Source organism: Hirundo rustica, chromosome 17 (genome assembly GCF_015227805.2).
Source record: "Hirundo rustica isolate bHirRus1 chromosome 17, bHirRus1.pri.v3, whole genome shotgun sequence".
In the NCBI taxonomy this organism is placed as follows: domain Eukaryota; kingdom Metazoa; phylum Chordata; class Aves; order Passeriformes; family Hirundinidae; genus Hirundo; species Hirundo rustica.
Window position 1 is genome coordinate 11,375,393 of NC_053466.1, and position 281,565 is coordinate 11,656,957.

At 45.9% G+C, this 281,565-nt stretch overlaps 11 protein-coding genes across 25 annotated transcripts; 6 read left to right on the forward strand and 5 right to left on the reverse strand.

Moving 5' to 3' along the window:
- The first annotated feature begins 29,384 nt into the window (after positions 1 to 29,384).
- UPB1 (beta-ureidopropionase 1) lies at positions 29,385 to 42,589 on the forward strand. The gene is made up of 10 exons (XM_040080789.2): positions 29,385 to 29,532; positions 30,144 to 30,315; positions 31,757 to 31,844; positions 32,532 to 32,626; positions 32,880 to 33,041; positions 35,961 to 36,130; positions 36,796 to 36,877; positions 37,698 to 37,740; positions 38,458 to 38,612; positions 41,391 to 42,589. Exons 1-10 carry the CDS (start codon positions 29,432 to 29,434, stop codon positions 41,472 to 41,474), a joined length of 1,152 nt encoding a protein of 383 aa, XP_039936723.1. The 5' UTR covers positions 29,385 to 29,431; the 3' UTR covers positions 41,475 to 42,589.
- Positions 42,528 to 51,812, reverse strand: GUCD1 (guanylyl cyclase domain containing 1). Of its 2 annotated transcripts, none has more exons than XM_040080791.1 (6): positions 51,719 to 51,812; positions 49,982 to 50,066; positions 48,363 to 48,528; positions 47,554 to 47,645; positions 45,733 to 45,974; positions 42,528 to 45,256 (listed from the first exon to the last, which is right to left on the reverse strand). In XM_040080791.1, the coding sequence occupies exons 1-6, from the start codon at positions 51,753 to 51,755 to the stop codon at positions 45,165 to 45,167; spliced, it is 714 nt and encodes a 237-aa protein (XP_039936725.1). In that variant the 5' UTR covers positions 51,756 to 51,812; the 3' UTR covers positions 42,528 to 45,164. The 2 variants fall into 2 exon arrangements, with proteins under 2 accessions (XP_039936725.1, XP_058278804.1); XM_058422821.1 differs by lacking the exon at positions 51,719 to 51,812 and adding an exon at positions 51,389 to 51,407.
- Positions 51,813 to 52,004: 192 nt separating this feature from the next.
- SNRPD3 (small nuclear ribonucleoprotein D3 polypeptide) lies at positions 52,005 to 55,560 on the forward strand. Of its 2 annotated transcripts, none has more exons than XM_040081207.1 (4): positions 52,005 to 52,112; positions 52,614 to 52,763; positions 53,399 to 53,591; positions 54,433 to 55,560. In XM_040081207.1, the coding sequence occupies exons 2-4, from the start codon at positions 52,638 to 52,640 to the stop codon at positions 54,492 to 54,494; spliced, it is 381 nt and encodes a 126-aa protein (XP_039937141.1). In that variant the 5' UTR covers positions 52,005 to 52,112; positions 52,614 to 52,637; the 3' UTR covers positions 54,495 to 55,560. The 2 variants fall into 2 exon arrangements, with proteins under 2 accessions (XP_039937141.1, XP_039937142.1); XM_040081208.1 differs by lacking the exon at positions 52,005 to 52,112 and adding an exon at positions 52,226 to 52,353.
- An 8,602-nt stretch (positions 55,561 to 64,162) lies between these two features.
- LRRC75B (leucine rich repeat containing 75B) lies at positions 64,163 to 84,310 on the reverse strand. The gene is made up of 4 exons (XM_040081108.1): positions 84,016 to 84,310; positions 79,353 to 79,481; positions 76,342 to 76,454; positions 64,163 to 65,834 (listed from the first exon to the last, which is right to left on the reverse strand). Exons 1-4 carry the CDS (start codon positions 84,271 to 84,273, stop codon positions 65,312 to 65,314), a joined length of 1,023 nt encoding a protein of 340 aa, XP_039937042.1. The 5' UTR covers positions 84,274 to 84,310; the 3' UTR covers positions 64,163 to 65,311.
- On the forward strand, positions 69,211 to 123,697 carry GGT1 (gamma-glutamyltransferase 1). 7 transcript variants are annotated; one of them, XM_040081104.2, is made up of 14 exons: positions 69,211 to 69,281; positions 81,973 to 82,037; positions 112,743 to 112,904; positions 113,552 to 113,679; positions 113,909 to 113,998; positions 114,986 to 115,178; positions 116,322 to 116,479; positions 117,345 to 117,494; positions 117,982 to 118,118; positions 118,944 to 119,131; positions 119,926 to 120,053; positions 120,330 to 120,442; positions 121,322 to 121,435; positions 122,866 to 123,697. In XM_040081104.2, exons 3-14 carry the CDS (start codon positions 112,747 to 112,749, stop codon positions 123,007 to 123,009), a joined length of 1,701 nt encoding a protein of 566 aa, XP_039937038.1. In that variant the 5' UTR covers positions 69,211 to 69,281; positions 81,973 to 82,037; positions 112,743 to 112,746; the 3' UTR covers positions 123,010 to 123,697. The 7 variants fall into 7 exon arrangements, with proteins under 7 accessions (XP_039937038.1, XP_039937036.1, XP_039937040.1 ...); XM_040081102.2 differs by lacking the exons at positions 69,211 to 69,281; positions 81,973 to 82,037 and adding an exon at positions 93,193 to 93,340; XM_040081106.2 differs by lacking the exons at positions 69,211 to 69,281; positions 81,973 to 82,037 and adding an exon at positions 93,391 to 93,450.
- A 2,297-nt stretch (positions 123,698 to 125,994) lies between these two features.
- GGT5 (gamma-glutamyltransferase 5) lies at positions 125,995 to 158,043 on the reverse strand. Of its 2 annotated transcripts, none has more exons than XM_040081202.1 (12): positions 157,973 to 158,043; positions 136,117 to 136,247; positions 134,499 to 134,588; positions 133,306 to 133,495; positions 132,849 to 133,006; positions 132,268 to 132,417; positions 131,719 to 131,852; positions 131,148 to 131,350; positions 130,636 to 130,727; positions 129,751 to 129,860; positions 129,327 to 129,434; positions 125,995 to 129,124 (listed from the first exon to the last, which is right to left on the reverse strand). In XM_040081202.1, exons 2-12 carry the CDS (start codon positions 136,178 to 136,180, stop codon positions 128,978 to 128,980), a joined length of 1,446 nt encoding a protein of 481 aa, XP_039937136.1. In that variant the 5' UTR covers positions 136,181 to 136,247; positions 157,973 to 158,043; the 3' UTR covers positions 125,995 to 128,977. The 2 variants fall into 2 exon arrangements, with proteins under 2 accessions (XP_039937136.1, XP_039937135.1); XM_040081201.1 differs by lacking the exon at positions 157,973 to 158,043 and adding an exon at positions 142,559 to 142,751.
- Positions 158,044 to 165,716: 7,673 nt separating this feature from the next.
- On the forward strand, positions 165,717 to 181,708 carry SMPD4 (sphingomyelin phosphodiesterase 4). 2 transcript variants are annotated; one of them, XM_040081190.2, is made up of 19 exons: positions 165,717 to 165,814; positions 166,086 to 166,172; positions 166,876 to 167,018; positions 167,170 to 167,245; positions 168,099 to 168,207; positions 168,808 to 168,860; positions 169,400 to 169,551; positions 169,899 to 170,031; positions 170,656 to 170,727; positions 174,153 to 174,242; positions 176,534 to 176,679; positions 177,100 to 177,190; positions 177,433 to 177,533; positions 177,843 to 178,006; positions 178,658 to 178,863; positions 179,436 to 179,669; positions 180,333 to 180,464; positions 180,624 to 180,752; positions 181,174 to 181,708. In XM_040081190.2, exons 1-19 carry the CDS (start codon positions 165,776 to 165,778, stop codon positions 181,498 to 181,500), a joined length of 2,484 nt encoding a protein of 827 aa, XP_039937124.1. In that variant the 5' UTR covers positions 165,717 to 165,775; the 3' UTR covers positions 181,501 to 181,708. The 2 variants fall into 2 exon arrangements, with proteins under 2 accessions (XP_039937124.1, XP_039937125.1); XM_040081191.2 differs by lacking the exon at positions 174,153 to 174,242.
- Positions 181,709 to 181,962: 254 nt separating this feature from the next.
- On the reverse strand, positions 181,963 to 208,298 carry MED15 (mediator complex subunit 15). 3 transcript variants are annotated; one of them, XM_058422857.1, is made up of 18 exons: positions 208,177 to 208,298; positions 203,288 to 203,375; positions 202,108 to 202,159; positions 201,618 to 201,647; positions 200,260 to 200,475; positions 199,498 to 199,760; positions 197,857 to 198,240; positions 196,738 to 196,830; positions 191,769 to 191,888; positions 186,953 to 187,095; positions 186,537 to 186,664; positions 185,534 to 185,668; positions 185,062 to 185,125; positions 184,833 to 184,899; positions 184,228 to 184,388; positions 183,888 to 184,054; positions 183,655 to 183,753; positions 181,963 to 183,509 (listed from the first exon to the last, which is right to left on the reverse strand). In XM_058422857.1, the coding sequence occupies exons 1-18, from the start codon at positions 208,242 to 208,244 to the stop codon at positions 183,376 to 183,378; spliced, it is 2,412 nt and encodes an 803-aa protein (XP_058278840.1). In that variant the 5' UTR covers positions 208,245 to 208,298; the 3' UTR covers positions 181,963 to 183,375. The 3 variants fall into 3 exon arrangements, with proteins under 3 accessions (XP_058278840.1, XP_058278839.1, XP_058278841.1); XM_058422856.1 differs by having other exon boundaries at positions 181,963 to 183,512; XM_058422858.1 differs by lacking the exon at positions 191,769 to 191,888 and having other exon boundaries at positions 181,963 to 183,512.
- A 316-nt stretch (positions 208,299 to 208,614) lies between these two features.
- KLHL22 (kelch like family member 22) lies at positions 208,615 to 224,406 on the forward strand. Of its 2 annotated transcripts, none has more exons than XM_040080980.1 (7): positions 208,615 to 208,678; positions 216,857 to 217,126; positions 217,991 to 218,156; positions 219,306 to 220,024; positions 221,138 to 221,330; positions 221,984 to 222,217; positions 223,253 to 224,406. In XM_040080980.1, exons 2-7 carry the CDS (start codon positions 216,900 to 216,902, stop codon positions 223,628 to 223,630), a joined length of 1,917 nt encoding a protein of 638 aa, XP_039936914.1. In that variant the 5' UTR covers positions 208,615 to 208,678; positions 216,857 to 216,899; the 3' UTR covers positions 223,631 to 224,406. The 2 variants fall into 2 exon arrangements, with proteins under 2 accessions (XP_039936914.1, XP_039936915.1); XM_040080981.1 differs by having other exon boundaries at positions 208,619 to 208,678; positions 216,874 to 217,126.
- Positions 224,407 to 229,794: 5,388 nt separating this feature from the next.
- CRKL (CRK like proto-oncogene, adaptor protein) lies at positions 229,795 to 247,543 on the forward strand. 2 transcript variants are annotated; one of them, XM_040080966.2, is made up of 3 exons: positions 229,795 to 230,583; positions 233,714 to 234,176; positions 242,765 to 247,543. In XM_040080966.2, the coding sequence occupies exons 1-3, from the start codon at positions 230,270 to 230,272 to the stop codon at positions 242,897 to 242,899; spliced, it is 912 nt and encodes a 303-aa protein (XP_039936900.1). In that variant the 5' UTR covers positions 229,795 to 230,269; the 3' UTR covers positions 242,900 to 247,543. The 2 variants fall into 2 exon arrangements, with proteins under 2 accessions (XP_039936900.1, XP_039936901.1); XM_040080967.2 differs by lacking the exon at positions 242,765 to 247,543 and adding an exon at positions 234,997 to 235,138.
- Positions 247,544 to 257,776: 10,233 nt separating this feature from the next.
- Positions 257,777 to 270,968, reverse strand: LOC120760501 (T-box-containing protein TBX6L). The gene is made up of 10 exons (XM_040080892.2): positions 270,942 to 270,968; positions 270,106 to 270,432; positions 265,785 to 265,929; positions 264,702 to 264,804; positions 264,094 to 264,258; positions 263,630 to 263,776; positions 263,060 to 263,130; positions 262,196 to 262,287; positions 261,695 to 261,887; positions 257,777 to 261,081 (listed from the first exon to the last, which is right to left on the reverse strand). Exons 2-10 carry the CDS (start codon positions 270,119 to 270,121, stop codon positions 260,655 to 260,657), a joined length of 1,359 nt encoding a protein of 452 aa, XP_039936826.1. The 5' UTR covers positions 270,122 to 270,432; positions 270,942 to 270,968; the 3' UTR covers positions 257,777 to 260,654.
- Between the last annotated feature and the right edge of the window lie 10,597 nt (positions 270,969 to 281,565).

The window sequence follows — 281,565 nt, forward strand, 5'->3', positions numbered from 1 at the left end:
GTCATTCCCTCTTTTGGGTCACTTTGCAGCTGCGCCCAAGGCCTCCTCACGGGAGACCCCAGCTTGTGGAGGGGTGCTGGCACCCTGGCGCTCTGCAGCCACCTGCCCGGGCTGTTCAACCAAGTGTGTAACTGAGAGGCTTTTTGATTTTCCCTCCTTTCACAAACACTGTGCGTTTTGTTCTGCAGCATCAAAGGCCGGGAGCTTTGGAACAATGGGCGTCTGCAGGAGCCCAGCGGGAACAATGCTCGTACCTAAGAAAGAGAACTTGGAAGAACAGAGAGAGCTCCCAGCTTAACAACACAATTGGCCTGATCAGAAATCTCTGCTCAGAGATCCACACCTTGGCTCAGTGGCCTGGAGCAATTAGACTCTGCAGGCAAGAGCTGGCTGCTGCACTGGGGAACTGCTGACATTTCTGAGTGATGGAGTAGGATGGGGCTGTGGAGGATTAGTAGGTTTCCCCTACGAATGGGAGAGAATGATTTTGGCTAAAGAGCTTTTCACAGTATTTAAAGCAGCAGAATCTTCCTCGTCACTCTTGCCCACAAACAGGAAGACTTTGTTGCTTAAGTGTAATACCCACAACTGTCTGCATGTGTTTCAAGAGGTTTCAGGTTGTTACAAAGCTCTGAGCACCCCTGTGAAGCCCTGTGGACCTCACAATTTACTTTCACAGGAAAGATTCCTCCAGTCTTGCATTTGACTGTGACCTTGTGAGAAATGAGATTCTCTGTGTTCATTCATGGGAAGGAGACAGACTTTTGCCCGCTCGGATTGATTCTGGGAGGAATCCACTTCTCTGTTCCCACAAATAAGCACCTCAGGTTAGATGATGCAGATTGGAGTCTCGATGAATAGTAAGTGGACCTGTGTTCCTCCCTGACTTCTCAATCTCCTCCTCGGTGTTGTCTGGATAACAAACAGGGGCATCTCTGTATATTGGAGATGTTTCCTCAGAAATGACCTGGTGGGTGGAGTTGTTGGAGGAAGTTTGGCTGTAAGATGCAGTATTTTCTCTGTTTTGGGACTGTAGCAGTCACTAAGATTCTGCAGTGTCAGGAAAGTGCTGTCTAGATCCCAGAAAACCAGAATTTAATTTCAAGAATTAATCCTTGCAACACATCAAAGAAAGAAATCTAAACCAAGTCTGGGTCTGAAGAGCAGCATGGTGATTTTTCAGCAAGTGAAAGGCAAGGAGTGGGAAAAGAACTTTCCATCTGCAAGTTCAGAGTAAGCTGTACAAAGATGAGGTTATGTGGAGTGCAGATCCATACTGTGTGGTCCAAGACTGTTGCTCTGAACTCTAAAGCGGGGACTGTGGTTTCTGGGAGTGTTCTGCTGCAATCCAGAGAGGTGACTGCAACTACTACAGATCCCAGGGAAGACTTTAAACTTGCTAGCTTGGAAACTGACGCTATTGGAGCTGCAATTGCTCAGGTTTAGCCAAGGATTTACCCAGACCTGAAGAAATCTATGTGCATGGGGTATCTTGTTGCCTCAGCTGCTGATGGGATCATGGGGATGTTTTTTGGGCTGGTATTGGTCCGGGATATTTCTTCTAATTGGGAGTTAAGCATATCTCAGGTGTTTCACATTGGTGGAGAACTTGCAGCTGCATCATTTGGGTATTTGGCATCACCTGGGCTGTGAAAGCTTTTGCCTGTTCTTTGGGATCTCCATGCATGTGGGGCTCTTGTGCAGTGTGGTGATGCATCCAGGAAAAAAACCCACCTCCTAATAAAGAGAATTGAGCAGCCTGGATCAGTTCTATGAAGAATGCAAAACAAGCCTGGGACATCTCAGGGTAAGCTGCACTCATGGTGCCTCCTGAACCCATGTCCTGTTATTGTTGGTGTGGAACGTGAGGGTCTGGGCCAATTAAAATAAGGAAGGTGACTTGACAGACACAGATTTTATCTTTTGAGATTCGTCATGACCTTTCTTGTGTATAATAAATAAAGTTGACTCAGGAATTGGCAAGTGCCCTATAACACGCAGTCCTGGTGTCGGGACTCGGCAGAATGTTCTGCTTAGCAATGCACTCTGTTGGCTTTGTTTGCCAAGTTCCTAATTTGGAGGTGCTGGAGGGCTGAGCAGCGGCAGATGCTGAAGCTTCCTGTGGACAGGTGAGCTGGGCCCAGCACCTCTGCCCATGCTGACCCGGGCTGGGTGAAGCCCTTTAGACTCCATGCTCATACAAGCTTTTACCACTGAGCTGGAGAAGAGTCCTGCCAAGGAGAAATGCTGTTTGCAGGGCTGTGAGTCCCGGTCCCGAGTGGGCTCCCATCCCTCCACATCGCTGTGTAACCTGCCAGGCAGTTAAGTCGACACTGAACAAAATTGCTTCCTGTGTTAATGTCTTGAGCAGCCCTGCCACACACACTGGATCCTGTGGTATTAAACCATTCCATCATCCCCAGAATTTGACTGGTTTCACAGGTGACGGGAATGGGAGCTCTGTGACTTGCTGAGTGAGTCCCTGACATCCTGTCTTCTCTGTTAATGTGATTGTGAGCAATCACAGGTTTCCTGATCCAGCCCTGTGATACACACGGCTCCCTGCAGGCAGCTGAAGATCTGCTGCTGACTTGAAGCTGTTCTGAGCTGGTAACACACCTGATTGTGAAGTTATTCTGCAGATCCAAAAGACACTGAGGAGAAGAGGGCTAATGTCTGATTCCCATCCCAGAGGGGCTACCAGGGGACAGCTGCAGTTAATTCACAAGATTGTGACTGATTGAAAGGCAGAGTCTCAAGAGGAGAGCACCCAGCACCTACAGTATAGGAGTGCTGGGCTACGTGGCATCCAGCACCTTAAAGGATAGCTGACTGCCTCATTTCTGAGGTGCCTGCCATTTGGGAGCAGTCCAGTATTCCAAGTGTTTCCTGCCTTTCTTTATATCCATGCCAAAAGCACTAACAGAATAGGGTGGAGACAAAAAAAAAAAAAAAAAAAAAAATCTCAAACCCTCCTCAAGATCCTTCTCTAATTCCAGAAGGATCAAAATGCTAAAGGTTGCATTGGAAAAACAGAAATAGTATTTTCTCCCACCATCAGTAACTCAATGCCACAAGTAAAGCTGAGACTCAGCTGCTTGTTCTACAGCTGTGTCCTTTCTGAAGTCATGAGAAACAGCATTTTGGTTTCCTTCCAGAGGAAATACACAACAATATCCCTAACTTGCACTGAGGCCTTCCAGTCTGCTGAACGAATCCAGCTAGCATCCTTCTGCAACAAAATCAAATCAAAGATCCCCTATTCCTTATGGATTGAGCCAACGCATAGGGATCAAGTCTTTTAATCAGAAGCACTTCTAGATTGCTTTCTCTGAGCACCTGCTTCCCAAGCAATTTCTCTCCCACCCTAAATTCTGTGTTTGCAGGTGATCCCTCCTTTCCTGCCATACTCCAGACCTAATGTACGAGCTGATCCCAGATGCAGGGGCCGCCTGTGCCTTTCCACGGTTCAGAACTACCTGCGCTTCCAAGGACCGCAGCAGCCGTGTTCCTGTAGATTTTCCCTGCGTGGCTGGAGAAGAGGTCGTGCTCTCTACGCTAACAGAAGTCTCTGATTCCCTTGCAGGAGAATCTTTCCATTTGTGATTTGGAAACACTGTGTGGGACACACAATCCTCCCCGGGAGAGTTTAATGCCTTCTTCCCGTCAGAAGCAGGAGGCTGCATCCCGGGGTTGGGATGTCACTGACATGAGGCTGACACCGAACACTGAAGCCTGTGTGTCAGTCAGGTCTTGGAAGAGCTGTGCTCTGTCTGCTGCACAGACACGTTCACGGTCTCCAAAGGGAGCTCCTTGAGGACAGAGCCATGAATTCAGTGTTTTCCAGGTGGCTGTGTCCTCTCCATGCCAGATGAATCCCAGAGCTGTGAATTGTGTCCCTGTTCTTCTTCCTAAAGAGATGCATCTGCTGATGTCAACTTCCAGGTAAGGACACAGAGGAACCTGCTCTCCCTCAGCATCTGTGGCCTTTGGCCTCTGCTGGTAGTCAGGCATCCCAAGAAAACTAGAAGTGACCTAAAACTCTTTCTTTTGCTAACCCTTGGGCAGTGTTGCAGATAGAGAAGTAAGAGCGGTTTTCCAGCAGGTGAGCCCCTCCAGGCCAGCCAAGCAGACAAGAAAAATAAACACAGGAAATATCATCCATGCAATAAGATAACAGAGAAAGGAGAGGCTGGGAGAGATTTCTTCTGCTTGTGTGTCGGGGGGAAACCCAGAGCTTGGAGCTCTCTCCAACAGGAGCAAGCAGATGTTGAACCTCAGCACAAAGGAAAGGGTTACTGCCTGGACGAGAAGGAGAGAAAATGAGGTTTCTGCTTTGTCCAGACAGAACAGGAGTTGCTCTATAGGGACTGTGGAATGAAAATCTTGGGTCTGGATGTGAGGTGAGTTAGTGCTTTGCTCAGGGCAGAGACTCCGATCACCTCTGCTCTGTTTTTCTGTCTCAAAAGCAGTTCTCAGTCTCAGTGTTGATTGAAATTCTTCTCTGTCTTACCTGTGAAACCCACTCCCTGAACTCTTCCCTTTGTGTCCCATCCTTCCAGATCCAGTGGGCTTATCAGAGCCTTACACTGCTCAGTTTACCCCTGGTGGAATGGCAGAGCAGTGTTGGGGTGAGGCATCTGCTGGCTCCATCCCTGTGCTCAGTGAGATGGAGAAACCACCTGTGGTGCCCAAAATAGCCCGTGCCTGGGCAGTCCAATCCAAGTGGTGTTGATAGTGCTGGGGGATTCCCATGCCTCATAAAGAGGCTTTTGTTGGGAGGATCTAAACTGTTATAAATAAGATCGACCAAATTCAAAGTATCAAAATTTAGAATTTTATTTTGAGACAAAATATCAGTCTCGGAAAGCCACAATTTAAAAGGACAGCGCCGAGCCCGGGATCGGTGCCGGGTGAACGCGGATAACAAGCTCTGTCAGCCTGGTATCCCCCCCAAGTTCACAATTTCTGGTCTCCGGCTGTCCCTTTTTATACACAAGATCGCGGAGTGAAGTCCGAAATTCTGACGTTATCCTCTCCGAGGCGTCTTCATTAATTATTCAAGTCCTGGTATCGGAGGTCTGAATAGACCGGTAGGGTGGAACAATGCTGTTGATGATCGGGTCCGGGTGTGTCGTGTATATGTTAATTTCAGCGGAGACGAGTAGAGATATCCATCTGAAGTGATTATCTTGGTCTCCGGACTTGTATCTTCTTCTTCCGTGGTTCTTTGTTTCCTTTCAGGGATTCCCGGCAGCAATAGTTTCAAGGCCCCCTCTCTGGTAATTCCAATCATACTTTCCTCGTGTCCCTCCTGTGCTTCCCAAGCCAGGAAATTTCTAATTTTTAGTTTCTACATTTTACCTTTACTTTATGTACATTTGAACACATTTCTAACATTCATATTTTATACAGTTCAACATTTACCTTGTATAATTTGATAACACGAATTAACTTTAGCACATTTATCACAATCCCCCCTCTTCCAAATTCACCAATTTAATTCGTGTTCTGGTTATAGTCTTTTTTCTCTGTCAAGATAAAAAAGCCTCTTAACCATTATTCTGTTAACCTTTCCCCTGTCGTTTTGTTCCAATATGTTCTCTCTATGTTTCCTCCCTGTATCTGGGCTTCAAATTTTTCTAACACTTGAGCCGCAGTACTTCTTTCCTCGGTTAAATTCATAATTTTTGAGGTGGCTTTTTCTTTGGCTAATCCTCCTGAAGCTAATTCCGGATCCATAGGAAGGGCTGCTATTTGCATTCCCTGGACCACAGTGTGAATTAGTCTTATTAGGCAAGGTATTAAACAAGGCAAGAACACTAACCCAGCCACTGAGCACAGGATAAAGAACCCCACCTTCTTCCACCAATCTCCCGTTCCAAATATTTGATCCCACCATGATGCTTTTAGGATCGAATTCCATTTCTGCACTGGGACGTGCGCCACTTTTTTAATTTCTGCAGCCAAATCTCTAATAGTTTCTCCATAGTCATTGATTTCGATACAGCATTCTGAGTCATTAAATTTCCCGCACACACCCCCTTCCTCTGCTAGTAAATAGTCCAGAGCTATTCGATTTTGGTATACGAAAGCTCTCATTTGTGAGTGTTGTTTGGCTAACAATTCCAGGGCGTCTGAAGTGTGGTTAGACACTATTTCTACTACAGCCTGTAGCCTGATTAGCCGGTTCAATAAGTATACTGGGGTCCTGTAACCCCAACTTCCATCCTGTGCCCAGGTGGCTGGACCATAGTATTCTATGATGCGCTCTGCAGGCCATTCTTCCTCTCCCCATTTCTGATTCCCTCCCACTTGTGGGAGTCCTTTCTTTACCTCTCGCTTTCTCCTGCTGAGGGTTTCATACAAAGGGGCCCCTAGCAAATTGCTACCAGTCCTGGGGAGTGTAAAGAAAGAGGGTCTAATCATACCTAGGGTACAGGACCCTTTCCATTTCCGGGGCAATTCACTGTAAGCTCTTTTCCCACAGATCCAATAAATCCCGCTGGGAGCTTTCCATTTAATGTCTATATTTTCCGGTTTGTCCCAAAATTCCACCAGTTCAGTTAAGGAGTAATATGGGTTAGCGTTAGTGAGTTCATGCCAACAGAGTTCAATTTCCTCTACCCAATTACACTTTCCTTGCTTCTCTTTTCCCCAGTACCCGTTTGGGGGTTCTGGTTGCCACATTTTGGATCTGTTGTTGGAATTTACAGCCAGAGTGGATAGACAAGGGGTGTATCCCACTACATCACTGTACACATTCCCTTCCCTACTAATACAGATTGTCCCTATTACTCGTTCATCCAGTGTCCACCCTCCTGGCCGGGTTAAAGTGTTTAAGATTTTATTATCCCATTTTAGTAACTGCTCAGGAGTTAAACTCTCACCTTTCCATGGCCATCTTTCGGCGGATTTTAGTCCTCCGCAGATCCAACAATTAGTTAGCCCTAACTCGGTAGCAATCTCCTGTACCAAATCCAGGAAAAGATTTTTGCTGGAAGTAGCCAGACTCCAATCATTAGACTGTTTTTCCAATTGATCATATTGTTCACTTAATGTCCTCATTCTTTCCTGCTCCATTCTCTTTTTCTTAGCTGCCAATTCTTGTCGTTTAAATTCCAGGGCTACCTTTTGTATCTTGTTCTCAGGGTCTAACCCTTCCTCGTCCTTGGAAAAGCAGAAAACTTTATCCATTCTTAAACAAACCCTTTCATCATTCTCCCCCAACATATCGAGTAATATAGGTCCATTCGCTAAAGTAGCTGTTTGCAATTTCTCATTTTGTCCCACCCAATATGTTTTCCCGTTCAAGGCACACATCTTCAGTTTCCTCTTATCATAACATAAAGGGTTAACTTGGAGATATCCCACAAAGGTACTCTCCTTTTTCCCTCCAATCCACACAGTTTTGTTACATTCTTTGCATGTTGTGATCAAAGGAAGACTGCTTACCTCCCTCCTTTTCCTAGCCGTTGCCATCGGGTGATTGGATTTGTTCAATTTAACCCCTCCATTCCACTGACGATTCTCCCCCCTTTTTGGTGTAAACCAGTCTACTCGTACCCTGGATTCCAAAACTCTGTTCCGGGTAAGGTTTGGAGGGACCGTGGGGAGATTAGTTTCCATCCCCATCCCCTCTTGGGGTTCGTGGAGGCCATTCGTGGGGCACATGGCTTGACTCAGGATCACCAGGGTTACCCATAGGCCTATCCCTCTGCTCCACCCTTCGCCCGTTGGGTTGCCACCAGCGGCGGGGTAATCCATCTTCTTGGCAGCAGGGATATTCTTCCGGGTCCCTGCCGGTGCTTCTCTGAGCATATCGCCTCTTGTACTGCTCCCACCTCGTTCTCCTTATTTGATCTCCTCTACAGGGTACTTTCAACGTTCTCCTGCACTCAATTACGAGTGGATCCGCCCTTTTATTCAATCCTCCCCTTAACCCTTTAGTGTAATAGTGGAACCACTCAGGAGAATCCAATTCGAACAATCCCGATTCTGTGGCAACGTATAGGAATAGATTGGTAAGCCTGACCTCCTCCTCGTAACAAGGTACACACAAATTCCAAGGTCTAGCCCCCCGGACACAATGAGTTACCCAAACTTGTTCACAATACCCGCATTTAAAATGAACAAAAGGATAGCAGGGACATCCTGCTTGAGTGCAACTTATCCGATAAGCGCTGGTCATTGGGTGTCCCGGTGAATTCTCAGCTTTAAATCCCCAGGTGCAGAGGTGATTTTCCACTGCGGAGAGCTGCTGTGTTGTTCCACCTTTTTCACTCGGGAGCAATGGGTCCAGCCTTTCTCCGCTGTTCTCACGGCAGTATCTGTTGTGAGGAGGACGAGGAAAGGTCCCTCCCAATGCGATGACAGCGGTGCTTCTTTCCACGCTCTGATCAATACTTGATCACCCGGCTGGATCTTGTGGATAGCAAACCCCAGCGGGGTGCTTTGTGCTATTAACCCACGCTTCCGGAGTTCCTGCAAATTTTTGTTAATCACAATGATATAAGACTGGATCTGACAATCCTCCACCCGGGGATGTCCAACTGGCATTCCATGCTCATAAGGCATTCCGTACAACATCTCGAATGGAGATAATCCCGAACCGGAATGAGGTTGTGTTCTGATGTTTAGGAGGGCTAGAGGGAGGCATTTTATCCAAGTCATTCTAGTTTCTAGCATAAGTTTTGACAATTGTGCCTTCAGAGTTTGATTCATTCTCTCTACTTGACCTGAGCTCTGAGGATGCCATGGGGTATGATATTCCCATCTGATTCCCAGAGCCTCTGCTAAGCTTTTTATGACCTTGGATGTAAAATGAGTTCCCTGATCTGAATCAATGGAATCAGGGATTCCATATCTGGGAATTACTTCCTCTAATAATCTCCGTGCTACTGTTTGAGCTGTAGCCCTAGGGCTAGGGAATGCCTCCACCCAATGTGTTAATTGGTCTACTATCACTAGCAGATATCTATATCTACCTATTTTTGGTAACTCTGTAAAATCCACTTGTATTCTCCCAAAGGGGCGATATGCTAAAGGACGTCCCCCTAATGCATTGTGTTTAACCTTTGATTTATTAATTTTCTGGCAGACCAAGCAACTCTGAACCTCCTGCTTGGCTAACTCGAAGATACCCTTACATCCAAAAAATTTCAAAAATTGTTCTGCTAAAGCTTGAGTTCCCCAATGAGTTTGTGCATGTAATCTTTTTAATATGATCCTTGCATAAGCCTTTGGGATCAATTCTCGACCGTCAGTCAATTTCCATTTCCCATCTATTAAATTTCCCCCCATTTTCTTGAAATCCTCAATCTCCTTTTCTGTGGGATGAGGAGAACCTTCTCCAAAATTTTCTGTCCTGCTTTCCAGGGTATCCAGGGTTAGGAGAGCTGCTTTCCTGGCTTCCTGATCAGCCAAATTATTCCCACGTATTCTGAACTGTAGTCCAGCCTGGTGACTCTTTACATATACCACTGCAATAGCTTTTGGTTCCCTTACTGCCTTGAGAATTTGCCTTATTAGATCCTCATGTATTAACCCTTTTCCTCTAGTGTTCACCAGTCCTCTTTCCTCCCAGATTTTCCCAAAGGTATGCACTACCCCAAACGCATACTTTGAGTCAGTGAAAATAGTTCCTATTTTTCCTTTAAGTCCTTTGAGTGCTTGCAACACAGCATACAATTCACATGCCTGAGCTGACCATGAAGTGCCCAAGGGGCCTGACTTTATCACTCCCCCAGTTTTCCCATCTATAATTGCATATCCTGATTTTCTTTTCCCTTCTATAACCCTGGCTGACCCATCTACAAACCATTTTTCCCCTTCTTCGAGCTCCTCGTCCTCCAGATCTTCCCTAATTTTTGTTTGTAATTCTACTAGGTCTATACAGTTGTGTATAGGCTCTGATGAAGCTTCCCCAAACAGGAACCCAGCAGGATTACTTGCTTGTGTTGTCCTTAATTCTAATTCTGGAGCATGAAGGAGAATGGCCTCATACTTCAACAATCTGGCATCTGTGAGCCATTTTTCAGCTTTTTGTTGTAAAATAGTTCTTACATTATGTGGAGTGTAAACTGTGATGGGAGCCCCAAAAGTAATCTTTTTGGCTTCTTCTATCAATAAGGCAACTGCTACTATCGCCTGTAAACATGTAGGCCATCCCCTGCTTACAGGGTCCAACAATTTTGAAAGGTAACCTACAGGCTTCCTATCCCCAGCCCATTCTTGTGTCAATACCCCATGTGCTGTGTGGTTTTCTACATTCACAAATAATTGGAATTTCTTATTGATATCTGGGAGGTTCAATACTGGGGCAGTCACCAAAGCACCCTTTAATCGCTCTAATTCCTTATCATCCTGTTCTGTCCATTTTATCCTCTCTGCAGTTAATTTTTCATACAAAAATTTTGCTTTTTCACTATATCCTTCTATCCACTGCCTACAATAACCTAACAGCCCCAATAGCTGACGTACTTGTCTTTTGGTTTTAGGGGGGGGCAGTTCTATGATTCCAGCTACCCTTGCAGGGTCCAATTTCTTTTTCCCTTTTACTAACCAATGCCCTAAGTATTTCACTCCAGATTCTGTGAACTGTAACTTTTGTTTTGCTACCTTTAATCCCTTTTCCCCTAAAAAGTTTAACAAATCAATAGTGCATTCTCTTACACCTTCCTCTGTTTCACCAGCCACCAGTAGATCATCTACATATTGTAAAATCTTGGTCCCTTTCCTAGGGGAGAACTGACTTAGCAACTTTTCCAATGCTTGTCCAAATAAATTTGGGGAGTCCACGAATCCTTGGGGAAGTGAGGCCCACCTTAACTGTTGTTTCCGGTTAGTGTCTGGATCCTCCCATTGGAATGCAAAAAAATCCCTGCTGCCTTCAGCTAAAGGGCAGGTCCAAAATGCATCCTTTAGGTCTATAACACTGTACCAAGTATCTCTCGGGGAGATCCTATTCAGAAGGGTGTAGGGGTTAGCCACTACAGGGAACCGAGTTCTTGTTCTTTCATTTATGGCTCTTAAATCTTGCACTAACCTATAATTCCCATCTCCCTTTTTAACGGCCAGTATTGGGGTATTGTGTCTGGACATACACGGCTCCAATATGCCTTTTTTGATCAAATCCTCTATTATAGGTTTCAGCCCCCGCCTCCCTTCTAGAGGGATTGGGTACTGCCTGATCCTTATGGGATCCTCAGGTTTTTCAATCTCAATTGATATAGGTTCCATAGCCAATTTCCCCGCTTCCTTCCCTGTGTGCCATACCTTGGGATTAATTTTGTCCTCATCTTCACAGGTTAGTTTATATATACTAACCGTAATCTGTGAATTCCTTATGATGAGGTTGATCCCCAGTGCAACCATCAAATCCCTACCCAGCAGGTTGTAATCAGCCTCTTCTACTAGCAACATATCTCCCAAACAAATTTTATTCTCTGATTCTATTTCCACATTCTTAACTATAGGTACCTTGAATGGCTCCCCTTTAGCTCCTATAACTACCATAGAATCTTTACTTACTCGGCATCCTGGGGGCAGCTGCTTGAATGTACTTCTCTCAGCCCCTGAATCTACCAAAAAATCCATTTTTGTTCCCTGGGGTCCTATTTTCAATGTTATCAAGGGCTCTCCTGATGTTATGGACCCCAAAAGATAGAGCCCCTGACTTCCCTAGTCCTCCCGGAACATCTTCTCATCTCTCATCTTCTTTGGACAATCTTTTTTCATATGTCCCTTCTTTTTACAATAGAAACATTCCATTCCCTCTATCCATTTTCCTGAAGTCCCCTTTTGCGGGCGTGTGGCTCCCCTCGGAGGTGCTTTCCTTAAGGGTTTCTCCGAAGCTTGTGGGCGTTCCTGTTTCTGGGCTTCCCTTACTGCAGCTACTAACACCCTAGCCTGTATTTTCTGTTTTTCCTCGTCCCTTCTCATGTAGACTTTCTGGGCTTCCCGCAGTAATTCCTGCAATCCCTTCTCCTGCCACCCCTCAATCTTTTCCAGCTTTTTCCTGATGTCCTCCCATGATTTTGCTACAAATTGGGTTTTTAAAAGTACCTCCCCCACGGGAGAATCAGGGTCTGTCCCAGAGTATATCTGGAGGCTTTTTCTCAACCTTTCCAACCATTCTGTGGGGGTCTCATCTTTCCCTTGACATTCCCCAAAGACCTTGCTCAGATTTTGTCCCCGGGGCACGGCCTCCCTTATTCCCTGTATGATGATGTTCCTCATATCAATCATGCTTCTCCTACCCTCCTCAGTTTGAGCATTCCATCGGGGATCTTGGCTTGGCCATTTCTGATCTCCAGGAGTGCTCTGAGGGTTCCTCCGTTCCCATTCCCGTATCCCCGCTTGTCTGATCATTTCCCTTTCCTCCGTATTGAACAAAGATCTGAGAATAGCTGTAAGATCTTCATACGAATAGATGCTAGTTCCTAAGAATTCATCTAGTCTTTCGGAGACCCCTAAAGGGTCATCCATAAGTTTTCCCATCTCCTTCTTAAAGGCTCTCACGTCACTGGTATTAATCGGGACGTTTACGTACCCGATAATTCCGGGAGCAGTGGGAATTTCCCTTAAGGGGAAAAGATTTGCTCTTTCACCTTCCCCTTCACTCTCCGTCTCATTCATCCTCTTTAGTTGTCTCCTAGTCCTCCTAGCGGGAGGTGAGTGTTTTGCTTCTGCCCAACCCTGCTGTGTGTTTTCAGGAGAATTAAAGAAAGCCGCCAGATCTAGATCAGGCAACAGGTCATCTCGGGCTGGCGCAGGGGTGTCTGTACTTTGTGTACCTTTTCCCAGTGACTGAGTGGCTTGTACAGGTTCTAGCGGGGGAGGGAGCCCGACCGGTGGGACCGGGGCCACTGTTCGTGACTCCAACGGAGGGGCAGAGGGGAGAGACGGGGATATAGGAATCCTCCGTCCCAGAGGGGGTCCCAATCTCCCCGGGTTCTGTGGATTGTTCTGCTCAGGGAGGGGAGGGGGTGAGGGTACTATGTAAGGTGGAGGCAAGTTGTCTAAAGGTTCCCACTTATCCCCGGAAACATCGGCAGGGTCCTTTATCCTTATGGGTAGTAATTTTGCATCAATTCTACCCCAGACCCCCGCATATTCCCGTTCTTCCACAGTTCCCTTTTCTCCGACATAACGTACCAGTGCCTTACATATCCATTCTTCAAATGTTCCAAACACGGGCCAAATTACGTGATCCCGTATTTCTACCCCACCCCATACTTCTATGCAAAAATGCACCATCCGTTTCTTGGATTTTCCCTCCCTTATGGGGCATTCTTCCCAATGTTCTAACATCCATCCCAGAGGGCTCTCAACTGGGATTTCAGGGATTCCTTTACCGGTTCCCCGCTTTGGTTTCCTAAGATTCCTTTTGCTAGCTTTGCTTTTTGTCTGTCCCATGGTGTGAGTTTACCAGATACTAGCCCTTTGTGGGTGATCGCTCCCCCCCCCGGGTTTCCTCTGGTGTATGCGAGCTCTCTTCTCCTTACTTCCTTCCCGGACCGTCCCTGGTCCAAGGCTGGAAGGTTTACCAGTCCCCGGAACTCTTGTAAGGACGTAACCTTCCCTCCCAGCCTTCCTGTGACCGACCCCCCTTTCCGAAAACTCCCCGAGTTTTCAGGGCTTAACGTGTGAGGTGCGTTTTACCCCCGAAACTTTCGCTTCCCCCGCAACCGACCACGCCCCTCGCGGGACTATGGAACTGCGATTTTGGGGTCCCACTCGCTTCGTGATAAAATCACGTCTCACTCACACGCTCGGTCACTCCCCACTCAACCACGCAATACTTACGATCCTTTTCCTGCGTGGATTCTTCGTGCACGTAGATTTTTATGAGTAGATTTCTTCACCGCGGCTCCGGAGGTTCTGCTTCCAAAGAAAAAACCTCCCCGAGTTCCCCGAGAGCTCTGACCTCGCCTATCTCCCTTTTAAATGTGGCTTTCGCTGTTTCGTTCGTCGTGTGGTTGATCGGTTCCTCCCGGATACCCCAGTTCCGCCAGGCCGCTGAATTCAGCGGTGCGCCTCCTGGTCAGAGACGGGGGTCCCTCGGGGGTCCCGGTATCACTCCAATCACGTCGGGGTCACCAGAATTGTTATAAATAAGATCGACCAAATTCAAAGTATCAAAATTTAGAATTTTATTTTGAGACAAAATATCAGTCTCGGAAAGCCACAATTTAAAAGGACAGCGCCGAGCCCGGGATCGGTGCCGGGTGAACGCGGATAACAAGCTCTGTCAGCCTGGTATCCCCCCCAAGTTCACAATTTCTGGTCTCCGGCTGTCCCTTTTTATACACAAGATCGCGGAGTGAAGTCCGAAATTCTGACGTTATCCTCTCCGAGGCGTCTTCATTAATTATTCAAGTCCTGGTATCGGAGGTCTGAATAGACCGGTAGGGTGGAACAATGCTGTTGATGATCGGGTCCGGGTGTGTCGTGTATATGTTAATTTCAGCGGAGACGAGTAGAGATATCCATCTGAAGTGATTATCTTGGTCTCCGGACTTGTATCTTCTTCTTCCGTGGTTCTTTGTTTCCTTTCAGGGATTCCCGGCAGCAATAGTTTCAAGGCCCCCTCTCTGGTAATTCCAATCATACTTTCCTCGTGTCCCTCCTGTGCTTCCCAAGCCAGGAAATTTCTAATTTTTAGTTTCTACATTTTACCTTTACTTTATGTACATTTGAACACATTTCTAACATTCATATTTTATACAGTTCAACATTTACCTTGTATAATTTGATAACACGAATTAACTTTAGCACATTTATCACATAAACTGAGCTCGAGGCCTTGCCAGCTGTGGAGAGAAGCAGATGGATCTGCAGTATAAAAATAGATGGAAGCAGACTTGTTCTGCCTCTTTTCTTCACCAGCTCAAAGTACAGTCCCAGAGGTGCCTGGTCAGCAGAACCAGAGCAGGGAACTGGGTGCTTTGCAGCTGCCAGTCTGCCTGGAGCCCATTAGCTATTGTCAGAGACAGAAATTTATCTCTCCTCAGTCCCATTGCCTTACAGCTGCCGTGTGGACAATCTTGTTTGCTTGCAGCTGTTGGCAGCATGTTACATCCCATTTCCCGGGGGCAACTAAAGCAGGAGAATGGGACATTTCTGTGAGACACCATGTCCCTGAAAGAGGTATTAGTTTGTGGCTATGTCCTCTGAGATCTCTGTTCAGCACTTTAGGAAATGTGCTGAAGATTTGCACCAGTGTGGCAGGGGCTGTTGCAATAGCTGACTGGTAGATTTTGCAGCATCTAAGAGCTTTGTCTTCCTATTGCACATGGAAATCTCACCTTTTCCCAACCCCAGCTACAGGGGGAACATTTTCGACTGGCATTGCCTTTGTTGTTGCTCCAAGTGATTTGGCTGCTTGTTTCAATGCCAAAAAACTCTGAGGTTAATACACCTTCCAAAGGCATCTAAGGCTCAACAACCTTGTTTTTTTATGTAGATTAAAAGAGGATGCCCCCTGTGGGTACCTCCACGTCCAGTTGTTCATCCCAGTACTTTCCATCTAAGATTAGAATTTTTTCAACTCTAAAATATGATGGTTCTTGTGCACAAAAGCAATTGAGAGGCTGCACCAATATCCAGTACAGGCAGAACATGTCCTTGACCATCAGTCCATCAGTCCCTTGTTTGCATAAAATCCCCTTCTCAGCTGGCATCCCCACTCCAGCCCTCCCTGCTAACTGAATAAGGAGCACATAGACATTTCCTGAAGGGGTTTTCTAAAGGCACTAATTTGATACACACAGGGCATCTTCCTGTAATGAATGTTCCTGGGGTAAGGTAATCAAAGCTGACTCTGCCTGGGTGGGTGTGGGCAACAGGGCAGCACTGCTGGCAGACATCACGGGATGAATAGAAGAAAATGTATTGTTCCAATAAATTCAAAGGTGTTATCTCTCTTTATGCTCCCCAACTTCTACCTGTCCTGTGTTTTGAACATGGTTGCACTCTTCTCCTCCTCACTTTTTTTTTTTTTTTTTTTTTTCATTTCATCTTGGAATCTGTTCCGCACTTTTTTCATTTTTAGCTTTTTGTTTCTTTGCTGATTTCTTCTCCTCTGCCTCGTGTTCTCCTGCTTCCTGAAAAGCTGTGTGCTGTGGTGTGTCAGGCAGAGACCCAGAGGCTGGCCATACCTCTCTACACTGGCATCCAAACATCAAGCTGATTCCCTGATATTTCTTTGTGCCAAATAGCAGCAAGAAGGGAGAGGGAGCAAAGAATAGCATCATTGGGAGAAACCAGGTCAGAGGCTGAGGTGAGTGTGCAAGTGGGAACCTTTTGATAATAAACTTCCAAAAGGCTGCAGATATCTTCTCGTCAGGAATATTCTCCTTGATCACAGACCCCAGTGCTCTCACTTGGTGCTGGGAGTCAGGAAATAGTGGCAGCATTGAGCCTTTCCACTTATTTACAGCATTTCCTTTTGCTTGCTGGGGAGCAGAAAGGGTTGTCTAAAGGGCTTGTGTTTTATCTGAATAAGTTTGATTTGCCAAGTAGAGGCAGTTGCTGTTCCTATACCTTGGGAAGTGTATGGTGGGGGAAAGGTGACTTCTGGAGCCCAGGGACTGGTGTTTTTCCTCACACATCTAGAAAGCCTGGATTGACAGAACTGCTGATGAGAACCCATGGGTAACATGCCAGTAAAGAGACTAGGAACCATCTGCCCTGCATTTCCAGAGTGTAAACTTGACATTTAACCCCTGATTGCTTCTTTTTTTTTAGCTGCTTAATGTTTGGAATGTTTCAGCCACTAAATTGATGGGATTCAACTCACAAAATGCTCCAGCTCTAGTGACTGTCATGAGAAGTCTCCACACTTCATGGGGGAGCTCAGTGTTGCCTCCCGTTTCAACAGTGAGAGATGCTAGGATGTGCTAGGATGGAGCCCTCACAGAAAATCCCAGCAGCACTGCAGGAAAGGTGGGATCAAATCTCGGGGCTCCAGCAGTCCAGTCCAGCCCTCACTTCCATCTCCACATCTCCAGTGAAACCCTAGATACAAACCAGACTCAGGGCTAAACGTGTGCTGTGATCGCACAAAACATGCTCCAAAACACAGCCTCTCTTAAGCGCCTGATTTGGGCATTAACTTGGTGGAATAATTCAGCAGCACTTGAACCACAAGTGCAGCGTGTGTATAGTGGTACCTCCACTTTTCCAGGTGGCCACCGGGGGTCATTTTTACTTTTGTTTTGCGTTGTTGAACTCGGACAGGATGCTCGAGCTGAGGACAGGAGCAGTGAGTGCTCCCTCTGCTGTCTGTGGTCTCTCAAGTTCCCGGCCGATCTGGTCCCTGCCCAGATTCAATGATTTGCCGGGCTGGAGATGACACTGGAAGCTGTTTGGTGTGCAGTTGGCTGTGTAAAGGACCCATCAAATACATTTATTGCTGTTTGTGTGCAAAGCCCAGTGTGACTCACAGCCGATGTGTGTGACTGTGAATTCAGCTTGGGATGGAGTGTAATACCACAAGGAAAAGGGTGGACGTGTCAGTTTTGTACTCAACTGAGGATGCACTGGACTGGGGGACACTCATGGGAGTGGTCCTTCCTGAGGAGGTGACACCTGTGATGTGTCATCCTGCGTGAAACAAGAGGAAATTAAATCCTGCTCAATTTTGGGTGGAAATCTCAGGTCTGTAAAGCAGCTTCTTCTGTGGACTCTGCTGGTTTACTTCAGGCAGGTTTCTTCACTCTTAAGGGAGAGAATGATGGAGACTCAGACCAGAACACGACTTGACTCAGCATCGAGATTAAGGCCCTTAGGGAGGTGCCAAGAAGTCAAGGGGGAATGGGGCAACCACAAAGGATTTTTAAAAGCAATTAAGCAATTTAAGAGCAAAAGTGCATCTAAATTACTCTGAATGTTGGCATTATTAAGCTTATTAACCCTGATCCTTATTTGCTGGAGAGAAGATTGAAAACACTCTGGCTATTCAAACTGGGCAGTGCCTTGCCAGAGAGCAGCAGCAAGTTGGGGGGCAGCAATTCCTTTGCCTTGGACTTGGGTGGTTTCTCACTTCGTGTTTATGCTTTTTGCTTTTGGAGGTTCTTCCCCTTTGTTTGCTTGCTTTTTTTGTCCCCTCAGCACTCTCTGTTTGCAAACCACATTCTGGAATTGTGCTCAGGAAGACATTCCTGTGTTTCTCGGCTGTAACATAATCGATCCTTTGTTATGGTATTCCACTTAGTTCAGGTGCCCCTGAAGGATGAGCAACTGTGGTCGGAATCAACAAGGTTTTCTGGCTGTGATTGTTCACTGGCCTGGCAACTAATAAAAGTGCTATTTTTCTTCACCTTGGTTAAATTGCAAACATGCCCCTGCATGCACAAGATGTGGAGGTTCAATAAACCCAAAGGGCTCATTGTTAAGCAAGGTAAGTTGTCCTGAGAGGCTGGGCATTAGATGGCTTTCAACATTTAAGAAAGGAAATTACTGCAAATATCTTTTTTGTTGTTGTTAAGTTTGGCCCTTGCTTTGTCACCACCTGTACACATTAAACAAGCTAAAATAAAGTATAGCATTAAAAAAAAAAAAAAAAAAAAAAAAAAAAAAAAAAAAGAAAAAAAAAAAAGAAAAAAAGAGGAGATATAGAAATAAGACAAAGGAATAACAGAAACTAGCAGCAATCTGATCGTGTATCTGAGCTCATCCAGACCATATGGAAGCTATGAACTGTAAACAGGCAACAGAAAAACAAAATGGTAGTAATCTTAGAAGCTTTGTTCGACTTTATGAAAGTGAAAACATACTTATAGGCCAAGTCCACATGGATGAGGGAAGCTGAATCACTGGCAAATCAGGAGCAGGAAGAAAGAGGTGGATGCAGCGGTCAGGACTGGGAAGGGTTATTGCCTGGGATATGAATATTTTGTCTAATGCATAAAGAGATGGAAAGGTGAAGAAAGGCCAAAGGCATATTAGTTATTTGCAAATTGCACTGTCTTCCCTCCCTCTGCCCAATTTCAGCCATTGTGTGGAGCAGGCATGCATGCTGCATCCATCCATCTTCATAAGAGCTGGGTTAAATTGCACAATCTTTAGGAATATCATTTGCAAGCAGCTCTTATTGCTACTCCCGGCCTCTGTCCAGTTATCTGTGGCTCCAGGGGCTGGGCACATTTTGAAACTGTGGTGAGACAGAAAGTATTTGTATGCTGCTGCTTCTCTCACCTTCATATTCTATTATTCTGCTAAATCACTGCTTTGTAAGGAATCATTCCTCTAGGACTGGTATCTCAAGATCTTGTGATTCAATATGACTAGAGCATGATTCTTTGCACCTGTAGGAAGTGAGGAATCTTTCCACTCAGATTTTGCTTACATCCTTGGGGAGAGCTTTCAGTCTGAAAACTACAGTTTTGTATATACAGAGCTTCCCAGTGGTTTGGTTTCTGGAGAGATCTTGCTTGCAGTGGAAAGTTACATTATGCTAGAAGGAAGCTTTGAAGACCTGCAAGAGTTAACATGAAATTAGGCACATAAGGTGACCAGAGAAGCACAGAGCAGCAGATGTGATAGTGTATCATTTTTTACACTGAATGCAAGGTCCAAGTGAATCTCTGAAGTGTTGCAATTCCTCAGGATCACAGCCCAACTGGATGTTGTTTTGCAATGCTGAGCAGCCTTTCAGAGTAATTGCTTTTTCCCTCCCAAAGCCTGAACATCTGGATTTATGGTGACAAAAGCAATCCAGAAAGAAAGGGCATGAGAAATGGTACCCTTGTGGATTAGAGGAGATACTAGATATGGTCTGAGTTACAGCACATGTAAGACACTCTGGCATCCCCCAGCTGTCCCATCCCTAAGTAACAGTTCCACTGCTGCTCTCCTCTCTTGGGAACTGCTGCTCACAGGCATGGCTCCTCAGCCAAAACATCTCTCAGAGCTCCTCTGCCATCATCTAAATGGTGAGCCATCAGCCACTTTCAGGAGGAACTGCCAATAACAACCTCTACAATTTGCCCTAATATCAATTTATTAATTACCTTTCTGTGTTTTAGGTGCATGTTGGTTAATTTTTCACTTGCCACTGCCTACCTCTCTGGGGAGACCATACGACCTGTGTGTTACAAGATCATATAAACTCTACAGCTGAAGGGGATGCAACAGTAATTGAGGTGACCCCTGTCTCTTCCTGGAACAATTATGAATTTTGGTGCATCTTGAAGGAGCTATATGGACCCTACTCACACATGTTCACCTCTGCCTTTAGTGTCTGTTAAAGCTCTGTAGAGTCAGGGTGAGGAGTGAGGATGTGCAGGTTGGCAGATATGTGTTCTTCACTGCTCCTTCTGATTAACACAGGAGGAGGCTCTGCTAGAGGGGCTTCCCAGGGCACAGCCTGGCTTGATGGAGGTTTTTAAAAAACATCTAATTTTATTCAGTTCCTGGAACTGAGCTGATGCTGGTGACTGTCATTATGACAGGCCTAGGAGGAATTGAACTGCGTCAACATATTTGTGAATGACACGTTTATGACTGCTTCCCATTGCGGAGCAGAGGGTGTAAAGGGTGAGTGAGCAGATAGCAAAAGTCTCCAGGCATGCAAATGAAGAGGGAGTATGCATTTTTTCCAAAAACTTTTTTTTTTTTTTTTTGTAAAAAGAAGGATCCTCTGTTCAGGGTATTTCTCACCCAGAGTTGCATCTTGGAGAAAAGCAATCTAGTGCTCATGTTGTTGCTAGTGATTAAGAATTCCCACAGGAGACTCTGTGTATCTCTGACTTAGGCTCATTCCTTTGTGTGCTGGCTGCCTCCATCCCCATCAGTGAGGCTTTCTCTGCCTCTCTCTCTCTCTCTTCTCCCATTGCCTTCTGCCCCTACCAACTTGAAACAGCATCTTTTGAAAAATCTTTGTTGACACAAGCTGTCTTAGTTGTAGATGCTGCAGGGGTTGGGAAGGCTCCTCAAGCAAAGAAAGTCATTGGGGTCATGGAAACCAGCCAGGAATTTCTGCTCTCCCATTCCCAGGGGCATGAGGAGCCCGCAGAGGAAAACCAAAGGTGACCATTTCCTCAGTTTAAATGTCATTGACCTGAATTGCAGATGTTTTCCAAGACTTTTTAAGATCAAGAGAGCAGTTTTGGAAATATAACTGGTATCTTGATGGAGGACCATTTCAAATTATAGAGTCCTATAAAACAATATGGGAAAATTTTATTTGAAAAGAAGAAAGCATCATCACTATCTTTTTCAAGTCTTCAGAGCTTTTTTTTTTTTTAATCACACTTGATACATGTGTGTAGCTTGTTCATTGAGGGAGCTGGATATTAAATAGCCAGATATTATTTCTTGAAAGTATGAACACAGAATATCAAGACAGTCTAAAATGTTAGCTATGTGCTATAGGATCACTGAGGCTAGTGTGCTCCTCAGAAGGAGAAAGGAGGTGACAGTGGGACTAAAGCTGCCTCTTTTCTGTAAGGGTGATATTTTAACAGCTCTCATGGGAGGAAGGACATGTTCAACCTAATAGGATAATGGAATAATATGTTGAACATATCAGCTTTGACACAGACCATCTGGTGGCTGTAGACACAAATAACCTAAGGAAAACAAATTTGAAATCTTTCAGGAAATGGCTATATGCATGCAGCACAGTGGGGGGGGCAGGAGGGTGCTTGTGCATAGAAGGAAAGAGATAAAAGCTCCTCTCTTTGGCTGTGGGAAGAGTGTCTCACTCGTTCCTGGAAAGGACTACATTCCATCCTTAATGATATTTGGGCTATAAACTTCGTGCTGTCATCTTCTCTGGACCCACAGAACTCTGCACTGTGAGGTTGGACCAAAGGTCTCATATGGAGTCTAGCTGGTAAACAGAAAAATCCCCAAAGCCAAAGAAAGAATCTTCCTAGAGTTACTGTTGGAAATTTGCTCAGAAATTGTTGGTATGGTAACTATTGCTCGGCAGGAAAATTATCTCCACCAGTAGGTCATCCACAATCTCTTCCCTTCATTCTTTCTACTGCCTTTTGTTTCTAACACATCCTGTCTTCTCATCTCTGTCCAACCGGTTTAAATTCCAGTGACTTCCATGTCGCTCAAGTCAAGTTACGCGTTGTGTCTCAAGCACCACGTGAGCCTGTTGTGTGTGTACAGCCTGGCTGGCCACATTCCAGCGAGTTGTGTGACCACCCAGGGGCATCACTCCCAACACGCTGGGTTCCCTCTGCTGTGGCTGGGAACACGTCACCAATGGCAATATCAGTGACATAAACTGCTAAAGAGCCTTTAAAAGATGCTGAAAATGCCCAAGATCTTGCAGAGGCAAATCAATCCTTGCAGATCCCCTCCTGCCTTGGTGCACAGGTGCTGTCTCTCATTTGGAACTTTTCAGCTGGTGCCACTCGACGTCCGCAGACATTTGTATGGGCTCAGGAAGGACAGTAGAATGTGTTACACTCTCCGTAAATGCACCTCCCTTCTTCCCCATGTGCCAGCAGCGCGTCAGCAGCAAGTATCATTTTCCTGTGCAGGAATGGCTTTGATAAAAGGTACACTAATAAGATATACTCCATTGATGAGTTATTTCTGGCACAGACAGAGCTGGAAGGAAGTCAGCATTACACACAGACACTCTTTGGCCTGGGAAGGTCTGAGAGCCCTTTAAACACTTGGCTCAGAAATGGCTCTTTTCCTTTTATCTATGAGATTTTTCCTTTCCTGTTAAGTTAATTAAACTTCTGTTTTGTCTTCCTCATGCCCTTTTGCCAGGATCTAGGCTGTTCATGAAGACACCAGTTCAATAACCACCATTTAGAGTGTCAAGCTTATGTTACTACTGTTTGTTTGCCAAGCGCAGCTGCAGCCGTCTGCCCAGTTTCACATGTTGCTGTGAGCCAGAGATATTGGCCTTTACTACACAAATGTGCCATTGAGGCCTCACAGCATCCCATGCACGAATTGTCCTTAAAAGAAGGTAAGTTTTGCTGTCTTCCCACTTCACTGAAAAAAGGGCTTGTTTACACCAAACAACTAATTTGGGTTGCAGTGGAGTCTGCATTTCAGGTGAGATATATGTGAGATATTAGTTTTGGTTAGCACTCTGTATTCTCAGTAATATCACATATATTCTCACTGTGGAATAAGAGTATGCTACTCAGAAATAAATTCTACAGCAGATCAGGTTACTCTCAAGCAGAAGTTTCCAGCCTGGGTGTCAGTGAGAGTCCCTGTGTATAAAACCTCAGAAATCCCGAGAGATTTCTGGGTGTCAGGGGTATGGATCCACTCATTGGGCAAATTCAGTTGAAGGGTTGAAGCCCCTTTGCCACTTCCTAGCATAAAATTGTGCTCCCACATCAAGGTGCAGCAGATGGATGCCGCAGATGCTCCCTTTTTTCTTCCCTTTCCTGCCACTGAAATCACTCTGCAGCTCTAGTTCCTTCAGTGGGTCAGTGGGAGCTCTGAGTGGAATGGCTTTGGTGAGAGACTAATGAGGAAGTATTTTAATCTGGAGAATGTCCTGTCTTTGGGCCAATCTGTGCAATCTGCACTGGAAGTCCTCTTATACAGGGCCTGCATGAGAGATCTAACATGTTTTCTCTAATAATTCTAGTGATGGGAAGGGTCTCATCCTCTGTGAGAAAGAGCCTTACTGTAATTTCCTCAATCTCAGCATAAATGCCTTCCCAGAAAAGCAAGGTGTTGACTGTTAGTGGATGTTGCTGTTCCTTTTGTGCTGTCAAGCGTGAAACTAAAGATTAATGTAGCACTGTATTGACTGCTGTGTGCAGGTTTTGACCTGCCTGAAAAATATTCAGTGCCTATCCTAAAAGTTACCCATTTGGTGTCCAGTTCAGTGGGAAAGCTCTGAAAACAAACCCCTTCAAGGTTCTTTTTGAGTTGCTTTGAATATCATCAAACCCCAAACCATACAACTGAGAGCCAGGGCAATGTATTGAATCATTTAATACCACTTTGCCACCGGCCAAACTATTAACCAAAGGTTCCACCTAGAAAATAATGGGTCTTCAGGCCATCTAATAAGATCACCTGGAACAATCTGCAGTTTTTTGCATGAAATAATTTTTCAGTTACTTTTTCCCCCCCTTAAGGGCAATGCAAGGCTCCTGTATGCTGCATTTGGTTTTAACTTGGATGGCTCTGAAGTATCTGTTTGGGATAACATTACAATCAGATCCTTCATACAGGGTTAAATGACTGAAAATTGTCCTTTTCAGAATTTCAAACAAGCTCCCATTCCTTTTAATATGATATCCCTACCAAATGCTTTCCCAAAGTTCATACAATTCCCATACAGCTTCCACTCAGAGGGGAACTCCTTGAGGATTTTGAAGCTGGCCCCATGATAAATTCAAACCCATCTTTCTCAAAATCACATTACTCAATTCCAAATTAGATGTTTGCTAATTCCATTCTCTAACAATATTCCTGACAGGAATCTGGCAATATAGAAACGTCATGTTCCAGACTCTTCCTCATCTCTCTGGCTCTTACACTTTGAAATGCCTAATTTCTGCAAGGATTGAAACAAAAGATTTTTCCCTTCTGTGAGGGGAGGGACATCTTCCTCTTCCCAGATTATTCCTAAAATTCACTCATTTTGGTATAGACTACTACCCGCTTTGATGAAGGATTAGAACACTATTTATAGTAGGTGCTTAAAACCGGGCTTCCTGAACCCGTGGAAAACAAATGTGCCAGATTTTATTCTTTTGTTCTTTTAATAAACTGTCCGTGAGATTCATCCCCTCCCCTCCTTTCCTGCTGGTTTACTTGCATTCTTGTATGTTCAGTGTTTTTCTCTTCTGTCTTTGTTCCAGTTTATCAGCAATTTACACACAGTTGTTTCCCAGACTCCATGATTTCAACAGCAAAAATAACACTGACCTTTTGAGCCCATGAGCAATCTTGTTGGTGGTAATTTAGCAGAAAGTTACAGTAATGAACAAGAACTCTGCTCTTAAATGTTAGATCACTAAATGTGTTTTATGAGTTTTTATTACTTCTTTAATGCACTTCCTGTGCACCAGGGAGACAGCCATATTCCAGGGGAGGATGAAGTTTTTAATTGGCAAAGTAGCCAATTTGTGAATGTCTTCTGCTTTAAAGATACATTTTCAGGTGTGATTCAGTCAAAGCAACGAAGAAAAATGTTTCTACCTAGAAAGACAACAGTACTAAAAACAGAAGGAATCTTCCAAAGATATATTAACTCTGAAAACTGTGAGCTGGGCTTTCCTGTGGGAGGGAGGGGAGAGTGGCTAAAAACTGAGATTTCACTGCCCAGACTTGGGGCTGCCTGGGGACTGCTTTGGTCCCAGGGATGCCTGAGAGCAGACAAAATGTATTGTCAACAATAAACTTCCTCAGTTTTCAGCCACTTCCCCCCAGCCTTCAGAACAGCAGGAAGCCAAAAGCAGAGGACACAAAGTCAACTTGATGAGGTTTATAATTTGGCTTTGTGGCCAAATATATAGGCATAGGTGATTGTACCTATGGCTGTTGCAGAGTTCTCACTTAAGACAGGTTTAATCTAAATGCAAGCTGGAATTTTCCATCCACATCAAAATCCTCAACTTCACTTTGACTTAAGTTTACATACAGACCCATTTCTAAAACCAGTAACAGCACTTGTGAGGATTTAAGTAGAATTGGAAAGAGAGCTTTGTCTGTAAAGGCAAAAACGCAAACCTCAAAAGCCCCACCAGAGTTAAGTGTCATTAGCAAGAGGTCATGGTACAAAGGATTGACTTTAAAACAGAGAATTTTGGTTTTCCTGCATCGGAGCACCCCTAAACCAAAGCAGGAGAGACAGGAGGGTTACCAGCTCCCTTCTTTTAGCTGTGTATTAAGGAGCCTGAAGCTAGTGTTTTATCTTCCCTCTATATTTTAGACTTTCTCCTCTCCTACACTTCTATTATGCTAATTCCCTTTCACTGCCTGTCTCTTACACTTGAAATGTTTTGAATCAGGTGTGTTTCAAGATAATTGTGTTATATTTCCACATGAAGCAAGGGAATTCATATTTGAAGTGAAGCAATGTAAAGACCTGATTGCAGTAGATTTCAGTACTTTATTTTGTGGCCACTGGAAAAGGACATAGTAGAAGATAATTTTAAAGGGTATTACAGCATTAAAAAAAGCAAGCTTAGACAGAGCACCAACATCATGTACCCTTGCAGGACACATCTGTGTCCACACAAATCCCTTATAGGTGTTAATGACCAGCAGCATGACACTGGGGATATCTGAGGCACCTACTGGATTGGGGACATGAGATATTAATTTATTTAGCTGCTCTGGGGAACTCTGTGTGACCAATTTCAAGGACTGACAGGAGAAGAAAGTGTCAGAAACACGATTCACATGATGATAGTATCAGGGTTTGTAAGAAGCTGGGTGTTTCAGAGGGGGTACATATGCCTGCTACAGCCTTAGGAAGGACAGACAGAAATGCTGCCTCTAATCCTGCCGATGAGCACTGATTTGTGATGCTCTTCAGCCTTTCTTCCTATCTTGGGCTACAGTGGAAAGACTTTGTTTGTTTGTTTAAATCTTTTCTTGGGTCTGTCCCAATTTTAGCCTGAACTCCAGATATTTGGCTCTTGAATTCATTCTCCAGGGTGCTTCTGACTAATGCCAGGGTGCTGTTGTGGGGTTTTACAGGAACTCTCAGGAACAGTCTTGCAGCACAGAGTTGTGACCAGCACTACTAAAGCCCAGTTTTAGCTCTGTGATGGTGTCTGTGCAACGCAGGGTTTCAGCACAGAAACACATGAGAACTGGTTCTGTACAGATTGCACTGTGTGGTCCTGACTTCTACACCCGACTTTATGGACCACCCTGACTGAGGCCAATGGAGATGAAAAGCATGTGCACTTCAGAACTGTTTTGAAGGAATTTTCCCTCGTCTTGAAGTGCTTTTGTTCCATAAAGTACTTATTTTCCTCTAAATCAGTTATTACAGTTTGGGTTCATACCAAGAGGTTCAGCTGTTTCCCAAAACATTTACTTGGTCCAGGTAACGCAGAACTGGGAAGAAGTTTAAGTACAGAGGTTTGAGGAAGTCAGAATCAGAACTGGGATCCGGATTCAAGCATCCTACTTAACAGATAATTGCACTGACTGAGGTGGAACATTCAGACTTAAATCCAAGCCATCTAATATGCTTTGTCTGGGATATGGAAGGCATCTTCCTTTATTAGGTTACTTTCCTGCTCAGCATTAACATTTCGTGCTTTGAAGGTTTATTGCGTTGGCTGGAGTTATACCTTTATATACACACAGTCCCTATGGAATAGCCCGATCTCCTTTCATCATTATTAGTAATTCTAGGCTTGTCATTTCCTATTCATGCAGTCTGGACCTCACCGCGTTGTTGCAGGATGGTTGATACGGCGCACAGGAAATGTTCTGTTTTTTCAGGTCTCCACTGTTCCTAAGTATTCTTTTCAGGGGCTTCGGTTTTATTGCCATGAAGTCCATTTCCTACATGCAGTACAATTTACTAAATTACAAATAAACAAGGCACCAATAGAGAAGTCAGTGAAAGTTCACACTAAGAATAGAACTTGAAGAGAGAAGTTCAGTTATGTGACCTTCCTCAGGAGCTGGATACAAAATAGACCTGCTGTTTTTCCCTTTAATTTGCAGTCCAGGCAGAAAAGAACTTGAACAGTTCCCAGAGAAACCCAGCCCCTTCTGTTTGTTTCTCTGAATCCTCCAGAAATGCTTTATCTGTTGACATCCTGGCTATGCTGATATGGAAATGAACTTACTTGGCCTCCTCATTTCCCCCCTATATTGTCAGCTAATTTTCTCATTGATCTCCCTCCCTGCAATGTTTAAAGGTCTGCCAGCCATGAACAAAACAAAATGTCTTTAAAATTGGCCATAAAAGAAAATTAGGATCATCAGATGAAAATTCTAATGTATGTATAAGTCACTGCTCATTATTGCCCTTCATAAATATGTTTGGGCAAGAAAAGTAATTTCACTGAAACTTTTTTTCAGTTAAAAAGGGTGAATTAGAGAGAAAGAATCACATGCCTGCAATTGCCTTGATCAAACCAGACTACCCCTGGACACTTTCTGCCTAAAGTTAAATATTAGACACTCTCTCCCTGACATTCTTTTTTTATTTAGTCTAAAAGGCTTAATATTTAACCCAAAATACCTAACAACTGCAAGCGCTAAGTGCTGAAAGTTGTTACATCCTCCAGCAGACACATAAAGCAGCGCTTAAACTCAGTGGGATATATTTAGAGATGTGTCGCCACCCCTGGACTTCGTGTTCCACTCGAATGAGAAACCCAGTTGCTATGTAGTGAACTTTTGTGTGTTTTGAAGCAGAAGGCACAGCCAGTGGTTCAGTGGGAATAACTGCTTTAAACAGGGTGTCTGCCTTGTACACGCAGAAGGAAATGTCCTTTATTTGGCGCACTTTTATTTTGTCCCAGATCAAGGTCTTAATTGGTTCAATCCTTTATCTGAAATTAAGTCAGGTTTTGGGATGGATTTCCAATAATAATGGGCCTCAAAATCCAGGTTAAACTCAAAGTTATTTATTACTAGCTGCTGTTCAGAGTTTTACTGCAACTTCAGTGGATACGCACACATCCATGAGAACCACTGCCACCTTATGACCTATTTCCAAACCTTTTTGTTGGAAAGGTATCATTAGAAAAAGCTCCTAAAGATGTTCTGCTTTTAGATGAGTTATGTCTGAAGCACAAGAGCTGGTCCAGAAGTGTCAAGTAGCCAGGAACAGGCACAGCCCCTGGACATGTCATTGACTGGACTGATGGAACCAGGGCCGGTGATTCCCCTTTCGTTTCCTTTCCTTTCATTTCCTTTCCTTTCCTTTCATTTCCTTTCCGTTCCTTTCCTTTCCTTTCCTTTCCTTTTTCCTTTCCTTTTTCCTTTCCTTTCCTTTCCTTTCCTTTCCTTTCCCCTTCACCTTTTCTTCTTTCTTTTTCCTTCTCTTTTCTCTTTTCCTTTTATGTTCTCTTTTCTGTTTTTTTTTTTTTTTTTTTCCTTTTCTTTCCCTCCTTTTTCCTCTCTTTCCCCCTTTCTCTGTCTTTCCCCGTTTTTCTCTCTTTCTACTCTGTGCTCATATACACTAGGTCAGGGACCAACATAACGGATTTCCACGCCAAGTGACTTTCTGTGGACTCTCCGACTTTTGTGGTTCCTTTCGACCGCGAGCATTTACGAGTCGTGGGGGCTCCTTCCCCTCTGTGGCCGCACTCGCTCCGGGAGCGGCGAGAGCCCGGCAATGGCGCCGGAGCCGTCCCTGAGGGCACCGCGGGCACCTCACGCGCCCGTCCCGCCAAAACCCGTGAGGGGAGCGGGGCGTGGGCGACGGGGCCGCCCGGGCCGAAGTCCAGGGGGCACCCAGCGCCTGAGGGGCTGCGCGCGCTCGCCCTCCGCCATGGCGGGAGCCCTGGAGTCGCTGGAGTCGTGCCTGGAGCAGCACATCCCGCCCGAGGAACTCGCCGAGGTGAAGCGGATCCTCTATGGGGGCGAGGCCAGGTGCGCCATCAGGACGGGCTCGCCCCCCGCTCTGCGGGTTTCAGTCCCTCCTCTCCCCGGGCTCTGCGGAGATGCCCGGCCCGGGGGTGAGGGGAAGGGGTCAGTGTGAGGGCCGGTGAGGAGAAAAAGGAAAAGTAGGGCTTGTGGTGCTGCAGCGAGGTGACTGGGGTATTTTGGAGGTGATACACTTGTGGGGAGCATGGCAGTGTGAGAAGGTGACGGACAGGGATGGAAGACGTGACGGGAATAGTAATATCGGGCTGATGGAGGTGGAAAAGTAGGATTAAAATTGAGGTAAAATACATTGGAGGGAAAGTGTTTACAATCTAGGTACAGCACGTGGAAGTTCGTGCGTATATCCTCCTTGATTTCTGCAGCAAGGTGTTAGTGTCTGGAAATGACAGGAGGACCGTGGGAGGCTTGTGACGCAGAGGGGAACGGTGAGATCAGCACGAGCTGGTCACTGCCCGTCCCTTGGCTGGTGGATGAATGTTGGGGCGTGGGAGCTTCGGGTGTCTCTGCAGGGTTAGGCACAGTCGTGATCCATTGCATTCAGAGCAGAAAAGGAGAACATCGCATCTTGAAATGTCTTTGTTTCCTGTTCAATCCAGAAAACTTGATTTGCCAACTGCTGCGCTGGCAGCAGCTCAGGAGAAAGATTTTGAACTACAGGGCTATGGATTTGAAGCTGCTCCGGAGCAACTGAGAAGACCACGTATTGTTCGAGTGGGACTGATACAGAATAAAATTCCTCTTCCCACAGACACAGCAGTGGCAGTCCAGGTACACAAACTGGAACTGGGCCTGTTTCTAGCTCCTTTTCTGCTGGATTGAGACATGACACAGTTCAGTTGTTGATTTTAGGAGCTGTATCATGAAATGTCTAATGATTGTCTAGCAGTACAGGACCCATCACTACTGCAGTAGAGCATCCTGTAAGATATTTGAATGGCACATTTGGTTTTATTGTTTCTCAGAAATATCTCTTGTGTTTAGCTAGCATGCCCAATCTGCTTGCAGTTTTTCCAAAGCTAGATGTTTACTAGCCCGTTTTGTACATGAAAATCCTTTGCCTCTAAGATGAAACACAAAATCATTTACACAAAATCAAAAGGGATGGCAACCAGTGGAAACCACAGGTGCAGTTCTTATTTTAATTGAGAAATGTTCCATTACAGGGAAATCCATTAGAGGAAACCGATTAATAAAGCTGCGTTCATTATTCTTTGTACAGCACTGAGTGAAATCTTATTACAAGATAACATGGTTTAGTGGTGACTTGGCAGTGCTGGGTTAATGGTTGGACTTGGTTGATGATCTTAGAGGTCTGTTGCAACATTAACGATTCTGAAACCATCATCTCTTAACATCTTGGACACAACAGCGCAGAAGTGACAAATATGTATAGAAATAGTCTCCTGAGAGGAGGTTTAAAAAAGAGAAAGAAAATACTGCGTTTATAAAATCTCTTAGGAGCAGTAGTTTCGTAAAGTGACAGGACAGAACATTTCTGAAGTCGTTTGTTTTGGAAAGATTGCCTGTCACAGGTGCAAGTCATTAATTCAGTAAATGGATCAAGTTTGTGGATTCTTTGTAACAGCTGTTGAATGAAGTACCAGCTATATTAATGATTTTGCTTTATGGATAACTAGTTAACTATTTCTGTAAATCAATATACATTTTTTTAGTTCATAGGTCACTGCAGTCTTGACTTTATTTTTTTTTTTTGACACCTGAAAGTAGCAATGCAAAGTACTACACCTATGCTTGTCTTTAAGTAAAATACTCTAGAAAACTAATTAATAAATACTTTGCTGATTTTTCTTGGTAATAATTACTTAGCTCTTAGGACAGAAGGTTTAACATCATCCTGTATGTTGTTTACAGTGACCAGCAAAATCATAGTTTTTGTTGATCCTGTTTAGATTGATTGCAAGTCAGGCAGCAGTGAGTTTCCAGCTATATCAATATTGCAGCCGTGGAATTAGAATCCTACTGGAATGCTTTCTCTATTTTCAGCATCTAAATGCTTTTAAAAATCTATATCTGACTCTATTATCAGTGTTCAGGAATGATACCTTGAGTTACTCCCCCTGAAAGCAATGGCACTAAGTATAGAACAAGATAAACTCCATGTGAACAAAGGCTCTAAAACGAGGCAGTTAACACAGAGGTGAGTTGGGACATGTGGCTTTTTTAATGGTGTGACATTTCTCACAATCAGGTGGCTGCTCTGCACAGACGCATCGAGGAGATTGTGGGAGTGGCTGCAGTGTGTGGAGTCAACATTGTGTGTTTCCAGGAGGCTTGGAGTGAGTATTTTCTGTTGTTCCCTGAAGGCTGTCACATGTCAAGTGCCTTCTATTTTAACAGGTGTCCTGTACTATGTCTTGTAAGTAAACAGTAGAAATCTTCCAAGATACAACAGCTGACTGCAGCAGTTTGCTTCCTAAAGGAAAAAACAAAGAGTCTGAGGTAGCAGAAATGTATGGAAGAGATATGAGGGTCTGTTGTATTGAAGATTGCCATATGATATTTGGAGCTCCTTCACTGCATCCTTTATAATCCTGTCCTCATTTTTTTCCCCCAAAACTTTAGGTTTTTTTTTTTCTAGACAGATAATAAAATTTAAAAATTTGTCTTTAATTAACATGGGGTGTTTGAGGCTTAATTGAAGCAAAACCTTTAAGTGAAGGTCCATGAAATGGTTGTGAAAACAGGTTATTCACAGTGTACACTAGTGACTGGGGTGTATTGTCTTTTTACCCCTGCTGAGACTTCACTAAGTGCATCCATTTTCTTCTGGTTTGCCCTCTGTCAGCTGAAAACTCCTTGCCCTGGCTAAAAATATTTTTAAATAGCTTTTGCCTTTAAACAAGGAATACAGTTAAATCATTCTTAATTGTTTAATTTTTTAATCTGTATTCATGCAAATAGCATGTATTTCTTGAGTGGCATGAACAATTTTGTACATTTTGCATTGTTTTGGTGTTTTCCAGCCATGCCCTTTGCTTTTTGTACAAGAGAGAAACTTCCTTGGACTGAATTTGCTGAGTCAGCGGAGGATGGGCCAACAACAAAATTCTGTCAAGAGGTAAAAAACCAACCAATCAAGCAAGGAAAAATAAAGACCAACCAACATCACTTGAAGGAAAAGCCAGTATGCCAGTGAACTGGCAGGCAGAATTTGCTGTTTTTCTCACTTGTACTTGTGTTATTTAACGTTTCTAGTTGACATGTAATGCTGTTTTACCTTTTAATTAACTGTTTTCAGCTGACTGTAGTGTCTGTCATTCTGGGGTACTGCAGGCTGGTGTACAATAGAGGAATTGTGTTCATTTGTGCAGCTTGCAAAGAAGTACAATATGGTTGTGGTGTCTCCAATCCTGGAGCGAGATGAACTGCATGGTGGAATTCTGTGGAACACTGCGGTGGTCATTTCTAATTCTGGAGCACTCCTTGGCAAAAGTAGGAAAAATCACATTCCAAGGGTTGGAGATTTCAATGAGGTAAGAATCAGTATTGTGACAATTGAGTTAATCTTACTTTGCAGCTCTTGCTTGTGCCAGCACGTGCTGTGTCCGAGTCACAGTCACAGAGCCAGGAAATGGAACGTGTTTCTAGAAAATGTGGTTCACTTACTGTCCAATCAGTTTCTCTGAGATGAAGCGATAGTAAGTTAATTTATCAAGAAGGAATAATTTTTGTGAGAGTGATGAGTCTTAAAGGAAAAATAACATTGAATCTTGTTAGGTACTCTTCCTTGGCCGAGTGAAACTTCAGAGGTATCAAGTATCCTTTAAACAAATTGTTTAAGTTGTGGCTGTGTTATGTTTGTTGTGCATGATTGGCTTGGGTAGTTTTTTCATGTGTGCTAATTGAACTTACCTTAATTTGCAGGGCAATTGTTTTGTGGTTCAAGCATGAACATTACTTACAGCCTTTCTCTGTTTCTCTGTGAGGTTGTCTTGGAAATGACAGTTCTTTTGCTCGTGTTTATTCGAGCAGAATCCCTTGATTCATTGTGCCTCTGACTGAATAGTTGGTTTATGGCATCTTCTGTTTACTAATCACATTATTGCAACTGAAGCCCCCAGCAGGTTTTGGGCCATCCTCCAGAATCAGAAACTGAACTGGCAGTAAAGGCAATGACTGGTAGATCTGAAATGTGTTTATCCATCCATAGAATTATCACAAGCAGCAAGATCAGGATTAAAAATTAACTGAAGTCTAAAAATACATTGTCTTACCTAACTAAATCTCTCCTTGTCAGCTAAAGTGAGTAATTAACAGAGGCATTTCTTCTGAGCACAGGAGGCTGCTGTATGCCTTTTGTTCCCTTCTGACTGCTCCAGTCATCAAACTGAGGCTTCAGAACCTAAAGTGCTTTCTTATTAATGTAAAAAGTTCCTTTGGGTCTCAAAACTTTGTGTTCAGAGACCTCTGGAAGTTTTGACCTTGCTCCCAGACCTGATCAGGCTGGTTTGAGTTTCTGCAGAGGAAGCTGTAATAGAGTTCTACACAATGAATTCTGGCACAGTCTGTCAGTCACCAGACTTACCTTCTATTTTTAACAATTATTTTGATATTTAAAATTATTTTATCAGGTCTGTCCTTTAGCTAGCAAAAGCAGTAGCTAACAAAGCCATTGGTTACTTTCAACATTTTTTAATTTGTTCCTTATGTAACCCTACAAAAAATAAATTCCTGTTGCTTGTGCTAAAATACAGTCTTTCAGTTTTCCTTACAGTGTTTAATGGAAAATCAACAGATTCCAAGAAACTCACTGTTTCCAGCTATGAAACTGTAATGAGAGACACCTAAAAAAAGAAAGTATTTTTACTTTCTCATGTGAAGTGTAAATAGTTTAATGAAGAGTTTTGCATAGTTGCTAAAAGAAGTTAGTTTTTAGAATCCTAAATGCCAGCATTACGACAAAACAATCAGTTCATAGCTTCCAGATATGCTACTATAATCTGGTATTTCTTCTTGTATCTGCCTTGTTAAAGAATCAAGCATGGTTTACCCAAGACACCACTGTCTTCAGCTGGCCTTGTTAGCAAAGCATTAAGTCCGCTCTTCTGAGCTGAACAATTCTGATAAAGCAACTTCAGAAACCACCCAGGCTACAGGAAGGGATTATATTAATCTGTGTTACTTTAATGTTGTTTTCTTTATCAACAAAGTTAAACCTCAGGGAAATACCGAATTTGAAATAGTTTCTTGTGTGTTGTCTCTGTAGGGCAGATGAGAGAGGAGCCTTGTTAAAATTGTGCCCGTTGAATCAGTAAGAACGAGATGGAAAGGGCAGAGATTGGTCTGTGGCCTATTCAGCCATGTGTGGGAGGCCGTATAAACAAAAATCAATCCTTCTTGAGACATCACAGTTTGTTGCTGTGGAGAGGATTGTGACCTCTGGTGTGAAATAAAGAAATAGGAAATGATGAATTCCCTGAAGCAACAGCATTCTTGTTTTTCTTCTCCTATTGTAAGAAAAGAAACTGAGAATAGGAGAAAAAATGGAAATATATTCATTCAGCAGAATTGTTCTGAAAAAGGCTTGTGTGAGCACCCACCATGTGGTCTGCTGTCTACAGACGTGAAAGGAGGTCAAATCACTGCCCAAGGACTGTGCAATTTCATGAGACCTGATAATAAATAAGAAACATGAGATTATTTTACTGGACATACTGAACCTGTAGCCCTTGGTTTCAGAAGGTGACTGTCTTGTATCTGTCATGCCATTGGCCCACACTTACACAAGGCCCAGGTTTGTTCCCCAGCTGTACCTGCTTGCTTTAGGCCTCAGGTGGTTCTGCTTCCTTCAGGGCCAGTGGCAATGGTGGTTACAAGGAACAGATAATTTCAATAAAGAGGGGTCTGCTTTACAGCACACCTTCCTGCCCTGATGAGAGGCGTGTCCTGTTGGGTCACTGTGGTGGATTGTGTCCCTTGCTCTTCTGTGTCAGACTGGCTCCAAAGGATACTGTCAGGAATCAGCCTGGCCACTGCAACTTCTGTACTCCCTTGGGATCCTCAGTGTTGTAGAAGGAGTGTTGGTGGCACGTTTTGTCTCCTTATCTGTGAGTCTGTGTCCCCATCTGAACCTGGTGATGGTACTTTCAGAAAGCAGCACGTTTTTGAAGTGCGCTGCCTGCTGCATTAAAAAAGTTCCTTTGCTTGAAAGCGGGTATAAGAGTGTAATTTCAGTGAATACACACAATGCTGCTGCCTTGGCATTTCTGTATTCATCTTGTCTACTGCCTAAGTGGTTTTATAAATCTCATCATATTATCCTCAGCCTTCCATCTACAGATTGAAAAGCTTTTTTAGTTGGAGATACTTCTTTGCACTTTTTAAAGTCTGCCATTGCGGGTTTGGTTGGTTGGGTTTTTTGTCTGTTTGCTTTTTCTTTTGTTTGTTTGTAGTCTACCTACTATATGGAAGGAAATACAGGACACTCAGTGTTTCAGACACAGTTTGGGGCGATTGCTGTGAACATCTGCTATGGGCGCCACCACCCTCTGAACTGGCTCATGTATAGCATGAATGGAGCAGAGATCATCTTTAACCCTTCAGCCACTATTGGGACACTCAGGTAAAATAAAAACTAACTTATGCCACTGCTCCCTTTGTGGGTTAATTGAACCTCTGAGCCCCACACTAGGGCACTTTGCTGAGGTCTTGGAAGTGTAGTCTCCTTGTTTTGCCTTCACAAAGGAGCCTGCATTCTCTTCCACCAGGAGTTTTGGGCTCCCAGTCTCCTCCCAGTAACTGATTCTCATTCAGAGCTTTATTGTACATCAGCAGGTCTCCTGTCTTTGAGACAGCATTAACCAGCATCCAGCTGGTGTTCTGAAGACTGAGAATTTATTTAGATTTTTTTAAAGTGATATTTTTGCTATGTGGTAGGTAGTGGTCATGTTCAGGCTTATTTTACCAGCTTGCATTGCCCACTTAGGAGCGTGGTATGAAATTGCAGTTTTCGGAACCAAGGTGAGATCCCCTTTTCTCAGAAATATTTTTTTTTAAACTGTTGACAATTTTATGATTATCAGGCCTCTTGAACCAGACTGGACCAGTGTAAACTGTCCCTTGAGATTAATCTTCTGCAGATTAACATTAATTGCACCCTACTGACTTGATTTCCTGAAAGCTAACGTTTGCTTCTTTGACAGAAAATGTGCAGTGTGAGGCTGAGAATCTAGATTTAGCACTGAAGTGTACAATAATGAATATCTGCTGCCTCTTTGTGTGTTGCAGCGAGGCACTGTGGCCGATTGAAGCCCGAAATGCTGCCATAGCCAATCACTGCTTCACGTGTCCCATCAACAGAGTAGGAACGGTTCGTATCGTCATTGTTCTGTGTCATTCCGTCATTCAGGGCTTGGAGCAGGACTTCACTCAAGGCAGGGACTGATAGCACTAGAATGTAGGGGTTCCTCTGCTGTGTGCTAGGGTTTATGATGTGATTTGAAGGTGGACAGTGATGAAGAGATTGAGAGCTGCCTCTGTTGCTGGCAGCCTACTTTTGGATTGCAGCTGCTTCCTGTTCTTGAATTGAATCTTTGTAATAAGCACCCACCCTTTTCCTAACTCCCAGTTTCTCTGGTGAAATCAGTATTCCTTTAGCCAAAATGCCTGAAAATTTGATATATCCACGAATCAACAATACACAGCTTGTGGCTGTTGTAGAGTTACTACCTCTTTCTGGACTGTAAAATTCTATATTGAAATTTAATAGCGCATGCAATAGGTAATTTCTACCTTTCGATTAGTCCAGTTATGCTACGTGTATATTTTTAAAATTAGATTCTCTGCTTGCCCTTGGTTGCTCTGTGAATATGTTTGCCTTTTTTTGTGATCCAAAAAGATATGTTTGGTTAAAGATATTCTCTTTTGCCTCTTTAAACCTGTGAAACAGACACAAGGCACGTTCCCCAAAGCGTATGACCAACAGGCAGTCATACAAAAAGACCTTGTGTTCTATGCTATCCATCACAGAAACTAGGCCTCTCTGATGACTCCCTTTAGACAGTGCTGATAGTGTGCCAGAAAAAAATATTTGTAGATTTAGATAAACTTCCAAAATATGATGGACTAGCAAGGATTTCTTGAATGAAACAGAATTATACTGCCACCTATGGATTCTTCTTATTTCACAGGAATACTACAAAAACGCCTTTACTTCTGGAGATGGTGGAAAAGGTATGTTCAGAGATCACATTCAGTGCCAGTTCCCAGATTTGCTGGAAGCTAAAGAGAAAGATCAATTAGGTGTTGGAGATTTTCTTGTATGTACTTATATGTTGGAGTGCAGTAATTTGTACTGAGAAAACCATGGCTGCTTGTGGCTCCATCCAGAGAGGGCCTGAGCCTTTTTTATCCGGTTTTGGAGCTAAGTGTTTCTAGCAGCTGCATGAAGAAGGTCAGTGGTATCCATTGCTTAGTAGTACAACAGATGTGATTGGTTTTTGGCACAACTCAGAGTTGTGCAATATGAAGTGACATCTTTTCTGTGCCTCATATCCCAGTGTTTTCAACTCTGGCCTTTTACTGAAAATAGAATGGGTGCATCTCTGTCAGCTGTTTTGGAAATGTATGATTAGACAATTAGAATTCATTTAAATGCTAAGTAAAAAGCAATGAAAGCAAAGCCTTTAGTCCAGAGACTTAATAATGGGGAAGCATGATGGTACATTATTTGAAAGGCAATGCAGTGAGATTTCCCCAATAATTTGATGGTGTACTGTGCATGAAAATTATAACTGGCCAAAACTGCAGTTATTTTAGGATCATGCTGGGACTCTTCAAGATGATTATCTTCTATAAAGGACCATGAGACCCCATGAAATGGAGTCAGGTTTTGTGGGACACTGCCTGTTTGCTGATGGCAATAATGTGCTTTTTAAAACTCTCTCTAAGCTCACCATGAGTTGGGCCATTTCTATGGCTCCAGTTACGTGGCTGCGCCGGACGGCAGCAGGACCCCGGGACTCTCTCGCACTCAGGATGGGCTGCTGGTGGCAGAGATGGACCTGAACCTCTGCAGGCAAGTCAGTGACAAATGGAATTTTAAGGTAAGCCTGATTATAAAGAAAATATGAGATTAGAACAAACAAGCTTTGATAATGATTTTATGATGTTACAATACTTAAAAGGTAGCCTTTTTTTTATATTTTTCAGCCGTTCAGAGCTTAAATTGTTGACGTAATTTAACAGGTTGTTATGGAGGCCAAAAGCATAAATAGATTTGGAAAAGGAATAGCTAAATTCAGGGAAACTAGGCCAGTAGCTTTCAAATGAAAAACCGTAGCCTTGGGACCTTGACGTGGATTGCCAGCAGCTCTGAGGATTGCTGGGGAGGAGTTTGTGATTTCCTTATGCAGTGAACGTAGGCATTTGTTGCTGAGCTGAGCCAGACATTGGATCTATCTAATGTGGTACTATTATATATTCTTAAAGGCATTAATTGTCAGTTTTGGTGAAATTTAGTGAAATCCCGAACCCACAAGCTTCTGAGGACATTCTGAAGGCAAGATTTTTGCAATGTTAACTTCCTGAATTTGTGGATATGTTGAAACTACAGCGAAAGAACTGTGTACTGTATATATTCATCTCTGAAGCATCTTAACACACTTTTGAATTTATCTAAATCAGATTAAGATAGCTGCAAGCCACTCCATATGGCTTTAACAAACCTTATTTATTACTATTTCTTTGTATTCTGAGATAAAGCTAATTTGGCTCATCTTTCCAGAGGGCATAATTGGATTTAATTTGCCCAGCAGCAGTGCTGGTTGGAGAAATGGCTGCCTCAGCACAGCAGCTTGCTAACCCTTCAGTTGTGCCAGTACCAGCTATGTGGGGTGCTGTATTATATACTGATTTAGTGGAGTAGCCAGATCCTTTCTTTTTTTTTTTTTTTTTTTTTTTAAACAAACAACACTCTTGTTCTTTTTTTATTCTCATCAAGTTTACAACAGGCCACACAAAGATCCTGTTGGAACAAAAAAGAAAAGAAGTGGCAACTTTGGAAATAGGCTTTGCTGATGAAGAAAACATCTTGCTGTCTTATGTGGAGACAGATCTTTTGTTCTAGTTTTCAGTACTGCTAAAGACTAGAACTTTTTCCTAGTCACTCTTAAGATGAGCATGATTTGAATCCTAACAGAGTAGACCAGAACACCTGGCTGAGCAGCTGTACAATATATATAAGTTAGGTGATCACCTAGTATTTAAAATAAGTAATCATTTGCAAGGAGTGTCAGTTTTTGAACATCATGCTACTGCAAGCAGACACTTACTTTATAGAGCTGGTTTATTTGCCTGTTGTGCATTACAGTGTGGTGAAATATTCAACATGTTTTGATGTCAGTTTAACATACAACTGAAAAGTCTCTGTGGATTTGAAATGCTGAATAAGCTTTCTAATTAAAAAAATACTAATTTCTTATCTAGAGCTTAATTTCTTTGCTAATATTGCTAATACATATGTAGGGACTAAAACTAAGAAGTAATTTCAGGTCATCTTCTGGAACAGAATTGCATTTGTTATTTTACAGATGCCTGTGGTAGGCATGTGGTTGTTGCCGTAATGGAATTAGGTTGTGCTGAGATTCTTAGTTTTTTAAGTCAGGCAGACATTTAGTTTTGCTTTGCCACCAGAGTTTGAGGCCCTTGCTGCAGAGTGGAGGCTTGGTGTGTCAGGAAGCACATGGAGCATTGCTTCTACCACCTTAGGATGGGTGTCTGAACAAAAGCAATTCTGTTGATTAGGAAAACAAACAATAAAAGCAAAACACTGCCCTTTGGCTGATTTGTGTAGAATCGTGTAGTTTTTTGTTGTCTTGAAGTCTTGTGCTTTCAGCACCTTGATTTCATGTCGGTGGTGTGGAGTGCTATTGTTGGGTTTGGCACATAAAGCGCAGCTGTGGTTTTGTTTGTGTGACAGGGGAAAGCTGTTTCCTTTTCCTCTCAGTGGTAGCCAAGACACAGGTAGTTCTTGCTGAGGGGAATGAGGAAGAGTGATCACAGGTTACCCACTGCAGAAAACTCTTTAACAGCAAGTGGGAACCTATTTAACCTGCTCTGGTATCTCTAGTTTGCAGTGATGCCTGAGAGGGACATTCAGTAGAAAATCTTTGCTGAACTTAGAGCAGCAAAGGGGTTGAACAAATTAAATAAAGATGTAATTTGCCCCTCCCAGAACCAGTGCTGTGGGCTGTGCAGTTCAGAAGAGGGCAACAGCACTACATCAGGTGCTGTGTTGCAGCACTTCCAGCACTTGCTCTGTTGCCCAAACCATGATATTTTGTAATATTAATGGGTGAAGTAAGAGTAACCCCAACACTGCAAACTTAGTGCTGGCAGCAGGGTTCCTTGGCTGGCAAGGACATGACATGAAGCCCTAATTACAGAGACACTCCTTTGCATTCATTGACATCACTTAAAAAATTGTTGATGCCTGAGAAAGCAGGTCCACCTTTCACATTCAACTTTCAGCTATCCAGAATAACTTTAATAAGTAGTAAGCCAGGAGACATGACTGTCACTGAAGGAGAGCTGCAAAACAGGAAGGTGTTAATTTAAAATTTTGACTTTTCAGGGTGGAACTACGCTTCTTTTTTTGGATAGAAATACAGTCCTAGACAACATAATACAAGTTCTTTTATTAAAAAAATAGTTTGTGGTAAGGCACTGGAGATCTTGAATTCTGAGGAAATTACGGTTTTGATGTTTGGGACAATTACATCATGTATTGTAGAAAAAAAAAAAACCAGCGAATAGGAATATTTTCTACTGAAGTTCTTCTGTAGCTCACTGAAAGAACTGAAGCTTTGATTTTTCTTTTCCAGATGACTGGTAGATATGAAATGTATGCAGAAAAGCTTGCTGAAGCAATCCAGCCTTTCTTTATACCCAATATCATCAAAGAGTAAGAGAGAGCATCTCATTACACTCAAATGTTACAAGACACATTTGGAGTTACTGTTGGACGATAGCTTTACTGTGACTCACAAGTTGCTGTTTTAATGTTGTCAGTTTGATTTCATGTTACTAATTTTAAATAATAAGATTCAAAACTGTATTACGTAAAATAATTGCAAATGGCTTCTTAAGTGTTTGCTATTTACACTAATGAGTTCAGAGTTTTGTTCCTTGCTAGAAATACATCCAGTGTTTTTCTAGAGTAGAAGCACATACAGTGTACTGTGATATACTTGATAGGATGAGTTTAGAGGACATGAAAATTTTTACCTAAACTTTGCATTGTACATCTATTTCTGCTTTCCAGTTTTTACCGTCTGCCCAAATGCATAATTTAGGGAGAAAGGAGGCAGGAATTGTTTTCATCTGGGTTATGTTTGCCTTTTCTGCTTATGAACTACGTGATACAGTTTGGTTACAGCTGAGTAATGTCCCAGACATCCCAGTTATTTGAAGATCTGTGGGTGCTGTAAAGCAAGACCACTTTGGTTCTGTTGCCTTTTACACAGCCACAGCTGGAGCAGTGTCTTTGCTGGGCCCCTTTAAGGTGCCGAAGTTTTGCTCAGAGAGATGCTTTGGTATCTTCTGAAGCTCAGTGCCCTGAAGGGAAGCAGAAATAGAGACCCTGGCCAATGCAAGGCAAGGCTTTTGACTGTGAACAGGAAGCTCAGGATGGGTAAGGAAAACTCCTTCCCTGGGGCTGCACTCCAGTAGGATATGCGGTGGCTGCAGAGTAAACAAACCAGCTGTGGAATGAAGGTACTAATGATCCATTTGCTATTCTTAGGTAGTACTGTACTCTGAAATTTTGCCTCATGTGGTCTGGGTGATGGCAATAGGTGTTCGGGCAACGCAGACTGAATACAATTTACAGCCCAGCAACTATGGATTTGTAGCTGTAATACTTGAACTCTTGTTTTTGTTTTTCGAAATTACAATTTCAAATTTTCAAAAACATTTTCTTAATAAACTTGTTAATAAATGCACTTGCTGCATTACGTTACACCGTTATTTGTGAGTTTAACCTTTATTGAGAATGGCTTAATTACAAATAAAAATATATTTATGTATAAAATCCCTGCATGTAAAATCCCCTTCCTTTACTATTGACACCCTGACAGAAACAAAGCAACAGAACATTTTCAGTGTGAGAGTTTTGATAGACAGTCTTGTAATAAGAAACTAAGTTTCAGAAAATGCAGATGTTCTGGATGCTTGTGCAGTGAGCTGCTTTTTCAGCTGAATTTGTGTCATATATTCAAGTCTTTTCACTTGGCTTTTGCTTCTTCCTTGTGTTTTCATCTCTCACAGCCATCTTCCATTTGGCAGATGTAGGAGATCCTGTTGTAATAGCAAACCTCTCCTTTTGTCTGCACTGGCTTAGCTTTGTTTATCTTTCACTTTTGTTGAAGCACTTAAACCCTGGGTACCAAACGCTTAGCAGTCAATATTGTTACACCTGTGTATGCACTTCAGAACACTAAGCTTGCCCTTAAGTTCACGTTTCTATAAGCCCAGGATTCACTTTTGGTAACGGAAACAGTAATGTCAATTACAAGCCTTTGTAAGAATTGTTTATATTCAACTAATGAAGCCTGCTCTAAGATAAATCCTGTGGCAGTTCAATGGTAGTGAATGAACTACCTACCTGAAAATGCATGGGGGGTTAAGGAAGTACTCTAACAGCCTGTAGCTTCCACACCTGTTAATTATTAACAGAGCTAATACACTCTCTCTAAATCAAACATCACGATTTTGGCCCTGGACAGAATTCCCAGATCAGGAGTCTTGTGGTTACTTACCCTGGAGGATTTGAAAGGCATTATCTACAACAGGTTTTGTACCTTTCTGCTGGAGGGATTCTGGTGGTGGCACTGGTGGACCAATTCTACACAAATCACATCCTACCTATTACTCATCAGTGCGAGAATGTATTTAAACTTCACCAATGATAAGCAAAATTTGACACAAAATTTCCTGTCACGCACTTCTGTTTGGAACTTTTTAAGGGTCACTGCATTTTAGATGTCTGTTACTATTTTTTGCCTTTGTCCAAAGGAGCACTCTTGATTCTACTAAACACTTAGTCAACACTGTATACTTTTCAGTTAGTCAACAACTGATAAAAGAAAATGTTTATCTTGGTAAAAAAAGATATGCTTCTATCTTTCTATGCTGAAAGTAGATTCCTATTTATTATAGCCACCAGTAAATAGTAATATCCTTTTATTGGATTACTGTGATTCCAGAACTTGAACAATTCTTTTCCTAAAACCATGCCAGAGATGCGGGATCTCTGTCTTAAGTGCAAATTTTCCTAGTTTTACATCAGTGCTGATTTTCCTACTAACTTTCATATAAGCAGGACTGAAGATTGAGACTCACAGGAAGTTAGGAAAGATGAAGCTGAAGTAAGTGGCTTTTTCTTACGCTTCGGAGTGCTCCTCAGGTAACAGAGGAGAGGGCTATGAGTGGGCTGCTACCAATTTCACTTAATGTCTCAATACAGCAACAACTTAATCCAAATACAGCTGCAGTATAAATGCTAGAAAAATGTAAGTTCCTGCCTTGTACCAGGTATGTATGTATGTATTTCCTCTTCTCTTAATTGATTTTAGCTCTTAGAAGATCACTGAACTAATACCAACAGCAAATCTGGCTCAAATTATGTTTCAGCATTTTAGGTACAATGCAGTAGATGCTATCAGATATTTACACTTCACGCACAAAATATATGCCATTAGTATGGATGATAATTTTCTGCATTTGCTTAACAAGTTTAAATAGTTAGAACATTCATATTTAGAATGGATTCTGCAGAATGTGGCACATGTGGGTGGCATAACATTCAGAGCTTTTTGCAAAGAGCAGGAAAGACTTCCAAGTGCAAATAAAATCTTTCCATTTAAAGTTTTGGAGCAATCTGGAGCTCTGAGCAGTCATCCCAGAGGATTTAGCCAAAAGAGACTGAATTTGTAGTGCAAGGCAGCAGTTCTAGTATTGCAGTTGCATAAATGCTAAATCTCTGTGAATTTGGTACATGGGAAGTTTCCTACATTGCAGACAATACTGATAAGCCAGCAAGGCTTTTTTTTTGTTGTTGTTATTTAGAAGTAGTTTAAGTTAACATTTTTTCCTTTTATAAACTCTGCTGAACTTCAAATCCATAGATTTTGGATGAAGAACAGCTCTTGATGCTTTGACAGAGAGAGAAACAGGTATTTTCTATTTTTCTTTCTTTGTTTACCTAAATCTATGCAAATATTAACATGTGTTGAAATTCATAAATTGGGTGCTTTTTTCTTATGTGTTAAATTTGAAAATAAGCTGAAAGTGAACAGGCTCTGGGCCTGGATTTTAGAACTGCTGTCAAATGTGCAATGTTAAAAATAAGGGAAAAAAAAAACCCCAAAACCAAACAAAAGACCAGAGACAGACATTGCAAAATCAGATACATCATCAGGGAAAAAAAAAAAGGTAAAGACAGCATTGCAATATAGTCCTGTCACTGTCTATAAAGCCTCCCTTGTTGAAGATCCCACTGCAGTTCAGGAGCGAGGTGTGTGCAGGGGAGTCCTGAGACGAGCAGCCAGCTGCCGTGCAGGCTGTGCAGGAAGGAGCAGGAGTGTCCTCTGTGGATGTCAGCTGTCTGTGTAGATGAACAGAATATCTTCATCAGTGCCATAACTTGTCCTGGCTTCCTCAAAGTTACTGATGCTGGTGCAGCATGTTCCTGGGAAGGAGGAACAAAATGTTACCAAAAAAATGGGAAGGATTTGCCAGTTAAAGGTTCTTACACTGGATTTAACAGCATCCACAAACTAAACTAATATAGAGACTACACCCAGCACCTTAGGTTACAGCTTTACTCGGGTAGATTTTTTCACCTTAAAGAGCTCACTGAAGTAATGCTGCCAATAGGTACCAAACTGGCCCTTCTGTTACATTCTGCAGAGACATTTCAGCATCTCTCCCTAACCCATCTGAAAGCCAAACAAGCCATTTGCTAGAACGCTTATCTGAACGCTTCAACTAAATCACACCACAAAATGCAGCACTGCTGTAATTAATGGCAAAACCCTCTCTGACAAATTGGGTAGCGATGCTTGGCATGCCTGCGCACTGAGGGGAGGCGCAGCTGTGGCTCTGTGTCAGACTCATTAGCAGTGCTCTAGCTGAGAATCCATCCAAAAGGGACAGGCTACTCACGGTCAGCGTAGGCAGGGTTGTTGTAGTAAATACTCCCTGAGGCTTTGTTGTAGCCACATAACACAATGAAATGGCCCTGGTAGTCAGGGCTCCTGCAGAAGCACTTCTGTCCGATGGGAAGGAAGCAGCAGTATTTGACAGGACTCGAGCAAAGATCACACAGTAGCAGAACTGCGTTGACAAGGACAATGGCTATGTGACCCTGGGACAGGTGGTTTTGGATGTCTTGAACGGTTACTGTGCTGCAAGGAAGAAAATAGACATGCTTATTGAAAGAGGCTGGTGTAAAGGAAGTGCCTGATGGTGGACAGTGCAGCTGGCACTTCTATGGATATATTATAGATTCACTATAGATATACTTCTATGTCACAGGTATTTAACAGCTCTTTGCTGTTAAACCCTGCAGGCTTTGCTATGGACAAAGCCTGACAGAACCTGTAGCATTTAAGGCCTTTTCATTTCATTGCTGCTACTGAAGTGCAGAGCAACAGCTCTGGATTCTGCAGTAACACATTCTGAGATGACATAGCAGGTGCCCCAGAGAAGAGAATTAAAGGAGCTGACAACTCACTCTGTAACTCAGTAGGAAAATATAAAGTGTTCTCTATTGCTGTTAGAATAGCTTATCTCTGAAACACCAAATCTTTATCGACTGAGTGGTTAAATATTGTGTAACTGCTCACCAAATTAAGATGTGCCCAAATTTGCCTGTGTCACACAGGACTGTGTTTCTCCCAGCCAAAATTTTGAATCGCCTGATACTCCTGAGGCTTTATTTCTACAGAGAGTAAGTATCCACCAAACATCACCTATATCCTCGTCTGTTAAAAGCTGTCCTTCACTGAGGCAGATGGTGAGTTCCGTATGTGTGAGAAACTCATCACTTGGATCTGTTCCTTATGTCTGTGCTGTGTGCACCACCTGACTGAACTCACGTCTATTTATTTGATCCTTCCCAGTGTCACTTCCCCACTCTGATGCTGCACCCTCAGTAGTGGAAATGTAGATCTGTCCTCTGTTCCTGCCTTGATCAAGGCCACAGTCTTTTAAGACTGCAAAAGCAAGAGGAACTGAGTGTCCCTTCTTGTCCTGTCACAGCTGTAGTTAGAGTGATGGTGACTCCATGCATGTTAGAAAGGACACTTGACTCTGCTAAATATAAGTTACCCTCCAGCATTCAAATGCTATTGTGGCTGCCCCATATCCACTCTTCTTTGCTTACCCCACATTGACAACAGGGATCCAAATACAGCTTCCCTATAAAAAGGGATGCAGCTCAAGTTGGATGCTTAGTCATTCCCCAATAGAATTTCACTGCTCATTATGAAAATTCTGCAGTTTTGCTGTTTCTTCTGGAATTACAGTTCTTTCATGGAGTTCCTTATTTCATGGTCCCCTTGGCAAAAGCTCCTATCCTATCTTATACTTTGCATGTTTGTCTGGGAACAGAGATCCATGTTTGCATAGCTTTGGGAACAATGAGTTCTGTACCCACAGCACTCTCTTTAATTTCAGCAATGGCCAATGGCTGTAGGCACTCCCTATTGCCTTAAGTGTAATGGATAACCAAATTCAAAACAGAGTCAGCTCCTATCAGCATTTTCGTACCACTTCTTGTGCATCATGACTGATTTTTCTTCAAACTTCATTATTAGCTCTTGATGCGCATGGGTTTTTTGAGACAGATGTAGTACAAAGACACTAATTGGCAAAAAAAGGCTTAGGTCTTGGTTTCATTCTGTTTCAGCAGTTTAGCTTGGTGCCTCCAAGAAAAGCAGGGTCTCACAGAATCTCCAAAGAGAAAGAAAACTGTAAGCTTACCATTTCTCCACCAGCACCTTGCAGTCTTTGGCTTGTGCAAAGAGCTGATTCACTCGATTCTCTTCTGTGTCAAAGTGCTTCCTGTAGAATGACTGGGGAAATAACAGAAGTTCTGAACTGGAATGGTGTTTACCTTGGGTAATCCACCACTTAGTCTGCTAGCACAGGCCTGCATAAATTGGAGATCTGGCTGTGGGATAAAAGATCTCTCCCTTAGTTCACTGGAAAGAGAACAAGGATTTCTTCTCTCAATTACAAATTAAATCGCTCCTGGTCAGTTACTGTTGCAGTTTCTATCCGGTGGCTGTTCAGCTGCCTACAAGAGAGAGCCTGTCTGGTTTCCCAGGGGAAACTGAGCAGGAGCTTGCAATAGTCACAGCTGCTACAGGCCCTCCTTGGCCCCTTGTGGGCAGTCCTGGAGAGGCCAAGCTCTCAGTGGATGGGAGGCTGAGTTCCCCTCTCACCTCTAGAGGTGGATCTTCCAGGTCAAGGCTGAGGCACGGTGGTGGGGAAACTGTGGAAGCTAAACACTGCTGCTGCCCAGGCTGTACCTGTTCTGTAGATAAATACAGGGCTTCAGTCTCCAAGGCTGTCAAAATAGGTTGGAACCTTTCATGAACACTACATGCAAACTTCTTAAAAATTGAAAAGATGGAATCAATATGCGGGATCATACTGCCTTTGGAACAGATTTGTGCCAGTTTTGGCATTAGGTCAAATTAACTGTGGCTGACTGTCAGTAACACAGTGGCATGATACTTGAGGCTTTTAAAGCTGCCTGCTCTCCCCCTCCAGATGAGAATACTGACCTGATTTTTGTAGCCCTTGTCCACTCCGAGTGTCTGGGTGCAAAATTTATGCCTAACTCCGAAGTGCCGCATTAGGTAGGCCAGGTCAATAGTCCAGATACTCTTTGTTAACTGGAGTTCCTGGATGGCTTTCTGAAATTCATCATTATCCAAATGATTCAGGTACCTATGGTGTCAAGAAAGGCAGGGGAAGGGAAGCACAGATCTTAGGAGAAGAAAAATGTGTAGGCTGTAGCCCAAGCCTCTACGTCACAGCACATAAAAACTGAAACAATGGGCTTGGCTACGAAATAACAAAAAAATAAAAACCAAACCAACCCACAAAGGAGACAGAAATTTAAGGGAAGGGAGTAGGGTAATATTTAACTGGATTTATTGCTGACTTTTTAAAATTGGAAATGTGTAGTGCCTTGGCTGTTTTAGAGTGCTAGAAGTGTACAGGTGCTGTACCAGAGGCAAGCTGGTATAGAACTCTGTCCTGAAGGGTTTACAGTGTAATGTACAAGTGTATTAGAGCCAACACAGAAAAAAGAGTTAAAGACTAAAACTTCCTTCACGCAATAGATGGGTTTCAGAAGGAGGCGCCATAAAGGAATTCAGTAAATACTCAAAGGAAGCTTGTCTTGGGCACTGATGACACAAAAGGAAGAAAAGGGCAGATGAAGTCAGGAGGAAGACTGGGACAGGTTGCAATGGGGCAGGGCAAGGCAGTTACAGTTCTGAAAGTAAGAAAAGGAATGGAAGTAAATGATGAAAAATAAAAAAGGACTGGAATTGAGGATGCAGGGCAAACAGGGTCAGATCAGCAGGGTGAGACGATTAATCTTGGAAGCTGAGTTTTGGGCAGACTGGAGTGGCAAAGAGGTAAAGGGAATAGAGGTTACAGTAGTCAAGATGGGAAATTACCAGCACACGGACTAACGTCTTGGCAGAAGGGATGGAGAGAAATGAAAATCTTCTGCTTCATATCTACTAAGTGGACATCTAAATAGGTATTTCTCCTGCACCTAAGCTCATGTTCCTCTGTGGAAGGAAAGAGGAGTTCAGCAGGACAGCTACTAGTTCAAAAAAAGGTAAAACCAAAAATAAACCAAGAAAAAAAAAAACCCCAAAGGGCAACACAATTTTGAAGCTGAAACTACTCCTGGAACACAAACACTCATCCCACAGGTTGGGGCTCAGCAGGACAGAGGCAGTACGGGTACAGCACACACTCATTAACTGGGATACACCTACCCATCACTTGGAAACAGAAAGGAATCAGGTGAGTCACAGCTAACTACCAGCTCTGAATTGTAACAACAGGATAGAGGCAACACTTTCTATGAGCTTATGCATACCAGCCTGCAAAGTTCATAGAGCTGATTTGGTATTCTGCATCTAATTAGTCAATTGTTCAAAAGGGTCCAAAGTTCACTTCGGTTTATATTTTCCCTGGCTCCTGCTGGAGAGCTGGGCCAGGCTCAAGCAGCAGTCACTGTCCAAAGGTACCTCAAAGAAACTGCTGCTCTCCTAACACTGAACTCATGGCTGCTTCAGCACACCTCTTCTCCCTGGGCTTTGCTTCCTGCTACCTCTCCCCGTGGAATGGGATTTCCCACTCTAAGAGAGCCACTTACTGAAGCACCATCCTGGAGCAGGCCAGCCCGCAGTCCCAGTGGTACAGCTGCTGAATCACTGGCACTTTCAGCTGGATGCAGTCAACTGTGAGCAGAACACAATGTCAATGCATACAGGAATGTTTTTCCATGCCACTAAAAGTCAGCCTGTCCTCAGCACTACACCCACAGAAACTTAGGAACGTGGTTTTGTCTGATTGGTAGGTGGATTTTTTATTTTCTTAGGGGAACGTGCATTTAGTACTTCAGTACAGGTAAGCATTTGGTTTAATCTCATACTCCTTTATTGTTCCATACCTACATCACTGGCTTTCTACCCTCTTTTCCCTTAAAAGTTTCTTTTTTTTTTTTTTTTTTCTTTTTTTTGGTGGAGTGACATACCCACCACCCCTCAATTGAAGCTGTCTCCTCCTGGGTAACAGCAATAACAGCAAGTAAGACACAGGTATTCATCCTTTCTCTTGTGTCTGATTGTACTTCTGTGCCACAAGAGGACTTAAACCAAACTGGGAGAAAACATACCGAGATCTCTGGGCAGGAATCTCTTAGAAGCCCCACAGACTTAAGTCTTTTCTATAGATTTTTTTTTTTTTTCTTTTTCCTCAGGGATGGTAATTTACAGAATTGAAACAAAACTCATAAATTAAAACAAGTGGCACCAGTTGTCCTTTTGTACTAATTCCATCAAAACTTCAATAGAGAGGGAAAATTAATCATCTCTGCCAAAAAGTCCCAAAATACAACCTCCATGCTCTGCCTCGGTTTTTTATTTTTATGGAGTTGGCAATGTGGTAGTTTCAGAAACACCCTCAGCACTAGCAGGACTTGAAGAGTTCTGCCTGTCATTGCCACTTCAGCACTGACCAAAGTGAGTGAATCACAAAGGGCTTTTCTCAGTAACCTTTGATCTAGAAAAGGCCTTTGAGAAATTTTGTTAACAAGATCCTCGACATTTTATAATGGGAATAAAAATGCATTTAGCATCACATGGACTCATCTAGTTTTGGTGTAATATTATTTATTGGACTTTTTAGATAATGTTTTATTTTTCCTAGTTGTGCCCTTGTTTCATTATGACCTTAAAGAGTGGCATACTTGTTGATATATTCAGTCTTTTTAATTCATCTAGCTTAAGGTGCTCTTAAGTATCATTAAAAAAAACAAAAAACAAACAAAAAAAAAAACACCCCAAAAAAATTTCCCATTTGTCCTCAAACCGGGACTTCTCAAGTATTTTATCATCATTTTTTCTTGGCATGTTATGAATCTGTGCCTTTTTTGTAAACAGCCAGGGCCTCTACCAAGTCCCACGTCAACCAAAGTACATGTTTTCTAGGTGAAAGCTACAGAGAACAATAACAAGTTTTCCTGGCCGTCCAGCTTCCAGTCACCTGTTTCCCAACACACCTAGAGCTCTTCAGCGATGGCTGTCGGCTGTCCCGAGATACCAGCCCGTCTATGCCGTGCCTGTAAATCACCTCGCGAACCTCTCTGCGCTTTGCCAGCTCCCCGCCTTACCGACGGAGCCGGTAATCCCACGCCGCCGCAGCGGGCAGAACCCGCAACATCGCGGCTCGGCAGGACCGGGAGGCCGCCGGGAGCTCCGGCGGGGCCCGCGGGAGCCGCCCGCTCCCCGCCGCCCCCGGCCCGCTCCGCGGGGCGGGCTCCGCCTCCCCGCCGCCCCCCTGCCCGCAGAGGCCCCGCCGGCCCGAGCAGGGCTGGGCGGGCCGCACTGACCTGGCGGCGGCTCGCCGGCCTCCCGGGGGCTCTTCATGGCGGTGGCGGCACCCGCCGCCCGTTCACTGCCGGCCCCGCCGAGCCGGCGGCGCGGCCCCGGGGCCCGGCGCTGGCTCCTCCCGTAGGCGGGGGCTGAGGGGGGCCGGGCCCCGGGGCGCTCGCCCCGCGCCGTGGCGGCGGCGGGAGCAACGGGGCGTGCGGGCGGGCAGGGGCATGACACGGCGGGCGGGGGCCTCGCAGGCCTGCCCCGGGCTCGGGGCACCGCGGGGCTGCCAGGCCGGCCCCGGGCGGGAGCGGACGGGACGAGGCCGCGCCGCCCCCAGCGCCGCGTTCCGGTTCCGGCGCGCGGAGCAGGGCGGGAGGCGGCAGAGGCCATTACCGGAGAGTGCGGGCGGTGAGTGCTGCGTCTGGGCCGTGTCCCCCTGCGGGTCGTGCTCGCGTCCTGAGGGGCTGGAGGGGGCCGTGGGGGGCCCGGTCAGAGCGGCGAGGTGTCGGGGGCTGGGGTGGCCCCGGCTCCCTCACGAAAGGGCCCGGCGCTTGGCGCTGCGGCCCCCGAGCGCGGCCGTGCTGCCCGCGGGGCTCGCAGGGGCCGTGCCGCTGCGGGATGGGATGTACCTGAGGCTCTTCCCTTGGAGGTACCGGTGGTTTGCTATGTGGTCCCTAAAACTGAATTTCCTAGAAGAGACCTGGAAAAGACTGGATGTTGATATTTTAATATTTTAATTATTCTCTCCATGGGCACGTCTCCAGAGGAGTGTTACTGATGCATAGTCAAAGCCCATGTTGTGTTTAAATGTGAGAAAATTGGTGCTTTACGCTAATGGAAAGGGGGATGGATTGTGTAGTTGGAGCATCTTCCTTTGTAATAAAAGCTTTTGTTTCCCTTGTGCCTCAGGTGTAGAGCCACAGCACTGCAGCCATGTCCATTGGAGTGCCAATCAAGGTTCTGCACGAGGCCGAGGGCCACATCGTGACTTGTGAGACCAACACAGGAGAAGTTTATCGAGGCAAACTTATCGAAGCTGAAGACAACATGAATTGTCAGGTATTTTTTCTTCACAAGGATGGAGGGAAGGTTGGCTAATCTGAGCCTGAAAAATTGATTAAAAGACTGTTGCATTTAGTTCTGAGATAAAGAAAACTCTGCTGCTGCCTTTTACCTTGGGGAAATTCAGCATTACACAGTGCTCCAAAGAGGCCCAAGCTTATTTCCAGTTTCAAAGTAGGTTTGGGCACCCAAACCTACTGGTTCACTGGAAACAGGACAAGGATTTCTTGTCAGTAAGATGAGAGATTTTAAGATTCTGTCCTGTGAACAGTGCTTTTCCAGAGTTCTTTATTTAAAGCCACTGAGTGCAAAAAATAAATAAAAAAAACCACTTGAATTAAGAAACTGAAGCTTATTTAACACACATCTCTTCAGTCATTCTAAGAGTGCCTAATTTTGACTTCAGGCAATTGATCATTGAAATCAGAATGCTTGCCTAATAGTTAAAACTGGAACAGCTTTATTAAAACTTTGCCTGTAAGAAAACAAAAATAATGGTGCTGATAAAGTTAATTTGTAAATGGGAGGAAGCAAAAGTCCTGGGCAGCAGGCATGGGGTGTGTTTAAATGGTCATGATGCCTCGTGTCCCAGCTGAGGCCGGTCTGAGCACTGACTGATCTTTGCCTTCCAGATGTCCAACATAACAGTGACGTACAGAGATGGACGGGTGGCACAGCTCGAGCAGGTGTACATCAGGGGCAGCAAGATACGGTTTCTCATCTTACCAGATATGTTGAAGAATGCTCCTATGCTAAAGAGCATGAAGAATAAAAACCAGGGTTCTGGAGCTGGGCGAGGGAAAGCAGCCATTCTCAAAGCTCAAGGTATGTACAGTTTGTTCATGGTCCCTCCCCCTACTTCTCTGTAGAACTGGAAAACTTATCTCTGTCACTGAGGAGATTAGGCACGAAGAAGTGAAAAGATTACTGGTTCATACAGTGTCTTTCTGTATGTTTCATCTTACAGTGAGAGTCAAGACTCAAATTGTCCCAGTTACCTGAATGTGTAATATTGATGCTACAGTAATTTAGATGTAGTGAGTGGTTTTGTTAAACAGAGCCTTTCTGTTAAACGTAAGAGTTCTGTTTTCCTGCAATTGTGGCCACCAGCTGTTAGGAATACTTAGGGAAGGATTCAGGTGTTCTTTTTAAGCTTATATAGGAAAACAGCTTTAGTTAGAAAGATGGTACTTGAGCTACTGGGAAGCTGTAATTATTAGTTTTTCTGTAGTTCGCTCTCATTTGTGCCTTTCTCATGGGATCAGTCTAGTTATTAGGTAGTTGAGCAACAATCATGTGCCACAAAGTCCCTGGTTAACTTCAGTGTGCAGTAACATTTATGTGGGGGAGTAACAACTTACTGGGTAGTGTTGCAAAACCTTGTGAGAGTGTGGGGTTTCAGATCTCTTGGGTGACACAGATCTGTGTGGCAGAAGGAACATGGGGTGGATGAATATTTACTGCAGTTGTTCTGAGGAGCCAGACTGTGTGACCATTAGGTTCTGGTTCTTCTCACAGAAAGCTTCTTGTTTTCACCTCACTCTCTGAGCATTTCCTTGCTTCTGAGCAAGAGAACCTTGAGTTGTTGATGTTTTGCTTGTCAGTTGTTGAGATAAATATGCAGGTGTGTCAAATTCATGTCATCCCTGATGTTTTCTTTCTTCAGTGGCTGCAAGAGGAAGAGGCCGTGGTATGGGCCGTGGCAACATCTTCCAGAAGCGAAGATAATTTTGGTCTTGGATGAATTGCTTTTTTTTTTTTTAAGGGTGTTAACTTGATGTGTGCATTGATATCAGTTTTGTTTAATAAATGTTTCTGACAAAAACTCGTCTGCTCTTACCTGACAGAACAAATCTTGGGCAAATACGCAGCTTTGAAAAATAGTGGACTTTATTATATCTAGTTTTGACCACTTTGTGTGATGCATTAGTTTTTAAAGATCCTTTTTCTTGTTTAGTCCTGCTGTCGTTTATTCTCTAAAGAGTTAGAAGGCATTCTTAATGAAGAATTTGAAGTCATACATTATAAAGTTTTATTAGCAGCAGTGTTTATGGAAGGTACAGCAAAACAGAGGCAGCTTCCTGAGAAACAGAGCACTGTGTTCTTTTGCTTTATATGACCCTACAATAGATAAAAGTCCATCTTCAGATCTGTATATTGAACTTGTATTCTTGCATTTCTTATTTTTTCTCTTTGGATATGGGAAGAATTTTTCATTAGGAACACACAACTTTGATAGCCTGAATCTATATTTGCAGTGAAAAAATCTGTTCTGACTTTCTTAGCAGTTTTCCCCTGTGTTGGGAAAAGACGACAGAACATAGAATAGGCATTTTCCAGGATAAATCTGAAGTGCTTTGTAGATTTGAAAGGTAGTACAGGTGTATGAGGAAAGTCTTCTAAATAGTTCTCCACTAAACACAGTACAAATGCTGATGCTTTGAACAAAACTCATGATCAACTTCAGCTTTTGATCTTATTATCTACACACAGTTTTGTATAGATCAGCTGATCTGCAGGACGCCAAATGTAGTTGTAACTTCAGTTTATTTTGCTTAAAATGTAGTGTGGGTGTTTTTACTGACTTAAATGAAATGTTTCAATGTAACCCTTCTGTACTTAATCACTTACTTGCATTCAGTCAATTACCAGTCTGTACACACAGAAAAGAGCTGCTCTTGCTTTTCTGCTCGGATGCTGTGAAGACTCTCCCTTGTGTGCAGACAGGAAAGTTGAACTAATGTATTAACTTGTTGAATTGTGTGTAAATAAAGCTGTATTTGGTCTCCCATCACTAGGGAAAACCCTGCTGCATGTTCTTCTGGGTAGTAGTGATCCTAAATATTTGCAATGGAAACCTCCTTCAAATGTGTTAAAGGGATCCTTGAGCTTAACTATAAAAGCATTGTCGTGTCATCCTATGCCTCTGCTGAGGGATGTGTCCAGAGGATGGCAGTCCTCAACAGGGGCCACTTCCACTGATGGTGACTGGCTCACCTCTTTTAAAGTGTCCCTGTTTCTCCTCCTTGAGCAATGCCAAGCTGATCTTCTCTCAGGAGCAGTGGATGTGGCATTCAGCAGCACTGAGGGCAGGGAACAACCACGAATTTCAGAGAGAAACAGTCACCCTCCTCAGGAGGTTTGATGGAACAAGCTCTGTATCTTTAAGAAGTTTGAAGGAGCATCTCTAATGCATATCAGCTTTGAAGAAGGTACTGGGTTTTGCCTAAACAAAAAACTTTGCACTATGGCTTCAGGTTGAGGCTGAGTCTAGGATGAACTGTTCAGAAAGACACCGTGAATTTAGTGTTAAAAATGTTGAGGTTTCACGCTGATAGGAAAGTCCCAGCCACGACAAACATCACTTAGCAATTTCTGACTGGAGTAACTGGAATGCTGGTTTGTTACAGGCTGCTTTCCAGAGCTTTCCTGTGGTGCATTTATACTTACAGTGTGATAAATCAAAATTTCCTTCTCACAGGCGAGGCCTCGCCCACTAGGTGGCTCTATTGGGAAGAGAATGAAGCTCGAACCAGAAATGTGACTTCTGCTATAAAGTCCCTAAACTCAAGGGCTGTTATAAACTAGCATGAAAATACCTTATTTTCTTCCTTCTTCCGTGCTCCCAGAGTGCTGGCTTCCTACACGTCTGGGTTATTCCAGCTGCTGTGTTTCCCTGGTACTTGGCTAATTGGGCAAATGTACTTAGATCATGTAGATTCCTCAGTTCACTGTCTTAAGCAATCTATTTCCCTGGGATCCCGGATACTAAGGAGAGTTGCAGCTGTTTTTAACATCTGCAACTATTTGTCACTTTTTTAAATCACAGCACTTCTTTCCATTCTTTGCCATCACACTGTGTGTGGGCTTGTAAATCTCATGCTTTTTAGTGGGTTCAGGGCTCTCCATAGTTTCCTGCTTTTGGCAGGGAGAGACAAGCACTGGCCAAAAGCCTTGTTCTAAACCTGCCCCTTTGATAACAGCAGTGTAGGTGCCTTTGAAGTACTCGTGAGATGGAGAATCTGTGCTGTGGCTGTGCAAAAGGGTGTGTGGAGAGGTGCAGGTAGAAATTCACCCTGTCTTCCAGGGTCAAAACCACACTTGTGCTCTGGTATGAAAACTTGGCATAACATCAGAGAAGAGTTAGAGAAAGTATCACTTGAAAAAAATTTCTTTGCACAGAACTGTAGGATCTTTCCTCACTGACCAGGTGCTTTCATCCCATACATGTGCAGTTCTTCTTTCCATGTATGTCTAACTTACATTTGATCCCAAAGTTACAACTTTTTTTTAGTTCATTTTTCAATGCTCTTCAGAAAACCTCTTCTAGAAGGGCAGAATGGAGTGGGAAATGTGAATTTCTGGTGCTAGTAGTCAGAATAACTGTTCAGTCTATCTCTTTGCTACTCGAGCTTTACTGTGAACTTTCCTGTAAAATAGATGTGTCCTACTCCTTTTGCCACTAAAATGTGAGCAGGGGTGGAAGACTGATGTCCCACTGGAGCAATGGTTTGGTAAAGTAGCAGTGGGTGGAATTCTGAGGTCTACAAGAAAGTGTCAGAGATTCAGTTGTTTATTTCTTAGGCAAGGGTCAAAAGCAGGGAAAGTGTTCTCCCAGGGGCCCTTGATGTTTCCATCCTGACAGAAAGAAAAATTTAGATCCGGACTTGCCCCTTACTGCAGCCAACCTGATTTCAGACAGACCTGGTCTTCCTCCTCTAACATTAGAAAAAACTTCATGGGGCCCTCCTGCCTCCAGTGATTGTTTGGAAGGAAACACAGTTATACCACTTCAAAAAGCATGGTCATGGAACAGCCTTGAAGAAATGCTGAGGGGTCAGGGCGTGCAGATCACTTTGCAAGTGAGAGGAGACTTCCCCTGCTCACACCTGCAGACAGGAGAGCCACCGGATGACTGCAGTGTGTCAGTGCCTGGAGTAGCCAAAGCACTGCCTGTCTGCAAGTATTTTCCAGGTCAAGCTGTGTTTTGACTGTCCCAGGTGTCCTGTTGTTGCCTAGACGTGTAATAAGAGCTTTTGATAGAGTCAAGAGTATTTTGGAGGTGATGAATAAGGAAGTGCCACCCCTCCCTGCTCATGGTAACTGTTCTCACAGAGCAGGGTGTGGGTTTATTTAACTCGTTGTGGAGGCTGACATTAGTGTGCAGTATGGAGCAGTAGGTTTGGGGTGGATTTATGCCGCTTAATTCAGACATTTAATGAGAAAAGTATTCGGGGTTTGTGTGTGAGTTGCTTGTTCCTAGTAGATGGGCTATTATTCCTGGCACAGGACCAGTCATTGCATAAGCAAGCATTGTGCAGCCTTCTGCTGCTCAGCAGAGACTATCAGAGTCTATGAAAAGTGGAGATTTTCCAGCATCGTTAATTCAGGGGAGAGTGCTGAGGCCCTGGCAAAGAAACAGATTGTATCCAGAAGATGTGTAGTTATGCTGGGAGAAATGAAAAGAATTGCAGAAAAACACTATTATTGTTCTTTTGTTTGGTGAACTGCTTGCAGTGAGCATTTAATTTGTTCTTCGTTTTCCCTTGCCTAGGGACTTAAAATCTGTTGTGTGGCTGGGGGTTTGCCCTAATTCCAGCTCAGTGGAGAGATGCTGGTACGTCTACTCCAGGGCAAACCACTGCTTGTGAGGGAAAACTTCTTACATTTTGTCCCTTGGTGCCTTAAATGTTAATAGGGAGTGAGTGGAGCCCACAGCCTCAGAGAGGTTTTGGAGCACTGCAGCTGATGGTCCTCAGCAGACATAGGGTGAAGCTGATATTTTGATAGTGCATAGACTGATGTGGTGGCATTTAGAATGCTTATTGATGTCTTCACACTCCCCTAAAATCTTGAGTAAGCTGTAGAGTGAATAGGGTTTTTTTTTTTCCAGACACCATACCAAGCTGAGACACAGAACTGGCATGTGGATATTTTTATTTTTCTCTAGCAAAGAGGTGTTGCTTCATGATCAAATGAGCTTCTTTCTGTCTCATGTCTCTGAAACAGCTCCACAACAAGCCTTTTTTTGCAAAGCTCAGCCAAAAGTTAATGCCATTCCCCTTGAAGAATACCATATCAAAGGGCACATCAGATGCATCCTCAGAACCAGACAGGAGTGTGTCATTTGCCTGCAGTCTCGCTCACCTCTTGCTTTTGAGGGCAGTTTGAATACAGCAGCAGAAGTGTTGTGGTTTGGGGAAAGGAGTGGCTGCACTTAGAGGATATGTTGCTTCTTCCTTTTCTCTTGGTACTTGTTAGCTTGGCTGTCTTTGTTTTGTCTTTTCACTGCAACCTTTTTTTTATTTTCCAGTTAATGATCCAAATTTGACATGGAGAAGGTGGATGAAGCTCTAGGGAACTCATTAGAGTCTTTTCATGTCAGAATTTGACTCCAAATGCATGAAGTCTAATCCGAAACCTAGGCAGAGATTTATACCATGGGACGTGCTCAGGCTTCTGGCTGGAGGCTGTTGAGGGGGTCCATGTAGGAGATCTCACTTTATTTCCATGGCCTCATTTGAGCCTGGCTTTTACTGGCCCTGCAGCCTCTGGCTGAGCTGGATACCTTGGAAAGGAGCTCTGGAGGTGCATCCTGCTGTCCTGCTTGTGAGAGCCAAGCATTCCCCCAGCTCCAGAGCACCTGGCCCTGTGCTAGCAGGAGCTTTGGGGGCTGCCAGTGACTCTGCAAAACACTGGGATTCATGCTGGAGCTGAGGGATGGGCCAGTCCAGGGCTGAGACCCAGGCAAGGGGACCTGGAGAGCCTCTGGGCTGTTGTCTCTGAGTATCTGGTTACACATCAAACCTGTTCCTTTGGCCTCCACTCTCTTTCCATTGCAGTTTCTGAAAAACTAAAATCTGAAAGAACTGCTGGTAAAATGGGTGGATGGGCTGTGACTTACTCAGTTTTTCAGTTGCAGCAGAGTTCAGACAAAGGTGCACACATCAAACTGTTGGCTCTGCAAACCAAAAGATTTCAGGGGATCAAGAACAAAGCTCTGCTCAGAAGTCTGACATGGACACCCAAAGGCAGCTGCCCCTGCTAGTCTGGGAAAGGGCCTTTTCCCCATTTTTTGTGCCATGTTTTTGTTGTTGAGACACCATGTGTTTCAGGGGAATTACACAAGTTGTGAATAAGGCCTATGTCGTTTTTGATAGCTTTTCAAATACTTCTGATCATTGTGTCCAATGTGGGGCAGGCTGACACAAAAATGGACTGGGAGGAATAACCCTCCCAGAAGCTGAGGAACTGGCTGATCAGAAAGCAGGAAAGTATCTCTCTCCCACCTTTGTGACACACCCTGCATGCAAGCAGAATGAACCTGATGCTGCTGTGGAAGGAAATGTCAGTGCCATTGAGGTTCACTTGCTCTTGAGGGCGTTTGGATGCAGCAGCGGGAGTGCTGGGCTTTGGGAAAAGGAGTAAACGGAAGAAAAGCTGACTTTCCTCTGACCTCTTCTGCTGAAGAAGAGTTCCTGTGTGGTTATTGTATTTTGTGGCTGTTCTGGTTTGGACTCAGCACCACTGAACTGGGATGCTGTCAGATCTGAGAGGAACTGCAGCAGTTCACAGTCAAGTACTCGGTGCCTCAAATGGATCAAGATGCAGTCGTGGCCTTCCAGAGCACTGGTCTCAGCTGGCAGTGTTCCAGCCTGGTTTGTTCCGTGAACTATCTCTTGGCAGCCTCAAACCAGCTACTGCATCTATTTTAAGAGCACCTGTTTAAGGTCAATAAACTGCAAAACAGGTTCTCTTATCTATGGATAATGTCCCCAGCTGGGGTGGCTGGGCTTCCTGCCAGCTGCCCTTGGAGGCTTCTCACCTGCACTGCCAGGAACTGCATGATAAGAGTTTGTATTGAGGCACTTTGCCTCTTCCAAGCTTTGAGTCACCTCCTCTGGTAGGGAGCAGAGCAATCTCGAAAGGCAATGTTTAATCTTCTCTTGTTTGTTTTCTTAAGATGAAACAATTTATATTTTTGACATCTTTGTCAGCAGCTGTCCACTAAGGAGCTTGTCAACCTGCCCCAAACAGCGCAAACTCCTTTATCTTCCTAGTGCTTGTGATGAGAAATGAATTATAAGCCGAAAAAAGAGCCTTGGCAGTGCAAAAGCAAAGGGCCTTGACAGGTTTTGAAGAGTGTGAAATAAAAAATAGATTAGACAAGTCTGTGCTTCCAACTGCTTTTTGCATCCTTACCTCAACAAAATAATTACCACTTATTCAGACAGAGTCACTGAAGTGAGGGAAGCTTTTGCTGAACTCGGTGCTCAGCATATTGCTACCTGGAGCATGCCAAGATGCTTTCCTGAGTTTTGTGCTCAGAAGCTGAGGTAAAATACAGGATGGAGGTGCAAGGAAGGTGTTGTCCCTGAGTGGGGGAGAGAACAAGTGCTTTTCTGTCGGAATAACTGTTCCTCCTTCCCTCTCAGGCACCGATGGCCTCATTAGCTGCGGTGCTGCTCGTTATCTCCACATGTGTGGCTGGGCTCTGCAGGCTGGTGCTGCTGGAGCTCTCTGCTGCTGCCTGGGCCCTGTGGAGCCCCAGCTGACAGTGCTCACCAGCATCTTCAAGGGAGTTGCTTTACACCTGGTGACCTCTCCTTCCAGCAGACTGCTGCTTAAATGTCTCACGGGGAGCTGTGGTGAGGCTGATCACCTGCTGGGAGGTCGGGGTGGGGAAGGGGCTGTGGTACCATCTGTGCAGCTTTGGCTTCCTTCCTGCCACAGATCCCATCCCAGGCTGACCATGTGCAGCCTGCATGGAGAGGGAGGCTGGCAAACTGAAAAATGGTGGAGAGAGGCTGGAGTCTGAATCTTGACACTGAATGCTGCTCTGAGGGCCTGAGATTACAGCCCTGCACCAGCAAGTACCTCCTGAAGAGAGTATTCAGTCCTGCTGAATGTGTTACCTGACAGGAGACGGGCTCACTGCAGGGCAGGTGTCCCCTGATTTAGCATCATAACCAAGCTGGTCCCCCTGGCTGTCTGTGAGGAGACCTGAATTAGCAGCTCATCCCTTTAATACCCTTTGAGAGCCCTGAGCCTTCTCATTCAGTGCAAGGCAAGGCTCATTTCAGTTGTGTCCTCCTCTCTGGTGGGTGAACTCAGCTTTTATTAAAATTGCAGATTTGGGGCCTCTGGGTCTGCTCCTCATCTGTAGGGGGCCTGGGAGCACTTCCCAGCTTAGGAGCTGGATGCACTGTGCTGCCCAGAGCCCCTCACTGATCCATGTGATCAGGGGCTGGCAGGGAGCAGCTGCGTGTGCTGGGATCGTTTCTGCTAAGTTTCAGCCCATCAAAGTTCATCCAAGAAACAGTGGCAGGACTTCATCATTTGCATTTTCACATATTTATTCACGACCGGTTCTCCACGGGGAACTTTCTGTGGCAAAGCAACCAAGTGCATATAGAGGAATAAACATGCATGCCGCAGCTGCTCAGCTGAACCTCTGTGTTTCCTGCTTTATCTCCAGATCCTGGAGCTGCCAGCTGGCAGGTGGCACTGCCAGTGATTGGCACAGAGTTCCTCCGCAAGGGGCTGAATGTCTCATCCGTGTCCTGCTGGGTAGCAGAGCTCAGACTGAAAGCACAGCTTCGAGCAGGGCTGGGAACAGGCTGGGGCTGAGCCAGGGGCTCTGCAGGGAAGAGCTGTGTCAGGGGTGCACGACACACTGAGGGTCTCACCTTGTTTCAGGGGGGTTGCTGCTGTTATGGAAAAGCTGTGAAGATGCCTCGATGCAGAGCCCTGGGGGGACAGTGCTCAGAGCCAAAGACCAAATGCTCAGCAGCACTGCTCCCTCTTTGTAGGTATGCACTGGCTCACCAGGCAGCTCCAAGCCTTCATTTAAATGCTTTGTGCCCGAGTTTTCTTCTTGGCACAGAGCAGAGTGCTGCTCTACTTAGACTGTAAGAGTTTAAACAGATCTTGCTGACATACTTTGAAATACTTTTCATTTTTGATCAAAGGTATTTTGGAAGGAAAAGAGAAAATTAATACCATCTCTTCCACAGCAGGGAAGGAAATGAAGGGCTGAGCCTGGAGAGTGGTGGTAAATAGAATTGCAGCCAGCTGGGGCTGGTCACTAGTGGGGTTCCCCAGGGCTCGGTACTGGGGCCGGTTCTGTTTAATGTCTTTATCCATTATCTGGATGACGGGATCAAGGGCATCCTCAGTTGAATTCACAGATGACACTGAGCTGGGTGGGAATGTTGAACTGCTGGATGGTGGGAAGTCTCTGCAGAAGGGTTGGGACAGGCTGGATTTGATGGTCCAAGGACAACTGTGTGAGGTCCAACAAAGCCAGGTTCTGCACCTGGGTCACAACCCCAAACAGGACTCCAGGCTTGGGGAAGAGCAGCTGGAAAGCTGCTGAGTGGAAAAGGCCAGTGGCATCCTGGCTTGTACGTCATAGTGTGGCCAGCAGGACTGGCTTGTCAAGCATTGAACAGGATGCCCAGGGCAGTGGTTGAGTCACCATCCCTGGGATTATGTAAAAGAGGTGCAGCTGTGGCACTCAGGTTTAATGGTGGGCTTGGCAGCACTGGGTTAATGTTTGGATTCCACGACCTCAAAGATCTTTTCCAACTGAAACAATTTTATGATTCTTAAAGATACTACACTGAGAAGGGAAAAAAATGAGCTGTGAGAAGAGAGCAGGTGGTGACCTTTGTGCAGGATAAATGAAGGTTATGAGGTCCTGCACCTGTGACTGGACTGCAGCTAGGACTGGGTCCTGCATTTGCAGTGTCAGATTGTAATGCTCAGCACAGTGTCTAATCCCACCTTTCTTCCTCAGGGAACTGGTTTTATTTGGGGCTTTTGGTGGTTGATCAGAGACACCAATACCTTCCAGTGTCCTCATACTCTTGGTCCAAAGGGAATAGATCACTTGAAAAATATCACAAATTTTCTTCCTGCAATGTCTTGTAAAATTAGTAAAGAGTATGAAAGGTGTATCTATTCCATGTGAATTTGGGTGGTTTCCATATATGAGTGTTGCTTATATGGGTTGCTCTGAGACTCACAATCAGCAGAGGAAGGCAAAGTTACCATTGTTAATTTAGAAGGGTAAGGATTTTTATGGGTTTTTAGATTTGTCTCATTTCTTTAACTTTTAACTCAAAAACTCATCCACTCTGAATTCCTGTGGGGACAGATAATTGAGAGGATTTGACTTATCAGCTAAATCTCATCAGGTTATTCCTACCAGCCCCCTGCAACATGAAGGCTGGCAGCCTGCCACAAATGAACACCCATGTTTCTCTTTCCTTAAAGGAATGAACCACACTGCCCAATGTGAATGGTACCTGATCCTGTCCCTCAGGCTCTGCACGAGGGCCCTGGTCCATATTCCAAGATCTGCAAACAACCCAGATACTCAGACTCTAAAGTGCTTCACGCTCATGTCCAAGAGAACTCTTTATTATGTTTACATAGAGCATGAGCAATGTGGAAAACACTGGAAATTCTGCATCAGTGGCTTGGTTTTTTGGACAGCATTGGAAATGGCGATGCAGCTGCCCACGTTGTGTCTATATTACGAGGTGTGCAATGTGCCACAAGGAGCCAAAGCCTTGCGCTTCCGACTGGGAAGTGCCCACCTCTGGTACAATTCATTGCTTGCTCCTCTAGTGCCACAGTTAGGAGCCGAGCTGTCAGCTTTTCCTCAATTTCACGTGGAACTTGCAATTGTAGTACCTTGGAACTTGTAATTTTAGTACAAAACACACTTTTTGAAACCAGTCCTACTAATCCACAAGACCGTTCCCCTTCCCTCTCCTCCCCTCTCCTCCCCATCCCATCCCAACTCATCCCATCCCCCATGCTCCCACCAACACATACCTCCTTCCCCTCCCTCTCACCCCGGTCACACAGCAAATATCCTGATGCTGCAGTTCCAAGCCATGTGTCCGCCCCAGCCTATGTGATCCAATGGTCTCTGACCAGGTCCCTTTGTTCAGACGTTCATACAAAACACACAATAGGAAAAAAACAAAACAAAAGGAGCCAGACACAAGAGGGAGACACACTGCCGGGCTCCAGCTCTGGCCTCTGAGCCCTTCCACTAAGCTCCACAGCACTAGGCTCTTGGGCTACCTCCTTTCACACTCAAGGCTGCAGGTCCCAAGGTTTCCAAGGTGCATAGGAAAAGGAAGAAAGGAAGTAGACTACAAGCCTGTTTCTGTTTTAGGTTCCCCCCAGTCCCTTTCCCTCAACCCAATGGCTGCTGGAGGATATTCTTGACTCCGACAGGTCTTTTCCCGTCTTCCAGTGAGACCCTGCCTGGGGACCAGGTTCACTGTAAGTCACCGGTTCCTCTCTGGAACGTGGGCAATGGGTTTGGCAGCGAGGGGAGGGAGCGGAGCACGTTGTGGGGGGACGACAGGCTTTTGTCTCACAGCAGGTGGGGGGGAAGATGTCAGGGAAGGCGAGAGAAAAGAGCCAAGGGAAGCCGGTCAAGCTGGCCCTCTGCTTGATGTTTGTACTCAAAACTTCTCCTTGGGGTCGCTTCAGTGTGCCAGCGCCGGCCCGTTGTTCAGTCACCTCTCGCAGCCCTGCTGAGAAAAAGCACGTGGCGGGGCGCTTCCGCCTGCTTCATCCTCTGGCTGGCTGCCCTCGTGCCCGCCGGCGATCTCAGAGTCGCAGTCAAGCGCCTCATAGATGGTCGGCAGCGTGGTCTGCTGGCTGAGGCGCTTGCGCAGGCCCACCAGCAGCGGCTGCGGCATGGAGGAGACGTCCACGTTGTTGCCGAGGTCAACCCAGGCCAGGCAAGGGAACTTGTTCATGTCCTTCATGGTGTCAGTCAGCTCCTTCATGGTCGCCCGCGTCAGCCGGTTGCCGTTGAGGGACAGGTGAGTGAGTTTGGGGAGCGCCCAGAGGAAGGGCAGCAGCAGGCGCACCATGTCGTCGTTCAGCTCCGTGAAGCTCAGGTCCACCGAGGTGAGGTGGTCCCCGTTGTTCTGCAGGTAGTAGGCCATGCGGTGCACATCCCGCATGGTCAGGGGGATCCCTGACAAATCCATGGAGTCCTGGCTCACCTTCTTCTGCAGGCTGGTCTTCAGGCTGATGGTGGAGAAGGGAGACAGAGAGATCGTTAAGGGGAGCGGTCCCCGTCCATCTCAGCCAAGTGACAGGGCGCTTGGGACAGGGAGAACTCATTAACATCATGGGCTAGAATGTTAAGGAAAGGGTTAACAGAGCTCACTGGGGAAGCAAGCATTTGCACCATACCTCAGGGCAGACTGTCCTGGGGCTTTGCTGTGAATTCTCAGCACTTACACGTGAACTTTGCCAGAACTGGCTCAGCACGGCTTGTTAGCGTGTCTCCCACTAGCAAATGTCAAAGGGTTTGTCTGTATGTGCCCATACAGGCGCTCATGCATAGAAAGCAAAAATAACCAAGACGAGCAAGCTTTCCAAGAGCACTGGTTTATACTGTGTGGGGGCAGTTTGTGAGCGCCTCCCCAGGTGAATGCCAAGGTCTGTGCTACAGGGGAGAGCAGTGTTAAACGTCTGAGAAATGATTTCGTCAGGAAAACAATAGAGAGGCAAACTGCACTCCAGGAATGGATTTACTGCGTGTCCCTTTAAAAGCCTTCACAAGCAGCACTTAGTCAGTAAGCAGCACCAGTGGCTGCCTAGTTGGGTCTCTGTGGTCAGCAGATCATCTGGGATCTGCTGCAGCTATGAGGAGGCGGGGAGGGCATAAGGGTGCCAAGAGATGGCTTCAGCCATTTCTTTTCTTGTCCGCCTGGCCAAGCGAGTGAGGAGGTAGGAAAGCCGTGTGTGAGACTGCTGGGCCTGCCAAGGGAGTGTGGTGTGGAACTTAATGATGGGCTGTGGGTTTGTAAGAGTGCTGTGAGGAGTGGGAGCTGTGGGGCTACAGGAGCTGCTGGGGGGTACGTCGCAAAATTGAGTAGAAACGTGTTGGTGTAACATAAGAGAACCCAATCCCTCCATGTAAATTGTGTTAATATTGCTGTTCATTCAGATACACCTTGCCTTCAGGACATGGGAGCCCTGGTAGGAGCCCCCAGTCATGCTATGGGGGTCTTGTAATTGCCTTATTGAGTTTGGGAGGATCAGGGTGGGTTAAGCATTAACCACCACTTCGAAGGTCCCCACTCTTCCTATCTGGCTCTCTGTAGCGTCCTGCACACCTGTGGCACAGCCAGTCCCTGAAAGCAATGGGTACATGGGGACATGCAATTTCCTCGGAGGAGGCTACAGCACCGCAGGAGCTCCCGTGGCAGGTGAGAATGTCCCTACAAGCCTCGGTATTGCCAGGCTCTGCTGGAGCTGTGCAGAGGATGTGGCACTGCCTCTGCAGCTTTGCTTTACGTATGCACTTCATGGCAACCTAGAAATTTCAGCCCTTAATAATCCCCTATAAGATTGTGTTGACACAAGGGAGGAAATGTGCACTGGAGCAGGCAACAGCCCTTTGTGGACGTATTCAGGCACAAACCTGCAGCTGCATTTTCTTGTAGGAGCATGAGGCAGAAAGACCTCGTGGCCTGCCCTGTCAATTCTTAAGCCCAGAAATTCCTGCTCTGGGTTTAGCGGTACTTTGCTCAGGCTACTTCTGTGTGTCCCTGTATTTCCCATGGGAATTCACTGTGCAAGGCTGAAACTGTATCTGCAAGCATGCATTTGGACTAATGAGCTCTCGTGGCAGAGAGCTAATAACAGCATGAATTAACTTCTATTCAGACCTAAAGTAGTGTAAGGAAAATGTATACATTATTAAATATTTATGCACCGGATGACCCACACTACACCTTAGAGGATCACAGGAGGGGCAAGGGGAGCAGTGCCTGTCTGTGCTGTCAAACAGCAGGCACTGATGTAATGGGGAATTATAATTGGTCTGAGCACATGAGGGAGGTCACCAAAGAGCCTTGAAGATGGTGTTTGATATCCCTGCACTATCTGGGCCTCAGAGATGGGACTGTGAAGAATTAATCCACCACACTGCTTGTAGCAGCAGTGCAGTTCTTTTACCTGCTGCAGCAGTAATTGTGAATTGTGCATGCTGTGGTCTGGGTAGCACTGAGCATGTTTCCCTTTTTCCTGCTAATCCAAGGGATGCTTGAGATCAGCCCAGGCTGTCTGGGAGCTATATTTCTTCAACTTTTGAAAAACACTATGTGTGTTTTGGTATAGTTTGTCACTAATCACTGGCAGTGGTGTAGCACAGTCTACCACAAAAGAGGGTTCATCTTGTGTGAAATTTATCATACCAAGGACCAGCCTCGAAGCTGGAAACCTCTCAGGTTTCCCCTAGCACAACAAGAGTTATCCTTGTAGCCATGCTAGGTGTCTTATCTGGGTGTTTGATCTGGAGTACTTGTTCTAGCAGAACAGAGCATCCAATGCACAGTGCAGGTGTGCATTCATCTGGGTCAGGTGAAACGGGCAGAAATGAAATGGAGTGTGAACCTGAGTGCACCGGGTAACCGTCCCCTGTATCCACGAGGGGCTGGTACAAGGGGTACAGCAGCCTTCTCTGGCCTGCAGGGGTTTAGAATACGGCTTTCTTGGGAGTGTGGGCAATACAGAATAAACAAGCATAGAAACAAGCCTGTAACTACTTCAGTGCCTGTTCTGCGTGAACGCAGCCCCTGGCTCCTGGAAATTCTCTAATTCTCTTCCCCAGTGCTGTCGAGCCACGGCAGATCTTGGATGCATTGGGGGACACAAAAAGGAGACATGAGCGTAGGGGCACCTTCCCCAGCCCTAGGTCTTGTCTCGGTCTGTCCTCAGACGTTCCTTTTTCTACAGCTGCAGCCTAGCTGGGAGTGGGGCCGGGAGCCAGGCTGGAGTGGGGACCACTGGAGGGCACGTCTGAGCCGGCTCCGCTCCCACTGCCGGCCTCTGCATTCAGGTGCCGTTCTTCCTGTCGCGTCTGCAGCAGCTTTCTTAACGGGGGCGAGTTGGAAAGGCTCTTGGGGTCCCCTCTGGAGCGACTTGGCTCTGAGTGCAGACAGCGATGACTGAAGGGCAATGTCGCAAAGGCAGGGCCGATGTGCTCGTCCGTCCGTGCCCGCTGAGCCTCCCCTCCCGTGACTGCCGTGCGGAGACCGCGGGGATGTCACAGATCGTGCTGTTCTCACCAGAACAGGTACCTTCTGCTGCTCTGCCCAGCAGCGAGCCAAGACCCCAAGGAGGCTTTAATCAAGCAGACAAATTATCTTCCCATAATTGATTCTCCAGACTGGACTGCTCCTGGCTGAATGTACTTAAACCCTCCTGTCCTGTGCCAGAGCCCGCCCTCCCTTCTTTGCTGGCTTGTTTTTCTTTCCTTTCCTGTGTTTTTTGCTGCTTCCTTTTGCCCTCATTGCTGTACCTGCCAGGGTGACTCTGGGCCTCCTGTCTCAGGGCTGGGGGCTCCCTCCTGTGTTTAAGCTGTTCTCTTGCCTATAAAAATGCCTCTTGTAGGGATGTGTCTGTAGGAGCCTCATCCTGGTGGACACAGCCCTATGCTGCAGCCAGGCCCTCAGCTCTCTGGTAAGTGCTGAAGCATGAGATACAACACCCCACGCATGCTGTGAACCCTGGCAGCCTCCTCCTCGCCTCCCCGGTGTTTCTGTGCAGCTCCAAGAGGCACAGCTAAATCCCATCTCTAGGGCAAGGCATGGAATGGCTGCCCACTCTCTCTACTGCTTTAGAGGTAAATGTGTCTGCAGTCAGAAATGGGTCAAGGAGGTGTGGGTAGATGCTTTACTCTGAATTATCTGACACGGTATTTTTTTGGAGCTCTGTTAAGCTCTGTTTCTTGGAGGGAAGAGGGGCATGATACACAGGGCACCAAGCTCTCAGTCACTTGTGCAGCAGCTGAGAAAATACTAGGCTTATTTCCAGGGAAATGGGTCATCTATTATCTCCTAATTTCTGCACTTGAAACAGGCTTTAAGATTGCTTCAGCTGCAGAAGGCTTTTTTTCCTTTGTGTGAGATACAACAGCTACTTAGCAACGTGGCTCTTGATGCCCGTGGGACTTGTGGACAGAGGCTGCAGAGCACGGGGGGCTGGATTAACCTCCTGCTTCTGCAACTGCTGCTCGGGGCACATTTGTAGTCGGGAGGATTTGCATCTAACAAGCATCTGGACCCTGGATGCAGGGCAGCAGACTGTGTTTGTATTATCTGCAGCAAGCTTGGAGAAGAAACAGCCCCCCGCTCCCTCAGATGCTGGAGAAGTGGCTGCAAGTGAGGAATTCTTGGAAAGCTTGAGCAAGAAACAAAGGCAATCAAGCAGCCCATCCCCTGCTGCCTGCCTGGGGATGCAGCATCCAGTGAGGAATGGTGCTGGCCCAGAGCCCTGTTTATAAGGGATCAGCACCCTGCTTGCAACCCTTGTGCAGCCCTGCTGAGGGATGGGAGCTCTCTGAGGTACATCTCCTTGTTTCTCCTGTGAAAGGTTTTACTTTGCATTGTTCCCAACTCGCTTCTTGGGGTCTGGCCTTTCTCCCATGGACAAGGAGGCACCCTCACTGCCAGTTATCCCTTCCCTGGGTGCCAACTCTGCTCTTCAGCAGGCATCATCAGCAGTCTCTCGGCTGCACTTTGAGCCTGGCTATGGGAGATCCACCCTGGATCAGTCCAGACAGAGCAGGTGCCTGAGGGACCTGGGGGTGTCAGAAAAAAAAACCTCTCAGTGAGAAATGTGAGCTGGGAAAGAGGTGAAACCATCTTGTGCCTCCCCAGGCTTTATTTTGGGATAAAAATCTTCCTCTTTCCACTAACACTCAGCCACTGTTCTAGCCTCCTGGGAACTCAGCTAGTGTAAGCAAATACAGAGCTGTCCTGAAATGGGACAATTAGGAGACCTGAAACTAATTGCTAATTGTTTGTCTCCAGGACCTGTCCCAAGGGAACTAACCCTTAGGCCATCTTCCAGGACCCTCTTCGAGTCCACGAAGCTGCAGGCTCAGCACATTTGGGTTTTTTTATTTGCACTGAATCCCATCAATTTCTTGCTCATCAGCTGAATTCTTTGGTGGCTGCAGGGAAGGGCTGTAATGGCTCCTGAGTCCCTCTTGGGACTTGTAGCAGTCATGATGGTGTTTGTTAGCTTTGTGGGGCTTGGGGAAGCTCGTTCAGCCCAAGAATGTTGAAGTTCCTGGAGTCTCAGCTCATTTCCTTGTCTCCATGCTATGGAGAAGGGCTGGGAGGACACAGTAGTAAGAGTCAGATAGAATTCTGCTAACGAGGGGCGCTCACTACTTCATGCCTATTTCTCTGGGGAATTACCAGCTTTCTATCGCCCTGTCTTTTATTTTTACATTAAATTTGTCTCCAAATATAAAACTTTGCTGATGCCAGAATTCCCCATTACTGCGTATCCCCTCTGTCGTTAACAGGCACTGCCAGTAGTGGCTAATTAGCCATGAGTCAGGTAGCTCTCAGCTGCTCTTTCTTGCACAGAACCTCAGGCATGTCTGGATGGCTTCCCTGATTTGTGCAGTGATTTAGGGGATGGATTCTGGGCTTTTTAATTGCCTGCTTAGCATAATCTGCTTGCTTTGCTTCCCCAGTGGCACAGGGCGCTGCTGTGCAGGGTTGGCTCTAGCTGCCTCTAATGCAATGTGAAAAAGGGAAGAGAAGCCTCAGAAGTACTGACCTAGGCTAACCCAGCCCCAGCTGATCGAGGCTGGGCCTGGCCCTGCTGTGAAGGTGGGGCCAGTGCACAAATAGGTCACTTCCATGAGAAGTCCCTCAGTCACATCTCCACCCTTGTGCCTTGTGTCCGGCTCTTTTGAGCAGCTGTTGAGAGGAGGTGAAAGCCTCCCTTCTCCTGGCTCGCTCCCTCTGCAGCTGGGGTGGGACATGGACATCTGTAGTTGTTGGTGCAGCTGAGTGCCTCTCTCTTCCTGCCTCTGCTGTCACCTTGTCCTTGAAGGTGTGTTCAAGAAAGCTGTGAAACCTTGGCCTTCCTCCTGCCACTGCTTAACCTGTCCAAGGCCTCAGGTTGTTTCCCGTCACTGTTTAGGCCTCTCCTAGCAAAGCAGGGCATGGGGCTGCTGTAAATATCCTGTATTGGCCCATGGGGGTCAATGGGCCAACTGTCAGACCTGTGACAGGGTAAGAGTCACAAAGGCACAAGGTCTCTGCTGATTGCTCTTAACTACCACCTGCCACCCAGCCTCTGTTATTTCACTCGCTGGCTCTCCATCAGTGTCCTGCTTCTCTTACCTGCCAGTCTGGGCTGTTTTATTCCTGACTCTGACAGGGCAGTGTCAAGCTGCTGGGTGACCCTTCCTGCCACCTCCAACAGCCTTTCCAAATGTGTGGGCCTCCTGATGCTGCTGGGAGCCCTCCTCAGGGGCAGTGTTTGGGATGCTCTGCACTCTAAGAGAAAGGCACAATTCCTGCCTCTGTCCACAAGTCATCCACCAGCTCATGTCTGTCCATCTGACATCTCTGTGAGCATTGGAAACAGTGTGTGGGGCAGTTCCTGTACTCCCATATGATGTTTACCATGTGGCTTTAGTTAACTGACTTGGCTTCCTCTCACTCGAGCAGGAATGATGGTGCCTGTTTACCCTGTTGCATAAGGGTGACACGAAGCTGCAGTTAATATTCTCCTCATGCCATGTGAGGGCTGGGATCTCATCTGCCAGAACTGTCAGCCTCAGCGCTGAGCGATGTTTTCAAGGAAAAAAAAAAAAAAGAGATCTGAAGCCCTTTAGAGCTGTTTCCTTGAGGTCCTCTAGACACAAGTGCTTCCACTGCATTTTAAAAGTGCATCTAATGCCGCAGTGTCTGGCCAATGCACATCAATAACAGAAAGGGAGCAATAAGCCCAGAAGGGATACTCTGCTCTCCACCCACGATGGATTAGCCATGATGAAATTCACTCAGATGAGCAAAGTAAAGCTGTGGTGAGATTTGTGAAAAGGAAAGGCCATGTGCATGTGGTTTGGGAGTTAACTCCACTCACACAATTGCCTTCGCTCCTCCAGAACCAGCCACTGTGTGAAAAATCTGGGGGGCGTTTTGTCACAGTTACAAAGCTGTGTCTGCTGCCTGCCTGCTTTGTGGATTCAGGTTTGATCCCTTGCACGCAGGAAAGGAAGTAGTTACACTGAAGTAGCCAGCTCTGGGGATGATGCAAGTGGAAGATGCATTAAGGTTTCCCTGACATGGCCTTGCCAAGACAGTTCAGTTGTAATCCAGAGCTTCCTGATCACAGGAGCAGACTGTGATCCAGCTCTCCAGACAAAGGCTGTCTTCACTTGATACCCTTCTCCCTCTCTGCTCTGGACTGCAGCCCAGTGTGTCTGGCCCTCAGAAAATAATACACCCTCTGGGTCCCACCCTGTTCTGGCAGCACATGGTGACAGTTTTCTTGAATTCGGCACGGCAGGAGGCCCCAGGAATTCTGAAGGAGAAGAATTAATAACATCTAAAAGTTCTGCATCTGTCAAAATGCCAAAGAAGTGGCACTGATAGCCTAAAAGGTCTATGTCTGTATAAAGGAGCATTTCTTAATCCGTTACTCTTTCCACACTGAACATCAGTTTAATGAGAAAGTGAAGCTGGAGTTATACAACACTCTAGGATGTATTCTGCTCGTTAAGTGGGAGTGATTTATACAACTGTAAAATGGTGCTAAAACTAAATTCCCTCTAGGATATAAAGGACTGAAAATTGTGCAGTAGTTATGCTAGTCCCTGCTGCAGAAATCTTATCCTCCAGCTTCTGAGCTTTTAATTTTAAAACCCCCAGAGTAAATCTGCAGGAGCTCATCTTCCTAGGCAGCCAACCCAAGTAGGGCAGGGCAGTTGGCTGCAAACCTGAGACAGGATTTTGCAGGAAAGGAGCCCCTTCCTTTGTGTGGCAAACTTGTCTGAATATCATCCAGGCAGCTGAAACAGCCTCTTTGGGTGACTGCAACCCTTCCTCGTACAAGGCATGCAGCCACTCCAAGGAGCCCACAGGCATGGATACAGAGGGCAAGTTGCCTCCCAGCTTCACCTTCAGCAGTGTAGTCAAGCACAGAAACCAGACAGAGCCTGGGCTGGATGTCTCCTGCTCCCTCCAGCTGCTGTTGCACTGAGTCCCTGGACCTGCAATGAGTTTTCTCCTTCCACATTTCTGTGTGAGCTCTGCCTGTGTGCTGAAACTGCAGCACTTGAAGGAATGCATCTCATCCTTTTTGCTTTACCAGCTCATGGGTGCCTCAGGTTTGGACCTGATGGATGTGGGTGCCACTGAGAGTAGCTGGAGATGTCACTACCATCAGTTTGTTTGTGACTCACTGGTCTGGCAGTGGGGACAAACACCTGGTGTGTGATCCGGCTCCAGGTCCTCTCCACCTCCCGTACCACGTCTCCAAAACAGCCCAAATGTAATTAAAACCTGGCAGATGCTCCAAGCTCTCTGTATGGATGGGCTTGCTAATAATTCTCCTGGACCCATCTAACATGCTGCCAGAAAGAAGAAATTGCATTTCAGAGAACAAGAGAGTCCAGCATCAGCTCTGTGAAAGCCAGATGCCAAAGCCCAGGAGGCTGCAAAAGCAAGAGGAGAATTTGGTTTCTGACTGGGGTCTCCATGCACAGATTCCTCCCTGCTGTCCTTAACCCCCACTAGATTCTAGAAATTCATTCAAAGTATTGCCACTACACCCATGCTCTTTACAGGACCTCAGCAGCAGGAAGGATGCAAGGCAAGGGCTCAGGGCTTGAGACAGACACTGTAGTAAAATACTCCCACTAGCAGACAGAGGGAATTGGAGAATTTGGATCATGTAAAAACGGCCTGCCTAAACAAACTTAGGCCTTGGTATCTCCAAATGAAGCAGCTATTTCTTGCCTTCCTGCTACTGACAACACCCATTTTCTTGCAGCGGCCTCAGATGCCAACTCTGCAGGCGTCTTTTGCTGCAAACTGCAAACCATTTCATCTCCACACTTAAAAGAGGAAGCTCTGCTGTTAAATATTTAATCAACATTTATTTGTGCCTTATGTAACACATTGTGCCTGGGTGTGGTAGCCAGGCAGAGCAGTCCATTTCAGACCTCTATTTCCCTCCGATGCACATTGCCTTGTTGCCCCTCTCCCTGCCTGTGCTCACCGATGTTCTGTGCCTGGCCAACACCTGGGGCCTGACCCCTCTATGTGGGGTGCTCACTGGACCAGGGCTCTTCCTCTGGCCACAAACCTCCTCTCTGTTGTTACAATGTGAGGGGTTTGCAGCAGTTTGCAGTCCTCTGCTGTCCCCAGGCTGTGCAATCACAGGGAACTCTTCATCAACTGGAGAGGAGGTTTTCCTGAAAGCAGGAGTTTGGAGTCCTGAACTTCTTATCTTTAAACTTGCCTTAGGTGGGGATAGGGATGAGGTCAGAATTGCCATCTATATCCTGCAGCTCCAGTATTCTGCAGGATCCTATAGGGAAAATGTCATTGAGTGGGTCTGGAAAAGGACTCAGCTCTGAAAGCTCACTCTTGTGTGCTGTGGCTGCTGCCTGCAGAGCAGCACAAGCAGTCCTGCCCTGTGGGGTGCTGGGGGTGAGAGCACTGGGAGGGCTCGGCTCCAGTGCCAAAGTGGGTGCAAGAGGCCCATGGCCTGGAAATCATGCTGTTAGGGATTTTATTCCTTAAGATGGGAACCTGCCTCTGAGCCAGAATGAAAGGTGTGATGGAAATGTCAATTCCCGTGGGGGGTTTTAAGTTGCTGGCACACACATCAAAGACTGAAAGCATCAGAAAAGCCCAAGGCCATTCTCAGAGTGCTGCTGATTTTGTATTTCTTTTTATCCAATCCTGCATTTATTCCTGTGAAGCTAATGGGACTGACATGAGCTCTTTTCTTAGTCACTTCTCTGTCTTTTCTTCAGTGGTGATCTGTGTCACAGGAAGAGGGTTTGCTCCAAGAAAATGATGAGGGGCGGATTTAAAAGATGTGGGGATTACTCTTTATCTGGGTAGAAAAACCAGCGAGTGTCACGGAGGGAACAAGTCTGGTGTCTGAATACACCTCTAGTGGTGAAAGCAGCTGCCATCCATTAGCTGTCAGTGACCAACACGCTCTGAGTTGGGTTCTCTGTGCACCTGCCCCATCCCAGGGCCCTCTCCAGGTGCTGGCAGAGCAGTGGGAGGTAAGAAGGATGTCAGCTCTCTGCCAGCCACCCCAGAGTGGCTCCTGCTGAATGGGGTGATCAGCTGGTGGTACTGCCTTGTAATGGACATTTCCCACTGTCAGGGTGCGATGCAGAGCTGGGAACAGCTCCGTTTGGCACATGGGTGTTTTTGGAGCCTGGCCAAACACCCTGCAAGCCCTGCAGGAGGGTTGTCTGTGCTGTGCACTCGGGGGGGTTGATTTTGGTGGGGAGAGGTGAGGAACTGCAACATCACGCAGAAGGAGCAAAGGCCAAAACACATCAAAGAGAGGGGTGTTGGGGCTGCGTTTTGGAAGAGGCTGCAGCGCAGCTGCTGTGCAGTTTTCAGCCCTGCCTCTCTCTGAGGAGGGCAGTGGTGGCAGGCTGGGATGGTGCTTGGCTGTTCCTGCCCAGGCAGATCCCCCTGTGAGCCCACCCACACGGTCCCTGCCAGGTTCTTACCACACTTGGGACTTCCTGCGGGGCATCCCGTGCCGGTGCCATTTCGAGTGCGGGGTTAGGTGGTAAATCAGCTGCCTGCAGATCCTGTCTGAGGATTTCCAGGGGTCATATTCCTGAAAGCAAAGGGACAACTTAGACTGCCTGCACCATAGCACAACGTGAGCAAAGGAGGAGGGCAGAGGAAGATGGGAAAGGAATAAAGATGGCAGTGGAGCGGGGTCAGGTATGTAAGGGAGGAGATGAAGAGAAGAGAGAATGAAAGAGGAATGGCGAGAAGGCCTGAGATGCCTCTGCCACATACCAGCTCCTCCTGGGGTGGAGGAGGAGCAGGAGGAGTTCTGCACTGCCAGGAAGAACCCCAGCCCAGCCAGCAGGGCTACAACTTCACGGCCCACCCAGGGACAAGTGAAACTCAGAAGAGGGGTTCATTTTCTAGGGCTGTGGCAGGGGTGACTGACAATGCTCTATTGCAGGGACCCCTACACTGCCTCATGTTACAGGACAGTGATAAATTTCTATTAATTACCTTGTTGCCATGCTTCCCTGAACTCTGTCTCTGGACTATCTAATACCCTGACGTGGAAAGGTCAGTAACTGGCACCCTTGTCCCATCCCCAAGGTGCTTCTTGCTCCTCCTGCAGGAGCACACTGACTCCATGACCTCCCGTGCTCTAGCTGGGAGATGTCAGGACAGGGAACCTTGACTACTTCCCCACAGTCCATCTGACTTCCTTGCAGTCCACTCTGATACTGGAAGTTTCAGTTTGGGAGCTTCCAAGGCCAGCAGTTCCCTCCTGCCCCTGCACTAACTCGTCGGGAAAAGAAGGCACCCACATGCTTGCTGCCTTCTTGGGTTATTTTTGCACATGTTCTTTAGTGCCATGACTTGGAACAGAACCTCCTTCTCTGCTGAAGCAGAACGGCAAATGGCAGCTGCTGGAGGCTGGGACTTCTGCCCTCTCTATTGTATTTTCCAATTGCTGACAGACACCTGCACTCCCACCTCTCAGCCCTCCAGCCACGGTGCCACGTGTGCATTCAGGGATCTGACAGGTGAACACCCAGTAAAGCTATCAGGGAATGCACGGATCAAATCCCTATACTGTGAGGGGTCAAAGCCCTGCACTGGGGCCAACAGCTGCACTGTGCCTTTGCTCAGCAGTCCCTGCATCGGCTGAACTCCCCAGGGATGCACTGCCAGCCTGTGGCAATTCTCCTGGGCCAAGGGGAGAGGGATCCCAGCCTTCTGCTCAGCTGAGCATCCCCTGATGCCCATCCCAGCTTGCCTAGGAGCCCCGCAGCGACTGGCCCACGCCTTTGGCTTGGGTGCCTTGTTCTAGCCTCCTGCTGTGCTGGCAGGGCTGCAGCTGGCACTCTGCTGTCACCTACAGCAGCAAACCTCTCCAAGTGGGTGCACGTGCACACCAGGCTCCAGCACAGCAGCTGGCACAAAGCTCTGCGAGCAATTGCTGGCTCACAGCTGACAGTTACCCTCCTGTTCTTTCCTGTGTCCTCAGTGATTTAATTTCCACTGACAGGCTGGGAATTGCACTCAGCCTGCTTGCCTGTAATGCAGTTACACCCACCAGATGCTCAGGCAGGGTCGGAGAGGGGACGTGGTCTGGCGTTGTTCTGGGAAGGGCGCTGGTGCTGTACGTGCTGAATTTCTACAGCCACTTAATTAAACTTCTGTTGGCTTTGAAGGGCAACTCAGGTGCTCAGCATCTTCCTTAGGAACGGGGAAAATAATTTCTTATGTAATAGTACATGTCTCAGTGCATGCAGAAGGCATGAAACTAGAGTGGGGGTACAAAAATGGTAATGTGTTATCTGCCAAGCACATGGGTACTGGATTCGAGTAAGATCCCCTCCTGCTGCCTGCCCCGAGGGGCACTGCACAGCACGGGCTTGGAGATGGTCTGGAAGAACAGCTGGAGATGAGGTCAAGTGAAGTGTGGTTAAAGAGACACTACTTCTACAACCCACCCCTTCCTTCAGATGCTTACATGAATTACACAGACATTACACTTGGAAAGATCTTTTTTTTGTTTGTTTTTTCAGGCTGCACTGCAGCCCAATAATGATGATTAAACTTTGGCTAAATGTAGTTTGTCTATTGAGACATGATTGGTTAATTGTTATCAGTGAGCCTCAGGAGACGGCAGAACAAGGTTAGAAATGCCACTAATCTACACCAGGCATTCAGTGTATTCCCTGGGGCACTGCTGCTTGCTCTCAGCTGTGTGTACTTAATATCTCTCTTTGAATAAAGAAATTCACTCTATTCCTCTCCTTATAAAGCAAACATGACTCTTGCCAAGCCTAACGAGCAAATGGATACATTGCAAATCCAAGTGTTTGTGGTGTCAAAGGGTGACAGAAATAGATGCTGGTTGTTGCAGTGGGGCTGGGACATGTGTGATGTTGGTCTGTTCTCAGCCCTGCCTTTCTGTCTCTGCTCTCCTCATCCTCTGAAGGGAAGTGCTGGAGCATGCAGGGATACTGTGCACATAACACATTTACTTCCTGAGCCCCCAGTGGCAATACATTCCTACAGCACCATGCTCTGCCGGGAACTCTGAGAGTTTCTGGGGGGAAATAATGCTGGGTTGAGATAGTTACATAAGGCAAAGGGCCCAGGAAGAGAGAGGTGGTTTTCCTGCAGAGATCTCTGCTCTCCTCTGCAGCCCCATGAGCACCCCATGAGTTCTAGGTCCTTGGAACCCCTGTGACACCAGTGATTATGGCTCTCTGCCCTGTCACTAAGTTTACTATGGGCACAAAAAGTCCTTTCTTAATATCTGTGCACATAACCTCCCTCAGCTGCATCCATGTTCTGAGGTCGTTTTAACTGATTTCTGTGGAAATATGCCCCACAATCCATACGCTGCCACTCCCAGGGCACACACTGCCTGGCTCCGGAGGATTGATTGCAGCACCAGCTGCCCCAGCAGGGCTCTCCGCATCAGTGCTGTGCCACAAAGTATTCACTGAGCGGAGGGAGAATTCACCTTTTTGGGACATTGCAGATCTCTAGCAAGGCTCATCAGCAGGTCATGGGAGATGGGATCCACCAAGTTGAGGAAAGTTGCATTTTTGTAGAGCACTTCATTGAGAAATGTTCCTTCCAGTCCTAGGTCCTAGAAGAGAAACAGACAGTCAGGCACACGGGCTTCCTCAGAGCTATATCCATGCGATGTTCTGAAACCAGAAAGTGAATCTGATGTGGTGCCAGCTGGATTCCCAGTACAGGAAATTATCCAGCAGAGGTGAAGCAGCCGTGTCTGAGCCAGCATTGCTGTGCTGGGGGTGCAGGCAGCCCGAGAGCTGAACGAGATGCAGTGTTAATTTGAGCTAGTCAGCCTGACCACCTTATTTCCACCTACCACTGGAAGGTGAGAATTCTATCATTTCCAGGCTGGCTGGAGTCTGGAGAGAATGAACTTCAGAGAAACACAGTTTTGTCAGCCTCTATGTGTGAATCTGCTGAAGAAGCCGAGCAGGAAGGCTGGCTCTAAAGCTGCTTCACCACTTTGGCTCTCCTGGAAGAATCAGACCTTTCTCAGGTGTTTAGATGCTGCCATATGCCCTGCTGGTGGCTGGCTGAGCAGAAGTTCTGCCCACCTGTATGAGTTTAGCTGTGCTATGAATTTCTCAGTAAGAACTAAGCAATGGGGTGTAATGGTAAATTTAGAGGTGGCTTTACACCACAGTCAGAGGAACTCTTCCATCTTCTGCAGTGTGAATTAGGGGAACATCTGTGATCCATCCAACTTATCTGTGTGGACCAGGGGATGGGGCACCTTTGGAGGAAACCTCAGCATCTTTGGGAACAAAAAGCCTCCCTGGGGCCAGATGGATGATACTGCAAAGAACTAAGCTGTTTCTTGCTAAGAGGAAAGCAAAGAGATAATATATTTGCACAGTTATTACAATCATAGGGCACCACAGAGCTGTGAAAAACAAACAAAATTTTTAAAAATGTGAGAAAGAGAGATCACATATTCACATGAAAGTGCCACAGGGGCAAAATATAAAAATACCCTAGGAGGAAAAATGTAGAACAGAAAAAGTCCCTAGTAGGGATAGTGCTGAGTTTGATTCAGTTGGTTGGGATTCAGCTGACAGAGGAAACGTCTTCTCCCCATTCTGAGTGTGGCTGACAGGGGAAATGAATAAGCAAATGGGTGCCCCATATGTTCACACTGCTCTACTGAGTGCGTTTCAGGCACCACCCAGTGACTGAGAGCTAAAAAAAAAAAAAAAAAAAAAAGGAGTGAGAGGGGGGAAAAAAGCTGGATGTATGCACATACATCACCAACAGGGACAGAGCCATAGCAGGCAGAGGTTTGGGACATTAACTCTAAGCACCAATCAAAGCCAATGCTGTATCCTGCTCTGGATATGCTGGATTGAGCAAAAAGCACAATCCCAAAGAGACCCTGACTGGAGACACAGAAAGGGAGAATAAACTAAATACTTTACAGCCCCATCAGTCTGTGCACATGAATGACACCCGTAAGCAGGCAAGGAAGCCAAGCAGTGGATCAGTCCTGAAGGACAGACAGCCACAGCTGGATGTGGGCCAGGAGCCTACCAAGGCATCATGCCAGTGGCTCCCTTAACCATAAGGCTCCAGGGAAATGCAGCCTCCTACACCAAGTGTAGCGTGCACGGAAGAAGAAAGCTGCCATGGCTGGGCATGCAGCAGTGGATGTCAGAGCAGTAATTAAACTCCCCCAGTTGGAGCTATACCATTAAGATGAATCTGCATTCCCATTATAAATCCTGCCTGCCAGGGTTTTGTAAGTAATATAGCTGTAAATATTCACTTCACACTGATATTCCATATATTCTTAGCCCAGAGGCATTTTCTGGCTCATCTTACTTATTTCCCTGTCTCTCTCTCTCTCTCTCTCTCTCTCATTTCTTGGAAAATTTTGTACCACCTAAAGGGAGGCTGCAGACAGCAGAATATTGCCAGTTCAATAAAACTCTTCCCACTTCAGTTGGCTTAGTGCTGTTTTAAAAATGACACTTTGCCACTGTCCCAGCACAGGAAAAGCAGATTATACCAGACTTTTTGCTGGTGTAAGTCTAATGTCTCCCTGGGCTTCAGCTGAGTGATGCCCACCTAGATCAGCAGGAAAGCAGATCTGGCTTCTGCTGGTGGGCATTTCTGGGGAAGATGATGTGCAATGGAGCCATCCATGCACAAAGCAGGTGTGCACCTGTGGTTTGCAGCTGTTCTCCATTCAGTCTTCTAAAATGCTGGGATCTCACATCTCTGTAGGGGATCTGCTTCTGCCTGGCCTGCTTGCTTTACATCATCACACCCTCTGAACATCCTAGGAACAGTCTGCAGACCACAGGTCAAACCCCACTGGCAGATACCTCAGCAGGGTACAGCTGCAGGGCTGGACAAGGGGGGAGTGTGCTGGGAGCAGCAGGAGGCTCACATGGGATCCCGTGTCCTCCAGTCTGGCTGAGCTGTGGAGGCTGCAATTCCAGTCCCACCATTTCTCTGCCTTCCCTGGGTGTTTGCACCCTGGCCCGAGGCACAGTGACGAGGTGTGGTGTTAAATATCCTCCCTGTCCACTAGAGTGAACAAGGCATCTGTCTTTTTACAGGTGACAAACAGATCCTCACCTGGGACACATTAACCCGTGACTCCCGAGGCCGTGATACTGCCGAGGTAAGGGGGGACACGCCGGGCACCAGGCTGAGGGGTGCATGTGGCTCTGGAGTGAGGAAAATTTGTTTGGTAGAAAAAAGGCTGATCTGAAGGTGACACTGGACACGTGAGGAGGACTGGTGGTGATTACATGAGCCCAGACTGGGTGACAGCTGGGGGTGTGGTGCATGTTAGTGGTGTAAAGCCTCTGTCCCTCAAACCTCCGGGCACTCAGTGAACCAGAGGCTTTGGGGTGTTGCTGGATGGGTTCCCATCTCGCTTGTGGTTACAGGATGCATGTCCCACAGTTCTGTTGTGAGCAGATGGACAGACAGTCACTGTTTCAACATGGGCAGGCAGAGATGGGGACCAGAAATAACATGGGGAACTGGAAAGGCAGCAGGCAAAATGTGAGTGTTCAGGACATGGTAATGGTCAAGCGCAGATGTGGGGAAGCCAAGTGTTTATCCTGAAAGGAGCTTAGAAATGACCCTCCATTCCATATGGCCCTGTGACTTAGCACTCAAACCCTGTCTGGTCACAGATGGACCTGCACCTCCAGGGTCTGTGGAGGGTTTCAGTGCTTCAGTCTCCAGGAGAGGTGCTGTGCACTACAGAAAATGACATTCTGTAGCTCTGGCCTCTGGCATACCCTAGTAAAGTCTGTTCATGTTACATCACCACATGAAGTGAGTGGTTGCCTCTCTTTCTTCGTAAGCTTCTTGCAATAGAGCCTCTCCAAAACTGCCTTCGAAATCTTATTCAACCCTTGTGTGCCGTACTGGTGCACACACAGAGGCTCTCTGCTCTGTGAGTTCATCTGTCTGCATGTGTGGCAAGGAGAGTAATCATCTTCAAGAGAATGCTAAAGTAGGGGACAGGAAAAGCAGAGATGTAATTTTTGATCCTGTGAATTCTTACGTGTGAGAGTGCAACTTGCTGGTAGCCCAGGGCAATGAGCACCGCTGTCAGATGTGCTGTAAAACCCTGGACATGCAGAGCAGCCAGGGCTGTTCATGCAGCTCCCTGCAGCCGGTGGTGTGGGTGAACGAGCATCCAGTGAGCCAGACCCTGCTCCACTGCACTCACACCCACTTGCTACGAGGGCAAGAAATAATGTATGTTCCCAAGATGAAGTAGATCATTATCCAGTGAAGCAACATGATAAGATACAAACTGATGGTGTTTTATGTCCATACCAGAGGTGGGCTTTTACCCCTGTGCTACCACTTCCAGAGCTGCCTGCAGTTTGGGGCAGCTGAGTTTGGCTGGAAAGTGATGGAAGCAGTGGGTGATGGAGGAGGTGGCTCTGTTCCAGCAGCAGGGCTCTGTCCTCAGCATCACTTTGGCACCACACTGTCTGCACACTGGCTGTTCTGCTCCTGAATGGCGGCAGACAGAAACATGCTCCCACTGATACACTGACCCCTTTACCTCTCCTCTCAGCCTCGATTGTCCCACAGGTCCCCTCCAAAACCATTTTGGGGTTTCCCAGACATAGCTCAGCCAGTCTGGCTGAGTGGCCATAATGGGATGTGGTGGCAGTGGGGCGGCAGTGGCTTTTTTTCTGGAGGGCATCAATCCTGAGCACACCCGCGGGCTGGCATGGAGGGGTGTGGATGAGCACAGCCCAAGCTCGGAGCCCCTTTCTCCTGCGTGCAGCGCAGTTCTCCTCGCAGCTCCCTCCCAGCCCCTCTCCCAGCCGCCGTTAGTCGGGCCAGGCGCCCCTCGCCCAGGCTGCGGGTCGGGGGGGCGGCTGCTGTCGCCTGGCACGGTGAGGACCGAGCGGGGAAAGGACCAGGGCACGGAGCGGAGAAAGGCAGCACAAAGAGCCCCGCCAAGGAGGGCTGCAAAGCCCAGCGCCGGGGTGGGGGCTCCCTGCGCCAGAGCGAGCGCCGGGCGGGGGCTGCAGCCCCTGGTCCCGCACGGCCCTTTGTCCCCGTCCCGCATCCCGCATCCCGCATCCCGCATCCCGCATCCCGCATCCCGCGGCAGGTACCTTCCTGAGCAGCCGGAGGATGTGCACGGCGTGCTCCCGCTTGTGCTCCCGGATGGTGGCCTGGATCTCCCGCAGCCACCCCACCCGCCGCACGTAGGGCGCGGGCGAGGCTTTCCGCAGCACCCCGGGCAGCTTCTGCGGGTGCAGCAGCAGGGACGAGAGGTGGAAGTCGCCCCGGCCGCTCTCCAGCCTGCCGGGGCAGGGCTCGTCGCCGCTCTCCTCCTCCAGGCTGCTCTGCCGGCTCAGCCGGGAGCCCATGGCCGCGCCGCCGCCGCGCTCCGGACCGGGCGGGCTCGGGGCTGCGGGCCGGGGGAGGCGCCGGGGAAGGCGGGGGTCCGGGCTGCCCCGCCCGGCCGGCCCCGCCCCGGCTCCCCGTGCTCCCGCGGCAGCGACGCCCCGGGGCTCCGGTACGGCGGGGCTCCGTGCCCGCAGCCGCCCCCCCCGGCGGCCGGGCAGCCCCGCTGCCTCTGCTCCCGAGGCGCCTCCTCCTCCCGGGGTTGTTCTGCCGGGAGATGCTCGGCGGGGAAGACAAAGAGCGACGAGGATGCCGCCGAGGCTGCTCCTTTCGTCCAGGCGTTTTGGGGAGCTGTTTTACTCCTGGACAAACTCTTTGAACATCGCAAAAGGTTGTCTAGATTAATAGTAGTTCAAAACACACCATCTGCAGGGACTGCTTCTGTGGGCTGTGTTTTCTATCAGTCCGCCGTTGGATCCAGGGGAGGTGTTTTACTAATCTAGAAAGTGGCAGGAATTTTGCCCACCACCCGTCATCTGCAACTGATAGTACGACGCTGGCACTGTTCCTCACCTGCTGTGGGTAGAACTGTTTCCCTTGTATGCATTCTTCCCTCCTCCAGCAGTGCACAGCGAGTTTAGCACATGCCTTTCCTCAGACAAAATCACTGCCATCCAACAGGATGGTGAAATCAAAGCCTGGATCCCATCTCCAGGCACCGAGGTTTTGCAGGCAGCTCAGTCAAGCTCCCAGCATAACCAGTGGCTCAGCCTGACCTACTTTTTGGAACTGGATCCATAAGCTTACTTCTGTTCAGGACTATGAGCACAGTGAGCCCCGGTGCCCCTGCAGACTGAGTCCTGCACGCAGAGCAGGGGTGTCTGGAGGCTGTAACGTGAGGGCACACAGCTGCAGGAACAACCTGGGGCTCCCACTGCCTGGTGCACCCGTGGACAAGCACCATCCAATGCATCTGTGGAAGAATGTTGTGGCTATTGGGCTCTCGCTTTGGGGGAATGGGGATGGCCATGGCTCTTTGTGGTACAGAGCCTGCAAGGATCATTTTCCTTCTCAGCCTTCCTCTGAGCCGTGAATGGGGATGGAGATGTGGATGCTTTGCATCATGACAGCCTCTTTTAAATGCTCAACTGATGACCTGTGTCTGGCCTGAAGAGACAGAGACAAAAAGGGGCTGGACTCAGAGCAGCCTGGCTAACGCATTAATTTTGTTACAGTGTTTGTGCAGCTCTCTAACCATGGCAGGCCAGATTCTGAAGGCCCTTCTCAGAATTTTACTCAACGTTTGGTCAGACAAAAGTCCTGACTGTCCATCTGCCCGTTAGTCTCCTCCTTGCTCTAAGCACCTGCATGAAGGAAATTAGCATCAACAGATCCTGAGATATGGCTGAGACTGACTCAAGCTAATCCCATTTGGAGGAAGTAGATGCTGAGTAAGAACTTCTGGATCTGGTCAGAGTGCTTTGGGAGAGGCTGGGTCAAGAGGAAATCACTCATATGGGGTGCAGTGTTAGAGCTGCAGAATGGTCACCGGGAGCAAAGGCAGGGACTGTCAAAGGAGGGGTGCACAATGGCCTTTCCTCTCTCTGGCAGCTGGACAGGCTGCCACAGATCCACCTGCTCTGCTCTGAGTGCTGCTGAAAGGAGCAGCAGCGATAGTGGATTTGGAACCAAGGGATCAGCTCATCAGCAGAATGGCTTTGTATGGCTCAGTTGTCTCACACCTTATCTCTGAGAGTCAGAAGGAAACACAATCTGCAGTTTATCCATAGTGGGGATGAAACCAGGTGGATTGTTCTGAGGCAGTGGGAGAACCAGGGCACACAAGCGGCCCCGAGGATGGCACTGTTACCAGGATACCCCTCCTCTGCATGTGACCTGGAAATATCCTGCCACAGAGCAAATCCTCTTAACAAACAAACAATTGCAGGGGCAATTCAGCCGTCTCCTGGCTGTGCTCTAGCACTGGGAACACTACAATAGCGTGGATAATAGGAGCTAATGAGAAACACACCAGTGCTCCTCTTGGCTTCGCTGAGGGAGAACGCCTGGCCAGCAGCTCTGTGTAGACTGAGAGATAATCCAGCCCTGTCTGTGTGTGCTTTCAGAGGGCACAAGACAGGGAGTGGACGTACTTCAATAGCTGAGATGGTCAGCAAGGCGAGGAGGCAGGAGTTTGCTTGGAAAGAGTGAACTTTTCTGTCAGAGTCTGCATCCTCTGGTCCTAATGCCACCCTAGGAGAGAGTGAGCCAGTAGGTGAGCATGCAAGACCTGGGAGATACCAATCTACAGGAGTGTCCTCGCCTTTCTCTCATCTCTGCTGCAATGCCGAGGGCACCTGTAAACTTTACATGGAGACAGATCAGCTCACGAGCTTGTTTGGTACAACAGAGTGGGAACTGTGGGGTTTCTCACAACGACCACAAGCTGTGGGTTTGAGACTTGGAAATCCCATCCCTGTGGATATTTTAGCACCTCTGAGAAGGATGTTATCTTGTTTCTAAACTGAATGCGGGGTACATGGTGCTGCCAACTGCATCTAGCTGGGTGCAGCATGACTGAGTTAATTTTACCAAAAATTGCTCCTAACATGAGAAATGGGAAAAATGGAAAGCAGAGATCCTTTTGCTATTCACTCCAATTCTGTGCTATAAGCCTTGTTGTCGCCCAGGTGCCCAGGAATGGGAATGCTCCCAGCTCCTAGTCTTTCAGGCAAGTAAGGAGAGCTCAGGTCAGTGCCAGGACAGAAGAACAACTGTACTGGATCAGACCACAAGTCACCTTCCCCTGGGATGATCAATTAGCAGTGGTTAATAGAGGAGGATATCCAGTGAGGAGGATAACAACAGGGATGTAGGTCAGTGTGTTGCTGAGTACTCTCCTTATCATCAGCCATCCATAGTTCAGGAACTTCGTGAGATGTGGATCTCTGCATTTAATAGTCTTTTCAAGTTTTTCCTAAATCTTTTTTTTTGAGCCTGAGAAAATTTTGGGTATCCACAGCAACTTATGGCACTGTTCAGCTGTGTGAAGAAATATTTACTTTGTTCTGAATCTGTCACTCACTGTTTTCATTTGATGCTTTTGTAGCTTAAATATTGGAAGAAGCAGCAGGCAGTCATTCCTCATTCATTTTCTCTAAGCCACTCTCAGATAAACCTCCGCTGTGCCCCCTCTCATGTTCCTGCTTCCCAAACTGAAGAGTGTTGGGCTTGTACAGAAACCGTTTCAGCCCTTAGTTCATCCTTCCTGCATCCCTGCCTCTCCTCTAGCCCTGCTGCAGCCTCTGCTGCGCTGCGCCAGGGGCCATGGGGCTGCGCTGCACCCTGCAGCTATCTGGGAGCACTGGCGTCGTGATTTTCCTCTGGCTGCCAGCACTCGCTTGGATGTTTTTGATTGTGCTTGACCCTTGAGCTGGTGCTTTCCCTGCACGCTCCTGCCTTGCTCTTGCTATCGCTTGGCCCCTGTGACTCAGTTTCCCATTAGTAGGCCAGGGAGGAGATCATCATTGCTCGCCCCGTTTATGAACTCAGGCCGGCAGTCACGGTCAGGGATTGCCAAGGGCTCATTTCCGCGCTGCCCACCCCTGCAGGGTCTGTGCAGCTTTGGGCTGCGGCTTTGGCCTCCCGTCTCTGGCTGGGGGAGGTTGTGGTGCCTGGAGCGTGCGGTGCTGCCGTGGCCCTGGCCTGTCTGTGCGGTGCTCGGTGCCGCAGCGGTGCCCGCGGAGCTGCAGGCGCTGCCCTTTCCCCGGGCACGGCCAATGGCCCCTGCCCGCTCCCGGGGCTGCTCTCATTTGTATGCTGCTCAGGCCGCCTTCGAGGGACAATCCTAATTATGTTTGCCTCGTGTGTGATGAAGGTTACATTTCTGACTGATTTTGCCAGGCTGGAAGTGTAATTGATTAATTTAGTGCTTAAGAAGGGAAAGAGGATTAAGGCGGAGGTGAGGCTGTGCTGCCAGACAGTGCATTGACTGCCTCACACTTTCACAGCTTCAGCTTTTGTTTGCCTGCAAACCAGCTCGTCTGAGCTCCCAACTCGTTATTTCTCGTGGCTCTGAGCTTGTTGGCAGATCCCTCAAAGCCAAGCCTCCTGCTGGGAAGGGAAGGGAGCTGTAGCTCTGGGGAGATAGATGCAAAGAGCTAGTGCAGGCTCCAGATTTAATTCCATTGTGTCTGAGGGCAAATGCGCTTGCTGCTTGGCCAGGAGCTGTTCATGTGGGAGCTCCATATCCCAAATACCTAGGAAGCTCTTGACTGAACAAAGCAGCAGACCTGCAGAAGGTCCATCTGTCCATGACGGTGCAGTTTTGGGGAAGATCTCCTAACGACGAACATCAGGGGGATTTCTTCCTTGAAACTGCAGAGGACACGGGGATGGGGAGACACAAGACGAATGCAGCATCAGCTGGGCTGTAGTCTTCAGGCTTCCTGCAGCATCAGTGCTGGTGGAAGCAGCTGCATGCAGGCAGTCACTGCTGGGGCTCTGCATTTGATGGAGAAACGGCAGCAGTAGCCCATGGAACATTCATTAGGTGTTAAACCTTTTGCTTCTGGCAGCTGAGGCTCTCTGTGCAGCCCATGAGGCCCTTGGTGGTGTTCTGGGTCTGAGGCAGTGATGGGTTTTCAAAGCACAGAGTTCTGCTACGTGATTATGGACACTGGCCTGCTCCTTATTGGACAAATTAATCAAGTTCCTGCAGTGCCCATAAAAGCAGATTTGCTGGGCTGTATATTGCCTGCAGAGAGAACCTCAACCACCCATGATCCTGTGGTCACAGTGAAATTGGACAGCACTGCTGTGAGCGCAGGGAAGGTCGCCAGTCTGCTCCAGTAACGTGTGGCGTTACCTTGACTTTCAGCACAGGGGAATTCTGAGCTTCTGCTGCTTTCACAGGGAGTCAGTCAGGGAGCTGAGATCCGTGGAGGATTTCTGTTGCCTCCATTCTGGGAGCACTCTGCACCCACTTCATTTAGATTAATTTTATCTTGATTAAATCAAGGTGGGCTGTGAAGATAAGGAGGGGTTTGGGCTCACAACCTTGTGCTGACCTGCTGCCGTGGCTGGAGTCCCTGGCAGAAAGGCAGGGCAGGCAGCTCTGGAAGCACCACCAGAGATGTTCCTCACTGCTCTGGGAGCAGTGGGGCTGGCCAGACTCTCCTGTCCCAGCCAGGAAGGGAATCACACACCGGCATTGTGAGGGGTCTCTTCCAGCCCTGTTGGGCCTTTCAGAGAGAAGTGGTGGGAAGCTCTGGCTCTTCTCGCATTCTGCCCCAGGCTCACACTTCCCCTCTCTTTCCTCCCACCTTTTGCACCTCCCCACTGCCACCTGGACCTGTGTGTGCTTCCCAGACCTTTTCTGTCCTTCCCAGCCCTCTGCTTTCCCCTGGCAGACGCACAAGGAAGGAAGGGGAGAGTCACTGGGAGCAGCAGGAGCTCTTGCAAGGCAGGAGCACAAGGTCCCTCTGTGACACCTTGTGCTTTCCATCAGCCTGTAAAGAGGAGCAGTAGAGTTAAAAAAATAGCAGAGCAATGCAGCTAATGAAGCAAATGCTGGCAAGTGACACTTTCAGGGGCAGCCTGTGGTCCCAAGGGGCTGCTTTTGTGTTCAGCCACCTGCCTCTGTTTGGAGCGCAGAGGTGGCTCTTGCCTGCAGATGCTTTCACAAGGCTGATGGGATGTGTAGGGGGAGGCCCTGGGACCTCTCCAGGCATTACCATACATTCAACCATTCAAGAAGCTGATCTAAGACAGGAGAAACATTGGAGGAAAGCCTTGCAAGGAATGTACCTTGCCATGGAGCTCTCGCATTTCCAGCTTTTAAGAGGCAGAAATATCTGATTTATAATATGTCCCTCTGGAATCCCTTTTTTTTTTGCGTGTGTCTCATAAAAATGCTTCTGAAGAGCTTTTGGAAAACCTGGCTTAGAAGCTCCCCAATTGAAAGCCATGGGCTGGAGTTACAGTTTCATAGAAGAATTAAACCACCTTAAACCCATGCAGGAGAGGCTGGAGGCAGCACTTGGTGCTGCTAAGCTTCTTTTGGAATTTGAAACCACTAAGTGCACAGATTATACCGGCTCTAAGCATCTTAGCAAGCAGTTCTAACCACTGAGAGCAGCCCCAGGCCCTCGGGGGAGGACCAGGCGCTGGAGGCTGGCTGTGGAGTCTGACTGAGCAGGCACAGTGCGTGGAGGTGCTGCTGGCTGGTTTGAGGGGTGGCTGCAGGGGAAGCTCAATGCTCTCCATCACTGCCTCTGGCAGAGGGAAGCAGGTCCAGCCAGCACATGACCCATGAGATGTCCTCCTGTTGAGGAAGATGGCCTCCCTGACTGAGACTTCCATGCTCTCCAAAGACCTCAGCACTTCTTAAAATGTGTTTACAGTTCATGGGAGGCCTGGAAAAGCGACCAACTCTTTTTATTTCTTTTCAGTTTGACTATTTTTTCTCCGTTTATATCCGAAGATTAAAAGACAACTCTTGTCTAAAAAAACCCAAATGTTTGAAGAATACAAGAAGCAGAACTTGGGAGTGGGATTTGAAGCATAAAAGCCTTATTTGAGCATTTCCTTCTCTGCCCAGGAGCCTTTCAGAGCCAGGCTGTTACACACCGGGAACACAGCATTTAGATTTAGAGGGCTGATCCGAAGCAGGTCTCCAAGTCTGTCAGTGAGAGCCCAATGTGGAAGGGGCTTCTCTGGCTGTTCTGTACTTCTCAGCCTCTGGACACTGGACTGGAGCTGTCCCCAGGGTCTAGCACGAGTCTCTCTCCAGGTTTTGCCCACGTCACCAGCGTCACTCCCTCCAGCCTTTAAAAGATAAGAGCCACTGAGCCAAACTGACCTACTGCCCTGTTTACACCACGGATGGATTTGGATTTTACAGTGCAGGCATCTGAATTATGTTTTGTCTCTCACCTACAACACCCTGAGGGGCTCCCCCTGTGGGGTCTGACCCTGGTGATCCCAACCCCACTGCAGCCTGCAGGGCAGTGCCCTGAGCAGACAGACAGGAAAGGGCAGTGCTGCTGGAAAAGCAAACAGGCTTTTCCTTGGAGACTTGTCTGTGTCATTAATACCTGACATCACCGAGCTGCTCAGCACAAAAGCTCTTTTGGGCTTTGCCAGGCTCAGGTTTGGTTTGGAAAACACCCCCGTGTGCCACTTGTGCCCTGTGCACAGAGCTTGCTGCCCGCCTCGGTGCCACCACGCACATGCCCTCCCTCGTGCCCTGCCATGGATGGAGCCGTTCCAGGCGGGCTGTCAGAGCCTGTGATCTTCAGCAGAGGCATTAACTTTGCTAACCTTTGAAGTAAAGTTAATTTCTAGTGTCATGTTGGAGTCCAGGGCATTCCTTTGGTTGCCCTGGAGGGTCAGGGACCTGGGCAGGGGGGGTCTGGGACCCCAGCCCAGAGCTCAGAGAGACACTGGCTTTGATCTCAGTCCATGGGAAAAACTTCCTACACTGAGAGAAGGTTTACAGGCCACAAGAATGTGAAAAATACTAGTTTAGCTTATCACAGGGTGAGAAAATAGTAATTTTAAATTCCTAGCATTGAAGTGAATGGGGACAAGATGGAGAATCTGGGGCATTGTCTCCTTCTTCTTCTCCTTCTCCTTCCCTCACTCCATTGCTGCATTGACGTGGCACAAAGTAGTTAGTGAGGATTGGGTCAAAGTAAAGATGACCTTTTTAGTAATAGTGATAGACATTATCACTGGCAGGATTATCTGGTAAGAAATAGTAAATAAGAAATACGTAGTAATTAGTACAAAAGATAAGGACAACCCAGCTCGGGGGGAGACGTGAGGAATCCATGCAGCTGCGAACATCTTGTCGGACTCCGAGAAAATTGTAAGATAAAAAACAATAAACGAAATATGCAGCACTGAAAAATCTAAACCTGAGAACTCCGTCTCTTCCTTCGGCTTGGCTCGGAGCTGTGCAGGGGAGCAAAAGACCCTGAAACCACCTGAAAAACGGGGAAAGCCCCCGACATCGCCAGAACAGCACAGGCCAACATACAAACTTGCACCTTCCCGTACTTTGGTTTTTTGTCACCGTAGAAAGCGCTTGGGCTTTTTCTGTGCTGACCACAGCAGTTTTGTGTGGCTTAGCCCGCGTTTGCCTCATCGCCTCAATCCACACAGTTCATTGGGAAGGAATTCCATCCACACCTTAAAGAAATTGAGGAAGATGAGGCTGGGGAGGCTCTGGGACGCAGGTCCTGCCTCGGTGATTGCAGGCAGCAGTGCTGAAAAGGAAGAAAACCAGGAGGAAGAGCGAGCTGCTTTAGAGGAGCTACCTTGTGACAAATGCTTCAAGAGCAGTGACTAAGTGTTTCCCTCCTTTGCACCATCATCCCACAGGGCAAAGGAAAGGTGCTGGGGTGCCACTCCCCAGCACTGGCCTGAAGCCAGAGGGACCATGGGGTACCTGGCCCTCCTGTCAGTCTCCACACTCCGCGTATCAGGTGCTCTCTTTATTGTCCTGACCAAGGTGCAGCCTCACAGTCAAACAGGGCAGGCGGTCCCAGCGAGGATTTCTGCCCTCTTTTTGGCAGTTTGAGCCGAACGTAGGGCTGCTCTGTGAAGAAGGTGTATTCAGCGAGCCTGAGCTTGGCGAGGAGTAGCAGATCGCGTCCAGGGGCACGGATGCCGCAGCCCTTGCCGGGCTCTCCGGCTTCCCTGCAGCGCAGGCGGCGCTTTGGCCGGGCAGGACGGGGTGCGAGGGGGTGCGGCAGGGCAGCGGCGGCGGGGGCACCCCGCGGAGGGGATACCCGTGGGATGCTGCTGCTGGCAGCGCATTCCCCAGGGCAGCAGCCCCCCTCGGGCAGGTGGCAGCCCGGGCTGGGCCGGGCTGGGCTGGGCTGGGCTGCCCTGGAAGCGCCTCCCGTCTGTGCCATCTAGTGCCCAGCGCAAGAACTGGGACTGACCCAGCCTCTCACCCACAGGGGAACTGCCCGGCCGCTCTGGAGAACAGGCTCTCCTCTCCCTGGGCCAGGCAGGGATGTGCTGGGAGGAGCCCTGAGATGCCGCACCGCCCGCATGGAAAATCCCGCGTAGCTCCAGGTAGGATGGCAGCGCGCAGGTGTGTCCGTGCGGCGGATGGACGGAGCCGCTCCGCTCCCGGGCTGCAGGTGAGATGAGGCTGGGCGAGATCGCGCTGCCAGAGCCTCCAGGTAGGGAGAGGAAGGCTTGAAGCTCCTGGGAATCCTGCCTCTGCTTTTCAGGCGTTGTGTTCCTGTGGCGTGCTCTAGCGCTGCGCACGTTTTAAGGGATGACAATAATGACCTCTGACTGGAATTCTCCTGTCTGGACTGATTTCAGTGCTATTCCAAGGCAGCTGCAGTTAGCTGTACTTGAGTGAACAGCCTAGTCTGAAAACACATTATTTTTCTGTGTGTTGGGCATACTCTTTGTTATGTCATTTCTTAGGTAAGTTCCTCGTACTAAGTTTCTATTTTTTTTCAAAAGTTTCCATAGCTGTAGCTTGATTTGCCAGCTTTGATTCTTAACTCTGCCTCTATCCTCTTTATCCTTTTCAAAGGAATACTTTTCCTCTTTGCAGACCCAGTTTCACTTATAAGCTTTAAATAGGAGCCAATGAATCAGGAGCTAACAATTTCTTGCTTCCTCCTTGATGCATTTTCCCCCCCAAATCTTTGTAAGAGATTTAACGGTGGTGTAAGGAGCTTCCAGCTCAAATCCACTGATATATATCTATCCTTCATATTGGTTTATCACAACCAGGCATTACATATTTCTCTATATTGAATTTCATCGGCTATTATTTGCCCTGTTTCACAGATGTTTTCAAGTTTTCCACAACTGATTTTTTCCCGATGTCTTTTGCTACCTCCATATGTTATCTTTACTATTTCATTACTGGGCCACAAGTAAATGTATTGAACATGCTGCCTCTGGCATCCATAGGACTCCTCACTCAGCTTTTTCCATGTGCACTTTTGATCATTCATTCTTCTCTTGTAACTTGGATTAAAAACGATCACCCTATAGCTGCTTCCCAGGACACCCTGTTAGTGACTTTGGGGAGTTAGCAGTAAAACTATTCAAGGAGCAGTGAGCATGTCCTTGTTCTTGGGATCACATGTCTGTGAGCTCTGCTCCTCTTTGCCTGTGAACTCCCTCTGTGGGTTTGCCTCTCCAGGATATATTGCACAGGTACCTCGTGCTGTTTCTGAAATGTAATGTTTCCTACTGATTTATTTTTTTTTTTCCCTTGGTACTTAAGTAAGGCTGATTGCTTAGGAAGTGTTGGTAGCTTTTTTCAAATATAAAAGGGAGCAGTGCCACTTAGCATCTGAGAGGTAACTGGCTGTGGTGAAAGCCCAGTGGTTTTGGAGCTGGCAGGCTTAGAGCTCTCCTGGGTCTGCTATTGATCTTGGCATGTTCCTGCTTTTGAAGAGACTGATCTTTGAAACTAGGCTCCAGGAAATCATTTAAGGATGTGTTTGCATCCTGCTGAGCACTGAAACTGTGAGGATTTCAGTGGGAAGGAAACTCATCTTGAAAGAGGCACAGTCTTTATCTGCTTTCCCTAATTAGCGCTCCATCTTCCTGGAGGTGATATTCTCCACAGCATCCCCTCGGCAGCAGGAAGCCAGTGCTGGGGTTAAATTCCCACTTTCCCAAAGCTTACCCTGTCCTGTGCCCTGAGAGCTCTGTTTCTGAGGTGCCTGAGCTCGGGGCAGGTGCTTGCTGTGCTGTTTGCACACCTGTGGTGGCCCTTCTGCCAAGGGCAAGTGTGGCAGAGGCACAGCTGGTTCTCCAGCGAGCTCCCAGCTCCTCACAGCTCTGTAAGCTCTTTTATTGCTGTCTCTCAGGTCTTTGGAACTCAGCTTCTAGGGCTTCACACCTTCCCCTGGGTAATCCACTCCCAGGTCTGTCGTGTGCCACAGTCAGGCTTTAAAGTGTTTGGGTGCCAGCGAGAGTCCATTCTGTGGTTTGTTCCCAGAGCTGTTCAATTACCAGGAAAGCCCTAAATCTCTGTTTTGCGTGAGAGCAAATGGAGGCTGGGACAGGCAATGTGATTTATTGCAATCATGTAGCACCAGAAACAGGAGAAACCCCTTTTCACTCCCCACACCCCAGCGCTGTAACCCCAAGGCCACAGCAGCAGAGTCAGGGTGGGTGCCCAGCTGTAACCAGGGAGGTTTGGTGCAGGGGGGACCCCTCCCCTGTGCTGAGGGGCTGCTTGGCCTTGCTGCATCACCTCTCCTGGCACGACAGGGCCGTGCCTGGGTGTCACAGGGGTCAACACCTGGGCAGGGCTCAGCTGAGCCCGGTGCAGGAAGGGGCTGTGTGACAGCCGCATCCCCAAACGGCCATCCCAGCTTTAATTACACTGACACTGCTGCCTGGGTGTAATTAGCAGTCGAGAAAATCTGAGTGTGATTTTAATAAGCTGAGAGTAATGCAATTTGTCTTTTCTGTAAGAGATGCTTTGCAAATAAAAGCTGTGATTAAAAAGCACACGCACGGGGCAAACAGCGGCTGTGCCGTGGGTGTGCTCGGTGTGCAGCGTGGCTGGCACATGGCCTGGCACAGGGGTTCCTCTTCGGGGCAGTCTTCATCCTGGGGTTCCCAAGAGAATGTAAAAACTGCAGGATTTAGCTCAATTGTGGCTTTTACAAAAGGCTCTTCCCTGTCTTCACAGATGCCCTTTGATATAGTGTTGGGTTCTGATAAGAGCAGGTCTCCTGGGTGCCATCCTCCCCAATGCTTTTCATCCCTGTCACTATTGTGTTTCTGTGTTCTCACCCCTGAGCCCAAATTAGCTTGAGGCTGGTGGGATCTCTGTGCCAGAGGCCAGGGTGGCATGGTGGGAGTCAGGAAGCCTTTTCAAGATGAGCCAGCATTTCTGGTAGCCTCAGATCTGAACAGCCAGACCAGGCTCTGGACTCTGCCTCTCTTTCCTGCTTCTTCCTGCTCTCTTAAAAAAAAAATCTGTATCTATAAAAAGATAATCTCTTTTATCTAGTCTTTTTCTCTGCACAACTCTGCCCTGCCCTGCTGGAGTTCAAGGTTCATTTCTGCCTGTGGGAGCTCCCACAGGGGAGCAGCCCTGTTAAAGCCCAAGGTCTGTTTCCCACAGACCCCCCTGGCACATCAGGCTGACCTCACCCAACATTGTTGCTGTTCCTCAGTGCTGTGGGCAACTGTGAGGGGACAAGGTGGGACACAGAGGCACAGCAGCTGTCAGAAAATGGTTATAGCCACCTCATCAGGGGGCCAGAGCTGTCGGCTGACGTGGGGAGGGGCAGAGTGGGAGCGTTGCTCCAGCCTGTGGGAAGCCCTTTTGCCCTGTCTGCAGGGGAAGGTGAGAGCCTTTCCCAGGGAAAGCCTCTCTACCCCTGCAGAACCCCATTTGTGCCTGATGGCAGCGCCTGCTGCGGCTCTCAAAGCTCAGGAGGTGTCTGTGTTTGTAGCACCCTCCTCTCGACCTGCAGGGGACACCCTGATCTGTGGTTTCCCACACCTTGCCATCTCTGCCTGGGAGGGTCAGGGGGTCAGGTCCATAGAGGGGGTTGAAGTTTGTGCTGTGCCATGCAGGTGTGACTGGCTCTGCCAGCTGATTGCAGCCCTGGCACGTTGGGCAAGCAAACCAAGCCTTCCCCAGAGATCCTGAAACATGGCAAAGGCGTCTGTGGCTCCCACTGGCAGTGGCAAGGGAGCAGCTGTGGGCTCAGCGTGTGGGAAGGCGCCAGCATCTGCCCCATGCGGCCCAGGGAGGCTGCGGTGTAAAGGCTCAGCAGCTCCTGTGCGTGCTGTGGAGGGGGAGAGCTGCTGGGGCCCAGCTCCCGTGCAGGGCTCTGTGTCCAGCCCCTGCAGCTCGTGTGCTCCTCCCAAAGCCGAGTGCGTGCTCCCAGAGCCGTGCTGGGACAGCCTCTGCCTCCAGCCCAGCTGATCTCCTCACACTTTCCAACACGGCTTCCAAGTGCTTCCAGGCAGAGGTTTGTGATTGTGATCTCTCCTAAGCAAATGGCCATTTCTACCTGGTGCCCTTTGCAGCACCTAAACAAACCAGCCCTGGAGGAGACCGGGACAGGCAGGAGATGAAGCACACAGGAACTCTTTTCTCTGGTCTGTGCTTGAGATGTGAGTCCTGTTCTCCTGGCAGCATGAGGCGTCTCTCAGGACAGAAGACTCGGTGGTGTTTGAGCACCTATCCTTGCCTCAGTCCCGTGTTACGCTCTGCCCAGAGGAGGAGACGCTGCCAGCACCAAACCTGCCAGATTTCTGCAGTCAGATGCAGACAGGCTCCTGTCTCTGGAGTCTTCTTTTATAGGAACCTTGCCACTGCCCTCCCGGACAGCACGGAGTCACCCAGCGGTTTCAGCGTGTAGCCTCGGGCTGGGGGAAGCTGAACACGCTGAGCTTTGCTGCCGTGGGCTGTGGGGGGAGCCTGTCCCCTTGTGCCCATCCCACACGTGGGCTATAGCTCGAGGTGTGCACCAGGACTGAACCTGTGCTGTGTGCTGCTCTCCTAAGGTCAGAACTGATGGATTTCAAATGGCCACGCAGACGTGAGCTGTATTGCCCAAGCCTTAGCTGAACTTAAAGTGAACCTGAAGCGCTAGAGCAATACTGGATCTGCAGTGAGTGACTTCTTTAGAAAGAAAAATTCATTTGTTTCCTGAGGCTGTTGTTCTGGGGAGCAAACCCAGAGAGTACGAAGGTGCTGAGAACCACTGGAATAAAAGAGTCGTACATCCAGATTCTCCTTCAGGGCGTGGGCTGTCTGGCGTGGTGTGCACCTCTCCTGTGTGGTGCTGTATGAGCTATTTGTATGGCTGCTGAGCACCCTCCTCGCCTGCCCACAGCAGGGAAAGGGCTCCCAGTGTAAAGGTCCATGAAACTCCTGCTTCTGGGTGCTCATCCCTGAGACAGGTTTGCCCTCTGAAGCCTGGCAGTAGTGTAGGCAGAATGTACAGAGCCCCTGCCCACTCAGTGCAAATTAGAGCTTTATCCACAGCCTTCTCGGGGACTCACTGGGATTTCTTCCCTCACAGCACCCAAGAGCCATCAGTGGCTCTTTGCTGGGTGGATTCCCACCCCTCTGAGAGCTGAGTGGCCCTGCAGTGCTGGCAGAAGGCACGGCCAGGGCTGGGTGAGCAGGTTGGCAGGTGGGGATACAGATTTGGGGATGGCTGCACTGCTGCTGTGCCCGTCCCTCTCTGAGGCCTGACCCTGACCCTGACCCTGACCCTGCCGTGGGGTCCCACTGAAACCTTGCCACACTGAGGTAACCCAGGACGGATTCTGGCTTACCAGGATGCGCTGAATTTTATGCTGAGAGGTTTCATTTGTTGCTCCCAGAGCAGTAGAGCTGATCCTTCAGCAGAAACTGCTGAGAAAGGAACAGGAAATCGAGTGGCTTCCCGAGAAGCACAGCTCTCATGAGGAGATGTTTGGGTGGGCTGCACACCCAGAGCTCTGTGAGTACCAGGGTTCATTCAGGTCCAGGAACAACTTCTGAGCCTCGCATCTCTGAGTCCTACTGATTCTTAAACAGAATGGAAAGTGGACCTTGGCTCTTGCTGGGCAAGTCTGTGTTCTTCTGGTTTCAGGGCCCTCATGCTTAGATTAGACTTTAACAGTGATTAGTTACCCGACAACTTTCTGTAATAATCTGCAAGTTTTCCATTAAGTGGCAAACACTTTTGAACTTCCTCCCAGCTCCTCTGCTGCAATCCAGTCTGCTTTTTTCACAAGGAGATGGAGGGTGCTACCTTCACGTTTTATTAATTTCCTGTTTACAGTGGAGGAGAAACCAAAGCCATGAGGAACACTTGAACACAACATCTTGTGGAGCTCTAGGCACAGTGCAGTAGATCAGTGTCAGCCTCTACCCTTGTCACTTCCTCTGGATTTACTGTATACATCAGGCATGTGACAGGGAAGAAAGGTGATGTCTGGGAACATGGTTAAGGAATCTGGGGGAAGATTCCTTTTCCCAGCCCAGACACTGACCTGCTCTGAAGCCCTGGGCAAGATTGTCTGTTGTCCTGTCTCTGAAGTGGGGATACGAATGCTTTTATCATGTGGGTCTGTAAGGCTTCCTGGCCCTGATAGTAGCTTTAAAATGCTGTTAAGTAGTGATTTTTTTTTGTGGTGATGATGATAAGAATTCAGCCATCTGGACAGGTTATGGAGTTTGGAGATCTTCCTGTAGGTGCAGCAAGTACTGGAGGTTCATATTTGGCAGGCAGCTTTACACAGTCTCCCCTGTGTCTCTGTCTCTTACCATGAGTATCAGTGGAGAAATAGGGGAAGGGACCTATTATGACTCTGTTCTTCCTTTGTGCTCTAACAGTTTGCTTAGAGTTTACTTTGTCACCCAGCACATTTAGGTTGTCTCCAAACAATCCTGTGACAAACACGCTGCACCTTGAGCAAGTGGGGAGCTTTCCTTGGGATGGATGGGCTCTGCTGCAGTTGTAGTACTGAAAAATTCCTGTTGGGTTCAGATTCTTGTTTGGATAAGGATAACAGAACAACTCAATTGTTTCTGTTTCATTCCCAATAGCCAGCCCCCTCCAAAACAACAGAACAAGAGGGAGTAGTCTATTGAGATTCTGTAATTTGCAGGAGAGTGCAAATAAAGTAGAGCAAATCTTATATCTCTAAAGAGACAGCTAGGTTGTCCTGGATCTGAAAAAATCTCTTAGGCAGCATTCCTGGCAGTTAAAAAGGGTTCTCAGTTGTGTATCTGCTTTCAAGTCTTTTGACACTATCAAAGCAGAGCCATTCCTCAGAGTAAGAGAGACCCAGACTGTGATGTGCACGGGAATGCTCCTTACAGTGCACAGGAATAGCTCCTTTACTTGGGATGGCACAGTGTTGTGTAGACAGGGGACACCTCTGGCTAAAAAAACACCCTGTGAAGGGGTAAAGGTACTGTTGTTCTCCAGTTCAGTTCACTATGCATTGCACAAACAGCCCTTCGTGCAAGAGTCATTCCCACATCTTCATTCCCCGCCCAACTCCCAGAATTACCCACGGAGGTTCCTGTCAGTGGGAGGTTTTGAGTCTCAGAGCTGATGGTATTTGTTTGGCTGCTGTCGTGTGATCCTGTGGACATCGGTGCAGCTCCTGGTGGAGGACTGTAACTCTGAATTCCACTTTGTGAAAGCCTGGACTGGCTCCTACCTTTTCCAATTGCCTCATCTGAGAGCACACAGAAACCTTCTGTTAGACCTGGACTCCCCCTTTATACAGCAATCACAGAGCTACCCAACTGATTGTTTATAACCTTTGAATTAGGCAAACCTTGCCCTAATGCCTGATGTGGCTTTTCATGGTCAAACAAGCCCTTCAGCGAGCGATCAACAAAACTGAAACGAAGGAAGTCAAAAATGAATTCTTTTCCCTTTGGACAACAGTGGTACATCCTTGAGAGATTTCCTCTCCATTCACGGGGTTCAAGATTTCCTCTGATGGAGAAGGGCAGGATGTGCCTCTCAAGAGCTTCCTGGGTCGGTGTCCAAGACACCACCATTTATGGGATGCACATTTCTTCTCCTCTACAGAGCTCTCAGCCCCTATGGCCATGGAGCTGGGCAGTGCTCCTGCTCCAGGACGAGTGCAGGAACGGGGTTTTCTCTGTCAGGATGGGTATGGGGTCACCAGAGCTCCAGTGCAGAGATTGTCTTCCCTGTCAGGACTTACGCCAGGGGAAACCAGCAACTTGGCAGGGAATTGTTTGATGCATGAAGAAAAGAAACAACTCTGCCAGTACAGAGTCACTCCTGGGACTATCTAACATCAAAGTATTGTCTCCATCCAACTCTGATCTTTGCTTGCTCCCCACCCTCTACGCTGTTCCCTTTACCGTGAGAAAGTACGGCACGGAAAGTGCTGGACCACTCTGTTCTCATCTTGCCCTGTGAGCCAGCAATTCTTCAGGGACAGGGAGGGGGAAGGGTGGCATGCCTTTACTGCTCAAAGATAGGGCTTCATTACATCACCCTCCCCTTCTGACCACTCCCATATATGAAGCCTTGCTGCCACTCAGCTCTGTGTGACCCGTCTTGGTTTTGGAGTCCCTGCTTCTGGGAACTCTCGAGGAATAAGGGGCGAGAGAACCAGGCAGAAGCCCCTTCTTTGGTGTCACTGGCTGAAGGTGAACTGCATCCAGGGAGAAGAGAGCTTTTAAAGTAGTGAGTAAACAGCATGATTTTATCTTATCCTCTCCGTATTTTGGTTGGATTGGGGTGTGAAATAGAGGAGTTGTTTCTTTCCCTTTATTGCATACCTTTCCAGCTCATTAATCCTGTTTTATTAAAGGGTAGCTTTGTTTCACAAGCCTTCAGGCTCAGGTTTGAAGAGCAAGTGTTTCTCTCTTGCAAGGATTGGCAGGACTTGATCTACCGTGTTGCCTTTGGATTGCCTCACTTAGCAAAGGCAGCAGAGTCTCTGTGCAGGCAACCTGAACAGCTGCTGAGCCACCCTTTAGGGGAGCTGCTGTGGCTTGACAGGGCCAGCAGCACACGGACTGATGGCTTCAGGATGGACTGGGGTTTCTGGCAGGCTGAGATCAGGACAGGGAGCTGGAAGTCTGGTGAGCTGGGATGTCACTCCCATCACTGGAGAAGACATTTCATCTCTGCTCGGCCCATCCAGCCCTTTTTGAAGGTACTGTCTACCACCCCAGCTGCCACTGATCTCAGCTCCTTTTTGGGTTGTAAAGGTCTCTGGAAATGTTGGTGCAGGGGCATTGGCCCGAGTGTCAGTTTGACCCTGGCTTTGCAGGTAGTGTAAGTGACAGGAATTGCTGATAAGAGAAGTGCTGTTTTGGGAAGCCGACACAGGAAAGGCCCCCAAAACAACCAGAGAGGTCAGAGCTGCACAAACATGAGAAGGCAGATTTCATGGGGTCCTAAAGATGAGAAACTCTTACTTCAGTCAATGTCTTCAGTCCAGTCTGGCAGGTGGTGCTCTTCAGAGCAATCAAGGTCTAAGAAGTAGGCTGAAATCCATGGATCTTGGATACCTCTTCTTTCCATGTTATTCTGTGCTTCCAGTTGGTAACCTGAAAGATGTAAGCCCTGTTGGTGTGGGAGGTCAAGCACTGGCAGGTTTCTTACCTGGTACCTGGGGGAAAGGCCAGGAGGCAGGTGCAGAACCAGAAAAGCTGCAGGGACAATGGGGTGATGCTGAGGGTGTGATCCAGAAGCAGGGTGGAAGCGCAATGCTGTGGGAGAGAACAGAGCTCCTGATACAGAGCACTCAGTAGAGCACAGGTCAGGGGAAACTGGCCTGTGAATGAGAAAGAAATATTCTGAAATAAATCAAACAGTCCACATTTAATTCTTTGTTAAAGGAGAAAAAAAAAAAAAAAGTTGCAAAAAACTATCAAGGGCAACTGTATTTGTATGAAAATGAGCAGATTCCACCAAGGAAAATGAATATTTAGACACATGAAGAAACAGAACAGCACCTGGGGAACTCTCTGTCCATTACCAGAACAAAAGGAATGGCCATCTCCTATGTGTGTTTAGAAAACAAAGACCTGCTCCTGCCTGGATCCCCTCTAACATGCCAGCAGTGAGCTCTCCAGGACCAGGGCTTTTCCTCTCAAGGTCCCAGTCCTGGGGAGCGTTTCCTGATCCAGGTTTCCACAGCAAACAGGACTGAGGTCAGGACAGGCAAAGCCATTCAAACCAGCTCTGTGGCCATTAAGGTATTCACCTACGTGTAGTCTTGGTTCAGCAAAAACAGGTGAATTTAAGCAGGTAGCTTCAAATTTTTTCAGTTGGAAACAGCTCTTTCCCAACTTCAGCTAAGTCTGTGAAACCTCTTCAGTGAATGCACTCTTGAGTACATTTATTATAACTGGAATCCAGGGGTTTTGGTGGCCTCACCCACCCATCCAGATGCTCTTCAGTCTATAAAACACACTGCTACCTGCTATGGCAGGTGTAACATCACGTAAACCTTACATTAAAATTACATAAACCCGTCTGCAGAGCACTAAGAAAGTCCAGATTTTATCTGTGGTCTGAGAGCTCCAATGTGCATGTGCAGGACAGGTCCAAGTGCAGCAGTCAGGCAAGACTGGGGAAAACCCCTAGCCTTGAGAGAGAGGGCATCGTTCATTTTTTTGCCCTTCAGCTTCCCCTTTTCCTGTTCTTTCACCTTTTCTGTCCTCCTATCTTCATCCATTTATTTTGTCCCTCTTGATTCCCACTTCCTCTGTTTTTCCCTTCACCAGTTGAGGTTTTCTTCTTTCCCCGTGTCACTCCCTCTTCTTTCCACTGTCCCCTTTTATTCAGGGGTGGTGAGGTTGAGGGGGAGCTGTGTGCTGCTGAGCTCATTGCTGGCTGCTGGGGGAAAGGCAGTTCTGTCAGCTGCAAGAACACAGTCCCTTGGATGGCCTGGCAGAAAGGTTTGGCAAAGATTAAAGGGCTTTTTAGAGCTGGTAGATAAATGGTACAGATTGATGTAGGTTTTGGAAACTCCGGTGCTTGACATAAAGTTAATGAGTAAGATTGAGATAGCAGAGAGATAAAATTGAGGAACAATGATAAAAGAAGGCAGAACTTGGACAGAGGACAGCCACCCTGTTACCCTGGTTTTTCTGAGCCTTTTGATTGTCTTAAATGGAGTCAGATCTTTTTAGTTATTGTACAATATTAAGAGCAGTTTTCTACCTTTCCCACAGATGTAACATAAACAAATCCTTTGTTTTTCATTCTCTGTCCTTTGTTTGCATATTTCTAGCCTGAAAACAATTTTAACTGACAATTGGTCTGGCCACTGAGGCTGAGGGCTGGAAACCCCAAAAAGCCAATCTTCTGCTAGACCCACAAATGTATAAAAGTAAAAAAATAAACAAAGGGGCTCTCTTCTCTCTGCTCTTTCAGCTGGGAGCTGGATCAGAAGAACCTCTGCAAAAATCTCTTGTCTGCATGTGATTGCTTTGTGTGTCTCGGTGACACCACCCTTCTCTGGAAGGGAGGAGCAGAAGGGTTTCTTCTGCAGTGGCAACCACCAACCTCCAAGCACTGAGGGGACCCAGCAGCTCACACAGCACTGTCCCAGCAATGCTGCTGCAGCTGCCTCTGGGGTTAGAAGGATACAACCAGGGCTGGTTAACCAGTGTGGCTGGCAAGAAAGGATTAATAAACCTCCTTGTTTATCTTCCACTTGCTTACTTTTGTCCCAGGGAAAAGTGTGCACCTGTGGGTGATTATGGGCAAACAGATCCATAAAATGAAAGCCTGTGGGTTTAGTGGGTGGCTCCATTTCAGCAGGTGAGTTACAGTGAAAGCAGCTCTCACTGGAGGGTGGACAAACATCTGCTTGTTTATTTTCTGCTCTGCATGGCAGCTTTTGTGTCCCTGCTCTTAGTCAACTCGACCTCTTGCACACTAGGCATCTTTTCCATTCTTCTCTCTAAGAGTCTCCCCTAGTGACTTCTCCAGGGCTTTTTCAGCAGTGGTCTCTTTTTTGAATCATTGTTTCTTAGCTCATGTTTAGCCTGAATTGGAATTGTCTGCCCATACCCATACAGCTGGTACTTAGCTTCCACTGGCTGCCCTCATCATGGAAGAGTAGAGCAAGGGGTCCAAGAGGGAACTGTTATTTAGTAGGAAGAAGCCTCATGTACTTATCAACAGCTCTGTGTTACTCGAGATGCTATTTTTGATGCTCATGTTCAGGTAGTAGTGGATTGCAACCCTGCTCTGTTAGGGGGAAAGGCTTCCTCATTGGAAAAATAGCTGACCTGCAGCAAGACGTAAACCTGAGCTGCAACACCTTGTAACAGCATCTATCCCAATAATGCATTGGGATGGTAAAACCTTGGGAAATGGAGGCCTTGGGTTGTTTGTTCTGCCATAAAAAGTAGGAGTCTAAACAGCAGATGTGTCTGTGCTCTGTGAGTCATTGCTGGGGCCGCTTCATGAAATTCCTACGGAAAAACCCAACAAGGGTGAGGGGAAGAAACAAAAAGAAGAACTCCCCAGGAGTGCCTTGGGTTGTCTGATGCTTTTCAGTATCTGCAAGTTCCATGACAGGAGCTATGAAGGCATTGCTTCATACACTGAAACATGCCCTCCTGTGTTGCTCAAGTTTCAATGTAATAGTGCATGCTAATTTTTGGAGAATGTTAGAGGTGACCGTGCCATGAACATCACAGGTGAAAGGAGATGGCAAGTCCTTCAGGAGATTTTTTTTCTTTATTTGTAATGGGTTGAGATGAGCAAGTCAGCAATGCACCTGCATTAAACATGGCATTGCTGCTTGAGGTGTGGCTTTTCAGCTTGAGACATGTAAGGCTGAGTTATAACAGGGCTCTCTATTATATTAGTGCCTAGACAGAGATACTTGAGAGTTGCCAAATATTATGTACAGCTGAAATAAGGTAGCTGTGCATAGCAGGGCTCACCCTTTGGAACTGCAGGCACTGACTTCAAGCTTCATAACTTTCTCTGACCCTCTCTTCAACTCTGCTTGTGCATAAGTGACAGAGTAACTTGCTGAGGAGCATCCAGCTTGTTCCAGCTCCGTGCTGGTAAGAACGTGGCACGGCATTGTCCTTGGAGAAGGACAGAATTCGCTTGGTTTTGTTGGCTCACTGATCTAAACCCTGCCTTTCAGCAGTGGGGGTGAAATACTACAGTGGGATAAATATGATTTAGAGCTGGGCTTTCCTTCAGCCTTTCCGTGTCACCTTGCATCCTCTGAGACAAATGTGACAGGGAGACTCTCTTCTGACCTAGACCCACTTCAGGGACGCAGCAACTTTAGAACTATGAAATCATTAAGAATAAAACCTGGTACCATCACACTTACAGCGTCAGTGAATTAGGAAAAGGGTTCTGCTCAGCTGACTGCATCTTTAAATTGCCCTGTTAATATTAAAGGTGTGACAGACTGAAAGTGGAGGTTGATTTGTTTGGGGCAGAGGCCCACACTGCTTTTTCAGAGGATAGTTGTGTGCTCCTATCACAATTTTGTCTGTGGAGCATCATGAGTCTCACATCAATAAATTAGACACAGTGAGCAGAGTATTTTCTGTGCCAGTATCTACTTTCCAGAAAGCTTCCATTTTTTGCTCAAGACCTCTTGGACAATAGCAGTATAACTGAAGGGGCCTGTGCTCCTGATACAACGTCTTGAAAGGGCTATTTGAAAGTCCTCTTTGAAAGATGGGCACAGGCTGTATTCCTTCCAAATATCTCGGGGCTGAAATGCTCATGTTCTATACTACTGATTTTTCCACACGTAAATGTTAAACAGAACTCCATTTTGTGGCTATTATAGAAAAGAAGATGTATTTTTAGACAGAGAAAATATCACCCTAAAGCTTTTAATCTTGGAACAAGGCCAAACTTTGTTAATGAGTCAGTGTAGTACAGCCCTTCTGCAGCAAGTGGTGTAGATACACCCTTCTGGAGAAGTGGTGTAGCAGAGGTTGGAGTGGGGCAGAGGGCCTGGGCTGGTTTAGAGTTGAAGCATTAATCTCTTGACTCATCCTGGAAGTCCAGAGATGGCATCTAATGGTGCTGATGGGCATCCAGGCAGACTTTGCTTCATCCTGTGTTTGCAGAGCGTCTTCTGGCTAAAGTCAGGCTTAAGACATGTGGGCTTGGATCCTCACTGAGCCCGTTTCAGGCAAGCTGTGATTGGTGTGTTACATTCTGGATGGGCATTGAGCTCGTGTTCAAAGGAGGGTCATGGATTTCTGGAGAGCCATGGACAGAAAGAGTGGCCTAAGTTTTAGCAGCTGAGTCCACAGAGCCCAAGGACAGTTTGTACAGCTCCTTCCCTTAGTCTGGGCTCTGCTGGGTTTTGTGCTACACTTCTACAGCAGGTGAGCTGCAGCCTCGGAGCTGCAGCTGTGCCTCCAGACTCAGCACAAGCAGACAGGGTGGATTGTTGCTTAAAACGCTCAGTGAGGTTTAGTGATGGAGGGCAGGATTTCTCATCCCTGCCATCCTGCTCTGCCATCCTGCCTGCCAGAGGGTGCTGCAGCGGGAGCAGGCCAGGCAGAGCAGGCATTTCACCTTCTCACTGCAGCTGGAGTATTAACCTGACGTGAAGCTGGTGCCAGTTTGGGGTGGTGTGGCTGTGACTGCTGAGGGGCAGGTGTGGGAGCCGATGGGTGCCCTGGCACTGCCAGCAGCTGCCCAGCTTGGCACACAGGTGATTCCCACCAAGTGTGATCACAGCTGAGTCTGGCAGTGTCTGGGTTCATTCAGGCTGAAGGGACAGACACAAAATGCAGCCTCTGTGAACACAAGGGTTTAGGCAAGAGCGGTGTCAGGGAGCCTGGCCGTGTGGGGACACCATGCATTTAGAGCCACACAACCATTTAGGCTGGAAAAGACCTTTAAGGTCATTGAGTCCAGCCATTAACCCAGCACTGCTAAATCACTAAACCATGTCCCCAGGTGCCGTATCTACATGTTTTTTTAAATCCAGCCAGACCACCATTTCAGTGTAGAAATTTCTCCTAACATCCAATCTAAACCTTCCCCGGTGCAACTTGAGTCCATTGTATTTGCTCAGTTGCTTGATCAGAACTTCAGAGCTAGCAGTGAGGGGAGGGAAAATATTTGTACCACGTGGTAATCAAATCCAGGAACACAATGATTCTGCTGTTGATAAACAATGTTTGTGATTCTGCTGTTGATAAATAATCTTTGGATCCTAAAATATGCATTTTAAGAGGTGTGGGTTCTTGACTCTTCACCTAGTCAATGATTATTTCTGCATTCCTCTGGTACTGTGAATTCAAACATAATGAGTTTCAATGGGTTCATCTCTGTGAGAACAGCAGTACAAACACCAAATACGAGTTTTGGAGAGCTTTTAAGGGAAGATAAGTGGTTACTGCTGCTGCTACAAGAATGTTTTTCCCCTAGGAAAAGGTTCACTTCCTAGGAAAGGACATTCTGAGGAGGTCAGTACAGAAAGGTCTGTGCAAAAGGACAAGACCAACTTGCAAATACTCTTGAGAGGTAAGGGGGAGACAGGAATTATCTTCATTGAGCCATTCCTCTCAACCTGAAAGTGCTGTGTGGGATTTCTTATTCAACAGAATGTGTGAAGATGTGACTTCTTTTAGTAAGCCGATGAAAGCTTGCCAAAAGAGAATGATAGGACCTGACTGACCAGTCTGAATGAGTTCAGGTCTAATAAACAACTTCTAGTTTAATGGCAAAAGAGAACCTGAAAACATCTTTTGCAACAGTTGGGAGAACTGAGCTGTTTTGATGAAGCATTTTGACTTTAAATTGGGAGTGACCGAAACAATGAGGTTCTTAATGGGTTTATAGAACTTTACTAACTTGAGTTTTTGAGATTGAGTTTGCCAGTTGTGGATTTCTGGGAGGTCCTCAACTAGGAAACACCGTGAAAACCATGTGAAATGGGGAATTCTGTATTTATTCCACCTTTCTGCCCTTTTTTTTTTTTTTTTTTTTTTCCTCCACAGTTTATGCTGAAGTGTCTTAAAATAAAAAATATTGGATTTGCTGCTAGAATTTCTGCAGGGAGACATGAGGGATTTTTGTGGAAAAAGTTGCTTCTAGAGGTTATTGTCTCTTTCTCAGTGAACTCAGAGTTTGATCTGCATTGGGCAGAATACTTCATGCTGTTAGGCTTCAGAAAAGCCTGTGCCTGTGTAGGAGTCCCAGACTGTGATCACAGGAGCTCTCCTTGAGCAGCACCTGAGGCCCAGCTGAGCAGCCCCTTCGCTCACGGACTCAGTGCTCGGTTCTTTTCAGTGTTGGCTGTCTCAGCACGGAGCAGGGAGCACGGATCCCCACGGGGGCCTTTGTCCTGCACACAGATGTGCATCCCCAGAGTCTGCAGTGCTGGCATTATCCGAGAGCGGGGTGCAGGATGCTGGGCAGGAGCCAGCACGGAGGTTCTGCGAGGAAGGCTTCGAACTTTGAGTTGAATGGAGTTGCTGTGTTTCTCCAGGGACTGCTTTGTCCTGCTTCAGGTGGGAGCAGTGCCTAGGTCTGAGTTTGGAAGCCTCTTTGGGTTCTTCATGGCTTGGCTGAACCAATGCTTTACTTCCCTTATCACTGGTGGGGCTGAAGACTGTGTAAGACTCCAATCAAAATATCTTGTGATGGAATTTCATAATTTGTCACAAGGGCGTGGCCTGAGTGCTGTGACAAGAGTCCAGATGTCCAAACTATCCTTGCATTTCTTCTGCTTCTGGGGAAAGTAAGGGTGGATATCTCAAAGTTAATGACCCAGCAGTGGCTACTGGGCTGCGAGTGCGAGCACAGGGAGCTCTCAGGAGCGGGTGCTGAGGTATGAAACTGTTGCAAGACTTCAAAGGTTTGAAGCAGAAACCTGTTAGGTTCAAGTTTGTGGTTAAAGTTGTAGGTGTTGTCAGTGGATGCTTCATTTACTACTTCATTTGGGAACAGAGCAGTGCCTGATCATGCCTTTGTCCTTTGTCATCCTCTGGTACCCCGCTGTTCGCTCCCCACTGCTTTCTGGCTGGTACATCTCCTCCTCTCCCAGTTCTCCTGCTCTTTCCCTGACTCATGGCAGATTCCTCATCTCTACAGAATGCCCCATCCCTCTTGGCAGAGATGTCAGACCCTGCATCTCCTGCCTGACACTAACTAGCAACCCCCTGTTGCACTGGGGTACTTTGAATTCAAACCCGGTGTCCTGTTTAAATAAGGTTGTGCATGTTGTGACACATCTGAGCACAGCTCAATGGGGCTGCTTGTACAAGCACAACCCTGCTACTTGCTGGTCCTCCCCCTCTCCTAATGTAAATTAGGGCAATCAGGCTACTTTTTAAATCCCAGGGCTAAGACTGGCTGGTGGACCTTTGTAGCAGTGAGAAATAATTGTATTGCTTTTAATTGCTTTATAGCCCTTCTCTCCTGGAGACCTTTTCCTGCTGCCAAAGCACTCTGTGACCGAAGCCAGGCTTCCAAGCAGCTGGATTTGGCAGAGATGTGGAGGTTAAAGCCAGCCTCAGCACACAGTAGCTGGGGAGCCTGCTCAGGTGGTGGCTTTCAGCTGCTGCTCCTCTCCCAATAATAAATCATAATGGGGACTCAACTCAGAGGCAAGGTTCAAACCACTGGTCCAAAAACCCAGCTGTTTCTGCAGCTTCTGCCCAGGGCACAAGGAGTATGGAGAGGTGGGTTAGCAGTGGATATCTGCAGGCTCCTGATCTTTCTGATTTCTGCACATCAAATCAAATGCACATTTGGCTCTGCTGTGCCACAGTTGAGAAGGCAGTGAGGGCTGTGCTCCCTTTTAGGGACAGGCCTGGGACGGGCTAAGGAGCTTATGGGAACTGAGCTGGCAGCAAAGGTGGAGAGGATTATCCTCAGCTGGGTTTGCTCTCTGCTCATTGCTGGAGAAGAGAAAGCTGCAGGTCTTGAGCTCATACATCCACTGCTTCCTGGGCAGGATCAGTCTGACAGATTGCACAGTTACACCTTCATTAACAGCATTCACTTGAGTTGCACGGGGCAGTGCCACAGGACAGCGCAGGACAGCATCTCTGCATGGCAGCCTGTGTGTGTTGCTGCCCAGTGGTGCATGTCTTTCCTCATGCCTGGCAGGCCAGGAGCTGTGCCTGAGTCATATGAAGTTGGTTGGAGGGCCCTTTCCAAGGTCTGTGCCCTCAGCAGGCAGCAGGGCACAGCACAGAGCTCTTCTGGGTCTACGGGATGCTCACGGGTGTGATCCCATTCCAGCGAGGGGGTGAGAGCAGGGGCGGTACCTGAAATTCCCCATCTCTCCTGCCGTCAGAGAAACTTCCCTGAGGAGGCAGTAAACCTGTGCAGGGGCCCAGCAGTGACACAACCAGCTGTGGAGAGGAGCTGCAGAGCCCCAGGCAGGAGCCCAAGGGTTAACTCGCACTACGGGGCTTGAGTCAGCCCAGGCTTGAAGGACAGCCCAGCACAGAGCAGCCTTCAGACCAAACAAAATACCTTCTGCCGAGCTGGGGCACAGATAAAAGATCCCATGGCATTTCTTCTGAAGCCTGGAGGAGACTGCCAGTGCTGAAGCTGAAATCTCTCTGCCAACAAACAAAACTGTCTTTAAACTCTGAGGCTGTGTGTGAGCTATTGTTGGGGACATAATGGCTTCTCTGTTTCCCTGCACAGTCATTGCTCTGCAAACACACCACTGGTCTCTTTTAAAAGTGGTTGAGTGTAAATTAAGTTCTAGAACCTGGAAAGAGGCTTCATCCATTTACTTTTACTACCCTCAAGTGACATTTGTTTACAGAGCAGCACATACAGCAGATTTACAGCTGCTTTACCTGGGCAGAGATGGGCATCTTTAGTGCTCAGACTGAGTCTCACAGATACAGGGCTTGGACAGCAAATGTGTTTCTCCTAACTTAAGCCAGGGGGTGAGGCTGGGGGGGCCCTGCTTGCTAATCACCCCCATCTGAGAAAAGTTTTGGTTTGGCTGGCCTGGCCTGTTTCCTCTAGTTAGCTCAGTGCTGGCACACTCTCTGCTGCCCAGTCCTGAGTGTGTGGCTGCTGCAGGGCACTGAGTGCTGCTCTGGCTGCAGGGGTTCACTCTGCCTTGGGCTGCTGGGCACCCACTGTGGGGCTGGTGCATCTCTTCTTCACCACAATTCCATGGAGTGGCTTTTCTCTGAGGATGGCAGATGCTTTGGTAAGGTAAAGGACATCTTGGCTATTGTGCTGAAGTGGTGGTAAAAACCCAGAGCTGCAGCACAAAGGGGGAAGGTGCTCTCTGAAGGCAATATTATTAATTTAGGTCTATTTTGCTGGAATGGTCCTGTAATGGAAAAGAAAATGGGTCAAAGAGTAGCTGTTCAAGCTGTATTTGCTGAACTGCCTGTCCCACCAAGGTGGCAGTGACTCTTCATCCCCTCGATAGCTCTCCCCTCATCCCCGTGTGTACCCCGAGGGTCCCTGGCATTCAGTGCTCACTCTCTGATGAGCTGTAGCCCTGTGCAGCCCGAGAGCAGCTGAGTGCAGCACTGGCACATGTGGGGACCTTGAGCACTGGCCATGGCCCTCTGGAAGTGCCTGGCTCATTTTGAAGGTGCTGTGGCCAAGGGCCCCAGGCAGGAATGGGTGCTGTGCTCACACTACCAGGAATGGGCTGGTAGCTTTACCCAAGGTTGCTTCCTAATGATCTCGATGTGTTTTGCACTGGTCCTTGGCAACCTTCCAGACAGAGACTCCTCCACAGCCATGGCATTTAAAAGCAGATTATGTGAAGTTAATTTTTTATATATTTTTTTTTAATTTTTTTATCCTGAAGATGATGTCGGCCACGACTAACAACAACTAGTTGTTCTGCTCCTTGGATTTCCCCTCTCACCCATGCACCTGGAGGTTTTCCAGTGGGTGATGTTTCCTGCCTGCTGTAAGGCAGCTTCTTTCCCCGGTGATAGCTGCTGGTTTGGGGACACGAAAGGAGGTGGCAGCAGGGCTGACAATCCTGTCTCTTTCCACAGGAAGATGAAGACACGCTGTGTGGTGGTGGCAGTGGTGACCGTGGCCCTGCTGGCGCTGGTCCTGTTCCTGGGGCTGTTCTTCGGGCTGCGCCCAGGGGACGCACACACGTACAGGAGAGCGGCCGTGGCCACCGACGCGGGGCCCTGCTCCATCGTTGGAAGGTACCCGCTCCTCGTGCCCTGCTCTCCTTAGCTCTGACAGCTCTTGCACAGGACAGGACTGTCGCTTCCCCCATGTTCAGGGGCAATCCTTGCAGTTGCCCAGCATGGATAATCTATGCCTGCAGAAAGAGGAGGTCCTAATAAACCCCAGGCTTTTACCATGCTTGACCAGCTTTACTGCAATTGCTCACAGACAGCATAGCAGGCAAAGATTCCTTGGATCCATGAGCAATGAGAATAAGAGTTTTCTTTCTGGCTCCTTTAAAAAAAAACATTTATTGAGATATCCTCCAGTTCTAGTCTCTAGTGCTGCAGATTTAAGGCCGCTCAAGGAACTGTCATTTCTTATGACAGTGCAATGAATGTGTGTGGAATGTCTGTCCCCACATGTACTCTGTCACATCTCGCTGTTTTCGAGCTGGTTTGGAGGTGTCTGTGATGAGGGCTGATCCGGTCTGCACACTGACCATTAAGGGTCTATTCTCTCTGGTAACTGAAGCTCTGAACTTCCTGCTCCTGAGGAACACGTAGACTGGGTGTGGGCAAATGTGCCTCAGAGAATCTGTCACAGCTGCTCTGGCATGGTGCATGTGCTGCTCACAGGAGCTGGGACACTGTCACATGTCACCTTCCCTTCTGCTGCGCAGGGACATCCTCAAGCAGGGAGGATCAGCGGTGGACGCCGCGATTGCAGCCCTGCTTTGCGTAGGACTCATGAATGCTCACAGCATGGGCATTGGAGGGGGCCTCTTCTTTACCATCTACAGCAGCACAGGTAAGGGACAGGGCCACACACAGCTGGGCCAGTTGGAGAATTTTATTTAAGGCAGGTGATTTATCCTACCTGAGAGAAGGTAAACGACTGATGCTCACAGCCTCTGGGGGAATGTCCTCAAAGTAATTGCCGAGAAACTGGCTCACGTTGATCAGAGTCCTTCAGCAGAGACCAGGCCTGTGTGCTGAGTCCAGAGCTAAACATCATCTTCCTTGCTCTGTCATTAAAGGAAAAGTGGAAATCATTAATGCAAGAGAGGTGGCTCCAAAAAAAGCATCGGAGGACATGTTTGGGAACAACACACAGCTCTCTCTGAAAGGTATGGCAAAGGCGGCTTCACTGCTTTGGGGGGACCACACAGCTCCAGCACTGGCTGCTACCGACACATCTGCATTAGGAACATTTCTTACGGTTAGGTTCTTGCCTACCTACAGGATTTCTCACCCAGGAATATCCTGGCAATACCCTCTTACACAACTTGCAGACTCTGGTCTGACAAAGAAGCTAAAAACAATGCCCTTTAAACTAGTCAGGGACCCCATTGCTTTCTGCTTTTCACTTCATGACAAAGCAGGTGAATGCAAAGCGCTGAGTGAGTATGACCTGTTCCACAGGTGCCATCTTTCCTTTCCACCTCTTTGAATAAATTCTGTGGATCACCTTGGGTTTTGTCAGTTTGGGTGTCCTCCCTAAGTTACTTCTGGTGGTGGCTTCAGCTAATGGCCTGGGGCCTCCAGAGAAGTTTCCTTTCAGGAAAGTATTTTCTAATAAGAAATAGAAAGAAATACTCACTAGTTCTCTTCACGGCCTTCTAAGCAAGAAGGAACAGCAACTCAGCGGAGGTTTGAGCAGTGTGTTAAACTTCTGGGAGGTGCAAGTGAAAACAGGATTGAAGCAAACTGCTGCATCACTGTGCTGTGTGGAATCAATCTGTTCCAGTTTTAGTTACAATGCTGCAACAAAGTTTTTGGCTTAAGCGTGTCACAGTTTGTGTCCTCTCACCATGATAGCTTCTGTGTTCTGAGCAGCTTTGCTCTGGTACAGAGGCTACTGTGGGGAAATTGCTCTAAAACTGGAGTTACCAGCAAGAGGACAGAGGGGTTTCAGCAGTTCAGAATACGTAGGCACAAATGTCAGACCAAATGATTCTGTTAATGCTGGTAATTCTCACAAGCTGAGCTGGTCACAGTACACACAAGCCCTGCCTAAAACCAGGGCTGGCAGAGACACCTGCCCTACCTTCTGCTCCATCAATCTCCTTCTTTTCTTGCTGTAGAAGATTTAGCATATTCCTTTTCTGCTCCAGGAGGACTGTCGATTGCTGTTCCAGGAGAAATCCGTGGCTATGAGCTGGCTCACAAACGTCACGGCAAACTGGCATGGAAAGACCTGTTTCTGCCCAGTATCAAGCTGGCAAGAGAAGGATTCCCTGTTGGGAAAGGCCTTGCTGCAGCCATCAAATCAAAAGAGGAGGCAATCGAAAGCAATCCCTTGCTGTGGTAGGTAGAGCAGTTGCTGTTCTATGCAGAGGAATTTGGGGTGGCTGCATCCAGTCTGCAAAGTCCCTGTGCTTGTGTACGGCAGTGTCGGTGAGGAGGGTGCATCCCCTGCAGTAACCACACTCACTGTGCCTGCTGGGGTCACTGCAGATGCCTAAAGGTGCTAAATCATGGGGAAAGTTCGGTCCTGACCTTTAAAGGGAGAGAAATTCTACTCCTGAAGTCCGTTTGTCTGAGCAAAGGTGGAATTACAGTACGTGCTGGGATCAGTCTGCCCAATGGCAATGCATTTTCTGAATCCCCAGCTTTTCCTCCTGCTGTAAGTGCAGTGAGCTCATCTTACCTGCATTGGGAGCAGTTGCAGAGTCTCCTTGAACATCTCATCTGCTGTCAGGCAGTGAGGATTTGGGTCATCTCCTACTCTGCAATCAGCCTTCCTCAAGCAGTGCCTCCGACCATCCACTTCTGGCAAAGACTTTGTGCATGAAGGGTTTTAAATACCCCTCCACTTCTTACAGCCAAACCCTTTAGTGTCTATGTCCAGCCCTGTTGGAGATCATGATTAATTCTCTCTTTTTCCTAAAATCTTTGCCAGCTGCAGGTTTATTTTCTATTCAATTGGTAATGTACACCCCGGCCTATCTCCTGTTCTTCCATCTGGCAGGTCCACAGCAGCACGATTATGATCCATCATGAGGGAGCTAGAGAGGAAACAATCTACCTTAAAGTGATCTAACAAACAGGAACTGAAACACTTCTGGGTTTACTGGAGGCTTTGAACCTCACAGCTTAAAAGACTGCTCTGAACTGAAGTGCTGAGTTCAGGGACTGTGGCCCCTCCTGTGCATCTTGAGGCACTTGTTGGCCCCTTGGGTGGGCAGGGAGGGTGGTGCCATGGTGAAAATCCCTGCTGCAGGCTCCATGGAGCAAACTGAGCATGTGGAATTGCAGGTCAGAAAACACTGTTCAATTTTATGCCCCAGTGACAAGACATGAGGAGCTGTGAGCCACGGCTCAGGCAGTTTCTCTTCTCTCCAAGAAGCATCTAAGCATGAACGCTCCTGCTGGTTCAGCTGCCACAGATGCACACAGTTTTGAACTTGTCTCTCAGACCTGATCTTCTCAATCTCCTTTCTCTGTTAGTGAAGTGTTCTGCAAAGGAGGGAAAATTCTGCAAGAGGGCGAAACCATCAAGATGCCCAAACTAGCCAACACCTACCAGACTATAGCCACAGAAGGAGCAGATGCCTTTTACACAGGAAGCCTGGCAGAGCAGATCATTGCTGACATCCGCAGTGCAGGTGAGAAGCAGGACATCTGTCCCAAGCAGCAGGAGGGACCACGCTGCTCAGAGCCCCGGGAGGAGCCAGTGACCTGCAGAAGACCTCAGGAGAGGTCAATGCTGAAATGCTGCCTCTGACATCTGCGGCAGCAGGAAACCCAAAAGAAGCACTTTAATAGATGTGGTTGAAACTCAGAAATGGAGAGTGTTTACTGTGCATTTCTGTACCACAGAGCCTCCCAAGTCTGTGCAGCTCTGGCTGTAGCTGAGTAGACACAGGCTGTTCACAGAGCCTCCATCCAACGGGTTTGTACCTAAAACGTTACATACGTGGTGGTCCTGTGAGCTCTGAGCTGTTTGGTCTCTCGGTACCACTAGATGGTGGCAGTATCCTATCCTCACCAGCAGCACAGGCTGGCTTGGTGAACTTCCTGTGACTAATTTACTGGCTTTATTTGTGGAGGATAATTACTTACTGTCTTCCCCCTTCAGATAAGAAAGGTGATGGAACACTCAAATTATTCTACCTGTGGGGTGCCACAAAGCGTCGTCACCCAAAACTGCATCTTCCTCCTGTAAACAGAATTCCTAAGAACATCTTGTAGCCTGACACTACTAGGGTCCCTTGTAAAAAAAGGTGGATCACCGGGGTTTTGGTGGCTGTAAATCAGCCCAACTTTGTGCTTAGACTATCAGAGCCTCAGATACTCCTTATCAAGGAGTAAATCTCATGGGCACACATCTTTGCATTCTTCACCTCGTTACTTTTTGGATTTGTCCATGTTCCCTCCAATCCTTGCTGTGATTCATGGTGATGGAGCATGACCTCCTCTTCCCGCCAGAGATCACATAAACCCACATCTCTAGTTTCCTTCTCTTTCCAGGGGGAATTGTCACATTGGAAGACCTGCGGGACTACAACGCCACAGTGATCGAGGACCCCATACAGATCAAACTCGGGGAGTTCACCCTCTACACACCCAGTGCCCCCCTAAGTGGCCCAGTTCTGGCCCTCATTTTCAACATATTGAAAGGTGAGAGTGCCACAGAGCAGCGCCCCACCGCCAGCAGGAGCTGGGAGAGCTCCAAAGACATCACCTTTTTTGGGGGAGCAAGGCCTCCCTGATAGTCCTCCAGCAGGTGAGAAGTCTGAGAGCCCAGGGGAGATCAGAGATGCAGAAACATTCCTCTTCTGCTGTAGACTCAGGGATGTTGCCTTCCTACCTGAAATACAGGTGCAAGAGGAAAAATATTTTCCTGATAGGGAAGCTTCCCTGATACTTGTATGGGTGGAACATAACATTTCCTTGAGGCTTCTTTGGGAAACAGCTCTGCAAGTACAAATTCTGCTGGTGACTCCTACAGTGCTCAAAACTACCAGAGCTCCTGGGTTCTCCATGTGGAGATTAGGACAGGACCTCTGTAGAGACTGGGCTTTAAGGTTATACATTTGACACAGGTGCATTAGCAATCTACTGACCCCATGCCTTGTGTTCACAGTTGTTTGTCCTCTGTTGCCAGGATATAATTTCTCTGCTGCCAGCATCAAAACTGTGGAGGAGAAAGGTCTGACGTACCACCGCATCGTGGAGGCCTTTCGCTTTGCCTACGCCAAGAGGACTTTGCTGGGAGACCCCAAATTTGTCAACATTACAGAGGTACCTGGCAAAAGCCTTTTCTTTCTGCAACACTAAAGTTGATGGGAACGTGGCTTAAAGTTTCTGGGTGACTCCACTTTGTCAGGCATGCTCTGTGCCACTTGTTGTTGACAGGCACTGAAACAGCTGTGAGTCAAAAAGTGATGTCCTATGTGGCTCATGGCTGAGCTGTGAGGGCTATAAATGGAGGAAACCTTCCTGCTGTAAGGAAAAACAAACTCCTGCATTCACCAGGAGAGCTGCAGTACATTTAGGTCTAGCCCTGCCTGGTTTTATAGTGTTTGAAGCCTTATTCACTATATTCCCAGCATCCTTGTGGCTCTCTAACCAGAGTTCTGCCTGTAGTAAAATGAAACAACAGATGGGAAGGGGTGAGAATGCTTGTCCCAACTTTGCACTTTGTGCTTTACTTCTGTGCCTGCAAAAGCAGCAGATTCTGAGCTCAGCCCAGCTTGATGGACACAAATTTTTAACTTACAGAGCTCTGGTCAGACCTTGACTTGTCCTTGTCCTCTCAATCCAGTCCCATTCCTCTCGTAGCCCTGCTTGCCTCACAGCAGTGTGGAGGCAGCTTTTCCACAGCACTGCAATAATGGATGCTGATCAACTTCTACACAAAGGGGTGACTGTAACTGCTGCTCCTGTGACAGCTTAAAAGGATCTTTGGGTACAATGTCCATCTTGCAAGAAGGAAGGCACCTGGGGGAAAACTGTAGTCTCTCTGCTGGGATTTGGCACTATTCTGTGGTCTGAAGTATTGGATATCAGCCTCGTAACTACGTGTCTCTTAACCTGCTGAGTAACTGCACCGGATTTCTCTGACAGGCAATCAGAAACATGACATCCGAGTTCTTTGCGGATGGTCTCCGGAGGAAAATCACCGACAACACCTCCCATCCCGTTGACTACTACGAGCCCGTGTATTACACTGGAGACAATGCCGGTACATCCCACGTCTCCATTGTGGCTGATGATGGCAGTGCTGTGTCCGCCACCAGCACCATCAACCAATAGTATGAGCTCAGACGTTCCTTCCCCGTAGGCCTTTGCCATCTCCCTAGTGCTGGTCCTGGGGTTGGTTTCAAACACCGCTGAGCTGTCACCTCTGGGGGTGGGGGTCAGTAGTGCTGGTGATGGGCACTTCTGCTGAGCTTTGCAGGTCAGTGCTCGACACTGAGGCCTCATGCTTGTGTCAGAGGACACAAGATGTGTCCTCTCTCGTGTTGAATTCCACCACAACATTCACTGCGTCTGGATCTTCTCACAAGCAGAACTGTTGCTGCTGGTTCTGATTTCCCAGGCTTTTGGAAGGAATTTGAGCTAACACAGCTGGCCTGGAAGCGCAGTGTTTGGTTGTGAGTGCTGTCAGAAAGAGTTGTGTTCACACATATGGCCTGGAGCCAGGGTGTGAAACTTATTTTTATCCATAGAAAATGTCTCCAGCTTGACACTTCTAAGCAAACGCCCGGTCATTCCCAAATGTGCCAACCTTTGAGCTGTGCTGCCTCGGCATGGAGTGCAGGAGGGGCAGGAAGTTGCACTGAGGTGCTGTGCTGGTTCTCCCCATGGGGTGCTCTCAGGGAAGCTGTAGGAAGGGCTCTGCGCTGCTTTTCCTCTGTGTGTAGCTGTGTACTCACGGTATTAACTGCTTCCTTCCCCCTAGGGGTGTCACAAAGTCCTTTACAATGGGAGGAAGTGTAGCATTACTCCAATTGAATCCCGGGTTTCACAGTGCACTAAATTCAGCTGAAGCTCTGCCTAGGTTTGCTGTGGTTCTGACCTGACTTTGACAATTTGTTTTCTCCAGCTTTGGCTCTGATGTACGATCCAACGTGAGTGGAATCATATTTAATGATGAAATGGATGACTTCAGCTCACCTTACATAATCAATGGATTTGGGATCCCTCCTTCTCCAGCAAATTTCATAGCTCCAGGTAGCTGTAAACTGCCTTCCTGACACAGCCTTTTGGCTGCGTTGTGCATGCTCACACTGCAGCATCTGTGCCATGGGACACAGGTCAGGGACCTGCAGTGGACAGGGGCAGGGGAGAGTCAAGGGGGGGTGGGATCCCCAAGAACTGAGCAGGGCACATGAGCTGAGTCAGGGAGGCAGATACTGGGGCTCTGGGTTTAGACATGGAGGAAGAGCTGGAAGTTTGTGAGCTGCAGGTAGAAAGCTGAGCCTCTGTGTTGCGTCTGTGTCCCAACAGGTAAACAGCCAATGTCCTCTATGTGCCCCTCCATTTTGGTGGATAAAATGAAAAAGGTGAGGATGGTGGTCGGTGCTTCTGGAGGAACAAAAATAACTACAGCAACAGCACTGGTACGTGATGGTGTGGGCAAAGGGGGGACAACACGAGGCAAAGTAGGAGAGGCAGCATTTGGGGGGATCCTGTCTGTACCTGTGACAGGATCATGGCTGTGGCTCCCTGCTGGGGACCAGGGGCTTGAGAAGGAGGTTCCTGCCTGGCATTCTGAGGGCCAGACCTCCAACACCAACTCCTGCCAGGGCTGCAAAAGGTCTCATATTAAATTGCCTCCTTTAGTGACTCCAGTGTCTCCTTTAGTGACATTTTCTCTGGCAAATTGTTCTTACCACTTGCATACGATTTACTTCGAATTCTGTTCTCTGGATCTCCATGAGCCTATTTACCTAGTTTAGAGTTGTTCCCATCCAACATTCCTAACTTTGGATGAAAATCACACAGAGAAGCTAAATAAAACTCAGGCACGGCGTCAGGCCTGACACCCAAGAGTGTGCAGCAGTGACTGTCCCCTGTACCAGCAGCAAGGACCACGCTGGAACTGGTTTTTTGGCAGTTCAATCCTGCAGAGATGAGCTAGGCCTAAGGGAACTGGTTGTACAATAGCAGGAAGCTGTAGGTGTGTTTGTTGAGGTGACTGTTGTGTGCTTAATTACAGCAGCATAAATCCAGCCACCATAGCTTAGGGATCTGATCCTTTTGCAGTGTTTAGTTGCTCATTGTTTCTTTGTGTGGGAATCCTCCTAGGCATATACAAGCTGCAATGTACCTGTGTTTTACTTAGCCGAGAGAAGAACCTCTGAAAGCCATGTAAACCAGAGATGCTGCCTTTTGTGTGCTCTGGTGAACATCCCTGAGGCACCTCTGCCTGGCTGGCTCCAAGGGTCAGACTTCTTTGAAGACAAGTAATTAACATTAAGGATTTTTGCTTCTCACAGACAATCATGAATTCCATCTGGTTTGGTTACGATGTGAAGAAAGCAGTGGAGGAGCCCAGAATTCACGATCAGCTGTTTCCCAATATCACGGAGCTTGAGCAGCAAATAGAGGAGGTTGGTCTCACTAGAGCCATACATGAACTTGTATGGGCTGGGTTCCTAGTGCTGGGAAGGCAAGCACAGTGGAAAATCATCAGGTTTGGCCAGATGCTCCTAGGTGAGCAGTAGTAAAGCTGGTCTAGGTGTAGTGCTGGGTCACAATAAGCTGTTCAAAGTGTACCTTCAGTCTCAGTCCCACAGGAGTGAAGCCAGTGCTTTGAAGAGTGACTTGTATCTGAAACTGAGCATCTGCTTGCAGTGATGTTTGGCACAAACGACTTGCAAAACAGCAAACCACATCAGGGCCCAGACCATCCAGCAGTCTAAATCTAGTCAGGGCACTCTTGTCCTGTTTTGTAACCTCATGATGAATCTGGAAGGCCTGGCCCAGAGCTAGCAAGGGGGAATGCCCAGAGGGACCTAGGAACAGACTTGAAAATATATTCACAGTAGAAATGTCAGCACAGTACTGTCAGTGGGAGAGCTGATGGCAAGGTCTGCCTGGCTCCCCAGACCACTCACCTGAGCTGGCAGCTTCATTCACCCTCAGAAACCGCACGTCCCAGAGGCCTGAGATAGGCACAGGCTTTGTACGTATCTAATGCTTCTGTGTCTGCCTCTTTGTACATGGCTCATATCTCTGTGCCTCTGATTTGGGAAAACAGTCCTACATAACACAGTTTTCTTATCAAACTCTGTAGACTTTGCTCTGTTGATAAGCTTCTTATGAAGGTACCAGCTGAGAAATCTGCCAGCACTTGGGGATGTCCTGCTCTCTGCAGGTCCTGGGTTTTCCACTGCTGCCAAACAGTCAGACAAACAATCAGTCAGCCATCTGTCTTGGCTGTTAGTGTGTGAATATCTGAGACCAAGAATAGTATTGGTAACCCACACTGAGCACCACAAATATCAAATCTTCTGAATTCCTCTTCTTCAAAAGTAGGGCATCCCAGAAAGCAAAGGGAAGAGGAGGAACAACATGTAGATTAGTCCTATCTGACACAGGCCCTGAACACCTGGGTGGTTGTGGGGGCTGCAGGTGGCAGCCTGCAGCAGGTGCAGTTTCCCTCTGTGCTGTGTGTTACATTTGGTCGCAGTTTTGGAGGCAGGCACACAACTGAACACACTGAGATCATGCGACAACAGCCAGCATTTATTAACGCTCCCTTTTACAGGGAGTTCAAAATTCCTGTGCTTGAACACCTGATTGGCCGGGGTCTCAGCACTGCCCAGCTCTCTGGCAGTGATGTGTCTGCATTCAGGGCTGACTGGGATTGGCTTGGGGTCCCTGTTCGAGTTCAAATCCAACCCATCATTGTCTTACCTGGGGACTCGTTTACTTCTTACCCTCTAACGAGCCAGGCTAGTCGAGCTGGGTTCAGTTATGGCCAAATTGATCTGTGCACCTTCAGAGCAGCTGCAGCTGTCAGAGTTGTGCATTGCAGGGCATAGAGCAGCAGCTGAAGAAGAGGAGGCACGACACGACGCGGGTGAGCGGCGGCGCGGTGGTGCAGGCCATCCTCAGGACGGAGCGCGGATGGGCTGCGGCCTCCGACTCGCGGAAAGGGGGCTTCCCTGCAGGCTACTGACCCGGCTCAGCTCCTTCTCTCAGTGGTCTAGTGACACCAAGGTGTGTTTGGGGGGAAGATCCTTTAGATCTGCAACTCAGGGACTCCTCACAGGAATGAGAACACATTTACCTGTGATTCTGTTGATGGAACTGGGACAGTTCTCTACAGCCATGACCGAAGTGCCTCATGCCGCAGCTGTCTGCTCAGACAGACATGTCCACCAGGACGTGCAGTACTTACTTGAAGAGTCTGTTCTGCCTTGAAGAGTTTGTTCCCTGCCTCCTCTCCATCCCACGAAGACAGATTGGGTGCCCAGTCTCTGCAGAAGGTCTAGCTCACTCAAGCTGCAGGAAGTGTTTCCCCTGCACGGTGTCAGCTACCAGGAATGTCCCTGTCACTGCTAGAGAAGATATTTGCTTCCTGTTGAGTAGGTGGGAGTTACAGAACTCTGGGACTGGGTTTTCTAAGTTACAAACTAATAGGTCTGTGCCATAGCAGGAAGCCCAGCTCTAGACTGGGATAAGCCAAACTCACCACTCTGTTAACAAAAAATGTTTCTGCATTTCACCCGGTTGATTTTTGGAGATGAGTGGGGAAATGGGGAAATGGCTTCAAACTTTTTTATATTTCTGTTGAGAAGGTCTAAAGGGAAGATGCTACCTGTAAAACTCTGAGCACAACTAAAATAAATAAATACGGAGTCACACGTTTTCCTTGCCTGCACAGTTGCTGCAGATGGTGAGAGTCTGTGTGAAAGAAGCTTTTCTGAGATTTTTGTCTTTTCTTCAGTGCTTTGATGAAGTCATGAGTAAACAATAATAGTTACATATCCAAAACAAGCTTGTTTTTCTCCACTTCGCTTTTTATGACATCGTACCGCAGGCATGAAATATCAGAGTTTGGGGAAATGAAACTTCTGCAGAAGGGTACACTGCAGCTACTCTTGTTCAAAGGTAAGTTACTATTAACCAGTGTTAATGACCTCTCAGAAATCCCTGTCTGATATGGAGCAGCTGAGAGTGTTTGTACCTGCATGAGGGGGTTTGGTGTTCTCCTACCAGCATGGATCAATATATCACTTAGCCCAAGGTCAAAACCAGATGATCCAGGACGTTGTCACACTCTAATGGTGTTTCTGAAATCCTGGATAGACAAGTGGCAGTAAGTTAACTCATCTATTTGGCTTGTTGGAAACTCCCTGTCAGTTTGTAAGAACCTTAAAATAAAAAAGAGAAAATGAAAGGCTGAAGTTTTAGGCATCATGCAACCTCTTTCCTAAAAGTGTCTGGAATTGAGGAGAGCCCAGTTTCACAGACTAAAGTGATAGCTAGATGATGTTTAAATCAGAGTCTTGACTTTTACATACGTATTTGCTTACATCATTTGACCCAAATGGCTTTTACCAAAAGCGCCCTGGGTGTGCTCTGTCTCCTTTTCCTGAGCTCTTATTGGTGGTGCTGCAGTAGGTGCTGCAAAGGCGGTGGTTGTAAATGACCTTTAGTCACTGTGCTCCCTCTTGTTCCCTCAAGAGACCAGTTTGGGGCCAAGCCTGTGTCCTCTTATTGCTGAATTGAGAGTTTCAGTTTTCCACTTCTTGTAATTCCAGTACTGGTGTTCCTCAGTGTCAGGCTGCCTTTGGAATTGGGACTGAGTTCTTTCTTGGCTAGGTGTGACCTGGGAAATAAGGAAAACTACTGCACAGCAAAATAAGTTTATTGGAATCTTACAGTCACTACAGTTAGTCCAAAATCAGAAGGGAACTGATTTCTGGGAAATGCTTGTTGTACAATCCTGATTTCTGATACAGGTCTGAGTGGCTGCTGCTGGGCTGCCCCTAAACAGTTTGTGGCACAGCAGTTGTTCTGATGTTCCTGAATTTCTACTTGCTAGTCAGAAAATTCCCCTATTATTTATAACCTGCCTTAAAAAGCTTCCCCAGGGGAAAGCTTAAAACATTCCTAGTTACAACTGTTCTTATATAAATGCATTTGAACTCTTGTCTCTGCAGAAGTTTATTTGTTTGGTTGTTTTTTAGTGGTATCACTGCAGAGGAATGTGTTAAACAGGGCTACAGCTTTCACTTACATCCTATGTTTTTTTAAAAAGCTATGAATAATTCTGCAAGCTATTATTGTCTGCATCTCATTTGGACATACCTGTACACGGAGCAGGCACTTCTGCCACCTGCTTGGATACCACATCCCACTACTCACCCAGCATTGGGGCTGTCTGTGCATCAAGAGCCAGACGTCAGTCAGTGGTTCCTGCTGTAAAACCTCCAACTGTACCCTCCGGGCTGCTCAGCTTACGGGATGCTTCAGCTGCAGGGAAAACTCTTCTGGATAGGACAAGAGGGAATGGCTGTAAACTGAAAGAGGGTACATTTAGGTTACGTATTAAGATGATATTCTTGACTGTGACAGCAGTGAGGCCCTGCAGAGGTTACCCAGAGGAACCGTGGCTGCCCGTGCCAGGAAATGTTCAAGGACAGGTTGGATGGCACTGGGTCTAGTGAGTGACATCCCTGCCCATGACAGGGGGGTCAGAACAAGCTGGTCTCTGAGGTCCCTCATCATTCCATGTCCCAACTATTGAATGCAAGCCCCTGGCTTTGATCCTGGGTGCACACGGTGTGTTGGTGTGGGCTGCCTGCCCCAGTGCAGGGCATGGAGAACAGGACACGTTCCATGACTGATTCCAGCTGATGTGAAAGGAAGCTGTACCATTAAAAGGCAATTCAGATCATAAGCTGGAGGGTTCACCTCTTGTCCCTAGTCTTCAATCTGACATTACCACAATTTTCTTTTGGCAACCATCCAGCCTCTGCAAGGGAACAAATCTCAGCTGTGAGAGACAAGTGGCACGAGCTGCACCATTCCTCAGCTTCTCCAGCAGCATATGAGGCTCCAGAATGAACAGCTCTTACTGCTGGAAACACCTGCACCGAGTCCTCTGTGCTTGTGTGATGGGGTAGGCAACAGGTTTAGAGGAGAAATTCCCAGACAGGTTTAAAAACACTTTATTAAATGTATAACTTAAAGACTTCGTTAGAAAATAGAGCAGCCTCTGTACAATGATGCTTTAAAAGTCCGTGTAAGTTGATTTCAGTACAAAAATAATGTTCTCTTGTTGGGAGGAGCAGGAATGTGGAGAGACCAAACTGAGAGGCTCTTGACCCAAGCAGATTTCAACAGCAGTGAGGAGGTGGCAGGGCAAGAGCAGAGGTGCCAAAGCAGGTACAATCTCAGTTTCACCAGGTATTCTGCTAGGAAGGACTGCAGGACTGGAAGTCTCTGCTGCACTGAGGGATCTGCACTCCCATTCCCTTCTACCTAGCAAATGAAACCTGTGATGGGTTTTTAAACTGCTTCACTGGCTGACTTGCAGAGTTAATAGCAAAGCAGTTAAACTGCAGTGAGTACTGGACTAAAGATAATATTCCCATGTCTTTGTGGTGGGAAGTAGCTGTGATACTACTGCTCTGGAAAGGTGATAGGCTGGAGTACTGCAGGGTGCTTCACCCTAAGGTGTGTCAGAAGCAAAGGTAATGAAAGACTTAGTTACTTGGTGACTTGGGTTTTCTGTAGTGAAACATGATGGAGAGGGACCAGAGCACTGCTGAAGGTGGCCCTGAAGCCTGATAGGGAAGCCAGGAGTGCTCTCTCTGTCTCCAGCCAGTGCTACTCTCCGTTGCTGATTGTAAACTCTCGGCTCAGTGGGGTTAGCTGGAAATAACTACAGATCTGCCAGAGCCAGCATCTGGTCTGGTCAGTGTGTCTGGTGCTGTGGCAGGAGCTGCAGATGGTGTCTGGCGCCTGTCAGTGCTTCCTCTGCACAGCTCAGTCCCGTGGTGGTTCTGACACAGAACTGATGCACCCTGGAACTGCTAGCTGGGGCAAGGGAGTTATTTAAGGCAGAAACTTCAGCAAATTAGATAGATTTGGTTTCTTTGGCAGTCATAGTCGATGTAACCCCTTCCACATGAACATAAAATCTGTCCCTCATCAGCTTTTGGGGCTGTTCCCTTTCCCATTCACCAGCGCTGTGAGGCTGCCTCACAGGGTGCTGAGCCACTTCCACGGTGTGAGTGAGCAGCTCTGATGGAGAAACCAGCAGTTCTTCCCGAACTGGGGGATTTCAGATGAATTCCACTTGGACAAGGAGGGAGCAGGACAGTGCATGGAGCTGGCTCCATCCATGAGTAACTTGGTTTCCAGCTGCATGATGAAGTGCTTGCAGTTACAATCTGGTAACTCAGCAACCACTCGCTGACAGAGCAGGGGCTGTGCTACGGTCCTTGGTGTACAACTTTTGAAGGAAAACACATGTCTGGCTCTGCTCAGCTTCACTTGGACCATCACTAAAATGCAAGTGAAGGCTGAGATTTCAGTAATGTGATGGCTTTATTGGACAGGCTTTGTGGGTAAAAACATTTGGCATAAAATCTAGCTGGCTTTGTTTTAATTTGTGTTTTTTAATAGTGTGTGCTTGTTATAATGTTTACAGAGGGATTCTGTTTGTTGGAGAACTAGGAGTCCCATGGGCTCTGTGTGTGAGGAGGAGGGCTCTGCTAGTGCCTGGCTCTGGTTTCTCTCTCTTTCAGACACACACACAACACTGTGCCCATAGGGCAATCAGGCTCAGAAGCTTTCAGAAAATGGAATTTTGGAGGATTCTGGGAATTTGACCCTGCATATTTGAAGAGCTTTGGGGGTTTTGTGGGTTTTAAGTTTTACTTTCATAAATGTTTGATTCTCTTGGCCATTTTGAGCAAGGCAATGTTACAGATTAACTGCGAAAGACCTTTTACATCCAGGTACAAAATCCAGGTTCAGGTCTCTTCTCCAAGGTTTTTCTTTCTGTAATAGTTCTTAGAGTCCTACAGTGCCCTCGTTGTGGTCTGAAGGGAACACTAGAGACTAGCTGTGGAAAACAGGGATTTGGAGCATGTAGGATATGGGAGAATTCTGCTCATGCCTGATAGTGTTGCATCACTTTTCAGCAGACCTGGTGTTTTCCTGGCCAGGCTGACCTCAGGGCTACAAATGACATCTCCTGATCACGTATACTTTGCAATTTGAAGAAAGTTCTAAAGTTTCCAAAAACCAGCATTTCCTCTGCCTTCCTGACCTGCCTTCTCGAAGACTGATGTCCAGTGTTGAGGAGAGAGAACTGGCACAGACTGGGACCCATCTCACCACAGAGAGAGGCACCTCCAGGGAGCTCAGCTGAAGCCTGCTCGTCCCAGGAGCAGGGAAATCACATGCCCCCATGGGAGGCTGTTCTCAGAGTCACAGTGTGCAGGGCTGGAGGAAGTGTTGCGGCACTCACCCTGAGCCTGTGGGGTCCTTAGCACCCCCGAGGCAGAGAGCAGCAGGCAGGGCAGCACTTGTGCCATGGTGTGATTTCATCTGCCACCTCGGGGAAAAGCTGAGTTTCTTCAGGTGGGAAAACGGAGGGAGAGTGTAGAATTTTGTTCTCTTCCCTTTCCAAATCCACACTCTAAACCTGAATGCTTCAGATTTTAAAATCCTGACCTTACAGACACTTCTGTTCACAGCTAAGATAGTTAGGTATTTCACATTGCTGAGCCCCAGCAATATGCTTATTGTGGAACAGCCTGAAAGAAACCGAGACTCCCTCAGGAGTGGAAGATACAGCTGGGCCATTTCACAGTGTTCTCAGTGCGGTTTGGACCAGTCTTCCTTTCACACTTTCTATTCTCTCATTTTGAGTAACTGATGTGCTCAAGAAATATGTTCTCTGTGTACCACATAAGTAATGAAAGGTGTAGCTCTAAACAAGGTTGGCTGACTTCTCCTTGTATTGCCTGAGGCTGACCTGCAGTCTACTGGAATTAGATGTAATCACAGACTGTGCCCATGCTCCACGAGACATCCTGATGGGAACAGGAAATTATGGGCACGTCCAAGCAAAGCGTGTTCTGAATCTCCTGTGGCTTTGTGAATTGTGATGGCAATTCATGCTAATATCCAGCTGACTTCCCCAGCTTCCTTTTATCAGAGTAAGCAGAGATGCATTTTCCTTCCTTGAAAATTCCCTGTACAACGTTCATTGCAAATTTATCTTCCTTTTCTTTATGTCCTCTTTCCAGCAGGCCGGTCCTAATCTCCTGTGGGGGGAGAGAAGAGGAAATGGAGTGAATGGGGCAGGGGCCTGAGATCTTAACATTGCCAGGCGTGGATCTGTAGGATGTGTTTGTGGAGTCTGGTTGAGAAAGTGAGGTTTCAACAAAAAGGAGGTGGGCCAGAGGCAAAATAAAGATTCCGCAGGAGAGTTACAGAAGCAATCTGCTTCCCACCAAGGCCACTCACCTTGCTGAAAGTCTCCTCAAATAGGACACTCTCACCCTGGGTGTGCATGACAGGAGCTGAAATGGCTTGTTCCAAGTCGTAGCCAAACCACAGCTTGTTTATAATCACCTGCAATAAAACAAATCCCACACTGCCCAATTGGACATAAAACCAGGGCTATCCAACCCAGGCTGCGCTGAGCCAGACCCACAGTCCCACCAGTCCTGCTTTCATGCTGAAAGTAAAGGGGCAAGTAAAAGAATAGGATGAGCACATAATACTTCCCAGAATGCTTTCCCTGGCCTACAGCTTGCAGTCTTTAGTGACTTCTAAATTACAAATTAAATAAAGCACCAAGGAGTGAGGAGAGTTGAGTAGGGACTAAACATGGCTAGAAATTTCGGAGGTCTGAAAAAACTGGCAACTTGCTGTGGGTTTCACTTACCATGGTGGTAGCACTGATAATCCAGCCACCCCCAGCTCCTCCAATCACCAGCATGTCTCCCGACTTGGAGATGAGGATGGAAGGCACCATTGCTGAGGGAGGCTTCTCTCCTAGAGCAGAAGCAGAGATATTATTTTTTCCACATGGCTCTAAGCAGGGTAGGAGGGACACAGGTTCATCTACCTTGCCTTTCTTTTGTCTCACACAGAAAAACAAGCTGCTGTTCCTTCCTCAAGACACTCAAGACTTCCTGAAGAACTTCCTTGTACTGAAAGCCTGTCTCCCAAGAAACTGGGACCTTTATGGCACAAGCTAATCAAACTTCTCGATGCAGGACAGGGCATCCTACAAGTATTCAGGACTTGCTGCAGCTCATCCAACCAGATGAGGAACCCTTAGCAGAAATCCTGCCACGGCAGCACTGGTGTCCTCTCCCAGCAGGCTGAGGGGGATGCAGCAGGGACAGCTTATGGCACAGAGCCATGTCTGCACCGACACTGCTGTGTCACAGAGCTCGCTGCAAGCCTGTAGCAGCTCTATACTCAGAATCATTGATAAGCCTAAAATATCAGCAGGCTTGTCTCAGCAGTAGTTACTTCACCTCTTCCTTCCCATCAGACAGTGATCAGCTTCAGAATTTTTTCAACCTCTGGTTTTTCTGGTTAGAAACCAAAACTCCTGTGTTTCTATACAAGGAAATATGTGAGTAGACACAGACACACTACAGGGTTTTATTCTCTTTTAGTCTGAAATAAACTTGCTCTCATCCACATCTAGGAAAGGAAAGAGTACCTGTAAGTTTTCAGGTTGTCCCTGCCCACTTGTACTCAGCCTGTGTATCCGTGCCCTGGCCCTGTGCTTTATTCTGAGGAAGAGGATGCTCACCTGGTTTAATGTTTCTTTTTGCTATGCAGAAGTCAGCAAGTTCATTATTTAAAATGATCCCAGTTTGCTTAGAATATACAAAGGAGCCAAACCTGCAGGGAGGAAAGGTGAAGCCTTTAAATGCCCAGGGTTCTCCTGTTGTGGATGACATTAACAGCACATGGCACCCTGTGAGTAACTTCTGTCTCCTCCCAGCCTGCAAGTGCCCAGTGAGGGTGTCCAAAAGGAATTTGTGCTGCTGCTGGTGACAGAGATAGGTTCCCTGTTACTGGTGCCTGTGGGGATTTGCTCTACCCACAGAAATTCAGCAAGGGCATCAACAAGTTGTTCCACCCTCCTGAATTATGACAGCCCTTGGAGCTGATGCTCACAGATCTTTCCTGTGACATGAAAAATGCATTCACACCTCAGAAGCTGCCTAAACCAGTGAAACCCAAGGGGTTTGCGTTTCTGGTAGCCAGCCCTTGCAGCTCCTGGCCTGTGTGACAGTTACCAAGCCCCGGGCTACTCACGGGTAATTGATGGTGCTGGTGGCGGACACGGCGCTGCCGTCTGCAGCGAGCACAGAGATGTGGCTCGTGCCCATACTTTTGAATTTGTCGTTGTAGAGAGACTCCAGCAGGTTGTAGTGGCTGAGTGGGTGGTCACCATGAGCATCTATCCGCTGCCTCACAAAGTCAGCAAACTGCTCGGACAGCAGGGTCCCCAAAGGCACCTGCAAGCACAGCAAGGACACTGAGCTGGTAACCAAAGCACGGGCATGTCTCTGGGCACAGGCAGGCCCCAGGAACTGAGCCCCAGTAGTCAGAGCTTGGGGCCCTGCAGTGGCAGCATTCAGCCCCAGGCCACTCTCATCCCAGAAAATGGATCAAGCTCAGTACTGAGGCCCCTCAACATTGGCAGGAGCGTGTGCCTTTGTCAGGCCAGTGAGTGCCAGCCTACAGCTGAAGCTGCAAAGTTGACAGCCTGATCCTGCCTCTGCCATGGCCAATTCACACTGCTCTTCAGTAGCAGCTCTAAGAAGGAGCATGTCAGAGCATTGCTCAGTGCTGTAGCACTGCACCAACACACCATGGAGCTCACCTGAGCTTCAGAGAAGGCTGGGTCACTCATGCTGGGTCTTAGCATGTTGCCAAACTTCAGGGCCTCTGCAATGTAGTGGTAGGTTTCTACCTTCTCCTCAGGTGTTGCCAGTGATGCCTTATGGAATTTAAACTCTATGGAGAAGGATTAAGTAATTTTATTAATAGACCCGAGGTGATGTTTCTTCAAGAAGTGTAAGAAAAAAAAAGTTGAAAGAAGCCTCCTCTTCCCACCCCAGTTCTTACCAGGCTCCCCTCTACTTTAGCAGGATGTGGATGCAGAAACAATGAAGTACTAATTTCCACTGTGATTTCAATTTCTTTTGAAGCATTGGGAAAGTCATGCATCCTTTGGCCTTTGCAGCAGATGTGGGGATGCTGACCCACTGCACGAGTGAACCAGTTCATCATCCTGCTGCACAGCATGGGCACACTGCTGCTTTGGGCCCCATTCTGCCTCAAAAACTCCATTTCTGCCCACTGCATTTTATCACTCTAGAGCAACCCTCTCTGAGAACCTCTTGCTGACCCTTTTCCTTTAGGAATTTACCTTCCAATACCTTGAGGATGAACATGAGCACTGCACCTCCCATGGGTGGTCCTGGAGCAAACACCTTGGTGTGGTTGTTGAGGGTGATGTTCAGAGCTGAGGACACCTCTGCTTTGTATGCTTGAAGATCCTCCAGTGAGAGACGGGACCCTTCAACAGAGACCCAGGAGCTGCCATCAGCACAGCAACTTGTACTGGTGCTGTGGGCTGCCTACATCAGAGCCCTGCTAAAGCTTGTGAAGAGCCATCCCCGTACAGCCCAAATTCCTTCCACTCAGCACAGCGCTGCTGTCACACATCCTCACGTGCTGCCAAGCCCCAGGGTGTCACAAAGCCTAAAGGATTCAGAGGGGCCAGTGCGTGAGCACTGTGGGCAAAGGCCAGAGCAGTGGTTAGTCTCAGCCCTGCTTGTGGGCCTGAGTTACAGGAACTGGGGAAAGGTGGCCTCTTCCCACATCATGGGTACCAGCCCTAGTGACAAGCAAATGGCATTGTGCTGGCTTTCCCCTGGCACAGGCTGGCAGTGAGCCGATGGCTGGGAGAAAGGCCTGTGTATCAGGACTACCTGTGCTGTTACCTACCAGCCTTCCTGACGTCCTCCACCAAGGCCCTTCCTATCTCTCCCTCATAAAACGCTGCAGGTCCGTGTTCCGCTACAGCCTGCAGTGTTTGCTGCAGCGCTTGCCACCGGAAGGTCTCGCCACGCTTCAGAAATCTTTGACCATCACATAGCAGTGGGCTGTTAAAGAAGAGCATTCATCACTTTTACAGCATAAGCTTGTTCTTGCCTGGGGCCAATGACCTCTTTTTCCTATCAAGAGCTGATCAGGACTGTGTGTGTTGTGTGCTTTCCAAGGCAGTGCTACACTGCAGTCTCTTTTAAGAACCCACTTCTGTGATTCTCTCCCACTCCATAGCAAGTGTTCCCTGAGCACAAACCACAGCAGCAGCCTGTGCTCCACATCAGCATGTCAGAGAAGGGGTCTGAAGCTGAGGGAACAGTGGCCCTCCCACTGCAGTTTCATTCATGGGTCTTACCACAGGGTTTTCCCTGGAGCAGAGAAGGCTTTGTGATGGAGAATTTTGTCCAGAACGGGGGAAATGACAACTGGCTCCGACAGAAGCTTGATGGTTGGTTCAAACAGGGCTTTCCATGGTAAGCGGCCGTGTCGCTTATGGGCTTCCTCATACCCACGGAGTTCTCCAGGCACGCCAATCCAGGAGGCACCTGAGGAGCAGAAGAGCAGTGTCACACCCACTCAGTCTCTGGCTTGGGGGTTCCACCTCTCTAAAAGCTCTCCAATTAAAGTCTGAGTTGGTAAAGGCAACCAAGGCTTCTAAAAACAGGCTTGGTGTGTTGCTTTTTCTTGTTCATGCATTTCCCTGTTACTGAACAGCAGGGGTATAGAGAGGCTGGAGCCAGGCCTGAGGTGTGCTGAAAGCATAACAGGGAACAGGCACATGCTACAGCAGGGGAGGTGCCAACTGGACACTGGAGAAATGGCACTCATGTGGCCTGGTCAAACACCAGAACAAGGGAAGCAGTGAAATTCTCCATCCCTGGAGAAATACGAAAATGTGACAGGACAAGACCCTGAGCAGCCTGAGCAACTCCTGACATCACCCTGCTTTGAGCAGACCTCCAGCTGTCCCTTCCAACCAGAGCTGCTCCTGATTCCTTTTCAGGCTCTTCCAAGCATAAGAACATCTCCAGAATCTAGGACACACCCCAAAAGATAACATTCTAGGGAAGGAGAATGAATACAGCAAGAAACGTGGAAAAATTCGAGATGTGCTGCTAAAGCAAGAGTGCCTGAGCCCAGCAACTCAAGTCCTGATGTGCTTCCCCAATCTATGGACACGGGCAAGCACATGAGATTGATTTCTTTTGTTTCCAGAAAGATGTTGGTCTTATCTCTGTAAGAACTTCTGGGAAATGGAGGCTTTGGGAAATCCAGTCTTGAGCTGCAGACTTCCTACAGGGAGAAGTTACATTGTGATTTCTCCTCATGGTGGCTCCCCATTGCCTCACTGGCCAGGTTGCCAGTGTTATTACCAAACAGGAATTTTTATGGACCTAGTATTTTTTAGTTACTTTGGCAAAATGCAATCCAGGTAGAGTGTTAAACTAAATACAACTTGAGATCAAGTCAGTGAGGTGCTCAGTTCCCCACCCCAAGCTCTGTGCACACCAGGAGAGCACACAGCTGTGGCCCAGGCTCTGTCCTTACCAATGGGGAAACCAGTATCACAGCCAGACAATAAGTTGGGAGGAAACTCTCGTGGGACCGTCTCACGGGCGTTGATCACCTCGACTGCTCCTAGAAGGAAGAAAAGGGAAATGCATAATGTTTTCCTGAAGCAGGTGAACATCACACTTGAGTCAGCTGTAGCACTGCCCGTGCTCCTGGCTCAGAGCTGAGCTGCTCTGGAGCCTTGTGCCAGATGTGCCAAGTGCACCTGCAGGGTCAGGCATCAGCACAACTCATCCTTGGCTCCTGTGCTTTTATTTAGAGCAAACCAAGCAGCGCCTACCTAAAGGTGCTGAAAGTACAGGGAGAAGGCCAGGGCTCGTCTCCAGCCAGCAAAGTTCTCCCCAGGGTTCATGGGCTGGGACGTGCTGCTGGGACATGCTGCACTTCTTCTACAGATGGGACGTGTCACAGACATAATGTGAGCCTCATGCTCCTGGGAGGGTCATTTACCAAATGACGACGAGGCAAGTCATCATATCTAAAGCCCTCTGTATCAGGGAGCTTAAAAGGACAAAACCAAACTCAAAACCCCACTTGCATACACTCATATTTCAGGTCCAGCCTATCATTTTGCCTCCTTCTCTGCCCTGTGTTTATCTGTTCCTATCACAGTGCAGAGCCAGCTGTGCTGCAGGAGCCCACGGTGCTCCCTGGGGTCCCAAGTGCCTGAGCTGTGCATGGCCACGGGCAGCTCTGTGCAGCAGCATAACTCAGGTAGCAGAGGAGGACTGCTATCAGGAAACAAAGATCCATGGCTGTGCCAAAAGAGAAAAGAAGAAAAATATAGGTGTTCTGCCAAATTAGGCTCTTGCATAAGATACACCCAAACATTTCCAGATTTGTTACCCTGAGAAACTACTTGGCAGGGGTTTTAAAACTACGATATTGTTACAGTGTTCATTGTTGATATTACTATTAGATATAGAAGCTCTGGGGATTTTTGGAAGCCAAGACTTAAAAATTCCCACATTAAAGACATAAAAGCAAGAAAACAACATTAGAGTTTAAGCCAAACACAGAAAGGTTCCCCAGCAGACCGTGAAGATTGCTAGGTTTAGATTTCTGAAGTGGAGATGCGTCTCCTGGGACAGGAAGTGTCAATGCTGCTTTAGGAATTCACACCAGCACTGGGAACAGCAGTGAGAGACACAGTCTCAGTGTCAGCAGGCACTGCCAGAGCTGCTGGGCAGCACAAACCCCTGAAGTGCCATCCCAAGGGCTCAGCTGAGGCACTGACAGCCCAGCACTGCAAGCACAGCCCTCCTGCCTGCTTCACTCAGCCACTCACACCTGGCTGCAGGCAGCTGTGTGGTTTGAAATGTACTTTGGGATTGCTTTGGAGGGGGAAGAAGAGGCAAACTCAGTTCATTTTATATCAAAGCTCTTTCTTCCATACACACATTCTCACTGTGAAATGACAATCACAGCTCCCTGTGGTGGATGCTTTGGATTAAGAGCACAAGTGTGGTTTGTGAGGTAGCTTTTATATTCAAAATATTGCTCTGAGGGAACAGGAAGGATTCTGATTTCTCCACAGCAGTTGTGTGTCTGCAGAGGGACAAGGCACCATGGAGAGGCCAGGGCAGGCCCATACCTGTGCTGGCATTATAGATGGTAAATATGACACCCCCACCGAGGCCCGAACTCTGAGGGTTCATCACTGAAGTGCAGATCAAGCCAGCAATGGCAGCATCCACAGCTGTGCCTCCACTTTTCAGGATGTTCCTGTGGTGGGAAGGGAAGAAAAAAGACGCTGTTAAAATCCAGGAATGTCGGAATGGAGGAAGCACATGAAAATGCTTCCTTGGAGCCCCTGCAGCTTGAGGAGAGCAGCTGGAGAGATGTAGTGGCTGCAGTGTGGGGTGTGAGGGCACGGAGGGGCACCTTCCTCTGCTGGAGTGAGAAGGAACAACTAGAGGGAAAGAAAGGAGAGTCCACAGGAAGAAAGAGCAGCCAGGGCCAGACCTATGTGAGTCTGGACTTCCTCTGGGCAAAGGAAGAGAGAGAACAGCAACTGCTCCCAAATGCTGTGGCCTAAAAGGGACAGCAAGGAGTCCCGGGACATGGAGAAGGATGCTCTGAGCACAGAAGAGGGTTTTCCACTTACTAGGAACAAACAACTGATCTCTAGCTTCCCAAGTGCCATTCCTAATAAAGCCATATGCTGGTCAACTGGACAGGAGCACTGAAGTGGGAACACTGGGTCCATGTGAAGCAAACTCCTGGGAGAATGTGTCAACTAGCAGAATAGTCACTTCATTGTTCCTACAATGTGACTTCCTGGGCTTAATAGCACAAAAAATTCCCACCCCGCTCCCTGTATTTCCAAAGACAAAACCAAGAAAGAAACAAAAAACCAATCAGGAAACAAAAGCTTTAGCTGCTTCTACCAAGGCACGGCTATGTGAAAGAACACACTGGCATTAAGGCAGACTCTTGCTGCTGACAGCAACGAGGTTCTCTTAAGAGAAATGTGTCTCAACAAATGCTTCCCTCAAGAACATCTGAAAAACATCTTTTTCCTGCAGTGGAAATGAGGTGGCATTTTCTGCGCAGCTTGCCAGTAGCCAGCACTGGTGTTTGCTAGGAAGGTTCCTAACTGTTTTATTGGGTTATTGCTCAGATAAGGCAAAGCCAGAGGGAAAACTGGAATAGTTCATAAATTGCAGTGTAACTGCTCCCAGAGTTTGCATGGGAACACAGAGCACACACAGAGACCAGTGTTTATTTTACATCCACTGATACGGCTGGGACCTGCTGGGTGCAGGAACAGCTGCCAGCAGGCACGCTGGTTGTGGCTTTCCTGTTTCCCTAAGTGCATCGGAATCACTGCATGTAAGGAAATGACATGTGGACAAATGGGAAGAAAACTAGTAGGGAACATCAGGCTTTCTGTTTGGGGTCTGCATGGCTTTTGGCCTTCTAGGAGCTCCCTGGCTGTAGCTCTGGACATGGAGACTGAGGCTCAGGCTTGTCCCTGCAGCTCCTTGCAGCAGGGGTTGGACTCACCACACCAATGTCCCTGGGAGGTGTTTTTCTGAAATGGAAGCTGTTAATTGCTGACCACAGAAAGGAAGGACATGAGGGCTTCCAAAAAACTGGGTCACCTCTGCAGAAGGCCCAAACAGCGTGTTAGAGAGTTGGAAAAAGAGGGAAGAAGGATTTCTGACCCGGGACAGTGTTCCTCAGAGCCCCTGGAATATGGGCTGTGAAGGAATGGTTCTGGTGGTGAAAAACAGCTTTAAAAAGAACCTTGGCGATCGTATAGTGTGTACTTCAATGAAATACATTAAGACCTTAACACGGAACATCAGGCACATTTCCCAAAGCCTGAAAATCACCAGATTCTTACCCAAATTCGCAGCACATTCACACTGGCCTCCAGCCTTGCCACCTTTCCCTCCAGCCTCTCCAGAGACTGAAACTCAACAGAAAATACTCAGAGCTAGCTCTTGGTAGGTAACATGTGGGTCCCTGTGCATGGCTCACTCAGTTCCAGTCAGAAACCTGCCACTTCTCTGGAACTGATGTCTGAGGAATTTAGGGCCATTATATACAGCAAAACCGCATCTGGATTTATGACCCATTTCCTGGCTCCCTTTGGATGGATCTCTGCTGCGATGAGCTTAATTATAATGCAAAATCCTTAATCAAAGTCTGGCACCATACCAGGTCTCTCTGGAGATACCGGTGCTGCAGCTGACAAGATCTGATAAAGATGTTTTGTCCCATATCCTTCCTGCCATTTAGGTTCAGCGTTAGGGTTCAGTCATTAACGGAGGTTCCTTATAACAAGGAGCAGAAGAGGGTGTTAACAAGCAAGTCCCATTCCAGCGGCAGCAAACAGGGATTCACTCTCCCTGGAAAGGTGAAGGAAGGCACTTTGCTCACAGCAAAGATGGGCTGTTCTGGACTGCAGACTGAGCCTGCTGTTCTGCCTTAGGCAAGAGGGAGCCCTGAAGCCTCTTTAAACACACTGGAAATGCTAAGGTATTAAATTGCATTGACTCTTCTTCTCTGCTAAAGAAGGCTGGGGACTGAGAGACCACCCATTATACAGCAGCTGCCTCCTTAGGATTTACGAAGAGCAAAAGCAACAACCGCTTCTGTAAAAAGGGGCCAGTTACCAAATTTAAAACGTACAAGAAGGGAAACCAAATCCTTTGGGATGTAAAGACACTTCAGAAATCTCCTGGGCCACCACTGAAAAGGATTTTTGCATCAGTTTCTCTAGCTAGAACTGAGCTTCCCAGGGCCGCCGAGATTTTCTCACTGTTAAAGTCTCACCATTCTCACCCTCCCCACTACCCTGTCCCCTGGGGAGTGTTGATTTCAAAGAAGGTCAGTTCCCAGGGTTCATGCGAGGCTACACTGCAGAAGTGGGATCAGAGATGGCTGCTGGGCCAGGCTAGGTCAACTCGCCTTGCTGCAGTGAATCCCACTACTGGGAATGAACATTTTCCTAAATCTGTCCCTGACCTTATGCTGGCTCTTGCTTCTGCTATTTGGGAAACTAAGGAATGAAGACCAGTGGATGGCAGAGCTCAAACAGTAGAGTGGTAGGGAATATAGAGCTTTCTGCATGCTTGGTGAAAAGAGCCTCTTCCAGGAGGGAACAAGTGGCTCGGAGTTGGAGGTGAAGTTTGAATACCTCTCACTGTCATAGGGCAATCATCTCCTGTCTCCACAGGGTTCTTGACATGAGGACAAATTAGTGAGATGGACAGTGGCACCAAATCCACATCCTTGGGTAAAAACTGCCCTGATTCTCCTTTTAGTCTCCCATCCCTCTTCATCAAAGTGTTTCACTTCATTCAGGGACAAGTTTTCTCAGGGTAGGGTCTTAGTCTGAACCAGACAGCTGTACAAGGTTGCTTTCAGCCCCCAGTTTTCAGCAGAAAAAATACAGCCAGGGACCCAACCTTGCTCAGTGCTGAGAGCTGGGCACTGATGGCTACAGGGAAGTTTACCTCAGGACCTGCCAACATGGATGGCAACAGGCTGAAAGCTGGCTGAGATTGCTCACTTTCTGCAGGGACCCAAAGAGTTGCGTAAAGATTTCAAAAATCCAGAGTACATGAACACAAATTCCAGAGCTGGAAAACATGTGGGCCCTGAGTTGTTTTCCCCAACCCATTATCCCACTCATTGAAATAGAAGAGTCCTCCTCAAACAAGAGTTTTGTTTGTTATTGTTATAATAAATTATTGTTATATATGTACGTTATTAAAACAGTATATGTTATATATATGTGTCATTATAACAATAACATATATATGTAATATATGTTACTGTTATAATAAGTTCAGTTATTAGTAGTAAGTTCATTTGACAATTCTATTAAGAACACACAAAGATTCCGAAAAGGAAGAATCTTAAACCAACAGAGTATCATGAAGCGCCCCAGGAATTTAATTCCTGACAACTCACAGAGCATGTGGTTTATCTTTAAAACAAACAAGATTTTAAATTAAAGAATAAAATCTGTAAGTCAGAGATTAGGTGCTGCTTTTAGATTCCAAGGCTTCAGGCACCAGACCAGTTCTCTGAGCATCTCCCACACGGATTCCTGTGAGCTCGGGGAGGGGGGTTTGCAGGATCAAAGGGGTGGCTGTGGGGAACAGCCTGGGGCTACAGCAGGAGAGAGGCTCTGCCAGGTCAGTGAGGAAGAGCAGGGACAAACCAGCCCTGTAGTGTGCCTTTAGGGACTGGCATCCAGGGCTGCCCGGCTTTGCCCTGCTCTCACCTTGTTGCTAAAGTGGCACATGAACTGCCAGTTCACAGGTGAGGACAGCAGGGCCTAATGGCCGAGGCTGCTCTCAGAAATTGGATTTTATTGTTACTGCCGTGACAAAATTCCCATGGATGCTAAAATCTTATTCGGCAAAGATGAGGCAGGAAGCAGCGGTATGCTCATCATCTCGTGGTGCTCCTGTCAGGGAGCCAGCCTTGAGGAAGCCCTTGGCCTGCAGAGTCCCACAGGAGGTCGCAGAGCAGATGGCTCTGAAAGGCTGAGCCACTGGCCAGAGCCCCTCTGCCGTGGCATCCTCAGTGCCACTGCCATGAGAGACTTCCTCACCAGTGAAAGAACATCATTTTCTCGCTTTGCTGTTTGCTCTGAGAACTAATTTAGTGGTGACCATCATGTGCTAAGAACTGAGAGCTTAAAAAGTGACATATAGATATAACAGCACAGAAATGTCTGGGAGAAAACTAACAAGATCACGTGCAGAACAGAGAATGCAATAAGCTTCCTAGAGAGAAAAATGAAGCCACCACTGTGGGCCAGTGGGATGGAGAAAGAAATATGACAACAACAAGGGCAAATATTATACAAAGCTCTCTCTTGCAGAGGAACATTTTCTAAACAATTTTACTTTTATTATAATCTTTTACAAGAGCATGCACTGAAGAAGCTGGGAGAACGACACGGGAGTTTGTCTCATTCTCAGTCTAAGGACAGCATGAAAAGAACACAAAGATTTCCAAGAATGGCTGGAGGCAAAGGATACTGGGAAAAGCAGCAGGAGAGTAGAGCTGACCACCAGGCAGAGGGTGAACAGTGTAGAGCCCAGACAAAGAAGGAGAATGGCTCTGTCTGGGGAGGTCCCAGAGGCCTGGCAGGGCCGGGGGAGAGAGCAGGACCTGATGTGCAAATGCCCCAGGATGGCCAAAAGGGGGGGAAAAAAGAGATGGGACGGTGGGACAAGGGCAGGATTTTGTGGGGATCATTGGCAGACTATTTGTAGGGAATTTGAGTTGGTCCTTCGGGCTGGAGAGACAGCACAGACCTGTGAGCAAGTGTGCTGGAGGTGTAGCTGCAGCAGTGGTGGAGGCTGGGGAAGCCTGTGGAGCTTCTTGTTGAGAGAAGGGAAGGAAATAAGTGAGTCCTCAGCAGCAGTGGCCAACCAGGCAAAGCTGCTCAGTTGTCCACAGGCCACAGATTTCTGTGGCTCTCACTTCAATGCCTTCCAGCTGATTAGACACTGCATCAAATTAAAATTTACAATAGCTGCAAAAACAAATGCAGTGGTTTTCCCCAGCAGATTCTTTGGGCAATCCAATTAGGTATTTCCCTCTTTTTCCACTAATAATGATTTTAAAAATACTTCTGCTTTCTGAAGAACTAACCTGTGGCTTCACATAAAAAAACCCCATCTCACTGCTTGACATATGTGCAGCCACAGAATATTTTCTCCAGCTACTCACAAATGCTGTGCCATCATGTCATTTCCAGAATCAGAGGTGAGACACAGCAAAGTGTGCTCCCAGCCACAAGGCAGAGCACACAGCTCCTGCATCCATCAGTGGAGCATCCAGCATCACATGTAAATTTCCATCCTTATGCTTTCATGGGTTCAGGCATTTAATAATTGAAGGAACAGTAAAACAATAACATGGGAGTCAAAATGTTTGAGAGACAAGATTTACACAGACTGAAGGTGTAAAACCTGGGCATCTAGAGAATTTTTTTAACCTACATCTTTCTTTCCAGATGATGGAAATATGTTTTTTTTACTTCTACTGTCTTGACTGAATTTCAATTAAATCTGCTCTTTGCTTTTTTTCTTCATAGCAGACAAGCTTGCTGCAGGCTTCAGTCCAGAAACACACTCCCAAAAGACAGGAACGCCAGTCCCCCTTTCCCTGCCTTCCCTTGTCTGTTGAAGCTTTGCTGCAACTCTTCTGCAAGCTCCTCTAACTTCTTAATTTGTTCTAAATCACTTATCCGACAGACCTACCACGCCATAAAAAAATTAATTTCTTCCTTCCCCACTTAATACCAACATTGTACTTGTCTACTACAAATATTTATACTTTCCAAAAGGCCAAGGGTTTGCACAGCTGCAAATTTTTGGGACAGTATAACGAAAGTAAGCATCAGCCGCAGAGGCAGAGGCTCCGTCTGAGCCTCCCGGAGCGGGGACGGGGCAGAAGCGAGGCACGCCCGTGGTCGGTGCTTGTCCCCTGCGTTAGCCCGAGTCACGACACACACGACAGAGAAGCCAGGGGAGCCGGGAGCTCCGTGCACGTACCGGCCGATGAGGGAGCAGCTCTCGGTGTCAGCAGCCACGGCGCCGTGCAGGTACTGCTGGGCACCGCACCTGGGCTGGGTCAGCACCACCACCAGGGTCACTGCCACCGCCAGCACCCCCAGGGTCAGCAGCACCAGGCAGCAGATCTTCCCCGTGCTCATGGCTGCTGCTGTGCCGCCGGAGCAGCTGGAAGGGGCTCGGTCCTTTCGAGGAGGGGAAGTGGATATATTCCCGGCAGTTTTGTGAGGGAGGTCCCACGGCAGTGGGCTCTGCCCCCAGCGATTACAGTCTTTCTAGCATTAAAAGCTACTAAAAAGCGAACGCTTTCTTTCCCTTTCTTTCATACTCCCTCAGGTGTGAGGAGCTTTTCACTCTCTTTTATAAACTTTTCTTGTACATCCACCATCCGCCTTTTTTGTGTGTGTTTCTGATGAAAACATTTAACACATTCACTCCTGGAGCAGTTCAAAGAGAAATCTCCACACTGCTCCTCAGCTTCTCAGCCCCTCTGGCTTCTCTTTCTTGACACACAAATTACCTGACAAAGATGGCCCGTGTGAATCTCTGGGAAAATTACCTCAGTCCTACACTGCAAACTTGGGGTGTTTTGTTCCTGTAAAACTCCTCAAAGTAAAAGCTGAATACACTGTACAAATCTAGAATCCACGTATTTACCCTTAGTTTACCTTATAGTTTATTACACTCTTATTTACCTTTTTCATATATACATCTTGCCAGTGTCCACAGCATACATCCTCTGTAAATGAGCACAAGAGAACAACTGGAATAAAGCAGCACTTTGCAAACGTTGGTGCCCAGACGACCAAGAGCTCTGGGGTCCAGGCTGTGCCCGGCTGCTCACTGGGACAGACCTGATCTCTCACAGAGCAACGAGCAGCAGGAATTGCTACCCAGTGCAGCTGAGCCCAGCTGGATCTTTAATGTTACAAATACATACCATAATATTGGCTTTTTGCAAAGATTAAAATGGATGTTATACACATAATGCTAAAGTAACTTTGTTATAAATATATAGTTTTATTTCTGCTATTAACTGAACTTAGACATAGCAGTGAAATAGCTGACATACTAATTCTTTGTGGTAATTGAACTTCCTGATTGGTTGGGATAACATCCGATGAACACATGGTGAAGACCCCTGTTATTGATCTGCCAGCTATCAGCACCTGCTGACTGCAGAAAGTATGGCCCAAAACCCAGGCTGGAGGTGATAAAAAGAACAGACTAAAACCACAGCCAAGAAATGTGCATGCTCTAAAAAGGCAGACCCAAGGAGGAGCCATGCTAAACCTGTAAACATGTAAACTAGTATGGGGGGAAGTTTAAATCTGCATAATTGTTTATGAATATGCAACAGGCCGATGCAGTAGAAAAGGTTTGTAAAGGATGTCTCCAAAATAGCAGGTGTGCTCTTGGCTGAATGCTAAGCACCCAGCTGTGAAAAATTTTGCTTTATTGTCTTTGTCTCCTATTGTCCTTTATTAAGTTTTAAATTTTACCAGGAGAGTGAACCTAGTTTTTCATATTTAACATCCTCTTAATTGCACAGTTCTTGCACTCAAGAAGTTAAAGATAGGGCTCGCCATCTGCCTGGTGTCTTTCTAAAAGATGTTTACCTGTGATCCTTTCCCTGCTAGATTTGGGAGAAGGAGAATTCACCTGTGCAGATTTACACATGTATTTCAGAGCAGAGCTTGAACTTGTCCCACTAAACTTTATCTTATAACTAATCAGTACTGTTTCATGTCATATCTTAAGAAATGGATTTGATAGGCCAAAATGTCTTTGTTGTGGTTGTATCTTCTCATAAGGTTACCTTGGGGAACGGAAAAGAGTTCAAGAAAAATGCATGGTTTTGTCCAAGATAAAACCATGGTCCGTAGGTAATAATTTCTTGGTCTCCACACCTCAGTCTCACCTGGCAAATATACTTGGCATGTATAAACAAGTCTCCTCAGCTCTAATGTGACTCTTCACTCCATTGCAAAATATTGCTGATTTTGTAGAATGTCTCAATCCTTACATGACTTTGATGGGGTTTTTTTTGACAAATTACTTTATAACAAAGAAACATCATCCTGCTATTTCTGAGGAAGCTCTTCCTTTTGAACTCATAGCAGGGCTGACCACTCAGTACCAATAAGACAAGGGGGTTTTGCCTATTGACTCACATCAAGTGCTGTGGAGAATTCAACTGTTGTCTCTCTGATTTCTCCCAGTTTCCAGATTTGGGGTTTAACTCAGCACATCAAACCTTCGCATCTGGAAAATTGTCATTGTGAAGTCAAAGAGGAGACTTGGAAGAGGCAAGAAAGGTAAAAGAGAGTGTCTCCCAGAGCAAGGGAGAGGGCAAGGACGGCCTGGGAATGCCAAGACATAGTTATGACTATCCCAACTAGCAGCTGTCTCTCACAGGAAAACCCATTTGTCTTTTTGATATGGACATGAAGACTGAGCCTCTTTGTCTCTCTCACCGTGTAACCTTTACAGTCTTGGTGCAACATTCAACTTTGACCATATGATACTACAAACTCTGTGCTGACTCTCCCATGTCAGAAGCTGCTTAGCAGTTCACATGCTGGGATTCAGGACTTTGGCCTCTATTTTTTTGTTTGTTTGTCAAAGCTTTCACATTTGCCGTCACTGTCTGGGAGCACAGTTTGCCTTGGCAGAAATCTCCATACATAGCCCTTCACTCTCTGGTCTTCTGCTGCCAGCATGAAGGGCTTTGTATGCTGCTCAAAAGGGGACTCAGGTATTTAAAGACCCTTACAGGCCAAGATAAATTCAGGGGAAATTTAACTAGAATTTTAATTATTATCAGAATCATTATTCATTAACTTATAAAAAGGCAGAGTAACTTTAAATTGTCCTTTACATTGTTAGGGCCCTGCTACATCTGTGTCCAAATCTGCAATCAAGAGTTCAAATTTGAATATTATGCAATATCTAAAGTACAGGCATTGTTAAGGTTGATGTGAAGACCACAGCTGCTTTTTGGAGGGTGAGAAATTATCAAAGGGTGTAAATCCTCAGATTTCTCAATTTCCCTCTCAGGTTATTGCAGAGCTGTTGAAGAGCCTCAGCCACTGGGCTGAGCTGGTGGGGAGAGTACAGGGAGTTATCTCCTGAGCAAAGGGACCAAGGCAGGCTTTGGAGGCATCAGGAGCCTCTCCTTCAGCCTTGCTGGAGACACTGTGCACCTCTGCTCAGTGTATTGCACCGAGCCAGGGTAATTTTTCCTCAAGCTCCAACATGCCTTGACACAAACAGCTGCCATCTGCAGTTGCTGCTGCTCTAACAGTAAAGCTGGTGTCAGATGATGGGCACACCAGCCATGTTTGAGGAGAAGAAAGTTGGTTGCTGGTTGAAAGACACCCCTCATAACCAGCCTTGGGAGCCTGGAGGTGAGGAGACAGTCGCAAAGAGCCCCAGCATCTACACAAGGTGTAAGGATGCTTTTCATTTGGCTGAATAAATCCAGAGATGAGAATCAAGGAGCCACCTTTGGAGAAGATGGAGACCTCTGTGTTGAAGCAGGATTCATGACAGTCCAGGGACAGACAAAGGAAAGAAAGGCTGCAGCTTTGTGTGCAGCAAAAGAGTAGGTTTGTGGCATGAATGACATTTCAAGCATTGTGGTTTTCCTCCTTTTGTTTAGTGCTGCTTTCCAATGATTGAGGGGAAGTAAAGAACAGACAGAAAGTAAGACATTTGTACTCGACAAAGAAAAGCTAAGCTATTGACACTCAGTTTATCATTCTTATCTTTTAAAAATATACATTAAAAGAACCCTAAATGCACACCAAGCTCATGAGCCTTTCTCACACTAGCATCCTAAATAACCTCATTTGCCTTGGTCTCTACACTCTCCAAATTATTTTGCAACATACTCAAGAGGATGCCTCTTTCTGCTGGTGTTCGTTTGCAGAGCATTGTCTACAGTCACCAAGCTCTCACCGTAATAAATAAGAAGTGCATTTTACATTTCCCAGCTTTAAATTAGGTTTTAACCATTGGACAAGAGTCTAGGAAACCTTCCACAATCATGCAACCTAAAGCCAAATTGGATGTATTTCATACGCTGTTTATCCCCTCCTTCAGTCATGTTTATTTATAACCCAGGAATATCAATTACCTCTATATAATAATCTAATAACCCAATAATAGGCAACATTCAAGGAATCTATCGTCCAGATTTTCTAAGGGACATGGCTGTGAGTTCCACAGTTGGTGCTCATGATCCATTTGTCTCAGTACTGTTCTTCAGAAACTGCTACACACTAAACTTTGCACGTTGTTTTCCTTTGCACACAAACAAGCTTACTTTATTGAGGGTCATGGGTCTGCTCCCACAAAACCCAAGTGTTCAGCCATCTGGAAAAACAGATACTTGGAACCAGGAAATTCTGGTACTCAAGAATTTCTCATTCATATTTCTCTTCCTTCTGTTATTCCTCAGAATTCAGGATGACAGTTAAACCCATAAACTGCCTTGATTCAGGAAAACCAGGTTATTCTTCTTTTGTTACTGAAATCAGAAAAGGGAAATATGCTCCTAATTTACTCATAGGTCTGTGTTTTGCTGAGATTAGCATTTAAATATCTTCTGAATTTTTGGTTTTCCTTTTAATCTGAAAGCACACCAGGGAATAGCTCTCACACTTCTAGCTGAGAAACTTGGCAGTACTTCATCTCAAATCTTGAAAACACACTTCTGGCTCCAACTGTAATGGTTAAACAGATTCGTCCAACAAAGCTTTGAAGGGTTGGAGGGTGATCACAAGCATTCCATCTTTTAGAAACACAACAGCGGGGCAGTGACCGATGACTGGAGAGGACAAACCTGCATCTTGAAGACAGCAAGTATCAAAAGTCTGGCACTATTTTCCTCAGCTGCACTGTCCTTCAGTTTTCTACTTAAAAAATCTCTCTTTGGGGACTGTAAGCATGAATAGAGGGAAAGCACGGGACAGTCACAGTACACACACCATTTCTCACACCACTGAAAGCCTCAAGGGACCCACAGAATCTCAGGGGCTTCTCTGCCTTTGTTGAGTTTTTCAAGGTTAAAAGCAGAGCTCCTCCCTCCTTCCTTTCCTACTGGTTACAAAGTAATGCCTGTCTCAGTTTTGAAAGACAGTTGTCTGCCAGGGAAAACTAGAGCCTCCCTTGGAAAGAAGAATGTAAACAAACCCCCTTCCCTCTAAATTATTTTAATTTTGCAATTAGGGGCTTTCAGGCAAAGATATGGGAATAGGAGTAACAGTTCTTTACTAGGAATATTTAAAAAAAAAAAAAAAGGATAATACAAATGTAGTAGTACAAAAAAAATAAAGAAATAAACAAAAATCCTGAAAAAAACCCTGACAGGGTCTGGGATATGACCTGGCACCCTGTTGGTCAGGGTGTTGGAAGCAGTCCAAATAAGTCCTCCTGGAGTAACAGATGTGGTTCTGTGGAGTGCAGATGGTCCTGTAGAAAATCCAGTGGGGACAAGATGGGTCCAGTCTTCCTCTGGGAATCCAGTGGAAAAACAGGATACCTAGTGCCCTTCAGTCCCAGTTTTTATCTAGGTAGGAACATCTGACTCCCCCCGACCCACCGGGTGGAGCATTTCATAATGGGATGATGGAATGTGTCTTGTCATTGTTGGGCCCCAATGGCCCATTATCAGGAGATGTCCCACTGGAGGATGGAGGGGTGGTGACAGAGATAAGAAACACTGCCCCACCTGGGTTTAATGGCTGGGCTACTATAAGAAAGCATCCCCCCACTCCCACCAGAGTTACAAGAGAAGGATAACACATCTCCCAAAAAACAGTTTTCAGCAGATAAAATAGAATACACATTTTCGGGTTACATAATCCAAAACAGCCTGTTGGAAATGCTCCATGGAACCAAAACCAGAACAACCTCTATTTCACAGTGACATTGACCCAGTGAAAGTCAACTTTTGCACAATTCTACTTAGTGGGACACACGGCACAAACCACTGCCCAAGGGAACTCTTCTCCATTTACTTTAATCAGTGAGGATATCCAGGCACAGTTTACTGCAGACATCAGGACTTTATTCTTTCTGTAACACTGCAGCTATGCTCAATATTAGATTAACAGTGAAACCTTCTGATTCAGTCCTTAACTCTTGAGTGTCCCTTCTGGACCAAATGCAGCAGCTTTCTTAAAGACTAAACCTCATTAGTACAATTACTATAACAGCTGAAAGTATTGGCAGGAGAAAACAAAAGGGAGCTTTGTGTGCATCCAAAGACACCAACAGCAAACTCTGCCTGAACTCTGTACTGTCTAAAATAGGCCAGAGTACCACATTAGTGACCCCAAGGATAGCTGTGGAGGGTTTTAACCCACATGGAAGCACTAAACTCACTGAAAGTACTAAATATAATATATTTATAGTAAAGTGTGTGTGTTTCTATATGTAACTACCTATACAGCAGCCATAATTTGCTTTATATGACCTCAGTGAGCTCCAGCCAGTGAGTACTGGTTCACTGCCATGCTCATTCAAGAGCTGCCTGGATCACTTTGCTCCCTAAGTCCTGGCAGGCTGAAGGTCCCTTGGTCTCACCAGGCCCCAGCACAGGGCAACACAAACCACTCCGAACACATGAGGAAAACACATCAGCTGAGGAAGCTGAGGATGATTTTACCAGGGATCTTCATAGAGAGAAGTAACATGCTCAGATCCTGAACTCTTTAATGCCAAAATCCCTAGAAAGATGTTCAGAATTGGAGTGCTGTTGAAATACAATTTGAAAGTCAAAAAGGGAATCAATGAGGCTGAAAATGCAACACCAGCAAATCTCTGGCTTGGACTAAATTAAGGGGAATGGCTGACAAGCAGCAGAGCATCATCCACAGGGACCTTGCTGAATTTGAACAGAAACCTCATGAAGTTTGGTCCAGAGCAGGGCAGAGGTCTGCACACAGCAGAGTAATGTGCTCAGCACAGGCTCTCTCATGGGCTGCTCTCCATGTTGGAGGGGGATCCAGGTAAATGACTATTTAAATGCTGGCAAAACCCTCAAGCTTGACTGTGTGTTCTCTTCCAAGCGCACTACATGCTTCTCCAGCCTCTAATACCCTGGTTCCCAACTCCACAAAGCAGGGACTATCCCCAAGCAAACATTCTCACATCTCCCTCCCCCTGCCAGCCCCACACTCTGGGTCCCTGCTCCATGCTCTGGCCCCACACAATCAGCCAATGCAAGCTCACACCATGCAGGAGATGAGGGCAAAGGCTCCATGGGCCGCACATACAGAGCCCTAGGCAATGGGGGTGTGATATCTGCATGAGGCTGTTTGTGCAGCTGCTACAACTCTTTTTTTTTTTTTTTTTTTTTTTTTTTTTTTTTTTTAAGTTCATGGTGTTGAGGGTTGTTGGAGTCCAGGGCATTCCTTTGGCTGCCCTGGAAGGTCAGAGACCTGGACAGGGGGGTCTGGGACCCTGGCCCAGAGTGGCATTGGCTTTGATCCCAGTCCATGGGAAAGGCTTCCTGCACTGCGGGAGGGATTGCAGGCCACAAGAGTGTGAAAGATAGTAGTTTAGTTTATCACAGGGTGAAAAGTAGAAGGTTTGGGTTTTTTAGTATGGAAGTGGATGGGAGCAAGATGGAAGATTTTGGGCATTGTCTCCTGCTTCTTCTTTCTTCTTCCCTCACTCCATTTTCTGCAGTGACGGTGGCACAAAGTAGTTTAAGGAGATTGGGTCAAAGTAGGGATGACCTATTTAGTATAAGTGATAGGTATTGGCAAATAATGACAAATAAATGTAACAATTAGTATAAAAGACAGAGACAGCCCAGTGTGGGGGGAGTCGTCAGATGCCCGAGCAGCTGCACAGATCTTAGTTGGGCACTGAGAAAATTGTAAGATAAGAAACAATAAACAAAGCGCGCAACCTTGAAAATTAGAACCTGAAGACTCCATCTCTTTCTTGCATCTGGCTCAGGGATTTGCAGAAGGCAAAAAGACTCTAAAACCACCTGAATCCCAGAAAAGAAACCGAGAGAGGGTATATAAAAACAATAGGAAGTTTTGTCTTAGGAGATCATCTGAAACAACCTCATCCTCTCAGGAAAAGAATCAAGGATGGGAAATACTTTCTAAAAATTCCCCTAAATGAGAACTGAGGTTTTTCTGGGATTCCCAGGTAAATGACAGAGCTACACTGCTGTGCACAGTGAGGCTTTCCAAAGTGCTTAATCACACTGCAATTTCTGAGTCAGGAATCAAGACCAGGACTAGCATCGGGATTTCAATTCCTCTTCAAGATGAGCAAGACTGGTGAAATGAAGACAAACTGATTGTACTTTCCTGTGAAGTCAGCAGGCCCCACCTCTTCCTATCTCTGCAGCTCTTTCCGAGAAACGAAATCAGCATCCCACTGGAGTTCTGCAGCTTCCTACCATCTCACTGGAATCCAGTGACAACCACCAGCGTCAGAGTGCTGAAAGGGACAGCAAGGGAGCTGGTGCAGGAAGGATAGGAAGGGACCAGGATGTGCCTCTGGGAAGCCACAAGGTGCTGAAGAGACTCCCTGACATTTGCCTCAGACCTTCCCCTCATTAAACACAGCCTGCACCTCTGCCCTCTCCCTGCTGCACTTCCAGCTCTTTGGGAAGGAGAAGTTCCTAGATAAAACAAGCCAGATGTGTGAGTGCTGCAAGTCAATAAGGATCTCAGAGAGCCAGCACATATGGAAAACCAGAGCAAGCTGAGCTTCTCTACAGGGAATGGGGGAAGAGCAGGTTCTTCAGTGTCCTTATGATCCTCATGCACTTCACAAGCAAAGCAATGGAGAGGCTGACAGAAGGATAAACCCAGCTCCCTTGCCATGTCCTGGTGCAAAAAAATGAAGGTTATTGGTATTGGGCAACTACAGATGTAGGCTCCTAGCTCTGTTTTGGTTCCAGGGATAACAGCATTGCTTCACAATAACTTCCCTTCCTTCTGAATGGCCCCGGGAGCTTGTGTGAGGTAATCCTTTCCTTGTGCAAGAGTACAAGAAACTGTTTTCTTTCTTCCCTAGAAAGTGGAAGAGCAGCATGCAGAAAAAGAGAAAATCTGTCTTGTAGAGTTTGTTTTCTGTACTTTTCTTTTTTCCTGCTTATCTTTCACTGCTGTTTTACTTTGGAAATTCCCTGGTATTCAAATATGGTGTTTCCAGACTGTTGCACAATTCCCCTTGGAGCTGTTGTATTACTTATCATTAGCCACTTTCCCACACTATGATCACTGTAAATGTCTCCTTCCCCCCTCCAAAATTTTACACTCTTTCCTCTAGGGACATGTTGATATGATAGTCCCAAAATTTACTCAGCTGGAACATAGGGTAGAAAATGCAAGAAATCAACTGTTGCTCATTCATGAGCATGAACAATGGGAATGGAAAAAAATCCTGCTTTCCCACATTCAGAATTTGAATATTCATCTTCATCAGTGTTAGATATATAGAGAGTGTACAAATACCTGAGCTGAGAGCTGGAATCACACATATTTTTATTTCAATAGAAAATAAGTTGTTTTCAGGATTCCACGTATATCGTCCCCTTCTTTTCTACCTTGTGTATTTAATTTTAAGACCTTTCTTTGTAGAACAGCTGGTTAAGTTCCTTACCACATTGAAGTAAGATATTTTCAGCTTATTAGATTGGAAAATGCGAGTCATTTATTGTCAGCAATGCATTCTAGTTCTCAACAATGACGTGGTCCCTTTCCAAACTATGTGCAGTAGCTGTACCAGCACAGTACATTTCACAAACCTCTTCTAGATTCAAACCCTAAGCCAGTACAGTAATGTGTAGATTTCCACAGATGTCATCAAAAGAAAGGCAGTTACATGAAGAAAAAGTTGACTCAAGAAAACTTTGAGGATCATGGGGGGGGTGGGGGGGCTTGTTGTTTGTTCAGGTTTTGGTTTGGGGTTTTATTTATTTGTTTGTTTTGGTGGTAGTCTTTGTTTGTTTTTTGTTTGTTTGTTTTCAGGCTTTTTTTCCATAAAGGGCAGAGCTGCTGGTCTCCATACTAAAGGGTAGATGGAAGCAGCGACATTTAACAAAAAGAAACAATTTCTACATGGTACACCAGGGTCGATGTAGAAAGGACAAAATAAATAATGCACACAGAAACATCTGGAGTTTGTTTGCAACAGATTAAAGGACTTCCAGCAGTAACTGGACAGGGTGTCCTAGTTTAATAAAAATCAAATTAATTTAAAACCTTTTGAAACACAGAAACTGGATCACAGTGTGCATCTCCAGAGCTCCATGCTAGCAAGCAGAATGGAAAAGGGACATGGTCCTTCAGCATCACACATCACCCTCTCTGAAATTCAGGAAATCAAAATCTATCTCCAGGCACCACAGTAACGAGGCTGATGGCATCTTGGCTTCCCTTCCGGCCCTATTCTTCTTTCTGTCTACACCAGCAATTTTCACAGTGCTTCCACTTCCACTGTCCAGTTCAGGCAGAGTCTTTTGGATGCCATACATGAGCAGTGACCAAAATTTTTGTCACTTCAGGCCCTTGGATGAGTTACAGAAATCCACAGCTCTCCTACCAGGTTACTCCATCAGGTATTTCCATCACATTATCCCACCAGCATCTATACTCCTGCCTGCTGCTTTCTTTTCTGACATCTGCTTCCTGTCCACACAACTTTCCCAGCTGGCAATTCCTGGCGCAGCCTCTTGAGTGCTGCACCGCCATAAAGCATTCCACCCCCCAAACATGTGGAATTCATAATCAGTTACAGAGATCCTCTGGGTTGCCCAAGAGCATGGACAGTGCTATAATACTAAAACTTCATCTCTATCCTTTCTGGGACAGTTGGTGCCTGGGGCCACTCTCTCCCTGACAGCTTCCTCCTGACACGGCAGAGCCGCTGCCACAGGGACAATTCTTTTCTTACAGCAGCTCTGCCCAGAATCCATCACCTCCTGGAATGGGAAAAAGCCCTTCAAAATGGGCAGCCATCATCAAGGCCCAAAGAAACAATTCTTCCAGACTCAACCCTCAGCAGGCCCTTTGCTTCTGCCAAAAGGTAACCAGCACTTTTCCCTTCCTTTGCCTATTCCCATTTCCCACTGCCCAGGACAAGCAAAACCCAGGTCCTGAATGTCAGTCTCTGTTTCATGTCACGTGCTAAAATGGTGCCAGTCTCGGAGCCAGCTTGGACTTTCCCTTTCTGCTTCCTCCCCAAGGTCTGACACTTGCTGCAGAATCAAGGGCAGATCTGTGCAGGATTCCAGAAAGCTGTCAAGCCTGGACTCTCAGCACACTGTACAGGTTTTATATTTTCTTGCCTGACATGAAATTCAGTCAGTCTGAACAGAGTTGAACACACACATAAAACACTCATCACATACACATAAGTGGCCAGGATTGCCCAACACCATATTTTGGAGGCTTGTTTATTCAAGATCAACCAAATAGCCGTTTTGAAAACATAAACACAGTAAAAACAAAAGTGTTTGTATTGAGAAAACTTTTCTATTCTCCATGCATTGTTTAGAAAGAGGAAAAAAAAATAAAACTCCTTGAAACCATTCTGAAACCATTCAATTTTCAAATGTGAAGACATACAGCACAGCCCTGTCCTGGTTTCATGGTCACAGACACTGTTTCATCTAAAGAAAATTTGTCTCATTTGCTTGTATTTCCATCCTTTCTAAACAATAGGCTTAGATGTTGACTATATTTATATTAGAACAAAAAACCAGGCAGGTGGGTCAAACTGAGAGCCCCAGAGCTCCTGTCTCTGACAGTAACCAGCACTGGATGCCCAGGGCAAACTCCAGCAGGAAGAGTACAAGAATAAATGTGTAGGGATTCTTCTCTAAATGCTCTCTCAGCCTCCAAACACTTGAAATTCAGAAACTTCCTGAGCCACAAGTGCCTCTTTGTATCTGGTATCCCTTGATAATTTAGTTTAATGGACTTTTTCAATGTCATCCGGCTTCTGATTTACAGGATGATTAAAGGTTTCAGTGCAAAACACATCTTCACTGTGTAGTCTCCCTTCAGGCTCATCACTCTTGACCTTGCAGACTGCTGTTACTCCAGCAATGGAATAACAGTGGTGAGTCTCTGCTTTAGAAAAACAGGACTTGTCAAACAGCTCTGTCTGAACCCAGGAAACACTGTCATTGCACCGCTGGAGAGGCCTCAGTGCTGCCAGGCCTCTCACCTACTGCTGATCCTCCAGTGAGCCCAGAGCAATGAGGTGGCCTGGAAAGAGCCACGGTCAAAGCAGCAGCTCCTGAAACGCACTGTAAACCATGTCCCCTTTGACACCCTCCTGACTGCAGCACCTTGAGCCCTGAAGATGCAGGGAGCAGCCCATGCTACAACCCAGAATAATGGCTTTTGGAACATTACCCTAAATGAAGAATCAGAGAGAAAGAAACCCACTGAGACTGAGAGCTGCCTGTCCTCTGACCCCTTTGGGCAGCTGAGCCAACTTCTCAGGGCTTTTCTGAAGAACAGGCTCAAGTACAGTCACAGCACAGCAGGAGTCCTAGAATGTGAACTACGAAGGGATTTATAACAAGAAACAAAAGGGGAGATTTTAGTAACTTCTTACTCTTTTAAAAAAACACAGGCTTTATCCATTCAACCACAACCCTGCACCTACAGCCAATATTTAGCTCATGCCTCATGGATGTGTTGGACAGTTAAATAGAATCTCCTGATAAATGCAAATATGTTTTGACAGAGGAGCTCAAGAAAAACACAAAACCATCTCAAACCATAGCTTACAAATTATAAACTTCATTTCACATGACCCACTAGAAACCCAAAAGCAAGTTCCTACCCTGGTTGTATTTATGCTGACACATGAAGTCACCTGAGATTCAAGGCTTAACTGTCGAAGCAACAATCACAAAGAAGCAGTAGCGACTCACTGAGAACATGTGATAGACTGGAAATCATTTCCAACAGAGAACATGACAGAGAGTAATCTTACATCAGATTACAGTTAAGAGCTCCTCTCCATAATAGCCAGTTTCCATATGAAATTAAAGATGGAACTTACTTTTGAGTCCAAGCAGTTCTATTGGTGGTTCCCCAGTGACTCAGCAAAGTGAGGATTAATGGTGACTACTTGCTGCAGACAAGTCATTTCTGACACTAATAGTACCCCATTGTCACTGTCAGTAACGAGGCCAGATGTGGGAAGTAGCCCTCAGGCACCTCCTTGTTCCAAGCTGATGCCTGCCTCTTTGTGACAGCACAGCATGAGTTCTCATCCTGCAAATACAGCTCATGTAAGAGAACCAAAGTTTTGTTCTTGAGGTTATAATTTGGCATTTCTGATCAGCCATAAAATGTCAGTAACAGTAAAATGATGTAAAAGTTGGTGTTTAGTCACTTCCTTTTACTCAAAGTAACCGGAATGTCAAATCCAAACATTCAGAGAACAGCAAGACAACAGTATGAAACGGACAGCAATAGGCAAGGAATTGCACAGCTTTAGCTCAATGATGGAATGTGAATGCCTAGAGGTCAAACTATCATCAACAGGAAGTAAGGAAGTATGGAGCTGGAACCTCTCAGTCTGCTAGAAATATGAGATATGAATTCTAAGGGTCAAAAAGCAGAAAGCGCTTCTGGGAAATAGAGAAGATTAAAAAAAAAAAATGCAGGCTTGGAAACAAAGTTCAGTAGTGAAACTGGGAGCTCTGCCCTCTCCCTGGAACTCTGCACAATTCTAAACACAATTTGATAGTAGGTCCCTTAGAAGGATGCAATGAACTTCATCTCTATTTACACAGAAGAGTAGCTCTGTCCCAAGAAAAATAAGTGGGTGTTGAGGGTGACTGTGTTAACCCTGGTTGTGCTAAGGAAAAATTCATGGCATGGTTCTTTTCCTCTCTGGCAGTGACAGCCGCAGTGCTTTCAGCATTGAGTGGATCTCCTGCTGAGGGCTGCTGTGCAGGCTCCACACCTCTGGTTCTGTTACACTCCTGGTGAACTGTGGTGCCTGGATTGAGCTGGTGTGGGCACCATCTGCACTGTGCCCAGCAAATACAGCTCAGAAGGAGGCAGAGGGGAATGAGACCCTGGCTGGCAAGGCAGTGCTCTGTTAACAGATAGACTTGATGATCTTAAAAGCCTTTTCCAACCTACATGGCTCTATGACCTCACTGTCTCTGCCTAAGAGCCACTAGACCCCAGCCCTCACCTACCCCTTAAGATGTCCCTTTTCCATGGGGCACTGCAGTCCCCAGTCAAAGGATTGCTGAGGAGAGATAGCAAGTAAAAGCTCTTGTTTTATTGTGGTATCACCTCTGAACTCCACTCCTGCCATGTGGTTGAATTTCTCATTGTCAGAGCCATAATCTTGACTCTTAACCTCGACTGGGCTCTAAGCCAGCACAACAGCCACACTCCCAGGTCACATGAGTGAACCCTGCCAACAGTCTTCCCACTGTTTTGACAACCCCTCTTGACTCCCCCTCTCTCACTAAATTTCTAAATTTACATCTAAATTTCTCTTTGTTCCTAACTCTAACTTCACGTCTGTACTGAGACTTTTACAGTGGGATTCACTGCAAAACTTGGGAAGGTTTAGGTGGGAATAGACCCAACTTCCCCAATGGCAGAGCTACCACTGTTCTTCAGTGATGCTTTGATGAGTACTCTGCCCTATCAGGTGAGCTGTATTTTGAGAAACATCTGTGCAGAATCCATCCATGCCTCAGGGCATTTAGAAAAAAAATACACAATTTAAGAATAGACTGGGCGATGAGGACACCTGTAGGAAAAAGGATCTTCCCCAGGCTGTTCCTGAAGCATTGCTTCCATAACGTTCTGGATGTTACATCATGTTTTGTGCTACACGAAACAGCTGATAGGTCTGGAGAAGATGACTGACAGGGCTGCAGGTCCAGCAGTAGCTCTTTTGGCATTGATGGTGGTGATCTTTTAACCCCTGGAGCTGGCCAACACTCAAGAATTTCTGGGGTTTTCTGCTTATGCATTTCAATAACTTTCAGCTAACATCACCTTAGATACCTACAGTCACTGATGTCTTTTTCTCCTCTATTGTGGCTTATTCAGCAACTCCTCAACTTCTGAACTTAAAGTGCTGCAGCAGCCCTCTTGCTAGAGGGTAGAAATGAGCTGAGACACAGACTTCATGTTTATCACAGGATGAAAAGGGTCCTGGTTTATTCCTCTTTACAGCTTAGCCATCCTGACTCCTACTATTCACTGACTCTGGCTGCAGCAAGCTCTTGCTGTAGATTTCCCCTGCAGCCTCTGACTGCTGTTTATTACCTGCTAAACTCTGACTGCAGAGATTAGTGTGCAGACTGTGGCTGCAGGGTCCAACAACAGGCTCTAACTGCAGACCCAGACTCACCTCACAGCTGTGATTCTCTCTCCCCAGGATCTTCCTTCTTCATGATTCCCTTGTTCCCTCTATCCTCCTCCTTCTTGATCCTCCCCTCACCAGCTAACCCACTCCCCTTTATCACATTTATCTTTATTGGCTATAGCTGTGACTAATCAGGGGTGAGGCTGTATTGGGTAATTAACACAGCTGTTAATTATCAGGGATGAGGTCACCTGTATTCCCTTCTCCTACATCAAAGGATATCAGAACAGGATATGGAGGTATAAGGTACGTGCCACACAATCTGAATGACAGCCCAGTCCAGGCACAATTCCTACTTTGAGTCAGTCTCAGAGCTCCCTAGAAGAGGAGCTGTTGATAGTTATGTCATATATTTACACAGCACAACAGAAATAACTTGTCTGAATCCCTTTGTATTTATGCAAAAAATTGTATTTCATTTTAACCAACAGCAGTCCTACAAATCATATTCATTTCCCACCACAGCAGAAATAAAAATTTATATTTCCCCTCAGGCAAATGTTTTACTTATTCTCCAAACTTGAATGATTTACAGGCACCTATTGTGACATTCACTATTCAATATTTCATATTTGGATGAATTTAGATGCATTTAGATGCAAGTTTAGATTATGAAGTTTTAGTATTTTGGAGAACAGAACAATGTGATGTTCTGTTTTTTATACTATTCCTGTAAGCCCTTAGGTGCCATCCTGCACCAGATATGATGCCACTGACCTCCATACATGCATTATAGGCTGACACACGATGAGGAAGTGTAGGGTTTGTTTTAAATCCAGTCTCATGATACAAAATAAACTTCAACCCTGGGAACTGAGAATTTCACGTAGGATGAATTGTTGGTTGGTAATCTATCTGCTCTGTGTCCTGCTGTCACACACAGCAGGCATGAGCCTGGAGCCTCTGCACGGTTTGCTTTAGGTTGGCTCTAACACCCAGGCAGTAAAGCAATAGAACAAGACCTGTCCTACTGGGTCCCAAATTTTAGTTCTGGGGCCCTTTTTTCAGTTCTATTCAGTGTTGCTGGAAATAAACCAAGAAATCTGGTTCAGGATAAGAACAGTCTGTTCCAAGACAGTTTCACTCATTTCAACATTTCAAACGCTCTTGAACGCCTGGCTCGGCATCCAAAGCAGAAACTCTTAATTCCTTCCTTAATTCTGTCTCCTGTGTGATGGGGAGATTTTATCATGACAATTTTGGTTACAGAATTGGGCACTTGAAATGAGAAATAAAATTAAAGAAGCAAATAATGGCTCATGGTAAATCTGTTACATTTTAAATGGTGTTACATTAGAAAAGCAACTTCAACTCTCGTACTGCAAGAAAACAAATCCATCTTCCAAACAAACCCATCTTCCATCTTCAAGGAACAAGAAAGTGTCAGCTTCCGAGAAGTTAAATATCATACAAATCCAAACTATATTTAAAAGTGTATTTGATTAAATACAAATGCCAATACCATGTCTGTCAGCTTCCGTGAAGTTAAATATCATACAAATCCAAACTATATTTAAAAGTGTATTTGATTAAATACAAATGCCAATACCATGTCTGTAAGCATCTTCATGAAACCTGTGGCCTCCCACATTGTTAAGCCAAATTAAAAAAAAGAAGGTTGACAGTAAATGTGAGTAAAAGATTTGAAAGGTCAATCTACACCAGAAGTTGTTCAGTATTCACAGAAGCTTCTTACATGAGTCTCTACTTTCTGCCTCAGGGGATCTCATATATTTGTTCTTTTTTATAGTCTTTTCTGAGGTCCTGTGACTGATCCTCCTTCATGGCCCCATGCAGTTCCCCATTCATGCACACTTCATCGTGCTTGTCTTGGCTGAAGCAGCCAATATTCAAGGCTTTCAAGGTTCACCTCCTGGTCACTCACCCCAGCAATCTACATTGATTTCTCTCTTCTTGACTGCCAGGAGCTAAAAACAGCATGCTCTGAGAGCAAATTATTCACATGGGTAAAAAGTTGCAGAATCAGAAAGGATAAAGATGAAAGCCAGTTGGCAGACAGCCATTAGTGGGAGAGACATCCTGCTTCCAAAAGATGGCTTTCAAAAGGAAAGCAAAGATTATTAAAGGTATCATTAAACAGATTCCCTGCTCTTTAAGAATGGCAGTATCTGGTTTTAACTGGAAGGATAAAAATAACATGAAATAGTGTATCAGTTACAAAACCAATCAGCTACAGCTTATTCCATTCATATTATAGTCTGAACTGCCTCCCTTCCTAAGGCTATTATTTCTTCTTTATTATATTTCATTTTATTAAGCAGCTTAGAGCTGATTTACTTGGGTTTTTTGAGTACTGGGGTTATAAAAGGACCTGGATGATAAACTAATCCAAGGACATCTTGCCTCGGTGATAGCTTGGCAGGTTCCTTGGGAACACTCACCTAAGACAAATCTTGTGGATAGAGAAGCTCACAGGTGCCCAGCACTGTGGAGCAAGGAATATCACTGTCCCTCTGCAGAAGGACAGATGCTCTCCACCACACTGGTGAATATCCTGCAGTTGGGAAGACGCTTGGAAATGTGTTGGAACACAAAGAGGCTTCTGTTCTAAGTGAGAACAGTAATTACCTGACAAATGAAGATTCTGGAAGGCCCAGACTACACAGCTGGAAATGCACAGAATTTAGAGGCTGATTTGGGGCTCTGTAACAAATTCCACAGACAGAGAAGCATTTGATCAGGAGCCCACTCCTCCTGTCAGGGCTGTGTGGAGCACTGTGCACATCCAGGTTAGGATGCAGGCGCAGCCAAAGGCAACCTCCTCCTTCACAGCGCCAATGTTCCACAGCCCCAGGGGCAGAACTGCAGCTCATGAGGAGAAGGTGACTTTGCCGTCAGTGGCACTTTGCTGAAACCTGGTGAACTGAGAAACAGGAACATCAGCCTGGAAAAGTATAAATAACAAGCAGAGCTCCTACTGCAAGCTTCAAGTATTAGTTAAACTGAGCAATTCATCCTTATCTTCCTGCAATAAGATCTTGTTTTAGAAACAGGAAAGTTTCTGGAAATGAAAACATAGTTATCAGCTTAAAGTATTATTTCCTTCAAAATCAACAGGAAAAGTTTCTCACGAATGGTACAACGTGTTTTCTTGCCCAGGCTAACATTGCGTAAAATCAGAATATGGACCACCAGCAACTAGAATGGAAAATGGTACCTTAAGTGTGGCTTTGCTTTTCAAAGCCCAATCCCATACCTCAACCACTATAATAACAAAACAAAACTCAGTAATGGTCACCATATGCAGCTTCCTCAGACTCTTGATCCAAGAGTTGCTTTAGCCCACTGCATAATGCATTATGTTCACACACTCTGCCACCAGTACTCATATATTATCCCAAGTGTTGAAATGCTGAGATTACTTATGCCTCAAGCTCCTGGATTCATGTGATTATGCAAGAAATGCAGTTTTAATTAAAACCAGATTTCTAGCATTTCATATGGAGAAGAAAATCTTCAAAATGGGCCCACCAAAGTTGCAAAACTCCAAGTACCCATAAACAGGCACAAAATAACACTGCTTATTAAATCAGACTGTCCTTAAGGTATTCTCAAGACTGGGAGGCAAGCTGGAGCTGGAACCCCTGATACCATGCTGTCATGCAATATCTTAAGCAATCTCTGCCTGCAGAAACCAGGCAAAAATATAACAAATATGTAGAAATCATTAGAAAAGATGACAATGGATGCCCGAAGAGCCACACACTCAAACTGGGTGGAGGTGGGGGTGCCTCGTCCTGCAATGGTTCAATGCTGACATTGCCTTCACGGGAGAAGCCATCACATGCACTGGGTGAGTTAATGTTTTCTCAGACTATGCATGAAGTCTCATCTCTAGCCATGTGGAACTCTGACTGACAGCCTTAGCAAGCCTGTGCATGTCAGGAACAGTATAAAGTTGATGTCTGCATGAACTGAACAGCTTTGGAGACAGAAGTTACTTTGGTTAGGCTAGAAACATAATGACAGTTCTGAAAATTCCCTTTTTCTCCTCACCTATATGAATCCAGGTCCTGTTCCAGATGGTTTCTCATTAACTGGTAGTCTGGTTTTGTTCCCATTGCAGCTGAACAGTCTGGAAGTTTTCTAATCATTTCACCCACCTCAGACATATCAACACCCAAACAATTCTCCAGCCAAAAGAAAACATTTGACAGATCTCCCCTGTTAGAACACTCTAACCTGTACTTACAGTAAGAGATTAAATTAATCCTGCAAATGCAACAATGTCTGGCTATGTATCAGATGCCTATGCTATTTCTCTAAATTAGATTATTTCTAATTTGTCTTTTCCTTTCATTAATCAGCATAATTAAGTTAAAGTTACAGTCACGTTTTCCCAGCTTGGACTTGTTTGCTGCATCTGAGTCAGACTTCAGGAGAAAATGCAGTGTCCCAAAGCTTCTCTTTCTCCCTCTGATATCCATCAGTTGTATAAAAGATGGCATCTCTCACTACAAACGTGACTTCATTTTAAAGGGGAAAAGCCACTTACTAAAGCCTTGATGTAACACTCCAGACTTCCCATCAATGCCTGTGAATGACACAGTGGATACCTCATATGAATTAATTCAAAGGTTTTTAGTAGAACTTTCAGAAAACAAGGTTGTGTGAGCTCCAGAGCCAGCACTGTAAGCACCAGAACCACACAGTCTGGTTCCGTTACTTGTCCCAAATGTTTAACCTGAGCATCAGTAACAGCGCAAGCTGGCATTGGAGGATTTAGAAACTCTCTTTTCCTCATGGATTTTCTGGTAACTGGGTGTTGCATTAACTCAATCTTCTATGCACAAATTGCGTTATTCATCTTTATGACAATTACATTGACTTAATTACCTCTTTAGAGTTTTATTGATGCTCTAGTGATTACACCAAGATGACAAAATGTGAGGCTACCTGGGGAGAGCTCTTGGTATGGCTGGTTAGTCACTTCTTCACCTGTCAGAAACATCTGACAATGGATGATAAAAACACAAAACATGGAATCCATACTTGCAGAAAACAGCTCAGCCTCCAACTCCCTCAGGAATACCTCTCAGGAAAAACATACCAACAACTGAAAAAAGACTTTCTTGTTGCTATGGCTTAAAGGCAGCTAAAATTTGTGAGGGAGGGAAAAAGGCAACCTACATAAGTAACAAATCAGAGGATACTTAGGTAAGGTGACTTTTCTGGACTTTGGTCTTTGCATCTGCAAAATGGGAAAAAATACATATACAATCTTGATATATACTTGTGAAAATGATCTGTGTGAGAGGGATAATGAACCTATAGCATCGATTTCAGTAGGCTCCAGAACACACCAAACTGTTCCACAGTTCTCAGCAGTTCCATTAGTTCTTAAAATAATTTGATACATTTCTCCCACACAGCTATCTGTTTGAACAGGCATCACTGAGCTGTGCCCACTGAGCACTTCCAGCGTTGCATTTCCACATATTTACCCAAACCTTTATTTCTTCTTGCATTCTTTCTCCTATCCTGCCATCCACTGAAAATGCACCAGGTCTACTGTTTCCTTAAGTCCTGACACTCACCCGTGTAACTTTTACACCAAATAAACACATGGCAGAATCTTTGCCATCAAGTCCCAGCTGCTTTTTCCGGAGCTAAAGCAGCTCGTTATCCCCACCTGGAGGAAGGACCGACCCCTCAAGGACTTGCTTTCACTCACCGTTTGTCTACAAAGGGAAGTGTGAAACACGGCAGGAATCCCAGCCGGGACAGGCACACGTGTGTGCATCACATCCAGCACAGGACACACACACACGTGTGCGCTAGAGTTTGGAAAAAACTGTCCTTTTGAGCACCCAGGAGGGGTGTTGTCAGTGAGGTCGGCCTCTGCCCTTGAGAAAAAAGAAAATTCCCTCTTAGACTAATTTCAAAATTTTAATAAGGGAATAAAAAAGGACAATGTCCAGCGCTGGGGTGTTCCTGACTATTGGCCAACGAACACGGCAGTATATTAAGGTAGCGTTATCTATATACTGTTAATTTACTAAGGTGCATACATATTCATAAGTTTCATGCATTATTCAAACAATCTTGGGAGCTTTTGGTGTTGCAGGAACTTTTTGTTGTTGGTTTTTCACTCTGTCTTATCTGCATGACATTCTGCAGATCACCTCAATATATTTTATTCCTTCTTGTGGTTTCATCCTGTTTTTTCACACTTCCCTGATAACAAGGAGTTAACAAATTCTTCTCTGACTGTCCTCGGGTGCTCTGTTTTGTGTCACTGTTATCACTTGGAGAGGTCAGTCAGCAGATGTGGGAAACAACTTAATTGCTTTATACAGTTCTTTCAGTTACATAGAAGTATTTTAACATCTTATGTTTTGCTAGGACCTACAGTACAATACATTCATCACACCATTATTTCTATAATCTACAAGTTATATACATAGATAAAACATATTCATCACACTACTATTTCTATGGGCTATACAGTGCATACTTAGATGATAGATTATGTTATATTAGCAAGCAGCTAAAAGGGGTTATAAATTGTGCTATATTTGAATACTTACAATCAATAACAACATGTAAAAGCTAATACATGAATGCAAAAGTCAGTAGTATAGGGTCATTTTTAACTGACTGCTGTTAATTTGCTCACACGGTGCTCATCCTGCTGCCAGGATCAGCAATGGCCTCGCCTGCCCCACCAAGCCGGGCGTGGCTGTGAGCGGCCCCCCGGGACACCGCGGGTGTTTAACACATCTCTGGGTACGAAGAGAAAGAAAACCCCGGAGCCCCAAACACGGGTTATGGGCCACGGGTTATGGGCAGAGAGGTCCTGCAGAGGGACCTCGGTAAATCAGAGGGCTGAGCAATCACCAACCGTATGGAATTTAACAAGAGTGACGGACTGTGCACCTAGGACAGGGCAATCCTGGCTCTGTGTAGGGACTGGGGAATGAGAGGTTGGAGAGAGGCTGTGGGAAGGGTCTGGGGGTCCTGGAAAGCTGGATGTGAGTGACCATTGCCCTGGCAGCCAGGAGGGACAATGTGTCCTGGGGTACATCAGGCCCAGCATCGCCAGCCGGGCAAGGGAGGGGATTGTTCCACGGTGCTCGGCACTGCAGCCTCTCCTGGAATGTTGTGTGCCGCTTTGGGCACCACAGTATAAAAAAAGACATTACACTATTAGAGAACATCCAAATGAGGGACACGAGGGTGGGGAAGGGTCTGGAGGAAAAGCCTTATGAGGAGCGGCTGAGGGCACTTTGCTCACCTTGGAGAGGACTGAGGGGAGACCTCCCTGTGGTCTGCAACACCCTCACGAGGGGCACTGCAGGGGCAGGCACTGATCTCATCTCTGGTGACCAGGGACAGAACTCGAGGAAATGGCACAAAGCTGAGTCAGGGGACGTTTAGACGTGGTATCGGGAAAAGGTTCTTCTCCCAGAGGGTGGCTGAGCACTGGAAGAGGCTCTCCAGGACAGTGCTCCTGGGTCCAGACCGGACATAGTTCAAGGGGCGTTTGGATAACGCTCAGGCAGGCACAGGGTGGGTTTGCTGGGGTGAGCTGTGCACCGCCAGGAGCTGCACTCGGCGGTCCCTGTGGGTCGCTCCCAGCTCAGGACATTCCACGGCCCCGCCAAGGCGCCGAGTCCCGCCCGCCGCGGGCGCGGCCCTCCCTCAGCGCGGGCCCGTCTCCATGGCAACGCCTCCGTGACGTCATCAGAAAGCGCCGTGACGCGCAAGGGCCGCGCGGGCGGGGGCAGCGCAGAGGGCTCTGAGGGACGGGCCGGGAGCGGCGGCATGGCCGGGCCGCACCTGCAGCAGCCCAGCTTCCTCCTGGTGCGTGTGAGGGCAGCGCCGCGGCGGCACAGCCTCCTCCTGCGGCGGGGCGAGCCCGCGGGAACGGGCCGGGCCGGCAGCGGTGCGGTGTCTCGGTGCATGGGTGCTGTGCCTGTGAAGGCAGCCGCGGCGCGGGCCGTGCAGCCTCGGCTGGCGGCAGGGATGCTGCGCCGGAGCAGCGGCGCTAGGGGGGTTTTTCGCACGTCCTGGCCGCGGTAAGTGTTGTCCTGCCCCGCGGCTGTGATCGGGTTTCCCTTGTGGTTTGTCCCAGGCCACGCTGAAGGCGGATTGTGTCAACAAACCGTTTGCGCAGAGGTGCCACGATCTGGAGACCGTCATCGAGGAGCTGCCTGCCAAGGTGAGCAGTCTCTGCTTGTTCAGAACCTCGCTGCTTGGCAAGTTTCAGGGGAATTGTGGTTGGGTTTTTGTTGTTGTTGTTGTTGTTCTTTGTTTTTTTATTACTGTTTTCTTTGTTCCTCTTTGTCTTATCAAGACAAACTGTCTGGGACGGGCTGCCGCGGGAGGTGGTGGAGCCACGTGGGAGTGTTCAAGGAGGGGCTGCATGTGGCACTCAGTGCCATGGTCTGGTTGACACTGTGGTGTTTGGTCACAGGATGGACTCCATGATCTCGGCTCTTTTCCAGCCTAACTGATTCAGTGATTCTGAGTTTTCGGGGTCTCCAGTGAAACAGTGGGAATCTAGTGTTGTCAAGAATTAAGAGCCTTTTCTAGTCTTTAAGGGGTGTTTCTTTTTACTGCCCTTCATTAATACCTTTCAGCCTCAGTTTACAAAGAAAACTTGTTCTTAAAATATGGCAAAATAACTGCAAGTGATGCTGATGAGCATTGTTGCAACTTCTGTGTGATCAGAAATCAGGATAGGTCTCCCATAATTGCCATGTTATAATGCAATGTTTTGAATGGATGATTTGCCCAGTGATAATCCAGAAACAGCTATAAATAAATGGCAGACATGGCTTTGTGTGTTCTAGTGTATGCAGTAGAGATTGCCTAAGTGAGGAATTGTGTACATTAATTCTTTGTGTCTGTTTTCCCTGAAGGAACTACATGGCATCTTCCAGTGGCTGGTGGAAAGCATTTTTGGCAGCCTGGATGGCATCATCGTGGGCTGGAACCTTCGCTGCTTGCAAGGAAGAACAAATCCTACTGAATATTCCGTGGCTTTGGATTTCCTGGATCCCAGGTAAACTCATTCATTTCAGCACACATTAAGAAATGAATAGGTAACAAGTGACCAGTGTTTGACCTTTCTCCATTGTGCAAATCTAAGTTCACAGAAGTGAGGGAGCAGAGGGTTTTTACCATGGGATTCACTTTCTGATGCTTATTTGCAGTGGCCCGATGATGAAGCTGGTTTACAAACTCCAAGCAGAAGAGTACAGATATGATTTCCCAGTCTCATATCTTCCAGTGAGTAACTGAATAGTGTGTAAGAAGGGAATGTAGTTGTTGGAACTCTGCATGCACTTTATACCTACATTTCTGTATAGGCTGAGATGTAGCCTCAGTGCTCCAGCTTTAGAGCAGACACATTTCTTGAAATGGCTCCTGCAAGAGGAGAGTTCCCAGCCATAAAATCTCTAGAGATTTTGGTTCTCAGCAGCTGGTTATGTGTGTTCAGCCAAGAAAACTGCACTGTGATTCTTACTCTGTCCCCAGAGAGAGTTGTGTGGTTATTAGTAGTGGCAGGACTGAACATAGTTTTCCAGACTTACCACAGATCACTGCCTTCCCTGCCTGTTCTGTGTGCCTCTGTGTTTGAAGTCTGCTGTCCTGGATATGGAGTGTCACATTTCCAAGAAAAGCGTTCATCTGCAGACTTGTTTCGCTGTTATTTCTTCCGTTGCTACCACCTACATGCTGTCTAGAAATTGGTTCAGATAGTCCTACAGTCTTTAACAAAAGGAAACCTCATTTAACTATATGATAATTGCTGCTCCACAGCTCAATTACCTGGACAAAACCAACAGCCAAACACCAATACTCTGCTGCTCCTGCTCCAACTGGAAAACTCATGGTGAAGGCTTTTTTAAAAAAAATACTGAATTTAAATGAAAGAAGTACTGAATACTTATTTTCAGAGAGAACGTTAAGAGTTCTCTAAAGACCTTGCATTTGGTGGAACTACTGCAATGCAATAAAATCCACTGAGCTGCATGTAGAGATCGTCCCAGAATGCTGGAATGCAGAATCTCGCTATCTGAAAACATACTTTGCAATATGCTGAGTAGCCAGATGAATATTTTGTTACTCTGTCTTTCAGGGCCCAGTGAAGGCTTCAATACAAGAGCAAGTCCTACCAGAATGCTCTTTATACCACAACAAAGTCCAGTTTCCTTCGTCTGGTGGTTTAGGTTTGAATTTGGCACTTAGTATCCTTTTAATGGTTGGGTATCTAATTTTTAAAAATATCTAAAACTGAGAAATCGTGAGATTTTCTGTTCTACATTTAGTATGTATGTGGGGTAAATCATGGTCATGCTGAAGAGTTTGGGCTGATTAGAAATGTTTGGATTACAATTTAAAATAAATGTATCCTCTTATAAACCCTTGTTGGAAGAATTTCTGGCCTTGATCAAGTCAACAACAAAATTCCCAGTGTTTCTCAGTAGAGCCTGTATTTCACAATTTCTGGTTTTGTAAGTAGTTGTAGTTTATGCAATATGGTAGGAAAAGGGCACGTTCACTTTGCAGCTAGAGAGCTTTTGGAAGCAGTGTGGCTGTAGCTGTGCTGGTTTCACTTTGAATTAGTCAGATGTGCCAAGAGAAGCACAAACACTTTGTCACACAGCGAACACCTCAATTACCAATGTTTCAATCGCCTGGAAAGCAAGAAGCCAAGGCTGAATTTGCTCAAAAGTTTTAGCAAGGTACCTTAGACAAAGTACTCGTGTAGTGTCTATTCAGCATCTCCCAATATCTAACAGCTGTACCTGGTTTTTATTATGTGATCCTTAACTCTCTTCTTCCAGATCCATTTGAATATTACATGTTTTACTTTGCAATTAGTTTGATTACACAGAAGGTAAGTACCTTTCACCTTTTTTTCCCCTTTAAATAGTACTGGCCTTTCTCCATAATGCTCTAAGAGCCTGCTGGGGTGCTGTGTAGCTAAACTAACAGCAGTTTCACCTGTTCTGTTGGAATTTGTTATTGCTTTGATTCACTTGATGATCCAAGACTGGATAATAAACAAAATACTCACCTTGGATACACCAGTAAGCAGTCTCATGCCAACAAGGAGCAGGCAATGGATTCCAAATTGTTTCTCTCCTCCTGTATCCAGAAAGGGCTTCTCTACAGCCAGAACCACAGCTTGGTGCTGTGGGCTGTGGTTATTTGGTTCCTCTGCCTGTTGTTACCTCTCTTGCTCTTGGTTACAATCATTGCCACAGGAACGTTTCTCTTACAGCTCATTTTCCTTTGCTCTGAGGGGCTTTGCTGCCAGTTCACCCTCTCTAACCACTGGGCTTTCCTGTGCTCAGGGGGTCTTTCCATCACTCCCCAGCACTGGCTTAAAGCAGCAGTGTTTAACCCCAGGTATATCCTGTGTGTCTGTTACAGAACTCACCTGTCACCCATCATGTCAGCCCTTCCAACAGTGCTTATTTCATCCTGGTGGACACGTACCTCAAGTGTTTCCTACCCACAGAAGGAAGTGTCCTTCCCCCACCTTCTTCAAATCCTGGGGGAGCTATCCCTTCCCCTACTCCCAGGTAATGGCTACAGTGTCAGGGGCAAGCTGTGGGAACAGTGCAGACAAAATATGGCCAGTTGGAACAAAATCAAACAAGCAGAAAACACCTCCACACTTCCATCTGTATGTACTTATTACATGGGAATAGCGATGCAGTGCTTGGTTGTAGTTGAAGTGATTAGTAATTACAAGAGGTTACAGAATTTTGAAATGTGTAATCAATTATGCAGTTTGAAAGACGGTTTTAAAGTGTATAAAATACCCATTCTGTAAAATACTGATTAAAAGCAGTGATACATCCCTACATCCCCCTGTCCTGCACCAAGCCTTCCTGACTTCTGTATTTCCATGCGTTTGTCCTCAAAGGTCCCCAGCCGTGCCTTTCTCCTCCTATGGCATGCACCACACCAGCCTGCTGAAACGGCACATTGCCCACCAGCCCTCTGTGAACGCTGACCCAGCCTCCCAGGAGATCTGGAGATCAGAAACACTGCTTCAGGTACGTGGCATCTAAGGAGGGAAATGCCCTGTAACGTTTTTTGCTCACTGAGATCTGTTGGTTTTGAAGCAGAGGCAGGTCAGTTTGCTTTAGCTTGGTTTTGAAATTGAGCAGTGCGGGCTGCTGCTTCCTGTTAATGCAACAAAGAACCACTGTGAAGCTGTTAAGTTGTAGCTTAGAAAGGCACTTGATATCTTTCTTAGACTAAGGGTCTAACAACGGATCTCAGGCATTTGAGTATTTTTTTCCTGGAAAAGTTTTTGCGCCTGATTTTCTTTTTTTTAAATGTTACATCAATTCTATGCTCTATGCAGAGGCAAAGGTTAAACACAGCCAAGTTGCTTTTGCTCATTTTCAAGGGAAGGAAAAGAAAATCTGGATTTAGCAGTTGTTCTGAAACAAGTTCCTACATTGTTGCTGAGCTGACTGATACCTGGCAGGGGCCAAGAGTTTGTCGTCTCAGCCTTTGGCATGATAACCTGAAACATCTTGAATAGGCGCTGTCTATTTACCAGTACAGCTTAGTTTTCAAGTTATATACTGTGGTCTTCCTTATTCTTATCTTCTGACTGACAGTGTGGGGTTATTTCTCTTTCCCTCACTGAGAATATATTTGTTTTGCAGATCTTTGTTGAAATGTGGCTTCATCATTATTCCCTGGAAATGTATCAGAAAATGCAGTCCCCTCATGTCAAGGTAATAGTTAGTACTGCACTTGTGAACGGCACCTGGTGGTTGAGCTCTTACCTTGGGGTAAATCTCCTATTCTGTGCAGAACTTTTTTTTGTATATTAGTACAAAGGAAAGAAATAACTTACCAGAGTATCTACATAAGTGTGCCAGAGTTGATAATCCAGTTACAAAGAGTGTTGTGAATAAGTGTGTCATCCAGATTTGCCTTCATTGCAGAAGTCGTGTTAGTTTTGTTCTTTTATGGTTTTTGTTTCTTTTTTTTTTTGTTCAAGATGAGTTTGTGGGATGGTCACAACAATCTGAACATCAATATCAAAGTACTAACGATTGAGAAGATGCCACTATAAAACCATTTTTTTAAATCCCACTGGGACAACATGACTGTAAACATAGCTAAAATTGATTTCCAGCTGAGACAGCAACTGTTACTGAAATATCAATTAGTAATTTCTAACATCCATAACCATTTTTTGGCCTAAATCCAAATTGAAAAAAAAAAAAATCTTACTAAACTGCCGTTTTTATTGTTTCATGTTCCAAAATACGCTTTTCACCATAATGGTGTCAGAAGCAGTTCTGTAGCTACAGAATTTGGATTATCTGACAAGCTCTTGCTCAGATAATGCACTGTTGTAAGCAGTTTGTGGTGGCCTGTTCAGTAACAAACTACTGCATGTAAGGAGTAAGTAAGTGTTGGGGAGGCTAAGATTGAAGACATTATAAATGTAAAGGGAATTTGAAGGAGAAAATGTTGATCCTCTGAATTCCCTCTGGGTCACAGTGGGACTTTCATAGAAGGGGAGAGAAATAATAAAAGCTACTCAGGATTTATTCCTGTGTGGAAGTGCAATATAAGAGTTGATTGAAAAATCCTTCACTCCACAGGATATGAAATAAAACACATTTATATTTTGCTAGGGAAAAACATTGGAGAGCTGAAATGGGATGGGTTTTGTCTTTCATTCTCAAAGTTGAGGTCAAAATACAAACTGACTATTGTTGCAAAGTCTCCACTTGGGACTCCCAGCAGCATGGCTGTGCACCTGTGATGGAAAGGCTTTGCTTGAAGTACCTTTGGTCTGTCTGTCTGTCCAGTCTCTGTGCATCAGGCGCTGTGCTTAGGCCAGATATGATGATTGCTTTAAACTTCTCTCCTCTGTTCACCCTCTGTATTTCAGATGCTCTCTTCTAGCACTAGGGAGCAGCAGTTGCAGACAATGACTCTCCACGTTATGGTGGAGTAGGGCCTAGGTAGAGCTTACAGTTCTCTGAGAGCAGCACTTCAGGATCCTCCACAAGGTGTGTTTTGAGCCACAGCCTGAGGCCACAACTCCCTGATGGTATTTTAGTTTCATCTTTGATGGGAAGTAATCATGAACATGTAAAATAGGAAGTCTTCCTCTTTGGGGGGATGGAAGAGTGGAATGGGGCACTGGAGTTCCCCTATGATACATAAATGGGTGAAGGATCTCTCCTGCAGGGTGAGGAAAGGTTCCAGATCAGCTTGGGGCAGCGCTGTTCATTAGCCTGTGATGCTTAAACTGAGCTCTGTAGACTGGCTGGGCTGAGGGAGAGCAGTCTGCCTTGTAGTTCCTCAGATGAGGAAGTGGAACATCCAGATGTGTAAGCTCTGTTTTAACACAAGCATTACAGACCTTGACAGAAACACGAGATGACCCTACACTGTATTAAAATTATTGATAATTATGTGGGTTCACTTGAGTTTTCCATTTAGCCTTCTGTGTGTTTGAGAGGAAGGGTAATTAGTGACCATTCAGTCCTGGATCTCGAGCTGTTTGCCCATCAGTGGTTTGAAATGGCTGCATAACTGTATTGGAAGGTGGGATGAGGTTCTGCAGAACTTGCAGAACCTGCTTGCTTGGGGAACTTGCTCACTCTTTGTCCAGCAGCCAGATTTGTTTGCTTTCATGGGCCAAGACAGATCTCAGATAAGTAACTTTCTTGAGAAGGAGAATCATAGATTTTTCCTTAAACCTTGGTAATGTCATCACAGACTTCCCTTTATAAGTAGAATGCAGAGGAATGAGAATAAATAGTAAATAATTTCTTTTGAGAAGGTACACATTGCAACTTTGAATTCTTTTTGGGTCTGCTGCGAACTTGAGGGTGATGCTGTTTGCTATGCTGTCACTGTTTTCCCTTTTAATTCAACTGTTTTCCAATTCTTTTTGTCTCTTTGTTTTTTCTCTCTCTGATGATCTAGAGTCCAAGCGTGCAGCATCTTTTTTTCCTATTCCCTTCTGCTGTTACCACAAGAAACGCTTAAAAAGAAGTAGTTTGATAAAACTTTGTCATGCTTCCCGACCTTCCAATGCCAGGTGTTCAGCCCCCAGCACTGCATGTGGAACACCCATTAAAATCCAGGGGGTTGCAGATCCCTGTGGCAGGGCAGTCGGTTTGGGAGCAGACAATCTGCCCAAGCTCCTGGGGAGCCTGCAGCAGCAATCCTGCCGCTCTAAGGGCGTGAAACCAAAAGCTGCCAAGCTGCCAGCAGAGGAGATGGGGTAGAGGCTGTTTAAAGACAGCAGAGGTGTGATCTGGAGAGTTAGTTTAGATGCCTGACAACAGTCATTGGGGTCTGTGTAGTGTACATTTTTTGTTTTATGTTTTTTTTCATTAATTTCATACATGTGTGTCACTGTTGCTACAGTATCCTCTTCACTGTCATAGTCAGAAAATACTGGTCAGCTTGTTCCTTCAAGAAGGGATCTGGCTGAGGCTTGCAGACACTTCAGTGTTATGGCAAGATGCCTTTTGCTTCAGCATATAGCACTGTGCTAGGTATGTCTCTGCATTTTTAGAGGGGTAATGTTTCCCTGACAGCAAAAGGAATTTCCTCTTCTGAGGAAATTCACAAGACCTGCAGCCTTCTCAAATGGCCTTTAAGTAGAGAGAAGACGTAGGATTTCTCTGGACAGGAAAGTCCAATTCTAGCTGCTTCTGCATACTCCAGCAGAACAGGAAGACGTGGCAGAGTTTTCAAAATAAATGTAAAAAAAGCTTGCAGAATATTGCTCTCTTACTCCATTTTTAATAAAACACTGTAACAGTGTGTAAATCCTTGTTGCTGCAGTTCAATTTATTTCTGAAATGGGGAATTTATTTGGCAAAAGCTCCATAGCCCCCACCAGTCCTCGCTGTGAGTGCAGCAAAGAGACCAGCCACTCTACTTGTATTTCCAAGTTGTTAAAGAGTGAGAAACACTGTGGAATCAATCTACTGAACACCAGAAAAAAGAGGATACTGTGGCTGCAGTTGTTATTGTGATATGTTGTCCCTGACTGTATTTGTGATGTTCATTTTTTTCCCCCACCCTTCTTCCTTGGGCTCATTCTCACTTTTTTTTTCTCTTGCTCTCTTCTCTCCTTTTTTCCCTCCCCCCTTCCTTTTTGTTTCTGTTGTCTCAGCTGGAGGTTCTCCACTACCGACTCAGTATCTCCAGTAAACACCACGGTAGTCCTGCCCAATCCAGCTACCAGGCCCTCCACGCATACCAAGTATTACCATCTTTTCATTTTGTTTCCTTTTTAAAAATCTCGTTCCATCATATAATCTGCGAAGTGTATTGGTGCTGGCTGTACAGCAGCTTCTTCTGCCAAGGTGTGGTTTTACAATTTGAGAGCAATGCATTGAAATTCACCAAATTTTTCAGTGAAAAAGATACTGAGAGATATTAGCAAAGGTCATGGAGAAAAGAGTTAAACTCTAGCATGTTATGAGGGCTAATTGGCAACTCTGTTTCTAGAAATGCATTCTTGCAATGTGAGACTTACCAGCTATGCTGTTTTTTTGGCACCAAAGCTGTCACCAATGGCAGATTTCTGCCCCTCACACAGTAGTCATTTAAGCAAACCTTGCGTGGAAGAAAAGATCAGAGTTTGCATGGCTGTCACCCAGATTAAGGTAGGTAACATCTGGGGGTTTTTAGCCAAGGAAATGTCATTGGATAATCCTAAATTTATGGTGGCTATGTCAACTTGACTGTCCACTTTTGCAAAAGCACAGGTGGTACATTTGCAGATTGTTCAGGAAATGTGCATGCAAAAACATTCCTGTTGGAACAGATTGCTGATTCCTCTTTCCTTACTTCAGCCCTTTATTCATTGGGTCTTCATTTTGGGCACGGGAGGGCTAAGCTTATGTACTATAAAGCTCTTTGGCACTACATGGCATTTCCCTGCTCTTTAATCTTTTTTGTTTTGTTTTAATTGAGTGCTATAATATCTCAAGGTGCTGTTTAGAAAGGAACATAGAAAGTACTACTTAAAACCTTTTTTACTGTTACACTTTTGTAATTACTGTATTAAGAGTTGAGAATGGCACACATTCATCCTGTACAAAAAGGTTTGACAACAAAAACCCATGTGGGGAAAAGTAGTTGTTAAACCAGTGATGTTCATAATGGTGATCCAGCCTAAGAGGAAATTGTAAGAACTGCTGTATGGAAAAACTACTACCATCAGCTGAAATGATGTATTGAAATAGGGTGGTTTTGTAAATTCCAGAGGTACCTTCAAGGGGGGCTTGGGGTTTTTAAAATGACACCCTGTCAAGGCCTGTAGCGGAGTACTCAGCCTCTCAAATTGCTGTGGAGATCCTGGTCCAAACTCCAAGGACCACACAACTTCTTGGAGTTCTACCTTCTTGCATAAACTCATCAGGACTGTAGAAAACATACTGATACAAGTTGGAGCTGTCAAAAACAAGCCCAGCCTTCATTAGAACTGCAGGTTTATCCCTCTCTTAGAAGAGTCTTGGCTCTGGCTGCACTACAGGACTGTCATCGAGCCTGGAGTGAATGTCACAGTGTATTCAAAATCATAAGGAGTGTAAAAAGACATCTGCTTTGCCTCAGGCATTGCTGAGAAGGGACATAAAGACACAGACACACACACTCCCTCCCTGCCTCAACACTGGAAACTCCTTGCAGCTAATCCAATACACCTTTCCAGCACTTTAAAACATTATATTTGCAGCTGTAACTTATATTTCATGTACGTTATTCTTCTCAACTTCTGTGAAACAGAACACAAATCTCAAAATCTGCCCTCAGTGGTGGATTTGGGTTAGTTCACTACTCAGGCTTTGACAGTAGCAGAGGAGTGTGTGCTTTGGCTGCACAGTCACACCCAGGAGAACCAGCACGTCTTTGCCTCCTTCACCTCCCTGCTGCATCAGACACTCCCTTGCTCATTAGTAACATCACTGTGGTCACCATCACTCCTTGTGCTGCTCCCACCCAGGCTACTTCACCCCTGAGAGCATTTTAGAACCAACAGGATCTGACAGGATGGAAACAGTTCTGATTCTGACTGTAACTGTCTAGGATTATTCTCTCCTGTAAGGCCGATGAGTACCAGCATAGGAAGGAGAACTCAGTAGAGCCAGCCATGAGCATAAACAAAGGACCTGCTGTGCTTCTGCAGCAATGAACTTAGAGCCATAATGAAAGGCTGAATATTCTTTTTTCAGAAAGGGGTAAGTCAAAATCTACAAGTTATTCTGTTCTTTAAAGCTGGCCCCAAACTTAGTGCATTAGAGTACTGTAGATAATTTTTCTTACAATCCAGATATGCTGCTGTTTCTTAGTGAACTGGTGGCAGAAGATTGATGCAGCTTGTCCTGGGGAGCAAACCTGTCCAAAATCAGGTGGCACCAAACTATGGTGAAGAACCTAGAAGGAAGAGAGCGTTTCTTGTATTTCAGTCTGAGAATATAATTTTCCTGAATTCCCTGAACATTTAGCAAATTACACTCATTAGTTGCTTGTCTTTTGCTTTGAATTTAGGAGTCATTCAAGCCCACTGAAGAGCACGTGCTGGTGGTGAGACTGCTTGTGAAACATCTGCATGCTTTCAGCAACAGCCTGAAACCAGAGCCTCTCTCCCCTTCAGCCCACTCCCACACAGCCAGCCCACTGGAGGAGTTTAAAAGGTTGGTGCATGAGCACGTCTCTGAAATGTACAGAACTGAAAAGCTGAGCTTTGTCCATGTAAACCTCAGCTTTCTCTGAGAGGTTGAATTATGCTGTTTTGAAGCTAAATACAGAAGTACATTATTAAGAGTACAGGAGAGCCTCTGAGGGGGGCAGCTTCAGCAGCAGCTATTGCACTAGAAAAGAAAATGCTACCAGAGGATTCTGGGCAAGGTTGGTTTAGTATTTGGTATTTAATAGTTTTAGTTGAAATTCAATGGCTTGAAGTAGTTTTAGTTTAAAAAAAAGAACCGATTTTGCTCAATCCTTTCTCTATTTGTATTTGTGAAAGTGTGTTGGGTTGGTTGGTAGGGTTGGGTGTTTTGTTTTTAAAATCTGCTGCCAGTTGATACATAGAATGTCTTTGAAACTTTTTGCAGGGTTGTGATTCCTCGATTTGTCCAGGAGAAGCTTTATATCTTTCTGCAACACTGTTTTGGCCACTGGCCCCTGGATGCCTCTTTCAGAGCAGTATGTACCTGCTTCTCCACCTAAGTCTGTACTCAACAAAACTAGTTATTAGAACTAGTTATTAGAATTAGATATTTGTTATTGCTGTTTAGCAGCTGTTTCTTGGTCTTTACATCTCTCTTTTCTAGACCAGTGGAATTCTTTATATAACAGATAAAAAAAAATTAACAAAAAACCCCTTCCCGCCTTCCTTTCCTAAAAAGTATTGGCACTCATGTGGGTTTATGTGTGATCTTGCTTAGGTTCTTGAGATGTGGTTGAGTTACCTGCAGCCCTGGAGGTACGCCCCCGAAAAGCCACCACAAAGCACGGAGCCTTTGCCTCGCAGCGTCCCGGAGAAATGGTGAGGAGGGGAGCAGCTGGGACTGACCTGAGCCAAAGCTCAAGGAGATCCTGAGTAAAATGAGATTTCAGGAGCACCAGCCTGAATTAAGTTCCTATATAAGACTAGAGAATGATTTCTTAGGACTCCAGTTTTTGTTTTGAGGGTATTCTTTTTTGTCTCAACGGAAATTTATCACCTTTCCAAAGATGTAGAAATTGCTTCCTCCTAAGACAGTATAGAACATTCCCTTAGTGGCTTACTTGGTAGAAGACAAAATAACAACTCTTTAAATAGCTGTACTCACAAACCCTTTACTCACTTTGACAGGGCTGCCTTCATTCAAGAAAACCTGCTCATGTATACCAAGCTGTTTGTGGGATTTCTGAACAGAGCTCTTCGAACAGACTTGGTCAGTCCAAAAAATGCCCTCATGGTGTTCCGAGTAGCTAAAGTCTTTGCCCAGCCCAATCTAGCTGAAATGATCCTGAAAGGTAAAAGGCTATTTTGACATCTTGTGTTGTCCTGTCTCAATCTTTCTTCACAACAATTGCATCTCATCTCAGAAGCACTGAGGGGAATGGACTCCTCTCCCGTTTTTCATGCTATTTCACCATTTAAAAGTCTATCTTCACTAATGTTTGTCAGTTGGTTTAGTAAGTCTGTAGTTCTCTTCTAATCACCACAGATTGCATTCCACATCTCTTCTTTAAAGAACTCAATTACAACTGTCAGTTTTTCTTACACTTTTATCACTTCATTATATACTTCAGGATTTAAACTTTATATATCTCTGAAAGTCTCTATACTTAGTAAAAGAGTCATGCATGCATTTCAGGATAATTAGGCTGGATAACAGGGGATTTAGAAGTGATGAGATTTGACAAGTATCAGTGTCTGAAGTATGTTTCCCACTGCCTTCTGTTTAAAAATGTTACAAACTTAAAATGCTGCTTTTTATGGTCTGCATTAAATGCACGCTGACATTTTCTGCTCTGGGCAGAGAGAAGTAAATAAAGAGCAGTGAATTCTCCTTAGAACTCTCTCTCTCTAAATAAAGTTGCCCAGCAGCCTTAAGGCAGCTGGACCTTCCCCAGCAAGACCAGTATTATGTAACCATCTTCACTGCTTTTTCCAAATTCTAGGAGAACAGTTATTCCTGGAGCCAGAACTTGTTATTCCCCACCGTCAACACCGACTTTTTATGAGCCCCACTCTTGGTGGGAGTTTTTTGTCATCACGGTCTCCAGCTGTTACAGATGCCTCATTTAAGGTGAAGAGTCATGTTTACAGCTTGGAAGGACAGGACTTCCAGTATAAACAGATGTTTGGTGCAGAAGTCAGGAATTTGGTAAGCAACAGGCTCCTTGTCACCTGTCTTTTTACTGTGACAGATGTTTGCTCAGTGCAGAGCATCCATAGCAGGAGAAGTTAAGAGTGGAAAACTTCACACCCTGCATTACTGAATAATTTAGTTTGCTGACAGTGACTTCTGGACCCTGAGGGGTCTCTGTTGAGCACAGCTGTAAAAATCTGCTTATTTTTGATAAATAATAAGTTAATGTAACAGCTTGCTGCCTTGGAGCAGGATATAAGTATCTTTCCTCTCAGACATGCTTACTGTGATCTCCTGATTGATCAGTACCTACCAGCAAGTCAGACAAAAGCAGCAGGAAAAAGAAAAAAAAGCAGCTGAAGAACCCAAGCAGCACTGAGGTTTCTTAAATGCTTCAACAGAACTGCCTCTGCCCTGCTGGAAATCCAGCTAACAGTCAGCACAAATCCATTTGCACTAAGGCAGTCAGTTCACTGGGATTGCTCTCACTTTCAGCTGTCAAGGCACAGTTTTATCCATGTATTGATGCTTAGTACTCCTTTATCTTTGTCCCACATAATTTTTCTTTTGTTTTTTGTTTGTTTTAGGTGTTAAAACTGGCCCAGTTAATTTGTCAGGCACAGCAGACAGCAAAGTCCATATCAGACCATTCTGCAGAGACGATGGCCAGCCAGTCCTTCTTCTCCTGGTTTAGATTTGCACCATCTGAGGTGAATGGTTCCTACACAGGCAATGACCTTGATGAAATTGGGCAGGACAGCATCAAAAAGACAGATGAATATTTAGAGAAGGCACTGGAATATTTGTGCCAGATCTTTAAGGCAAGTAACATCTTTCTAAGAACTTGTGCAGCGAGAACAAGAGTAAGGACTCGTCAAGTGTACGTCTGTGTCTCTTGTACTTTGTGGGGTCAAAGCTGGCCAGAGACCTTGCTGATAAATTCTAACATCTTCTCAACTTTACCTGCTTCAAAACCATTTTCAATGTAGATGGGATTAGGTGTTCTGAATTTCTAATTATCAAACCTACTTTGTTTAAGTGACCACTCTTTTGGACTGTATAATTTATACCAAGCCTGTCCTCATGTTCCCAAATGGGCAATTTAAAAAACTCTCCAGTATCTTCTAAATGTAGAGCTCTAAAAATAAAACTGCAGCTACGGACAAACTGTTAAACTTAAAAATAACAGATTAATTTCTCTGCAGCCACACTCCCTTGTACAGAATTGCCCTAGGAGACAGTTCTTTGATACTCCTTGGGAGCTAAGGGAGATATAAACCAGAGCACGTCTCTAGAATTTGACAAGCACAGACAAATCTGGAGAAGTTTATCTCATTTTAATGTCTAACTGAGGTGCTGTTAAGCAGTTCTTGGTATCTGAGCTGGCTATCAAAGACTGCCAATGCTAATGAGTTTAAGTGAGAAATAAATTAACTAGGGGGTGGATCAAACAGCTGCTTTAGAACTGTGTTATTCTTGCACAGCTGAGTGAAGCCCAGCTGACCCAGATGATGATCAAGTGTGGGACAGCTCAAGATGAGAATGGAAAAAAACAGCTTCCAGACTGCATTGCAAGTGAGAATGGCCTCATTCTTACACCCCTTGGCAGGTACCAGGTGAGAGAAAAACGATTCCGTATCACCGCCGAGGTCGTTCTTGAAAAAACTTCTTCTATATGAAGAGAAATGCAACTTACTTGGGGCTAAGAGAGGTGCCAGTCAAAAGGTGTTTCAGATGGGAGCAGCAAGATGAGGTGTTTCTTTTCCCATGTCTAGATCATAAATGGCTTACGTCGGTTTGAGCTGCAGTACCAGGGGGATACGGAGCTCCAGCCCATCCGGAGCTACGAGAACGCCGCTCTGGTCCGACTGCTGTTCCGCCTGTCCTCGGTGCTCAACGAGAGGGTGAGCACAGCCCTGCCTCCTTTGGGCTTCCACTGCACCTCTCTGGTCCTTACTCCACCTCTGCCACTTCATTTGTTCTTACTCCATCTTCATTGTGGGCTAGATGGGTATTTCCTACTAGTACGGGGCCTGCTTCTCTACCTGTAATTCTGCTTTTCCTACACAAAGCATTGCAAATGTGATTTATTAAGGGACTCGTGGTTGATGAACAGTGGAGTAACATTCAGAATGAATGATTCTAAACAGGAAAAGCAAATTCTTCTCTTAGGTATGAAAACACAAGGCAAGCCTGCACTTAGACAGTTCTGCTGTTTAAAAGTGCAGTTGGATCCCATTTCCTATAATCCTAAAATCATAAAATAAGTTACTTTATGACAGACTTTGCAGGCAGACACTAACTATTAAATGCATCTCCCCTCAGTTTGCTGATCAGATGGAAGTGCTTTGCTCCAGGGATGATTTTGTTGGCAGACTGTGTCGCTATCATCTGACCAACCCCCAGCTCATACAGAAAATCAGGTACAGCCCCGTGGTGAGGGACAGAACGAGCCACAACTGGGGACCCAGGATCAGTCTGAGGTTTCTGGCCAGCTACAGGACTCTGATTTCTCTGCTGATGATCTACTTCCTTGCATCCTGGTTTTATGTTGGGCCAGTTAGCTGCACGTTCATTATCCTAACTGGATATTTTCTCTATGCTGTAATAATGACTTTCTTCTTTGAAGGATGGAAGCCACATGAACACTAGGTTCCTCTTCCTGGCCTGCAAAAATAAATCTCTTAAGGATGAGCCCGGGATTCCATGACTAACATGTTTTAACTATATCAAATCTTCATATAATATTTTTTAATACTAAAATTAATGGAGTTTTATAAACATTGATGTGGCCTTGTAGAGATAATCAATGTAAATTTTATTTTTATAAAAGTGTTCCTGTAGACTGTAGTGAATTTGTTGTTTGGGGGTTTTTTTTGAGGGGGGAAGAAGGAGCCATGAGTATTTATAAAACTGCAGTCACGCCACAGGTAGATCCCATCACGAAGTCTTGACCAGTTCTCCCAGTTCACTAAGGACAGGAAGGATGTGGTGAATGAGACAGAGCCATTTATGATTTGGCCCCTGCCCTTCAAAGCCAGTGAGTTTTCACTCTCCACAGAACACAGTAACCCTCATCCCACGGTATCTTAACATGGGAAGAGCAGTACAATGTCAGCATCCAACACAGGAATAATAATAAATTTATTACAGTAGAAACAAACAGATACTGCAATAGCTCATGTACAAAATACTGACAGCATTCTGCTGCCTCAGTCAGTGCTTACTAAGTACCCACATTTAAAAACATCCTAAAACTGATGACACCACCTGGATTTACAGAGGTCACAGCAATTTCTTGACAGTACTGTAAGAGAGCCCAGCTACTCTTTAGGTTTGCTGCACAATACAGAGAGAGATGGGGCAGGATATAATTGGAAGATACTGGAAATTCTCCTGCACCAGGAACTTAAGAAGGAGCATCTTAGACACATGGGGGAATATGAAAAATGCATTAAATTAGAGTTACTTGTGGTGAATGTCTTCATTCAAAGTGCCTTAGGAGAGCTGCTGCCCATCACTGTTCAAGGCACGAGGGATTTGTTGTCAGTTCCACTCCTGAGATGTTGGGTTTTGCCTTTTTTATTTAAACAAACTGATGTAGCATAGAAACATTTTCAGAGCACTGACTTAACTCCCACTGGAAGCCAGATGCCTCAGAAAGACTCTTAAAAGAAGAAATGTAGCTACAACCCTGCTGGATTGATTTGTGTCACTTGGCCTTGGTACTGTTGGTTTCCCCCCCATCTTTATGTACACATTTACTGAATTTATAGAGGAAGTCTGTGCACATTGGGATCTCTTCTTTCTCATCAGCCATACTCTTTTGGAGTGAGAAACTTGGTCCATAAAACCAAAAACCGTTTATACAAAGTTGCATTTAAAATAAGCTATAAAAGGTTTTATAAAATGAAACCTTTTTTGCTCTGTTTGGTTCTACATTCCCACCCCCAAGTATAATTATTCAAATTTATCTCATGTATTTGAGGGATACCTTAAAAGGATGGAATTTATCCCATCTCTGGGCAAAGCTTATAGGCAAAAAGATTTCCTGCACCCACTGGGAAGGTTGCAAGCACATTTGAGTTGCAGCTCATTTATTTCTGGGGCAGTATCAGGTCACAAAACATACAGGGTGAAAGAAATACTGGCACTGAGCAAATTTTGAAGCAAATTAGGACATTTTTCCCTGCCCCCTCTTATACCAGACTCCCTGATGGAAGTCCACAAATAATTTCTTCTCTAAGAAGACAATAAAAACTCCTCCTAAATACAGTCTTGAGAACCATATATACACATTTTGTATATCTGAAAACGCTGGCAAAAGTCCACAGAGGCAGAAGATAGAAAGCATGAAAGCTAAGTCTAACATCAGGTTCTCTACTGAACCTGACAACCTAGAAACAAAACAACGTAAGGCTTCTTTCTTCTGAAGTAACCTCCCCACACTGTGGTTTTCCAGTGGCATGTGGAAGAGGCCAGCTGTTGGGAGCTTCTTTCTGGTTTCCTGATTTCAGAGGCGAGCTGTTACGCAGCAGACAGACAGGCCTGACGAATGCTTTGTGCCCAGGTGTTCAGGAGAGCTGTGACTGAATGCTTGTCTGGGAGCTGCAATAGTTTGGAAGTCATGTATCGATACACTGACTGCAAAAAGGGGTTGGCTGCTGGAGAAAAAAGAGGTAACAGATAAAGGAGGCTGTCATAAAAATCGCATTGAAAGCATTAAAATAAAAGAGCAACATTAGGTGTTGACAATTCCCCACTACTGCCACATGCCCAAGAAATGCCATGGCAGCATCCTCATACCATACTGCCTGGGGTTCTTTATCCACAGAGGGCTCTGATCTGGGTAGTCTGCTGGAACACTGAGCTGGAGTGGTGGGACATTGGGAAGATTCTTGTCATCTGAAAGGGAAACACACTTCCATCAGAGCAGAGCATCTCTTGCCAGACAGGAGTCTTTTTGTGCATAATTGAGCTTGATTTCTGGCCTGTGAGGAATGAGGAACCAGACTGCACATCTCCCCCTTTCTTCTTACCTAGCTTGCATATGAGATGAACTGTGCCATTATTACTACAGTGTGAAGGGTCCAGGTTCACCAGGAATTTAGGATTTAATCTTGCAACTTCTCCTTGTAAGACATTTGGTATGGTCTGTCTTTCATCCTCTTCGTATTTCCGCTTTCGAGGGGAAGCGATGGGAGCCCTGCGTAAAACAGGGACCAGGTGAAAACGCGCTCACGCTGTACTCACTCGATATTTCACATGAAAGAAGCAAAGCTCCAGGTGACCCCCATCCATCACCCCAGCTGTTCTTGTCACAGTTTCTGCAGGGACGTTTTTCCCCAGCTGCCGAGCTCTGGGGGCCGTGGTACGTACGTGATGGGCTGGCCGTGAATGGCCGTCATGGCCGGCATGAACGTCCGGTACAGGGAATGGTTGAACACCGGGGAGCGGATGTTGGCCAGAACAGCGTCCAAAAGGGGCTGACACAAGTACTGCTGCTTGGTAGGGGGCACTGGGGGAGGCGGTGGAGTAGGCTGAAACACAACAGAAGCCCCCTTTGGCTTTAATCAACACCAAAAATAGAAGTATCTACCGTTGATTTCTGAAAAATTTTATAGCGGTAAACTCGCAAGGCGCGAAATGCAAATGATTCTCAAAATGGTATATAGTAACATTATGGGAGGAGGTAAGGCAAAAAAAACAGTTTTGGTTTAGGAAGGCTGTCCTGAAATCAGCCACAGCCCAAAGAAAGAATGATTCAAGTCTTGGCACAGAGCACAAGAAATTGAAAGTTCAGTTTAAAGACACATACAGGTGACTTAGATGAAGCCCATTTTTTCCTGTTTTCTTGTTTTGTCCAACCTTATTTAAAATTTTAACAGCATGAGTAATAAAAACTGCAAAAAATGATCCTGCCAAGTCTCAAGACCTTTTGGAATGAGCTGCTTATCTCTGCTGGCACAAAGCATTACACATACCACTGCCATGTCATTTTTCAGCTTCTCCAGAGCAATTTCACATTTCTGCAGCGTCTTCAGGGGGCACCTGTGGAAGAGGAGAAACTTCACCCTGGGAATGAAATTTCCAAAATTGGAAATTTCCAAACACCAAAGCTGAGGTGTTTCTGCTCGCTGAGCCCCAGCAACAGCTGGGCTGGGTGCTGAACACATTTCTGGAATAGCTGGGAAAACTGACAGGAGAAGTTACCGTTTTGAGGGGTCGGTCAGGATATCCAGGAGACTTTTCATTTTACTCAGGTCCTTCTTCCGATCTGTAACAGTGTGAGAAACACAGAGATGGACTACAAGAACACCTTCTGTTCTTGCAGGCAGAAATACAGCACACTGTCAACAATGAAACCAGCAAGAAGCAATATTAAAGAAACTAGTGAGGATTAAAGACCGTTCATCTAATGCTAAGTATATCCAAAGCATGAATTCTACATGGTTCAAAACCATCAATAGTAAAAAAAAAAATAAACTGATGAGAATTTAAGGATAAGGATTTTGCCCACTCCTCACACTAAAATCTTTAGTTAGAAGCACGAAAGAACAGCTAACTTTCTCTGACATTTTTAATCCCTGGAAAATAAATCACCACAAAAGACAAAGTATTGCTGCTTTCAGCAGATAAGAGAGCTGACACAGATAAATGCATGGCCAAATACAGGAAGCCTCACCTTCATTTTTATCTATTTTATTGATCATCCTCCGGAGTGGCTCAATGTATTTTGATAGTTGTTTGAGTTTTTCCAGATACTGTTGCTCCTCTGACTGACCAGAACTGGCTGGACTCATGACAGAATTTGGATTTCCTGGCAAAAAGGAAGACTGCATGTCACAGGGTGATAGAAGATACTGCAGAACATTATTCTCACATTTCAGAATCTTGATCTGAAATGTGGCACTCTCAAAGTGTAGCTCCTGTCAAATATCCAAATCCACAACTGGATGCCCTCCATAGTTCAGGTGCTTGCCCAATCCTCTGATCTTTGTGTAGAAATAACATCTTCTATGGGCAGAACAGCAATTCCCACTTATTACATTTTTTCCTGCAAAGTACCAAAGTTCCATATACCCATTTTCTAGGTCTTTATTTTGCATTCACTCTGATGCTTTAAACACAAAATAAACACAACAAATCCACAGCACTTTTTGTTAAGTGGGTCCTTTCCTATCTGCAGAGCACACAACACTGGTATGAGAAGGAGCCAGTGTGTCACAGGATCACAAACTGCTTATTGTGTCTGCAGGGAAGTGCAAAGGGCCAGAGCAGACCTGGGAAGGGGTCCTGGAGCAAAGCAGCCTGGGATTAACTGGTTATGTCCTTTACAACCGCACAGAGTCACTAAGGGTTCCTTCCTGTTGGAACTAAGGAATCATTACGCCTCCATAAACTTGCTCCATTAAATTATCATTCTTTTTTTCAAAGACTGAGGAAGCTGGAAAAACCCATTACCTAGTTCAGTGATGAGAAAAGAGGTTTCAATTGATTTTGATTTGGGAAACCAAGCTGTTGTGTTTTGTGGTGTATGTGACATGTTCACTACCTGCAATGCCAGCTGCTATGTAGAGCTCTTGGAGGTTTCCAGTGGGCCAAAAATAACAGGTTCCCAGGAACTATTACCATTACCAAAACATAATTCAACCCATGGTGCGCAGTACAGCTCTCAGATCGTTTACCTGGAGTGTTTAAAGGACCTGGGGATGGGACACTGAAGTTCTGAGGTGTTCGTGCAGCTGCTGGGCTCTGTGATGGCTGTGGAGATGGACTGGGGAGAAAGCTGCTGGGTGATGGAGCAGGGCCAGAGCTGAAAAATAAACATAAAATTAAACCTGCCAGGATCTGACAAGGAAGGATCATCAGCCTTTAAGCAGGTAAGATCTTAGTAAGCAGCATCATGGCAGTCTGTAGTTCTGCCTTGGTGAGATTTCACACACAGATTCCTTACATAAAATGCGACTTTTCGGAGTGAACCTGTGCTCTCAGTGGCATTAGAATTCATTCACCTCAATGGAAACAGAGACTGCTGAATGTCTGTGCAAAGCTCAGGCTTAGGGCAGTACCAGCAGTGCTCAGAAGTCGCAGTGGGGCTCACCTGACGTTGGAGTTTGGCTGAGACGTTGGCTGGCCGGGCTGAGGCGACGGCTGCGGCTGCGGCGGCGGAGGCATCGACTGCGGCGTCTGAGCTTGCTGCACGGGAGATGGGGATGACATCATGGTGATATTGTTCTGGCTCACCTGGAACGGGGGAAAGGATGCCATCAATAACAACCAAGGGGAGCAGAGGATGGGAACCTAACTACAAGGCTTTACCTGGGGAGAGAAGTGCATCCTCAGGCCTACAAGAAATGAAAGCATTAGTTTCCTTTCTCCCCCATAGGGACACTCCCACCTGTGTCGCTCTTGAAGCTCTCAGGGCTGTAAATCTTAACAACTTCAGCAGAAATGACCATTAAAACTGCACATACAGCTTGAATTAACTGTATAATAATTATTTTTTTCTGCCCAACCCATCATGTTGCAATTAAAATATTCGAAGTGCCATGTGAAAAAACCTGTACTTTATTAAAACTAAAGAAAAGCAGGAAGAAAATACATTTCCCACTTGATAATTAGAGTTAAAACCCCCTCCTTATTTAGACATTTTAATTACAGTCTTCAAAGGTCTGTCAGACTCAACTGCAGCTTCTCAACTGGTTTTCTTTAGGAAAAGGGAAGAAAAAAATTAGGTAAGCCAAATCACCAACACTTTGTTTAAGTATTGAGTTCTGAAAATGTGGGTGGAGGTAGAAACTCCAAACTGAATGTCTGGGTGGAAAAAAAAACGAAGTAGCTTTCTGACCTTTGGAGAATGATGAGGTGTGCCTGAAGGAGAAAAAGGCAAACAAGAGCAATTCCAGAACAGCACCAAACTCTGGGTAACAACTGAGTTCATTCTGTACACTCCACAGTGCCAGAGCCAGATAACACTTAAATTTGAGCAACTTCTCACATGTGTTCTAATACACATTTTTCCTCTCAATCACTTAAAACCAAACAAGAAAACCTGTGCAATGGCAGAGGCATGGGAGAGTAATGCAGATATTACGTGATCACATCTGTTTAAGGCACATGCAGAGCTCTTATGACTTGAGGCCATAAATAAGTACATACAAAGATAAATGGAATTAGCTTGCAGAGGCAATATATTGTGGTTTATTAACCCATGTGTCCATTCTGTAAGTCACTGATTAGCATCTTTGAATTAACAACTCTCAAAGTTCCAGTAAATCCACAAGTCCCAGGCACGTGACAGGCACTGCAAATTGGTGCTGCCCTTCACTCTCTTGTTAAATATCCGTCAAAATAATCCAGTCGTATCCAGAGGACATGATATTTAGCACATTGGAAAGTACTGCATTGTGTGCTTTTGCATGGGCACACTGACTACAACAGGAAAAGCTTTGCTTGGATTATCACACTGCAGCTGTGCAAAAGGTCCTCCTCCCCCCAGAAAAGGCACAAACAATCCCCAGCTCAGTGCAGAACTACACAGCTCAAAGATACTAGTTTATCATCCATTACAGAATAGTTCAGAACCAAATGCAGCCTGACATATTATGATTTTTTTTACAATCTTCAGTAGCCCCAGTACCTTTGCAACCTCTCACACAAAGGTAATGCAAGTGAGGATGAAATGATACAATATCTTCCCTTGCTCCATAATCAACAACCACTGAGCCTGTGCTTCCTGTTCTCCAAAGGAGTGGATTCTTTAGCAGCGTGTCTCTCCTCAACAGCTGGAAAAGCCTTTCTGAGACTGAAAAGCACAGACAGCAGGCAGCTCACCATGTTTGAAAGGAAGCTAGGATGGACACTGCAAAAAGCATTCCCTGATTCTCCACGAGTCTATTTAATGTGCTATTGACAGCAAGGGATTTAGAACTTACCCATCTGGATACTGCACCCAATTTTCACCAAGTCAGACTGAGACCACTCGGAGTGGTTCATCACTTCCTGAAAATCAGGCCCCTTGTTAAGTGTCTCAAGTTGGTTACAAAAAATTCACTTCTGAACACTTAAATCCTTCTGTTTTGGGAAGGAAGTAGAAAGATTTCATTAGGTTTTCTGCCACATTTAAGTTTCTGTATGTACTTCAGTACCAAGGACATTATTTACATTAATTTACAAATACTGCAGAAAAGTGAAGAAAAGGATATGCAGCAGTTACTGTGCACATAAGCACTGGATGGAGTGAATTTTTTTGCACTACCTCTCCTCATTCAAATACTTGCACAGGCAAACAGATTTGCTCCTTTCCAGGTTTGCTCTCTGCTAGCTTCATTTCAGAACAGCAAAGGCCAATGTCTGATAGTAAGCAAAACTGACATTTTCAAAAACATGCATTCAGAAGTGTGCAGCTCTGAACTTACTGCCTTGGTTTTCTTTGACAGCAATTCATTTGCTGCGTCATTTCAGACGTCTTTCTACAGAACAGATCTTTTAAAGAGGATTTCAGATTTACCTTTCTACATTGTTTGCAGGATACGGATTAAGATTGTAACTATTTAAAGAAATTTCAGTTTCTAGGGAATGCTCTTTGCAGATGACTCTGAGTAAAAAGAAGGCTTAAAAAAAATCCCAAATAAACACACCATAAACATACCTATGAACCCAAAAGACAAAAAAACCCTCCTCTCTGGAGTTTTAACTCCACTGAATTCATTCAGCTCCAGAGTTAAGCCATGGTTACTGATCATTTGTATACCCTGCATCTTCAACAGATACAAGGAAATCCAACTATACATTTTCTCACTGAGGGATATGAATTTCTGCACATAAAGCGTGTCCATGGATGGCCACTGCAGCCCACTGAGCATCAATTTGCTCTGTGACCCTACAGTGACCTGACCATGACACCATATTCTAATTTCCTGGAGTCTTGCCCAAAAGTTATTCAGGCCAGTATGATGAAAGTTTGCATTTACATCCACTAAATCAGAGCTATTTTTAGTGTTCAGAGCACACTGTCCTGGAAGATAAACCCAGCTGGGAGTTCTGTCTCCAGTTTGCTGAGTCTCAGGCACAGAACAGCACTCAGGAGATAAGGCTGGTGAGGGCTCTCAGTTCTCTCTGGCAAATCAGAACACCAGGTGATTGAGGAATATGACATCATATCAATAATTTTTTTATTTGTTTTGTTTGAAAAGACTGTAATAAGCAAAAAAACCCAACCAAACAAATAAACTCACTGGACAATCAATGAGTGCTGTGATAGAAAAGGACAGACTGTTTTGTCACATGGGATAAAAATAAATAGCCACCAGCTACTGATATCACATCTGGTCCTTCTGTTGAAAAGCATTCTTCAGTGCAACACCAAGATTCTCTTCCAAAGAGAAAACACACCCTGAACTACCTATCACCACATCTACATGGATTTGGATACTACAGTCAGGGAGAGGACATGCTCTTAAATGAGTGATTAATAATCACATCTCTGCTACAGTCCTTTACTGCTATTGAGAACCGCTGAAGGGCTCTGATGACAAGGAAGCTATACCCAACAGACAATAGTAGTTTAGCATTTCATTAGATTAAGAGGCGTAAAAGACAGCATTTCTAATTTCTAATCTACCTAGAACCTGAACAAAATGTTTTGGCAGACAATACTAGAGATTCGTGCCGGTCCAGAGCTATCAAGTATTTGGCAGGTCAGACTGCCTTCAAAACGTGTTTCCAGCCACCAGTAAACCATGAGTAAACAGTAACTCACTCACTCATCCCAGCACCTGCTTCGGAGCCATTTTCACTACAATCACTGCTCATGAAAAATTTCTCTTCTTCTTCTGCTTTGACCCGTTGTTCAGCCTTCTACATCCCTTTGACAATCCTTGGCATGCCACTGAGAACACCTCCTGATGAGCAGTTCACTTGTGTCAGGAACCAAACCCTCAGTAACAGTGCTGAAAGATCACCCTGACACTGAATGCCTGAGCTAGAAGTCTTTTGCTACGAGTCAAATATTAAATATAATCAAAATTAGTATTTAAATATCCATGGGAAGGCCTCAAATATTGTGGATATTTCAAATGGGAGCTGATTATCCCAGTATCTATTAACTGCCACGCTGACCAAAGGACAAAGTAAACTTCCCTCTGACTCCCCAGCTATGGCTGGGGTTTGTGTCAGGTAACATATACACATTGTCCTGGACTGAAATCACCATCCATCTTCAACCAGAAACGACTAAAGATGTGTTTGTCTAGGACTGCAGAATCTTTCTGGCCACTGTCACTACCTTTGCAAACTCCTGAGCAGAAATGAAGTGCTCTGACCTCATGCATTTTCCAGCAACAGCTGCATAGGAGCTGCCAGCCTGCCTACACAGGCTCTTCTCTATGCAGGTACAAGTGGAATCCTCCTGGCAGTTCCTCCTACACGACCATGAAAGAAAAGAACAGCTCCGATTTTTCTGGGTCCCTGGTACCATGCCAGGAAGCCGATCAAACTGGAACAAGCCAAGTTTACTGATAACACAAGGAGCACTTGTACAGAGCATGAACACACCAAGCAAGGTCCTGGACACAACTCGGCCAGGCACGCTGCAGCGCTGACTCGCAACACTCAGAAATGCACCTTTAATTGGAGACCTGAATCAATTCCGACCATGGAAAAGTTTTAAATGTTAAAACAAAGCTCTATCCCAGTCTTAAAAACGCTTTATTTGATATCCCGAGCTCTCAGAAAACCTATTACTTAAAATGAAAAAGGATCCGTACAACACACAGCCTAAACAGACCAAGGCTTGAGTAACACCAGCAAGTTCATTGTTTGATGCAAAAGCATCCCCTCGCTCGAAGGCAGCGCTAGAGACCCAGGCAGCGAGGCTTTGCACGAGCGCTGACACAAGCGTGTGACCCAGTAAATACCTGTGGCATTTGCTGTCCGCCCAAGGGGATGGAGCTTGGTGGTGTAGCAGACACCGCGGTGGTAGGCGGGAACCGTGGTCTGATTTGCATCCCACCTCGGGCCATAGGTGCGGTGATCATCTTTGAGGACAGAGGGACAACAGACAAAAGTAATCGCAAAACAAGAAATGCAGTGCACTGGCAGGATGAGAAGCACATGCAGCCTCCAGGAAGTGGGGAGGGGGAGCATGAAGGGAAGGTTAGTGAGCTTTTCTCGAAAGGTTAACCTAACGTGCTGGCTTGGAAATCAAACTCTGTTTTTATTCCTTCTATCTATTTCCAGAGAGCACCTAATGAACTCCTGGTATCCTGAGAGGGCCGAGATGCAGACTCAGATTCGTGGGTCAAGGGTTGACTATCCTGTCATTTCCATTTCCTGCATCTTTCCTGACATCTTGAACTTGTAAGTGTTGGAAATAAGTGCTCTAAGACTGCTCTCAGGAACACTCCATATGAGCAGCTCCGTAATGCCAGAGGTTTCTGATGTGCTTTCCCCACTGTGGGCTCCAAGGGTTTAGCAGCACTGACCAATGCCCCCGCTACAGGACATTTTGTCCAACAGCAGCTGTCGGTACAATGCTCCACAGTGAGCAAATGTCACACCAGCATAACAATGCCAAAGACAACAAAAAGGACTTCCAGGTTTGAAAAATCTATTTCCTTCCTTTTATGACCCACACAATAAGTCAAGCATACCTTTTTAATTATCTTAATTTTGACAAATACCTATTCCTCTACTACTAAGGTGTGCTAAATTATTCTGAGCCCATGATCTTTCTCAAGCCTATTCATGCTTTTTGATTCTCCAGCTGTATAGAGTGAGTACACCCTAAAGTACAATCATTTAGGGTAAATGATAAAGGTTAGCATTAGAATATTTTTTTATTTTGAAATAGTATTAGGACTATGCTGCTCTGCAGTGTCTCAAAGTACCTTTCAGAACCATCACCCTGCAAGAGCCACACAGATTTAATTTTTTATATCTGTATAGCCCTCTGCTACTTTCAATTTGATATTACACCACCTACTGAGAATGTACAACAAATATAGACTATATTTGAGACAGCATTCAGGTAGCTTTGGCAGATTCAAAGATTCTTTATTTATTTATTAAAGATTATTTATTTATTTAAAGATTACTTCTCAGTAAAAGAGGTTCTGTTTGGGATTTCAAAGATCAACAGTAAAGTTCCCTGGGCTACCTTTTTTTCCTAGCTTACATGTAACCAAGGAACCTACACAACCCTAATTAACCTAAGAGATAATGGAGTCTCCTTCCCGTAAATGGTTTGGGGCACTCCTGCTCGGTGTTTATGTAAATGGACTGAAGCAGCCAGCAACACATCTCTACAGAGTCAAAGAATGCATGTGCTTACAATTGTTAAAAATAAATAAAATTAAATACAACATAGCAAGACTGAAAAAGGAAAGCAATAACTGATAAAGAAAACAGTGTCAAAATTCAGCACAGCTGTTAGTTCACAACATCAGAGCAATGCAGTCCCTTTCCATCCAGGCAAAGAGGGATGGTCAGAGACAGGATTTCAAAAGGGAACAAATGAGAGCGCCTCAGACATCACACACACATGCACACGTGCACACACAGCATGCAGCAGCTGCCACGAGCAAACACAACATCCCAGCACTGCCACAAAGCACAGGTGGATGCTACAAAGTGCAGTGAAGAGCTACAGTATCAACATGAGAGCTGGTGAAGCAACATAACCCTAACAAAACCAAAAAAAAAGGGGGAAATTGCTGAGGGGGGGAGGAATACATCCTTTCAGGCACAATCACCCCATCTTAGACCCTCGTGAATGCACACAGATCTCTGGAGGGTGTGGAATCCCAGGCATGTTAGGGTGACCCACATGTCCCATCCTGGCCATGTTTCTGAAGCCACTCCACCAAAATGTGAGGATTTAGATTATTTCCACTGAAGCTATTAGAAGAATATTCACAGGTTAAGTGTCTAGCAAACCACTGGAGAACACCAGCATGACAAAGTCCAATTCAAAGGCTTTCAGCTGTTTGTAGAATTGTGGTTGGTCAAACGAGTGCACAAGCATTCAATTTTGGGTTAAGGGTTTTTGTATTTTTTGAAATGTGTGCTTTGGAAAGGAAATACATATATAAAATGACACCAATTCCACTCACTTAACAAAAGTAATCTGTTTTCTCCCATTCTCCAGCACATTTATATTTACAAAACCCATGACCCTTTCACAAAGGAGTCAGGAAAGGGGGTTCCAAAGAAGTATGTCCATAAAGGAGTTAACTCTTCTCATGAAATAAGAACACAACCAGAAATATTTAAGTATTTTTGAAAAATATTTTAACTGAACACTTATCTTCCTCCACAAGTGAAATTGATTCTTACGAGGTAAAGTTCCAGACTCTGCAAATTGAGATAAATCAGAGAGCAAGAAGAGGATGCAAACTTACTCCCTCCAAAATAAGGTACAAAACCCATTATTTGACAAAAATGACGTGGAATAGAACAAATAGAATCCAGAACCTGCAACCTTCTTTTTACCTAACACCCAAACATTCAGCATTCCATAAATACACAGCTTCTGGTGAGCACGTGTACGTACAGTGCCACTGCAGTAAAGGCAGCGCCGGTTTTCAGTCAGCATCAGCCATTCTGCATTCTGAGCACCTGAAGGAATTGCACCAGAACAGTGACTTAACTCCACTAACACCGAACTGCAGTTGATTACAGATCTTTTTCCTTGGTGCAGCGAGCATTTTGTGTAGGTCTTTGGTTGCCAGGACACTATTGCTATGAGCTTCCCTGTGAGTTGCATGCTCACAAGGACTAGAGCAGGGTAACATTGACCTGGGTGGTGTCTTTATAACCTCCGAGAAAAACTTCTCACACGAATCCATGTTTAAACCTGGGACTGCTTTTACTTTTAGGTAGGAAGGATTTACAGTAGCTTTAAGGAAAAGGAAAAATGCAGAGATAGCAAGCAAAATTCCCAGTTTGAAAGCCCTTAAAGACTAAGTATAAATGTAACAAGCAAAGATTAGGATAGGGTCTGTTTATAAGAAAAGCTTCCCTGAACCAAATAAATAAATCAAAGCAGATTTATTAAAAATTATCCTGAAAAATCTAGTAAATAGAAACCAAAAATCTAGTGTAAAAAGAGACTTCTTAAAGTAAAGATAATCCTTATACACTCTCAACACTGAAGCTGCACTGTAATATTATATACAGCCAAAATCTTAAAACTATTATATACAGAAAATATTTAGACAAGTACAAGAAACCCATTTAGTTATTGGACTTCATAGTGGTGAATTTTAGCAGACACATCTTGCAAAGGCATTACATAAGTGGAGTAATGCCCGTATATGGAATATTCCAAACTCCATATGTGGTAGATAAAGAGCAATCCCCAAGTTTACTACACAGGAATGGCTAAAGCTGCAATACAAAACTGTCTGTCAACCATGTAATCACCCAAAGCCTTTCAAATGCACTGTGCTGTTAAGCCACTGGCACATGGAGTCACTATAGGGGCAAGAACACTAAATTGACTCTATGTAAACACAATCCACCTGCTTCAGAGTTGAGAAGAGCACCATTAAAGTTAGTAACAAGTGAAAAGCCCAGCGTCTCCCTCCAGTCAGCCTAAGTCCCTGCAGCTCCCACCTGGAAATTATTTAAGAACCAAACAAGTTTTAATTCACATTTCAACTGCTGGAAGAGAATTCTGCATTGCTGCCAGCGCTGTCCCAAGCGTACTTACCACTGCTCAGCTTTTACACCCTGTGTACATTGACACAAGCCAAAGGAGCAATTCAGAGACAGAGCTGGGCCACACCAACAAGGATGTGGCCACGTCATGGTACAAGACACTATCCCTGATACAAGCCTGGGACGTGTACACTGAAGAAGCAATTGCTATCACAGTCCATATAAAAAGCTTCTTACTGAATCTATAAAATTACTTGTGCACTGAATGGAAAATGGTGCTTGAAAAACATGGAATGTCTGGGTACACAAAAAGAATTCTGCCATTAGTTCTAGTCAGTTTCATCTCTCTGCCCCTCTCTCCATCTACAGAGCGGTGATATTTGTACTTACCCATGACTGTAAAATGCCTCAATATGAAACACTACAGAGGGAAGCCACAAAAGACTTTCATATTCTTGTGGGAAATGGGTAAGAGGTTCAGCTTCAAGCCATTCCCCATTTTTTTCCCCATGTCTCCATACCAGACACACATCAAGAAACAACCACTGGGGCTGCAGGTGTATTGCAGGATAAAAAAACCACGTTAGACAACAAGCTTTCACCCAGCACTTTTCTTTTTTTAATGTAACTCTGCACTTGTGACACACGCCATTTGCTCTGCACAAGTCACACCCAGAACAAGAGCATCTAGATCTACTGCCCATTTCACTCAGAAGAATGAAAGATGAAAGGACTGGAAGGGGAGTGCAGAGACATTTCATCATCTATACTATTGTTTTATAGTCAATACATGAAGATGGAAGGTAAATCACAAGTGATTAAAGAAAGCAGGCAAAGATTCACAGTACAGAAATCAGTTTACACAACAAAGCAGTCACCTAAAAGAGTTTAATGAAAGAAGAGGTGACACACTCCAGGTACCAACAGTCAGACTTGTAGTGTGCCCACAGGAGATCACCTCACTCATGTGCATTCCTGTGTCAACACTCGGACCTCCTCGGGACAGAGAGCATGCACAGAGAGGTTGGCAATGAAATCCTGCCTCTGACTCCAGGAAAAAGGAAAAACAGCAGAGAAGACCATATCCCCTTTTTACCAAGATGACCAAAGGAGATGACCAAAGTCAGAGCCCTTCAGAAACCACCAGAAACCCAACTCCATGCTCATCTCTAGCATGCACTTGCCACAGGCCTGCGACCTGTGACACTGGCCCTGGGCCCTTACCTGCCCTGAAGCTCCCATCTGAGCAGCCTGGGCCTGAGCTGCCTGCACTGCTGCTGCTGCCTGCTGCTGCTGCTGGACCAGCTGAGCTCTTACCTAGAGAAAGAGAACAAAACCCACAGTAAACGTACATACCTGAGTAGGGAATGACACTTCTGTTTCAACTGCATTGGCTATTCTCATCAAAAAGGGTATTAAAACTTAAGTTTCTGAGGGTTTTTTTTCTGAAAACAAGTTCCCATGTTTAAAACATTTAGAATAGTTTTCCCACAGACTGCACACTCAATTCAACAACTTCTTACCTGTACTAGCAGGTCTTATATACAATAAGAGATACTTTCTTGCAAGCCTAGCAATGACCAGCATTTCAAATGTTCATAAATTCATTACATCTGTCAGTGTGACAATCATGACATTTAACTACTCCTAGCTTAGCTGGTAGGAGCATGAAGTGGAGGAACCAACTCATCCATTTCTGGAGTGTGGCTGACACTCCTCCCCAGTAAGGCCCAAGGAAAACAGCCCTGAGCTTTGGCTCGACAGCAACCTATGCAGTCCAGATAAAAATGCCAGGGACACTTCAAAACGCTGCACCATTAAGAGGATGACCCAGCAAGAGACTTAACAGAATAAAACTACTGTCTTGTCCATCTTCCCTTCAAGGCAAGGACAAACAGCATATTAAACTGTGATCCAAAACTCCCAACAAAGTCAGCATGGCAGAGAGCTAACACTGGCTGCAGCCTAGAACACTTCAAAGTACTTGCTCATGCTCTAGAAAAGCAAACCGCACAGAGGTCATTTTTCTTTAACCAGAGTATGTTTCTTTTTCTTTTTTACACTTGGCCATTCAAGAGTGAGACAAGAAATTACTTATTTAAATATCAGCTGCATGAATGGTTTTCACAGATTTCCAGAACTCCCACCCATCGGCACAAAACTGTTCTCTACTGCCAGGCCCAAAATAAAAACCTTTAAACACCTGCTACTCCTAACTTGCTAACTGCAGAGCTCTTAACAAGCTATGGTTTTCCTACTTCATTATTAGCAAAAATCAGATATATATTTTATTTCCCTAGATGGTCATAGCAAATCAACAATCAGCTGGTCACTAGTCCTTACCTGCATAGCTTTTAGCTGCTGTGGTGTGAGAGTAACAGGCATAACCTGACTGGGAATTTGTCCTGAGATTGCCTGAGGTTGAGACACCATGGGCTGGGGTTGAGGCTGGGATTGTGGTGGAAGTTGAGACTGCTGTGCCTGAGCAACCTGTTGTTGTTGTTGCTGCTGCTGTTGCTGCTGTTGTTGCTGCTGCATCTGTTGCATCTGCTGTTGCATGACTTGTTGAGGCGGCTGCTGCTGTATCTGTTGTTGTGGTATTTGCTGCTGCTGTTGCTGCTGCTGCTGTTGCTGCTGCTGCTGTTGTGCCTGCATGACCTGTGCTGCCTGCAGCTGCTGCATTTGAGCAATCCGCTGGAGCTGCTGCTGCTGCTGTTGCTGCTGGATCTGAAAGCAGGAAAAGCCAGGATGTTAAAGCTTCCAGCAGTGCGACAGCAGGCTTACTTCTACAGCATAAACCAAAAGTAAACAGAATCCTAATACATCAGATTGATGGTTTAAGCCCAAAAGGAAAGCCCAACCTTTTTATCCACTTATCCTAAATGGTGCTATACCTGTATTTCCACATTAAAAAGGTGTAACTATTAAAAAAAAAGGTGAAGTCCATCAGCTTCTCTGGTACAAATGGGCTCAGATACAGTTTTTCAAATGTAATCACCCTTTACCAAAACCTGCACAAGAATATGACAGCTGAAGTTTCCTCATCTGCTTTTGTGCCTAAAGATGAGATAGATATATATATATATATACACATACATACATATATATACACAATTTTAAAGTAGCAACACATTATTCACACAACGACAAACCAGCCACTATTGCTAGAGTAATTCAAGTGCTGCTCTTTCCCAATGTCTGTCAGAATGAAAGACTATCCTGACATTCATAAAGACACAAAGATTTTAATTCCCTATTGCTATGACAGAAGAAAGCAACAAAACATCTGTAAAGCCTTTCCTCTAGCACGTTAATATACTGCTGTCAATTAACTTGCCAACCTAACCTGAAGCCCTACCCTAAAGTGGAAATGTGTTAGTAACAGGCAGAGCTGATACTTCCACACAAGCCAAGCCTCACTTGACTGATTGTCTTAGGTTGCAATGCAAGATGTAACCAAAAGTGTGTGCTCTCTTACCAGCTGTCAAACCAGCTGAGGCAGTGTTCTTATCTCTCCCAGGACCCCTCCTCCCTGCAGGGGATATCTGCTGTTAATGGGCCATCCAGGCTCACTGCAGGGCTGATACAATTCCATCATCCCATTGGGAGATGCTCCACCCAGGGGAGAAGCCCAGCACTCCTACCTGGATAAAATCTCAGACTTGGAACACCAGGACAGCCTGTTTGCACTGGATTGTCAGAGGAAGATTGGACCTTCAGAGGAAAACTACACCCTTCTAAAGGACCATCTCTGCTTCAATAGAACCACATCTGTCACTGCAGGAGGACTGCAGCCACCATTTAATTGGACTGCTACCAACACCTTGACCAACAGGGTGTCAGGCTGTATTCAGACTCTGTCAGGGGTTTTGTACTACTGCATTTTATTTTAATTTTCCTACTAAATTGTAGTTCTGACTTGAGATCTCCCACCGGTTTGCACAGCTGATCACCACATTTGCCACTGTAGCTGTTTGTCATCACCTGCTGCTGGTTCTGCTGCTGCTGCATCTGCAGTTTCAGCATGTGCTGCTGCTGCTGCTGGACAGCCTGCAACTGCTGCTGTTGCTGCTGCTGCTGCGCCACCGCAGCGGCCGCCGCCTGCTGCTGCTGCACCTGGAACTGCTGCTGCATGGCTGACTGCTGGGCCTGGAACTGCTGCTGCTGCTGCAGGGCCACCTGCTGCTGCTGGAATTGCTGCTGCTGCTGCTGTTGCTGCTGGGCTATCTGCTGAAGCTGAAGCTGGGCTAAAGAGAAGATAAACTGTACTTAAAACATGATACCAAATAATGTGAGATTAATTAACGTCCTTCCTTAGCAGTATATACTTTTGCTTCCTCAAATGGACAGGGCACATTACCAGCAGAATCAATTACACTTTGTACTACCAACCTGTAATTCACTCTGCCTCCATTGACTCAGCAACCTAAGAGTGAAAATGTGCAGGAAGAAATGCGCACCGAGGTCACCGTAACACAGAAAACATAGGAGAGCTCTACAAACAGTGTTCTGAAGTTGACATGATGGAAGAAGAATTTGCTCATACAACAGCTACACCGTTGTTGGCTATACTAAGGAAGACATTTATCCAATTGGGTAGCAGTACTTGAAATCAATTCTTTCCCCAGTTCACTTGGCTGATTTAGCCAGAAGTATGACATCTCTGCACCTTTTCCTTCAGGAAAGGACTTCTTACTGAAAAGCTGATCTAACAGCTTCAGTGGTTGAAGCAAACTGAACACTTACTCTGCTGAGTAGCTGCGGAGACACCAGGCATCCCGTGAGGGGCCATTCCTGAGGTTCCAGGAGGCTGCTGCTGCCCTGGGAGACTCATCTGCTGTGCCATTGGACCAAGGCCTGTCATCCCACTCATGGGTGCTCCCTGGGCTCGGGAAGCCATGCCCATCCCAGGCGCCCCTGCCGTGGGACCCCCAGTTAGATTCTGCAGGGCATTCATCGGATCTGCAAAGGAAACACACTCTGATATGCAGCCAGCTGTGCAATTGCTTCTCCAGAACCCTCTGCTCTCCATCATCCACTCTGATCTGGCAACTTCAGACCATGACTAGATCCAAAATACCCTGACTAACTCAGATTCACTGCCCTGCCTGTGAGACGAGGCTTCCAGCACATCTTTGCCTCTCTGTAAAGAGAGTAGAGATGATTCATAGTGCTCCAGTGTCGTGATGTTCCACACAGATTTTCAATACACCAGAGAAAAGGAACTTATTAGCCACCTCCAAATTAATATACAAGTCAAAACAAGCTGCCAACAAAACTCCATGAGGATATAAAGCTTTTAACCTCAAAAACCAAGTGAGTCCCACTGTGATCTTCCTCCTCAAGTCAGAGAAGCAATGCTCAGACCAGCGGACGTACTTTGCTATACAGTACCCCCTCTAACATCGCTGAATAAATTCAACGCCTTTCAAGACAGTTTTCATAATCTGAATCCTGGACACACAGGAAGTGAAGTTCAAGAGACAAAAACAGTTTAAGAGGTCAAAACACAACATGGAGTGCAGAAGCAATATTAACCAGGTACAGAACACACACCACCTCTTTCTTAAGAATCCTTATAAAATAATTTCCAGCAGCCTAGACTGTGTGTTAATTAATTACAGATTGCATATTTGCCCTACAGAGGTATAAAACCACAGGACCATACGATGTCCCTAACACCCACTGTAGTGAGAATTGGACAGAGGCAGAAGCCAGGATCAGGATCTAAGCTCACCAAATGACCCCACAAATGCCTCTGCTTCTGGGGCAACACCCGAGGAACCACAGCTGGCAACAGGCAGGAACCTGTGCTGCTCAGCAGATTATCTTCAATCACCCTCGTGCTTTCAGGAATCTTAGTGCTGTGAGCCAACAAAGGTACCAACAAGTCTGCTGTGTTACATCCAAAGCACTGGCCAAGCCTGACACCCTCATCACTCCAAGGATGTCCTGCTCCTCTTCCTTTACTCCAGCAGCACTTCATATCCCAGCTGGGGATACACAGATGCTTTATTCTTACTACACCACAGCCCTGATTTCTAAGCTGTTCTATTCAGAAATGGAGGGAAGGAAGAAAACAACAAGAAGGAAGGAACTCTTACCACTGACTGAGGCTTGAGATTTCTTATTGTCTGTAAAGAAAAAAACAATTAATCATCTTTGCTAATATTGTCACATTTGGATGTACTCTCTACAAGAAATATATTCACATCATAGTTTAAAAAATAAAATCCCCACTATCTACTGTAGCTCTAATAAAATACATTAATCTAAGCCAATCTGGTAATCAGAATGCCATATAAAAAATGGAAAGAAGCAAAGATATGGGAAAAATTAGGAAGGAGGAAAAGTAGCAAGTTTAAATAATTTCTCAAATACGTTTCAATTATAGAGGATGTGTAAAAGAAATATTATTTATAAATTAGGCATGCATACAACAGGAAAATGTTTAAAGCAACTTGTTAAGAATCACATGCAGAATCACTCATAAAATCCCTAACATCTACTTTATTTTTTTTTTTTTTTAAATGAGGATTCAGTGAGTAACCACAACTGAGAAGAAAAGAAAAGCAAAATCAAAAAATTACTTACGAATATCTCGGAAGTGGATAATAAGTCTGGCCACAAGAGAAAGATATTCCTCCTACAGGTCAAAAAGGAGTATTTTAGCATAAATGAAAACAGAATAACCATGAACTTTCTGGTTCTTCAGTATTCTTCCTCAACATACTGGATTTTCCTTTACAATGTGTGTGGGCTTTTCAGAGCAGTTCACTTCCAAGGAACAGTCTGTTTATTAACGAGGAATATTTCTACTAATACGTCATTGTGGTTGACAGTACAAGAACGCCAAGAAACCACAAAATTTGCTGTAAAGAACCTCCCTGACAGCCACATTTAACAGGACCATAATATGTAAACATTATAAACCAACACGCATTTTCCGCTTCTTGTCCGCTATAATTCCTTTTCTATAAGGACAGTACCTGCTTACTTGGCACACTGAATTATTTCAGTCCTTCAATTATGTCACATTAGTACTACAGGAACTCTTTCTAAAGCTAAATTCATGTTACAAAGACAAGTACATTAATAACTCGGAAAACTAACATGACAAGTGTCAGAAGCGAAAAGACAAATATTCTTCGAAATAATTTCTTAGTGTGCCTCGTAATTTGTAGGAAGCTGCAGAGGGCTGAGACAGTCTTCCTGCCCATGAAACGACTCACCAGGGAGGATGCCAGCAGTGGGTGCAGATTTGTGACATCAGCATTGCAACATTTTCACCAAGACAAGCTCTATTTCAAACATGGCTCGTTTGGAGACAGCAGCAGTATCCAATTTCTCACAACACAGCTCCAGGGAAGTTTATGATTTGATAAGAGTGCAGAATTGTACATTACAGCCAGACTTTCACAGAGACCATGGCTCTTCCATTGGGGTTATTCTTGACAGAGCCTTTTCATTGATATTTCATTGATATTTTTTTCTGATCCCCCAACTGGAATGACGCTACAATGTAGATAAAGGAAATTCTATGCAATTCACTATTCAGGTAAAAAAAGTGTTGTTCCATACATGCATGAAACACTGCAGCATCAGCAAAGCTGTCGTGCAGTAAGTCCAGTTTGATCACCTCAAGGTAAAAAAGCAGCACATATAACTTAAAAAACAACTCTGTATTCTTAAGTGCACTGGCTTTGCTATTTCTGCTATTTGTTACAAACTTCTTTTGACACCCAGTAATTTCTGGAAGCAAATAGAGATTTACCCTTGTTTTGGCCTTCATAAACACATGGCTCTCCATATCTTTGCTAGATTTATTATGGGCAACACCAGCTTTCCTCATAGCTTCATCACTGAAAAAAAGGAAGAGGAAAAAATAAGGCTGGGTATTAATTGAGGGTATTGCAAAATACTTCCTGTAGTTAGAAAGGTCTGTGAAACAGCTCTTTACCCCTCTTTCGTTTATAGGTTAAAAGCAAACAAAAAACCCAAATACTCCAAACAAAAAAATCCCCAAACCAAACCACTATCACATATTACTTAAAACTTCCACCCTTTAAAGTTTCTTCAAATAACAGAGAAAAAAGCCAACACAAATACTCTGCCAAAATTCAAGACCAACTAAACAAGTCATTATTTTTCTGCCTGATGTATTATTTTGACAAAATACCAGGACTTGTTTATTTGAGGAAAGCTGAATGACAGGATTAGTGTAATCCATGTTTGGCAAACAATGAGACTGAGCTTCCTAGCACCGGGATTTTCCAAAAGAATTCTCTAAACATAAGGTGGAAGAATAAAAGAAAACAAAACAAGGTTGCCTAAAGGCACGGAGGTTAACCAGGGAGTGAGGACAGTAAGTGGGAGCATGAGCAGGGCCAGGGAAGGGCAGAGGTGCAGAGGACAGGAGTGGAAAAGAAGGGGGATTGTCAGTACATCAAAGAGCAGCAACCAATTCAACTATGGAACATGCAAAGAAAGACGTCCTAAAACAAGGATTTCAGCCAGGTGAAGCCCTATTCCAATCCTCTAGGCACTGTCATTCTCCGAAACTTCCCTGCAAAACCTGTTGTTTTTTTTTTAAAGCAGCCTGGCAGTTACAGTGTAAATTCCACAAACAAGTGATCAGGAAATACTTTCACTTTGTAATTAACATATCAGAAAGTTATTTCTCAGTGACTGCCAGTGCATGAGCAGCTACCCTACGTTAAATATACAACAGGGCAGTGACCCCTGGAAGTTCCAGCCACTCTCAAGAGGCACTACTGTTTTCTTTCCCCTGAATGTCTATGACCTCCCATGCAGCAGGAACGGTGCTTGCACAAGAAGTAAATGGGTTCAGCTTTCTGAATTAACCCAGTGACAGTCTCAGAAGAGAAGGGCAGATGCTCCAGCCTTAAAATGCAGGAGCTTAGGCTGCCACAACTCACACCCTTACCTGGCAAACCAGCAGCTCACAGCTAAACTGCGGCAGTCTTGGACGCAGAACACAGTGGAATATTGTACCTGCTGGAAGGCTCTCGTGGGAACCTGTTTGTGGGGTCTGGCAAACACCAAAACAATGCTGCTTATGTATGAAGTTACTCAAACTGCAGCAGAATCTGAACACAATGTAGAGTAACTATTCCTCCATGGGCAAACAAGCCTTGAAGTCAAGTGCTCATAAAGGAGCTCTGCTGTGGAGGAAGAAGCTAGATCCAATTCTCTATTAATGAGTCCTTTTTTTCCCACTTTACTTTTTAGAAAGGCTGCCTCCAAATCCACACTGCTCTGAATCCTCCTTAACTCTCCAGTCCCAGTACAACGACAATGACTTTCATGTTGAGAGCACCAAAAACTGTGCAGGCAAAAAGAGAAGACAAAGATTGCACAGAGGCAAGTAAAGAAAGTAACATCTAAGTAGCACTTAGTGGATGTGATAGAGACAGTGCTTAATATGGTATCAGGAACTCAAAAAAAATCCACAGCAAAGAAATTACCAGCTTTTATATGGATAATTTTCTCTTGACATCATAGAGCATGAAAGATGTATTATTTTGACTACATCTACATTACTGAAAATGCAGCTCCAAGCTCTCCAAGTCCTATCTGTTAGCATTCCAATAAAGGTTTAGACTAGGAAGAAGCAAAAACACAACTTGTTCCTTGTTCACATACTTAACTGCCATCAACATAAAACCAGTTACATTAAAAGACTAGGGAAATCTGCTAAAAAAGTCATAGCTTTAGCACAGAGCACATTCCTTGCAGAACACCAACCCTACAAGACATTGGGAACTAGACGGACTCAACCAATTCAACCTTCATCTGCTTTGTAAGCACTTGGTAAATGTACCATCAGTAAATATATAGATGTGCACCAAAAATCTGCCTTTCTGATTGCATGCAGAACACTCAAAAGTTGTGGTTTCATAAGACAAAGAGCTCAACACAAGCACCAGCTTTAGGAATTCCCCCTCCACTCTCAAGAAGCTTGTTTCCAGCCCAAATATGTGCAACCTCTCACTCAGGCTAGCTGGTCTAACAGAAAAATCTTGCAGAACACGTTCTCCTTCAAAACTGCCCCAGCTCCCTACCCGCCATGACTCGTGAATCAGTTGTTACAGTGAAACACCAAGCAAAGGAGTTCCAGGCCAATACACAAAGTGAGTTACATCCCATTCCCACACTCAGCACAATTCCCTTCTAACACAGCTCAGGGCAGGAACCAGACACAACCACAGGCTGAGTTTACAGCCCAGATCAGACCTGTCCTTCAGGCAATACCAACATCTAAAAACACATCAAGGGAAGGCCTTTAGAGAGGAGACTCCCAAAGCACCAGTGTGTACTGGATCTCTGTAAGGGCCAGAATAAAGCGGTGCCCTGCAAGCAGAAGTGTATATCCACACTCCTACATCACTGCTGCCTCCTGGAACACCCTGGGAGAAGCCAAAGCTGCTTCTCAGCCTCAGTCATTGGAGCTCAGGCTTCCTCAAACTCGCAACAGTGTGGAAGATCTGCTTAGGCCTGCAGTCACAAAGAGCCTAATACTGGAAGAGGCTTCTCAGGACATCAAAAGCACTCTTCTCTCAAACTTCCACAACCAAATCATGCACATGGACCACTGACACATTCCTCAGGATACCCACTGCCCACCCTGAAATGTTCACTCACATAACATCATACCTGAAAAACAAAGCCAAAACCCAGAAAACTTAAACTCAGTGTTGTAATGAAAACCCAAGTATGGAATTGCAACAAATTAAGACACCTACATCCAGCAGCTATGAAGAGGCACTCAAGATGCTTTAGGTGAATGGTTTCATGTTTTTAATGTCCAAGACTAAGTGTTAACATTTATCTCAACAAGTATCACTTCTTGGTTGCAGGATGAACTGCAAGATGTACACACATCTAAGACTGTATTTCCCTAACTGCTCAGAAGAATCTTCCCACAGATTATAAAAACTTTCAGATGATTCACCAGATATTTAATTACCTCCCTCTTCCACCTACTATGTCAGTCTGTAATGACAAAGCTTGGAGCTTCTGGAAAGAAATAAGAACTTGTTGCATAGAGAGCTCAAGCTTTTTAGCAAGTGCATTGCTTTTATTTCTCATTCAACAACCTCTGCTTCTGGCTAGCTCCATCTTATTCCAAGTGCCACATGAAACCAGGTCAGGCTGTTTCTGGATATTTAACACACAGTAACAGCTTAAAAAAATCTGCTGCAGTCACTGTAACAACTCATCCCAGTCACCCCAGTAACAGTTTTCCTTGTTTTTTAAACAAGGCCATGAACACAAATATCTGATCCATACTGTAAAACTGGATGGAGCACAAGGAAGTGACAAAAAAAAGACAGTCCCTACATCTGTAATAAAAAGCACACTAATCATACAGAGACATCTGTGCACTTGTGTGAAAGAAAATAAAGAGAGGCCATTTATTACAAGTTTAGGATTACTGTCATCTCTTCATATGGCATTAATCTTAAAGATTTTTTGGTCATCAGCAGTAGTAATTTTTTAATCCCTTGTTGTACACTTCCATCGAAACATTTATGAGCACTGTTTGCTGCTCAGAGAAAAACATTGCAGTTTGCAGGGCAAATACAAACTCAAAGTTTTATTGTGTTGGGTTTGCATGTGTTTACTCGTGTTTATTTCCTCAAAGCTACACAGCATTCAAGGGAAGTTTTGTTTGCTTGTTTTGATGAAGCAGAAGAAGAACAGGAGAAGATGCAAGGGATTAATCTAATGAGATTGATGACTTTATAGAAAGTTTAGAAAGTGAAACATCAGTTGTGAGCACCAAGAAAGTCTGTACGGCTCTGACAAACACCATCATACTTCAATGAGTACTGCAACAGCTGAATTCTGGAACAGCACCCTAATTGTAGTAAACCCACAAATACTCAAACTACTTATATGTCATAAAAAACCAGTCCAGCTCCAGGTATTGATTGTTAAAATGAGCAAGAGAATAACAAGCTTTCAAAGTACACACGAATTAGCACTCCAACATTACTTTATAAACAACGAACAGTGTTTCCCTTCTGAGCTCACCACCTTGCACAGCGTAGAAGAGCCTTTCAAAACAAACAAACAAAAAAAGTCTGCAGAGAAGCAAATAAATTCAAGGGAAACAACTGTTTCACAAAGGAAAACTGAACAGGCAACAAGATGAACTTCACATTAAATCGGCACCATTTTTATTTCATATTTGCCCCCAGAAGTCAGGCGCATGCCCTTAACAGTGATTTTCAGAGGACCGAATATGCCAAATTTCACAACATCATGGACAGGGGCAAAATCAAAGCCCTAAAACAGACGGTGTCAAGCAGGGTAGGAAGACGATATTGCTGGAGCAAAGGAAAGTGAAAGAGAGGGAGGATCGGAAAAATCAAGTCAAAGAACAGTCCCGGTTACCCTCGCACAGGGTCTGAGCAAATCCTGGTAAGGAGGCCGCCTCAGGAGAGGGTCCCCCTTAGGAGAGGAAACACCGGGGACCGGGCACGAACCCAGGCAGCCGGGGGAGGCCCGGAAAGCCTTGCAGAGGAGCGGACACAGGCGGGACACGGCCCCACGGGCGGGACACGGCCGCGGGGGCGGCAGGAGACGAGGCCCGCGAGCGGCCTACCCAGCAGCGAGCCCGCGGCTCTCACTCACATCTGGCTGACGAGCTTCTGGCGGAAGTTGGTGCTGCGCCAGTCAGTCTCGGGCCCGGTCACGTCCATGGCCGCCACCGGGAGCGCCTCCCGCCGCCGCCTCCCGCCGCTGCCCTGGGCCTCCGCCGCGGAACCGCCGCGCCGCCGCTTCCGGCGCGCGAGGGATCGCGGGAAATGAAGTACCAGCGCCAACACCGCCAACTCCCGCGGGATCTGCCTGCTCTCTGTGAGGCTCGCTGGGAAATGTAGTCCGGCCCAGGAGCTCTACTCGGCGGTGGCGGCCCGGGCGCGCCCCGCACTGGCCCCGAGGGTCGCCGCCACAGTAGCCCCGGGTTCTCCGCGGCGGTGACCGGCCCGGCACTCACCGGGCACAGCCGCAGCACTTGCCCGGGCGGTGCCGGGGCCGCCCACGGCGCCCGCCCCGGTTCCGGCCGCCGCCGCCCCTCCCTCGCCCGGTGGGTTCCGGGTCGCACATGAAGGCGGAGGCGCCGCCGCCGCTCTCGGTAGGTGCTGCGGCGGGGGCGAGGGAGCGCGGGCCCCGGCCGGGCCCCCCGGGGCTCCTCTGCCGGCACCGGCGCTGCCGTTCCCCGGGGGCGCCGCGGAGTCCCGGGGCCGCGCGTGGGAGCGTGTCCCGGGCCGACCCCTCGGGCCGAGGCCGTGTCCTGCTGCCCTGCTCGCCGCGGGGCTGCCGGGGGACACCGCGGGAGAACGGGGGGAGGTGCCACGGCCGGGACAGGGGCCGGGGGCGGTGGCAGGGCCGGGGCAGCGTCTGCCCGGGCCGGGCAGCCCCAGCCCTGGGGCCGGCACGAAGGACGCCCGGCAGGTGGGGGCCGGCCCCGCGTACCTGTGCGGGGATACCCGGGCCGCCCGCACGGGAGCGGCCAGAGCGGGTCTCGGGACCCGCAAAGGCGTTGTCAGCCCGGCGACAGAAAATAAAACCATAACACTGCTTGACCTGGCTTTGACCTCTTCGTCACGGGGCTGGTCTAGAGCCAGGCTGCCCCACTGAGTGCTGTGCGATCCCAGGTCACCTTCCCCTGCAGACAAAACTGCTCATTCTGTGTCACTGATGAGAAGTGTCTAAGTCATGGGTTAGAACCCCACAGACGCCTGCCAGGACAAAATTAATGTGGTGAATAATATGAAAAAGTTCATGAGAAACTGGAGCTGGAAAATGCTGGAAGAGGCCCTTGCTCTCTTCCAGGTCATTTAAGTGATGTGTTTGGCTTAGAAATAATGCTTTCTAATTTTTTTCCTCCTTGTTTTTTAGAATACTTAAAAAGTCATGATATGATTTAAGCAATTCAATAAATCAGGTTTAAGTCTTGGCAACTACCTGAGTTTCTCAAGATTCTTTGAGCATATTGGCTAATTTATAAATTACACGGCAGAAAACATTCTAGTTTTATCAATGTGGATAAGTTGCAAATCTGTTACAGATAAGGTAAAACACTCAAATTAGAAAGCTCATATTTAGGTTATACTACTATTTACGGGAGGAAAAATATTTTTAAATATCCATTTATTTAAATATAGATATACTTCATGATGGTGTTTGTTTTATTCTGGATATGTCTTAGAAATAACTTGTAATAGGGGGGGGAAAAGGCAAAAAAACCTCAGGTGTTTGCTGAAAGGAATGAATGCCAACATTTGTGAGACAGCATAGTTTGCAAAAGCCGTTTCCCAAGCCACGCCTTTTGGTTTCCTCCCACACTTCAAGTATACTACTAATGCTAGAAACAGAAAATGGCTCAGAAAGTCAATTCCGAGAGTGTTTCTGCATATTTCCATTAGTGACATAAGGGAAGACTGTGTGTACAGAGCAAGCAAAAGCACGTCATCATTTGAGTGCTCAAAAATAATGCTGAGATATTATATAATACCAGATATCCTCCTTTCTTTCTTTTTGTGGGGACCTTGGTCAAAAGAAGTTGTTTCTTGTATTTATAGGAGGTTATTAGAATGGAGTATTTTAGAATACTTATTTTTGCACAGTTGTGAATGCATAGAGGGATTCTGAAAGAAGAATTACTGATAAAAGCTTCTGCCTTCCCCGTACCTTTCTTCCCTTTTCCTTGAAAGAGCAAAAAACTGGTTTAAATCTTGTCTACACGTAACATGAACTCAATTGTCTTCTGTGTAGCAGTCTCACAAGTGCCCATTACAAATTATCACGTAGTTGATGAATTATTCTGGTATTTGCACTCCAGTTAGAATGAACAATAGTTTTGCTTTTCATTTTACATTGTTTATGGCATGACATTTGCTTTCCCAACTATTTTGGCAGGCACCCAGCTGCCTCCCCTTTCTGCACACTCCCTGCCTTAGTTGATGTGTTTGTTTGTGTGTCCTCTGCCCTGTTAAAATTCTGGTGCATAGCCAGGTTCTGCCTGCTGGCCTCTGCAGCCCCCAAGACTCAGCAGAGCATTTTGCTCCAGCCCTGTATCTTGTCTTGTCACACTTGCAGCTGAAAGCCTGGTTTAAATCCTAATCTTTGTTACTCCCTGGGGAGAGATGAAGGTGTGGGAAGCCTTAGGGCACAGATTTTCAAATTCCTCCAATGCATTGAGACTTTTAAGGGTCTGAAGTATTTGGATCCCAACCAGCACACCACACTGGTTGTTGTGTGTCAGGGAAAGCTCTGATGAATATGGCCTGCAAGAAAGAGGACAGCCAGCTCTAAGAGGGGACCAAGAGGAAGTACATAATTTTTACAGTAAAAGCAGTCATGCTGGTAAGAGTAACTCCAGATATCACAGCAGGTAGGAGACAAGCCTGGCTGCAAGAAAGAGGAGTCCCTGGAGGTCCTGATGAGCTGCTAGTTGAATATGATTTCTCCAGTGGGGTCCAGCTTCACATTGGGCTGTGTTAGCAGGAGTATGGCCAGTAGGTCATGTGAAATTATTATTTCCTACTCTATTAAGCACTCATAATCCCCAAAAATTGGAATACTGTGCCCAGTTTTGAGCTCTCTACTGAAAGAAAACCCTGAGAAGTCAGTGGAGGAACCATACAGGGCAGGAGCACTTGCAAGAACATAGAAGTACCTGCAAGGCAAGAACACTGGGTTTGTTTAGTACAGACAAAAAGAATAAGGGCAGAGCCAGTTGACATTTTTTAAGATACTTAATGGGCACAGGACAATGTAGAGCCAAACTCTCTTTTGTAGTACACCGTGCCAGGGATGAAAGGCGTCACAAATTGCAGGGAAAAAAAATTCAGACAGCTAAAGAAGAAAACAAATCTGGTGGTTAAACAATCAGTTTTCTGACTACTGATAAGGATGGAGATTTTGCACTTGACTAGACAAGGCTCTCCACATCCTGACCTGATTTTGAAGGTTTCCCTGCTTTGAGCACAGATTGGACTAGAGACCTCCCAAGTTTCTTCCAGTCTAAATTATTCTGCACTTCTAAGAAAGCACGGGACCCCCACCAAGCTCAAGTCACCTGTCCAGATGGCAGTAAGCTAAACAGATTTGGATACCCGACACCAGCAAGCCGAGTTTATTTTGGGCACAGCTTATGCACAAGAAAATATCACTATCTGCGTAAAACACCTCTTTGTAGTGATGTAACTGACAGCCACGAGCTCTTGAATATAAAAATGTCTGAGTTTCCATAGAAACTAACTCGGTTAATCCTTCCTGCATCCAGCCATTTCTCTACAGTAGAGAATCAAGGCTGTCAGCACAACTTTACAAAAAGACACCCCCAAACCCACACATGCACCTCACATTAGGAGCATCTCTCTGACCTGGATGCTGGTCACACAAGGGGTGAATACTGGGCTAGGTGTGCATCACACCACACAACACCAACAACAAACTTCAGCACTATAAATGATCTACACCATGTTAAAGCACAGCATCCCTCACCAGAAAATAGAGGCTGCGTTAGCTGTAATGGCAGCACAGGAACACCACGGTGTGACAATTGATCTGTGTTGAAAAGTATCATTAGGACAGATGCTGCATTCTCCTCTACCATATCTATTAACTTTTTCTGTATCTATTTTGCCATGCCTTTAACTTTTTTAGTTGAGTTACTCCATTCCTAGACCTTGTGTTCTTAAAAGGATGAGGATTTTCAGTGAGCACAAGAGCAAGCCAGCATACCAGTTTGTCACCATTTTGCCACTGATCAAACTACAGTGCATTCCCTAAATTCCTCCTGTCCCAGTGACAACTTCCTCAGTCATAAACCACATACATTTAATATGAAAGCAATTATTCTGTTGTTGATCAGAGAGGGGATTTTGTTTTTAAAAAATTACCTCAATTCTTCATGGGTAGGTAACAAGTTATTTCAGTTGAATAATCAGAAGCCTAAGACCTCTACTTTTCTTCATGCCAGTAATTTGCAGAAGCATGTTGTAGAAGTGTTTGAATACAAGACAACCACACAGAGTTATCTGCAAGTCACTGAGACACTGTAGCTTTCACTGTGCCCATAGCTTATTATGAGACCAGTAGTGATACACTGAACTTGGTATATAATACAGGAAAGAGAAGGAAGAACTCGAGTCCTTTCCTGCTCTCTCCATTGCAAGGCATGGCTGCCTTCTCTTGGTTCTCAGATGGATTCCAGGCACAGGATGTAGAAGATTTCAGTCTACTGAAAAAGAGCAGTCTTGTGTTTCTAGGTACCCCTGAGGATTTTGCCATTTTGGGGGGATTTTTTTGCCTGTTGTACTTTTTTTATCTCCTTGATTCAAAGTGACCAGTCAACATCTTCCTACACTTGCCTATAGACATGCACACACAATTACTGATCCCATATGCTTTCTTCTTTATGTACTGGCCACTCAGTTGTAATGCCTTAAAATGAATCACTACATTAACCCACATCCTCTAAAAGACAAATGTGAACTAACATAACTGCAGGCTCAAATGCATTGTGCAGCCAGCAAAGCAAATGTCCAGCCTGATTTTCTCTGCAATTTCAAAGTGATTGGAACAAGGATTTCCCTTCCCCTGTTTCTACAGACAACATCCCACAGCACATGACACTTCTTATCTTTGCTACTGTCAAAGAAGCCCAGTGAACTCACAGAATGCCTCCTCTTTTCCACCTCATCTTTTCTACCTGCAGCGCTAGTTCTGCAGTGCTCAGCCTCTGAAACTCACTGCTAAGAGCTGACCAGTACTGAGGAACTTGCTCAAGAAGAGAAGGGAAAGAAAACATACTACTCAAATTGTCTCAGTCACAGAGCTGTTTTCACAATAACAGAAGTAAGAGAGCAGAGAGGCCTCAGGAACATCCTACAAGCAAGAAGCTGACAGTAGAGAAGCTCAGGATAGAGGGAACAAACCTGTTCCATCTCTCCATTCAGAACTGTCCTGCTTACACTGCATTTAGGCAGCTTGGGGTTGTTTTTGGTTTGGGTTTTTTTTTCCTTAATAAAGATTAAGCAAAAAAAGATTTTTAGACAGCAACAAAGGCACAAAGCACACTGGTCAATTAGACCACACAGGTTGAAGTGCAGTTGAAGTGCTAACTGCACTATCCCTCCCCAGCAGTTTTGTAATCAGCATTTAGAGCAATACCCAAAGAAATACAGAATGATCAATCAGCTCACCAAACACACTGCATTTAATCCAGAAAACTCAAATGCCAAAGGCACCCAACTGCTCTTTCAAAGAAGCCCACAACACAACCCCACTAACCCTGCCTCAGGAGCCGCTCTGCACCTTCCTGCCCGCCAGACCCCAGCTGCTCCTGGTGCAGCTGTGCCAGAGCTGAGCACACTCAGCTGGGGGGATCCTGCTGGCCACATTGCCCACAGCCACACGGTGGTCCTCTACCCTTCTTTTCTAACAGCTCCTGAAACTACCTAGGCAGGAGTTAGGAGGCTTTCCTTGGCTTTTGGCTCAAGGAAGACTTAACCACACGTCAGTCAGACTTTATAGACTAATACTACAGCTGTTCACCTTTAATTTCATAGGCTGGGAGCAGTTCATTAGAATGATGTAGAAGCATGAGTGACCACCCTTGAGGGGCAGGCCAGCTTGCCAGTGACAGCCAAGGTACAAACCAGGGGCAGAAGTTGGAAACAAGAGGTCAGGACTGCCAGAATTCAGAAAAATAGCAAAATATCTGTCGGTTCAGCTATTCACCAGCCAAAAATCAGCTGTGGAGGATGGTTCAGCTGCACTCCCAGCATCTCTTTTTGACCACACTGGGTGGTCACGGCAGGGCTGGTTTGTTCAGCTCTTGAAAATAGTCGTGGCATAATTCAAGTCTGTATCCACTCAAACTAACTGTGAGATAAACTCCCTGCAGGTCTCCAAGACAGCCCCCACTTGTCACTCAGAGCTATTCAGATACTAATGCTTATACTGGCTACAGAACCACTGAATGATCTATCCTTTTCATTTATTTCTATTTTCTTTCTTTCATAATACCATTTAATCTTCCTGATTCCAGTTACCACATTTGTAAGAGCGGATCTCTTCTGGGCCTTTACTTGCTGAAAGTTTCTTCCCCTTTCTGTTATTTTTTAAGATTATTAGGATAGAGAATGTATTCTGTATATCTACAGTCATATTAATTAAAATTAAATAAATAAAGGCTTGCTTATTATATGGGTTCCCCACTCTACCCTGCATGGCTCTCTCTCTGTAACCTGCTTCTCCTACAATAAATTTCTTTGCTAACACTTGTTACAGGGCACAAGTGGCCTGTGTAGTTTTATCTCTCACTTACCTTGCCTTGGCCTCTCTCTCACCAGTGACTGCAGTATATACACTATAAAACTGTATCAAAGGTCATGCTGTTTCCCCTTCTCCTGAAATGTCTTTGGATTCAGAAAATAGTTAACTTGTTGCTTTTACTTCTGCTTTTTGATACAGTGATTTTACTTCCATAGGGACTTCTTTTGATACAGCTCTCTCAGAAAAGATGTAACCTGTTTTGGAGCTTTAACCACATTTAACCACATTAACATAATTTATCTTAATCAGTTCCTCATTTGGACCATATGTCCAAATACTTTGGTTTTGCTGCATTTATTTCCTTTTAGTGAAATGGGAAATTTCTGATCAACATCATGTAACACTCACTGTTTCACTTGCCTTTCTTACTAAATTATTTCCCTTGCCTCAATCCATCACTCTTAGTATTCCCCAGGAGCAAATGCAATGATACAGTAATGTTTTGTCTGCTTTAGTTTGATTTCTAGGAAAAGCATCAATCTGTCATGGAAAATAACCCATTACTCATCTCTTCAGCTGATGATGGATAGTTTTCCCTCTCTAATCGACCTCAGTGCTCCCCAGAAGGCTGTCTTGTCAGAGCTCCTCTTCTGAGCCACTGTCTTTTCTGGTTTTGCTAGCAAAGAGCAAATAAACATTAATACACTTTCTCAGGGCTTTTTCCACACCATTCACCATGCAACACCACCTTCCTTTTGTTTTGGACAGTGTAGGGTAACTTCCTCAGGCAGAACCATAAACATTTTCCTATTTCTTGGTGTCATCTGGGTAGCTTCTCCCTTGGTGCCCATACCCAGAATAGCTGCAGTATTTTGAGAGATCTCCAGTGCTGCACTCACTGTCTGTGGCTGGCACAATTAAACAGTGGTTCCATTTCTTCCCTGTTTGTTTGGATTCGCTGGGTTTGTTCTCTTTTGCTTCCCTGACTGCTGCTAACCCCTTGTGACTGTCCCTTGTGGCACTAAGCTGTTTCCCAGGCTGCTGGAGAGAAGATCCTGTGAATGTGTTAGCAGCCATATCAACTCACTTACTTCCTTTGGCTAATGGGGGGTGTTTTTTTAATGTGCTCTGACAACTGGATAGAGTCTATAAGCTCTGACTGCTACAACTTCTGACATTCTTCAAAGACAATGGACAGGGTAAATTACAGGATGGTAGAAGAGGACTCATGAGGTTTTGATTGCTTAACCATAGACACGAAACACAATCGCTTCTAGATAGCTTTTTACAGGTGTTTCCCAATGTGCCATAGGGGACCTTCCCAGTGTGTCAGTGGCAGAAAAAGGTTCAGGATAGCCTCAGACAGTGCCCATTCTGGAGGAAATAGCTCCTCTCTGCAGGGAGTCACAGGGAAGTGCAAAGTAGTTGTCCATGCTAGCTTGAAGTTGCCAAAATAAAGAAACTCACTTTGAAGCCTGCGGTTTCATAAAGTGTTTTGCACAATTATGGTTGGAAATGTGTTCAGCTACAGAAAATGGAAAAGGCAAACACAGGGAGAGAGGAGAGCTTTCTGATTCTGTGGCACAACATTAAGAGAATGATGGAAGGTGCTGTTTATATTGGAGAAAAGTTACCTGAGAATATTTGGAATTTGGCAGTTTGGAATTTGGCAAACATTTGGTCCATTTTTTGTTGCAGTTGATGCAGAAATACAAAAGAAACAAGGGAGTTTGGTAATGGATTGGGAAGTGAAACTCTTGCTAAGAAAAAAAAATACCCATGTGACACATACTCTGATACTGGTCTGAAAACCCAGGAACCAGAATACCTTATGTTTTTGGAAAACCTTATTCTGCCATTTTGGTGTGCTGATGTCCATCTGTCTGTTTTCAGTGTAATTTGGAATAATTTGTTCAGGATAGAACTGACCGAAGAGTTGCTTTGTTTTCTGTGACAGGCAAGAGTCAGAGGACCGTTTGTAAAGCAAAAGGCACAAACCTTTGCTGGTTCTGTTGTCTCACAGATTTCATTCTGCTGCAGCTGGTGGCTGAGCAGTTCTGCCTGGGATGGCGGAGGATCAGGAGCTGACTCAGGCACACAAAGCTCCAGCGGAGCCCTCGCTCCAGCAGCGCAGCAGCAACACGTACCGCAGCGCAGAGCACTCGCAGGCCCTGCTCAGTGGCCTGGTGTCTCTGCGGGACAGCAGCATCCTCTTCGATGTGGTTCTGGTGGTGGAAGACAAACCCATTGAGGCTCATCGCATCCTTCTGGCCGCGTCCTGTGACTACTTCAGGTACAGCTCAGAAACAAGCACGTGTCTCGCTCTTAGTCAAAACTGACATCCGAATCTTCTGTCTGGGGATACTCCTTCTGAATCTAAAATCAGACCCGTAAGATGGAGCTGAGGCTGTTTCCAAATACTAACTATGGCTTTATTCATCTCTCTGTTATTTCTCTGCAGAAATAAAGCTCTTCTTCCTGCACACTGAGCTTGCCTCCACTAAATTCACTTTGGTACTTGGAGGTGTATAAAGAGGAGAGATCTGAACTGGTGTCTTCTGCTTAAGTGCACTCTAAGTGGCTTTTAGCATGTCCTTAGCATTGTAAGACTTTGCCCCCGTTGTGGTGATCATTTCAATAAACAAAAACTCACTGGAGGTGGGTCACCCTTGTGTGCCTTTGGGGTGACTGGCTGGCCATTAAACCAGGCAGTCCACAGCCAATTTGATTAGCAGTTTGTTTGCATAGAGCAAACACCCAAGTCAATCCAGAGAAACTTCTAACTGAAGGAAGAGCTGCTCTGCCTTTGAAAAAAATCCCACTGGCCCAAGTTCCTCCGAGTTTCCTCTTTCCCCAGACTCAGAGTACCTGTCTTTGACCATTGGCTATCCATATGTACTGGCTCTGTATTTAAGTCCACCTGTGAACTGGACCTTCTAGGTTGCCCCTACTGTTTTCCTACACAATGAAGAGTTACTTTCTTAGGTCCTAAAGGCCTGTACTCTGAATTTAGAGAAGAGGTAGTCATATAAAAGTGTCTAGCTAGGTTTTTGTATTTCTGAATATTTTTTATGCTCCCAGGACAACATAAGATGAGCAGACTGGAAATAGCTTCAATGCAAATCAGCCATAGCATGTCTCATTGTCTGTTTTGCAGAGGAATGTTTGCAGGAGGATTGAGAGAGATGGAACAAGAAGAAGTTCATATTCATGGCATCTCCTACAATGCAATGTGTAAAATCTTGAACTTCATTTACACTTCTGAGCTGGAACTCAGTGTGAACAGTGTACAGGAAACCTTAGCTGCAGCCTGCCAACTTCAGGTGAGGTACTGGGAGATGTGACAAAAAAGAAACAAGAAACAAAAGCAATGATGAAAGAAACAGAAAACATGGATATCTGGTTGGAGGGAGGGTTAGGAGGTGAGCAGGAGCATGGGCATGATAAGAAGGATTTCTAGGTTGCTGTATCCACTGGAACTAACTGTGGAAGGGTAGGAACAATGAATGGGTACTTGCACATCTCATTTGTGCCAATGGTTTCATTACTTAAAACATTATCCATTTCATCTAGAGGAGTATTTTGTATAGCATTCATTTTCACTGATCTGCTAATGAAAGCTTCCCTGAAACAGAATATTCCTGCCTATGGTAAAGAATAGGGTTTGCTGCTCAGAAATTGTGCTGCTCAAGGCCTTCCCCAAGTGAGTCCACAGGCACATGAGCTCTCCTGACCCTGTCATTACAGGAAATCCTGCCGCTATGGTTTGCACTAAGTGCAGGGTTCATGTGCCTTTTCACACAAGTTTTTTTCTCTAATTTCCCCCACAGCTAACTGCTGCACAAGGCTTTGATACTAAATCTTAAACTTTGTGAGTGCTTGCTTTGGTTGTTTTTTCCACACTTTGTTAGCAGAGGGGCTCCTGGACAGCAGTTTGTTCGTTTGCCAGTAGTTCCTCCTGCCAGTTACAACTTCAAATTGTGTTCAGAAGACAATACTAAATATTCATCTTCCTTTCCAATGGCTTCCTGTGCTCCTGAGTGAGGTATTTGTTACAGATACAATCTTTGATATAGCATGTCTACCATGCTCTGAAAAAACACAGAGTGACTGTAATCTCCATATCCTCTGTGTCTGTTTTCCTGGCTGCTCCCAGGCAGGCTGCAGAGCAGGCAGCCTGGCTGCCCAGGGTCCCACGTGTCTTGGAAGACACAGTGCTGCTGCACCTGAAGCCAAACTCAGTCTTGCAGTCCAGCATGGCTAGAAGAGATATATCATATTCATCTACATAGCCACACTGAGTTCTCTTTCTCTGGAGAAACGGGAATTGGGCACAAGTGACCATGGTGGTCAGACTGTGAGGAGAGCAGCCATTTCATGGACAGGTTCCTTACAGTCATCTCAGGCTTCAGTCCCTTGTCTCTCAAGTGTGGGGCAGGTGGTGTCTGAAATGAAAAATCTCTCTCTTGCAGATTCCAGAAGTCATTAAATTCTGTTGTGATTTCCTCATGTCCTGGGTAGATGAAGAGAACATCCTTGACGTGTACAAACTAGCTGACCACTATGACTTGAAGCATTTGAGTGAGCAGCTGGACTCCTACATTTTGAAGAACTTTACAGCTTTCTCAAGGACACAAGTGTACCGACAGCTACCCCTGCAGAAGGTCTACTCCCTTCTCAGCAGCAACCGCTTGGAGGTTAACTATGAGTTTGAAGTTTATGATGGAGCACTTTTTTATCACTATTCTCCAGAAGAACTGGAGACAGATCAGGTCTCCCTGGTGGAGCCCCTTAAGCTACTTGAGACGGTTCGTTTTCCTCTGATGGAACCCCAGATCCTGCAAAGGCTTCATGACAAATTAAGTCCATGTCCTTTAAAAGATACAGTTGCAGATGCATTAATGTACCACAAGAATGAATGTCTTCAGCCAATGCTTCAGAGCTCCCAGACACAGCTGAGATCAGAGTTCCGGTGTGTCGTGGGATTTGGAGGGATGCATTCTACTCCATCCATTGTCCTCAGTGATCAAGCCAAGTATCTGAACCCCTTGTTGGGGGAGTGGAGGCACTTTACAGCTGCACTAGCCCCCAGAATGTCCAACCAAGGGATTGCTGTTCTCAATAATTTTGTATATTTAATTGGTGGAGACAACAATGTAAGTGGTTTTCGAGCAGAGTCAAGGTGTTGGAGGTAAGATAAGGATAATCCTGCTATTAATTTTATTGCCACCCTCTTGTCTGTTTCTGAGTCAGTAAGCCAGTAGACAGTCAATACACTTGCCAGCCAAAAGATTAGGAGCTGAACAGGAGCCTCATTGAAAGAAAACACAAGAAATGAGCTTCATCGTTACAGGAAGCTCCCAGCAGTACTTAGGAGACCAAGGCAAGCCTGACAGTGTAGAAACAGCTCATTCAAGAGTATTATTCGTGCTACTTTCTGCTTTGTTGGAGGAGAGGAGTATTAAAGCTGTGGGAAGCAGTAATGAGCCTCAACTCTAGGTTGTCTAAATGTTCTCTAACAAGCATTTTCTTCAAGTCTTCTATGTGTAGTTTTTGTCCCAATACAAAAGGATTTTAAATAAAATGCTATTACTAACAGATTTTCAAAAATCTGTGTGCACGATAGCAGCATTCCAGAGTCATTTTATATTACTGTGTGACAGGGAAAAGCACAGGAGGAAGGATCAGGTTTAGACCTTTATGCCCATTACATTGCAACAACAGATATAAACTCTTTTGCCTTTATATTGTGCTCATTTGTACAAGTCTTTGCTGAGTTGCTCCTACTTTATGGCACGCATAGTTTCAATTCTCAACCAGTTTTCTCTGTAACTAAAATTTCCAGAAGAAAGAGATAGTTTGACATGAAAGTGAATCATGAGATTCACTTTGAGCAGCAGATATTTGGGGACAGGAATCAAAGAACCCACCACATATTTATGCCCTTCTTGTATTCTTGAAAATCCAGATTCAGTCTCTGTGCTATTTTTAGACTGTGTTATCTTGTAGAATGGCTTTGTGCAAACAGAGATTGTGATATGTAACCTGAGAGCAGTGTCAAGATAATGGAAACCCTAGGCTTTTATAGCATGATTATGTCAGCCAAAGTACGTCTTCTATAAATAGAACAAAACAACTTTGCTAATAATAAAATGCTGACAAGGCCAAGTTTCACATCACTTAGAGATAAGCTCCATTTCAGCTGAAGACAGCGCAGTAACCCACATCCATGGAGCTGTCTGGTATTCCAGCAGGGATTCTGTGGCTGTAGGAATAACTCTCTTTGATCCCATTCTTTTACAAGGTATGACCCACGACACAACAGATGGTTCCAGATCCAGTCCCTGCAGCAAGAGCACGCTGACCTCAGTGTTTGTGTCGTGGACAACTATATTTATGCCGTCGCAGGCCGAGATTACCATGAAGACCTGAGGGAAGTGGAGAGGTATGACCCTAAAACCAACACTTGGGAATATGTGGCACCTCTGAAGAAGGAGGTAAGGAGTGCATTAGCCACACACACTACCACAGTTCCCCAATTCCTGATTTAATCTTGCTAGATGTTTTTCTCTGGCGTAACTTTTAATTTGCTGATGGAAAACAGTAAACTCTGTATATGGAATAAATGGATGACAAGAAAAGAAAATAATAGCATATGTAAATTACATTTTCCAGTTGAATGCTTATTTTTCCTGTTTCTTGCTGATTTTGCCTTTATTGTGTTAATCTTTAAAACTATTAATAAAACAAATAATGAATGTTTGTCAGTGCTGAAAATATAAAAAGCCTGAATTGAGTGCTACTAAGTAGAATAATTTGCATTTCTGATAACACTGCTTGTATAAGAAAAATCACCAAAAAAAAAGGCTTTCAAGTAGATTAGGCAGTAAAGGTATAGTATGAATGATCTTCTAATCAAGGAACAACAGAGATAGAGAATACCATCTTAGAAATTCTAGTGTGTTTCATTCAGAAATTCACAATTCTATCTTAGAAAGAACTGTCCATAAGAAAACCCTTTCTGATTTTGATCTCTGCATAACTCATGAAGAACGTCACTCCCTTCATGTCTATCCCCTGCATCAAAACTGGGAGAAATACATAAATGCAGACCTCAACCTCTTGCTTTGCCACTGGCGTGGCGGTGCAGGTGTACGCCCACGCGGGAGCAGCGCTGGATGGGAAGATGTACATCACCTGTGGGAGGAGAGGAGAGGACTATCTGAAGGAGCTGCAGTGCTATGACCCAAGGACTGACCGCTGGGACGTGCTGGCAGACGGCCCCGTGAGACGGGCGTGGCACGGCATGGCCGCGCTGCTGGGAAAGCTCTACGTCATCGGGGGAAGCAACAACGACTCCGGCTACAGGAGAGACGTGCACCAGGTGAGACCATGTCACACCTCTGCCTTTGCTTGGTTTCTTAGGGATGCTGGCACTCAGATGTAATGTCTTTCTCCTACTAAGTATGCAAATAAAACTGTCTGCTCAGCAGTGGCTGCTGGACGAGCTGTCCCCCACTCGCCTGCAGAACTGGCAATGATTTATTTACTGCTGTCTGTCTTGAATGCTTTGTCTCACCCACAAAGCATTAAAGCTCTAGCACTTGGAATTCTTATCCATTTTGAAACATCTCTGATGGATAACTTCATTGGAATGCATATGCCCAGTAAGTAGCACATTGTTGAAATATACTTTATGCTGTCTTTACATGCATTTTTTCTAAGTGGAGCACTTTTGAATTACCAATGTGTAACTGCAGGGCAGAACTGTTAAGGCTATGATGGATGGCAGTTGTATAATGCAATTAAGATGTATTTGATGATAAGGGGTATCTGGAGAGAATTCTCTTGAACCTTATTCCAGCTTCTAGAACTGCAAGAGACTTGAAAAGAAGACACAAAAAGTAACAGTTTTTATAGAGCCAGTAGAGATGGCAGAATTAAATCTAGCTGAAGAGTGTATGTGAATGATAAGAAGGTGCCTACAAATGAAAGTAGTCAGCCAAGTAGGTACCCAATGAAATCTAAAACTAACATATGGCACAGAGGCAGCTTAGCAGATTTGTCATATTTGTATGTTCCAGCATTTTTTCTCTAATGTAAACAGGTGCATTATGTCTGGCCTTACATTAGCACGTTGTCCCTATCTCTTTCACTTTTGGATACATTTTTGGAATGACATACAGCTGGTACTCCAGCAGCAGGGTCAGAACTTGTGATTTCAAAGCTATGTGATACCCGTGCAGAATTTTCTGCTGAACACTGTACTTATATTAGATGGTCATATGCTGTCTCCATTATCAACACACTGTCAAAAGACTGATGATATTCCTTCCTAAATAGTTTACCTTATGGCCAGGCTCTGTCACTAGGATACAAGTTCAGTTTTGGCTTCTCTCTTCTCTCTTTTGCTTTACAGGTTGCCTGCTACAAGCCAAGCACTGATCAGTGGACAAATATGTGTCCGCTTCCTGCAGGACACGGAGAGCCAGGCATCGCGGTCTTAGACAACAGGATTTATGTCTTGGGAGGCAGATCCCACAACAGGGGAATCCGCATGGACTATGTCCACATTTATGATGCAGAGAGAGACTGCTGGGAGGAAGGACCCCAGCTGGAGGATGATATTTCTGGGATGGCTGCCTGTGTCCTCACGTTGCCCAGGGCTATTTTAATGGAAACAGAGAAGTGGCTCTCAGAATGGCACGCAGACCGAATGAAGCATCATCTTGACTTTCCATCAGAAGTCATGAGCGTATCAGACTGGGAGGAATTTGATAACTCAAGTGAAGATTAGAAAACTTTAATTTTATTTTTTTTTCTTTTGCCAGTAGATGAGGAAATTAAGGCTTGGGGAAAGTACTTGAGAGATTTTATATGTCTTTCTTATATACATAAAAGTATTTAAAGGTTTTAAAAATAAGTGTTCCGCACAAAATGCCATTCACAGTCAATATCTACCCATCTGCAAGTGTTTTGCACAAAATGCACTTAAAGTCAGTACCTGCCCACCTGCCAGAAAGTGTTTTTAAAGTAACCACACAACTGCCATTTCCCCCCCGTTGTATAGAGGTTCCTTTACTTTGAAGGAGGCTTTTCTCAGCCTTCAGCATGGACAGAAAAAAGCACAGAAGGCTCAGCTTGACTAGCTTCTTTTCCTTCCAGCTTTTAGCTCAAAATAGCTTGTTAAGATTTTTTTTTTTTTTTCCTCTTTTTGGGTAAGAAAACTTCCTAGCCAGATGAATACAGGAAGGTAACACCTAGTGCTGCCCTCCTGTGCCAGGTGTCAGACAGCTTGATTAGTTTTTCAGCAAGAGTGAACATACAGAAACAGGAACAGTAGCAAGTCTGAACCTTCATCTCATCTGGGCATGCAGCCATCCTTGTAACTGGCTGAGAGTCTGTGAACTGACACCCACTCCTGAACTTCTATACTGCAAGTTCTGTCAACACAGTGGAAAGAAGATTTCTAGAAAAATCTCTCTGTACAGAATATGGCAATCTCATCATTCCACTGTCAGACACATTTGTTCTCAACCATAAATTAATAAATTCTTGTCTGAGCTTTTTTAACTGCTGTCTCCATTTTATTAACAGTGATGTGGTGGCTGAAAGTTTTGTTATATCCTACAGCAGTGTTGGCAAAGTTATTCCAGCCTGGGAGATGGGCAATTTTTTCATTCTTTTATTATATGCTTTAGAAAAGAATAAAGAGAACAGAGAATGGTTTGCCACAGCAAAATTTAAAAATAATGTGATAACAAGAAGCATGGAAGATTACAGTGGTCCAAGACCCTGCAGTAGCTGAACTAATGCCAGGAACTACAGCTGAGAAAGATAAGGCACAGTAAATCCTTCCTTCATGGGACCTTAAAATAATTGGTTCCTGGCTACCACCTTGCTTAACATTAGGTTAGAAGCTGATTTAAAATCTGAACCAGTGTGATACTGAACAGTATGAGATGCTTCCTCTTGGAGGGGTGGAGTAATCAGTGCCACCAGAAAATCCTGAAAAACTACCAAAAGCTTTTAAATCTTGTAGCAATAATGGGGCTGCAGAAAAGCAAAGCCAGTGACAATCAGAATGACATGGGACTAGTCAAGTGACATCATGATAAATATTGCACACGGATGTGCTACTTTAGAGAAATGCAGTAAGTTCCTGGATAGTCCCCCTCCTTGGGGGTATTCCGTTTATAGAAGCAAAGATGATTTCAAAACAGACCTAGATTACTCTGCTTTAGTACACTGGGCTTCTGGAAAAAGATTCAAGAGTATTTGCACATTTGTTTAAATAAATTCAATAGCTTATTTTTGGTAAGAGGGGCATTTACTGGACTTTATTCTTCAGCACTGTCAATTTTCACATCCATCTCTGAACCTTTGCCAATTGGCAAATAAAACAAAAGACTTGGTAACTGCAGGATTGATTATGAGCTTTTTCAGAAAATACTTTTCTTGATAGTGAACACTGGACTGCACACAGGGTCTAGAAATACAGACTTTATTACACTGCAGTATTAGAGACTGATAAATATTCCTTTTTTTTTTTGCCTACAGAGTTACTTGCAATGTGTAGGAATTAAATGTACATCTCTCTGACCTGGCTATCACTAGAACCACTCCCACCAGACTGCAGGTGGCAATTTGCTTCCTCTGCAAACAAGTAATCAAAGAGCCAGCTATTTCTAAGACACATCTAACTCAATGCAGTGCATTTTCCATTTTAACCAGCACCTCTAGAGAGACCAGTGATGCCCTGTGTTACACAAAGATAGAGGGTTATTTATGTTATTTAGATGAAAACTTATGTAGGCTCTTTAACAATGAAAAAATAAATAATCGTTCTTTGTCTAGCTCCTTTTCCAATGTGTACCACTAGAGGGTATTACTCACTGTTACAAATAACCAACCTGAGAGGCTAATTCTTAGATTACATAGGCGAACAGAACACATTCCTGAGTAATTAATGAGCCAAAGAAACATCTTGAGAAAACTTGGGGGAGGTGGTTTCACTTCTACCCTGTCACTCCTGTGTTTGAACACTGATTTCTAGAGAGTTCATCCGTTATTCCATATATCATATGAAATTTTGTCACTGCATTATTCACTAAATATTGCGGCTGGATGCTGTGCAAAGCTAATGAATATAAGGCTTAGAATGCAGTTGCAAGGAAATTACTTAAAACAGATGATCACCTACCTTAGCACTACAATATTTTTCTCTTTTTTTTACTTGGTTCTTATTGGTATAATAACCATAAGTTACATGAATTAAACTTAAGGGCAGGTAATATTTAATAAAAATAAAACTTGTTGCTTTCAGCCCCAAAATTTCATTACATCTGAGCAACACGGGACTGTTGAAAGTTACAGTATGCATTATCTTACTTGCATGTATTTCATATAGGTAAAAAACCATGGAGTTTAGCTCAAACCATCCCAATCATTTTTTTAGCAGTAGCTCATTTTAGGCCAGCATGTTGTTTTTTCAAACTAGCACACAGGTTAAATAATAATAAAATTGCTTTGCTTTAAAAATGTCAAATTTCTCTTACTCAGCAGACATAAAGCATTTCCAGTTGACTACTATTACCTATATAAACAAGTTACAGGAATTACAGGTTGATACATTAATTAATTATTAATTAATAATTTTTTTTTTTTTTTTTTTAGTAAGCTCTCTGAGCCAGTATAAAACAAGACATTGTGGATTTCATCTGTGGACAGATGAAATGAACTAAGAAAGCTTTAAGTTATTTCTGGTCTGTGAGAGAACAATCAAACAGCCCTTCCAGAACTGAGTGATCAAAATACCAACGCTTAAACTGCTGATATGTTAGGAAGTCCAGAAGAATAGTAATTAGGTTTCTTGATGATCTATTTTCCTATTTCCTGCCAGCACAGAGGTAAAGCTGGTCAGGCATATTTGCCAGATTTGTAATTAGTGGACTTGTATCCTAAAGTATTTCAGGCTTCCACATTTGCAGAAGTGATTGTGATTGCTTCAGCTTTGTTTCATAACTGCTTTCACTACTGTATTTCTTCTCCAGCTGTCTACTTTCAAATCCAACGTATCCTTTCCCATTTTCCTCATAGTTTAAATTAGGGTCGTTAGTTTTGCATTGGAAGCATAGCCAGTACTTGATTTGAAACAAAATAAGGATTCTTATTCTGTACTCTTGACAGAAATTTACTTCTTGCTTAGGGATGAGCCACATGTACAATTTATTTGGCACTCAGCCCAGCTGATGGGATCAAAAGCTTCTGCTGAAAGGAAGAAGGAACAGCTGGGCACAGGGAAAGAGGTACAGGGCCTTCTCAAGGGAATATTCTGCCAACTGAGCTTTTATTTCATGGGCAGCTGATGCACTTTCGAGCTCCCCACTCCTCCACTGTGTGTGGCCATGCTCTGAGGGTGTCAGCTGCCAACAGGTAAAGCCAAAGAGCATAAAGGTGTTTATATGTACTAAAAAGGTAAAATGGTACCAGACATTCAACCATTCTTCCTAAACCAAATGCATTTGCAGAGATGCAATAGACCTGAGATGATTGTCTGTAGTCTAGGAATTTGAAGCCCAGTCTTATCAGAAAACATTGATGATGAAGAAGTCACAATTTTCTCATATGGAAGTAGAACATGAGATCTTTTACCTAAAATATCTAGTTTAGTTTAACCACAGTTACTAAAACTGAGGAGGGAATTACTTGAAGGCTGGCATACATAAAAGTTCAGAACACCTAATTTGAAAGTTCCTTCCAAACTGAAAACCTCTCCATGCCTTTGAATCCTCTCTGGATAGAAAGGTGGGTGAGTTGGTTCTCCAGCAGCAGTCCAGCCCTGCAGGACTGCACAAAAACTGGTTTATAATTAATACTACTTATTTCTGACATGTTCCAACTCTTCTGAGATTCTAGTATTATCTGTACAAAATGGAGGCAAAATCACTATGTATATTTGAATTTTAACAAAAATTGTAATTCAGTGAAATGAAGCAGCAGGAATTTTTATTTCCTTTTTATATACTATGTGTTACTAAATCTGCTGCTAATTAATGGGTTTTGTAATTATTTTTAAATGTTATTTAGCATATTATTGCAAGCTATCTTTTAATCTGTACTTTGGCCATGGTCAAACAGAAAACTGTCCAGATCTGTTCAAATGACACAATAAAACATCATAACCTTTATATTCTATTGTAGCCTGTGTACATGTGTTTAAAACTGACTCTTACTGGCAGATACAAGCACTTAAACCAGTAGGAATGGATCAGAGGTATAGCTACTAAGTAAGCTTTCCTAGTACTGGCTGAATTTGTTTTTTTTTTTTTCCATAGATGTGAATTTTCAGATGTTATTATTCATCTCTAGGTCACTGTTTTGCCAGTGCTGCTGTACATGACTAACAGCTGTTGTTTTCCACCCAGGAGATGGCTGTATGTCAGCAGCTGGTAAAATGATACCTGTACATGGATTCAGGGGCTGCTTTAAGATACTTTCATCTTAATGATGAGACTTTTCCTGGATGGTTTTGTCTAAAACGTGACACTGGAGAAGCCTTCCATTTTAGATGATTTGAACTCTGTTAAATGTCTGCAGAGACACAGCCCATATGTTCCAATCCAGACACCTCAGTTGGCACTGGTTGCCAACGCAGGATGAGGAACAAAGAGGAAAAAGATGACTGTGTAATGACTGAGCTTTTGGAAAAGGCAGAGCATGAAAGAAAGACAGCAAAGCTGGAATAACACTGCACAACAGTCCAGTTAAGCGCTTCAAGACAAGACATCTTAAATCTACCTCTCTATTTGAACTGGCCTTTTTTTTTTTTTCTTCCTTTCAAGCACTGCTTCATTTCACGTAGCCAGCCCTGAAGCAAGATGAAAATGAAAAGCACGAATTAAACAAAGTCACAGGACTGAGCTTAAAAAATCACACCAATTTGCAGAGGTTTCTAGCACGTCCGGGGAGGCAGCGCGGTTCCTTTGCCGCGCCCTTGCCCGCTGCGGCTGGACAGGCCGAATGCCGCTGCCGGCCCCGGGACGTGAGTCAGGGCTCGGTGCCTGTCTGCGCTCACGGCGCCAACCTCCCTCTCAAATTCAAACAGCTCATCCGCACCGTGTGCCAAGCGCTGCCCCCGAGCCCTGCTGAGTCCTTTCCGGGATTTCCTTCCTCTTCAGCAGCTGCGACACCATCTTCCCTCCCGCCCGGGCCAGACAGGGCTTTGACCCCGTTATCTGGGAACAAGGCTATGAAGAGGCAGGAAACGGCCCCTTAGAGCACGTAGGAAGTTATCTCGAGATCAGAGATGATTATCGCAGCGGGCCGTTTTGTTCCTTAAAAGAAAATTAATTATCTAGTAAAAAACAGCAAAACCTCATGGGAGGTGGTGTGTGTCTGCAAAGCGCCTGGGGTCAGGGTGCTGGCACTCTTCAGATCCCGGAGTAGTGAGAGCAGCCCGAGGCAGTCCCGGGGCACCGGGGGGGCAAAGCCTGGGCAGCATCGAGGAGGGAGAACGTGCCGAGAGGGTTAGGGAGAAGATGGAGGGTCCCCTTCAGATACCTTAAGGCCACGGGCTGGGTTGTTTCTGGGGGTGACCCGCGTCACAGCGCGCCTGCAGCAGCGAGGTAGCCCTGCCCCGTGAGGGGATGCGGCAGGCGCGGGGTCACCCCCGCCTCACTCACCGCACCGACCGGGGGTGCACCGGGGACGGCTTGAGTAACTCTCGCGGAGAAATGGGGAAGGGGCGGCTCTCCCGCTCCCCTGGGCGCCAGGACGGAGCACCGGGACACCGGAGCGCGAACACTCCCACCCATCCCCACCGCCGGCCTCCTCCCGGCCCCTGAGGCGGGCGCGGCCCCGCGCTGCCGCCGCCGCCATGGCGCGTGCGCGGGGCGGTGTCTCGGAGCGTTCGCGCGGCGCGGCGCGGCCGCCATTTTGGAGCTTGGCTAGCGAGGGGAGGAACCCGCGGGAGGACGCGGTGCCCGGCGCTTCTGCCTCCCCCGTCCCGCCCCGAGCCGGCTCCGCTCGCCGCTTTCTCGGGCAGCCTGTCCGTGTCAGCCGCGGCTGCTCTTCATCACCCGCCTGGCCGGGCCCGCCGCAGGCCTGAGAGAGGCGGGAAGGATGCCCTGCACACCCCGCCGCTGAGGGAGACTCGGGGGCCCTGCGCGCCGCGTCTGGCCAGCCCCACCCCAGCCGCTGCTCGGCCCTTCGTCTCCAGCGGCGCGGAGCTTCCTTATCCCTTATCCCCCTTTCCCTGAGTTTCCTTTCTCCTAGAAGAAAAGCGGCACGAGCCGCTTCCCCCTCGCCCCCAGCCCTCTCCGCCTCCCAGGCCTCTGTGCCCAGGCCTCCTCTTCTCCGGGTCTCTTCCTCCGCCTGGGCCTTCGGGCTCCTCACCTTCCTTCCTCCCTTTCCTTCCCCTTCCCCGCCCGGAGCCATGTCCTCCGCCGCTCGTTTCGATTCGTCGGACCGCTCCAGCTGGTACGTGGGCCCGGTGTCCCGGGCGGAGGCGCAGACGCGGCTGCAGGGGCAGCGGCACGGCATGTTCTTGGTGCGGGACTCGTCCACCTGCCCGGGCGACTACGTCCTCTCGGTGTCCGAGAACTCCCGCGTTTCCCACTATATCATCAACTCCCTGCCCAACCGCCGCTTTAAGATCGGCGATCAGGAGTTCGAGCACCTGCCCGCTCTGCTGGAGTTCTACAAGATCCACTACCTGGACACCACAACTCTCATCGAGCCCGCGCCCAGGTGAGTGTCCCCCGCCCCCGCCACACCCACCGCCACCTTTGCCCCGAGTGGCGCGGGGAGGTGACACCTGTAAAGGTGTCACAGTCCAGCCCAGTAGCTCCGGGAGCCTGGCAATGCATGAAGATGCTATGAATAAATACTAAGGAAACATTCTTTTCTAACGCTAGGCCTTCTTAAACTAGGCTCTGGATCTCTCTGACAAGTAAAAGTGTTGCTCTTTCAGTCAAATTGTCCACGGTCCCTGTGCTGACGTTGTGTGTAAAGGTGCCATGTACCGCTACCATGGGCTATAATTGCCTTGAAAGAGGGGAGGGTGGGGTCGCACGTCGCCCTTTTTGTGTTACCCTTTTCTTCTGGTATTGTCTCTCAGTTCCAAGGATGCTTGAGAAGCTGGTTCACCAGTCTTCTCCGTGCTTGGAGTACAGCCTCTGAGTTTAGTTTGCTGTCTATCCCTGCACCCACACTGATTACAACAGAACGGGCTTTTATGTGATTAGACTGCTTCAGCCTGTTAAGTCAGCATTACTACATTCTAGGGCAGCATTTCCCAAACTTCTAGAGTGGCATTTCTGCGCCAAAAAAATGTAAACCACTTATTTCTCACAGTTTGCTTATGGCACGGTTCATCTATATCTTCGTAAACAATATACTTCACTGAGAAATGCTGTTCTAGGAGGATGGGAAAATGTGACTTGGCTATGAGTCCTTCTTTGTCCTGGTCCCAGCATGGGACATACCTGCAAGATGCATCAGTAAACTGTTTATGAAGAACCCTAGAACACAATCCTTACTTTTAATTAATAAAGCCTTTCTCAGTAATTTTTGTTAAATTTTTGGGCTTCCTGGATAGAATGAAATTAAATTAAATAAAAGCAGTGACATATTAGAAAAATAATTCCAGGTTGGTTCACATCTGAATTCTGCATTTTAATATCTTACTATGTTTTGCAGATTAGCAAGTTCTTAGGAGGGAAGAATATCTTTGAGGTTTATAATCACAACTGAGCCTTAGCATAGACCAGTACTTAATGACAGTCAGTCACTTGTCAAAGATTGACAATAGCTTGTCAAGTTGAAAAACTCAAGTGTTCAAAAGTCATTCTGAAAAGCTGTCAAGTGATGAAGCTCAACCTTCAGGAACTCTTCAAGCTGCTGGCAGCCTTTTGAGTAGTGGTTGTGGCTAGAGAGATGGGTAGATGAACAAAAATTCATTTTCATTATTGCAGGAATGCTTAAATGGAGTTGCCCAGTTATGTGCATGCTTAAACTTGTGGAGAGCTGGGAAGAAAAAAGTCTTATGCTGAAGCAATCTTCATGCTTATCTCTATTCTCCAGCCTGGATACTCTTGAACCTTTCTGGATGCAAATGTTTTTTAATCATTTATGGCCATGACTGACTTGGCTTGCTCAAAACACTCGAGAACTTAGAGGTGATTGCGCTTCCACACTAGGCATTTGTTAGGAGTCCTGTGTGAAATGTTCTGTGAACATTTTAGTACCACCTTATTTTCAAGGTTTTGGTTGCATATTGTTCTCTCAGCACAGAGACAGATGGGACCTAACCTGCTGTGAATTGACAGGGTTTTTTTAGAGCTACAAATGGGATCGACTAGGTATTTTTACTTACCATGGTTTTTGTTAAAACTCTTAGAAAAATCAATGATGTGGTTGATGGTTTTAAATTCTGTGCAAAGGACATGTCTTTGTGCTGCAAGAGGGAGGATGAAAGGTAGCATTCCCAGAATTTGGGGGTTTTATTTTTAGTTAATGGACTAGATTTAGAATAGAGGTGGCCAGGTAGGTGTTTCAGAACTGTTATGCTAATTCTGATTTCTCTGGCATTTTTCTGGGCACATTGCTCTCAGATGATTGTACTTTCAAAATATGTTCATTCTTTTAATTTCATAAGGTACAGCCTGAAAGGTGGTTTCTATATAGAGCCCTACAGTACTTCTAGATCTTGGAGCAGAGATGGCATCTTAAACTTTTAAAACAGTTGTAAATGGAACATTTTAAACTTTCTGTTTGTTTTGTGTCTCTAGTAGTGAGCTCTGACCATCCTTGCTGATGTTCCTGAGCTCTTGCTTATGCAGAGAAATTGCTCCCTGAAGGGTTCCCTCTGTCCCCCTGCTTTGGCTGCAGCAGGGTGTCTGAAAGATGGAATAGCTTTCTCTTTGGGGTTCTGGCATATCTTGCAAAAATCACATGGATTTGACTTCCATGGTATTTTGCAAGTAGCAGAAGAAAAGTGAAGTAGGCTAATGACATGCATTCTTGCTATCATAGCTTAGATAATAAGTATCTGCTGTGGCCTATATATCCATTAAGAGTTTTTGACAGCTGCTTTGAATAAAATGTGTAACATTTATGATGAAAATAGTGAAAGCATTCTCATTTGATGGACAATCTTATGTATTATCACAGACAACAAAGTGACTGTATTTGTGAAATGATGGACATAGTAATAAACAATTATAAATTGTAAATAAAGATAATACAGTTAACAGGCAAAGGAATATTTCTAGAAGGCTAGCTTTTTTTTTTTTTCCTTAGTTCCTTCTTATCAGTGGATGCAAGTATTTCATATTGTCTTCATGAAATTGTCATATCATCTTACTTTTGTTCCCTTTTTCCTCTATGGTTCTTCAAGTCTAGCATTTACTTACCAAATTCTATAGAATTGGATGCTGAAGTTAAAAACAACATTGAAGGTGGTGGGGAACTCTTGGAGAGATTCACAGCTACATTTTTATGTATTGCCTTTCCACCTCAATCACCCAAACAGTCTTAATTTGGTTTTCTGTATCATTACTCTCATAACTTAAGCTATAGAATTAATTTGACTCTAAGATCTTCACAACAATCCAGAGCAGGTGGATGAAAATTTTGCATTATTTCTCCCCATTTTCTGCATGCCATGATAGATTTGTTTGGGTTTCTGGGGAAGCTACTTTGGGTATTTAAATAATTAGCTGAGAGTGTGAGTTACTCTTTAAATGCCTCACAGTGCTACCAAGCCAATACTTTTGTTACAAATCCAAGTAAGTAACTTTTCTCTAACTGATGCTCCTACTGCAAACCTGTTACTGGAAATACAAACCAATAGCTATTACTTTTACCAAATCTTCAGGTATCCAAGTCCACCAATGGGATCTGGATCTGCCGCTGCCATGTCCGCTGCAGAAGAAAATGCGGAATATGTTCGGACTCTCTATGACTTTCCTGGCAACGATGCCGAGGATCTTCCATTTAAAAAGGGCGAGATACTGGTAATTGTAGAGAAGCCAGAAGAACAGTGGTGGAGTGCCAGAAACAAGGAAGGTCGGATTGGGATGATTCCTGTTCCTTACATAGAAAAGGTAGTCAAAGCTTCTGTTGGGAAGCATGGAAACAGGAATTCCAACAGTTACGGTATTCCAGAACCTGCCCACGCTTATGCTCAGCCTCAAACTGCAACTCCCCTTCCCTCAGTATCCAGCACACCTGGAGCGGTGATCAATCCTCTGCCATCCACACAGAATGGACCAGTCTATGCCAAAGCTATCCAAAAGAGAGTACCCTGTGCTTATGACAAGACTGCGCTGGCATTAGAGGTAAGTTTTTCCTCCAGTCTCAGAGTTTTCAATTGTCTTGTGAAAGAAGAAACTAAAAGTTGTTATGAAGCTGGTGTGGATGACTTCACGTGGAGTTTGCTTATTTATGTCAAGGGGCTGAGAAGTTAGGTTACATTCTGAAGAAACATCCACAAGAATTGCTTCATCTAGACCACTTCCTTTGAGGAAAGTGACCTAGTATTTTCTTTCTATTTCCTAGTATAGACTTTAGGACCCATATTTTCCCTCCCTTCTTGCTGGTTTGACTGTGCAAATGTTACAAGGGTAGCAGAGTACATGCTGAAGAAGTGTAATGAGAGGGTGGCTTTGCTCCTTCACCTAATCTTGGGCCAGGAAAGAGATGTTTCATTAATCATTGTAGAGTTCCAGGCTAAGAACTGACAGTGGCATCCTCCAGAGAAAGGTAAAGATTGCTGGCTGATAGACTTAGTGTTTCTAATCCTCAGCTGTGAGATGCACTTTGAAGATCTTGTGCTGAGAGCTGAAATCTGGGCAGAATATATCAGAAATACTCTAGTCCCTTTTACTTTGGTTTTCAAAAGTGGAATTTGAGAAACCTTAACACCTAAACTGAGGGTGAGGAGTGTACTGTGACTTCTAAACTGCTGCAAGTTCTGTGCTTGCTATTGCATTTTTAGTTTTGTTTTTATTAGAGATACCTTATAAAACTTTAGAGTGTTATTCTGTAAATAGTAAAGAATTCTTATGATACTTCTGGTTTAACTGGAATAAATGATTGATTGGAAGAAGTTTTTCAAAGCTACATCCAGAAGACTAAGATGGTTATTTTTACATTTAGATGATACTGAAGCCCAGTTAACCTGTAATTCAAAAAATGTCTCACCTGGAAAAAATGAAATATGAGCGTGCTGCAATACTTCCAGGAACAAACGCAAGCAAACAAACATAGGAAGCAACAACATCTTAGCAAGTAAAATAATAAAGGTTTTTGAAATACTTTTGAACATTTCCTGTTGTTTTTGCTCAGTTACTTTGCAATTTAAATCTGTTACCTATGGCTGATACTTTTGACTGAAATTTGGAAGGTTATATTTGTGAATTCCCATTATTCAGAGTGCTCACCCTAATTGTTTTACTCCTGTATTTGTAAGACGTCTACAGGTGGTTACTCTTTTGGGGTTAAAAGTTAAATATGAATCACTGTGAAATCTAGCAGTTATTTGTGAACAGTGTATGAAAATTATCATAGAACAAAGTGTAAATTCACTGCCAACTGCATTGTACAGAAGATTCCTGCCAAAACTACTCATGCTTCTGAAAGCAAAGCAAGGCAAGCAATTGATTTTGTTATGTTCTCAATGTGTCATGGAATTACTTCAGGGAGCTTGCACTGCTTCAGGGTAGCAGAATGACTTGGAAGGTTGGTCCTTATATACAGACTTTTCTGACTTGCCCCTTAAGTGACCTAGTTAACCCCATCAGTTTAGCTACTGTAGGATACCAGTGGGATTAATTCTCTGGCCAACAAATAGGTTTGACTTGGTTTGAACCTTCAAATTACTGAGGTTTTGTTTGAGAGATTCTTCTCATCCTCTAACCACTTACTGCCTCATGTTTTTGTGTCTCTCAACACTGGCGTATTTTGTCTTCCCATGCAGTCTGTTTACTTTGCAAGTGTACCTCATCTACACTGTGGCTTCTCAGGAAGCTTCAGAAGCAGAATGCTGCGAGCTGCTCTACATTTTCATTGAAATCAGTGATTGCAGCTTCTATCCATGCATAGGGAACTGTAGCAACTTCATTGGGGCTATTCTTAAAGAAAAAAAAAATATCCAGCTTCTTTTAATGATTTTCCTTTAGTTTGACAAACACCTGCAGGACCCTGATAAAATATTTAATCCCAGCCTTGCGAGGGCTTTACTAAATAAACTGAACCATTTGAAACTTCTGTTTTGTAAGACCACTGAAAGTAGTGCTAGACAAAAAACAGGTTATGGGACTATTCTGGGGAAGAAAGTTAATGGTGGTCTTTCGTAACAGTATTTGACAGTTCTCCACCTCAGTATAGGAGTACCCTCAGTGGCAATTCAGCTTGTACAGGTAAAACACCTTGTGAGTGTAATTACATGATTGCTGATTGTGCAATCTCATTTAAACTGATAAAGCAATATGAAAGCAAAATATCTGTTTGGTGCCTGTAGCCTTGTGTGGTCAGCACACAGACGAGACTTAAAAGGAAGAGAATAGCATCTGGAGTAAATAAAGCCATGGCATAGTAATCTGCTCAACTTCCTTTTAAGTGGAGCGATGTCATTCTTCTTGGTTCAGCTTGAAAATGGGACAAGCTCCCTGCCTGCAAGCCCAGTGTTTCCACTGTACACTATTGTTTACAGAAGCTGACAGAATTTTTCTTTAAGGAAAGGTAAAAATTTATAGCCTGTTACAGAGAAGTTTATTTTATAAGAAAGGGTTTTTTTGTTGTTGTTGTTTTTTTTTTTATTTCTTATATGAAAAATGTAAGTGACCAAGTGACTATTCTACATAAAATCTGAACTAAGATCTGATAGGTTGGATAAAGATGAAGGGTTCAGCTGGTGAATTTAAAAGTGTGACAATTTAAGAGCAACTACAATTTTATTTCTGTAGGATACTAGTCAATAGGGCATTTATATTTGCTGGACTAAGTTTATTTAGCATTATACAGAATCACAGAGTGGTTTGGGTTGGAAGGGACCTTAGAGCTCATTTCATTCTACCCCCTGCCATGGGCAGAGACACCTACTACTCCAGGTTGCTCCAAGCCCCAGCCAACGTGGCCTTGGACAATTCCAGGGATGGGGAGGTCACAACCTCTCTGGGTAACAATATTGGTGTTTTTGAAGTTACTAATGCATAAGTGTTGACTCGATCCTATTGTGTTATATACTCCACTTTTATTCCCTAAAATAAAAAAATTAATTTATAATCTGTTTATAGGCTGAAAGGGTAGTTGTAAGTATAGACACTATCTCAAAGCTTACAGCTTCTGGTACATGTAATTTTGTGCATCTCCCTGCACCAGGGAACAGTTGGGAAAGCCTGCAATAAATTACATGTATATCTAAGATTTACATATGCTCTTGTCTGTTGAGTTACTTTGGTAGTTCAGATTTAATGTTTTTAATGAACAGACTGAAGTCTGTATCTTCTCACCACAACTAACTTCATTACTAATACGTGTAGAATTTTATGGATACTGCATTAAAAAACCCCAAACCACTAAACAAGCAAGCTACAAAATAGAAATAAAAACCGCCAAAGCCAACCCGTAACCGAAAAGCTCAACGGCCGAGGAGCCAGGTCTGTTTCTTTACTTGTGTACTTCTAGCCAAGAAGCTATTTCCTTCCTTTGGGGCTGTAGAGGAAGGGGGATGAAGGACAGGGTTACAGTGTCCTGTGCTTACTGGGACAAAACTCTGCACCACAGGACTATGCATTGCTATTCTTCAGTCCTGCTGGGGGAAAGCTAGGAGGGCAATCCCCCGTTCAAAGGACTTACGCTTTAGGAAGGTGATGGATTTGATAAGAGCAGACACTCTTGCTGCTCTGTATCACAGTAACAGTGTCAAAAATCTACCTGAAAGTTTCCCAGCCTTTAAAAACTTGTAGTAAATCTACAGCCAGTCTGTTAGCAACACAGTGTGCAATTAGCAATTAGCGTGCTAGTGAAGCTTTGTTTCAAACTGACTAACCAGGACATGAGCAACAAATTCTGTATTCACTTATAAAATGGAATGAAATAGGGTAAAGAACCAGACAACAGGAGACCAGCAGCAGCCACCAGATTTATATCTGTTGTGTTTAAAAAATGATTCTTAAATATATCACCAGTGCTCTAATCACTGTCATAGTTAATTTTGAAGGCAGGAGTGATTCTAGAGTTAGTCTCCAGACTTAACTTGACAGTGTTATGGAATCAAAGATTTATTTTTCTCTTTTTAAACAAGAGTTGCACTATATTTTAGGAAGTTTTTATACTAGTGTTGGCTATTTAGAGACTTCTGCCAGCATTATAGTGTTAAGTAGTTTACCTTTTTGTGATGTAGCAATCATACACGTGTATGTTTGCTAGTACAGAGTTAAACCTGTCACAGAAATGTTTTGGTGAAATAAATATCCATCCACCATCATTATATAACTGACTTACAGTATTTCTCTTGAGCTTGTTACAATTAGGTTACAGTTAACTTTTTCCCTCTTCAAAGGAAAGTTGAGACAAGTAGGCCAAAATGTGCTAGAAGTAGAACTTTCTTAATTAGGAAATTAGGCTACTTTTTTCAGTAGACAACAAGCATTGTGTTTTGCTTAAGCCAAGGAAACGTAGCCTTGCCGTGTTAAACATTAAAATGCATCTAACCCGCAGTCTGGATTTAAGCAAAGTATTGATCCTATATTTTTGTAGTGAAAATTGTTGATGAGGGATCTTTAGTTGCTATAACTGTTGAACTGAAAGTGAACTCTCCAAATTCCATACAGTCACAACAGTGCCTTAATCTGAAAGAGACAGGCTACCACCATGCAATGAAAAGCAGCTCTTTTTTGGTGCTGCAACCCCTACTCTGACAATTTTCCTGGCTCTTGGTGAAGTGCAAAGTTGTTTGTTTTAATCTGTTCCTAGGTGAGGCGAGATTAATTGAGTCTAGCACTTCCACATTTCTCTGTTGCCCTTGAACCTCCTTTCATGCCTCAAGAATGGATGAAGCTTTTCCTCTGAGCTGTTTGATTCTGTGGTTTGGGCATCATCTGTGTTCTGGCCCAGAACATCAGAAGTGAAGGATAATTAAGCTGTGCTTTTAGCCTGGTGCTTTCTTGCATCTTCCAATGCATGCAGCACCAGCTCCTTCAGTGTCCTTTTGTCCTGTTTGCAGAGTGGCTGAACCGTGCCTCTCTTGTGTAGCTCCTCACTTTGGGGACAGTGGCTATCAGGTATTTTCTCAGCGCTGGACCTTGTCTGTCCTTCTCCAGACAGGCAGCTGGCCTGAACAACTGTTTTGGTATTAATGTTAATGTTACCAAAGAAGGTGAGCTGTGACACTAATTAGGATAATGACTGAGATTCAACACCCTGTGGATTCCAGAGAGCAGTGTTTTCTATAGCACTGACCCAGTGGGCTAAAATGATGATTTAGAATTTTAATGCATTTTTATCTAGTTATACTTGTATTCCAGAACTTTGTCAGCCATAGAACTATTAACATACAATTGTTGGAGTATCTGTAAAACTCATTGAATTGGTTGACTGAAATGGCTTGCAGGAAACCTTTTGCAGAGTATGAATCAGCTTCAAATGGAAGACAGGTATGGAAGAGTCTGGAGTGAATGAAGTAACCTTTCTGACTGGCATGTTCCACAGCTTGTGTTCCCCCAGGGCTTTGAATTCATGCTCTAACAAGGACATAATGAAAGATGCTATCTAAAATACATTTTGATTTTTATCGTTAGGGTGTAACCAAATGGCTGCATTTCAGAAGTATTACTCATTTCAGCAGTGATGCTTCATTCCAGCAATGCTGGTGTGCTTCACAGCTGAATTAACTTTTCTGAGAGATGCTGAGTCCGAGGAAGTGTTCTCCTCATCTATAGATAAGGGCTATTAGCTGTCCAGAGTCATACAGGAAGTTTGTGGCAGAGATGAGAATAGAACCAGGTCTCCTGACTCTGTCCTGTGCCTAATCATAAGACAATTCTTCTGACCGGCTTAAAACATTCTCTGAAAAAAATAGTGTGTTAAATAATTTTAGTGGGAGATTGCACCTCAGCTGACCATGTTATAGATGCTTTAAAAGGCATTTATGAAATAATGCTTTTACTTGGGGGAAAAACACATAGAGTGACTAGTTGACCAGATTTTTCTATACATTTTTGAAATTAAAGTCTTTAAGGTAAGTTCCATGAGTTAGTCTAGCATGAAAGCAAGGTTCCTGCACCAAAAATCTTATTTCAGCATGCTGTTTAATTTAGTCTTCTCAGGGAAACCACTTTTTCAAAATAATATAGCACAAGAGGATATGTAGCAGCTTTCATTTTTAGAAAAACTCTCTCAAAAATATTAGAAAGTTATTGCAAATTATTTTACTATTCCAGTGGTTCTCAGCATATGGGAGTGTGTTTTAGTAGCTTCTGTCAGCCAGCTCTCTTCAGTAGTAGATGCTGGTGTGGTGGGCAGATGCTTTGCCCACCCAGCAGCATAAAGGACATTTTACATCATTAATCTGCAGGGTAGTTTGTTGCAATGCAATAGGAGACATATTTTAAATATTCTTCTCACGCTGAAGCCGGATTTCCAAACCTATTCACTTTGTGCAGTCTTTCAGAACCAAGTTGAAGAATATCTGTTCTAGAGCTTCAGAGTGAATAATGGATTGATCTCTACAGCACATGAACAGAATTACATTGTCAGACTCTCAGAAAATGCAGGTCCATGTTTCTGATTCAAAAAACTCTTTTTAAGATTAAAGGGTTTGAGAATGGGTTTGGTTTGTGGTGTAGTGAAAATGCAACTCATTAGCTTTAAACTGTTGTGATTTTGGCTGCATCTTCCTCAGGCTGGGTCTAGAATTTGGAACTTAGATCTGTCTTCGAGAGTTATTTAAATGTAGCAATGTAACACTGAGTATTTATAGATGTTATCAGCCTTTTCCTAAAGAGACATTTGCTAGGTTCCTGTTTAGGTCATCTTGTTACTATTTAAAGCTTTCTTGAGTGAGAAGTCTGACAAATTGTGCTTTTCAGCAAATATACAATTAGAGCATGCTGCAGCAGGCCCTGGAGAGAGGAAAAGCAGTCGGGTGAATGCTGTGTGTACATGCAGTGTTTAACTGCTTCATTCTCTATGCTGGCTTCATGTTTGAGCTTAGGAACAGCATTTATAAAAATGTCCATTTAAGAAAGTAACATGGCCTCAGTTACATCCTAAGAACTTAAGGGAATTCAAAGGGATTTCTTCTCTCTCAAAAGCACATGATTTCAATTGTTTCAAGTGAAACAGTCTCAAATACAGGGGGCACACAGGACACAGACAACCAAAGTAATGGAGAAAAAGTAGGAAAGGCAGAACAACACATAAGGCTTAAATTTCTGAGAATAGTTTCAAAGTTCAACCAATTTTATTTTAAGAGACATAACACTGAGTGACTAACTGTTACTGAGTTCATTATAGTATCCTAAATTCCACTTTTAAGGGTTCTTGCTTCTGCATGATTTTCAAAAATATCTGTTACAGTAATGGTAACTGGGCTTCAGATCATCTAGTGACATGCACATTATTTTGTAAACTCAGAAAAACTCTGTTTTTCTTTAACATAAAGTATACAGGTCACACCTGAAAAATTCAAGGCCCTATCTGCATCTGGCCTGAATTTTAATACTATTTAGAAAATGTAGACAATTGCTTTACATACTGTATGAGTGTCTATTTTTTCCTTAAATAAGATTAAAGCTAGTTTCCTTTGAATTTCACAGCAGCAGTTTGATAACTGAGACTCAGTTACTAAGAGCTTGGACCTAGTTTGGGAAAGAAACTTGCGAACTGTTGGGCATTGGTCATAGGCTGGTTCTGCTTTTTGTGAAATTAGTTTTTAGCTGCTAATGTCACTTTTCTAATATTTACTGTAGTTACCACATAGAGTCAAATAAGTAAACAGGAAGGGAGGGGGAGAGTTAGAGAGCTGCTATAACAGACCACGTGTTCAGCTCTCCAGAAGCATCTCAGGGACAATGAGTATTTAGCTTGTCTTAGATGAGTCTTGTCAGTTTGGATATTTCACTTTGTAAATTGTCCTAATCCAGATTAAATACAGGTGTTGAACAGTAAGAGTATAATTTATCATCATTTGGACTGTTGTTTCTCGCTTGATCGTAATTTAGACTTCTCTCATTTTTCACTGCCAGATAGGAAGAGAACAGTTATGATAGGAAAGGCCTGACATGTCATCAATCCTGCTTCAAATGCTTTGACAGGAAGTAGATGTGAAAACCACAAATAAAGCTAGAATCTGCATCTACTACTAAAAAAAAAAAAAAAAAAAAAGTTTGAAATTGCATTTCCCCATTTTGGAAGTATACCAGTGTTTTAGAAATTACAAAAGGTTCTTAGACTGTGGTCATCAGAATTAGAGGTTCAAATAATGGTTTCTTTGCCTTAGGAATCTCTTTGAAAAACTACATTTCTTTTTCGTCAGCTGCTGCTAAAACCAGTCCCAGTACTGTCCTCTTTTGAAAGGATGTTGTGACTCATCACTGAGGGTAGCTTTACTGATGTGAATTTATGTCTAAGCTGAAGATACTGCTGCATGAAGATGTAAGCTCTCCTATAAAAAGAGGTGTAATTCAGTAATCTTTATAAATATACTTGTAATTAAGAGTCTCAGAGCACAGACAACACTATCATGTTTAGCAATAAAGTGTTGGTATTGTAGTTCAGTAAAAGTAACTTTTCAATTGAACCTTCTGCGATGTGGGCAAGATTTCTTTCCCTATGATGGGCTTGTTTGTGGTGTTCTTCATTTGATTTGTATCAGGTGAGAATCCCATCTGTGATAAGGTGTTTTTTTGTTCCTAATCTGCAGGTTGGAGACATTGTGAAGGTTACGAGGATGAATATAAACGGTCAGTGGGAAGGAGAAGTCAACGGTCGAAAAGGGCTCTTCCCTTTCACACATGTCAAATTATTTGACCCTCAAACCGCAGAAGAGAGCGAATGACTCCCTCTGCCCGATTTACACTGCTGCTTCATTTTCCTGGCTATCGTTAGCATTGTTTGAGGTGGGATGATGACTTAATGGCACATTGCTAGCCTTGCCCATTTTCCAGCTTGCTGCAGTTTGACAGTTCTTTTAATATACATTTGGAGTACATACAACTGAAGTCAGTGCCTGACCTTCAGGCCATAGTTTCGTCATCCAGAATTTAGTTTCACTTCTAAAACTTTATTGGGCCTTAAGTTGGAGAAGACTGAACCAGAATATAGCAGAGAGGTATGAGAAAAAGCCTTTCCTGTTGAGACTTCTGTGGACTTTTTCTGGTTTGCTCAGTAGGAAGAGCCCTAATCTTAGATCAAACATGCAACTTGTGCATTACTGTCCGACAAAAAGCAACAACAAAAATGCAATTTTAGAACTGAAGAAGTTTTAGTTTTGAAATTACCTGTCCTAAGGTAGTACATAAAATGAGAGTTTCTTTAAAGGACAATAATTGGAGCTTATGTATTCTAAGCAGCTGTATTAGACACTGCTCTTTTCTGTTAACTCTTAAGCTTGTTGTTGACCTTCCTGAAACAGTGTGTGTTAAATGCAAATAACCATTGATTGAGCTGCATTGAAGCTGAGACATTTATTTATAAGGAAACCTAGGAGGGGTTGATACTTGTAACTTGGTTTTGATGTATTTAATGCATTTCTGTTGATTTTTGCAAGCACTAACTGTAGAAAGCGAGCTTTAAGGGGAAACACTTTGGCCTGGTCTACATACAGCTCTTCTGCAGTGTTGAAAGTGTAGTTTTACTAGTACAGAAGTGCTTGCTATCAAGCTGTTACTTGGTAGACAGATCAGATTGCCATGAGGAGAGGTAGGAGTGGGACAGAACTTGGTAAATACTGATAAAATCCTCTTATTTAAACATTTAAAGACCTTTTATATCCATTTCTCTGCTGTCTTCCTGCTCTCTCCAAAGTCTCCTAGCTATGCCAGTCCCAGCTCATCAAAAGCTCCTTTTCAAACACAGTACCTTTTTACCAGGGTGTCTGTATTGCTGTGCTTCTCTTCCAGAGCTGCTTTCATCTTCTTTTTCCCCTTCATTCTTTTTCCTTGCTTGCATCCCAAGTCCTCTGCATGCTGCCATCTTTTTTTTTTTTTACCCTTCCTCAGGCATTGGCTCTGGTTTATAAATGACCCAGGTCCCTCCCTCTCCCAGCACCCTCTAGAAAACGGTTAATTGGAGTCAGCTGCCTGGGTTCCCCCCTGATAATGCTCGGGCTGGAGGAGGCCACAGAGGTGTCTGTGATTAGTGTAGCTCCTTCCCTCTCTGTGTACCTAAAGCCCTGCTGCTGTGGTTGTCCTCCAGCAGGGAGCTCCTGGCTGCGGCTGGGTGAGCGCTGTGCGTGTGGTGCGGGCGCTCAGCCTGAGCCTGGGTGCAGGATACGAAAGCGTGGGCACGGTGGAATCCTGTGCCACCTTCAAATGTGTGTTATAGGTGAACTGGAATGCTCTTTTCAAAATGATGGAATGCTGAATTAACAGAAGCCATGTCTGCAAAGATACAGTTACAAAAGCTCCCTTTTCAGACAGCCTGCTTAAGGCAGATGTCCAGTGTGGAAGCTGGCAGAAAAACAGCAGCTCCCATTTTTCAGCTTTGGAAGGCTCTTGGTTGTAGCAAAACAAGAAACTTCAAACACCTGCAGAATGTCATCAGATCTTACAAATGTCTAATGATATAAACATTGTCTTAAGTTCCAGCATGTTTTCTTGTTGATTTGTGTTGCTTGATCCTAATAAAAGCACGTTGTTAGTAGTTCGTGTGGGAGTGCCATGAGATCCTGAGTTGGAAGGCACCGAAGAACTGCAGAAATGGCATTCCCAAGCAGACATTCAAAATGCCAGGTTTTAAAGAAGTCTCTCCGTTCATCTATTAACTGTTTTCTGTAGTATTGATCAAGTGGCTGACAGTCTGGAAGTTCTTGTAGAGCATTTTACTACCAAATTAACTGTGAAGTAGAGTAGCATTGACTGAAGTGTTTGGTGCTGTAATTCTTGACAATAGGCATTGACATTTTGTTTTGCAAAGAAAAGCTATGCAGTTCTCTTAACTAAAGAAGGTCATGCTTTTCCTGTGCCCCAACAATACCTGCACATTTACTACACAGATTGTACTACTGAAAGTCATCTTCTGAATACAAACTGCACTAAACTCAGTCTGCTGCAGAGAAATCTTATTTCAGGCCTGACCTAGTTACAGGCAACTCTTCAGAAGACTGATTGTAGAATTCTTCTTTTGCGCGGTAAATAAATACTGTGAGATTTGAGATCTTGAACAGAACTTTCAACCTGATATTTTTTTTTTCACTGAAATAAACATCTTGACTCATGCCCTCATTAAATAAGGTCTACGCTTTGAACACAAACATTGTTTTAGGTTTAATTATGTTCCAATACTGCAGAAAAGCAAAGTATTTTACCTTCAAAACTATGCAAAATTTGTGTGTAGTGGTATCTGATGCAAAGACGAGAATTCTTGAGTTTCTGTGAACCTGGTTTTAGGCCGTGAATGAACAGTGTTTCTCCAAGTAGCAGTGGTGAGGTTCAGGTATGTAAAATGTGGTTTCAATGTAGCATACTGACCAGCCTAAGCTGATTGTAACCTTGCTTCAAAACGTGTCTTGGCGATTTTACTACGAGACAAGTATTTTCATATAAAGCCTGCTGACCACTGGCATTGGATCAGTGTGTGTTTCTCTTTGAAGGACTCTGGATTCTCAATCGCTTGTCGCTTGCTTACACTTGTGCTGTCGTTTTATGAAACCTCTGAAATCTGAGTGATAATCTATCAGTGTAAATGTTCTTGGGCGCGTAAGGTAACCTTGATACGAAGCATGAGAGCCTACAAATGATGGCTTCAATCTATGCACCATTAAAGTTGCCCTTGCTTTGGAACTAGGAGCTGGTGTAATGACCTGGTGCCACAGTAGTCAACTGTCACGAAAGGCTTGGCTTCCTCCTGCTGTGTACATGTGTATATAGACATTGAAGCCTCTGACCAGTCTGAAAGTTTAAATGAAAACTGTTTTAATCAGTGTCCATCACTGGATAAGCGCTTATTTAATTCATGATTGTTTACAAATTGGGAAAGAATAAACAAAAGGGAATGTCCTGTTTGGGTTGAGGCTCTGAAGAGCCTGAGCATTATTTTTGTAAAGGGAAAAACAGCATTCTTTGTGCCATTTCATGTGCCTGTAATTTTTTATATTGTATTAACATCCTGGGAATGAGTGGGCTGCCTTTGTTTTCTAGTCCAGTTTTCAAGCATTTTCCTCAATACCTGCATTTGAAAGTGAGACCTGCCTAAAAGACTGCCTTTTGGGACCAGTGAAAGCGTTCCTGTGTAGTTGTCATTTTCTGCTTATTTGTGTTCAAGTGTATTTTGGGACAAGGATACAATTATTGCAGTGGGAAAGGTGGCCTTGTATTTGAGACAGTCTTCACTGTGTAAACTTTTAAACACAATATGTAATTTAAAGACCATGATCTTCAGGCAATAATATTAAGTGTAAGCTTTTAAAATTTATTTTGGGGATCATAGCTTGTTTTATTTTTTGTGCTATAAGATTAACAGTATTAAATGAATTATATTCTTAGAATATACAGAGTGTCTTTTCTTAAGATTAGTGCCTTTTTAATTTCTTACTCCACTTAATTCATAGAACTGGTCCCAACATGAAGCCACTGTGTTTTTTCCCCAAGGCCCTGTTTGAACGGTCTAAATAAAACTTGCCTCAACTTACAGTATTATTTGTCATCTTCAGTCTGGAAACCTTGACGATAACAGCAGAGTGTTGAAGCCCTTACTCTGTCCCTACAATGCTCTGTTCTGTGGGTGAACAGAGTGTGCCAATTGAAGTTTTCCATCATCAAAGGAAGAATTAAGCAGGAGAAAATGCTGTTGCCAGGCTGAATACCCTCCTATTCCATCCTCGTGCCTCTTCTCAGACAATACTGCTCTGGAGTTCACATGAAAAAGATGCATCTCTGGTGATACCGATTACCACTGTCTCCTCCACCCTGATGCCCGACATACCCGTGCTCTTCTGCTCTTCCACCACTGTATTTATTGTGCTCTTTGGCCCAGGCTTTTAAGGATCTCTGGAAACGATGACCTTTGTTTACTGTGATGCCCTTGACTGTGCTTGTAAGAATGACTGGTTTATGCAATGGTTTGAATTTCATTTATTATTGGTTGAGTAACTAAGGTGTAACCTGTGCAGGCACTGGAGAGCAGGGACTGCGGCTCTGGCCCCCACCTCGAGGTGCTGGCGCAGAACATCAGAACTGTTCGTGTGTGGAAGTCAGAACCCACATCCTGGTCATCTTCTGCTTTTTTGGTCAATCCAGATCAATAGTAACTTAACTAAACTTAAAGGGTTTTTTCAGTTAAATCATTAACAAGGTGTTGATACTTGAGCTGATCCTGTGTAGGAGGAAAACTTGAGAAGAACATCAGCCACTCAACTTCTGCAGAGCAGAAGCCTATAAAGCTTGTATTGATTCCCTGGACTCTGTAGGTATGGTGACAGCCTCGTGTTTGTCTTCTCTGGAGTACAGATTTCCATGTGATGTTAATAAACATTCATAGCCAACTCTGCACAGTGTCTTATCATCAAATAGTCACATTTGGCAAGTTATGGTTTGGAAAAAAACTTGTGTTTTAACAAGAATAGGTCATTCAGTGGGTTTGATAATCCTGTTTCAGGCTAAAAGGCAGAAAGTAAAAGGTAACAAGAAGCAAGCAGTAACTCAAGGTGGGTTTGTCTTACCTGCGTTCAGGCTTCCACCAGTGCAAATCTGAAGTAATTCAGTTATTACTTCAGTCCAACAAAAGGCAGCACAAGTCTCCATTTTTCAGTGTAAGCTGGGATCAGCTGGGTTCATCAGTTTGTCACTGATTTAATTAAAAGCTTTTATTTCTAAACCAGTGTGATGACAAACACCCTTTTAGACATACCCAGAGGTGTATCTGTTGGAGCTTACACCAGTTGGAAATACAGCAAATAAACTGCAGCCACAGCAGAACACAGTTCCATTTCTACATCATTCCCCATAGTGTGGTCTGTGCACAGATGAAAGCTCCTCAGGTCCGTGCTCACTTTGGAGCAGCCGTACTGATTTCTGTCCCAGTATTGTCCCCTCTGCCTTTTTTTTTTTTTTTTTTTTTTTAGAGGACAGGTCAGCTGCTCCTGTAGCAGCTGTTGAACCACCAGTCACAGCTCAGCGGGGAAGGGTAAAGCAGTTCCAGTTTCAGGAACCCTCCATCCCCCGAGCTGTGCGAACAGCTGAGCCCTGCTGCAGCAGCGCCGCGTGTCCCGGCGGGACAGGCCGGCAGCAGGCAAGGAAACCATCACAGCTGTCCCCGAGAGCCTCCTGCTCTGAAATGCAAGCCCTGAGAGCTTGCCGAGAGCCACGGCGGCACGGATTGTTGTGACTCATTAACAGCGAGCGTTGTGTGCCCACCCTGAGTCAGGCTAGCCACGCTCTGCTCCAGCTGCCCGCCCTGCCCGGCAGCGGCCTGCGAACCCAGCGCCCACCCCCGTGACTCAGCCCATCGCGGGGCTCCTGCTCCGGACTGGCACAGCCTTGGAGCAAAAGCTGAGCCGCCCCTGCTCCGTGGTGTGACGGGGCTCACCGGGGGCTGGCGGCCCCTCGGTGCAGCCTCTCCTGCGGAAGATCCACCCCGCTGCTCCCGGGGCAGGCGGGGGAGCGAGGGGCGGTGGGAATGAACGCAGCGCTCCCCTCAGTTAACCTTCCCAGCACCTGCTTGCTTCATTCCAGGCATTTTGTAACCAGAGCCCTCCCTGCACGAGTTATTAGTCTAACCTGCCGCTGGCACACCAGACAATTGGGATCAGAGCTAAATCTGGGGCATCCGCAGGGAAATGGCTCCTGCTTCGTACGTCCTGCCTGGTCCAACAAGGGCAGCTGAAAGTCAGCACTGAGAAATCTCTTACTGGCATTTGGTCTAGAAAGTTATCACTAAAGCTGAAGTGAAAGTGTGGATCCCAAGGGACTGTTACCCCCTCTCCACTGCACTGATTCCCAGTCTGGGCTATCCAGTGAATCCTCTCCAGACCCTCAGGCAGGAGCAGCTCTCGCTGGGCTGTCAGAGGGCAGCAGGGGTAGAAGGGCAGTGCTGGACATGCTGCTTTGCCTTCCCCCAGCTGCTCCTGCACCCAAAATCCAACTGATTTGGGGGGAGTGGCAAGTCCAAGGAGAGGGTGTTGTTTTGAACAGACAGAAGGGACTGACATAAGTGAACAACAGGAGTTGGTTTGAAACTCTTGGCACTCGACTCCTGTTCAGCCCACCACCAGTCAGCAGCCAAGCCCCAGGGATGCTCCTGACAGAAGTGACAAACCCAGCCAGGCCTTAGAGTGCACTGTTGCTATCCTTGTCATAGAAAATACAAAACTCAAACTTGGCCATTTTTCATTACTGGGAAGTAATGACCCCCTGTATTCCTAGACTCGATTTCCACAGTTTTTAATGTATTCTGTTACTTTACTACTTTGATCTGGATTACGTGGTTAGGGGCTCTGATAGGGACTTCTACCTGCTGAAACCATTTCTGTTATGTTAGACTATCTCTTCTTTTCCCCTCTTCTTGTGACCAGTGATACAATTAATCCACTGACCTTGAAGAGGAAGAGCTTTTCTCTTTCCAGGTATCGCAGCTGGTGCTCTGGCTCCGAGTCTGCAGTGCCGACGGATACACAGCTCTGGGCTGGATTCCTGCTGAGCATCAGCCTCATGCTCTGCAGGGCACAAAGGAAATGTAATTCATCAGGCTTGGCCTTCGTTGTGTAAGGAAGAGCCAGATCCCACAAAGATCGAACACCTCCCGCTGTGCCCGACTACCTGGAATAGCTGTGCCTACTCGGCACTTTGGAGAACTCGATCTAAAATTAACAAAGATCATTTCCCTGCAAGAAATAGCACCTTGGCCTGGACACGAGACACATCAGCAGGAGTCTGAAACAGAAAAGCTAAAATTAACTCAGGTCTGGGATTCTGCTGAACGTGCTAACACAGGTCTGACCACCACATACAGGATAAGCAGCACCACTCTGGCCAAAATCATCCCAAACTGCAGGATGTATGCCAGCAGCGACAAAAAGGTTACTCCAAGTACTCAGTGGCAGCTCCTGCCTGTATGAGGCTCCATGATCCACCCTCACCATACTAGTGACCATCTGATGAGGGCAGAGGTGATGGGATGGAAACAGCTCTCCAGCTGGTGCTGGATTTCTTGCAAGGCTTTGTGCTGTGCAGCAGTGGAAGCCCACAGATCTCCACAGTGGTGTTTGTGGGATCAACACCGGCAAATTTAAATAGACAAAAATAAGGATAAATTGGAGAGCATCCTAGGAACAGAAAGTGTGTGCAGTCCTTAACAGGGCAGTGAAGATGTGGGACTTGCATCCCTCAGCCGTGCAGGGCTCACACCTCCCTCGCTGCAGTGCCCTGATTTCAGCCCACGCTGCAGCCCCGCAGCCCCATGGCAGCGCCGCATTGGAACAGCTGCGGAAAATGGAGGGGGGTGGAGGTGATGTACCTGGAGAAGGACAGGCTGATTTAACACCTCTCCCTGCTGCCAAATGCTCCGTGGGCTCTGCAGTCATCACCCAAAATAGAGCCATGGTCTGTGCCTCCTCCAAGAGACAGTCCCTGCTGTAACATATCAGGGCATTGCTTGGGGCAGTGATTTCCTGCAGGAGCCACCCCGGGAGATGCCGGTACCATGTCCCGTTGTACCTGGCTCCTTTCCCTCTCCCTCACCGTTCAAGCTGCCTGTTGCTGCTTGTTACAGCCTGGGAGCACAAGACACTGGGCTTGAACTGCAGCAAGGAATGTAGGCAGGGTTTGGGCAGAAGGGAGGAAAGGTCTTGCATTAACCTCACAAATCCACCACTCGTGCTTGTCACCTACTGCCCAAGACACAAGGGGTCCCTTCCTGACAGAGTCCGAGGGGCTCCAAGGCAGCCCCTGTGACAGCCTTGTCTCTCTGGGACCAGACAGGCTGCCCCAGAGCTGCCTGCACTTCTCAAAGCAGACACATCCTCCCCGTGGAGAGCAGCTCCACCCAGGTAACCACCTTCTCCTCCCCTTGTTTTGCTGCCAGCTCCCTCCTAAAACGTGAGCTGCTTCAGCCCCAACTTGCCCAACACTTGGTTTCTGTCAGCACCTGAGCAAATTGTGCAAAACCCTCGCTCCAGACACAGCACAAGAGCCCCAGAGCTTTGCCCCTTGTACACTGTAACCATAAAGCAACGATGCAGATGCTTTCTTGGCTTTCTGTTCTCCACACTGCCCTGGGATACCCTTGCTGCAGCTTCCAGGGCTCAGCACCTTTGCAGCAGCCCCCCCGCAGGCTGCCCCAGCTGTCCCCTCGCAGGTCACACGCAGTCACTGGGTGGCACTGTGCCCCTGCCTGTGCATGCCCGGCTCCAGCCTCCTCTGCCCGGGGTGCCCCGAGGATCCCCCGGCTGGGCCAAGGGGCAGAGGCTCTCCTTGCCAAAGTGCACCCGCGGTGGCACCGACAGACACGCGGGGACCCCAGGAGCCCACAGGGTTGTGACCCCAACGCCCAAACACAGGATTCCCGCTGCCTCCCTGCCAGCGTCTCCCTCTCCCCACCGCGGTTGTATTTTCATTACCGTGGCAAAAGGAGACCAACTGCATCCTTACAATAGGCCCCTCCATAAAACTAATAGGCCAGGCAATTGGGACAGGCCTGTGAAGTACTTTATAGTCTGGACTCGAGGAGTTCGTGCCACAGCTCACAAGCCGTCCCAGCTGTACATCCCAGGAGTCACAGCGTTATTTCTCCCTGTCATCCCCACTTTCAGCATGGGAGCAGCATGAGGATGAGCATGGTGCCCCCACACGGCTTTCGCTTGTCTCCTGCCACCCCGAGCCTCACCTGATTCCAGAAGCATAAGGCTCTCAGGAACATCCATAGGATTCAGGGTTTCCTTTTTCCAGGGCACTGTGACACAGTTCTGCCCTGATTCCAGATTTGTCACCATCAGCACTGGCCCAGGGTCGTGAGGCTGGACCCAGCACTGGGCCAGGGCAGAGGCCAGGGAGGTCCTTTGTCAACGCTTTGCCATTTGCTTCATTTGCAGTTGAAAGCCAGAGGGGCAGAGAGCCCTTCTGACACTGTGATGGCAAAACCCTCTCTGCTCTGCAGGTCCTTCCCTCTACCCTGACAGCCCATGTTTGTTTGGGAAGCTGGGGTGACACATTTGGTGTAAGCCAGAGCCCCATCTCAGAGGGTTCCTGGCGAGGTTTGAGGGACTGCTTTGCCTTGCTGGGGCCTGGCCAGTCTCAGTGGTGCACTCCAAGTGTTTCCAGAGCAGGGAGCTGGGCTCTGGCTCCAGCAGGGACTGGTGGGTGACCCAGGGGACAGCAATAACCAAACAGAGCAGCCGCTGCCACCTTCCCTCTTCCTGCTGTGTAAAAACTGCCCAAGAAAAGCCTCCTTTAATCGCTCCCCCTACATTAGACCTTCCAAGGGAAATTAGCACAAATGCAACATCAGTGGCACCAAGGGAACAGACCCTGAATGACTTGGAGGGAGGTTAATTAGTTTGTTAAAATCCTTCTCTCTTTAGCTCTCACCTAAATCTCTGAGCCTTGACAAACAGTTGGGAAAAAGGCTCTCTGCAGAAAATCAATGCTCTTTAGAGGTAAGAGTTAAAGATCCTCCAAGGAGCATACAGTTGGGAAATAAAGTGGAGAAGACTGTTTCTCCACCATTAGGATAGAAGATGAATGTTAGATGGGAAAGCAAAATATTTCCAGGTCTCCATAAAAATCAGAAGGGAGACAAAAAGCCCATTTTCCTACCTATGGTTTACTGTCTACTGTGGGTTACTGTAGGTCCCCACCTACCCTGTAAGAGAGGTGCTGAAAAGCTTTAACTGGCTTTTGCAGAACTGATTGAAGATCCCAGATACTGAGTGCCAGGGATGTGCCAGGTGTTACTGCCTGTCCCTTTGGAGAACAATCCCCTCAGTGCTGGAGCTGCTGGCAGACTGCTCCTGTTCCTGGGCACACCAGCCAGGGAACGTCAGTGTGCTGGGGAAGCCCCTTACAGACAATTGCCCCTTTAGATTAATTTAATAGATGACTGCATTGAATTTTGTACAGATCCCAGCCCATTGTAGCTGCCCTGAGCATGGTGGCACCAGGAACCTGTCACAGGGCTGGTGTGTGCCCATGGTGAGACGTGGCCCTGCCAGTGCTTCTGCTACTTCCACTGCCACTGTAGGGCTGTGGTGGGATGGCTAAAGGACAACGCTGCAGCTCAGTGACTGCCACAGGCAGCACTTTGGGACTAAAGTCTCCTTGAGTACCTGGTTTAAAGCTGAGACTAACTTCATTCAGTCTCCACACCAGAGCTCTGTGCTGCCCTGTGGGTGATAGAAGGGCAGACAGTTCCAGCTCCAGAAACAAATCTTCTTTAATCTAAGGACATGATTTCTTTGCTAGACAGAATGAGCTGTGTGCCCTGCCTTGTATACTGTCCACTGATGTTTGTATTTCAAAAGCCACTGCATCATCTGATTCTGGCCAGCTGTCTAAAAAAATCCCAAAACAGACAACATCCTGTATACTGCTGAGACCTCTTTGTCAGAGGCTGTGAACTCCTCTGCATCCAGCACCAGGATTGATTGAACAAACTGAAGCAGTATTTTATTGCTGAAGCATAAAACACGGGAATAAACAAGCACCAAAGTGCTACTGATCATTAAAACCAGATGGGAGCCCATTTACTGCCTCCAGCAGTGAGGTGCCATGGCTGCTCCGCTGGGGCCCCCTTGAAATAGGAAACCCAGAGCACCATCTGGGAGGTGCTGCATGGCAGTGGCTACAGGCAGCCCCTGCAATTCCAGCCTGCAGTTATCTGCACTGTGCTCTCACCACCACCCCAGGGATGACCAAGGAGTGTCAGAGCTCTGAGTCCTAGCTCCAGACATACCCTGTAAGGTTGTGTCTCCATGAAAATGCCCTGGAAGGGACAGGGAGCCCATCCAAGGCCAGTCCCATTGTCCAGAGGAGGTGGGACAGGGAGAATCACAGGCTGCATTCCCACACACAGACCAGGGACTCGGCGACATTTCAACAGTATTTGTTCAAATGCGCATCAGAGAACCATCAAGGGTTCTGGTCATTCCTGTGCAATTCAGCTGCCACATGGTGGATTATCCAAGGCAGTCCAGGTCTGACCTTCTTCCTTACCAGCCAGTGCTGTCTGGCATGGGAAGTGAAGTGCTACGTGGGAAGAAGCCAGAGGCTATTTCCTCTCCTTCCTAATTAACACACCCACAAACAGATAAATACCCAAGGAGAACATTCCCAGTCTGGCTACTGGAAACTGGCCTCCAGGAACAGCTCCATCCTGAGTACCCCCAGCTGCAAGCTGAGCTCAACCCCCTCCCCAGACTGAAGCTTTGCACCTTTGTCCCCAAGTCCCATCTTCCCGTGGCAGGGAGCCCTCTCAGCAGCCGAAACAGGAGCACGGCATGGGGCCCGGGATGGATTCCTGGGCAGCCCGAGAGGAGATGCAAATGGAGCGGGAGACTGCTCGAGAAGCAGAGACAGACAGATGCTTTTACACTTCAAAGGGAGCAGGGCCCTGTGAGGCTTTCAGGAATACGCACAAATCGATAGACTCCTTTCAAACACCGAGCACATTTGCTCAAGTGTGAGGCAATTATTCCCTGAGGATGGAGGCAGGACAAGGCCATTAACAGCCATACGGGCAGGATGAGGAACATGCTGCTGCTCCAGCGGGAGCGCCAGCCCAGCCCAGCCCGGCGGGCAGAACCCCGCTGTCCCGGCCCAGCTTTCTCATCCAGGATTTACAAAATGCCCTGGTGTCCCCAGGGGCTCTGTATGGAGCACGTTAGTGTCATTCAGCCTATACCAGTGCGATGCTCATTGGATCCTCTTGGTGAACAGCAGGTTTGATCGCATCCCCTCCACTGCTCTAGTTCGCTGCCTTTATCTTACTGAAGCAATTCCCATTTCCCCCTCACCCGAATGCTGCCGGGCAGAGCCTGAGCCGCTCTGGAGAGCTCTGTCTCCACTGAGCCCCTTCGAGACGGCAAAGCAGAGCCCAAAGCAGATTGTGGGCGAGCAGAGGGCTGGCTGCTCAGCATGGGGACAGACCCCGCGGCGTGACAGGAATCACGCCTGACTCATCCCTGCCTACTCTGCACCAGCACTTCCCTGCGGATTACCCTTAATGCACCATCTCCCAGCGAGCACGTTGCAGAGATCACAGGTGCCCGTGCCTTGGACCCCACAGATGGGAGCTGGAGTGACGGTGCCAGCACACAGGAAGTCTCTCCTGGGAACAGCTGCTCTTTCACATGTACAGTCGTATTTGTACAACGGGAGGCAGAGATACTGAAAGTGAGCAGTGCTTTTTGCCTGGTGCATGACTGATGGGAGTGCCCATCCTGTATCACCGGCTGCCCACTCTGCTTTATGGAGGCACATAATTTACCCTCTTCAGTAAAAATAGAGGAGGAGGAAATAAAAATCTCAGCATGTCCCTAAAGAACTGTAGGAGATTAAAATTAAATCTATCCATTACACTCACCAAGCAGGGCGCTGTCTGGGCAGGAACACTGTAGTGGTACACCTGCATGTTCAAAGAAAAGAAATTGAGTATTAGAGAAGCGTCAGAGGCAATCCAGCACCCCACAGCAAAGTGCTTCGGGTCATAAAACAAACTCACACGACTTGGAAAAACAAAAAAGGAATAACACTAAACTAACCTGAACGCTGCAACTGAGCAACACTGCTCAGCACAGCTGCAGCACCTCTTCTCAACCCTGTATCAAAGGTTTGCTTCACCCTCGGTTAAAATTTTGTCTGATACTTCTGCTCAGGCCCAGGTCTCAAGAACACTTCTGGGTTTGTTCTAGGATATGTGTGTCATGTATGTGCCATGGGGGAGAAACACCTTTCCACCTCCTTCAATGTGTCCTGTAAACCTCTCCGTGTGTTCATCTTGCTGTAATGCCCAGAAAGAACATTTAGACCTCACTACAGCTCTGCAAGGTAGGAGAGTAAAAAGCAGCTTACCTGGAGGAGCAGGGAGCCAGGCCAGCAGCAGAGGGCTGGGAACAGAGCCCCAGACAGAACAGGCCTCCCTCACAGCCACTGACACTGCAGCAAGGTCGTGTCTCTGAGAACAGCTGTGCCCAGGGCAGCTGAGGAACACACAACAGGCCACCCCAGCACCATCAGAGAAGTGTCTCCATTCCCTGGCCAGCCCTGCACAGTTTTCCCACTCTCTCTTTGCTCTTGGCCACTCACTGAGTACCTGGAGGCCAGGGGTGGGCAGGTACATGAAGACACCTGCAGCTGCACATGTGGCGGCTGAGGAGCGGGCAGAGGAGCCAGCAGCATGGGCAGCAGGGATGGGCAGCAGGGATGGAGAAGCAGGGATGGGCAGCAGGGATGGACAGCAGGGATGGGCAGCAGAGATGGACAGCAGGGATGGGCAGCAGGGATGGACAGCAGGGATGGACAGCAGGGATGGACAGCAGGGATGGGCAGCAGGGATGGGCAGCAGGGATGGGCAGCAGGGATGGGGAAGCAGAGATGGGCAGCAGGGATGGGCAGCAGAGATAGGCAGCAGGGATGGACAGCAGAGATGGGCAGCAGGGATGGGCAGCAGGGATGGACAGCAGGGATGGAGAGCAGGGATGGGCAGCAGGGATGGGCACCAGGGATGGGCAGCAGAGATAGGCAGCAGGGATGGACAGCAGAGATGGGCAGCAGGGATGTCGCTTGGAGCTGCCCCTGGCAGCAGGGAGCTCGGAGCAGCTCACAGCTGGTGGCCAGCACGGCTTGTTGTTCCAACCAAATGTTGCCTCCCCCCTGCTAAGAGGCTCCACATGGATCCCACCCTAGGGCTCGAGAATTGAGTGGATTTTAAACTCTGCAATAAAACCCCATTTGACTTGAAAGAATGTTGTTATTCCTGGAAGGGGGTTTGCGCTGCTTGCTTGGATCACCTCAAAGTGCGCCGGTACTTAGGCTGACCAGACACCCCACCCCGGGCAGTGGGGTCAGCCCAAAGCAAGCCAGGAGTCCTGCCCGGCCTGGCTGCCCAGCACCAGGTGTTTCAAGAGCCGCAGCCCAGCTGGGCACAGGAATGGATCCCCAGGATCTCCTCAGGCCTCTCTGCAGACGCGGAGCCCGCCCGGAGCCCCGCGGCCCGGCCCGGCCCGGCCCCGCCCCACACGCGTGAGGGCTCGGCCCCGCGGCGGCGGCCGCAGCAGCGCGGCTCCGGAGCTCGGCCAGTGGCGCCGTGCCAGAGCTCGGTTTGCACCAGCCCGGCTCATCCTGGTCCCTGCAGCACCTGGAAATTAGAAAAGCTCTTAGTGAAACCGGCTGGGAGGTGCTTCTGCGGAGCCAGCGCAGGTCCAGGCGCCGAGGCCGCGCCCTGGGCCAGGCCCGGGGAGCTGGCCGTGTCTCCCCAGGGCTGCGGGCAGAGCTGGGAGCTTTGCTGCGCAGCCTGCAGCTGCCTGCGGAACAACTGCAGCATCGGCAAGAAAACATTCTTCTGCCATTCCCATCTGCATTGGAGCACTGTCGGACAAGGCTTAAGGCTGCAAAAACCAGTAGGAGAAACCAAAATAAATCAAGATCTTGATTTCTCATAGGAAATTTACCTAGATCCCATTTATAGTCCATTTGCCCTTCTCCTTATGTAACTTCTCTGCAGGAGAGGAGCAGAAAACACAGAGAAAATAAACAATTTTCTGCAAAGAATTGGTGCAAGAGCTTGAGTCACATCTAGCAGTGTGAGCAGATAACCTGAGGCTCACTGAACACACTGGAGAACAATGACTGCTGAGATCAACAGCGTGTCATGCATGTACAAACTGGCCCCAGGTAACATGACTAAAGCAGAACACGTTGTGCTTGAGAGAGATGCACAAAACCTACACTTTTGAGTTTATTTTATTAGTCTTAATGGCCTGACTTCCACATGTCTCATTTCCTTTTATTGAAGCTGTCAGAGGCATTACATTATCTCACATGCGTGCAAAACCAGCATTGCAGTCGAGCTCACATAGACTTTAAATGCCACAGCTGAAGAAAACAAGCCAGTGGGAACTGCAAAGGGAGGGGGCGGGAGCAGAGTCCAGAGCACACCTACAGGCAAATTCTCCAAAGGCTTCCCAAACAAGCCGAGCGCAGCTTCTAATCAGAGGGAAAGGATAGGTACTTCTCCAGCAAGCTGGATGATTCACTGGAGAAGGGCGAGCAGTCCTGTTGCAACAGAAGGCTGATGAGTAATTGATGGCTCGTCCTAGGCACAAAGCCACAAAGCTGAATCTTTTACCCCAGTGCAGAGCCGTCTGCCAAACCAGCTCTACCGACAGGCCCAGGGGGCAGCAGCACCTGCACTGCTACTGCAAAGGTTTGAAAGAAACAGCATTGCACTCCTATTTTCACAGGAATTCCCCAGTGCTGCCTAGCTGGCCTCAGTTACTGGTGCTCACTGCAGCTTTCCATCCTCATTAGCGCTCTGTGACAGGGAAACACGTCCCAGCTACAAAGATGAAACGGATCCAAGCAGGTAGCCTGTGGGAGATGCATTCTCTCTGGGCATGCTGCTGGCAGCGATCCTGGGTCGTGCACAAAGTGCCCCCCTCGGGCACATGATGCTCAAGGCACGCACTCAGCTCCCCAGCCATTCCGCTCATCCCATTTCCAAGATGTGAAGGACAGTGGTGGCAAAATTAACTACTAATGGCCAGAGACAGCCTTTTACAGCTGACCTGCCTTTATGCAGCTGGCATTTGGACAGCGGGAAATCACGATATTTTGGCATTAAAAAAAAAAATCTGCTCCACATTTTGTTTCTCCAGCCAGATTTCCCTTTAAGTGAGTTGCTCACATCCACATGTGTCATGCACAGCAGGTACAAATCACTGCTGGCCAGGGTGCCGTCAGAGGGGAGGCTCACAGGGCATTGTGTACATGTACTGTGGCAAAGTCTGACCTTTATTTCAATGCTGCACATCCTCACATCCTGGGAAGCCCAGGGGAAGTACTCAGATGCTCTGTACATATCATAATTGTGGCACAAAAGCAGTTCACAATATACAATTTAAATAGGGAAACAGTCATCGTAGCTGAGTCCACAAATTTACAGGGCTACTTTTCACAGTAATTTTAACAACAACAACATGGCTCAACATCCCTACACTATGCAGATGCACAGTGAGGAGCTGGTGCCCCAAAAACCTGGTGCAAGCCTTTCCCAGTGTCCCTGCACAGGGGTCCTGATGCACTGGGCACAAACCTGCCCAGGTCTGCTCAGAATCAACATCTTGCTTCACACACACACACACACGCACTCACACGTGTGTGCACACAGAAAGCCATCTGGCACACAGGCTAAACGACACACCTCAGTGCCTGCAGAGACCACACGGCAGCCATTAGTGTGACATGAAAACCTCCCTGAATAACACCCAGGAACATGTCTATCCTCCCTGAGAGGCAATGAGTCTTGTCTCACCAAGTCCCCAATGCCAGGGCCAGCTGCATTTGGGCAAACAGGGAGACCTCCCCCTTCTAACAGGAGGATGAAAAGAATCCCTGCTAGCATGGCAGTGCACAGCCTGCTCCTGGCCAGGATGGGAGCAGAGAGGAGGGAGGTGGAGCCACTCTGCTAACTGAACATGGACAGATCCCTACAGACTCCCAAACAGCGGAGAGATGACTTCACACACTCACACAGCAGGAACCACAACTATAAATTATATTCTCCAGGGGCGGCAGGGAGTGGGAGAAGGAGTAAGTTCACAGTGGAAAATTTCCTTTTCCTCTAAAGGAAGAGGTTGGAGTGACACAGGAGCACTGCTGTTCATGGCTCTGCTTCTGACAACCTTGGAAAGCCCCAGAGTAGCCCCCCAGATTCCATGAACAACATCCCTCCACCTCCACAGAATGAAGAGCGTTTCACTGACCTCCAGTCTAGGGCTGACAGAGGAGGGCTGGCCACGGGGACAGGAAGACACCACACGCAGCCTTGCTGCTACTCCTGCATGGAACAAGCTCTGCCCTGCCTGCACGACCCACTGCTGTGCTCCAGACACACCTTGCTGTGCATTTTACTCTCTGCTGCTGCTGCTGGAAGAAAGGCAAGACTCTAGCTTTACTTTGACTATACTAAGTGAGGAAGCTGCTTAAAGTTCACCAGGATTGCTTGCTTTGCTCGTCTTTGCAATATTTTCTACAGCTTTTTGGCCACGTGGATGGCTTACTGGAAGTCCCAGGAGGAAGGGATGTTGGAAGCTGCCAAATGCGAGATGCCAACACTGTGACTGCCAGTTCAGCAGCTCTTTAAATACTGTTCTTGCAGACCTGTGGTTTCCTACTCCTGCTGGGGAAAAAAACCACCGCAGAACACATTGAGCCTGAGCCACAATGACATGGCTGGGGCAGCCACCAGTTTAACCACTGCTTGTGAAATATGGTGAGGGGGTTGTTGTGCAAGGAGACAGGGAAGTGAAGGTGTCCCATGCTACTGCTTGCAGCAATACCTCTGCCTAGTGTAGGCAAAGCTTCACAAGTCCAACACCCCAGAGCAAATTCAATCTCATTTACAATTTTCTTTCAGTTTTTTTCACTGGGAAGGGTCCTTCCCATTCACCAGCAGGCGTAGGGGAACAGAGGGTACTGGCTCCACTCTGCCACGGTGCCGTGGGCATGTCCTGGAGTTCCTTGTGTGTTGTACTCCGTGGAGAAGGCCGAGTAGCTCATTGCCCTGTACTGGCTGTGGGAAGGCACCACCCACTGCCCCAGGCCCTGCTCCGTGCCATAGGGACTGTACATGGGCGCCCGGGGCCCCGCTTTCCCCACAGTGTCCAGAGCCATGTTCACCACTCCTGTGTAGTCCTGGGGAGGAGGCAGAGGTGGGGGCAGTGGGGGCAGGTTGGTGAAGCCCTCTGGGAGCTGTTTGGAGTCATGCTCGGGCACCATGGCGAGATCCAAGGCGTGGCACCTCGCCCGGAAATCGTTCAAGGTTGTGGCATCCCGGCTGGGAAGCTGCTGGCTGTCCCCAGCTTCGTGGAACCTGGGCCCAAGGGCAGAGAGAAGAGAGAGTCAGACCTACCAGTCTGGAAAACCATGGAAAATCCACAAAGATCCCCTGGGGAAAGGCAGGGCAAGCTCTTCCCCTTGCCTACTGCTTCATCTTACTGTTAACTGGGGATTTTTAGCCCAGGCCTCACTGTCACACTCACAGAAAAATGAAATGCCAGAGAACGTGAGGCCAGATTACCTTAGTTCTGGCCCAGTTCTCGTCTGGGCTCACTCACACCCCATTTTGCAATGAGGAAGGAGAAATCCCTGGAGTCTTGTCACTGCTCCCACAGTTCCTCCAAAGGACAGGCAAGCTCTGTAGTACACAGAGCTGGCTGGGAGAGCGTTTTGGGACTGGGAAATAAAGAACATTACAAAGACACAAGCACGCCCAGAACCAATGGGTTTGAACCAGAAGAGAAAGGCTATCCTTGGACCTGTGCCCATGATAATCTACCATCTCTCAAGCACATGTGCTGTCCAACAGAAAGGCATCCTCTCCCTATTCCCACCTGGCGGTTTTCCTTAGGAAACACCCAGCAGGGTGAGGAGAAGAGGAATCCCACCAGTTAAAGCGTGGCTTTGGACCGGAAGGTAGCACTCACCGATACGTTTGGTAGGACGGCGTTGGCACTTGCTGCTCTCTGGCCAGCCCCTCCCTCTGCTCAGCAGGCACTGGAGAGGCTGCAGGGAAGGCCTGGCTGCTGCTCTGCTCCGAGCCCCAGAAGGGATAGCCACTGCTCACCACCACAGGGTTACTCTCTTCCTTCACATCTACATTCTCATCCTTCTCAAAATCTGACTCAAAGCAGGGGAAAAGAAAGAATGGAAAAGAATGAGAAAGGGGAAGGAGGGAGGCAAAGGTCACAATGGTCTACTGGCAGTTGCAGTAATCACAGGATGGTGGAAGGAAACACACCACCACCTCCTGCAGTCCTTCTGTCTTAAGGGAATATCCCCTTCCAGCTCTTTTCTGCCCACATACTGTGGTGGTCAGTCCTGCCCTGTCCCCTCTCCTTAGCTGTGCCACTGCAAGCAGCCAGGAATGATGCAGCTTAAAAAACTTCCTGAATATCATCCTCTGGGTTTGTTGTGATCAATATTACCACGTTCCTCAGCAGCAGGCTCCTTTTCCTCAGGCAGCTTCCTCTTCTGGCTCTTGGCTGGACTGGGCTTCTGGCATTTGGCTCGTCCTTCCCTGGGAAGAAAAAAGATGTGGGAATAGCTTTGATGTAAGTTTTTTGCCTAGATAAACAGGCGTGGATGCTATTAAGATGAGAAAGAAAATCCATAACGTTTTTAAAGTTTAAGTAAAACAGAGTCAGCTTTGGCCTTTTTTCGTCAGGATTTTTTTTCAGATTTTTTTTTTCAGGCATAAAATAGCACAAAACAAAATCTCAGATATTTTTGTAACATTTTCTGCTTGGAAAAAAAACCTCCATTATTTTCCTTCTCTATTGCCAGTCTGGGGTTGCAATTTAAGCTTTTTGTTTTCATCTCATCCACTGGCTGCCCTCAGACCAAGCAGAAGATCTCACTGGTACTGGTATCCATCTTCCTTCTTGCAGACAAAATCTCCCACTGGAAGAGACACTTTTCCACCCACAGGAAAAGGAGACAAGGGAGCCTCCAAATGTCAGAATCAAGCTGATCTCCCAGAGACTAAATGGTCTGCTGTGGGCTCCTGTTATCACTGCTATTCATATGTCAGACTCCAGTCTAGCTCCAATGTGCAAGGGAGTGCAGGTCTCAAGTTTGTCACACCTCCCACACTTCTGTAGGAATTGTCACCTCCCACTCCCCAAGTCTCTTGAGAAGAGGCTGCACAGAGGGACATCACTCCCAGATACAGTGTGCACAATGCAGCAGGCTCAGCAGAGCTGGCTGCTAGAGTTCTGCTCAAAGACCTTGGGTAAAATTCACAAGTGAACTCCAGCTATAAACAAACCAAAATGAAAAAAACAGTTTACCTTCGAGTGTTCTTCCCATGTTCACGGAAACCTTTAGCAAATGGATTGTTGTCAATCTTGAGCTTTGTAATCTTCAAATGAAAGGAACAAGACTCAGCATCACAGTGACTGGTTGGGTTCCTCACTGTTCCCAGACCTTCACCTCAGTATTTATCACAACAGATAAACCGTGTGAGGGTTTTGGACATGGCTTTGCCGCAGTACCTCAGCTCTCCCAGCAGCCCCATCACTGATCAGGAACTGACCCACAGAGAGAAGTGCCAGGCTCAGCAGGGATTTGGGTGGGATTCATCTGACTAGAGGAATATACAGGGTGAGGATCTGTATCTGCACCTGCAGCCCTACTTTTTACTGCGTTTGTCAGTGTCACTGACAGTGCACTCAATACAATCAAGGTACACAACTCATCACAGAGGAGATGTTTTCCACAGGAACCACGATGTGCCCATTTCTTCCCGCTGCCCCCCCAGGTGCCCAGCATGAGCAGACAGGAAGGAGACGCCTTCCTTCACAGCAATTTTCCAGACAGCATTTCACAGCGTGCCCAGAAGCAGAGCCTGCACACCGTACCTGCTCGTTCTGGTAGGCAGTGACAGAGGTGAAGACAGTCTCAGGGAAGCTGAACACCTGGAAGATGCTCCAGCGGACACTGAAGAGGTCATCTGCCTGCACGATGTGGAAGCGCGGCTTGTAACGGTGCATGGAGTGCAGGATGATCTGGGACACACAAAGGCCAAGGTTTCCACGTGCCACCACTGCCAGCACGCAGACTCCCTGTGCAGACTCCCAGGACACCCAGTCGTAAGCAGGGACTCCTGCTGGGATTGGTGTCCAAGCCAAGGCCCTGCAGTGACAGCACAGACCCAGCCCTTCCCTGGCAGGGAGCTATAGAGGGCACAAGGGCTGGGCTGAGGGGGCAAGCAAGGGCACCTGGATATGTTTTGATTTTTACATCATCTAATTCCTCACAAATCCTGCTTGTTTCCCACAAGGTTTGTCTGCAATGAATTCCAAGAAAGCACAGCACAACCTACATGCCCATGTTGATCCAGAGTGTTGTTAGTGAGCTTCAGTTTTTGGAAGGAGACAGGTTCTTTCATCCAGTGGCTGCCAGGAGCTGGGGAATCTGGGTGGACATAGGTGCGACAAGGGAGCTGGGGCTCTGCTTTTCCTGCAACTTCCCACTGATCTTTATTCCACTGTGAAGGGAAAGACAAAAATCTGGAGCTTAAAAGAAATGCTTTCCGTACAGAAAAGCCCCAGCAAGTTGGCTTCACTGTCAATTCAGTGCACTCCTCTGAAGCACAAGTAGCAGATTCTCTCTTATGAGCCATCATCACATTACCAAATCAGCTCCAAGTTTTGGCCTCATTTTTCCTCCCTTTCTCCCAATGGCTGCCAGAAAAGTCTGACATTAATCTTGATTAAAACTGTACTGCTTACAATGAATATCAGTTACCTTTCCAGCTGCTCCCCAAGCAAAACTGACAAATAACTCCAGAGAGGCATAAAATCCATCAATTACTTCTGAACTTTGTCCAAAGAGAATTTATTTATCAGTGTGACAAGTGAAGCATAAAGATTAATCTATTTCAAACAAAGATGAAAGGACAGCATAAATTCTGTTATTTAAAGTACTTACCTTGTACCTGAAGTTATCCATTGGCACAAAATCTACCAGCATGAGGTACTTGGCATATGGGATTAAGCCAGAGACTTTGATTTTGCATTGAGGAAACATTCGCCTGAAGGAGAAATGAGAAATAGAGTATAAAGCTTTCTCTGTAAAGTGGCTGTTAATGATCAAGCAGCATGTCACATTTACTCACTGCTGTGCAAAGCCCTGTGAGCAGTATTTCTCCAGCCAGCCACTGACCATTTGTCCATCTCATTGATGGAGTGTCCAGTCCTGTGGGTTTAGCTGGGACAGACACTAACAGGGCAGCAGTCACTGAGGGCCTGACACCGTTACTGCTTTTGTTCTTCCAATTCCTCTAACACAACAGTGGGAAACTTGAAAGGAGCTATTTGGAGGCTGTACCTAGTTCCTGGCCTGCTGCAGCTCTCACGGCCCTGGAGGATGGATTAAATCTGAGCGTGGGTAGAAAACGTGCTCTCGTCTAAGAGCACACCCAGCTTTCTGTTCCCATGCTCCCTGCCGCTACTTTTAACTTCTGACTCTGCAAAAAAGCTTTGACAGCTACCTCCCTACCCAAAGGGATTGTTCCAGCTCACAGCAGCGTTGACACAATACTTTACAGCTTCACAATTCCATCTTCTTTCACTGCAAGCTCCACAATACGTGACTCATTTATACTTCAGCGGAGTCTGCACACACAGATTGTTACGAGTCTGGGCCATATTCTTGTCTGCAAACACAGACTCAAACCCAAGCGTTTACTGCTCAACTGCTGCTGCCTGCGACCCAGGCAAAGGGAGCCCAGGGCACTTCCCAGAGCAACCTCAAAGTGACAGGAAGAACTCCAGTGTTACATGGTGAGATAAGGGTACAGGAGTTTTCTCAGCACATCAGCCCCACAAGTGACCTTTTGCACTTCACAGTTTGGATTTCTATGACACCCTGAAAGTGCAATTCTTCTGCCAGGGTCAGGAAGATCGGCTACAAAACCAGTGTAAAAGCCACCAGTAGAAAAACGAGCACCTGGACACTTTGCCAGCAGCTCGGAGGGGTTTGGTGTGCGGGCAGCTGTCCTGTGCCCATTACCTGCCAGATTTGGTGATGATCATCTCAGTCCCTATCTGGTGAAACTTCATCCAGAGCCCCATGTCCTCGAGGGTGACCACGATGGAGCTCTGTGGGAAGGGCTCCAGGCTGGGGGAAGGAAGGGCCTCACACGGCGCTTTCACGTCTGGAAGGAGAAATGAGAGGGTGACTGCAGACAGACGGGAGGGGAGCCCGCCCTCGGGGTCTGGGCAGTCTGTGCCACAGCAAACCTCTTAAAAACTGATCCTGCTCTTCAAAGGATTCCTGTTACTTAGTAGGCTCAGAGGTAGGGAGCCTTTTCCAGGTTTGGTTTTAGCTGGTAGGTCCTTCTGGAAGGATCTGTGTGTTGCACCAACTCAACCCAGATTCCATTGTTACAAACCCACACTGGCAGGTAGCCACAATCCCCTGTGCTGGTACGATCAGGGACACACAAAACAACACTTTGTCAAGAGAATACAACGAAAGCTGAAAGGACTGGAAAGATTTTAAGAGTGCCAGTGGGTAATCAGGGAAAATGACAAGTAGGTGGTAGCAGAGGTGAAAAATCCCCCCAGAAGACAAAGATGAGACAGGCAGGAGTCCTGAATGTAAGGGAAGGCAAGAAAAGGAGGTGACAGAGATAGACTATGGATATTCTGAAAAGAGAAAGGCTGGTCTGAACTGGCAGTGGAGATGGGGAGCCCTGAGGAGCCTGGGAGGGGTGGAAGGTGTCTCTTCAGTAACACCATAACACCATGGCAGTGCTGCGACCTGCTGCTCTTCCTCTTGCAGGCACAGCACCACCTGTGCCTCTGGGCATGGGGAAAGGGAAACCACTCTGCAGGAACTGCCTTTGGTGTTGATGGCACCAACCACCTCTGTTTGGATTAAAAACCTCCTTAAAACCTCCAGTAGGTGCTCTCAGCAGCATTGCAATGCAGGCAAGAGTGCTGCTGCCGTAGTGAGAAGCCCGGTTCCATTTGAGGTCAGAATGTGAGCCAGAAGAGCTCTTCTGGGCTGACTTCAGAGCCAGCCGGGCTTTAGGAACCCTGCCCCGAGGAGGGATGAGGATCTTGCTCGGTGGGGCGCCCACAGCAGCAGGTCAGGGACCCCTCTGGGTGGTGCATTAGCAGCCAGGCACAGCTATTTGTCTAAAAGGTAGATTTTTCTGCCTCTCAGCCTGATCAGGTCTTATTCGCAGCATAGCAGAAAAAAAATGGGATTTTCACCTTGTTACAGCTTTCCTGAGTAATGTCTTCAAAAGAGCGTTCACAAAAAGCAAACAACTATTTTCAGAGAAATTAGCTTTTTTCACAAAAGGGCATCTTTCCACCAAAACAACCCAGTACAAGTCTAAGCGGTTCTTCCCTCAGGATTAAGAAGTAGCAAACATTAAAATATAACTTTGTTTGTAGAGGTCTTTAGGCATTAAAAAAAAAAAAAAAAAAATCCTCTACCCTTTTTTCTGCTTTGATCCAACATTAATGAACTGGCCAAGAAGTGACACCTAGTTTGCTCACCAAGATTAGCCTGTTAACATCTTCTTACTAAAGCTTCCCCCATATCCTCTTGCAAAGACATGAAAGCTGCCATGAGACCATGCATTTGGTAGCTCAGTGCAGCACATGTATCAAAAGGAGTTACAATAAAATTGGGCTGATTTCCCACAGGAGCCATCCAGCCACAAATAAATGCAAACAGGTTTTGATTAGCTAGACAGATGCTCGCTTCTTCCCCAAATGAGTTTTCGAATTAACATTTCTTTAAGCAAATTCCAATGCCATTAAAAGAGACTCCAACAAGGCAGATCTCAGGAGTCTTTAGTGAGGGGAGATTTCCAGTGAGAGGAACTGAAGTGAAAGGAGTTCAACACCGAATTAAAAATCAAAGGCAGATATTGTAATCTGGTTTTTACCAAGATGAGTCCACAACACACCTGTAGGAGCACAATGCTGCAGGAGACAGGGACAATAAATGTTGCAGCTAAGGTTTTAAAATGTAGTTAATGCCTTTCACGGTGCAGGTTTTGTGTGCACAGGCTGAGGCTGAAAAGCAGGACGTGAGCAGTCTGCACGAGGACCTGGAGCCCAGCAATGGTGGGAGCTGCTGAATGGATCCACTCAGCTGCTGTCGGTTCAGCGGGACCCTGCAGTGATGGATCTATTTGTAGCATCCACTTCGGATTTTGTTTGCAAATTTTGCTTGGATTTTTGATTCCCTGCTAGTTTGTGCCTGTGTTACTGATGGCAAGGCTCACGCACTCACCCTCCCACAGATGCCTGAGTGTTGGAATTATGGCACAGAGAGGTTTGGGCAGTGTCCAAGCACTGAATGGAACCTGGTGAGCTGTACTTCTCCAGCTTCCCCTTCTGTGCAACTTGGTTTTAAAACTGTTATTATCTGAAAGAGATTTAAACATTTTCCAGCAGTTCTAGTTTTATTTTTTAAAAAATATTCCTGTTATCACTGTGTTGGTAACCCCAAACGTGGCCCATTCAAAAACATGTTATTTATGTCCAGATGAGGCTGAAAGGCAAGAAGCTGCTATGGTAAAGGCACAGAAATTAAGAAACCTTCAGTCTATTCTGTGCTTGACTTGAAGGTCCTTAAAGCAATAGGAGTAGCTCGTGCTACAGTTTGTGTATCTAGAACGAGCTGTACGTATCTTTTTGTCATCTTGGGGACAGACAGGAAAGAAGGAGAAATGTGAGACAATTTGGTAGTTTTAGGAGGAAGATCTCTGGATAGAAAATGCTGGAGTACAACTGCCTCACCTAAAGCCGTTCCTCAATTAACTCTCCATTACTGAGACAACGTTAAAACACCAGAAAATTTGTTGCAGCCTTTCCAAAATGCGTAGGATAGGATTTGCAATACTGAGGAAACTCCAATAAGGGAAAAGCTATGCCTACCTTGATTAAATCAGTTCTTATTACATTTGTTGCTGTTATCTTCCAAGCGAAGCACAACACTTACAGCTATCCACGGTCCACCAGGGAAGAATGCACATCAACATACAAAACTTTCTAATAAATTCATCTTGCAAACAAGCAAAAAACCCCTCCCATGTTCTCTGATCTTCTCAGTGTCAGTGGAAACACCCCGACCCTCTGGAGGGAGCCTCATTTCTCAGATCCAGAAAGTTTTTTGGCAATAACAAAAGTACGATGTTTCTACAGATGCAATGGCTTCACCTCTCTGATGCATCCAGTCATCACCTGGAACATTTCTGCTGTAGGGGGTCATACACACCAGAAGCAACCCAGTAAGAAAATGAGGTGAATACTGCAATATTTGGAATCTTTATCATGATAATACCATAATACTTTTTTTTTTTTTCATTGCTGCTCTTTTGTTTTTCAACTTAAAATTCAAGTGGCAGAAATCCGTATGAATCAGATCAACACAGCAGGGACTGAAAAAAACCCCCAAAATAGCAGCAAAGGTGGAAATCATCTAAACCACTGCACATGTATTTTGCTCATGAATGAGACATCTTGCAGAGGAAGAGAAAGGAAGCTGAGACTGCCCAGTCACCTCTGATGTACCTATAAACAGGGCCAGGATTTTTTGGTTTTTTCTTTTTTTTCTTTTTTTTTTTTTTTTTTTTTTTTTTTTTTTTTTTTTTTTTTGTGATGCAGAGCAAAACCCCAGAGTAAATTTAGGGTTCAGTTGCACTGACAAATACAGCACCTCTGATGGCCCTTAGCGTCCCAAGGTATCTCTGTCATCGTGCCCAATCCAATCCTGCTCCACACAGGAGAGATTAACAGCGTGCTATGGGATGGATTGAAGGAAAATATAATGAAACCCTAAGGAAATCACAAAAATCCTGTGCTGGGCGGGAACCTGGAAGGAGTCAGCTGTGCCTGAGTGGGGTTCATGCTTTCAAAGGGCATAGGAAATAGGAAAAAAAAACCCCAAACCAGAGAGTTTGTATCAGAACAGTCATTAAAAATACAAGTATTTCCAAACTTTCTGTGGCCTTCAACCTGAAGAACTCACTGCTTTGTAGACAATCCACAAACATCTCCAGCCTCCAGCTGAAGGGTCACACTACACAAGGTGATGTGGGTGAGGGAGTTTGGGGCACAATGGTGAGCAAACCTTTGCTACCTTACAAAAGATCTTCTAAGGCTCTCAAAAAACACTCAAATCCACAACTTTCCATTTACTCCCATTAAAAAAAAAAAAAAAAAGCAAGCAGTTTTTCAATCCTCTCCATCCCCATGCACTCTTCTGTAAATGTTGGTAAGCCCTTCAGGAGCACTCGCTCCCTTTGTGGCACGGGTCTGGGATCCTTCTGTGCCGTGAGAAGAGGGAAGGATCCTTCACTTACCTGGTAAAGCTTGCATTTTTCCATGTACTGTGACGTCGAGGAGCTTGCAGGGCCAAGAGAGCCACCAGAGTTCTTACAAGGGGAGCCAAAATAGTCCAGTTCAAAAGCAGGTCTGATTTCCTGAAGCAAGCACAAGCCCTTCCTTCCGAGCCCCAGTGTCAAGAGTGAGCGGGATGAGGATGGGGCTCCAAGCACAGCTAGCCAAGGTGAGTTCCTGTTTTATGGAGCCTAATGAGCAGGGAGGAGCTTCCCGCCGGGGCTGTCCCCTTGCGAGCCTTTGATGTCCGAAGGGACAAAGAGAGGAAGGATCTGCAGCAATGGCTGGGGCTAGGGGAAGAAAATCAAAGAGAATTAACATGGCTTTGACATACAGGAAACCCTACAGGGGAAATGCACCTTGATTTACTGCTAACGCACTTTTAAACAAATAGAGACGGGACCGAAAACATCAGTCGAGGACTTAGCTACAAAATAAAAACAAACCCCTTAGACGGCAAGCGGGGATAATTTCTCTTCGGCTGTTCCATGGGTTTGTGATAATTCTCATCTTCAGCACACAGATCCGTTTTTACTCTTGATTTCTGGTATCAGAATCAGGATGGCATCGAGCTCATTCCTTGCAGGTGGGTGATTAACAGTCTGTGTAAAGTTTGGAACTGCTCTCACGACTGGAATGCATCCCTTCACCCACAGATGCCCTCTCCAACAACATGAGCACATTCGATGGTGTAACGTCACTCATCTGCCCAATTTCTGCATTCCCAGCCCTTAACTGCGCTCCTTCTCCGGGAGCATCGGGCACTGAGGTTATGCCTTGCTCAAGGCACTGCTCTCACCCAGGGAAGGCTGAGCAGAAATCGACGGGCTGGAGCATTTTCCCTTAATTAGTTTATTCTGCAAGTGTGACCATTAGCTTTTGTGCTTGTAAGTGCTTACAAGTGCTAAGAGACAGCAATCAAGGCTGAAGCTCCAGGGCACAACGCAGCCACTGCACCTCCTGAGGAAGGGGCTTCTGTGCATTCACACACAGAGCGGCTGTACTAACATTTACAGGACCAAGATGGTCAAAAAAACCCCAAAACAAAACAAAAAGTGGAGGTCAAAAGCAGGATATCACTCTGAACGGGCCACTGCTGGGTCCTGCACAGCAAATTTAGGAGCTCCGTTCATTACAAAGAACACGCTATAAGGCTGCTGCATCTCTTTCACTGTCTAGATTTATTCCAAATAAAATAAACGTTTTCTTCTATTTTGTCAGGGGTGTTACTGGGACATCTGATCTTCAGTCTGACATACAAAGCAGATTTTGAATTTATTTAGTGAGCTTCTACAGCCAAACAACATTCCTTCAGTTCTGTTTTTACTGCCTTTTGGAGCAGGCAATGCAAGGAGGTGCAAAGGGGACAAAGGAGATTAATCAGAGCAGGGACTGACTCTCTCGCAGTGCTATATTGAATTTTAGGCATCCCAGTGCTAGCCAGGGAGAGAAAAGCCAATGCTTAGTGTGGGAAGGAAGAAGGTTTAAAAGAAAAGGGATTGGAGAATTTGGGAAGTCCTGAGGAGGATTTTATAGCAGGAGATGGTCCAGTGGCTGCTGGGACCTCTGAAGAAGCACATCCAGCCTTGCTGGCATCCCTTTCAAACCTCTGGGTAACACAGATGACTACGGGCTGTTCTCCCTCAGGTAACCTGGAGACATCCAGAGCTGTGGGGTCTCAGCATCACTGGGGAGAGGAATACCATGTGGTGCCGAAATCTCAACCTGTAGCTCGAGTGGAAATTATTTAATAAAAACACGGAGAAGTAAATCAGAAGGGAAAAGGTCAGCTGAAACGGTATCAAGGTCAGATCTCTGCTCGTGCCTGCACAGCCACTACCAGACACAAAATAGGATGCAGAAATGCTTTTTTGCCCTGCTACAGAAGGAAGGCCAGCATTGCATCTGCTCCCCACTCCACGTCCTGCTTTTCTAATGCTAGTATTTTAATTGTAGAAAGCGGGAAAAGACAACCATCATCAGAATCTGAAAAGGAAAAATAGAACAAAAATTGGGTCAGATTCAAGCTAGCAGCGAGATGAATCAACATCCCACACAGTCAGAAACCGCACAACAGCAGCAGCAGCTCTGGGAATTTCAGACTTCACCTGACAGGAGCGTGGGATGTGTATCATGACTTAGTGCTGCTTCCACAAAGGCTATGAGATGGTCTCCTGCTGCCACTTCATTTGCACACTGTGTATCAGCATGTCTGGGGAATGCACATTTGCTAAAAGCACTCAAATCCTTTTGGCTTCTCCCAGCTGATTGATGGGGAAGGTGGAGCCATTAATTACCCATGACTAGTTAACGACCGGCTTTCTCCCAGCCATTCTAGTCGCACTGGAAATGTTTCCAAAGTGAAAAAAAAAGTGAATTTGTTACTATTGCTGGAAAGCGTGGCTAATAGGAGCAATCCCCAGGAATTTCATCCCCAGCAAAGGGGGAATTTAGCACATTACCCTCATCTGTCCGTCCATGGAGAGCCCTGAGGCAGTTTGATGGGAAGCCAGGGGTGAATGTGCTGGTGTCTAACAATTCACTGGCAAATTGGAGGCTGAGGGTGTGGGAGGGATGGGAGAGAGAGTGGATGTGACACGTGTAAGTCAGTGACACGCAGCACGGATCAATCCTGCCGAGCCCAGCTCTAACAGCAGGCTCTGCCCTACGCCAAGGGATGAGGTAGGGCAGGAGGGAGGAGATGTGTGATCACAAAAGCAGAGGCCAAGAGCTTTTGCTTTGCATCTCTTTGAGAAGCTGATTAGAAAGAAGCATTCCCCTCTGGGTTTTGTAGGAAGGCAAATGTTTTCTGGCATTTCTCCCACCTTAAGCGAAGGTTTAACCCTTAGAGCTCAGCAGGAGCCTGCAGGGAGCTGGTTTGTGCACAAGCCTCCAGCTCTCCCACACAGTGATTGTCTTGCCATGGCTGCCCGGGGCTCCCACGCTGCTGGAGGACAGATCAGGTGCCAGGCTTTGGCTGACGGGGCTGGGGTGGCACTGCCACCTGTGCCCAGGCAGAGCTCCCAGGGAAGCACTCTCCCGGAGAGCGGGCTGCAGTGGGGGGCACACAGTTACTGCCGGGGAGACTGAAATGTAAAAGTCACCTCTCAAAAGAAACAGCCCTGGATCATTGCTCGTGGGTGCAGTAGCCAGCACCCAGCCCTCAGGTTTCCCTCTGTGAGGAATTGTTGTTAAATCAGCTTTAACAAACTGGGCTAAAGCGAGGCTGCCTTGTCTGCCTGGATCTGCACAAGCAGGGAAGGACAACACGGAGCAGTGCAAACTGCATCTAAGAGATCCTCCCCTCTGAAACTTGAGCAAAGCCTTCCTGCCATTCAAATGGGGCTCATTTAGCTGATTCCCACCCCGCACAGCGGCCGCAGTCCCAGAGCATCTTGGCCACTCCGTGAAGGATCCTCTGCCATCTGCCCTGAATGAGTACAGGAAAGTGAAAAGACAGCATGTCATCCACAGGGCCCAAAATAAACCAGAGAGCTCTGCACTGATACCTACTTACTTTCATATTTCATTAAAATCACCAAGTGGCCCCAGATTCTCCAGAATCCACAAACTGGCTCCTTAAATCCAGGCTCAGCTCACCGTGAAGCAAATGCAGCCTGACTTATTACTGGCACACAGGGCCATGGGGAAAAGCCGACTTTTTCCAGAGAAAAAGCCTGATAAAAATCTTGCTCCTACAGCTGTGCCAGCATGTGACTCCTTGTCCTTGTTAGTGCCTGACACCTCACCCAGAAAATAGGAAATACAAGTGCAGGGTTGGCCAGGACAGAGCTGCTGAGCTCTGGCAGCACAGGCACAGCCTGAACTCGGGCAGCTTTCTGAGCAAGGCTCCGTGGGTGGCTGCGGGAATGGTAAAAGCCTGCAGTGCTTTGAGAGCCTCTGAACAAGCGCTACAGATCTCCTATCACGCTGCAGCACAAGATACAGCTCCCACCCAGCTCCTTACAGCAGCTCACATAACACAGTGTTTTCTTCTGATGCAGGGAAATGGCACCTTTTCCCCTCCTTTTTACGGCTTGGATGGATTATTTTTCCCCCCGAGAAAAGCTATCTGGTGTCTTGAGGTATAGTGCAAGTGTCATGCAGACCTTCCTCCCCTGGGACCAACGCAAGGGACCCCGCAGAAGGGGTCTGGGGAGCTGTGGGGTACAGATCTCTGTAGGGCTGAAAACCCCAAATTGCATCACCCCCAAATTCTCGCCGTGCTCTCAAGAGGGCGAAGGTGACATTTGGCAAACCAAGCCAGCTGTTTGGAGAGGGCCTGTTGGTAACACGCCCTCGCTAACTCACCACAGGGCCCCAGAGGCCCAGCGAGCCCTGGGGACGGCCCACAGCCCACTGTGAGGGAGCTCCTCTGCCAGGGAACGTGGGAAAGCGGCTCAGGTAGACAAAATCTACATGACAGGCTCAACACGGGAGTTTTCTTGTTGCAGGTTTGTGGATTGGGGTGCAAAGCTGCAGAGGACACCCCGATGTCCGTCCCTCATCCTCCAGCCCGGTGCTCCCAGGGCACTGAGGGGAAATACTTAGCGGCCACTTAACACTGCAGCTGACTCTGGCCTCAAAGCCCGCAGTCCAGAGTCAAATGCAAAATATGTCTGTCTGGAGCCCTTTCAAGTCCTCCAGACTCCTGATGTTGGGTGCACCGTTTTCCTGTCAGCCCATTGTGTTTCCCAGACGCAGCTGAGCGCTGTGTCCCGCTCAAATCCACAAAAAGAACCCGCTGAAAGGAGCTGCAGCGGGCAGGAGAGCCCGGCCAGGAGCAGCAGAGCTGCAGCCAGCCCTGCACCCCTCCTCACACAGCCGGGACTCGGCCTGAACTCACCGCTCTCTGAAACAGGCAGCAAAGAGCTAAGCATGGCTTAACATCCGTCTGTAAAAACTTCTATAGCTGTACACTCACGTGCGAAGAGAAGCTTCGTGCAGCTCTTACCAACTGCCGGCAGTTTCCTTAACCATGAATTGAGACCAGACAAAAGCCCCGAGCAGAATGGGTTCTGCTGAGCAGAAGCCCAGCAGGCAATACTGCAGCAATCTCTGATAAAAAGATGATGTTTCCAGAAAAAAAGCAGCAGCTCAGACCCAGGAGGTTTTATGTAAACTTCATGGACTTCTGAGATTGCTGAGACACGGGACCTTGCTTTCCACAAAAGATTACTCTGGTTGCTGCTCAGGCATTTGTGAAGCCACAAAAAGAACAGGTAAAAGGCCAGAATTCAATCCTGCGAGTTAGGGTGCGAGTTACGTCCCTTGGCACACACGTCTCTTCTGTCATAAGGACCTTCCCATAAACTGCTCATCACAGCAAGGTTCTAATCAAACCAGGAAATCAATAAACATCTATAATTCCTTATCAGAGCAAATTAGAATTGGTAAGATTTCAAGAGTCTGAAATTTAAAAATAAAGACTGCTGTGAGCTCTACAGAGCTGTGTAGAGCTCAGTTCCTCCAACACCACCATTGACTCTAAAGAACTTTCTGAGGAAGTTAATTATCATTACCAGAAATCATGACAAGAGAACAATTAAACCATACACAGCAGATTTTGATTCAGAGCACTTACAATAAATCACGTTTCATTTTAATAAGATTTTATTACTGCCTATTTATTTTCCTTTTATGGCATTGTTTATAATTTCTTTGAAGAAGAATTGTAAGAAATTATATAGCCATAGGATACATCCATCTCCCAGCAGCAAGGGAACTGAACACACTGGATGTTTAACTGACCTGCAGAGTCTGAGCTGAGCTTTACAGGATCTCCCAAAAATAAAATGAACACCAAGACAGATTCCTGCAGCACATCCTGCAAGGTGCTTTTTGAAAACTGATACGATGGGACATACATCATCTGCAGCAATGTCCGAAGTCAGTAACAAAGAGCTGAAAATATATATGCATTTTAAGCAGAAAGCCCTTTGGAGAAACTCTGAGCTCTACTTTTTCTCACCCAACTTGTTCATCACCTCCCAGAAAAACGATATTTGGGTCCATAACAACAACACTCAGCTAAGAACCCTTCAGCAGCACTGACAACAGAAAAAAAGCACCTGTCAGATTTCACGGATTCCTCCGGTCAGCACCGGGACCAGGCTGCCCTGAGTGCCCATGAACTGGCACAACCAAACACAGCTGCCACTTCTCCCGGCGCTCCCTCCTCTCTCCAGGTTCCCCTTCACCCTTCCCGCGGTGCAACCCCTGGTGCTCGCCGTTCGCAGCAGCAGGGGCTGGGCAGGGGCTGCGGGCAGATCAGAGCCCGGCTCCCTCCCCCTCGCCAGCACATTGTCAAGTGTTTATGGCCGGGCTCTTATGGCTCCAGAGGTGCTGAATGGCCTTTTCCCCCCTCGACTCTCAGCTCCTGGTGGGCAGCCACAGACCGACTTTTAGCGGGTTTGCTCCGTAGTTGCGGATTTTATTGCCCAGTTTGTCTCTTCAGCTCACATTTGTAAGCTCCAGAGTAGATTTTTTTCCCTGGGTAACACTCTGCAGCTCAAAGAGCTCCTCTTGTTTTTATTACATCCTTAGTGATTAAAGGGATATTTAAACCTCACGATGTTCCCCGCTGTGAATATAAAAGCCTAGCATCATTTCGGATAGATGTGCTTAGAAAAATAAATGAAAAATTAGCCCTACTAGATCGAACAAATGCTTCTAAGTGGTTAAGAACATCAGACACCTGAATGATTTAAATATATGGGATGCAACTCCTTGAGGATCCAAGGATGACACAGGGCTTTGTCCTGGCAGGACAGTTATGTAGACAAGATTCCCTCGGAAGGACAACAGACACGTGCAATGAGTGCATTATACTAAAATACTGGATTTTATCTACTTGGCATAAATGACTTAGATTTCCTCTCCTCTCTAACCCTGCAAACATCAGTACACTTAATAGATGCTGCTCTGAAAAACACACAAACTTTGCATTTTTGAGGCAAAACCGTTTTTAAATGCCTGCCACTGCACAGCCTGACCTGTGCGTGCCAAGCAAAGGTAGATACAAACAATGCAATGTAAATTCAACAGGAACATTTATAAATTCTGCTCAGAAAAGTGCTGGGGAGTGTGCAGGAAGAAATCAAAGTCATGTTTGGGAGCAAAGCATTCCTGTGAGCACAGATGAGATGGTTATCAGTAACGAGCTCGTGTTTGCCACCCTCCAGTCCTGCAGGGCCAGGTTTGGTGAGCTCAAGGTTTGGCCTCACCACCCAGGGCCTTCATTTCCAAATTAGTGCTGACAGTGCAGAGAGAAGCTGCCAGCATTGGAGAGCTCGTGCTCTACAGGACAGGAGTGGACAGCTTACAACAGCAGCTGAGGGGGCTGGTTTAGGTTTTCAGAAACCAGAAGCAAAAATTGGAAATCTAAGTCCATACATGGTCCCCCAGTATGTCTTTCTGACATTTTTGTGTCTTGTATTTCCTCTCCAAGATGGAACTACTCCTTGTCTTCCCTTTGCACCACACTCCGAAGAAGCTGTCCAAAGGAGGAATTGCTGAATTCTGGAATTCTTCACCCCAATTCCAGATTTTCCCTTAAGAGAAAATCACTTAAACTTTTCTTTTGAACATTGATGTTCAGCCATATCCACCAATAAAAATATGGTAGTATTAAGGAGGTTCCATTCCAGAGGTAATTTCTAGGGTTTTCTGCACTTCGTGTGATTTCATTTCCTTGTTGAAAATATAACCACAAATATAACCAGAGGATACATATGTGAAAATATAGCATATAGTTGAGCAGGAAAGTGGCAGGGCCTCTTTCTGTGAGCCTGTTGTAAAACAAACTGGCAAAACCACATGTAATTCTTATCACCTCATTATCAAAGCTACTGGGGAACTGGAGGGAGACTGGATGAGGTGAGCACCAGAAAAGATTGGAAGAGTTGGTTAAGGAAAGCTTCCACGATTGATGGCCCTGTTCACAAATGAGCATGTCTGCAGGGTGTAAACATACAGATGACAGAGGAATTAATATCCCACAAAGGGATATATCATTATCTTCATTAGCTGGGATGAAAATGAGAGAGAAGCAATTTGACTATCCAGGAAAAACCACTGCGGCTGTGCAAGGGCAGCCTGTTCTCAGAGGAACAAAGTCCTTCCTGTGTTAGGCTTTGAATGGCTTTTTGCACACACCAGTGGCACTGCAGAGAACAACCCTGCCTTCTGCTGTGTGAGCAGTTGTCATGGGTTAGTACAGTTTGGGGTTTTTTAGTTATAGAAGAATGTAAAATCATTCTCCAGGTCAGGACCTGGGAATTGCTTTAGAAAAGACAGGGACCTATCAGAGAGTTAGCTGGAATATTGGCATCTGTTGTGACAACTGAAAATTGTTGGCTACAAAACCACTACAGCAGTAAAGAAGGCTCTGATGGATCTGCTCTTCTCTTACTCCTATGATCCTCAGATGAGCACTGAATGAACTCAGGGGTCACACAGAAGGATGGATGTTCTGCTGGCACATGAACAGGCTGCGTCCCAGTGGGATGGGACCCGGGCTCACTGACACACTGTGGGTCACAGCACCACACATATCCTGTGCTTCTGCACATCACAACTCACAAAAGACCAGCTATGGACTCCCAAGAGAGGAGTGACTGCAACAGAAACACCACTGACCTTGGGAGAGCACTCCAGGGCCTGGGGCAGAACCAGGGGACAGGTGACACTGAGCCACTGGGTCACATTTCCCACCAAGTGCCTTTGGGTGACAGTGGAGATGCACCAAAGCCACCAGCCATTGTGTTAGAGCTGACAAACGACTGATCCAGGGAGGAGAGAAGCATTTTCTTGGCAATTCTGAAATACAATGTTTATGAGTTGTTCTCTGGGCTTTCACAGGGCTTCAAACGGCCCTCAAGGGAGAGGAAAGAACTTTGGGTTACACAGCCATGCCCACTCTGCTCACTGAACTCCTGCACAGTGTTCATGGTTCACCAAACTAACAAACTCCTGCCACGGGGAGCTCCTCCCTTTTTCCATCACAACTTTCTTTTCTATCCCTTGATAACCAAGAGCATTCCCTGTGCTGAGAAATCCTTTCCTTTGAGGAGTCCAACCTAGGGCTGTTCTAGCAACAAGCTGGGGTGGAGAACACCTCCCTCTCCTCTGTTTCAGCCCTAATGTCCACAGAGGTGCCATATTCAGCTCTGCAAAATGCAGTCCTTTTCACCAGAACTAATACAGCCCTGGTTGAGGCAGTGGGTATTTCTCATGGATTCTGGAGACGAATATCTCCATCTTTGTCCAGGAAAATCAACCTTGAGACTGACTTCCCACCCTTCAACACCTGGGTTATGGTCTCTGATTAGGAGAAATGCAGCAAACCCATCAACTCATTGTTTAAAGATGGCTTTAGCCTTGCAGAGAAGTAAAACTCAGATAACAACAATTATTTAGGAACAGAACTTGTCAGGTTCTGGATTAGCACTTACTGCCTGAATTTTTTCTTGCCTGAAGACAAATGAAAATATTCCTGCAGAAACACAGGTCTTGTTCAATTTGCACCAGGATCAGGACACTGAGAATAAAGGAAATCATCACTGTTACCTGCATGTCCCCTGAGCAGCTTTGCTTTCTGCAGCACAGCCATCTTCACTGATTTTGTGACCCAAGGAGTTCCAAAGTGCTTCTGTGCCACACCCTCATTAGTCAGTTCTGTCTTGCACTAGGTGAGATGCTGCCAACACATCTGCAGCGGGATTATCTCCATTAAAAGGTTTTCTGACAAGCCTGGCATTACAACTTGTTTGCCATCCCCAAAGTTAAAACTGAAGCTTGCATCTTATGCAGCAGCATACCAAGGGCATTCAATCCTCAGTCTGTTCCTGTCTGCAGAGATAAAAATTATGTTAATGGATGAAGACTGTGTGGGAGACAATTATTCTTGAGCAAACTCTGCCCAAGCCAAAGGATCCTGGGTTTCCTGAGAGCAGTTCTGCCCTAGCTTTTCCTGAAGATTGCCTTCAGAAATGGAATTCAGCCCTTAAGAGAGCTGTCATTTAAATGCTCTTACCAATCAGAGGTCATCTTAAATAAACCTCAGTGTACTTATGCCAAGCAGTGTAAGAGATTTTCTTCAGCAAATAAACCAGAATTCAGCAAAAATCAAAGCAGCAGAACCAACCCTCCCCACTCCAACATCATTCTCCAGCAGGCAAAACGCTAAATCTACATCAGTGTTTTGGCAGCAAGGAAATATTCTCAAAACAACAGAATCACAGCAGTAATGTCTTCTGCTTTGGAAATGTGTTACCTTGATGTTTATATAGCCACAGGAGACCGTTCAACAATGGCAATGTGTTAATTCCATTGACATTATCGCTCAAATTCAGTCACAGGGGCTGGCGAATTCTTTTTTTTACATGGCTCTTTCATCTAAAAGAGAATAAAGCAGGACATAATGGATGGTTAGTAACATATTGTTAAATGGTTACAAGACACAGGAAATTTCAGCCAGGGAACGGGAAAAACTGAAAAATCCAACTAAGTCTTAATTTGAACAGGGACTTGGTTTTGCTACGCTGCACTGTGCCAATTTCTCAGCATTCAGAGCTAAGGATTCTCCAAAAAAACTCAGCAAGTTCTACTCTCACAGGAGCAGGCACTTTGAGGTCCTCTCCAGAACTCTGCTCATGGGAAGCTCTCAGTTATCTGGAGTTATTCACCATCACAAAAACCCAGGTAACCTTTTGTGTTGCTCTCATTTGACTTAATTATGGGAGTGGTTCCTAGTGGATACTCACATTCAATCACTCAAGATGAAAAACCCCATCGTTTTTCTCTAAATTGGCTAGAAGATAAAATTATAAACTATTTATGACATAGAAAAATGTCCTTGCTGCAAATTCAGCAGCCATTTAGGGGAGGGGGGGACAGTTTTGGACAAGTAGTTTCTATTCGATGGAGACAGAAAATGAAGATAAACTGAAAATCTCTCCAACTAGTAGGAAAGCTCTGAGGAAAAAACCGGGTTCTTTTGACTTATGATTTAACCAATAAATCAACGGTGTTATCATGAAATAGATGCAGAAAGTGAATATTGACAAAACCCAGATACAGAACCCAGGAAGAACGAGCCAGCTTCAATTCCATCTTACTCCAAACCTTTCACCAGTTCTGCTGCTGCTGTTCTGAAAGGCACCAGGATTTCCTTGCAGGAGCGATATCAGCCACTGGGGGACGATGGGGGAGAAAAGCTGTTGAAGAAAATGATATTTCTAACAAACACTGCCTCAGGGACCACAGGAAGACAGGTGTCACTAAGCAGAACTTGCACTAGCTGCTCTACAGAGTTCCTTGATATGCCATAGCCACAGTAATTTCAGGGAGAAGTAATTAGGGCTGATTTTTTTTTTTTTAACAACAGAGATATTTCCACCTTTCCTTGGCCTTTTGCATTT

Excerpts from the sequence above, each read along its gene's own strand:
- LOC120760501 (XM_040080892.2), bottom strand. Across the intron at positions 263,777-264,093 it reads CTCTGGATCAACATGGGCAT|ATCATCCTGCACTCCATGCA; the intron begins GTAGGTTGTGCT and ends TGTGTGTCCCAG. Across the intron at positions 263,131-263,629 it reads CTGCCTACCAGAACGAGCAG|ATTACAAAGCTCAAGATTGA; the intron begins GTACGGTGTGCA and ends TTTCATTTGAAG.
- SMPD4 (XM_040081190.2), top strand. The coding sequence starts at position 165,776 with ATGGCCGGGCCGCACCTGCAGCAGCCCAGCTTCCTCCTG. Across the intron at positions 165,815-166,085 it reads AGCAGCCCAGCTTCCTCCTG|GCCACGCTGAAGGCGGATTG; the intron begins GTGCGTGTGAGG and ends GGTTTGTCCCAG. Across the intron at positions 178,864-179,435 it reads GTGCAGAAGTCAGGAATTTG|GTGTTAAAACTGGCCCAGTT; the intron begins GTAAGCAACAGG and ends TGTTTGTTTTAG.
- CRKL (XM_040080966.2), top strand. The coding sequence starts at position 230,270 with ATGTCCTCCGCCGCTCGTTTCGATTCGTCGGACCGCTCCAGCTGGTAC. Across the intron at positions 230,584-233,713 it reads CTCATCGAGCCCGCGCCCAG|GTATCCAAGTCCACCAATGG; the intron begins GTGAGTGTCCCC and ends CCAAATCTTCAG. Across the intron at positions 234,177-242,764 it reads AGACTGCGCTGGCATTAGAG|GTTGGAGACATTGTGAAGGT; the intron begins GTAAGTTTTTCC and ends CCTAATCTGCAG.
- KLHL22 (XM_040080980.1), top strand. The coding sequence starts at position 216,900 with ATGGCGGAGGATCAGGAGCTGACTCAGGCACACAAAGCTCCAGCGGAG. Across the intron at positions 218,157-219,305 it reads CTGCAGCCTGCCAACTTCAG|ATTCCAGAAGTCATTAAATT; the intron begins GTGAGGTACTGG and ends TCTCTCTTGCAG. Across the intron at positions 221,331-221,983 it reads TGGCACCTCTGAAGAAGGAG|GTGTACGCCCACGCGGGAGC; the intron begins GTAAGGAGTGCA and ends GTGGCGGTGCAG.
- UPB1 (XM_040080789.2), top strand. The coding sequence starts at position 29,432 with ATGGCGGGAGCCCTGGAGTCGCTGGAGTCGTGCCTGGAGCAGCACATC. Across the intron at positions 31,845-32,531 it reads GTGTTTCCAGGAGGCTTGGA|CCATGCCCTTTGCTTTTTGT; the intron begins GTGAGTATTTTC and ends GGTGTTTTCCAG. Across the intron at positions 33,042-35,960 it reads GGGTTGGAGATTTCAATGAG|TCTACCTACTATATGGAAGG; the intron begins GTAAGAATCAGT and ends GTTTGTTTGTAG.
- MED15 (XM_058422856.1), bottom strand. The coding sequence starts at position 208,244 with ATGGACGTGACCGGGCCCGAGACTGACTGGCGCAGCACCAACTTCCGC. Across the intron at positions 203,376-208,176 it reads CAGAAGCTCGTCAGCCAGAT|TGATGAAGCTATGAGGAAAG; the intron begins GTGAGTGAGAGC and ends CCTTTTTTTCAG. Across the intron at positions 200,476-201,617 it reads ATCTCAAGCCTCAGTCAGTG|ATCCGATGAATGCCCTGCAG; the intron begins GTAAGAGTTCCT and ends TTTCCTTTGCAG.
- GGT1 (XM_058422859.1), top strand. The coding sequence starts at position 111,914 with ATGGCAGATGCTTTGGTAAG. Across the intron at positions 118,119-118,943 it reads AATTTGTCAACATTACAGAG|GCAATCAGAAACATGACATC; the intron begins GTACCTGGCAAA and ends TTTCTCTGACAG. Across the intron at positions 120,054-120,329 it reads AGCAAATTTCATAGCTCCAG|GTAAACAGCCAATGTCCTCT; the intron begins GTAGCTGTAAAC and ends GTGTCCCAACAG.
- GUCD1 (XM_040080791.1), bottom strand. The coding sequence starts at position 51,755 with ATGAAGAGCCCCCGGGAGGCCGGCGAGCCGCCGCCAG. Across the intron at positions 45,975-47,553 it reads AAGGTGCTGGTGGAGAAATG|CACAGTAACCGTTCAAGACA; the intron begins GTAAGCTTACAG and ends TCTTCCTTGCAG. Across the intron at positions 45,257-45,732 it reads CAACCCTGCCTACGCTGACC|GAACATGCTGCACCAGCATC; the intron begins GTGAGTAGCCTG and ends CCTCCTTCCCAG.
- LRRC75B (XM_040081108.1), bottom strand. The coding sequence starts at position 84,273 with ATGGGCTCCCGGCTGAGCCGGCAGAGCAGCCTGGAGGAGGAGAGCGGC. Across the intron at positions 76,455-79,352 it reads ATCTGCAATGTCCCAAAAAG|GAATATGACCCCTGGAAATC; the intron begins GTGAATTCTCCC and ends CTTTGCTTTCAG. Across the intron at positions 65,835-76,341 it reads CGCAGGAAGTCCCAAGTGTG|CCTGAAGACCAGCCTGCAGA; the intron begins GTAAGAACCTGG and ends CTCCACCATCAG.
- GGT5 (XM_040081201.1), bottom strand. The coding sequence starts at position 142,719 with ATGAGCACGGGGAAGATCTGCTGCCTGGTGCTGCTGACCCTGGGGGTG. Across the intron at positions 133,007-133,305 it reads GCTCCAGGGAAAACCCTGTG|CCCACTGCTATGTGATGGTC; the intron begins GTAAGACCCATG and ends CTTCTTTAACAG. Across the intron at positions 129,125-129,326 it reads TTGAGGAGACTTTCAGCAAG|GAGATTAGGACCGGCCTGCT; the intron begins GTGAGTGGCCTT and ends CTCCCCCCACAG.
- SNRPD3 (XM_040081207.1), top strand. The coding sequence starts at position 52,638 with ATGTCCATTGGAGTGCCAATCAAGGTTCTGCACGAGGCCGAGGGCCAC. Across the intron at positions 52,764-53,398 it reads AAGACAACATGAATTGTCAG|ATGTCCAACATAACAGTGAC; the intron begins GTATTTTTTCTT and ends TTTGCCTTCCAG. Across the intron at positions 53,592-54,432 it reads AGCCATTCTCAAAGCTCAAG|TGGCTGCAAGAGGAAGAGGC; the intron begins GTATGTACAGTT and ends TTCTTTCTTCAG.